At 37.5% G+C, this 234,843-nt stretch overlaps 21 protein-coding genes, 5 long non-coding RNA genes, 1 other non-coding gene and 3 pseudogenes across 83 annotated transcripts; 19 read left to right on the forward strand and 11 right to left on the reverse strand.

The window, feature by feature from the left end:
- The first annotated feature begins 2,881 nt into the window (after positions 1-2,881).
- LOC103428246 (uncharacterized) lies at positions 2,882-15,480 on the forward strand. 30 transcript variants are annotated; one of them, XR_011578377.1, is made up of 13 exons: positions 3,037-3,323; positions 4,504-4,583; positions 4,688-4,765; positions 5,609-5,674; positions 5,955-6,065; positions 6,270-6,396; positions 9,857-9,907; positions 11,154-11,257; positions 11,637-11,717; positions 11,804-11,878; positions 12,782-12,865; positions 14,915-14,950; positions 15,050-15,480. XR_011578377.1 is itself a non-coding variant. In XM_070817614.1 (13 exons), exons 12-13 carry the CDS (start codon positions 13,145-13,147, stop codon positions 14,194-14,196), a joined length of 942 nt encoding a protein of 313 aa, XP_070673715.1. In that variant the 5' UTR covers positions 3,037-3,323; positions 4,504-4,583; positions 4,688-4,765; positions 5,609-5,674; positions 5,955-6,065; positions 6,270-6,396; positions 9,857-9,907; positions 11,154-11,257; positions 11,637-11,717; positions 11,804-11,878; positions 12,782-12,865; positions 13,096-13,144; the 3' UTR covers positions 14,197-14,346. The 30 variants fall into 30 exon arrangements, 20 of the variants coding, with proteins under 20 accessions (XP_070673714.1, XP_070673715.1, XP_070673717.1 ...); XR_011578374.1 differs by lacking the exons at positions 14,915-14,950; positions 15,050-15,480 and adding exons at positions 13,096-13,472; positions 13,583-14,032; XR_011578375.1 differs by lacking the exons at positions 14,915-14,950; positions 15,050-15,480 and adding exons at positions 13,256-13,472; positions 13,583-14,032.
- Positions 15,481-16,018: 538 nt separating this feature from the next.
- Positions 16,019-18,862, forward strand: LOC103405082 (glucose-1-phosphate adenylyltransferase small subunit, chloroplastic-like; annotated as a pseudogene).
- Positions 18,779-21,608, forward strand: LOC139193856 (uncharacterized). 11 transcript variants are annotated; one of them, XM_070817633.1, is made up of 6 exons: positions 18,779-18,933; positions 19,026-19,093; positions 19,339-19,367; positions 19,658-19,851; positions 19,966-20,044; positions 20,349-21,608. In XM_070817633.1, the coding sequence occupies exon 6, from the start codon at positions 20,423-20,425 to the stop codon at positions 21,350-21,352; it is 930 nt and encodes a 309-aa protein (XP_070673734.1). In that variant the 5' UTR covers positions 18,779-18,933; positions 19,026-19,093; positions 19,339-19,367; positions 19,658-19,851; positions 19,966-20,044; positions 20,349-20,422; the 3' UTR covers positions 21,353-21,608. The 11 variants fall into 11 exon arrangements, with proteins under 11 accessions (XP_070673734.1, XP_070673735.1, XP_070673743.1 ...); XM_070817634.1 differs by having other exon boundaries at positions 18,793-18,933; positions 20,359-21,608; XM_070817642.1 differs by having other exon boundaries at positions 18,793-18,933; positions 20,484-21,608.
- Positions 21,609-23,098: 1,490 nt separating this feature from the next.
- LOC139193352 (uncharacterized) lies at positions 23,099-31,814 on the forward strand. Its single transcript, XM_070816346.1, has 3 exons — positions 23,099-23,303; positions 23,389-23,488; positions 31,431-31,814. The coding sequence occupies exons 1-3, from the start codon at positions 23,203-23,205 to the stop codon at positions 31,812-31,814; spliced, it is 585 nt and encodes a 194-aa protein (XP_070672447.1). The 5' UTR covers positions 23,099-23,202.
- A 664-nt stretch (positions 31,815-32,478) lies between these two features.
- Positions 32,479-33,796, reverse strand: LOC139193859 (ankyrin repeat-containing protein NPR4-like). The gene is made up of 2 exons (XM_070817655.1): positions 33,510-33,796; positions 32,479-33,252 (listed from the first exon to the last, which is right to left on the reverse strand). Exons 1-2 carry the CDS (start codon positions 33,765-33,767, stop codon positions 32,644-32,646), a joined length of 867 nt encoding a protein of 288 aa, XP_070673756.1. The 5' UTR covers positions 33,768-33,796; the 3' UTR covers positions 32,479-32,643.
- A 1,867-nt stretch (positions 33,797-35,663) lies between these two features.
- LOC139193865 (uncharacterized) lies at positions 35,664-38,667 on the forward strand. The gene is made up of 5 exons (XR_011578382.1): positions 35,664-35,830; positions 35,924-36,040; positions 36,318-36,359; positions 36,820-36,853; positions 38,403-38,667. It is a non-coding gene; the product is annotated as an uncharacterized lncRNA (long non-coding RNA).
- On the reverse strand, positions 37,847-41,266 carry LOC139193857 (uncharacterized). 3 transcript variants are annotated; one of them, XM_070817646.1, is made up of 5 exons: positions 41,148-41,266; positions 40,508-41,049; positions 38,946-39,419; positions 38,380-38,526; positions 37,847-38,300 (listed from the first exon to the last, which is right to left on the reverse strand). In XM_070817646.1, exons 2-5 carry the CDS (start codon positions 41,040-41,042, stop codon positions 38,080-38,082), a joined length of 1,377 nt encoding a protein of 458 aa, XP_070673747.1. In that variant the 5' UTR covers positions 41,043-41,049; positions 41,148-41,266; the 3' UTR covers positions 37,847-38,079. The 3 variants fall into 3 exon arrangements, with proteins under 3 accessions (XP_070673747.1, XP_070673746.1, XP_070673748.1); XM_070817645.1 differs by lacking the exon at positions 41,148-41,266 and having other exon boundaries at positions 40,508-41,118; XM_070817647.1 differs by lacking the exons at positions 37,847-38,300; positions 38,380-38,526 and having other exon boundaries at positions 38,868-39,419.
- Positions 41,267-45,481: 4,215 nt separating this feature from the next.
- Positions 45,482-46,556, reverse strand: LOC139193353 (uncharacterized). The gene is made up of 2 exons (XM_070816347.1): positions 46,140-46,556; positions 45,482-45,649 (listed from the first exon to the last, which is right to left on the reverse strand). Exons 1-2 carry the CDS (start codon positions 46,554-46,556, stop codon positions 45,482-45,484), a joined length of 585 nt encoding a protein of 194 aa, XP_070672448.1.
- A 2,694-nt stretch (positions 46,557-49,250) lies between these two features.
- Positions 49,251-52,218, forward strand: LOC139193866 (uncharacterized). Its single transcript, XR_011578383.1, has 5 exons — positions 49,251-49,388; positions 49,477-49,585; positions 49,817-49,858; positions 50,630-50,663; positions 52,006-52,218. It is a non-coding gene; the product is annotated as an uncharacterized lncRNA (long non-coding RNA).
- Positions 50,333-50,451, forward strand: LOC139193917 (5S ribosomal RNA). Its single transcript, XR_011578459.1, has one exon. It is a non-coding gene; the product is annotated as a 5S ribosomal RNA (ribosomal RNA).
- Positions 52,219-53,109: 891 nt separating the features above from the next.
- LOC139193610 (uncharacterized) lies at positions 53,110-54,815 on the forward strand. The gene is made up of 2 exons (XM_070816988.1): positions 53,110-53,128; positions 53,694-54,815. Exons 1-2 carry the CDS (start codon positions 53,110-53,112, stop codon positions 54,506-54,508), a joined length of 834 nt encoding a protein of 277 aa, XP_070673089.1. The 3' UTR covers positions 54,509-54,815.
- A 1,561-nt stretch (positions 54,816-56,376) lies between these two features.
- On the forward strand, positions 56,377-58,033 carry LOC139193354 (uncharacterized). Its single transcript, XM_070816348.1, has 5 exons — positions 56,377-56,518; positions 56,604-56,886; positions 57,099-57,127; positions 57,274-57,523; positions 57,763-58,033. The coding sequence occupies exons 1-5, from the start codon at positions 56,418-56,420 to the stop codon at positions 57,889-57,891; spliced, it is 792 nt and encodes a 263-aa protein (XP_070672449.1). The 5' UTR covers positions 56,377-56,417; the 3' UTR covers positions 57,892-58,033.
- Positions 58,034-58,189: 156 nt separating this feature from the next.
- On the reverse strand, positions 58,190-66,856 carry LOC103405087 (uncharacterized). Of its 2 annotated transcripts, XM_029097035.2 has the most exons (8): positions 66,737-66,856; positions 66,313-66,638; positions 64,737-65,216; positions 64,144-64,290; positions 63,961-64,062; positions 59,751-59,831; positions 59,221-59,651; positions 58,190-58,963 (listed from the first exon to the last, which is right to left on the reverse strand). In XM_029097035.2, exons 2-8 carry the CDS (start codon positions 66,629-66,631, stop codon positions 58,355-58,357), a joined length of 2,169 nt encoding a protein of 722 aa, XP_028952868.2. In that variant the 5' UTR covers positions 66,632-66,638; positions 66,737-66,856; the 3' UTR covers positions 58,190-58,354. The 2 variants fall into 2 exon arrangements, with proteins under 2 accessions (XP_028952868.2, XP_070673745.1); XM_070817644.1 differs by lacking the exon at positions 66,737-66,856 and having other exon boundaries at positions 66,313-66,721.
- Positions 61,468-64,896, forward strand: LOC139193864 (uncharacterized). Of its 2 annotated transcripts, XR_011578381.1 has the most exons (6): positions 61,468-61,656; positions 61,750-61,866; positions 62,129-62,170; positions 62,632-62,663; positions 64,167-64,223; positions 64,762-64,896. It is a non-coding gene; the product is annotated as an uncharacterized lncRNA (long non-coding RNA). The 2 variants fall into 2 exon arrangements; XR_011578380.1 differs by lacking the exon at positions 64,762-64,896 and having other exon boundaries at positions 64,167-64,305.
- A 5,122-nt stretch (positions 66,857-71,978) lies between the features above and the next one.
- Positions 71,979-72,917, forward strand: LOC139193862 (uncharacterized). Its single transcript, XM_070817656.1, has 2 exons — positions 71,979-72,350; positions 72,654-72,917. The coding sequence occupies exons 1-2, from the start codon at positions 71,988-71,990 to the stop codon at positions 72,780-72,782; spliced, it is 492 nt and encodes a 163-aa protein (XP_070673757.1). The 5' UTR covers positions 71,979-71,987; the 3' UTR covers positions 72,783-72,917.
- A 606-nt stretch (positions 72,918-73,523) lies between these two features.
- LOC139193867 (uncharacterized) lies at positions 73,524-74,871 on the reverse strand. The gene is made up of 2 exons (XR_011578384.1): positions 74,412-74,871; positions 73,524-73,827 (listed from the first exon to the last, which is right to left on the reverse strand). It is a non-coding gene; the product is annotated as an uncharacterized lncRNA (long non-coding RNA).
- Positions 74,872-83,934: 9,063 nt separating this feature from the next.
- On the reverse strand, positions 83,935-104,240 carry LOC139193858 (uncharacterized). Its single transcript, XM_070817650.1, has 6 exons — positions 104,199-104,240; positions 100,514-100,611; positions 89,341-89,490; positions 89,158-89,259; positions 84,844-84,924; positions 83,935-84,744 (listed from the first exon to the last, which is right to left on the reverse strand). Exons 2-6 carry the CDS (start codon positions 100,602-100,604, stop codon positions 84,077-84,079), a joined length of 1,092 nt encoding a protein of 363 aa, XP_070673751.1. The 5' UTR covers positions 100,605-100,611; positions 104,199-104,240; the 3' UTR covers positions 83,935-84,076.
- On the reverse strand, positions 95,398-97,697 carry LOC139193863 (uncharacterized). The gene is made up of 2 exons (XM_070817657.1): positions 97,345-97,697; positions 95,398-96,506 (listed from the first exon to the last, which is right to left on the reverse strand). The coding sequence occupies exon 2, from the start codon at positions 96,500-96,502 to the stop codon at positions 96,029-96,031; it is 474 nt and encodes a 157-aa protein (XP_070673758.1). The 5' UTR covers positions 96,503-96,506; positions 97,345-97,697; the 3' UTR covers positions 95,398-96,028.
- Positions 104,241-110,419: 6,179 nt separating the features above from the next.
- On the forward strand, positions 110,420-113,270 carry LOC139193860 (glucose-1-phosphate adenylyltransferase small subunit, chloroplastic/amyloplastic-like; annotated as a pseudogene).
- LOC103405081 (uncharacterized) lies at positions 113,268-116,057 on the forward strand. 4 transcript variants are annotated; one of them, XM_070817651.1, is made up of 6 exons: positions 113,268-113,341; positions 113,434-113,501; positions 113,747-113,775; positions 114,069-114,262; positions 114,379-114,457; positions 114,898-116,057. In XM_070817651.1, the coding sequence occupies exons 4-6, from the start codon at positions 114,205-114,207 to the stop codon at positions 115,763-115,765; spliced, it is 1,005 nt and encodes a 334-aa protein (XP_070673752.1). In that variant the 5' UTR covers positions 113,268-113,341; positions 113,434-113,501; positions 113,747-113,775; positions 114,069-114,204; the 3' UTR covers positions 115,766-116,057. The 4 variants fall into 4 exon arrangements, with proteins under 4 accessions (XP_070673752.1, XP_070673754.1, XP_070673753.1 ...); XM_070817653.1 differs by having other exon boundaries at positions 114,409-114,457; XM_070817652.1 differs by having other exon boundaries at positions 114,171-114,262.
- Positions 116,058-118,592: 2,535 nt separating this feature from the next.
- LOC103426009 (uncharacterized) lies at positions 118,593-120,745 on the forward strand. Its single transcript, XM_008364101.4, has 4 exons — positions 118,593-118,816; positions 118,935-119,034; positions 119,738-120,121; positions 120,415-120,745. The coding sequence occupies exons 1-4, from the start codon at positions 118,716-118,718 to the stop codon at positions 120,541-120,543; spliced, it is 714 nt and encodes a 237-aa protein (XP_008362323.3). The 5' UTR covers positions 118,593-118,715; the 3' UTR covers positions 120,544-120,745.
- A 189-nt stretch (positions 120,746-120,934) lies between these two features.
- Positions 120,935-134,246, reverse strand: LOC103426008 (ankyrin repeat-containing protein NPR4-like). Of its 3 annotated transcripts, XM_029097239.2 has the most exons (8): positions 134,079-134,246; positions 131,991-132,073; positions 127,111-127,590; positions 126,557-126,709; positions 126,400-126,480; positions 122,816-122,896; positions 122,282-122,715; positions 120,935-121,730 (listed from the first exon to the last, which is right to left on the reverse strand). In XM_029097239.2, the coding sequence occupies exons 6-8, from the start codon at positions 122,883-122,885 to the stop codon at positions 121,122-121,124; spliced, it is 1,113 nt and encodes a 370-aa protein (XP_028953072.2). In that variant the 5' UTR covers positions 122,886-122,896; positions 126,400-126,480; positions 126,557-126,709; positions 127,111-127,590; positions 131,991-132,073; positions 134,079-134,246; the 3' UTR covers positions 120,935-121,121. The 3 variants fall into 3 exon arrangements, with proteins under 3 accessions (XP_028953072.2, XP_070673750.1, XP_070673749.1); XM_070817649.1 differs by lacking the exons at positions 127,111-127,590; positions 131,991-132,073; positions 134,079-134,246 and having other exon boundaries at positions 120,935-121,543; positions 121,682-121,730; positions 126,400-126,738; XM_070817648.1 differs by lacking the exons at positions 127,111-127,590; positions 131,991-132,073; positions 134,079-134,246 and having other exon boundaries at positions 126,400-126,738.
- LOC103405089 (uncharacterized) lies at positions 124,316-126,050 on the forward strand. The gene is made up of 4 exons (XR_524382.4): positions 124,316-124,670; positions 124,759-124,867; positions 125,002-125,043; positions 125,502-126,050. It is a non-coding gene; the product is annotated as an uncharacterized lncRNA (long non-coding RNA).
- An 8,088-nt stretch (positions 134,247-142,334) lies between the features above and the next one.
- On the forward strand, positions 142,335-145,720 carry LOC103405088 (glucose-1-phosphate adenylyltransferase small subunit, chloroplastic/amyloplastic). Of its 2 annotated transcripts, none has more exons than XR_003770676.2 (9): positions 142,335-142,810; positions 142,929-143,225; positions 143,350-143,619; positions 143,750-143,929; positions 144,196-144,299; positions 144,417-144,528; positions 144,616-144,815; positions 144,999-145,118; positions 145,382-145,720. XR_003770676.2 is itself a non-coding variant. In XM_008344054.4 (9 exons), exons 1-9 carry the CDS (start codon positions 142,559-142,561, stop codon positions 145,496-145,498), a joined length of 1,551 nt encoding a protein of 516 aa, XP_008342276.2. In that variant the 5' UTR covers positions 142,335-142,558; the 3' UTR covers positions 145,499-145,720. The 2 variants fall into 2 exon arrangements, 1 of the variants encoding a protein (XP_008342276.2); XM_008344054.4 differs by having other exon boundaries at positions 144,717-144,815.
- A 21,166-nt stretch (positions 145,721-166,886) lies between these two features.
- On the forward strand, positions 166,887-172,610 carry LOC103405254 (vacuolar cation/proton exchanger 3-like). 8 transcript variants are annotated; one of them, XM_070817576.1, is made up of 13 exons: positions 166,887-167,243; positions 168,733-168,893; positions 168,973-169,236; positions 169,329-169,384; positions 169,642-169,670; positions 170,065-170,156; positions 170,266-170,478; positions 170,633-170,767; positions 170,919-171,035; positions 171,112-171,165; positions 171,326-171,442; positions 171,584-171,680; positions 171,864-172,610. In XM_070817576.1, exons 2-13 carry the CDS (start codon positions 168,798-168,800, stop codon positions 171,890-171,892), a joined length of 1,299 nt encoding a protein of 432 aa, XP_070673677.1. In that variant the 5' UTR covers positions 166,887-167,243; positions 168,733-168,797; the 3' UTR covers positions 171,893-172,610. The 8 variants fall into 8 exon arrangements, with proteins under 8 accessions (XP_070673677.1, XP_070673674.1, XP_070673676.1 ...); XM_070817573.1 differs by having other exon boundaries at positions 166,888-167,243; positions 169,960-170,156; XM_070817575.1 differs by having other exon boundaries at positions 166,889-167,243; positions 169,329-169,396.
- A 14,122-nt stretch (positions 172,611-186,732) lies between these two features.
- Positions 186,733-194,957, forward strand: LOC103405255 (flowering time control protein FPA-like; annotated as a pseudogene).
- A 349-nt stretch (positions 194,958-195,306) lies between these two features.
- LOC103405091 (uncharacterized) lies at positions 195,307-202,490 on the reverse strand. Its single transcript, XM_008344056.4, has 22 exons — positions 202,336-202,490; positions 201,702-202,238; positions 201,288-201,565; positions 201,070-201,156; positions 200,793-200,927; positions 200,587-200,708; positions 200,145-200,309; positions 199,780-199,885; positions 199,390-199,495; positions 199,177-199,287; positions 198,870-199,033; positions 198,618-198,735; positions 198,293-198,517; positions 197,667-197,857; positions 197,385-197,552; positions 197,136-197,241; positions 196,847-196,984; positions 196,475-196,633; positions 196,129-196,338; positions 195,848-196,042; positions 195,692-195,763; positions 195,307-195,604 (listed from the first exon to the last, which is right to left on the reverse strand). Exons 1-22 carry the CDS (start codon positions 202,381-202,383, stop codon positions 195,446-195,448), a joined length of 3,600 nt encoding a protein of 1,199 aa, XP_008342278.3. The 5' UTR covers positions 202,384-202,490; the 3' UTR covers positions 195,307-195,445.
- A 10,843-nt stretch (positions 202,491-213,333) lies between these two features.
- LOC114822429 (protein PHR1-LIKE 3-like) lies at positions 213,334-216,432 on the forward strand. The gene is made up of 5 exons (XM_029096767.2): positions 213,334-213,595; positions 213,689-213,765; positions 214,403-214,419; positions 215,925-215,985; positions 216,079-216,432. The coding sequence occupies exons 1-5, from the start codon at positions 213,334-213,336 to the stop codon at positions 216,430-216,432; spliced, it is 771 nt and encodes a 256-aa protein (XP_028952600.2).
- A 503-nt stretch (positions 216,433-216,935) lies between these two features.
- Positions 216,936-220,039, reverse strand: LOC103405256 (transmembrane 9 superfamily member 12-like). The gene is made up of 2 exons (XM_029097255.2): positions 219,706-220,039; positions 216,936-219,380 (listed from the first exon to the last, which is right to left on the reverse strand). The coding sequence occupies exon 2, from the start codon at positions 219,291-219,293 to the stop codon at positions 217,314-217,316; it is 1,980 nt and encodes a 659-aa protein (XP_028953088.1). The 5' UTR covers positions 219,294-219,380; positions 219,706-220,039; the 3' UTR covers positions 216,936-217,313.
- A 2,524-nt stretch (positions 220,040-222,563) lies between these two features.
- On the reverse strand, positions 222,564-225,163 carry LOC103417207 (transmembrane 9 superfamily member 12-like). Its single transcript, XM_008355398.4, has 2 exons — positions 224,979-225,163; positions 222,564-224,810 (listed from the first exon to the last, which is right to left on the reverse strand). The coding sequence occupies exon 2, from the start codon at positions 224,720-224,722 to the stop codon at positions 222,728-222,730; it is 1,995 nt and encodes a 664-aa protein (XP_008353620.3). The 5' UTR covers positions 224,723-224,810; positions 224,979-225,163; the 3' UTR covers positions 222,564-222,727.
- Positions 225,164-234,843: the final 9,680 nt, after the last annotated feature.

Below are 234,843 nucleotides of genomic sequence, written 5' to 3' on the forward strand. Positions count from 1 at the left end.
TATGCGTTTAGTGTTTTAGCATCTATTCTCATTTTCAAATCTAAAGGGGAGTGACCAAGAGTCAAGTGAATTGAACACGAAATCGAAGTTTGGAGGTACCACATGAGGAATGGCATATTACACAGCTAGTCAAACCATAAGACAATTTTCAGTGGGTTTTGATTTATTTAAAGAAATATATTTAAAGTTGGATCTACACTCAACGTTGTATTGGCTAGAGTATATTTATCAAATGGTCTAATCGGATAAATGGTCCCCGTGGTCATAAGGTATTCGAATGATAGCCCATGTGGTAAAAAAATTCAGATTTAAACCCCTGTGGTCTAAGTCTGTTAGAATTTATGCCATTCTGTTAAATAATGCTGACGTGGCTGCCACACATATGCCACGTGGATGCCAAATGTCTGCCACGTGACAAAATAATAATTTTTAATTTTTTTTTTTAAAAACCTGAATTAAAAAAAAAAAAAAAAAACACACAGAACCTCCCCCCCGCCCTCCGCCCGTCCCCCCCCCCCGCGCCGTTCTTCTCCTTCTTCTTCCCGCCGGTCTCCCCGCGCGACTCCTCCTTCTTCTTCTTCTTCTTCCCGCCGGAGCCCTCTCCCCGCGCCCTCCTCCCTCTCCCTCTTCCTTCTTCTTCTTCTTGCAGATCTGCGTTTTTTTTTTGTAAAAATTCAGGTTTTTTAAAAAAAAATTAAAAATTATTATTTTTGCCACGTGGCAGACATTTAGCAGCCACGTGGCATACATGTGTCAGCCACGTCAGCATTATTTAACAGAAGGGCATAAATCCTAACAGACTTAGACCACAGGGGTTTAAATCCGAATTTTTTTACCACAGGGGCTATCATCTGAATACCTTATGACCACGGGGACCATTTATCCAATTAGGCCTTTATCAAATTGACGGTACGACCAAAATAAAACCCGACTTCCCGCCGGAGCCCTCTCCCCGCGCCCTTCTCCCTCTCCCTCTTCCTTCTTCTTCTTCTTGCAGATCTGCGTTTTTTTTTTTTTGTAAAAATTCAGGTTTTTTTAAAAAAAATTAAAAATTATTATTTTTGCCACGTGGCAGACATTTGGCAGCCACGTGGCATACATGTGTCAGCCACGTCAGTATTATTTAACAGAAGGGCATAAATCCTAACAGACTTAGACCACAGGGGTTTAAATCCGAATTTTTTTACCACAGGGGCTATCATCCGAATACCTTATGATCACGGGGACCATTTATCCAATTAGGCCTTTATCAAATTGACGGTACGACCAAAATAAAACTCGACTCGGCCTGTAGGTTTGGGTTGGCTAGGCCAAAAAATTTCAGCCCAACAACCTTTAATGTAGTGGTTGTCAAATGTTGCTTAATTATGTAGAGAAAGTAATTTGAAGAGTGTGAATATAACATCTTTAAGAAAAAAATATTGTTTCACACGTGTTAGTGTTCGTTATTGAGTGATCGCTCCCTATTTGGCTAGAAGATGCGGTCTCGAGGCTTCCTCTCACCAAGCTAACAAGACGAGATCGACACTTTTCTCAATTACTAATAACGTATTTTCATGCGTATAACTTTATCACATCCCAATGAATTATTGATATGAAATATTTTGCCACGGCAAAGACACCAAATGTAAGTCAATCTAAAAAAATATAGCATATTATATAATTAAAAGTAATCCTATTTAGTTAACATTGATCAAATATTTACACCATATCAAACACGGTATATCTTCAATATCCATCAATGTAAATTAATAGGATTTGGATCCTCTCATGAGCCAATGGAGAGGATCCTTCTGACCAAGCATTGTGGGCCGTTGGATGAAAATTCAACAGATATAAACAGGGGGTCCCTTTAAAGTTATAATAAACAAGGGGTTCCTTTAAAGTTATAATAATTATAGCTGTTAGATGAAAATCTAACGGTCCACAATGCTTGATCAGGAGGATCATTTCCATTGACTCAGGTAAGGATCCAAATCCAAATTAATATACGCTACCAACCAATCACAACTCCTAGCAAATATTGTCAACAGGATAAAGTACATACCAATAATTGCCATCGTCGTTTGTGAGTTTGTCAGGCAAGATTCGAAAGGTTGCTAAGTTCATAATTTAGAGTAAATTATAATAATAATCCATCAACTTTAATTCAATTAGAAAAATGGTCCATCAACTTTAACTCAATTGAAAAAATGGTCTCTTAATTAAAAATTTATTACAATTGGTCCCTCAACTCATCAAAATGTGTAACTATAGTCTATCAACTAAAAATTTATTTCCAATGATCCCTCAACTTTAATCCAACTGGAGAAATGATCCTTCAACTTTAATCCAATTGGAGAAATGATCCATCAACTAAAAATCCATTTCCAATGGTCCCTCAACTTTAATCCAACTGGAGAAATGATCCATCAACTTTAACCCAATTGGAGAAATGATTATTCAATTTTAAGCTAATTGTAGCAACGGTCATTCCAACATAACTCATTTTAACAAAATTCTGACAAAGTTAATAAAAATGACCATAGCTATACATTTTGATAAGTTGAAGGACCAATGGTAATAGATTTTTAGTTGAGGGACCATTGCTCCAATTTAATTAAAGTTGAAGAACCATTACTACAATTTACTTTATAATTTAACATCTCAATTTTATAACCATCTAAGAAAAAAATGGACGGTCGAAAACAAAAGTGGTGACATGTGACACAAAATCTTAGGCCAAAACCCAAATACCACGTGTCACTCTTCCATTGATGCATCCACCGTTACGTGACGTTTAATGACGTCCACTTGTTTAAATACTGGCGATTTCTGCAGATTTTTTGGTGCTCCTTTCCTTCCGTCAAATTATATTATACATATACTAAAACCCAAACTCGGGTGGCACTGTTTTTCACTGTTCGTGAACAGTGTTTGGTCGGAAATGCCCTCGGTTTCTTCTTTGTTCTGCTTACTGTTTCCACTTTCTACAGTGGAAAGTCGGTTGTGCCCTTCTGCGTCTTTCATCGTTTCTTTCTCTGCTTTAACCGCAACGTTTTTACTTTACCTTTTCTCTTCGTTTTTTCATCTCCGTTGCTCTGCAATTTTCTCCTTCATCGCTCCCTCTTTTGCTGCCAAATCTTTTGCTCTTTCTTCGCAAAATAGTCTCAAAAGAGATCCTGACTTTAATTTTATTGGGGATTTGGTTTCCGGTCTTCTCTGGTGTTGGACCCTTTGTTTGATTTTATTGGCTGTTTTGTTTCCGGTCTTCTCCGTTGTCGAACCCTTTGTTGGTCAGCGTTTTGTTCTCATCTTGCCATCGTTGGGATCAAAATTTGAAGGTCAGTTTGTTTTCAACGTTTTATCTTTATTTTTTGATCTCTAGGGTAAGAAATTTAAGCTCTTTGTTTATTTTTTTATTTTTTTTTTACGGATCTGGAGGTTGGGACAAATTTTTTGTCAAATTGAAGGCTGATCATGTGCTACCTCTTCAGATTATTGATAAAGAAATTATATTGAGCTTAGCTATGTTTAAAACAACTATGTGCAATTTTTTATTCTTAGTTTGTGTTTATTTGAAAGGAGCCTTGCCAAATTGGTTTTATCTGTTGTGTTTACGATGGTTCTAATAAATTGGTTTTCCATGTGAGTAATTTTTTGGTCCAGAATTGTATATGTTTGGAAGAAAGTCTGATATAAGTTGAGTTGGTAATGTTTTTTCGCTTTGCTTCTGATTGGTGTGTGTGGTTGCTTCAGATCTTGATCGTTTTTTAAGAACGGAGACTCGATTTGTTCTTATTGGTGTGTGTGGTTACTTCAGATTTTAATCGTTTTTTAAGAAGAGAAACTCAGTGTGCTTTCCACTTATTTTATGGAGTTGTCTTCGTTATTGGTTTGAGTCCGTAATGAGCGAGGAAAAAGCTTTGAAAAGGAAAGTATTCAAAATTAGTTAAGGGTTTTACAAAAATTTAAAAGCTTAAATACTTAAATACAGCTTTCTTTAGATTAGTATGCAGAAATCAAAAGGCTTTGAAAGGCACATTGTTTAAAATCATTTGAAGCTTTTACAAAGGTTTGAGAGCTTCAGTGATTAATTAGTGCTTAGTTATGAATTCAACCATATGTTTAGTTAAATTAAACAATGATGTAATGTTGAATTAAGGTGTGTGATTCAATTACCATTGTGAAGATTAGCACTTTTTATATTGGGGATTAAGAACATTGATGGTGGCAATTTTTCTGAATGGTGAGGTATTTCGTTTGCTTTCGTTGTCAAATAGTGTTCTCACATGGGTGGAGAACAATACATATATTTTATATGGTAGATCAATAACAAACACTCTGTTTGGTTCTAATTTTTGGATAATTTGGTATTATTCCAGAGATAATGCAGACAAGAAACTGTTAACTCTTATTTATTAAATAGATGTATCGAATATGTTTTGCATGGCAAAGATCATATCTGTTTGGTTAATGATACAACTATTCCAGCTTTTCTTAATTGAGTGGAGTGTATTGCAGGTCATTAGGCTCCTTTTGCTTCCAAAGTTTTTGAACCTGACCGAAGTCAGTTTGCTGAATCGCTTTTGCGTGTTAGTGATGTATGATTTTCTTTTTTGCACAATCATGATGAAAAACTGAATTTGACTTATTTGATTTTGGGTTTTTGTTGTTCCTGTTGCTAATTTTGTGTTTTTTTTTCCAGTTTTTTTTGGCAGTGAAATCATCGCTGCCACCTAACAAATCTAGTTGCTGTAATATCAATTGTTATTGTTGGAGGGAGGTAAAGTTACTATCTTGCTTTATAAAGTGTAGGATTTTTTATTTTTTTTTTGTATTTTTTTTTCTTTGTTTCTTTCTTTGGCTTCTCTAAAATTCTGTTGGTATAATAGTTCATTTTTTTTTCTGTGGCTTTGTACAATAGTGTGTCGTGTTGAAACACACTGTTCATTATTGGTTATAGTTATTTGTTCTGTTTTCACACTTTTTTCATACAAAATGTTTAATTGCTGACTCATTCCTCTTTAATGCCATGTTAAATTGTTTTGAAACTAATAACGAGATAAACAAACTCAGACAATATTAAGACTGCTCAGTGTCTGCTGTTCATTGAATAAGTGTTGATAATATTGATCCAGCGTAAATTTTATTCTTACACCAGTCTTAATACTCATTGAGAAAACCGTTTGGTGATAATCTAAGTATTAAACAAGCAGATACAGTTTTGGCATCAATTTCAATTATTGTATTTATTTTCTATTTGGCCAATTCATGATTTCTTTGGTTGATAAAAGGATGAAAGCAAAGAAGATGCACATTTTTATCAGTTGTTATATTAATTTATTATTTTTTTTATTAAATTTGTAATTCCATTGTCCAGAGTGACTTCAAAACAAGGTTTAAATTTTTTAATAACAAACGGAGAAAATAATGTTGACAATTATACTTTGAATATAGTGTTTAAAGATTTCTTACAAATTTATAATTACGTGCTTCGCTTTATGACCTCATAGGTAAAAAAATTTATATTTATTTAAATATAATTGAATAACATGTACAATGCTATTTATCTATAATTTTCTGATTACTGCTAAACATAATCAATGTCTTCTTTTTGTATATGCAGAATGAAAAACAGATTCTTTGCAAGCATCACACAAAGGCCATCATTTATTCTGTATGAAGACCACAGGTTAATTCAGTCTTAATTGATTTTTTATTTATTTAATACAAAACGTATTAAATAATATATCCATTTCTATATTCATTTTGTCACGATGCTGTTCTAGCATCTATTTCTGCTTTTCAAGTTTTCCATTGTGAAATTACAATATTGGTATTTGATTTTCGTATTTGATAAACTGTTCACGTCCCATTGGTTCTGTTATAGAAACTTGCACATTTTCACAGGTTCTGTATAACAAACATATCTATATGTATTTATTTCTTTGATTGAATTGTTTTATTTTCAGATTTGTAGCCAATGATCTTTTACCGATTGTCTAAGAGCTTCCATAGGACTTGCTCTGTGCTATTCCTTTGCGGTAACCTCCATTAGGGATGAAAAAGCTACAAACGACATTGTAAGTCTCAAAAGGTTTAAGAAATTTTAAATCTTTTCATCACATGGTTTTCAAAATTTTCATTATGTTTGAATTTGTATCTGATTTCATATTCTAGCGAGTTCATCGTTGATTTGTCATCTTTGTCATATGAAATGATAGAGAACAGTTTTCTAGATGCAATGTTCATTTATTCTTAATCATAAATTTAATTTAATTTTGTAGGTTCACCTTTTTCCAAAAGAAAATTAATCTGAAAATCCAACTGAGGTGTAAATCCCTGCGTTTACTTAACGTTTATAATTCATCCTTCCCCACCCTGTATCCCAAATTACAATTGAAGACTTCAACGGTATGTACCAACAATTCAAGCTTTATTCCCTTTTTTTACTTAATATTTTAATTTTACATTCAATCTTTACTAACATTTTTTCTCAGGAGAATTGGTTGTTACCAATATACATAATGACTATCTTCTTTTGACTTACTCTAGAATACATGACTAATCCCTTCCCTGATCACTGAGAAGTTTACTTCAATATCTAAAAGTATTAGCCAAGACGTTCCCATTACAAATATACCATGTCCACATGGCTTAATTCAACAAAAAAACATTTGGTAATAGATAAATTGTTAAATATATTTATATATCATTTTTATTGGTTATTGGCTCCATTTAACAATTCCTCTATTTCTAAAATCTTCTTTCATTTAGTTAAAGCATGTGAAACAATTACATCTTTGGTTAGACCATCTTTGTTTATACTTTTAGACATCCATCTTAAACCCCTCAGTGATTAGCACAGTCATTAGCCATGTATTACAACTAAGCCAATAGAAGAAAGTCTTTACCTACAAATTGGTAACAATTGATTCTTCTGAGAAGATGATCGTTTGTCCGAATTATGCAAGTTGAAATAACTTAGCAACTTATACCTCTGTACTATATAGAACAGCGAACTAAACGTATTTGGTCCATTTTTGTATACCGTCTCCTATTTTTACAAAAAAAATTTATACAAAATTGACTGTTAATTAACAATATAATTATTCAATTTGATCACACAATGCTTTTGACACACCCCGTCCCGAAGGAGGGCATGCTGGCCGTCACGTGGGAGTGACGTAACCATTTACACAGTACGGAAGCTTTAAATTTACAACTCCTAAAATGATACACCCGAAGGTGAGTCCTAATTTTGTCCATTCTGTCAGAACACCTTGAATTCCTCGTAGTCACCACACATCAGCAATCTTGAACCTGGAGGGGCGCAAAACCAAATTAAGTGGGTCAGTAAAACAAATCTTTTCCAAATCCAAACATTTCCCAAAACGTTGTAACCCCTCTCCGTAAAACTTGTATACTTTCCCAGAAATGTAAAATATCAATATATATATATATTCTCAAAACTTCAAATCACTATCTCAACATTTTTCATTACAATTATGCCATGCCATGTCTAAATTCAACAGTATAATATGAATGCATCAACATAAATCAGGTGAAAGAAAATAATCAACCGGAGACCCTACAATGGTCCTGTACGGCTGAATGTAGAGCTCAAAATCTCATCTAACCGGAGTCACCAACTGTGACCTGTACGGCCATGCCGAAGTCACCTAGTATGACCTGTACGGCACTACACTGCACATAAGTCGGAATTACCTAATGTAATCTGTACGACTTAATGGTGTAATAATATGCTCTAGTGCTTTTCTCATCAATCATTTGTGCACATAATCTAAGGTCACCTACCAGTCGGAACCCCTGTAATGGTCTGTACGACTGGCATGTCGGAACCACCCCCGGTGATCTGTACGACTAGCATCTACTTGGATCCAAGGTGAGCATACGATGCAGGGTGAATAATATAAGCACTAATACCAAGTTGCAGTTTATGAGCTCAACATATCTCAACATCATCATAACAATAATAATACTCACCTGTGCGTCCACCGCACCATTTCACATATATGCATCATACAACAATTCATAATATTCATGAAATTCTATGCATGGCAACCAACTATATTCCATATCACAATTCAACATACTTTTCATTTAAGTTGATTTCTGGGGAAATCGGGTATATAGGTATATATATAGAAAGCAATGCCCACTCACCTGGAGTTCGTCCAACAACTCCCTAGCACCACACATCAAGGCGTCATGACGATCGCCGCCTAGAACAGTAATCAAATCCAGCCTCAGAATTCATATCGATAGAATATATAACTTATATAAAATACGTCACTACGTAGATCGATCCGGAAGATCTGCCACTCAGATTTTAAATCCATAACTTCCAGAGGTCCACAATATATCTCTAGGACAACATCCTAAAATTTCATCACCATCCAACGGTCGGATCTCCGTCAATTAACAAAACTAAGTGACGATTTACATTCTATTTTATGAACTTACAACTCCAATTCCGGAAGATCCGTAAATCGGATTCCCAATCCGTAAGTTCCTATAATCCTCAAATATTACGTATTACAACGTATCAAAGTTTGGTGACGATCCAACGGTCGGATCGTCAATTCATATTTTCACCTAAATGCAAAAACTATAAAACGTTATTTGAACACCTAACCAACAATCCTTAATAACTTTCTCATACGGTGCTCAATTTGGGTATATGAATATACCACATTGACCTACTCGACGTCACGGACGTCGAAAAATTTTTAAAATAATTTTTTACTGTAGCACGCGCCCCCACGCGCCAAGGAAGGCACGGGTCCACGCGCGCCCACGCGCACCTTCTTCCTCGCGAGTTCGCCGGACTGGTTTTTCTCCGGTGGCCAGATTCTGGGAAATTTTCAAATGCCTCGTTCTCCTTCGTTTCTCACCCATTTTCTTCGTATAATATATCAAAATGAAGCCCCAAACATGTAGAATCACAATAGACTACTTTTAAGCTTCAAAAACAACTAAATCTCACCGGAAAAGTCGAAGCAAAACCGGCCAAACTTGCAGCTCGTGATCCCGACGTCCAATTCCTTCAAACGAAGCACTCCGAGCTTCCTTGGGACCTCACTAAGCTCACTGTGAGCTTGAAATTCCCTGAAACATCAAGATTTACGTGTGCATGAACAGTGCACTTTCACGGGGAGTTTAGAATCTAGGTTTTCCGAAGTAAAACTTACCTGAAATTGGTGTCTACGTGATCGTGGAGGTTCCAGGAGTTCGATGGTGGTCTTAACTCCGTCGTTGGTAGAAGTTTAGGGTGGTTTTGGAGTTTGTCCGTGTGAGTTCGAAGGAGAGAGACAGAGAATGAGAGATTGTGAGGGAGGAGAGAGAGACAGGGTACGGGAAAGAGGGAGAGAATTGAGGGGTGTGGGATCCTACCCAATCCCCAACTACAAATTCTAACATAAAATTTAAGTCTAAGTCTCCACTCTACTTACCAAATTTTAGGAGCTTAGATATAACGAACGTAAAAATTATACCTTAGTCACGTATTGGGGCATTTTTGTAATTTCATGTCCTCGGAATTAAAAATTTCGGGACGGGCTGTGACAGCTTTAGTTCTAGGTTTTTTTTTTTTTCCCAAAGGTGCACCAATATAAGACTTTCGATTAAACACCAACATGATTACGTTTGTGATAAGACTGCAATTATACAATTAGTATTCGCTAAATATTACTTTTGATATATGAGGTTCCTGAAAAAGAGAACGGAAGCATATTGTTAGCTTAGATTTATATTTCTTATTACTTTCATGCAGATTTTGATTCCTGACATTTTCGGTTCTAAAAACAATTTGATGCATAAGAATTTATTCATGCTTACTGTTATTTTACAGCATAACCCGTTATTCTGTAAAGCATCGCCTCCAATCATCATTCATTTGAAGGTACACCATTCTAACACTATCTTTTATTTGCTTTGATAAAATTATTTCTCAGCTGTTTAACTTATAAACAATGACAATATTATTTCTTCCCTTGGTTAAATATTAAATACCTAAACACTTTCCTGCGTGTTAACTGTCAATTTACACACTTAACAACCCTTCACAAGCTCACATTTGAATCAACATTTTTTCACACCGTACAACACAACTTTAACCCTTGAATTACAAATACATTGTTTCTTACAATTGCCCTCTTACTAGAACAAAACTGTACCATTTGTTATTTCTATATGTTTATTCCTTCCTGTAAATACGATGAAGACACATACATGTTTGTAAAACTTTCTGCAAATTTTATGCATTCACTTTTAAAACCCGCGGCAACGCGCGGGCACAATTGCTAGTATATACTAAACGCCTAACATTGTGGTTAATTCCCTTTGTATCCTTTTTACTGTTCATTCACCAGTGTTCTTCCTTTTTTGCCCTTTCTTTGTTTCTGTCATCACTGTTCATTCTACAGTAGAATGGCATTTTCGTCCCTGCAGTGCAACAGGGGTTCTTTTATTACGGTTGTGCCTGAAATTGAAGGAGCGGAAAAACTAGGTTGTTCGGGAGACTTCTGTCTTTTGATTTTGTCACCTGGCGGCTTAGCATAGTGACACGTGTTGATTGGGACGCGTGTCACTTTACCCATCTCCTCTTTCTTTGCTTTTGCTTTTGCTTTGCTTTAGTTTTTTGTCTCCTCTTCCAGACTCCTCCCTTTTCCATCGCGCTCTTCGATCTCTGCTTTGTGTTCTTCGATATTTGCTTCGTGATCTCTTCCATCTCTGCTTTCTCCGTGATTTCGTCTTTTCTGATCGACTTCTATTCGAATTGAAAACCTTCTAGATCTCTCTTCCCTAAATTTCAGCAGCAATTTTGCTCCAAATCTTTCCAATTGAAAAAACCCACATCATCATCATCTATTCCTCATCACCACAGGTACTTTCTACACCTATTATATGTCCAAATCTGTTCAAGTATGTGATTTGATATAATTAGACTTCAGAAAAAACTTGATTTTGTGGGTTAGAAAAAATTTCGCTAATTTTCTGGGTTCATCCTCATCACCATCGACGCGGGCAAAGCTTCCCAATTTGACCTCTTTCCGGATTTTTCTAACCCATCGTTTGGTTTCCGAGAGAAAATAATAATTTAATTAGAAAAACGTTTTTTTTTTGTTTTTTGCTTTGCTTTGATGCAGAGATTAAAGGCACAGAAGGAACCGTGTGCGCCGAAGGGTTCTTCAACATTAAGATTCAGATACCCGAGGTTGGGTCAAGGATTTTGCCTCTGAACTCAATTCAGGTACACATAGTCTTTCTCTACTTTGATTCTCTCATTAGTTCTTCGCTTGGGCACCGACAAAGTGTCAAACATGAAATTATTGAATTAGTTCGCATGTTATTTTCCACTACCTGAGCAACTGACGGAAATCTAGGCCTGCCATATAACTAATTGACTTCAAATCTCATCAAACATCCTCAATTTTTATTTGTTTGTGGTTTATCCACCCCCCTCCATGTATTTTATTGACATTTTTAGTTGATCTGAAAAACATGACAAAAATCTTTACAATTACGATATGTTGTTTAACAAATGCATGTGTGCATTGTGCAATTGTGTGGTGTAGAGCATAAAATTTCATATACTTCTCTAAAAATTGGATTCTTATCGTTTCTCACAGGTGCCACACCCTCATATATCAGTAGCTTGGCCATTACCAAAAAAAAAAAAAAAAAAACTGGCGCTTTTGCTTGCCACTCAGGTTTGTCTCGAAATTAGGTTGTTTTTTGTTCCGATTTTTGTCCTTCAGTCATGTTGTGTTTATCCGTTTTTTAATTGTTGATACAGGGCTTGCAGAAAAATTGTGAAAAACTGCATTAAGGTACTCCCCCAATGAAATCGGCAATCACCTGTTCACCCAAGGTCTCCCCCTATTTCTCTTTCTCCTCACTTTCTCTCTAAAATCTTTATCCTTTTCAAATTTATTTGTCTAATCTTTTTAATTTGAAGTTTTCAGTCTTCTCTATTAATGCCAAATAAAAAAAAAATAGTATTGGACTAAGACATAGTTGTACTAATGGATCTCTAATTCTAATAAATCTTGCATGTTGGCCGAAGTGACAATAGTCAGAGTTCCCCCTCTGTCTGTCTCTCTGAGTTTCTACTGAGACATAGCTGTATTAATGGGTCTCTGATCTTAATAAATTAAGGATTCTCAACCCATATATGATTTTAGTTTTGGGTTTTTCTTTTTTTGATAGCCAAGGTTAATTAATCCTTAATACCTATATTAATAAATTTTGTTATTAATTTGAGCACAAAAGTCCTAAATTATTTTCTAAATATGGGGAGAGATCTTTTTGCATTGTTTTAAAGGAGCATGAAAGTTCACTATTGTAGGCCTAGCCAAAGTTAATTAATCCTTAATACCTATATTAATAAATTTTGTTATTAATTTGAGCACAAAAGTCCTAAATTATTTTCTAAATATAGGGAGAGATCTTTTTGCATTGTTTTAAAGGAGCATGAAAGTTCACTATTGTAGGCCTCATGTTCTGTTAAACCTTTTTTTTCCAGTTAGATCATAAGATATCAATCAAAGATCGATTTGATAAAAGCTAACGTTTAAAATTGTTTCTCTTCGAGTGTTTTCTAAATATGTTGCAATCTATTTATTTACAACTTTACCATAATCTTTTGGTAATTAAATTATAATAATCTGTGAGGACGATCTTATTGATTGGATTGCATGTTTGAGAATTTAGCTCTTTGTTTGCAATTTGAATTGCATGACTTTAAATGTATTCTATTTTCTTCAATTCCCAGCTTTGAATTCAGAAAGCAGTAGCTGCTACAGTTGAAATCCAATTGCATATCTTATTTCTACGCCTTTGTTTCATCTGTGGTTAGGTAAGGCTCAAATCTTTCAAATTTGTCTTTGTTTTGGATTGCATGTCTACATAAGGATTTAACATTTTGTAGTGTAGTTTCAATCATAAAAGATAATCAACTAAGGTTTTCTGAATCATTATTAGGGTTGGTTTTTGCATAATAGTTCGAAATGTAACTTTTATGTGTTTGTTTTGGTTGATTGTAGATTACATATTGTCAAGTATTTAATAATTGACTTCTTTTCCTAGGGTTCTCAGCCCATTATCTGTTGTTTGGAGTTTAAACTTTTTTCAAGCCATGTTAACAAGGTCTAGAAATACCAAACTGAATAGAATGATACGAGAAGGCCATATCGTTGGTTCTTCCAGTGGTATACAAGTTTGTGATAATCCAGGCTTTGAACCTCAGAACAAAAGACGAAAAGAAGACCATATTGTTGGTTCTTCCAGTGGCATACAAGTTTGTGATAAACTAGGCTTTGAATCTGAAAACGAAAGACAAAAAAATGTTGACAATGTGTGTTCAACAAGTACAAACACAGTTCAAACCACTGTCAATGTCGATACATTTGATAATCCGAATCAAATTAGTAAAGGTCAAGCCAATTTTCAGAAAAATAAAAAAGGTAAACTATCTTTTTAACTTACAATTTCTTTGGGTTGGTTATGTATTTATGACTTTGCTTCTAATAGGTTGACTTTTTTTTCCCTTCTTTTTTCACCTTTTTTTCAATAGCAAATGTTCAGAAATATGTGGATTTGGGAGACAAAAAGTATAAGTGCATCTACTGTGGTGCACTTTTTTGGACAAAAGAGTCTTTAAAGCAGAAGTCCAAGAATAATGAGCCCCTTTATTCTCTTTGTTGCCAACAAGGAAAAGTCAAGCTCCCACGTCCAATGCTTACTCCTCACTTTTTAGAAAATTTGCTTGACCCAACGAAAGGCCAAACAAGCTTATTGTTTAGAGAGAACATTAGAGCTTATAATTCAATGTTTGCATTTACTTCAATGGGAGCTAAAGTTGATCACACGGTTAACAATCAGTTAGGCCCGTACATTTTTAAAATTAGTGGTCAAGTGCATCATTTAATGGGCTCTTTGTTACCCCCTGATGGTGAATGCCCAAAGTTTGCTCAACTACATGTGTATGATACTGCTAATGAAATTGGAAATCGTTTCAATGCTATTAATTGTAAGGAAACAAATATGAAGCTTGATGAGAATATTGTCAAGGGTCTGAACAACATGTTCAATGAATCAAATGAATTGGTTCAAGTGTTTCGAACAATTAGAGATAAATTTGAAAACAATTCTCTCCCTTCTTTGAAAATAACTATATTGGGTAGGTAGTTAAATGATGATAAACAATATGGACAACCTACATGTGATGAAATCGCTGGTTTAATAGTGGGTGATATTGGTCAATTTGACTCAAATAGAGATATTGTCATAGAGTTTAAAGATGGTGAACTAAAACGTGTGACAAAATTAAATCCAAAATTTATGTCTTATGGTGAAGATGGATACAGCCCTGATTTGAAATTGAATATTCCCTCAAACAATCGCCCATGTAAAAGAGGCAGAGTAACTATGAGAGCATTTATACCCTATCAAATTCAAGAAAGGGAGTCTCAATTAGATACATTGTTAAAAGGAGGAAGACTTTTTCAACAATTTTTGGTAGATGCTTATGCAACACTTGAAGAGGATCGATTGGATTATATTAGAAAAAACCAAAAAAGCTTACGAAGTGAGGTGTATAAAGGCATTTATGACGCTGTATCAAAAGGTGATCATGATGCTGATAACATAGGCAAGAGAGTAATATTACCTAGCTCATACACAGGAAGCCCAAGATATATGCTTAACAACTATCAAGATGCGATGGCTATTTGTAGACAATTTGGTTATCTTGATTTGTTCATAACCTTCACTTGCAATATCAAATGGCCTGAAATTGTGAGAGAATTTGATATAAAACTTGGATACAAGTCAGAGGATAGACCATATATCATTTCTAGGGTTTTTAAGATGAAATTTGATGATATGATTAGCTACATAAAATCAGGAGAATCAGGAGAACCTTTTGGAGAAGTTGAACCAGGTGAGTTTAAAAATTAATTTTTTTTCTCAGTTTCTTTCATTTTATCTTTACAATGAAACTGACTATGGTTTATATATTTCCTAACTTGATTGCAAACAGATGTTTGTACAATCGAGTTTCAGAAAAGAAGGTTGCCTCACGCTCACATCTTAATTTGGTTAAAGAAGCCTTACAAATGCTACTCTGCTGATGACATAGATTCCATCATTTCAGCTGAAATACCAAATAAAAATTCAGATCCTCTCCTTTATGAAATTGTGAACCAATTCATGATTCATGGTCCTTGCGGACAACTTAATCAAAAGTCTCCATGCATGCGAGAGGGAAAATATTCTAAGTTTTTCCCAAAGCAATACAAAAGTGAAACAATTTTTGAAACAAATACTTTTCCTGTGTATAGGCGTCGTGATGATTCGTCAAAATTTGTGGTTAAAAATGGGATGCAAATAGATAATGGTTTTGTTGTACCTTACAATTCAAATTTATTATTGAGATACAATGCTCATATAAATGTTGAGTTATGTTCTCAATCAATGCTTATAAAATATCTTTTCAAATACATAAACAAAGGTTCAGATCGAGCAAGAATTGTTTTTGAAGAGAATTCAAACAATGAAATACGTGCTTATCTAAATTGTAGATATATATCTCCATACGAAGCTGTTTGGAGATTGTTTGAGTATCCAATTCATGAACAATTTTTGTCATATTTTATCAATGTAAATGACACAATATTTCTTAACGTTTTTTGCATGTAAATAGCCCAAAGTTCCATAACCTTTTGTATGTAAGTACTGCTGTTGATCGAAAATCACAAAAACTACCCAAGTGGAATGTGTTGATCTAATATGCTATGTACATAGATAGCCAAAACTTCTACAATTTTATGTGGAGTATCAATTAAATATAGCAATGAATTGTATTAATCTTTTATGACACAATTTTTTATATCTTTCAAACATAATGCTTTTTACATTTATTAATCCCGTAACAACGTGCGGGCAATAATTTCTAGTAACTACTAATATTAACATGTAAAAAGTCCACAATACCCTTTCCGCCATCCTCTTAGATTTGCCGTTGGTTTGCGTAATTAACACTAAAATGGGAAGGGCAAACACGTCCCGAAATATCATCAAATCTCAGCTGGCGGTCCCAAACACTCCACCGTCTCCCTCTGCAACTCTCTGGAGCTCTCTCTCAAAATTTCGTGTTACATGGCGTCCTCTTCAATGGCAGCGAGCGGAGTGCTCACGTCGCGATCGTCGGTGTTGCCGAACTCGAAGCAGACCCAGAACATCAGCCGCCTCTCCTTCAGCGGCTCTCATCTCTCCGGGACCAAAATCCCTGCCCCGCCCCCAGCACCTGTACGAGGAAATGCCCCACTCACAGAGGCCCGCCGCTGGTTGTCTCTCCGAAAGCTGTTTCCGATTCCAAGAACTCCCAGACGTGTCTTGATCCCGATGCGAGCCGGGTAAGTGATTCATTTCTCTCCCTCTCTATCGCATTTCGTGCTTTTGTTTCTATGCATTCGCATAATGTGTTCTTGTTTAGATTGAAATTTTGGGAATTTTGTTTGTGTTAATGTGTAGAGTGTGTTGGGGATTATCCTGGGTGGGGGAGCTGGGACGAGGCTTTACCCATTGACCAAGAAGCGTGGGAAGCCTGCTGTTCCATTGGGAGCAAACTACAGGCTGATCGATATCCCAGTCAGTAATTGCCTCAACAGAAACGTGTCCAAGATCTATGTGCTGACCCAGTTCAATTCCGCTTCGCACAATCGCCATCTTTCTCGTGCTTATGCCAGTAACATGGGTGGCTACAAAAATGAAGGCTTTGTTGAGGTTCTTGCTGCTCAGCAGAGCCCCGAGAATCCCAATTGGTTTCAGGTGATGAAAAGCTTGTTTCAAATTGTGGGGTTGTGTTGGAAAGCGGGTTTCGATTGGTTTTTGAGTATGGATTTTTGGTTTTCATTGGTTTTTGAGTTGGGATATTTGGTTTTGGTGCTTTACAGGGTACCGCGGATGCCGTGAGACAGTACTTGTGGTTGTTTGAGGAGCACAATGTATTGGAATTTTTAGTTCTTGCTGGGGATCACTTGTATAGGATGGACTATGAGAGGTTTATTCAGGCGCACAGAGAAACTGATGCAGACATCACTGTGGCTGCTCTGCCCATGGATGAGAAGCGCGCTACCGCCTTTGGTTTGATGAAGATTGATGAAGAGGGAAGGATTATTGAGTTTGCTGAGAAACCTAAAGGGGAGCAGCTCAAAGCTATGAAGGTGAACGATCCACTTGCAGATTGTTTTTCATTATTTAGTGCATTACATATTCGTTTCATTGTGAACTTCGATTGCTTGTGGGTTTAGGTGTGTGATTGATTAGTGATGCAAAATGTTGTTGTTTCTGTTTTTGTTATATAGGTTGATACTACTATCCTGGGTCTTGATGATGAGAGAGCAAAAGAGATGCCTTATATTGCCAGCATGGGTATATATGTTGTGAGCAAAAATGTGATGTTAGATCTACTTCGAGACAAGTTTCCTGGTGCAAATGATTTCGGGAGTGAAGTTATTCCAGGCGCAACTTCCATTGGTTTGAGAGTAAGTTTTTATTCATATATTTTATTCTGTAATTTCTATGAAAGATCAATCAAAAGAGGTGGAAAAGATTGGAATAATTGTTGGTATTACATAATTGCAAATATCTTTCATTCGAAACTGAACAAATCTCTTTGTACTGAAAAAGATAGTGTCCTAAATTGATTTTATATGATCTGCTAAATATTTCCCAGTTCCATAGTTTCTGTCCCCGCTACCCTTCATCTGGATATTCATCTCCCAAAATACTAATTATTAATGCCTACAGGTTCAAGCTTATTTGTATGATGGCTACTGGGAAGATATTGGTACCATTGAGGCTTTCAGCTTTCTACAACGCAAACTTGGGGATAACAAAAAAACCAGTTCCAGATTTCAGGTACCTTTTATTCTATAACTTGTTTGTATTCCTGTTTTGTTTGGCCAATTCATATGTTATGCTATCAGTTTGATCTGGATTTAGTATTCCGGCCTAATTTTGAACTTTATACTGTAACTTTTATGATCATTCATCCCCAATTTAGTATTCCTGTTCGTATATTGATGCGTGATATTTTTTTATTCGGGTTGTTAAATTCATGTTATTGACAAAAAAATCATATGGGATTTATTTTGATTCAAGGGATATTTTAATCTAGAGTAAAGAGCGGGGAGGGGTATTCGAAGTTGAGTTTGGGTGCAGAAGGGGAGCACGCTGCACTAACGAACTTGCTTACGCCACTGGATATGGTCTTTATTAAAAACAGGTAGAGAGTATATGCATAGATGTTATGTGTATTATGTGTGTGTATAGGCATAAAATTTTTAGATCTCATGTTGATTTCTATTATACTATGTATGTGTGTTGATTGTGGAGAATGTGATGTAGCAGTGATGCGCATGTTTGGGGATGGAATTCTTGTTGATTTCTTGGCATAGAGTTTTTACTTCCACTTCATGGATTCTGATAACCATTACAACAGCAACAACAACGACAACAATAGCAGGAACAATGATTCAGCCACAATAAAAATAAATTCCCATGCTGAGGTCAGCTTTAAATTCTTTAGCTGTATATAGTATCAAAGGCATTTTCTTTTGGTAGCAGTGATAATCTTTGGTAACAAAGATTTCGACTCCACAGATGGGATCAACACAGCCCAAATCAGTGTTTGAGTTTGAGGATCAGAGCCTAGTTGGGGGCGAGAAGCATTCATTGGACGAGGCTCCCCTCAGGGCTCTATATTCTGGTGGTGCAAATGACTGTTGTCCCCATGTCTTGAAGAATAGTGTTGTCGATAGCATCAGGATTGTAGTTTTCTCTGCCAAAATTAATTTGCTCATTCCTTTTGGCCCTTTAGCAATCGTAGCAATCGTGGTTGATAAATTAACCGGCCATCATGTGAGTTTTCACTATCTTTTTCTGTGTGCGAATCTCTCGGATCATCACACGATTGTATGCCTAGTTTATTTGATTTTTTTAACGCGTTTCAGGGTTAGGTCTTTCTTTTAAGCTTGTTGGGAATCATACATTTGGCGGAGCGATTAGTCTATGCCACAGAGTAAGATTTCTTGCATTCTCTTTGTATTCTTTGTTTACAAAAAGAAATGTTTACAAGTGGAATCCAACAGCCTTGTTTGAACAACCATCCAGTTAACTTGATGTATTAGAAAACAACATTTGTTAGTGTTTTAGCATATTAGGGTTTAATCTGCGTGCACATGAGACGGACATCCATATCAACTTAATTTGCCATCGATATGCATTATTGAGTACCTAATACAAGCTTGGCTTCTTTTGATGCAGGCAGCTGGCTTGCTATACTGGACCAACAGGTAAGCATGTTGTAAATGCAAATATCCATTTTTCTATTTCCATAGTCTTCATAAAGCTTCAAGTTTGTGTCACTGATCAATGCCAGATTCCATAAATCTTCATAAAGCTTGTAAGTTTGGTTTGAGCACTCTAAAATTATCTTCATCCAGCCAGTACTTCACCTGCATCACATGTTTCCTTTCACATTTAACCCTAAATTTTGAAAGCGGTCGCACTAACTTTACAATTAATATTCATTTGTTGATCCAAAAATGTTATCCATAACTCCAATTATGAGTTAATTCTGCAGTTGGAGGTGTTTTGAATGCCACCTTTGGAAACGCAACAGAATTGATAATATCAATTTACGCTCTGAAAAGAGGCATGATTCGTGTTGTTCAACAATCCTTAGGCTCAATCTTATCGAACGTGTTGCTCGTGCTTGGATGCGCATTCTTTGCTGGTGGACTTGTGCATTCACAGAGGGAGCAAGTGTTCAACAAGGTACATTTCATCTGTGAAAAAGAGCGCTTTGTTTATTTGGTTTTATTTTCTGTATTTGATCTTCCTCGTCTCTCTCTTCACCAACCCCTCTCTCTCCTCTCTCTGTCAAACCAGTTTCTCATCAATCTCCATCCATGTCAATAGGCCATATCCAAAGGCACCGAGAATCCCAAAGATCCCAAGAGGTTAAGTTGTAAGCTCCAAATATCCAATCCCTTTTCATTCTCATTAGCATTAGATTTCAAGATCCACAATTGAAAAAAAAAAAAATCAATGTGAAACTTTTTACCTAACCTATTCAATGATTGCTAACCCAACAATTTTACATATTTGTTGGTGTAGCACATGAAAATGGAGGTGGCAAGAAATATTTGATGATTAAATTGCTACCGATCAAACCTTAAACATTACACATCTCTTTCTCATCCTCAATCCGCATGCTTATTCAATCCGCGATATTATTATATTTTTTTCCGATCATCAACTCCTATCGGAAGTATACATCAGTTTTGGTGAACAAATTTCGCGACTCTAGCATTATTGTTTCGAGAAAGCATCTACATTTGCAAAGATGCAGTCTTTGAGTCGATCAATACGAGGTCAATCATTACATGAGCCTCCACCATTTGCAGAGAAGATCACAGAAGACCCTGTGACAACGAAAACCGCACAAAGCACGGTGACTTGCGTCTACCTTGCAAATATTGCGACATGTTGGCGGAAGGTGACGATCATATGGTGTAAGAACCTCATGAACCATTCCCTCAGCATTCGGATTGATAGCTTAGACGGCGGTTTTCATTATACGTGCAAAATCGACCTAAAGCCATGGCATTTTTGGAGCAAAAAAGGGTATAAGTCATTCGAGGTCGAAGGGAATCAAGTGGAGGTTTATTGGGATCTTCGTTCTGCAAAATTTGGCGGCGGCCCAGAACCTTGTTCTGACTTTTATGTTGCTCTTGTTTGCGATCAGGAGATTGTGTTGTTATTGGGAGACATGAAGAAAAAGGCATACAAGAGAACAAAATCCAGACCAGCCCTTGTGGAGGCACTTTTATACTACAAAAAAGAAAACGTGTTTGCCAAGAAAAGTTTTGCCACAAGAGTGAAGTTTGATGAGAATAGAAAAGAGCATGACATTGTCGTGGAGAGCTCAACATCGGGCTCGAAAGACCCCGAAATGTGGATCAGCATAGATGGGATTGTGTTGATTCATGTCAAGAATTTGCAGTGGAAATTCAGAGGGAATCAGACCTTGCAGGTGAACATGCAACCGGTGCAAGTTTTCTGGGACGTGCACGATTGGCTTTTCAGCAGCCCCGGGACTGGGCACGGGCTGTTTATTTTCAAGCCAGGGCCGCCGGAATCAGAGAGCGATCACGACAGAGATGGCAACGGCGGCATAGACAGTGATCATAGCAGTCCTTATTACTCAACTCAGACTAGTAACTCAACATCTTCTGACTTCTGCCTGTTTCTTCATGCATATAAGATTGAGTGAGGGAAACTAGCTTATGGTCGTAGCATTACTTCATATATAAGGGTACTCGAATATTCATTTGATAATTTGTAAATTGAACTTTTTTAATTGTTGGTGTCACCCGTTTCGTGCTGTTATAGGATACTGGGTAGCCTTTGGTAGGGAAGGTATTTGGAGGATGATGAATGGTGGGAGGCATATATAATAATGTAAAATTGTATTCATATTATATATGCAGGAAATTAAGAAATTAAGGTCTAGAAATGCTATTCCATGATCTCCTACTTATTCTTGCAATTTTTCAAGTGGATTGATTATTATATTCTTGCCATTTTTTATTTTCTGTGTGTGGAAAATTGGAGGGGTGTTGGTATAATGTGGATATGGCTAGTGTTTAAGGACCGATATTGCTGTTAATTTTTCATGATAAGAAAGTGAAAAGAAAATGCTTCGAGTCAATATTCAAGTATCAAACGTTACAAAACCGAACTAACATGTTTCATGGTTTAATTGTAGGTCAAACCATAAAAAAAGGGTGGATGAATTGAATCATTTTACACTTGTTTCGATAGACTAATCCAAGGCAAGTCATGTAAAATTATTTTTGATTTTCTTATTCACTGGTGTTAAATTGGTTGAAGTGGAAAAAGTTCAACAAGTTCATTGGTCAAGAGATTCTAGCAAATTAGGGTTACATATATGAAATTTTAGCAAAAAGTTCATCCAATTTTTCATACCACCTGGGATTGAGACTAGCTAAGCTGCTTCCAATTTCAACAAAACCTCATCTTTCTTAACTTTTAAGAGATGTATGTCAAAACATCGGCCATTATATTAAATTTGAATATTTCATAATCTAACTTACTTTCATTTTATCAATAAATAATATGTGACGTTTGCATGTTGCATTGAAAAAGTGTACAATACTTTCACTTTTTGGGAAAAGAAAGCAGAATTTAACTATTCATTGAGATTGTATGAAAAAATAAAAATATGTATGTATGATCGTAAAACGCATATTGAATTGCACTGTACTTTTATATCTCATCACCGCACCATGGCGAAGTACTCTTTTTTGGCTTAGATGGACGGAGGAAGCTAGGTTGGCCGAAATATATTTATCAGTTCAAATGTGATGTGCCATTAATTTTTTAGAATAAGAAAAGATGGAGAAATTTTCTCAAGCCAATATTCAAGTATCAAGCATATATCACACAATGGGCCATTAATTCTACACTTGATTTGTTAGAGAGAATTGGTATGTTCTACTCATTTGCCACCTGAAACAAGATTTGAATCGTACTGTACTTTCTAAAATTGAAAAGTCGTCACTTATCTCTTTAAAAGCTGAATTCTATCTCAATTGGTCTTCTTTTCATATAATCTATCTACAATCTAATTAAGTTGGGTTATGTGACTTTCAAGGATTAAGTGACAAATTTTTAGTTTCGAATGGGAAATGAATAATCCAAGGCAAGTCATAAACCTTACTCTAGAAAAAAAAGAAAAAACAAACGCCATTGATTTAGCCACTTAGTACCACGGTATGGTGGTATTCCTCTTCACTTGGAAGTAAGAGGTCTTAGGTTCAAATCTTGTGGATGGCGAATTCGATACCAAATTAGGCTGCACATTGTGTGACTTAACCCAACTCCCCCTCTATTTAGTGTAAAAATATCGATGTACTAAAAAAAACGGAACAAATGCCATTGATTTTTTTTAGGTAGGATTTTAATTTTATTATTTAAACTCCACCAAAAAATAAAATAGAGAAAAAAGAAAAAAAAATTGAGCGGCACTCGATCTCCTCTATATTGCAAGTGCGCGCACCTCCGGGCATTGGTTAGAAGAAACAGCAGAAAGAAAAGAAAATGAAGGTTGGTTCGAAGGTAGTGTTTCTGCTGAGAGACTCAGAGGGCTTCGGCGAAGCCATCTCAGCTGCTTTCCGCCCAAATCCAAGCAATTCGACTGTGTAAGATATCTTCCTATCAACCCTTTTAAGTTTGAGATCAAGTTCATATTATATCGATTGATTTCGGTGCTCCAATTTGTTGCAGAGAAGAAAGTTTCGAGCTTTCATTGGACCGCTATGGAATCCAAAATTGCAAAGCTTCTAGAATCCTTCGCCACTTCCTCGATCACCAGGGCCTATATGAGGTTCCCCTTCTCTCTCTTCCTCTCTCCCTCATGGTATAGTTTAGGACCCAGAAACGTGTTTGTATTCGTATAGATTCTATGTGGAATTTGGGTGTTGAGAAATGGGTCGTGTATTTTCTAATGGAATGTGCTCTAGTTTTTATGGTGAAAGTGAAATTTGTGACAATTTGGGGTTTAGATTGTGTGTGATTGAAATTGAAAATGATGCTGGTTTTTCAAAACCATGTGGGGTATAAAATCGACTAAGTGTTATGGAATTGTGAGTGATCTGTGAGATCTAAAGGGACTTGATTGCAGGCGTTTTTCGAAGAATGCTTGTAGATTTGGTTTCTATGCCCATAGTGGTAGAAATCCAGAACGAAATCGCGCTAAAGTTAGGGCGTCACCCGTAAGTGGCGCGCTGTGTGGCCCGAGCATAGTGATAAGTGAGTAAGGGTCGTTGTATCTCCATCGGCGCCCGGATGCAGTGTTAAATGAGCAAGGGGGCCATAGAAACTTCTTTTTGAACGACTCCACTCAAAGTTGTTTGGGAGCATATGCTCATATCAACTTTACACAGGACACACAAAAGAAGTACTTTGATCCTATTAAACGGGGAGGGTGAAGAAGCTAGGACAGAAGGGTAGAGTTCAAGAGAGTAGAATGCATTTAGGTACGTGGAATATAGGAACCTTAACGGGAAAATCTATGGAAGTAGTGGAAGTTATGGTGAGGAGAAGGATAAATATTATGTGCCTACAAGAAACTAAGTGGGTTGGTCTTAAGGCAAAGGATCTAGAAAACTCAGGGTTTAAACTTTGGTATTCGGGCACAAATAGAACGAGAAACGGTGTTGGCATCATCGTGGACAAGACCTTGACACAAGATGTTGTAGATGTCAAGAGGGTAGGAGATAGACTCATGGCAATCAAGATTGTAATAGGACAAGAACTCATCAATGTGATTAGTGCGTACGCACCTCAAGTAGGGTTGGATATGAGTTCGAATGAGAAATTTTGGGAAGACCTTGGCGACTTGGTGCAAGGAATTGCTCAAACGGAGAAGTTATTTATAGGAGGAGATATAAATGGACACGTGGGCAAGGAGACAGGCAACTATGGAGGTTTTCATGGTGGCCATGGTTTTGGGGAGAGAAACGAGGATGGGGAAGCAATCTTGGATTTTGCAATGGCATATGATCTCTTCTTAGCCAACACATTCTTTAAGAAGAGAGAAGAACATGTCATCACCTACAAGAGTGGGTCGTCAAAAACACAAATAGATTTTCTTCTAATGAGGAAAGGGGATCGTATAACTTGTAAGGATTGCAAAGTTATACCGGGAGAGAGCTTGGCTAATCAACATCGCTTGTTGGTGATGGATGTACATATCAAAAGAGTGAGAAAAAAAGAACAAGACTTGGAAGTGGCCAAGGACTAGATGGTGAAATCTAAAAGGAGAAAAACAAGCCATTTTCAAAGAGAAAGTAATCACCCAGTGTGGGTGGGATAGAGAGGAGGAAGCTAGCCAAACGTGGGATTCCATAGCTAGTTGTATCCGAAAAGTAGCAAAAGAGGTATTAGGAGAGTCCAAGGGCTTTGCTCCACACAAAAAGGAATCTTGGTGGTGGAATGAGGAGGTAAAAACAAAGGTGAAGGCTAAGAAGGAATGTTGTAAAGCCTTATACAAGGATAGGACCGATGAAAATGGTGAAAGGTATAGAAGAGCGAAGCAAGAGGCGAAGAAAGCTGTGAGAGAAGCTAAGTTAGCAGCTTATGACGATATGTATAAGCGACTGGATACCAAAGAAGGAGAGTTGGATATCTATAAACTAGCTAGAGCAAAGGAAAAAAAGACAAGGGACCTAAACCATGTGAGGTGCATCAAGGATGAGGATGGAAAGGTTCTTGCGACAGAGAACGCGGTCAAAGACAGATGGAGAGGTTATTTTCATAATCTTTTCAATGAAGGACATGAAAGGAGTACTTCTTTAGGGGAGTTGAGTAACTCAGAAGAGTGTAGAAACTACTCCTTTTATCGTCGAATCCAAAAGGAAGAAGTGGTTGTAGCTTTGAAGAAGATGAAGCATAGAAAAGCAGTGGGCCCAGACGATATACCGATCGAAGTGTGGAAAGTCTTGGGAGAGACAGGTATAGCATGGCTCACTGACCTTTTCAATAGGATTTTGAAAATGAAGAAGATGTCAAATGAGTGGCGAAATAGCACTTTGGTGCCTATCTACAAGAATAAGGGCGACGTACAAAATTGCATGAACTATAGGGGTATTAAGCTAATGAGTCATACAATGAAGCTCTGGGAGAGAGTCATTGAGCATAGATTGAGGCAAGAGACACGGGTTTCGGACAACCAATTCGGGCTTATGCCAGGGCGCTCAACCATGGATGCAATCTATCTCTTACGAAGATTGATGGAAAGATATAGAGATGGGAAAAAGGATTTACACATGATCTTTATAGATTTGGAAAAAACGTATGATAGGGTCCCAAGAGACATTCTTTGGAGGATTTTAGAGAAGAAAGGAGTACGAGTAGCATATATCCAAGCTATAAAGGATATGTATGAAGGAGCAAAGACTGTCGTAAGAACTCATGAAGGACAAACCGAAAGCTTCCCCATAACTGTAGGATTACATCAAGGCTCATCCTTAAGTCCTTACCTTTTTGCGTTGGTAATGGATGAGTTAACATGACATATTCAAGATGATATTCCTTGGTGTATGCTTTTCGCAGATGATATAGTGTTGATAGATGAAACTCAGGAATGAGTAAATGCGAAGCTTAACCTTTGGAGAGAAGTGTTGGAATCTAAAGGTCTTCGCCTAAGCCGATCAAAGATAGAATATATGGAGTGCAAGTTCAGTGCAAATGGGGGCCAAAATGAGTTAAGGGTGAGGATCGGAGATCAGGAAATACCGAAGAGCGACTGTTTTCGCTACCTAGAATCTATCTTGCAAAAGAACGGAGAATTAGATGGAGATCTCAACCATAGAATACAAGCTGGATGGATGAAGTGGACGAGTGCATCGGGCGTGTTGTGTGACCGCCGTATGCCACTGAAGCTCAAGGGAAAATTTTATAGGACGACAATAAGGTCGGCGATGCTATATGGCACAGAATGTTGAGCGGTGAAGCATCAACACATACGTAAAATGGGTGTAGCGGAGATGAGGATGCTTCGTTGATTGTGTGGGCACACGAGAAAGGATAAGATTAAGAATGAGGATATCCGAGGTAAAGTAGGAGTAGCCGAAATTGTCGGAAAGCTGAGAGAAAATCGGTTACGGTGGTTTGGACATGTGCAAAGAAGGCCTACTGACGCTCCAGTTAGAATATGCGATTACGGGACAGAGGTTCAGGGCCGAAGGGGTAGAGGAAGACCTAGGAAAACTTTGGAAGAGACTCTAAGAAAAGACTTAGAGTGCTTGGATCTAACGGCGAACATGACACAGGACCGAGCACAATGGCGTTCTAGGATTCATATAGCCGACCCCACTCAGTGACTTGGATTTTTCAAGTCTCCAACCGAGAAGTTTTCCTCACTCGGGAAATTAAGGGAACCCTACCTCAACCTACATGCTTCACTCACAAAGCTTCAACATACAAGCTTCAACAAAAGAAAAATTCAAAGAACTTAGTGCAGAAGGCATTGGTGTATTTAACACAATACGTTGAAATGAAGCAAAGCTTATTTATTGATATCTCCGATAAGTTACAACTATGTACATATACATGAGCCAAAATAAACAAACAAGAGGGAGCCTTCACAAAGGTTGCTTAGGAGAAGTCTCAGCAGTCGGTAGAGCCCCAGAAAGAGAAGGCACCGGAGGGTGATCATTCGGAGCCTTAGTACTGGACAGAACCCTAGAAGGAGGAGGCATCGGAGGTTGATCATTTAGAGCTTCATTACGCGGTACAGCCCCAGAAGATGAAGGCAAATGCCTTTAGAACAAACCCACAAACCTTTGATGATCAAGTAAAATCTGACCATCAGATTCCTGCATCTGGTCAATCTTCCTCTTCATGTTTGTAGCATAGTCATGTGCGAGCCTGTGCAACTGTTTATTCTCATGCTTGAGCCCTCTAATCTCCTGTTTGAGACTCATCACTTCAGCCACCAATGATTCAACTTGACGGGTTCGAGCAAATAGGCGTTGGGCTATATTAGATACAGAACCTGCACTCTGCACACTGAGAGCCAGAGAATCCTTCACAGCCAACTCATCAGACCGTTTGGAAAGTAGTCTGTTATCTTTGGGAGTGACAAGGTTCCTGGCCACCACCGCATGGGTCATATCATTCTTCATCACCGAATCCCCAACGGTAAGATGGCCTATAGGGGATATGAAGGATGGGCGCCATATGTTGTCTTGAGGAGGCATGTCCGCCTCTTCACCAAAGTTCAAGTCAAAACGACGGTCGGAGGGGCCAGACATTTTCCTGAGGTGTTGAAGAAGAGGTCAGACAAATCAAGATTTCAGAAGTGCAAGAAGGGAATTTCTACAGGTGGTAATGCAAGTGTGCTTTGAAACGTAATGCATACCTCTATAATCGAAGAGGCGCCTGCTTTATCAAAAGAGGAGCCTGCTCATAAATCAAAGAATGCACACTTAGCTTTGCAGAAATCACGGGCAATTTATCGATGAGCTAATCTCAGAAATCGAAGCGGCGCTTGCTTTCTCAAAAGTTGGGCCTGCTTAGAAACCATGAGGGCCGATCTCAGAAATCGAAGAGGCACCCACTTTTCAGCCTTGTCAGTACCTGTCACATGCACACTCAGCTTTTCAGAAATTACGGGAAATCTGTCGAAGATTTCTGGTGAAGTAGAGAGCACGTGACACGCAATTTGGACGTTGGTTCAAAAATCGAAGAGGCACCACACGCAACATCAGCTCATGGGTACCACAGATAACTTTGCCAAATATCTCTGACAAAGTCTAGACATGTGAAGCTTGCAGCTCCCACTACATTGCTATGACCAAGAAGGGTAAAAGAATAGCAAAGAAAGAGCAACATAGCCGTTGGTTCAAAAATTGAAGAGGCACCACTTTCCACACGCAACATCAGCCACATGCACAATTAGCTTTGCAGAAATCACGAGCAATTTGTCGAGGAGTTAATCTCAGAATTGCTATGACCAAGAAAGGTAAAAGAATAGCAAAGAAAGAGCAACATGGCCGTTGGTTCAAAAATTGAAGAGGCACCACTTTCCACACGCAACATTAGCCACATGCACACTTAGCTTTGCAGAAATCACGGGCAATTTGTCGAGGAGTTGATCTCAGAAATCGAAGCGGCGCTTGCTTTCTCAAAAGCTAGGCCTGCTTAGAAACCACGATGGCCGATCTCAGAAATCGAAGAGGCACCTACTTTTTCAGCCTTGTCAGTACATGTCATATGCACACTCAGCTTTGCGGAAATTACGGGCAATCTGTTGAAGATTTCTGGTGAAATAGATAGCACGTGACACGCAAGAGCCAGATTTCCTTGGATAAAGCTTGTATGTAATCTTCACACGCAACATCAGCTTTCCAGATACCACATACCACTTTTTCAAAGTGCTCTGACAAAGTTAAAACACGTGAAGCTTGCAGCTCCCACTACATTGCTATGACCTCAAGAACCAGACTCCCAGCAGGATTGTTTTCTCAAAAATCGAAGAGGCACCGTTCTCCGAATCTTTAGAGCCAGATCCCCGACAGGACCACTTTTTCAAAGTACTCTGACAAAGTTAAAACACGTGAAGTTTGCAGCTCCCACTACATGGCTATGACCAAGAAGAGTAAAGGAATAACATTACTACTTGTTGTTAGGGAGACTCCTATATATATCGACCTTCATCCCCAACGGACAGGCAGACCTGCAAAAATGCTCAACCCTTCCTCATATCTGAGAGGGCACTCCCAACGCAGCCTCTCGAAATACTCAGCATTCTTTCCCCCCGATAATACCTCTGCAAACAAGCTACACCAGAGCAAGAATATCTCATATCATCAGGGTTAAAAGCAAGAGTATCCCATATTATGCTTTTTCCCTGGCTTTTCCTTTGGCCTTGTTCTTACCTGCAAGACAAGGAGAAAGAGAGCAATCAGTCAGCACTTGGAATCAAGCTTCCAGTCAGGAACTGACTGCCTGGAACCCTTTACCTGATTACTTACCTGGCATTGCCCTCGAGTACTCATCTTCAACATCTTATGCCTCCAGAGAAGATACCACATCTATCTGAGTAACAGATAGGGCAAGTGAGAAGGATACAAGGAAGCATGTGGAGACAAGCGTAACAGCAAAAGTATCCCATATCATCAGGGTCGAATGTACTCTAAATTTGATGGTCTTGTTTTGACCCTCAAATTCTTCAGTCGGCCTTATACTTTGGAGGAAACCAGAAAACCCTCCAACCCAGTTCAAGAATAAGCCTGTGGAAAGTTACTTCTTCAAAAGCAAAAGTATCTCATATCATCTCTCCTCCTTTTTCTTCTCTTTATCCTTCATGCTGCTTACAAGATAGGGAGCATGAGAACAATTAGCCGGAACTCAAAATCAAACTTCTGATCTGGGACTGATTGCTTGGAGCTCTGATTGCTTACCTTGTCTGCCACCTCTTTCAGCAGATCTCCTAGCTCGGCGACTTGGGGGACTCCTACTACATGGTTTGTATCGCGCTTGATCAAGCCTGAAACTACAAGTAAGCTTCAAGTGAAATTGATACATTACCTTGTGCATCTCCACCGGTTAAAGATACCACCCCTGGATGGAGGAAGAGTACTCCCAGAGAAGATCATTTGTACTAAATCATTCACTTGTTCTCACTAAAGGAGAGCTTGAACCTATGTGTAAACCCATCACAATTAATGAGAACTCCTCTACTCCATGGACGTAGCCAATCTGGGTGAACCACGTACATCTTGTGTTTTGCTTTCCTGTCTCTATCCTTTTACATACTTATCCATACTAATGACCAGAGCAATCTAGCGAAGGTCACAAACTTAAATACTTTCTGTTGTACCAAAGTCCTCACTGATTTTGTGCATCAATAATCCTTAAGTCCTTACCTTTTTGCATTGGTAATGGATGAGTTAACAGGACATATTCAATATGATATTCCTTGGTGTATGCCTTCGCAGACGATATAGTGTTGATAGATGAAACTCAGGAAGGAGTAAATGCAAAGCTTAACCTTTGGAGAGAAGTGTTGGAATCTACAGGTCTTCGCCTAAGCCGATCAAAGACAGAATATATGGAGTACAAGTTTAGTGCAAATGGAGGCCAAAATGAGTTAGGGGTGAGGATCAGAAACAAGGAAATACCAAAGAGCGACCGTTTTCGCTTCCTATGATCTATCTTGCAAAAGAACGGAGAATTAGATAGAGACCCTGTATGGCACAGAATGTTGGGCGGTGAAGGATCAACACGTACACAAAATGGATGTAGCGGAGATGAGGATGCTTTGTTGGATGTGTGGGCACATTACGGTGGTTTGAGCATGTGCAAAGAAGGTCTACTGACGCTTCGGTTCGAAAATGTGACTACGGGACAGAGGTTCAGGGCCGAAGGGGTAGAGGAAGACCTAGGAAAACTTTGGAAGAGACCCTAAGAAAAGACCTAGAGTACTTGAATCTAACGGAGGACATGACACAAAACCGAGCGCAATGGCGTTCTAGGATTCATATTGCCGACCCCACTTAGTGGGAAAAGGCTTTGTTGTTGTTGTTATTCTGTTTTTCATAAAGTTTATCGATCTACCACTGCTCTGAAATGCTTTAGTTGTTAGGATGTGAGCCAACAGCTTTTGATATTGTGTTGAGTTTGTAGGTTTATTACTATTTCCAACAGCTTGAGTTACTAGGACAGAGTGAATAACTATTTTATTTATCTTCTAACATATCTTGAAGATAACAGATTAGGGGAACTTCAAAAAAATTTCTCTTCAATTTTGTATTTTTCAGCTGTCTGTGCTGCTTATGGAATACTCTGAACCGCCAATACTAGCCTGCGCTATTAATGAAGTTCTAGGAGAATTAGCAGGGCGGAATTCATCCTCAGTTCCTACAGTCGTTGCCCCGTTTTTCCTAGAGTCATCCAAGCTAAAGGGGGAAAGTAAATCTGCAACAAAATTTGAATTCAAATATTCACTTTATGGTATAGAGATTGGTTCAGAAACAAGCATAAGCAAGGCTATGGCAACCGAAACCCAGAAGCCACCGCCATCCTTGCAGATTCATCATGAACCTTTGGCTTGCTTTCTTCAGTTGGTCCGTGTTTTGAAGTTGCCAACATATGTTCTTATCGGGCAAAGAGGCCAATGCATTTCTGATAAAGAAGAGTTTTAGGTATACAGTTTTTTTTTTTTAATTACTTTATCTAATGCAACTGTCAACATTCAGTTGGGTTTGGAGACCATGATATGATAGTAATTTTTATTTCTATGATTTGCTTGAGAAATGAATGGGAAAAAAATTAGTGTACGCTCGGTTTCTTTCTCTTTTCTCTTCCTTTTAGTTCTTTATGAATCTGTCTGTTTCCCGAGTGTATGTATATCGTCTAACTCTAGATGGATTCTTTTTCAGATACTTTATGAGATTGGAGAACTTTTAGCAAGCACTTTGAACCTTTCCTTTTCAAGAGACAAGATCACGTGGAATCCAACAAGAAAATCAAAAGACGATCGGGAGCCATGACGTGCATTATATGGTTAAACCTCTACTGTTTGTGACATTAGAGGTTGAGACAAGATCTATCGTTGGGTGCATCAGGTTGAAAAAACTTTCAGTTCATACTGTGATTGATAGATCTATGTTCAACATCATAGTGCTTAAACTTTCATTTATGGATTATATATTAAGGATGATGGGATAATCTGAATGATTAGTTCATGTGTTCATCCTGTTGGGTGCCTTGTGTGGTTCTTATTCGAACCTGTAATGTAGTAACTACAATCAAATCATTCATCATACAATAAAAACGAATCAGGCAATACACTAAAAGAAGACATCATTTAGTAATACAGTTTAGTGGTGTTCCTCTTCATTTGTAAATGAGAGGTTCTACATATACCACCAATTTATTCCTTAATATATAATTCATCGAATCAGTTACACCTCTAATTTTGGAATCTCACATAAACAGATACAATAAGAAATATAAAGTAATGAAAAACCTTTACAACCAACGTTTCACATTCCTATTAAATATTCCTTTTCCGTAAGTAGAAACGATAATTCTAACTAGGAGGGGGAATTGCATCCAAGCAAATAAAGTGACAGGAACACTTGAAAGAAGTATGGTCGGAATCACAATCCAAGAATGTCCACGAACTATAATTAGAAGGGCAGCGGAAAACGCAATCATCATGGTTGCAATAGCCAAAAAGAGAGTGGCAAGACCAATTATCATTTTTGTGGGTAAGGATTTTAGGAAATCATCTTCTGCGAAACGTGACGTGAGAATTCCGAGAAACGTCAATGTTGCAGTCGTGGAAGAAAAGAGTGATATAGCATCTGAAATTATAAATAATATAAACAATTTTTCATGGTTGAATGTGGGAAAACCGGTATCTCCATTTCCTCCAGGAATTGTGATTACTGCGGCAAACATGATGGTGATAATAAGAGCACCTACAACAGTGTAAGAAGTTGCCGTCTCTTTCATCCATTTTTCTCCTTCCTTTAGCAATTCACTGTGATTCTTTGTAAATAGTTCCCTTGGTTTCAAATATTCACTGTTGTTCATATACTCTCGACCCTTAGAAGGTACAATAGTCTCTACTTCCTGCATTGCATTGAACAACTACTGACATAAAAGAGCATAAAATATAATTTTCTATAATCTTTGTTATATTATGGTTAACTGCATTTTACACTCCAAGATCTGAACATGGTATTCAAAATTGGTCACGATGTTTCAATTTGAACATTTACGCATTATAGGCTTTAAGATTATGTTAATTTTACAACTTATTTTAGATTGTGTAAGTATTGTAAGATAGGCAAAGTAATTAAGAACTATGTTGGGTGAGAAAATCTAACCTTGTACCATTGTAGTTCACGCTGCATCTGCAATGCTGCACCTGGAATTTGATTAAGCTGTGCATATGGGGACAACAACCCAGCGATATGCAGCATGTTATTACTATCCCTATCGGCTGAATTTGCGATAAAGTCTTTAGCAGAGATCCCGTATATAAGGTTATAAATCTTTTCTTGACGACATTCGATGGCAACGTAAAATATGCCCCTTGGCCTGTCATCTCCTAACATCAGAAGTTCAGGATTTGCTTTACACATATAAGTAAGAAACTCCACGTTCCCCCTCCTAACAGGACAATCTTCATTTCATATATGCGTTTGATTCCTGAGTTGACATTTAAAACCCAAATGTTTATGACATAAACTGATTTGGATAATTGATTTGAATTCAAATCTACAACAAATGAAATTGTGACTAGCATACCAAGTATCTGAACGATTTTCGAAACAAGCCCTTCCTTTTGTTTTTCTGAATGGGAAACAAGCCGTTCCACTAAACCTCCCACTGCAATGGAAAAAATGTTGGTGAAACTTATGGAGCATGTTGTTAGATGTACGACCGACCTAATGGAACTTGCATAATGGAAAAGGAGATTATATTCACACATTCCAAATTATTTTTTCTACATTCTTTCAATTTTTTAATATTTTTCTATCAGGTGTTAGTGGTGGGTAGAAAATATTAAAAAATTAAAAAAATGTAAAAGGAGTAATTTGAAGTATGTGAATATAATAATGAAATTGTATTAATTAAATATTATAAAACGTGTGACAAAAATGGCTTTATTGTGTTTACACTTTACAGAAGCTAGCAATAACATGTATGTTTCTCATGGTTGATACACACTATTACAAACTTCTCTTCTATCTCCAAACTTCCCTGGGCAATTTTTCAAGAAATGATGAAGCCCAATTTTTTTTTTCACGAACCAGGAGTCTCTACAACTCCAACCTCATGATAAAGTACGAAGTTTTGTGCTCTTTAATTTAGTATATTTAAATAAAAGTTAGTTTTTTTGACCTAGCTTTTTTTTTAATTTTATTTTTTTGAACAAAAAATATTAACTACATTAAGAAAGTAGGGGAGTGCATTAAGCCTCATAATGAGTTAGCAATAATGTGGTTCAAAGTCGCATTTAAGGATAATTAAACTCATACCTATCACTTACAAGTCAAGACAAATACCACTAAACTATAGTATTAAATAGCGACCTAACATTTAGTATATTTAAATAATATGTAATTTTTGTGCCCTAATATTTAGTATTATTTAAATAAAATTACTTTTTGAATTATCTGCACTGTGCACTTTTTACATTTCATATGGCATGTATAAAAATATGGATAAATTGCTGGTTGACTCTCTAGATTATTGTGTCAAATGAAATTGACCCCTGGATTTTTTTTGGTAAATTAACCCCCAAAACTATTTTAAATCAGCCAATTAACCTCTCACCTTTAGATTTGAAAAAATTCATCTACTTTGTTGTTAGATTTGAAGGTAAATTTGTCTTCTTAACAGTTAGATTTTAGGGTAAAAGAGATAAAGGGGATGACAAATAAAAAGACAATTTTACCCTCAAATTTAATGGCAGAGTAGATGATTTTTTTTTAATTTTTAAAATCTAATGGTAAGAGGTTAATTGACGGAAATGAATCATCTCCGGATCCATTCCTCCTAATCCATCAAGTCCGGAGATCCGGACCATTGAAATTTGATCTAACAGCTACAAACAGGTCCACTTTAAAAGTTATAATAATTTTGGCCGTTTGATCAATAACTTTTAAAGTGAGTCCTTGTTTGTAGTCGTTAGATCAAATTTCAATGGTCTGGATCCCCGAACTTAGTGGATTAGAAGGAAGGGATCCGGAGATGATCCCTTTCCTTAATTGACTTATTTAAAATAGCTAGGGGTTAATTTACCATAAAAATAATTCATGGGATCAATTTTAAATGGTATAATAGTTCAGGGGTCAAACGGTAGTTTGCTCATAAAGATATCATGCCTTTTGTGTAAACTACAATTTAAAAAAATATGAAAAATAAAAAAGAAAACTCTAAAAATTTCATTATGCACTTTTCATAAGTGTATTTTTTAGTAATTATAAAAAGTTTTGAATGCCAAATAAGATTTTAGAAATGAATTTTCAATAAAAAAAAAAGGTTATTTATCCTCTCTGTCCTCCCCCCTTCGTCGCTCCTCCCTGCCGTATCCTCGCTCCCTCTTCTCTTTCACGCAACGGAGCTGTCGTCCAGCGGTCACCAACGACCGTCAAATGATATCTCCAGAATCTCTTTCCGTCCTCTTTCCAAACCACAGGTTAGTTTCTACAAATTCGTAGCCGAATTTCCTTAATTTCAGATCTAAGAAACGTAAGGATTTTGATCGGCTTTTGTTTTGTGTGTTTTGCAGGTATGGGAGCGGCATACAGGACAATGAAGACCGGAGTTGGAGTGGCGACGATGCGTGTGATGAGGCCAGAGCTGGTGATGAAGTCGATCGTGCCGGTGGTTGTAGCGCGAGTTTTGGGTATTTCCGCATTTTCAATCTCGATTTTACACTACTTCAATTTGATTTAGGATTTTTTTTTTGTTGTTTTGCTATTTTAATCTGTCATTGGTTGTATAGATTGCAACACATCAATTGGATTGTTGAAGAGTCAAGTTTTCTTGGTGTAATTATTGTTCTAACTAGATGCTAAGAGTGTGAACATTGATTTGATGCTTGTATATATATATATATATACACATACATACATATATATACATATATATATATATATATATATATATATGTTTATATGCAGGTGGAGCGAAGGTGAAAGCTGACGAAGATGTTCCACAGAGAGGTAAGTTCTTTATCTATTTTCAATATATTGTTCTTAATTAGCTCATCGCGTTTTCTTTCGACTTTTTCCTGTAAAAGCTTTATTTTTCAAGTTGTGGGACTCTTAAAAGTTATAGGCAAGAAGGGAATGTGGTCCAACGCCTGCGAGTAATGCATTGAGTTTTCTTGGTAGTAATGCACTTTTTTTTTTTTTTTGGTTTTGTTTTGGCCCTTAACATCACTGGAATATGTGGTAGTTGATATCATATCTCTTCGAAGGGATTTGGCCTTACTTTTGCTGAGGGTGTCGATATCATATCTTTTCAACTGTTTCTTAATTTAAGTTTTTATTTTTTTAATGGGTTAAACAGCTAACGATGAGGATTGAATTTTTAAGTAGACTACTTATTCATAGGAAGCAGGGTCTTAGAGAAAATTGTAGTAAATTCAAATTCATTATTGTTATTTTCCTTTTTTCACAGGTTCCTGAAGCCTATGATCGGCCTCTCTTCTCAGGTATTGATATAACTTCATTTTAATGCAGTATGATTATCTTAGAGATTGTTTTGGCCAGACAATTTCTCTGTGCACACTAATAAACTATATCAATTTCTCTATGCACAAATAAACTTTACTAAGCTTAGAGATTGTTTGGGCTGAACAATTTTTCTTTAATTTATAATGTTGATTTCTTGTTTGAGTTTCACATGTGATTGATCTATCAAGAACAGAAACCGAGGTGCGCCTATTGGTCACGATTTGAAAGTTGTGCATATGGTTCTGTCATCTAGCATGGTTGTCAAAATTAAGGTGCAAATAGGTTGCCTATTTGTGCTTAACTCTTTGAGCGCAAATAGCCATATCGTGCCCTCTCATCAAATGGCACACCCATAGAGGGCATGTATAATAGTTTAGTTGCTGCACTGTTACTATTGATATATGGCACATACATTGGTGCCCTTTGACCTCATAGGGCACAAATAATTTTTTGTGCACAGTGGCCATATTTTTTGTGGTGAAATGAGATATCTATGCGTATTTCAATTGTTTGTGAACTGAGAGCTAGAGGGTCAATAACATAGTGTCACAAGGTTAGGTAATAGTAAGTCTGCACCGTGTAGCATTGGAATACATGACATCATACATGTAAATCCATATTGTGCGATGACTATATGCATGAATAATTATGCATCATGTAGCAATGAAGTGCATGGGATGTTGACTTAGTATATTCGTATTAAGAGATCACTACATATGGGATCATAACCTAGTAAAGTCGCATGTGCGATCAATATTTTCGAAAGATGATTGTGGCGTGGTGAATCCAAATCATGCAATCATCTTCTCCAGTCAGTATGTGCTATAAAGTCCAAAAGGGTAATCATGACATGATAAATTCGCCAGCAGCCCAAGTGCTGCCAGGTCGAGGAAGGAAGAAGTAAGGAATTTTTCATACTTGGGTTTTATTGTGTGAATTCTCTAAGCAAACCCTGAATTTTAGAAGTAAGGAATTTTTGAGAATTCAAGGAATGCTTATCTCCTAAATTATAAATATTCTTGGAGTCCTATTTTAGGTAGGATTAGGCTTTGTCTATTATGGACTACAATCGCCCTCCCGGTTGCCTACTAGAGTTCATGTCTATAAATAGTCAAGTCAAACAGGGAAAACGGTAATTAAGTGGCAAATTTGTCATCTATGTGAGTTGTAATTGAGACCTCGTACGTACGAATAAAGAGAAATATCATATATTCCCTTGGTTAAAGTTAAGCAGGAATTTGAAGTGGATAACCCAAATTAGATCGTACCATTTATACAACATTTTTAGCTTGTTAATGATGGGAGAGGAAGGGGATAACAAACCTGAGCGAAATAAACTCCCTCCGTTATTAGCTTGGGGATTTTCTTCATTTTGAACAGTTACACAGATATGATTGATGCGAGGAGGAGGTTGTATATATAGACCTATCAACACAAGAAAATATGTCATAAAAGTGAAAGCAAATAATTAAGAGAAAGAGAAGGGAGTATGTGGTACACTAACAGTCATAAACCCATTGTTGCCAGAAATTGAGCTCCGCACCGCTCAGGAATGAAGGGTTCGATGCCAAAGCTTCTAAAGGGGTGGCCAATTGGCGGTTCAAAGTAATGGCCAATTTTGGGCAACGTTGAATTAAATCCCATGAGACATCTGTTTATTTTTAATGTTACGAAATTTCCAGAAATAATTAGTTTGCTATAGTAATTTGTAACTATGGGAAAAAAGAGTAAACTGTAGCTAGAATAAGCTATTTATTTTTCAAGTTGTGAATTGATAACCATTTTATTTTCAGTTTTTGTAATCACTTTTTTACTTTGAAAACCAAAAACTTGTTAGATAACTATATTTAGTTTTCAAGTTTCAAAAAAATAAAAATTGAAGGCTACTGTTTTTTTTATAGTTTTTCTAACTTTTAATTTCAGTTTTCATTTTTTTTCATTTTTTCTATTTTTTTTTTTGAAATTTGAAAGTAATTTACCAAACAACTGAAATGATTATCAAACGAATTCTTAATTTTCATTTTTGTAGTCCTCAACAGCATGTTATTACTCATATTTAAAAACTTTTACCAAATTCTTTGGATGCAAAACAATGGGTGATTATTGAAGCGCCATGAGGTCCTTTTTCTGGCATTAAATCTTCAAGTGGAGTGACGGAGTAGAGATATCGAGCCATATGCCATTGACCAAGCAAATAAGCATCCACAATTGGAAGGTGGTTGCAAGCATCGGGAATGCTGAGTAATTTTTTGTTCCTTGTTACCATGCATTGAGCCATTTCGATAATCCCTTTAGTTGCAGCAATAGCAAGAGCTGTGCGACCTACTGATTTTATTTCCAAGTCGGCCTCATCCATCAACGACACCAATTCTTTGACAATATCCACATGCCCAGCTTCAACTGCAATGTGAAGAGCTGTCTTCCCATATAATGGATGTCTTACTCTTACTGCCACTGGATGTTGGATGTAAATGTCCTTTGCAGTTTCCCAGCGACCAGCTTGCACAGCCTCAAAGAAAGGTTTGTACTGACTATATTCATGTCCTGTCAAAATTTATCTTGTTTTGTTATTATTAATTACCCCATACTTGTTTAGTTTTATGCATGAACATTTCTGTAGTTAAAAACTTCAATCATAGAAACGATGGAAGATAATGTTTTGGGTTCCTTGTTATTTAACTTTTTAATCAAGTTATATGAAATTATATGACAACTAGAAAAATTATATGGGATCATTGTGACTAACAATCCAAAGTGTTAGGAAAATAGAGCACTGAAATTTAATCACAAAGAAAACCAAGAAATCATTCATGCCATTAATTAAATACACAATTTAAATATGTTCAAACAAGGATTTTTAGCCAAAATGGGCCTTGAGATTTGCAAACTTTGATCCCTGAGATTTGAAATCAATGGAAGTGAGTCCATGAGATTGTCCATCATCATTTTATCCTTATTTTATGGAGATTTTTTCACGGAATGACCAAACTAATTGTTTGTGGATAAATTTAGGGATCAATTCTATCGATTTCAAATCTCAGGAACCAAAATGAGGAGTTATGCAAATCTCCATGACCATTTTGGCTAAAAAACCTTCAAACAATAAAAAATAATGCTAAATGCACATGAATATGGTTACAAATATATGAAATTTATGGTAAAATTAGACATTATATGTCCTTGAGATGATTTGCATTTTACAACAATGCTCATCATTTTAAATTTTCATATTTTTGAACAAATTTTTATCATTTTCATTGAAAGCAACCGATATCGATACATCCATCGATATTTCTATAAATTTTTATATTGATCTTCCACCGATATCAATATTTTTAAACACTAGATGATACACAAACATGGTCTAAAAATATAGTAGGGTACTGCTAGGGAGACCAAATTTGTACACTAAATGATTTGGATGTTGAAGGTTAGATTATTATTAAGTATTAATTAACGTACTTATTTTCTATTTATGACACATGATTTGGTTTGCAAATTTAATTAAAAAATTAATTTCCCTAACATATATTATAGCATTTTCTAAAGAAAAAAGTATAGACGATTATTTAATTAGATAATGAAATAGGAAATGATTATTATTTTTTGTCTTTTGGCAAGGAGAGACGCACCTTGTGGCCCTGTGCTTGTATTGGGCACTGATGGATGTAATGATGGCTCCGACACACCTTGTGGCCCTGTGCATGTATTGGGCACTGATGGATGTAATGATGGCTCCGACACACCTTGTGGGATGTTTACCCAAACACCTTGTGGCCTTGTGCTTGTATTGGGCACTGATGGATGTAATGATGGCTCCGACACACCTTGTGGCCCTGTGCTTGTATTGGGCACTGATGGATGTAATGATGGCTCCGACACACCTTGTGGGATGTTTACCCAAACACCTTGTGGCCCTGTGCTTGTATTGGGCACTACTGATGGATGTAATGATGGCTCCAACACACCTTGTGGGATGTTTACCCAAACACCTTGTGGCCATGTGCTTGTATTGGTCACTACTGATGGATGTAATGATGGCTCCAACACACCTTGTGGGATGTTTACCCAAACACCTTGTGGCCCTGTGCTTGTATTGGGCACCGATGGATGTAATGATGTCTCCCTAACACGTTGTGGCATGTTCTGCCAAACACCTTGTGCCATGTTCAACCTATGATTCATTGGAGCGTATTAGATCATATATCATACGTATTATCTAAACAGACAAAAAATTAGCAATGAAATTAAAGTAGTCTAATTACTACTTACGAATTGAAAGGAATGGAAGCCAACAAACTGCAGCTAGTTAGTTATTAAACTCTTGTAAGTAAGCAAATAAGCAATGATATGAAATAAAGGCTTGCATTGGCAAACTAATAAGAAGAAAATGGGGGAGAGTGGGAAGGGAAGCTACTTAAAAGTGAAGAGGTGTATGGGCTGCTTTTCCTCGAATATTACGGATCAACAGAACACGCAACCTCTACTTAATATTGGTATCATATTCCTACGTACATGCAAAGTTGGGCAAAGCCTTGTTATTGACTGAAGAGGATTTAATAAGCAAACCCACACAAAGGTCGAAGGAGTAATCAAATGTAACCAATACAAAAGAATAAAAAAAAGGGGGCAATAGCATGCTTTAGAAAGTCAGGAAAGAACGAACAGGGAGGTGATTTGAGCCTAGAGACCTTACGATTATTCCTTTAGTAATTTTGGGGTTACTGGGAATCTATTTGTTTGTTTGTTTAAAAATATTATCTCAGTAACTAGTGATCAAGGAACGCATGGTTATTTATTTTTAGATTTGATATTAAGAATGAAGAATAAATAGATATTCTTTTAATGTTTTAACCTCTACTCTTCGTATCACATTGGGAAGTGACGGATTGAGACTTTAGTATTTTTACTTATGTCATATATTCTTAGTCGAAAGTTGACCCATAGAGTTAATTAGTCCTATTGTTATGTAAAAATGACTTATTTAAACTAAGATTAGTAAAGGAATTAGTACTAAACTTGTCATCTACAAGAGTCAAGTGGAGAAGAATACCACTAAATTATATCTCCAATCTAAGATTTAAAGGTTAAAAATTATGAAGTCATATTTGACTCTAAGTGTGGTGGTGCAAGTTATTTTATAGACAATGCATATGAATCAAATTTGACTTTTAACTTTTTAACTCTTGTAAATTGGAAAGAGTCTAATCAAATTTAGAGACAAAATATAATTTTTGTATCTTATGTGGTCAGGATCTAACATTTAGAGCTATATCAAATGTCAAATATGATTTTGCACTTAAATTAGATATGAATATAACTTTTCCAGTACATTAGAGATATCTTATAGTTTTATTAATATATATTCTCCACACCTGCGATGGCCTTGATTCACATTAGGGAACGGTGAAGCAACCCACCTTTTACGAATGGTGTAAATATGCTAATTGTTCAAGGTTTAATTTACAACTCTGATTTGGGCATTTCGGCCATGATTTGGAGCTTTTCGCTCATACTCCCCCACAACTTTGAATCAATCCTCCAACCTCGCACGCCTATCACTGCATTTCCCTCTAGATTTGGCGGATCTCATCTCAACACTGATTTGCTGCATTACGCGAGCTTCTCTCTGATTGAAGACTATTAGTCATACATTATTAGGTGTCATTTCAACATGTGTTTAATTAGTGAACGAGTGATTAGCTTAAGAGTTAATCTTGTTGTACAAGGGTATTCTTGTACTATTCATTAAGTTGAAAACAAATCAGTTACTAAGAAATACGAGCGATTTATTCTTCTCTAAGTTTTCATTTCTTTCTTCTTCTTTTGTGATTCTTCTTCTTTTCTATTACTGTTATGATGGTATTAACGAGCTAGTCTTGCTTGTGCGTTTGATTCTGAAGATTTTGCAGTTGCACTCCAAGTAAAATGTGAGATAAAAGCTAAGGTCATCTCCAACCGAAGGGTCCAGAGGGCCGAAAATAGCCCGAAAACCGTCTCCAACAGAGGGCTAGGCCAGAGGGCTCTGGAATCTGGGAGGGCCCCACGGAATCGGAAAGGGCTGGACATTTTTTTTAATGTTTTTTTATTTATGTCGGTTATAACCGAAAGCGACAGGATTTCTTACTAGCCGTTGCATTTGATTTTTTTTTATTTTTTTTTACAGTTTTATTATTATTTTTTATTTACAAAATTTTTCATATAACTTCTATTTTTTTCCTATAACTTATATTTTACAAAAGTTGGTTCATATTTTTTTTAAATTCCATTTTTTTCCTATAACTTCTATTTCACAAAATTTGTATTTTTTTCCTATAACTTCTATTTCACAAAATTTGTTTCATATTTTTTTTAAATTCCATTTTTTTCCTATAACTTCTATTTCACAAAATTTAGGTTGTAGTTTTTAAATAATAAATTATGTTTGGCCCTATGGCCATTTGGCCCTCGGTTGGAGACGGTTTTTTGTGATAGGGCTAAAACGAGCCCTCTGGCCCTCGGTTGGAGACGGAGGCAAATATGGCCGTGTACTGTTCATTAAAATATTAATATCTTGGAGAATCTTGGAGGGCCAGAGGGCTAAAACGAGTCCTCTGACCAGCCATCGATTGGAGATGGCCTAATCTTCATCCCTAGAATCATGTTCTTCAAGCTCCCAAACCTACTGTCACACACGTTAATGATAAAAACTTGTTTTTTTTTTTTCATGAATTGAACATGAAATTGAAGTTTGGAGGCACCACATGAGGAATGGCATATTATATAGCTAGTAAACCATAAGACAATTTTCAGTAGGTTTTGATTTATTTAAAGAAATATATTTAAAGTTTGATCTACACCCAGCATTGTATTGGCTAGAACATACTTGTCCAACGGATGGTCCGACCAAAATAAAACCCCGTCCAGCCTGTAGGTTTGGGTTGGCTAGGCTAAAAATTTTCAGTCCAACAACCTTTAATGTGGACATCAAATGTTGCTTAATTATGTGGTGTATGATGCATGGAGCCCTGGTAGTGCAAATCATCCTCACCCTACATTGTTAATGTAAATGCTTTTTTTTTCTTCACATTTCTTGGTTACAAACTTACAGTAATGGGGTCAAGGGCAGAGCTACCTAAGGCCCAGAGGGGGCATCCGCCCCCATTCAGATTTTTGGGCGATTGTCATGACAATTAAAACAATAATTAAATTTTTTATTTTGGTTCCGAATACTCCACGTTAAATCAAACTCAATTGAACTGGGAGTTTCATAAATAAATTGGATTCAACCGATGAAGTATCATAACTTGATATAAAAATTTTACTCTGCAAAGTATTTTATATGAATTTACTTCATCCATTCGTTTGTGGCATTACAATTTAAAATTGAACTTTTTAATTTAGAGATTTTTCATTGTACCTGACCCTCAACAACTTAACACCCATTATTTTACTTGGTTGTTTTAGAACGCCCCCAGTTAAAAACATTTCTAGCTCCGTCCTTGAATGGGGTGGTCGATCGTGGACTCAGATTTCTTGGTTGAGCTACAGTCGGCTGATTTGGCACGGGATATGGTTGACCTGATCTTGTCCTTATTTCTCTATAAGGATATACATTATCTGACTGTTTTCTGCTGAAATTCAGATTAAATAAATAAAATCGTTTACAGAAAATAACAAAACCATGCACAGGGAATGTTGAATAAAATTTTATAATCTATCATATTGTCTTTTGCTGGAGGCTGTTTGGTTTATGTGTTTGGAAGGAGGCAAATCCATTTTTTAATTTTGAACTTCTGAAGTTCCGAGAGCATCTCTAATAGAGTCTTTAAATAGGGACAAACATTGATAAAATGAGTATAAAACAAATATAGACATAAAATGAATCTTCATAGGATGTATTCAATTGAGAATTTGAAATACTTTAATGGATTTATAAAGAGTAATGCTATTCATAACATGTTTTGTACCACATTTTCATACCATCTTATGTGATGTGGACAGCCACATCATTTGAATTAATCAGATTTTTAAATATAGTTCATTATTTAATAACCTAATTGTGAACACAAAAAATTCCTGAAATGAAAGAGACAAGAACAACGTGCACAAACAAATATTTGTATTTGATGATTTTGGGTTACAATCTCTCTCAAATTTGATTCTCTGATTCGATCTCCATAAGGTGTGTATTTGTGGATGTGTGATTGATCCAAGGGCCGTCGAGGCTTGATCTTGGATGAATGTTCTCCGTGGGCTTGATCTTTGAAAGTGGATTTGAGCGGATCTTCGAGGAGCCGTTGGGGCTTGATCTTGAGGATAAGTGTTTCTTCAAGGGTCGTTGAGGCTTGATCTTGAATAATGGTGATGAACGGATCTTCAAGGGCTTTTGGGCTTCATCTTGAAAAACAGTGATGAACAGATCTTCAAGAGCTTTTGGGCTTGATCTTGAAGAACGGTGATGAACGGATCTTCAAGGGCTTTTGGGCTTTGATCTTGAAGAACGGTTGGATGTGTGGATTTGAGCGGATCTTCAAGGAGCCATTGGGGCTTGATCTTGAGGATGAGTGTTTCTTCAAGGGGGGCTTGATCTTGAATAATGGTGATGAACGGATCTTCAAGGGCTTTTAGGCTTGATCTTGAACAACAGTGTAAGAAGTTGCCGTCTCTTTCATCCATTTTTCTCCTTCCTTTAGCAATTCACTGTGATTCTTTGTAAATAGTTCCCTTGGTTTCAATTTTTCATCTATGTTCCTATACTCACGAAACTTAGGAGGTACAATAGTCTCTACTTCCTGCATTGCATTGAACAAGTATTGACATATGAGAGCATAATATATAATTTTCTATAATCTTTATTATATTAGGATTAACTACCTACATTTTACATTCCAAGATTTGTAACTTGTGTTAGGTTGTGTTAATTTAAACATTTGTACTGACATATGAGAGCACCTACAATTGGTCACGAATCACGATGTTCAATTTTAACATTCTACGCATTAAGGCTCTAAGATTTTGTTAATTTTACAACTTGTGTTAGGTTGACACCTGGTAAGTGGATAAAAGGATTTGTAGTTTAGTTAGTTAAGAGTATTTTTCCGAAGTGTCGAGTCCAATTCTTCCCTCCCTCCCCCAGTACCTAATAGTTGATGCTGGATTTGGATGATTATTACAAAAAAGGAAAACAAATTCAGAACCTCCCAAACACTTAATTTGATTCTTTCAGTTTATATGACATATAGGCAAAGTAATCAAGAATTATGTTGAGTGAGAAATCTTAACCTTGTACCATTGTAGTTCACGCTGCATTTGCAATGCTGCCCCTGGAATACGATTAAGTTGTGCTTGTGCAGATGGGGGCAACAACCCAACCATATGTAGCTTGTTATTATATTTTCTATCGGCAAGATTTGTCACCCAGTCTTTCGTAGAGATCCCATATATAAGGTTATAAATCTTTTCTTGACGATATTGGATGACAACGTGAAATATGCCCCTTACCTCGTCATTTGTTGCCCACAAAAGTTCAGGATTTGCTTTACACATATGAGTAACAAATTCCACGTTCCCCCTCCTAACAGCTTGGAAGATTGCTTTACGCACATAGGAAGAACTCTTTTGTTGCATATCCCAATCTTTATTTATCTCTTCGCACATGAGCTTTAAAAATGCAAGGGAGTGGACATGGACAATCTTCATTTCATATGCGTTTGATTCCTGAGATGATATTTAAAACCTAGATGTTTAGGACATAAACTGCTTTGGATAAATGATTTGAATTCAAATCCACAACAAATGAAATTGTTACTAGCATACCAAGTATCTGAATGATTTTCAAAACAAGCCCTTCCTTTTGTTTTTTTGAATAAGAAACGAGCCGTTCCACTAAACCTCCCACTGCAATGGAAAAAATGTTGGTGAAACTTATGGAGCATGTTGTTAGATGTACGACCAACTTAATGGAACTTGCATATGGAAATCCATTGTTTGTTGACCAGGAAGGGTTTCATAACCCTAGAGGTGCCCCTTTGACCAACAATTGACTTTTCAACCAACAAGCCTCAAGCCCTATCCTAGGATATTATTAATGGCTCGTTTCCGTAATCGTAATCAAAATAAAAGAAATCAGATTGAGGAGAAATTGAATTGGTGAGGAGTTGGAATAAGAAAAAGTCATAATCATATTCCTGTTGAGGCTGTTTACTTAAATTGAGTGGAATTAGAATAAAGTTGAAACTTAATTCATATAAGTTATTTACTAATTCACCTCAATCGAAATAGAAATTAATATAATTGCTAAAACGCCCGTTTCCATAATAAATTATTTTATGGTCTAATTTTTTTTCCATTATTTTATATACTAATTAAATTGTTCGTATATAATTAAACTTTAATTAGTTTTATTCATTTTTTCCTATGTATTTCAAATAAATTATTATTGCTCTTTTTTTTATTAGTAAATAAGTTATTTTATAGTCTAATTAATAGAAAACATTAATTAATTTCTTATTAAAAGAAAAAAAATAAAAAACTTGCCAAACTTATCTGTTACCGTAGCAATCTCCCCCTCTCTATTCCACACCGTCACACTCTCTACTCCCCCACAGTAACACTCTATCTCCAATGCATCTCACAGCAACTCCTGATAAAGAACTGAGCCACCACCACACCATAACTCTTTCACTCACTTCCAATGTTCTGATTACAAAATTCTCTAGAGACAAACAGAGAGAGATGGTTGTGAGTGGTTGCAGTGGGCATGAGATGTGGCTCTGGACGGGGGAGGGTGCGGTGGTGAAGAGATGAAAAATTTGCAGAGCTAGGCAATGTCTCTCTGGTGAGATGAAGGGCCATGTTGGAATACTAAAAACCAATTGAGGACACAATTGATAAAATAAGTCCATTCTGATTACCTGCTTCTTTCGGAATTCAAATCCCTCCCTCATATAGGGAGTCCAAATCCTCCAAAAACATGACTGGATTTCATAATTTGGAAGGGAACCACATAAATTTTAATTCCTTCATGTTAGGTAAACAAAGGAGTATTCCGTAATCAGAATTTAATTCCGTATTTTATTTCCTGTTATAGGTATGTAAACATGCTATAAATATGATAGCCGTTAGACCTCACACATTTAAGTTCACATTTCTTGATGGTATACATTGTCTCGGCCACAGGAACCATGAGAAGTGAGACATGTAATAAACTTTGGCTTGATAACTTTTTGACAGAACATGGTTTTTGTGCCTTTACAGAAGCTACCAAACATGGCCCTAGCGTTTAGTATATTTAAATAATATGTAAATTTTGTATAAAAATATGAGGTATTCATCAATTTCCCCCCTGAACTTGTAACTATTGGCCAATTTCCCCCCTCAACTTTAATTTTGGCCAATTTCTCCCCTCAACTCTCATAATTAGTCAATTTCCCCCTTCAACTTTAATTTGGCCAATTTCCCCCCTCAACTCTCATAATTAGTCAATTTGCACCATATTGTTAATTTTTTAATTTGATCATAAGTAAACAAGAGTGTGTAAGAAACTAAATAAGATGTATGTTAATCATTTTCCTATGTCTTTATCCTATTACAAATAGATTAAAATTTAGAATTTCACAATTTATCATAGATAGTATTATTAGTCATAATAAATCAGTATGGAGTAATTTTATTTGATTTTTTACTATACAAAATTGATAACGAAAAGGATTGATGTGTACATTTTTGTATGTGAATACAATTTTCTTTATAAAAGTGAAAGCTAAGTTCAAGTAAATTGTGGAGAATCGAGCTTTAGTGCAAAAATGGTTAGTCAATTCATAATTTTCGACTCCTTATTAAGAATAACACATTTTATTGAAATAGGTTTGATCCATGAGTTTAGGATTATTATTTCTTCTTCTACATGCTTTAAACCTGATTCATAACTTTTTCTTATAATCAACCCATATCACATACTAATTGTATTATGTTTTTGTACATTTTACCCTATATTATGCAGGTGAGTTTATGTTAATTTTAGTACTTTGTTGGAAGTTATTAGAAAGATTGAAAGAAAAAAAAAGAATAGATGGAAAATTAAAAAAAATTAACAGGAGAGTGCAAATTGACTAATTATGAGAGTTGAGGAGGGAAATTGGCTAAATTAAAATTGAGGGGGGAAATTGACTAATTATGAGAGTTGAGGGGGGAAATTGGCCAAAATTAAAGTTGAGGGGGGAAATTGGCCAATGATCACAAGTTCAGGGGGGAATTGATGAATACCTCTAAAAATATCGATGCCTGTTGTGTAAAATAAAATTTTAAAAAAATTATGGAAAAAAGTAATTAATCCTCTCTCTCCTCTCTCCTCTCTCCTCTCTACCCTCTACCCTCTACCCTCTCCCCTCTCCCCCTTGGAGAAATCCCTCCTCCCTCCTGCATCCTCGCTCCCTCTTCTCTTTCACGCAACGGCGCTGTCGTCCACCGGTCACCAATGACCGTCAAATTATACCTCCAGAATCCTCTTCCCACCCTCTTTCCCAACCCCAGGCTAGTTTCTACAAATTCGTAACCGAATTTCCTCAATTTCAGATCTAAGAAACGTAAGGATTTTGATCGGCTTTTGTGTGTTTTGTAGGTATGGGAGAGGCGGGACGGCGAAGAGCGGAGTTGGAGTGGCGTCGATGTGTGTGATGAGGCCGGAGCTGGCAGTGAAGTCGAGCCGGTGGTTATAGCGCGAGTTTTGGGTAGTTTCGCGTTTTCAATCTCGATTTTACACTGCTTCAATTTGATTTAGGATTTGTTGTTGTTGTTGTTGTTTTGCTATTTTAATCTGTCACTGGTTGTATAGATTGCAATACAACATCAATTGGATTGTTGAAGAGTCAAGTTTTCTTGGTGTAATTATTGTTCTAACTAGATGCTAAGAGTGTGAACATTGATTTGATGCTTGTATATATATATATGTTTATATGCAGTTGAAGCGAAGGTGAAAGCTGACAAAGATGTTCCACAGAGACGTAAGTTGTTTATCTATTTTCAATATATTGTTCTTAGCGCATAGCGTTTTCTTTCGAATATGTCCTGTAAAAGCTTCATTTTTCAATTCATAAAAAGTTGTGGGATTCTTAAAAGTTATAGGCAAGAAGGGAATGTGGTAAAGTGAGCTTCATTGCATGAAAAACTGGGGTCCAACGCCTACGAGTATAGCATTGAGTTTTCTTGGTAGTAATGCATTTTTTTTGTTTTTGCCCTTGAACATCACTGGACTATGTGGTAGTTGATATCATATCTCTTCGAAGGGATTTGGCCTTACTTTTGCTATGGGTGTTGATATCATATCTTTTCAACTGTTTCTTAGTTTAAGTTTTTATTTTTTCAATGGGTTAAACTCCGCCTCTGTTAGTTTATCTTACATTGCCAGTCCCAAGCCTGGATAAAGGAGGAGGGGGAGGGCATGACAGCCAGCACTCCTATCTTACGTCGAATCCTTGGGATGTAATCATACCAACTCACATGCACCGGATCCCATCAGAATTTCGAAGTTAAGTGAGTCTGAACGAGAATAGTACTAGGATGGGTGACCTCCTGGGAAGTCATTGTGTTGCATCCCCCCACAGCCGACCCCACCTAGGGGAAAAGGCTTTGTTGTGTTGTTATTTTTTTAATGGGTTAAACAGCTAACGATGAGAATTGAATTTTTAAATAGAGTACTTATTTATAGGAAGCAGGGTCTTAGAGAAAATTGTAGTAAATTCAAATTCATTAATGTTATTTTACTTTTTTCACAGGTTCCTGAAGCTTATGATCGGCCTCTCTTCTCAGGTATTGATATAACTTCATTTTAATGCAGTATGATGCTTTAAGTTTACAGATTGTTTTGGCCAAACAATTTCTCTGTGCACACTAATAAACTATACTAAGCTTAGAGATTGTTTGGGCTGAACAATTTTTCTTTAATTTATAATGTTGATTTCTTGTTTGAGTTTCACATGTGATTGATCTACCAAGACCAGAAACCGAGGTGCACCTATTGGTCACGATTTGAAAGTTGTGTGTATGGTTCTGTCATCTAGGATGGTTGTCAAAATTAAGGCACAAATAGGCTGCCTATTTGTGCTTAACTCTTTGAGCACAAATAGTCATATCGTGCCCTCTCATCAAAGGGCACACTTATAGAGGGTACATATAATAGTTTAGTTGCTGCACTGTTACTATTGATACATAGCACATGTGTTGGTGCCCTTTGACCTCATAGGGCAAAAATAACTTTTTGTGCACAGTCACCATATTTGTTTGGTGAAATGAGATATCTATGCATATTTCAATTGTTTGTGAACTGAGAGCTAGAGGGTTGATAACATAGTGTCACAAGGTTAGGTGATAGTAAGTCTGCACCGGGTAGCATTGGAATACATGACATCACACTTGGTAAATTCATATTGTGCGATGACTATGCATGAATAATTATGTATCATGTAGCAATGAGGTGCATGGGATGTTGACTTGGTATATTCGTATTAAGAGATCACTACATATGGGATCATAACCTGGTAAAGTCGCAGGTGCGATCAATATTTTCGAAAGATGATTGTGGCATGGTGAATCCAAATCATGCAATCATCTTCTCTAGTTAGTAGCCCAAGTATGAATTCTCTAGGCTAATATTGTATTTTATGTTATTCATTTTATGGGTCTATTCTTTAAAAACATGTCAAACGCATTTTATACTCGTTTTTTATTCGTAAAATGAAAAATTATTTTGCAACATTACCAAACATGCACTTATCCTCCCAATAATCTCCATATCCTCCCAATAATCTCCACAAATGAAGAAAACTCTCCTAATAATCTCTCTAAATTTAGCAAGGTAGGGAGGGATTAGTCATAGTAATTAAGTGTTGAACTTGTCATCTATGTGAGCTATAATCAAGACCAGGAATTCAAAGTGGATAACCCAAATTGGATCGTACCATTTATACAACATTTTTAACTTGTTAATGATGGGAGAGGAAGGGGATAACAAACCTGAGCGAATTAAACTCCTTCCGTTATTAGCTTGGGGATTTTCTTCAATTTGAACAGTTACACAGAAATTGAGCTCCGCTCCGCTAACAGTTACACAGAGTTTGTGGTACACTAACAGTCATAAACCCATTGTTGCCAGAAATTGAGCTCCGCTCCGCTTGGGAATGAAGAAGCGTCCCTAGCTAAATATTCTAAAGGGGTCAACTGTAGGCGGTCCCGAGTAACGGCCAATTTTGGGCAACGTTGAATTAAATTCCAAGAGATATCTGTTTATTTTTAACGTTACAAATTTTCCAGAAATAATTAGTTTTGCTATGGTAATTTGTAGCTATGGGAAAAAAAAGTCAAATGTAGCTAGAATAAGCTATTTATTTTTCAAGTTGCAAATTGATAACCATTTCGTTTTCAGTTTTTACAATCATGTTTTTAATTTGAAAACCAAAAACTTGTTTGATAACTACATTTAGTTTTCTAAGTTTCAAAAAAATAAAAATTGAAGGCTACTGTTTTTGTAGTTTTGAAACTTTTAATTTCAGTTTTCATTTTTTTTTTTTGAAAATTGAAAGTAGTTTACCAAACAATTGAAATGATTATCAAATGAATCCTTAATTTTCATTTTTGTAGTCCTCAACAGCATGTTATTACTCATATTTAAAAACTTTTACCAAATTCTTTGGATGTTAAACAATTGGAGATTATTGTAGCGCCATGAGGTCCTTTGGCTGGCATTAAATCTTCAAGTGGAGTGACGGAGTAGAGATATCGAGCCATATGCCATTGACCAAGCAAATAAGCTAACACAATTGGAAGCTCGTTGTTTGAATCGGGAATGCTGAGTAATTTTTGGTTCTTTGTTACCATGCATTGAGCCATTTCGGTAATCCCCTTGATTGCAGCAAGAGCAAGAGCTGTCCGACCATCCTGTGTTGATTTTATTTCCAAGTCGTCCTCTTCCATCAATGACACCAATTCTTTCACAATTTCCACATTCCCAGCTTCAACTGCAATGTGAAGAGCTGTCTTCCCAGAAGATGGATGTCTTACTCTTACTGCCTCCGGATGTTGGATGTAAAAGTCCCTTGCAGTTTCCCCAACGACCAGCTTGGACAGCCTCAAAGAAAGGTTTACACTGACTATATTCAAATCCTGTCAAATTTATCTTGTTTTGTTATTGTTAATTTCCCCATACTTCTTTAGTTTGATGCAAGAACTGTTCTGTAGTTAAACTTCAATCATAGAAACGATGGAAGATAATGTTTTGGGTTCCTTGTTATTTAACTTTTTAATGAAGTTATATGAAATTATAGGGTAAATATCAGTTTACTACCCTTAAGTTTCGTGGTTTTCAACATTTGGTACATCAAGTTTTTTTTCGTCCCAAAGTCATACCTAAAGTGTTAATTTTGGGACAGTCTTAGACATCCGTTGGTTAAACTGTTAAGTATTCCGTTAACTGATGACATGACGCTCACGTGGACAATGACTGGATGCCACGTGTCAATAAAGGTGCCATGTGGATATTAAAAATTAAAAAATTAAAAAATTACAAAAAATAAAGAAAAAACTGTTCTTCTCCTTCGTACATCTTTTTCTTCTCCCTCACTTCTCTAACCCTCCTCTCTCCTCCTCCTCCTCTGTTCTTCTCCAAAATTTCCACCCAAATTTTCAATTCGATCAAAACTCACTCCGATCAAAATCCTCGCCCTTCTCTTCTTCTCGGAATCTCAAATCTCAACCTTCCAAACCCGACCCGGTTCAAATTGCTGCGATGGTTCCACCGGCGGGTCCAAACCCACTGAACCCCCAACTGATTCAGCAGTTCCTGAGATCCGTCCTCTCCCAGCGCGGCCCCTCTGCCCTCCCTTACTTTGAAAACACCAAGTGGCTCATCTGCACCCACCTCGTCTCTCTCACCTCCGCCCACCCTTCCCTTGAACCCAAAACAGCGATGGGTGTGGGGGGGGGGGGCATGGCATTTTTGGAGCAAAAAAGGGTATAAGTCATTCGAGGTCGAAGGGAATCAAGTGGAGGTTTATTGGGATCTTCGTTCTGCAAAATTTGGCGGCGGCCCAGGACCTTGTTCTGACTTTTATGTTGCTCTTGTTTGCGATCAGGAGATTGTGTTGTTATTGGGAGACATGAAGAAAAAGGCATACAAGAGAACAAAATCCAGACCAGCCCTTGTGGAGGCACTTTTATACTACAAAAAAGAAAACGTGTTTGCCAAGAAAAGTTTTGCCACAAGAGTGAAGTTTGATAAGAATAGAAAAGAGCATGACATTGTCGTGGAGAGCTCAACATCGGGCTCGAAAGACCCCGAAATGTGGATCAGCATAGATGGGATTGTGTTGATTCATGTCAAGAATTTGCAGTGGAAATTCAGAGGGAATCAGACCTTGCAGGTGAACATGCAACCGGTGCAAGTTTTCTGGGACGTGCACGATTGGCTTTTCAGCAGCCCCGGGACTGGGCACGGGCTGTTTATTTTCAAGCCAGGGCTGCCGGAATCAGAGAGCGATCACGACAGAGATGGCAACGGCGGCATAGACAGTGATCATAGCAGTCCTTATTATTCAACTCAGACTAGTAACTCAACATCTTCTGACTTCTGCCTGTTTCTTCATGCATATAAGATTGAGTGAGGGAAACTAGCTTATAGAAAAAAGAAAAAAAAAACAGAAAATGGTTGTAAAATTGTAAATTATGGTCGTAGCATTACTTCATATATAAGGGTACTCGAATATTCATTTGATAATTTGTAAATTGAACTTTTTTAATTGTTGGTGTCACCCGTTTCGTGCTGTTGTAGGATACTGGGTAGCCTTTGGTAGGGAAGGTATTTGGAGGATGATGAATGGTGGGAGGCATATATAATAATGTAAAATTGTATTCATATTCTATATGCAGGAAATTAAGAAATTAAGGTCTAGAAATGCTATTCCATGATCACCTACTTATTCTTGCAATTTTTCAAGTGGATTGATTATTATATTCTTGCCATTTTTTATTTTCTGTGTGTGGAAAATTGGAGGGGTGTTGGTATAATGTGGATATGGCTAGTGTTTAAGGACCGATATTGCTGTTAATTTTTCATGATAAGAAAGTGAAAAGAAAATGCTTCGAGTCAATATTCAAGTATCAAACGTTACAACACCGAACTAACATGTTTCATGGTTTAATTGTAGGTCAAATCATAAAAAAGGGGTGGATGAATTGAATCATTTTACACTTGTTTCGATAGATTAATCCAAGGCAAGTCATGTAAAATTATTTTTGATTTTCTTATTCACTGGTGTTAAATTGGTTGAAGTGGAAAAAGTTCAACAAGTTCATTGGTCAAGAGATTCTAGCAAATTAGGGTTACATATATGAAATTTTAGCAAAAAGTTCATCCAATTTTTCATACCACCTGGGATTGAGACTAGCTAAGCCGCTTCCAATTTCAACAAAACCTCATCTTTCTTAACTTTTAAGAGATGTATGTCAAAACATCGGCCATTATATTAAATTTGAATATTTCATAATCTAACTTACTTTCATTTTATCAATAAATAATATGTGACGTTTGCATGTTGCATTGAAAAAGTGTACAATACTTTCACTTTTTGGGAAAAGAATGCATAATTTAACTATTCATTGAGATTGTAAGAAAAAATAAAAATATGTATGTATGATCGTAAAACGCATATTGAATTGCACTATACTTTTATATCTCATCACCGCACCATGGCGAAGTACTCTTTTTTGGCTTAGATGGACGGAGGAAGCTAGGTTGGCCGAAATATATTTATGAGTTCAAACGTGATGTGCCATTAATTTTTTAGAATAAGAAAAGATGGAGAAAATTTCTCAAGCCAATATTCAAGTATCAAGCATATATCACACAGTGGGCCATTAATTCTACACTTGATTTGTTGGAGAGAATTGGTATGTTCTACTCATTTGCCACCTGAAACAAGATTTGAATTGTACTGTACTTTCTAAAATTGAAAAGTCGTCACTTATCTCCTTAAAAGCTGAATTCTATCTCAATTGGTCTTCTTTTCATATACTCTATCTACAATCTAATTAAGTTGGGTTATGTGACTTTCAAGGATTAAGTGACAAATTTTTAGTTTCGAATGGGAAATGAATAATCAAAGGCAAGTCATAAACCTTACTCTAGAAAAAAAGAAAAAACAAACGCCATTGATTTAGCCACTTAGTACCACGGTCTGGTGGTATTCCTCTTCACTTAGAAGTAACTTGGAAGTAAGAGGTCTTATGTTTAAATCTTGTGGATGGCGAATTCAATACCAAATTAGGCTGCCATTGTGTGACTTAACCGAACTTCACCTCCATTTAGTGTAAAAATATCGACGTACTAAAAAAAACAAAACAAATGCCATTGATTTTTTTTTTTAGGTAGGATTTTAATTTTATTATTTAAACTCCACCAAAAAATAAAATAGAGAAAAAAGAAAAAAAAATGAGCGGCACTCGATCTCCTCTATATTGCAAGTGCGCGCACCTCCGGGCATTGGTTAGAAGAAACAGCAGAAAGAAAAGAAAATGAAAGTTGGTTCGAAGGTAGTGTTTCTGCTGAGAGACTCAGAGGGCTTCGGCGAAGCCATCTCAGCTGCTTTCCGCCCAAATCCAAGCAATTCGACTGTGTAAGATATCTTCCTATCAACCCTTTTAAGTTTGAGATCAAGTTCATATTATATCGATTGATTTCGGTGCTCCAATTTGTTGCAGAGAAGAAAGTTTCGAGCTTTCATTGGAGCGCTATGGAATCCAAAATTGCAAAGCTTCTGGAATCCTTCGCCACTTCCTCGATCACCAGGGCCTATATGAGGTTCCCCTTCTCTCTCTTCCTCTCTCCCTCATGGTATTGTTTAGGACCCAGAAACGGGTTTGTATTCGTATAGATTCTATGTGGGATTTGGGTGTTGAGAAATGGGTCGTGTATTTTCTAATGGAATGTGCTCTGGTTTTTATGGTGAAAGTGAAATTTGTGGCAATTTGGGGTTTAGATTGTGTGTGATTGAAATTGAAAATGATGCTGGTTTTTCAAAACCATGTGGGGTATAAAATCGACTCGGTGTTATGGAATTGTGAGTGATCTGTGAGATCTAAAGGGACTTGATTGCAGGCGTTTTTCGAAGAATGCTTGTAGATTTGGTTTCTATGCCCATAGTAGTAGAAACCCATTAAATTACTTTGTAAAAGTTTTGTTCCTTTGTGTTTCAGAACTCATGCTGTGACCATAACACTGGAAGGTTCCACATTATTTTTTTATGCAGTTTTCTGTTTTTCATAAAGTTTATCGATCTACCACTGCTCTGAAATGCTTTAGTTGTTAGGATGTGAGCCAACAGCTTTTGATATTGTGTTGAGTTTGTCGGTTCATTACTATTTCCAACAGCTTGAGTTACCCAGAAGCAAAATTTGAAACAAAATTTGAAACCAAATATTCACTTTATGGTATAAAGATTGGTTCAGAAACAAGCATAAGCAAGGCTATGGCAACCGAAACCCAGAAGCCACCGCCATCCTTGCGGATTCATCATGAACCTTTGGCTTGCTTTCTTCAGTTGGTCCGTGTTTTGAAGTTGCCAACATATGTTCTTATCGGGCAAAGAGGCCAACGCATTTCTGATAAAGAAGAGTTTCAGGTATACAATTTTTTTTTTTTTAAATTACTTTATCTAATGCAACTGTTAACATTCAGTTGGGTTTGGAGGCCATGATATGATAGTAATTTTTATTTCTATGATTTGTTTGAGAAATGAATGGGAAAAAAATTAGTGTACGCTCGGTTTCTTTCTCTTTTCTCTTCCTTTTAGTTCTCTATGAATCTGTCTGTTTCCCGAGTGTATGTATATCGTCTAACTCTAGATGGATTTTTTTTCAGATACTTTATGAGATTGGAGAACTTTTAGCAAGCACTTTGAACCTTTCCTTTTCAAGAGACAAGATCACGTGGAATCCAACAAGAAAATCAAAAGACGATCGGGAGCCATGGCGTGCATTATATGGTTAAACCTCTACTGTCTGTGACATTAGAGGTTGAGACAAGATCTATCGTCGGGTGCATCAGGTTGAAAAAACTTTCAGTTCATACTGTGATTGATAGATCTATGTTCAACATCATAGTGCTTAAACTTTCATTTATGGATTATATATTAAGGATGATGGGATAATCTGAATGATTAGTTCAAGTGTTCATCCTGTTGGGTGCCTTGTGTGGTTCTTATTCGAACCTGTAATGTAGTAACTACAATCAAATCATTCATCATACAATAAAAACGAATCAGGCAATACACTAAAACAAGACATCATTTAGTAATACAGTTTAGTGGTGTTCCTCTTCATTTGTAAATGAGAGGTTCTACATATACCACCAATTTATTCCTTAATATATAATTCATCGAATCAGTTACACCTCTAATTTTGGAATCTCACATCAACAGATACAATAAGAAATATAAAATAATGAAAAACCTTTACAACCAACGTTTCACATTCCTATTAAATATTCCTTTTCCGTAAGTAGAAACGATAATTCTAACTAGGAGGGGGAATTGCATCCAAGCAAATAAAGTGACAGGAACACTTGAAAGAAGGATGGCCGGAATCACAATCCAAGAATGTCTACGAACTATAATTAGAAGGGCAGCGGAAAACGCAATCATCATGGTTGCAATAGCCAAAAAGAGAGCGGCAAGACCAATTATCATTTTTGTGGGTAAGGATTTTAGGAAATCATCTTCTGCGAAACGTGACGTGAGAATTCCGAGAAACGTCAATGTTGCAGTCGTGGAAGAAAAGAGTGATATAGCATCTGAAATTATAAATAGTATAAACAATTTTTCATGGTTGAATGTGGGAAAACCGGTATCTCCATTTCCTCCAGGAATTGTGATTACTGCGGCAAACATAATGGTGATAATAAGAGCACCTACAACAGTGTAAGAAGTTGCCGTCTCTTTCATCCATTTTTCTCCTTCCTTTAGCAATTCACTGTGATTCTTTGTAAATAGTTCCCTTGGTTTCAAAGATTCACCGACGTTCATATACTCTCGACTCCTAGAAGGTACAATAGTCTCTACTTCCTGCATTGCATTGAACAACTACTGACATATGAGAGCATAAAATATAATTTTCTATAATCTTTGTTATATTATGGTTAACTACATTTTACACTCCAAGATCTGAACATGGTATTCAAAATTGGTCACGATGTTTCAATTTGAACATCTACGCATTATAGGCTTTAAGATTGTGTTAATTTTACAACTTATTTAAGATTGTGTAAGTATTGTAAGATAGGCAAAGTAATTAAGAACTATGTTGGGTGAGAAAATCTAACCTTGTACCATTGTAGTTCACGCTGCATCTGCAATGCTGCACCTGGAATTTGATTAAGCTGTGCAGATGGGGACAACAACCCAGCCATATGCAGCATGTTATTATTATACACATCGACAAAATTTGTGATAGTGTCTTTCGTAGATATCCCATATATAAGGTTATAAATCTTTTCTTGACAACATTCGATGGCAATGTGAAATAAGCTCCTTCCCCTGTCATCTCCTATCATCAGAAGTTCAGGATTTGCTTTACACATATGAGTAACAAACTCCACGTTCCCCCTCCTAACAGCTAGGAAGATTGCCGACCTCACAGAGGGATAATTCATTTGTTGCATATCGAAATCTTTATTTATCTCTTCGCAGATGAGCTTTAAAAATGCAAGTGCGTTGACTTGGACAATCTTCATTTCATATATGCGTTTGATTCCTGAGTTGACATTTAAAACCCAAATGTTTATGACATAAACTGATTTGGATAATTGATTTGAATTCAAATCTACAACAAATGAAATTGTGACTAGCATACCAAGTATCTGAACGATTTTCGAAACAAGCCCTTCCTTTTGTTTTTCTGAATGGGAAACAAGCCGTTCCACTAAACCTCCCACTGCAATGGAAAAAATGTTGGTGAAACTTATGGAGCATGTTGTTAGATGTACGACCGACCTAATGGAACTTGCATAATGGAAAAGGAGATTATATTCACACATTCTAAATTATTTTTTCTACATTCTTTCAATTTTTTAATATTTTTCTATCAGGTGTTAGTGGTGTGTATAAAATATTAAAAAAATTAAAAAAATGTAAAAGAAGTAATTTGAAGTATGTGAATATAATAATGAAACTGTATTAATTAAATATTATAAAACGTGTGACAAAAATGGCTTTATTGTGTTTACACTTTACAGAAGCTAGCAATAAAATGTATGTTTCTCATGGTTGATACACACTATTACAAACTTCTCTTCTATCTCCAAACTTCCCTGGGCAATTTTTCAAGAAATGATGAAGCCCAATTTTTTTTTCACGAACCAGGAGTCTCTACAACTCCAACCTCATGATAAAGTACGGAGTTTTGTGCTCTTTAATTTAGTATATTTAAATAAAAGTTAGTTTTTTTGACCTAGCTTTTTTTTTAATTTTATTTTTTGAACAAAAAATATTAACTACACTAAGAAAGTAGGGGAGTGCGTTAAGCCTCATAATGAGTTAGCAATAATGTGGTTCAAAGTCGCATTTAAGGATAATTAAACTCATACCTATCACTTACAAGTCAAGACAAATACCACTAAACTATAGTATTAAATAGCGACCTTACATTTAGTATATTTAAATAATATGTAATTTTTGTGCCCTAATATTTAGTATTATTTAAATAAAATTACTTTTTGAATTATCTGCACTGTGCACTTTTTACATTTCATATGGCATGTATAAAAATATGGATAAATTGCTGTTTGACTCTCTAGATTATTGTGTCAAATGAAATTGACCCATGGATTTTTTTTGGTAAATTAACCCCCAAAACTATTTTAAATCAGCCAATTAACCTCTCACCTTTAGATTCGAAAAAATTCATCTACTTTGTTGTTAGATTTGAAGGTAAATTTGTCTTCTTAATAGTTAGATTTTAGGGTAGAAGAGATAAAGGGGATGACAAATAAAAAGACAATTTTACCCTCAAATTTAATGGCAGAGTAGATGATTTTTTTTTAATTTTTAAAATCTAATGGTAAGAGGTTAATTGACGGAAATGAATCATCTCCGGATCCATTCCTCCTAATCCATCAAGTCCGGAGATCCGGACCATTGAAATTTGATCTAACAGCTACAAACAGGTCCACTTTAAAAGTTATAATAATTTTGGCCGTTGGATCAATAACTTTTAAAGTGGGTCCTTGTTTGTAGTCGTTAGATCAAATTTCAATGGTCTGGATCCCCAGACTTAGTGGATTAGAAGGAAGGGATCCGGAGATGATCCCTTTCCTTAATTGACTTATTTAAAATAGCTAGGGGTTAATTTACCATAAAAATAATTCATGGGATCAATTTTAAATGGTATAATAGTTCAGGGGTCAAACGGTAGTTTGCTCATAAAGATATCATGCCTTTTGTGTAAACTACAATTTAAAAAAATATGAAAAATAAAAAAGAAAACTCTAAAAATTTCATTATGCACTTTTCATAAGTGTATTTTTTAGTAATTATAAAAAGTTTTGAATGCGAAATAAGATTTTAGGAATGGTAATAACAATTTTCAATAAAAAAAAAAGGTTATTTATCCTCTCTGTCCTCCCTCCCCCTTCGTCGCTCCTCCCTGCCGTATCCTCGCTCCCTCTTCTCTTTCACGCAACGGAGCTGTCGTCCAGCGGTCACCAACGACCGTCAAATGATATCTCCAGAACTCTTTCCGTCCTCTTTCCAAACCACAGGTTAGTTTCTACAAATTCGTAGCCGAATTTCCTTAATTTCAGATCTAAGAAACGTAAGGATTTTGATCGGCTTTTGTTTTGTGTGTTTTGCAGGTATGGGAGCGGCATACAGGACGATGAAGACCGGAGTTGGAGTGGCGACGATGGGTGTGATGAGGCCAGAGCTGGTGATGAAGTCGATCGTGCCGGTGGTTGTAGCGCGAGTTTTGGGTATTTCCGCATTTTCAATCTCGATTTTACACTACTTCAATTTGATTTAGGATTTTTTTTTGTTGTTTTGCTATTTTAATCTGTCACTGGTTGTATAGATTGCAACACATCAATTGGATTGTTGAAGAGTCAAGTTTTCTTGGTGTAATTATTGTTCTAACTAGATGCTAAGAGTGTGAACATTGATTTGATGCTTGTATATATATATATATATACATACATACATATATATACATATATATATATATATGTTTATATGCAGGTGGAGCGAAGGTGAAAGCTGACGAAGATGTTCCACAGAGAGGTAAGTTCTTTATCTATTTTCAATATATTGTTCTTAATTAGCTCATCGCGTTTTCTTTCGACTTTGTCCTGTAAAAGCTTTATTTTTCAAGTTGTGGGACTCTTAAAAGTTATAGGCAAGAAGGGAATGTGGTCCAACGCCTGCGAGTAATGCATTGAGTTTTCTTGGTAGTAATGCACTTTTTATTTTTTTTTTGGTTTTGTTTTGGCCCTTAACATCACTGGAATATGTGGTAGTTGATATCATATCTCTTCGAAGGGATTTGGCCTTACTTTTGCTGAGGGTGTCGATATCATATCTTTTCAACTGTTTCTTAATTTAAGTTTTTAGTTTTTTAATGGGTTAAACAGCTAACGATGAGGATTGAATTTTTAAGTAGACTACTTATTCATAGGAAGCAGGGTCTTAGAGAAAATTGTAGTAAATTCAAATTCATTATTGTTATTTTCCTTTTTTCACAGGTTCCTGAAGCTTATGATCGGCCTCTTCTCAGGTATTGATATAACTTCATTTTAATGCAGTATGATGCTTTTAGAGATTGTTTTGGCCAAACAATTTCCCTGTGCACACTAAGCTTAGAGATTGTTTGGGCTGAACAATATTTCTTAATTTTATAATGTTGATTTCTTGTTTGAGTTTCATATGTGATTGATCTATCAAGAACAGAAACCGAGGTGCACCTATCGGTCACGATTTGAAAGTTGTGCATATGGTTCTGTCATCTAGCATGGTTGTCAAAATTAAGGCGCAAATAGGTTGCCTATTTGTGCTTAACTCTTTGAGCGCAAATAGCCATATCGTGCCCTCTGATCAAATGGCACACCCATAGAGGGCACGTATAATAGTTTAGTTGCTGCACTGTTACTATTGATATATGGCACATACATTGGTGCCCTTTGACCTCATAGGGCACAAATAACATTTTGTGCACAGTGGCCATATTTTTTGTGGTGGAATGAGATATCTATGCGTATTTCAATTGTTTGTGAACTGAGAGCTAGAGGGTCAATAACATGGTGTCACAAGGTTAGGTGATAGTAAGTCTGCACCGTGTAGCATTGGAATACATGACATCATACCTGGTAAATCCATATTGTGCGATGACTATATACATGAATAATTATGTATCATGTAGCAATGAAGTGCATGGGATGTTGACTTAGTATATTCGTATTAAGAGATCACTACGTATGGGATCATAACCTAGTAAAGTCGCATGTGCGATCAATATTTTCGAAAGATGATTGTGGCGTGGTGAATCCAAATTATGCAATCATCTTCTCTAGTCAGTAAGTGCTATAAAGTCCAAAAGTGTAATCGTGACATGATAAATTCGCCAGCAGCCCAAGTGCAGCCAGGTCGAGGAAGGAAGAAGAATATGGGAAAATTTTCATACTTGGGTTTTATTGTGTGAATTCTCTATGCAAACCCTGAATTTTAGAAGTAAGGAATTTTTGAGAATTCAACTAATGCTTATCTCCTAAATTATAAATATTCTTGGAGTCCTATTAGGATTAGGCTTTGTCTATTATGGACTACAATCGCCGTCCCGGTTGCCTACTAGGGTTCATGTCTATAAATACTCAAACAGGGAAAATGGTAATTAAGTGGCAAATTTGTCATCTATGTGAGTTATAATTGAGACCTCTTATGTACGAATAAAGAGAAATATCATATATTCCCTTGGTTAAAGTTAAGCAGGAATTTGAAGTGGATAACCCAAATTAGGTCGTACCATTTATACAACATTTTTAGATTGTTAATGATGGGAGAGGAAGGGGATAACAAACCTGAGCGAAATAAACTCCCTCCGTTATTAGCTTGGGGATTTTCTTCATTTTGAACAGTTACACAGATATGATTGATGCGAGGAGGAGGTTGTATATATAGACCTATCAAGACAAGAAAATATGTCATATAAAAGTGAAAGCAAATAATTAAGAGAAAGAGAAGGGAGTATGTGGTACACTAACAGTCATAAACCCATTGTTGCCAGAAATTGAGCTCCGCACCGCTCAGGAATGAAGGGTTCGATGCCAAAGCTTCTAAAGGGGTGAGCAATCGGCGGTTCATAGTAACGGCCAATTTTGGGCAACGCTGAATTAAATCCCATGAGACATCTGTTTATTTTTAATGTTACGAAATTTTCAGAAATAATTAGTTTGCTATAGTAATTTGTAACTATGGGAAAAAAGAGTAAACTGTAGCTAGAATAAGCTATTTATTTTTCAAGTTGTGAATTGATAACCATTTTATTATTTTTTTTTTGAGAAGAATAACCATTTTATTATCAGTTTTTGTAATCACCTTTTTACTTTGAAAACCAAAAACTTGTTTGATAACTATATTTAGTTTTCAAGTTTCAAAAAAAAAAAAATTGAAGGCTACTGTTTTTTTTATAGTTTTTCTAACTTTTAATTTCAGTTTTCATTTTTTTCATTTTTTTTTTTTTTTTGAAATTTGAAAGTAATTTACCAAACAACTGAAATGATTATCAAACGAATTCTTAATTTTCATTTTTGTAGTCCTCAACAGCATGTTATTACTCATATTTAAATTTTTTTACCAAATTCTTTGGCTGAAAAACAAAGGGAGATTATTGAAGCGCCCTGAGGTCCTTTGTCTGGCATTAAATCGTCAAGTGGAGTGACGGAGTAGAGATATCGAGCCATATGCCAATGACCAAGCAAATAAGCTTGCACAATTGGAAGATCGTTGAAAGCATTGGGAATGCTGAGTAATTTTTGGTTCTTTGTTACCATGCATTGAGCCATTTCGATAATCCCTTTATATGCAGCAATATCAAGAGCTGTCCGACCATCCGCTGTTGATTTTATTTCCAAGTCGGCCTCATCCATCAACGACACCAATTCTTTGACAATATCCACACGCCCAGCTTCAACTGCAATGTGAAGAGCTGTCTTCCCATATAATGGATGTCTTACTCTTACTGCCTCCGGATGTTGGATGTAAAAGTCCTTTGCAGCTTCCCAACGACCAGCTTGCACAGCCTCTAAAAAAGGTTTGTACTGACCATATTCCTGTCCTGTCAAAATTTATCTTGATTTGTTATTATTAATTACCCCATACTTGTTTAGTTTTATGCTGAACATTTCTGTAGTTAAAAACTTCAATCATAGAAACAATGGAAGATAATGTTATGGGTTCCTTGTTATTTAACTTTTTAATGAAGTTATATGAAATTATATGACAACTAGAAAAATTATATGGGATCATTGTGATTAACAATCCAAAGTGTTAGGAAAATAGAGCACTGAAATTTAATCACAAAGAAAACCAAGAAATCATTCATGCCATTAATTATATACACAGTTTAAATATGTTCAAACAAGGATTTTTAGCCAAAATGGGCCTTGAGATTTGCAAACTTTGATCTCTGAGATTTGAAATCAATGGAAGTGAGTCCATGAGATTGTCCATCATCATTTTATCCTTATTTTATGGAGATTTTTCACGGAATGACCAAACTAATTGTTTGTGGATAAATTTAGGGATCAATTCTATCGATTTCAAATCTCAGGGACCAAAATGAGGAGTTATGCAAATCTCCATGACCATTTTGGCTAAAAAGCCTTCAAACAATAAAAAATAATGCTAAATGCACATGAATATGGTTACAAATATATGAAATTTATGGTAAAATTAGACATTATATGTCCTTGAGATGATTTGCATTTTACAACAATGCTCATCATTTTAAATTTTCATATTTTTGAACAAATTTTCATCATTTTCATTGAAGGCAACCGATATCGATACATCCATCAATATTTCTATAAATTTTTATATTGATCTTCCACTGATATCAATATTTTTAAACACTAGATGATACACAAACATGGTCTAAAAATATATTAGGATACTGCTAGGGAGACCAAATTTGTACACTAAATGATTTGGATGTTGAAGGTTAGATTATTATTAAGTATTGATTAATGTACTTATTTTCTATTTATGACACATGATTTGGTTTGCAAATTTAATTAAAAAATTAATTTCTCTAACATATCCAATATAGTATTATAGCATTTTCTAAAGAAAAAAGTATAGACGATTATTTAATTAGATAATGAAATAGGAAATGATTATTATTTTTTGTCTTTTGGCAAGGAGAGACGCACCTTGTGGCCCTGTGCTTGTATTGGGCACTGATGGCCCTGTGCTTGTATTGGGCATTGATGGATGTAATGATGGCTCCGACACACCTTGTGGCCCTGTGCTTGTATTGGGCACTGATGGCCCTGTGCTTGTATTAGGCACTGATGGATGTAATGATGGCTCCGACACACCTTGTGGCCCTGTGCTTGTATTGGGCACTACTGATGGATGTAATGATGGCTCCAACACACCTTGTGGCCCTGTGCTTGTATTGGGCACCGATGGATGTAATGATGGCTCCCTAACACGTTGTGGCATGTTCTGCCAAACACCTTGTGCCATGTTCAACCTATGATTCATTGGAGCGTATCAGATCATATATCATACGTATTATCTAAACAGACAAAAAATTAGCAATGAAATTAAAGTAGTCTAATTACTACTTACGAATTGAAAGGAATGGAAGCCAACAAACTGCAGCTAGTTAGTTATTAAACTCTTGTAAGTAAGCAAATAAGCAATGATATGAAATAAAGGCTTGCATTCGCAAACTAATAAGAAGAAAATGGGGGAGGGTGGGAAGGGAAGCTACTTAAAAGTGAAGAGGTGTATGGGCTGCTTTTCCTCGAATATTACGGATCAACAGGACACGCAACCTCTACTTAATATTGGTATCATATTCCTACGTACATGCAAAGTTGGGCAAAGCCTTGTTATTGACTGAAGAGGATTTAATAAGCAAACCCACACAAAGGTCGAAGGAGTAATCAAATGTAACCAATACAAAAGAATAAAAACAAAAGGGGGCAATAGCATGCTTTAGAAAGTCAGGAAAGAACGAACAGGGAGGTGATTTGAGCCTAGAGACCTTACGATTATTCCTTTAGTAATTTTGGGGTTACTGGGAATCTATTTGTTTGTTTGTTTAAAATTTTGGGCTAGCCGTTGCATTTGATTTTTTTTTTTTTTTACAGTTTTATTATTATTTTTTATTTACAAAATTTTTCATAAACTTCTATTTTTTTTTCCTATAACTTATATTTTACAAAATTTGGTTTATATTTTTTTTAAATTCCATTTTTTCCTATAACTTCTATTTCACAAAATTTGTTTCATATTTTTTTTAAATTCCATTTTTTTTCCTATAACTTATATTTCACAAAATTTAAGTTGTAGTTTTTAAATAATAAATTATGTTTTGCCTTATGGCCCTTTGACCCTCGGTTGGAGACGGTTTTTTGTGATAGGGCTAAAACGAGCCCTCTGGCCCTCGATTGGAGATGGAGGCAAATTTCCCTGTACTGTTCATTAAAATATTAATATCTTGGAGAATCTTGGAGGGCCAGAGGGCTAAAACGAGTCATCTGGCCAGCCATCGGTTGGAGATAGCCTAATCTTCATCCCTAGAATCATGTTCTTCAAGCTCCCAAACCTTTTTAGCCCTCTGGCCAGCCATCGGTTGGAGATGGCCTAATCTTCATCCCTAGAATCATGTTCTTCAAGCTCCCAAACCTACTATCACACACGTTAATGATAAAAACTTGTTTTTTTTTTCATGAATTGAACATGAAATTGAAGTTTGGAGGCACCACATGGGGAATGGCATATTATATAGCTAGTAAACCATAAGACAATTTTCAGTAGGTTTTGATTTATTTAAAGAAATATATTTAAAGTTTGATCTACACCCAGCATTGTATTGGCTAGAACATACTTGTCCAACGGATGGTCCGACCAAAATAAAACCCCGTCCAGCCTGTAGGTTTGGGTTGGCTAGGCTAAAAATTTTCAGTCCAACAACCTTTAATGTGGACATCAAATGTTGCTTAATTATGTGGTGTATGATGCATGGAGCCCTGGTAGTGCAAATCATCCTCACCCTACATTGTTAATGTAAATGGTTTTTTTTTCTTCACATTTCTTGGTTACAAACTTACAGTAATGGGGTGGTCGATCGTGGACTCAGATTTCTTGGTTGAGCTACAGTCGGCTGATTTGGCACGGGATATGGTTGACCTGATCTTGTCCTTATTTCTCTATAAGGATATACATTATCTGACTGTTTTCTGCTGAAATTCAGATTAAATAAATAAAATCGTTTACAGAAAATAACAAAACCATGCACAGGGAATGTTGAATAAAATTTTATAATCTATCATATTGTCTTTTGCTGGAGGCTGTTTGGTTTATGTGTTTGGAAGGAGGCAAATCCATTTTTTAATTTTGAACTTCTGAAGTTCCGAGAGCATCTCTAATAGAGTCTTTAAATAGGGACAAGCACTGATAAAATGAGTATAAAACAAATATAGACATAAAATGAATCTTCATAGGATGTATTCAATTGAGAATTTGAAATACTTTAATGGATTTATAAAGAGTAATGCTATTCATACCATGTTTTGTACCACATTTTCATATCATCTTATATGATGTGGACAGCCACATTATTTGAATTAATCAGATTTTTAAATATAGTTCATTATTTAATAACCTAATAATTAAGAAAAACTAGTTAATTAAATTATGATTGTGGTATGAGGAGTCTTTCTTCTTCCTTTCATTGTGTTTTGCAAATTTTTCAAATGATGTGGTTGTCCAGATCAGATGCCATCTAAGGTGATATAGAAATGTGGTATAAAAACATGATATGAATATCATTACTCATTTATAAATCCATGGATTTTTATGAGTTTAATTGATTTGTAGAAATTACATATAAAATTTTGATTAAATTCCCTCAAAATCTCATGGGGAGAGGTGGGATTTGTAGATGCTTAAAATACACTACGAAATCTCTCCAATTCTCTCTAATTCCTCAACTTTTTCAAATTCTTTAAAATCAATTTCTAATTGAATACACCTGGAATGTTATAAATTTCTTTAAAATCCTAATTGAATACATCTGGATTTTTAAGAATTTTAATAAATTATCTTAAAATTCTAATTGAATACACCTTAAATTTCAGAGAATCACTTAAAATTCTGATTGAATACCCATTAAAATCCCTCCAAATTTGAATTGAATACACCCCCTTTAATGGGTCGGAAAATTAATCCCTAAAATACAGGACTCACCAAATACTTGATGTATATAGCCTCATATAAGAACTCAAATGGCAGATGGAAAAGTTGGTAATGCAAGAATATCTACGTTTAGATGCCGGTAAATTGGCTGGGAGGTAAATATATCCATTGCAAACTGCGAAGCAACAACTTGCACTTTGTAAAACAATATTTATATGTTACTGATGTCTTATACGAATTGTGGGTGTCAGAACAATTTGGAATTTAGCCAATGGTAGTATGTCATTTTTCCCTCAACATGTCAATCCCCGGTCACCCTTGAATTTTTTTTTCATTGTGACCGGAACATAAATGGTACATCACATATTTTTATATAAATTGTGAGAAATTTTATTTTTTAGTTATTAATTTTTTAACACACATATTCTACTATTTGTATAATAACAAGTGATGTACCATTCTATATATTGATCACATTGAAAAATTTCTCCACCCTTACCATCTAATAGATCCGCCCCTTTTCCCCCACTCATTGGTTTGGTGATAAAATATTCTCTCCATATTTTTTTCTTTTCCTTTGTTATCCATATGCCAAAATGGATATTTGTAAACAAATAGTAATAAAAAAATTTCTCACTATCAGTACTAGAAACGAAGTAATATATACAAACAAAGTAACATATGAGAATAAGGTGAGGCTAAGGAAGTAAAATACCTAACACTTGGTCTCGATGAGAATTCGGCATGCCAATTGAGGGAGGGGAAGTGAGGGAGGGAAGTGGATCTGATATCCAATTTCTGATCGGAGACCGAGCACATGGTGGGATGGAGATAAAGTATCACAATTGAGGAGGGAGTGAGGGAAATTAAAAGAACGTAAAAGCAAGCAAAAACGCCGAATAAAGGGTATAAAGCATATGATAGTTGAGACTCAGTCCAAAGAAAACTGAAATTAATCTCAAGAAAGAGTGAGATTATCTAAATTTGACCTTTTGGGTGGCGGCAACAGAGATCATGAGACTGATTTGCCCTGGTAATCAATTAATCGAACTACAAAAGATAATGGAAGCACTGTGTGTCTAATGGGAGATTGCATGTGATTTTCTCTTCTTTTTTTTTTGGAAGGAAAGGATAGTGGATTTCATTCATAAAACTGTGAAACGGAGTAACAAGAGGAAATATACAGTAGGGGAAGTATCCGCAACTAGTATATCAGTGATTATGCTAGGCGGAGATCCCATCCATTCATCACATGGTTCCATAGAAAGACCAAGACGAGCTAATAAATGGGCCGCTGAATTGGCTTGACAGCGAACGTGGGTGATGGGAGCTTCAATGACTGCCGGAGCCAGCGATTTGATGTCCTCAATTAACTAGCCAAGATGCGACAAGTTAACCGAGGGATCTCTCAAAGCTTCGACAATCTGAAGCGAATCAGATTCACATAGGATATTAGAAAAACCCCTTTCGAGCGCCCAGATCAAGCCAACTCTAACGGCCATGGCTTCCGATTGAAGGGGTGAGAAGAGGTCAGCGAAACCACCGCACTTAGCAGCCACGAAATAGCCTGATGTATCTTGCACAATCAAGCCATATCCCCCATAACACTTATCCCGAATCCATGAGCCATCAATGTTGAGTTTGAGTTTGATCTGTGCAGCTCGGAACGTATTATCCCTGGGTTCCTGGACGACTAGTCACCTTGTCCCCCATCAGGACGACTCAAACTCAACATTGACGGCTCCTGAATCCAGGAGCCGTCAAAGCCAGGAGTAGGAGGAATCGGCCTTGACCGGGGCTTCCAGAAATGGGACGTTTGGGAAATACTTGGCCTTTAGAATCCTCGAAACCAGAGAGTTGGGGTTGACGAGGATCCTCCATCCTTGTTTGGCCAGAAGGCTGAGATTGAATGCGTAGAGGTTCCGTATTCCTAAGCCGCCGTCAACTTTCGGGGTGCAGAGTTTCGTCCAAGAAAGCCAATGAATTCTTTTCCCCCCTTCAATGTCGTTCCACCAGAATGATGCAATTAATCGATTTAGATCCTCACAATAGTGCTTGGGCAAGATATAGCAATTCATAGTGTATAACGGAATAGCCAACGCAACAGACTTTATGAGAATTTCTTTCCCAGCCGCGCTTAAACACTTCCCTTTTCAGCTTTGGAGGCTTTTCCACAGACGCTCTTTGATGTATGCGAAACGACGGTTTTTGTTTCTTCCCACAAAAGTCGGCATGCCTAGGTATGTGGCGTGGTGGTCGACTCGCTGTACACCTAACAAGGCAGCCAAAGATAATCGTAGGGGCCGTTTGATGTTGCGGCTGAAACAAACCTCACTCTTTTGAAGATTGACTTTCTGGCCTGAAACACATTCGTAGGAAGATAGGATCTCGGTAATCTGGAGACATTCAGTCACATTAGCCCGGCAGAAAAGGAGGCTATCATCTGCAAACAACAGATGGTTCACATTTACCACTGCTCTGACATGCTTTAGTTGTTAGGATGTGAGCCAACAGCTTTGATATTGTATTGAAGTCTGTCGGTTTATTACTATTTCCAACAGCTTGAGTTAAGGGAGAGAAAATTGATTAAGGCGGTGGAAGCGGTGGATCGATTAAGGGATCTTCATAAAAAATTTCTCTTCAATTTTGTATTTTTCAAGTGTCTGTGCTGCTAATGGAATACTATGAACCGCCAATACTAGCCTGCGCTATTAATGAGGTTCTAGAACAATTAGCAGGGCGGAATTCATCCTCAGTTCCCACAGTCGTTGCCTTCCTAGAGTCATCCAAGCTAAAGGGGGAAAGTAAATCTGCAACAAAATTTGAAAGCAAATGTTCACTTTATGGTATAGAGATTGGTTCAGAAACAGCCATAAGCAAGGCTATGGCAACCAAAACCCAGAAGCCACCGCCATCCTTGCAGATTCATCATGAACCTTTGGCTTGCTTTCTTCAGTTGGTCCGTGTTTTGAAGTTGCCAACATATGTTCTTATCGGGCAAAGAGGTCAACGCATTTCTGACAAAGAAGAGTTTCAGGTATACGGTCTTTTTTTATTACTTTATCTAATGCAACAGTCAACATTCAGTTTACCTAGAATTGTTGTGACATATGATGGAATTTAAGTTGGGTTTGGAGGCTGTGATAGGATAGTAATTTGTATTTCTACGATTTGCTTGAGAGATGAATGGGAAAATTAGTGTATGCTCAGTTTCTCCATGTTCCACTGCTGAAAGTAAGTCTTTTAGCCTTGTTTCTTTCTCTTCCTTTTAGTTCTCTATGAATCTGTCTGTTTCCCGAGTGTACGTATATTGTCTAATTCTTGATGGTTTCTTTTTCAGATACTTTATGAGATTGGAGAACTTCTAGCAAGCACTTTGAACCTTTCCTTTTCAAGAGACAAGATCACATGGAATCCAACAAGAAAATCAAAAGACGATCGGGAGCCATGGCGTGCATTATATGGTTAAACCTCTACTGTCTGTGACATTAGAGGTTGAGACAAGATCTATCGTTGGGTGCATCAGGTTGAAAAAACTTTCAGTTCTTACTGTGATTGATAGATCTATGTTCAACATCATAATGCTTGAACTTTCATTTATGGATTATATATTAACGATGATGGGATAATCTGATTGATTAGTTCATGTGCTCATCCTGTTGGGTGCGTTGTATGGTTCTTATTCGAACCTGTAATTTAGTAGCTACAATCAAATCATTCATCATACAACAAAAACGAATCAGTCAAAAAACAAAAACAAGACGTCATTTAGTAATTCGGTGTGGTGGTGTTCCTCACTTGTAAGTAAGAGGTTCCACATATACCACCAATTTATTCCTTAGTATTTAATCCATCGAATCAGTTACACCTCTAATTTTAGGATTTCACATAAACATATACAATAAGAAATATAAAATAATGAAATACCTTTACAACCAACGTTCCACATTCCTATTAAATATTCCTTTTACGTAAGTAGAAACGGTAATTCTAATTAGAAGAGGGAATTGCATCCAAGCAAATAAAGTGACTGGAACACTTGAAAGAAGTATGGTTGGAATCACAATCTAGGAGTGTCCACGAACTATAATTAGAAGGGTTGCAATAGCCAAAAAGAGAGTGGTAAGACCAATTATCATTTTTATGGGTAAGGATTTCAAGAAATCTTCTTCTGCGAAACGGGACCTGAGAATTCCGAGAAACGTCAACATTGCAGTCGTGGAAGAAAAGAGTGATATAGCATCTGAAATTATAAATAACATAAATAATTTTTCATCGATGAATGCAGGAAAGCCGGTATCTCTATTTCCTCCTGGAATTGTGATTACTGCAGCAAACATGATGGTAATAATAAGAGCACCTACAACAGTGTACGAAGTTGCCGTCTCTTTCATCCATTTTTCTCCCTCCTTTAGCAATCCACTGTGATTCTTTGTAAATAGTTCCCTTGGTGTCAAATGTTCATCTATGTTCCTATACTCACGAAACTTAGGAGGTACAATAGTCTCTACTTCCTGCATTGCATTGAACAACAAGTACTGACATATGAGAGCATAATATATAATTTTCTATAATCTTTATTATATTAGGATTAACTACCTACATTTTACATTTCAAGATTTGTAACCTGTGTTAGGATGTGTTAATTTTAACATTTGTACTGACATAAGAGAGCACCTACATTTGGTCACGATGTTCAATTTTAACATTTTACGCATTAAGGCTTTAAGATTGTGTAAATTTTACAATTTGGGTTTGGTTGAACATCTGCTTTCAATAATCCAAAAAGTAAGTAACTAACTCTTTCAAAATGCAGAACCTTTAATGCAAGAAATTTTTTGGGAAAACAAAGAAAGATTGACACATAGTAAGTGGACAAGGAGACTTGTAATTCAGTTGGTTAAGAACATTTTCCCGAAGTGTCAAGTCCAATTAATCCCTCCCTCCCCCAATACCTGATAGTTGATGTTGGATTTGGATGATTATTACAAAAAGGGAAATCAAATTCAGAACTTTCCGAACACTTAATTTGATTCTTTCAGTTTATATGGCATATAGGCAAAGTAATCAAGAATTATGTCGAGTGAGAAATCCTAACCTTGTACCATTGCTGTTTGGATTAAAATCTGAACTTTGGGCTCAAGAAGGGGTTGGCCCAAAGAGAAGCCTAGAAGGAGAGATGGCCAAAGCCCAGCCAAAGCCCAGAAAGTAGGAAGGGCCCTTTCCGACTTAAGGTGCAGCTCATTTAGACCACTTGCTCACCTACTTAGAGGCCAAGTGGTGTAGACCAGCCAACTCATCAGCCCAGAAAGTGCTTTACAGTGGCAGTACAAGTAAATAGTGGATGAGTCACTATCCTTCAAGCTGCATTCGGGCAAGTTTGCTGCTACAGGAGGCCAAGTCGAAGTGTCTATAAAAAAAGAAAGAGAAATTAGAGACAATGATACTCAAACAAACAAATACAAGCACAAACTCTACTCAAACCAGATTTGCCTTCAAACGAAGCTGTAGTCAGCCCAAGCCTTCATCCCTTTCGAGATAAACCCTCACCAAAAAGCCTTTGTAATAGCTCTGCCACCTTGTTAAAAACCTGCTGTAGTATCGATTTCTCTTTGTAAAATCCTCTCCCATGTTCATCTTTCCAGCTCTCAAACCCCTTGAGAAACCACAAAGATAGGAAGTTGCAAGACGAATAGCCTTGCCCAACAAGGTTAAAACCTCCTTTGTTTTTTTCTTTTCATTCATTAATCTAGCAATATGTTGCACACTTCCAGTTATATCCAAGTTATTTCTGATAAGTTGATGATTAAAAAGACTTCTTATCTCTTAAATCCGATTTAAATATGTCTTCATGGTTTAAATCAGATCTAAGTTCTAAGCCCTCGGGCATGTAAGATTGATCAGTTAAAAGTCCTTGGCCTCAGGGCATAAAAAAGAACCTTATGTGGACTTAACCCATCCACGACAGTCTTTTGATAACAAGTAGTCCGAAATTGCTTGGGGCGCAAGTAATCGACTTATTCCTTAGTTTTATTGCTGTTACATTATGACTATCGTAGAAAGTTTGAGTTTAGAATGGATTCTAATGGGAAGCCTCAAGGCCTACACCTAAGGCCCCACAAAGACACCCATTTGGATTCATTCTGCTCATCGGGCTAGAACGTTTGAAGTATAGAATTGATTTTAATGGGAAGCCTCAAGGCCTACATCTAAGGCCCCACAAAGGCACTCATTTGGATTCATCATGTCTTTCAAACTCGATGATCAGAAGTATAACGGACATAACACTTTGCACGACAATGGAACAAACATTATATGTTCGAGTACTGGGTTAGTTATTGACGGGAAGCCTCAAGGCCTACACCTAAGGCCCCACAAAGGCGCCTGTCATAACTAGCACGGCCTCTCGGGCATATATACAACTAAAACTTGACATCCGTTCTACATCTGCCATGCTGAATATGGCAGTGGCACGCATGAGCACTTAAAAGTTAACCTTGATTGTGAGCCTCAAGGCCTACACCTAAGGCCCCACAAAGGAACCTTTCAAAGTTAACTCTGTCCTTCTTTTTCAGCTTAGCCCGACAAGTTTTTCCCGACCAGCTCGACAAGGCTTTGCCCGACAAGCCCGCCAGTGAAGCAGAAGCCCGACAGAACGCATCAACCGGCGCCAACCTCTCGGGGAGCTGTGTGCTCGTAGGCCAGGAAACATCCCTAGCGAAAATTCTCGCCACGAACATAGTTTTGGCACGCCCAGTGAGACCCAACTTGATCAAAGAAATATGTCGAAACCGTCAGAAGATTTGCAAGCTGCCTTGTTGCAAATGATACAGAGATTAGAAAACGCCTCCACAGGTTTTAGAAAGAAAGCAGACTTGACTGTAATATCAACTGTTCCTGTATCTTTACCTCAACTCGGGGAAAAAGATGATAGGGAAGTAAAGAGACTTAAAACCAGCAAGCCAGAGGAAGCAGTGGTGACTAAACTTGATGATGCCTTCTTAGAAGCCCCTGTAAATATGATCAGTATAACATGGGCTGAAAAGGGGAAAGAAAATGTCACAAGAGAAATAGAAAGATTGGCTAACAAATCCCCAAGGGGGTGATCAAATTGCCCGAATATCCAAAAACAGCCATAATCAAAGGAATGGTGCTTTGCAGTAAGTGCCAATGCAAGTGTGAGCTTGAAATTCCCCCAGCAGGAGTCATCATCGATCATGAGTTGATCAGGAGAAAAGAAGAGGAAGAAAGGAGAGAAGCCCGTGAGAGAGCTAGGCGGGCAACAGGAAGAGACACTTCCCGAAGTGTTTTTCAACGATTGGGAGGTGATTCCCAACCCAAAGCTTTATCAGAAGTATTTCGAAACCATGAAGCTTCTGAAGAAGCGGAAGATATGGAGGCCAAAATACGGAGAGGTGTAGATCATCCTCAATATGGCTATATGGGAAGGGAAGACAAGAGGAGTGACAGGATGACAAATCCTGTCCAGAAATATAACCCTGCCCGCCTCGGGAGGAAATGGTACGTGGTTGGAAAGAATGGACAGCCTGTTAAACAAATAGGAGCCTCCATGGTCAGAAAGGTCCAAAGGCAACACAAAGCCTACATGAACTCCTTAGAGACCCCTACGACGTCTGAAGCCTCCAAAAATCAAAAGTTGGAGAAAGCATCATCTAAGGGGAGTAGTCAGTTCCGCTGGAGAAATAAGAAAGAATTGGAAAAGGCTAATAGCAAGACAGAATGCGAGGGAGATCATGTACCACATAGCCTACACACTGGGAAATACAGGATCTTGAGGAGAGCTCAAGAAGACATGATCATGATGCCAACCCCTAGATTGAGGACGGAGCCTATTTGTTTTGGGACCGTTTTACTTGAAGGAAAACCACCTTCTCTGTCAGTGGTAGATCCTTTCGGTGAGGTTCCAAAGCAAACACCATATTCAAGCAGGGATCAACAAGAGGGGGCACCAGAGCCATTACTTCCAGAAGATGTCATGGCCTGGTTAGATGAGTTTATGGACCAGGTAGGGAGCATGAAAGAAGAACTGCCAGAGCCTAGCAATTTCCATATCAACATGACTTATGTATTATCCGCCATGTTTGGTGCCAGACCTAATCAGCCCGCCACTATGGAAGGTGATTATGTGACAACTGAGCCAATGATGGCCCATGTCAATGTTGAGTTGGCTAAAGAAGAAGAGTCGGGTAGAGCTGAATCATCTGAAGCATCCAATAACGGTCCTCTAAGGATCTATACTGATAAGATGGTGTTCAGCCGACCAAACGTTTTACTTGCCAATCATCTTAAGCCCATATATGTTACGGCTCATTTGGAGCGGGTGCCCTTCAAAAGGATTTTAATTGATGGAGGAGCGGTTGTTAATGTATTACCGGCCAAGCAAATGAAGAAAATGGGGAGAGGCACAGAAGATCTTATTCCAATAGACCTCACGGTTTCAAGCTTCTCAGGTGCTATCACCAAGACTCATGGGATATTGCCCTTAGAAGTAGATTTGGGGTCCAAAAAGATCATGCTGGCATTCTTTGTGGTAGATTGTACCTCTACCTACGGGGCATTACTTAGAAGGGACTGGATCCACCAAGGTCTTGCCATACCCTCCACCCTGCATCAACAAGTCGCTGTCTACCATGAAGCAGGAACGGACGGACCAGGCTTTTGGGAGATGATAGAGGCCGAATCACTACCATTTCTTCCCACAGCCAATGTTGCAGAAGCGAGTTTCTACAACCCCAACGTAGGAATTTTGAAATGTTCAGGAGCAGATGAGAACGGCCGCCCTACCAAGGTGACGGCCCAAAAGTTTTTAAAACAAGGAATGCTCCTTACTAGAGAAAAGTGGGATAGACCTTGTATCGTCTCAATGCCCATACACCATCAATGACAGAACAAAAAAGGAAAGATCAGGTAATGGCAGTCAGGTCCCTGATTAAAAGACTGTTGGTGTATGGAAAATGAAGGAAGCAAGAAAGAGAGCTCTTGGAGAAAGAAGAGTAGGAATGGCAGGCAGGAGCTTCGACCAACCAGGATGAAAGCAAGGAGGAATTTGGCAGAGAAGAGTTTGAGAGGGCCATACAAATGGCCGAGTGCATATATGACCTAGATAGGCCAGACGACTTGCCCAAGAGCCCGGAGTTAGTCGAGTTTTTGTGTGCAGAACCCGACAAGCCACCACCAGAAGTTCAGGACCCTTTGGAAGTTATTGATCTAGGGACAGAGCAGGATCCAAGACCAATACAAATCAGTGGCTTACTAGAGATTAACGATCGGGCAAAGATTATCTGTCTTTTGCAAGAATTTAAAGATTGTTTTGCTTGGCATTATATTGAAATGCCAGGTTTAGATTCAACCTTGGTGGAACACATAATGCCCATCAATGAGGGATATAAACCTGTTAAGCAAGCACCACGAAGGATGTCAAAAGAGATAGAAGAGAAAGTCAAAGAAGAAATTGAAAGGCTTGTAAAAGCTGGATTTATTAGGCCAACCAAATATGTGGAGTGGTTAGCTAACATTGTGCCCGTTTTAAAAGCTATAACAAAAGCAGTACGATGTTGTGTTGATTACAGAAATATTAATGGCGCTACACCGAAGGATGAATACCCCATGCCCATGGCCGACCTATCCATAGATGCAGTAGTGAAACACAAAGTCTTATCTTTTATGGATGGGAATGCCGGATATAATCAGATAAAGATGGCCCAGCAAGATATACACAAGACAGCTTTCAGGTGTCCTGGACATATGGGGGCATATGAATACCTGGTCATGCCATTCGGGCTCAAGAATGCTGGTGCGACCTACCAAAGGGCAATGAATGCCATCTTTCATGACTTGATTGGCCAGAACATGGAGGTATACATCGATGACATCGTGGTGAAGTCTAAGACAGAGAAGCAGCATTTGGCGGACCTCAGGCAAGCTTTGACAAAAATGAGGATCCATAAGCTGAAGATGAATCCAAAGAAGTGCGCATTCGGAGTGAGAGCGGGCAACTTCTTGGGATTCTTGGTTCACCAAAGAGGAGTAGAAGTGGATAAAAACAAATCTCGGGCAATAATGGAGTCGCCTTCACCCACCAATAAAGTGCAACTTCAAAGGCTGCTAGGCAAGATTAATTTCTTAAGGAGACTCATCGCCAATTTAGCGGGCAAAATCCAGCCACTAACTCCTCTGCTGAGATTAAAGAATAAAAAGAAGTTCGAATGGGGACCACCACACCAAGGGGCTTTTGACAACATCAAAGCCTATTTGACTTCTCCACCAGTGTTGGTACCACCTCAAAGAGGAAAGCCATTAAAGCTATATATCTCTGCTTCAGAAAAATCAATCGGGAGTTTGCTAGCTCAAAACAATGAAGGCGGGAAAGAGCAAGCAGTTTACTACCTCAGTAGAATTTTGACCGAGGTAGAAACAAGATATTCCCTAGTAGAGAGATTATGCTTAGCTCTGTATTTTACTGCCACTAAGCTGAGGCATTACATGTTACCTTGTCACGTGCACATCATCGCCAAGACATACGTGATAAAATACATGTTATCAAAACCTATGCTGGCATGAAGGATTGGGAAGTGGATTCTAGCATTATCAGAGTTCAGCTTTCAATATGTACCCCAAAGGGTAGTCAAAGGCGCTGACTTCTTAGCAGAGCATGAAGAGTCTCAAGATGAGATAATCAATATCCCGGGAAGCCTGGAAGTCACTAGTGTTTGGATCCCGCCAAACAAAGATATCTCGGGCAAAGAATAGTGGGTCCAACAAGAGATAAGAAGGGTGACTGGCCTATGGATCACTCCGTGGAAGTTGTATTTTGATGGCTCATACACTCAAAGGGCTTCAAGAGCTAGGATTGTAATTATCAACCCTCAATGTGTTTATCATTATTACTCATTTCTTTTAGATTACCAAGGGAATACCAATAATCGGGCAGAATATGAGGCCTTAATAATTTGTTTGGAAATCTTGATGGAGCTGGGGGCAATGGAAGTAGAGGTGTTTAGTGATACAGAACTGGTGATAAACCAGCAAAATGGGGAGTTCAAGTGCAAACATATCATCATGGCAGGGTATTACTTAGCGGCCACGCAATTGCTGAGTTATTGGGATTCTGAGATATCAGTTAATCATATTCACAGGGAATCCAACCTGGCAGCCAATGAAATGGCGCAAGTAGCCTCGGGAGTACCAATCCAAGAGAGAAGCTTTGGGGTCGATGTTAAGATTCAAAGAAGAAACCTTCCTTCTATCTTAGAAAGAGGTTTCAGTCTAGATATAATGGTTCTAGAGACCGAGATAGAAGATTGGAGGTCGCCCATCATACATCATTTAAAAGATCCCTCTTCACCCACAAGCAAGAATGATAGACGGCAAGCAACTAAGTATGTTTTATGGGCAAATGACCTACTAAGGAAGACTCCAGACGGGTTATTATTAAAATGCCTAGGCCAAGAGGAATCTATGAGAGTAATGGCCGAAGTACATGAAGGAGTATATGGGGCTCATCAAGCTGGAACAAAGATGAGGTGGTTGCTTAGAAGGTATGGGTATTTATGGCCCAACATGGAAAAAGATTGCAAGGCCTATGCCCGAGGCTGCGAAGAGTGTCAAAGGCATGGACCCCTCCAACATGTACCTTCAATACCCTTAAACCCAGTAGTTAAGCTTTGGCCCTTCAGAGGATGGGCAATGGACTTCGTCAGGCAAATCTATCCAGCTTCTAGCAAAGGGCATACGTTCATAATTGTGGCAACGGATTACTTCACCAAATGGGTGGAAGCATCGGCAGTAAAATCCATAACCTCGGCTGTGGTCAAGCATTTTATTGAAACCAAGATTCTGCACAGATATGGGGTGCCCGAGACTATAGTCACGGATCAAGGACCATCTTTTATTTCAAAAGAAGTTGAAGAGTTTGCAAGCCAATACAAAATAAAGATGATCAAATCCAGTCCTTACTATCCTCAGTCAAATGGCCAGGCAGAGGCCAGCAACAAAATCTTGGTCAACATTATCAAAAGGATGGTGATAGATAGTCCAGAGAAGTGGCATGAAAAGCTGGGGAATACTTTGTAGGCGTATCGGACTTCTAAGAGAGCTGGAACCGGGGCAACTCCTTACGCTTTGACTTTCGGGTAGGATGCAGTTCTTCCTATGAAGATTAATGTAAGTTCTGTCCGAATTCAAAATCAATTTGGGTTACATAGTGAATAATACATTGAAGCTATGTGTCAAAGGATCGAAGACGTAGACGTGGCCCGAATTGGAATCAAATTCAGGAGGGAAAAAGAGTTGTTGCCCGAGCTTATAACAAGAAAGTGAAGCTGAAGTCTTTTAAAGAAGGGGATTTAGTATGGAAGACAATCTTTCCTCTTGGGGCTCAACTTAGGGGTTTCGGGAAATAGAGCCCGACATGGGAAGGTCCTTTCATGATTAGTCGAGTATTAGACAAATGAGGATACTACTTGGCGGACCTCGAAGGAAATTGGCAGAGGCATCCCATTAATGTTAAATTCATAAAAAAATATTGTCCTACATTATGGGATGTTAGGGACTGTTATATTGAAGAGGATGCAAAATAGAGTAGGCTTCGGGATACTAAAATGCAGTGTTCATCAATCATTCAAGAAGACAGAAAGATACAAAGCTGCTAAAACAATGTTTATTTCATTTCGACAAATTGGTGAAATTTACAACAGATTCAATTCCGATGTTCTACATTCGATTCCTTCTGGGTACGATGATGTCTCAACTGGTTTTCCGATGTCTTCATGGAAGGAACCCGATCAGGTGATCGGGTTGTGCGACCAAGATGAGCCTGGTAGAGGACCCTCAAAATGAGCCCTCACCAGGTGTGATGGTGAAGCTTGACTTACCATAGCAGCAAGCAGGAAGACAAGTCTTCACGACGAAATCACCTGACCAAAGGTGTTGGGGATAGCGGGGTGTCTGACCAAATGTGTTGGAGATGGTAATTATTTGATGAAAACCCTTTTTCTCACGAAAAAGGAGTTTTAGAAAACCCCACGAAGAACTCAAGGACTCCATTTTCTTGGTTTCAGAAGGGAACTTAGAAGGAAGAAACGCCCAAGGAAGGGGAAAGGTGAAGATGATATACTGGTTAAGCATATGGGGCTCTTGACTTAAGTTGTTGGCTCAAAAATAAAGACTCAAGCCAGAATTTATAGAGGCGTCAGGAGGCAGCTTAGAGGTCATGAGAAGAGCAAGAGACACCAAGTTGCGTAAATCTCATCCAGAAGCTGCAAGTTCCAAGAACAAGTGTGCATACACGGAGAACTTTTCAATTAATATTGGCGCCTGAAATTCTAGGCTGAATATCAATTGAAGGGGGCACTGTTTGGATTAAAATCTGAACTTTGGGCTCAAGAAGGGGTTGGCCCAAAGAGAAGCCTAGAAGGAGAGATGGCCAAAGCCCAGCCAAAGCCCAGAAAGCAAGAAGGGCCCTTTTCCGACTCAAGGTGCAGCTCATTTAGACCACTTGCTCACCTACTTAGAGGCCAAGTGGTGTAGACCAGCCAACTCATCAGCCCAGAAAGTGCTTTACAGTGGCAGTACAAGTAAATAGTGGATGAGTCACTACCCTTCAAGCTGCATTCGGGCAAGTTTGCTGCTATAGGAGACCAAGTCGAAGTGTCTATAAAAGAAGAAAAAGAAATCAGAGACAAGGACACTCAAACAAACAAATACAAGCACAAACTCTGCTCAAACCAGATTTGCCTTCAAACGAAGCTGTAGTCAGCCCAAGCCTTCATCCCTTTCGAGATAAACCCTCACCAAAAAGCCTTTGTAATAGCTCTGCCACCTTGTTAAAAACCTGCTGTAGTATTGATTTCTCTTTGTAAACTCCTCTCCTCTGTTCATCTTTCTAGCTCTCAAACCCTTTAAGAAACCACAAAGATAGGAAGTTGCAAGACGAGCAGCCTTGCCCGACAAGGTTAAAACCTTGCCCGACCTCCTTTGTTTTTGTCTTTTCATTCATTAATCTAGCAATATGTTGCACACTTCCAGTTATATCCAAGTTATTTCTGATAAGTTGATGATTAAAAAGACTTCTTAGCTCTTGAATCTGATTTAAATATGTCTTCATGGTTTAAATCAGATCTAAGTTCTAAGCCCTTGGGCATGTAAGATCGATCAGTTAAAAGTCCTTGGCCTCAAGGCATAAAAAAAGAACCTTTGTGGACTTAACCCATCCACGACAGTCTTTTGATAACAAGAAGCCCGAAGTTGCTTGGGGCGCAAGTAATCGACTTATTCCTTAGTTTTATTGCTGTTACATTATGACTATCGTAGAACGTTTGAGCTTAGAATGGATTCTAATGGGAAGCCTCAAGGCCTACACCTAAGGCCCCACAAAGGCACCCATTTGGATTCATTATGCTCCTCGGGCTAGAACGTTTGAAGTATATAATTGATTCTAATGGGAAGCCTCAAGGCCTACATCTAAGGCCCCACAAAGGCACCCATTTGGATTCATCCTGTCTTTCAAACTCGATGATCAGAAGTATAACAGACATAACACTTTGCACGACAATGGAACAAACATTATATGTTCGAGTACTGGGTTAGTTATTGACGGGAAGCCTCAAGGCCTACACCTAAGGCCCCACAAAGGCGCCTGTCATAATTAGCACGGCCTCTCGTGCATATATACAACTAAAACTTGATATCCGTTCTACATCTGCCATGCTGAAGATGGCAGTGGCACGCCTGAGCACTTAAAAGTTAACCTTGATTGTGAGCCTCAAGGCCTACACCTAAGGCCCCACAAAGGCACCTTTCAAAGTTAACTCTGTCCTTCTTTTTCAGCTTAGCCCGACAAGATTTGCCTGACCAGCTCGACAAGGCTTTGCCCAACAAGCCCGCCAGTGAAGCAGAAGCCCGACAGAACGCATCAACCGGCTCCAACCTCTCGGGGAGCTGTGTGCTCGTCGGCCAGGAAACATCCTCAGCGGAAATTCTCGCCACGAACAATTGCAGTTCACGCTGCATTTGCAATGCTGCCCCTGGAATACGATTAAGTTCTGCAGATGGAGACAACAACCCAGCCATATGTAGCATGTTATTAGAACTGCTATCGACAAGATTTGTCATCCAATCCTTCGTAGAGATCCCATAAATAAGGTCATAAATCTTTTCTTGACGACATTCGATGGCAAAGTGAAATATGCCCCTTTTCTTAGGATTTACTGACCTCAGAAGTTCAGGATTTGCTTTACATATATGAGCAATAAACTCCACATTCCCCATCCCAACAGCTTGGAAGATTGCCGGATCCACAGAGGAATCTCTCATTTGTTGCATATCCATGTCTTTTATCTCTTCACACATGAACTTTAAAAATGCAAGTGAGCGGACATGGACGATCTTCATTTCATATATACGTTTGATTCCTAAGTTGACATTTAAAACCCAAATGTTTAGGACATAAACTACTTTGGATAATTGATTTGAATTCAAATCTACAACAAATGAAATTGTTACTAGCATACCAAGTATCTCAACGATTTTCGAAACAAGCCCTTCCTTTTGGTTTTTTGATTGAGAAACATGCCCTTCCATTAAACCTCCCGCTGCGATGGAAAAAATGTTGGTGAAACTTATGGAGCATGTTGTTAGATGTACGACCGACCTAATGGAACTTGCATAATGGAAATCCAATGTTTTTTTTTTTTTTGAACTGGAAATTCTCATTACCAAATTAAAGAAGTTAAAAGTACATAATAAAAGCCTACTGCGAGGCAAACAACATAATAACAAATCGAGTAATGCGAGAGGGGATGAAAGGGAACCAGACGCTGCAAGCAGGTAGACCAAGATGGTTTGGATTAAGGATCCTCGCCGGATGCTCGCTGGATCCTCTTTGTGAAAATCTCGAAGATGCTCAAATCATTTTCGTTCATCGTACATCGTGCAATCAGAAATTATTGCATATACACTAATTATACGATGTACGATAAACGAATGTAATTGGAGGATTTCAAAGATCCTCACAAATAAAATCCGACGAGAATCCTAACTCGGGTTTCATAACCCTAAATGTGTCACTTTGACCAACAGTACTTTTTTGCCAACATGGTTCAAGCCTTGCTCCAAAATATCACTAAATATGACAGTAATTGGACTTCAAATGGCCATCTGGCCTCCGGTTGGTTGCAGGGCATTTAGTTATTTCACATATTTAAGTTTTCATTTCTTGATAGTATGTTGTCTCGGGAAACATGCACATCAATTTGTGTATTTGCAAGAGCTACTCATTTCAATTTAGTTGGTACTTTTGTTATGAATTAATTTTGTATACTAATATTTTATTTCCGCTGCGTACTCAATAAATTATATGTAGTAAACTCAAACTTTTATTCTGAAAGATTTGTTATACAGTGTAATCGTTGTAATTTAATTTTATTTTCCACCATATCTTGGTTGTATAATTTATTTCTATAGTTAAGATATTGCTCACACCCTAGCTCGTGAATAGTCTTTATTTGTGGGTCAGGGAGTGACGATGTGAGTGACTTATAATTAGGTGACATAAATATTTTATTTATTTATTTTTATTTTGAACAAATAATAAGGGAAGTAGGTGGGTTTAGTTTTACAATAAAAAAAATAATGTGTTTCAAACTCGCATTTGATAAAAATCAAACATAAGACCTCTCACTTACAAATGAAGAGGAATACTATTAAACCGTAATACTAAGTGGTGGTGACATAAATATTTAAATATATTATATGATATTGCTGATGGTACTTTTAATCAATCATGATCTATTCATGTGAGATTTATTGTGAATAGTGAAATACATGTCTTTAGAGTGTGTCGTCTTGGTTTTATGAATATTTTGAATCTTTTGTTTTATTTCAAATTTTTACAATTTTTTTGGTGTGCTATTTATATACTTATTTTTACTTCATCCACATTATCTTAATTTGCAGCCGTCAGATCGACTGAATTAAAGAATATCAAATGATAAAAATTAATAAAAGATGTGTGCGAAGTAAAAAGGAGTATGTAGATAATACACATTTTTTTTTTTAAATAGAACCTATTGGGCATGATTTGAAAATTGTGCGCATATAGTTCAGTATGGTATGGTTGTCAAAATTAAGGCACAAATAGGTTGCCTATTTGCATTTAACTCTTTGAGCACAAATAATCATATCATGCCTTCTCATTAAAGGGCACACCCATAAGAGGACACATATAATAGCTTAGTTGTTGCACTGTTATTATTGTTAAATGGCACATATGTTGGTGCTCTTTGACCTCATAAGGCACAAATAACTTTTTGTGTGAGTGATCATATTTTTTTTGTAGTGAAATCGGATATCTATGCATGTTTCAAATGTTTGCGAACTGAGAGTTAGAAGGTCGATAACAATGTCACAAGATTAGATGATAGTAAATCTGCACCATGTAGCATTGAAATACATAACATCTTAACCTAGTAAATCCATATTATGCGATGCTTATGCAAGAATAATTATGTATCATGTAGCAGTGAGTACATAGGATGTTGACTTGGTATATTCGTATTAAGAGATCACTAAGTATGGGATCATAACCTGGTAAAGTTGTACGTGCGATCAATATTTTCGGAAGATGTGAAATGGTGAATCCAAAGCATGCAATCTTCTCTTGTAAATAAGTGCTATAAAGTCAAAATGGGTAATAATGACATGATAAATTCGCCAGCAGCCGAAGTGCTGCCAGGTCGAGGAAGGAAGAAGAATATGGGAAAATTTTCATACTTCGGTTTTATTGTGTGAATTCTCTATGCAAACCCTAAATTTTAAAAGTAAGGAATTTGTGAGAATTCAAGCCATGCTTATCTCCTATACTAAATTCTTGTGGGGAAAGGAAAAATTATTGATTTGAGTTTTAATTGTAAATATTCTTGGAGTCATATTTGAGGTAGGATTAGGATTTGTCTATTATGGGCTCCAACCTCCATCATGGCTGCCTACTAGGGTTCATGTCTATAAATAGTCAAGTCAAACAGGAACAACGATAATCGCCACTTACGTCTTAGAACCCTCTCAAGTTCATAATTTCTTTCAAACTAATTTTTTGACTTAGGCATCAGAGGTCCTTTGGTGTACACATTCCCTCCTTTTTTAGGTGTTTGTCAATTAGATTAATGATTTTTCTTGTTTTGTAGGTGAAATTTCGTCAATTCAACTGTACGAAATTTGAATCCATAGTGGTGGAGATGATGGTAACATGGGTGAGGGTGTGGTTAACAATAATGGTGGTGGCAATGGTGATTATGAGGTAGTTGGATTGATAATGGTGGAGATGATGGAGGTGGTTGTGGTCGTGGTGGCCCAGTGATGGGATGGTGCTGGTGATGATAGGTGTAGGATCTGGTGGCAATGATGCCTGGTAGTGGAAAAATCTCTCCAAATTCCGTAAGATAGTGAGAGATATATTAGTCATAATAATTAGGGTAAATCTCATTTTATTACCTTTAAATTTCGTGGTTTTCAATATTTGGTACATGAAGTTATTTTCACCCTAGAGTTGTGTTAATTTTGGGATAATCTCGTACATCCGTTTGTCTGGCTATTATTAAGTCTTCCGTTAACTGATGATGTGGCACCCATGTGGATAATGACTAAGTACCACATGTCATTAAATAGTTCACGTAAAAATTAAAGATTCAAAAAAATAATTATATAAAGAAAAGTATAAAAATAAAAAATAAAAAAAAACCCAAATCCCCTTTGTCTTCCCCATAATCCCATCCATGCCGACCCTCCCACCCCCCCCCCCCCCCAACACTCTTCGAGTCGACAAGGAGGTGAAAGACAGAGAGAGAGGGGAGGGTTTCGGAATTTCCATTGATGATCGATGTCGAAGATGAAGCACCTACTGCGAAAGCTTCATATTAGCGGCGGACTAAATGAGCATATAGGGTTCTTAATTTTCTCGCATTTAACGACTTAGCGTGTGTGAATTGGAATGAATTAGGTTTTCTGTGAACTTAGGATCTCAATTTCTATGCTTCTATGGTTTGTCATTTTCTTTCGGGATCATTTTCTAGCTAGGGGGAGATGGTACTAGTGAATTGTGGAATGCTTTGTATTGCTTATGGTGACATTTTCGTAACAATTTCATGTTGAATCATTCTGTTAGTTATGTAAGGTGGGTGCTTCTTGGTAGTTTCGTTACCTAATAATGTCGTAAGATTGGTAAATTCGGTACAAGGATTTGGGTTTTCTTCGAGTGAGGGAGAGTGTTGAAAGAGAATGAGATAGTTGGGGAGAGAGAGTGGTGCGAGAGAAAAAGTGTTAGGGGGTGGGAGAAGGAGTTGGTGATGGAGGGTGGGAGGGTGGCACAGGTGGGGATTCTGGGGAAGACAAAGGGGATTTGGGCTTTGTATTTTTAACTTTTATTTAAATAATTATTTTTTTGAATTTTCACGTGGACCCTAAATAAACATGGTGTAAGTCATTGTTCACATGGACGCCACATCATCAGTTAACATGAGACTTAACATCCAGACTAACGGATGTATGAGATTATCCTGAAATTAACACCTTAGGTGACGAAAAAAACTTCATGTACCAAATGTTGAAAACCACAAAACTTGATGGTAGTAAACTGAGATTTACCCTAATGATTAAGTGTCAAACTCGTCATTTATGTGAATTAAAACCGAGACCTCTCAGATACAAATGAAGATAAATATTATGTACTCCTTCGGTAAAGTTAAGCAAGAAGTGGATAACCCAAATTAGATCGTACCATTTATACAAAATTTCTAACTTGTTAATGATCGGAGAGGAAGGGAATAACAAACCTGAGCGAATTAAACTCCTTCTGTTATTAGCTTGGGAATTTTCTTCATTTGGAACAGTTACACAAATATGATTGATGCGAGGAGGAGGTTGTATGTCTATGCCTATCAAGACAAGAAAATATGTCGTATAAAAGTGAAAGCAAATAATTAATAGAAAGAGAAGGAAGAATGTGGTACACTAACTATCATAAATCCATTGTTGCCAGAAATTGAGCTTTGCTCCGCTCGGGAATGAAGAAGCCTGCCCAGCCAAAGCTTCTAAAGGGGTAAACTTTAAGCGGTCCAAAGTAAAGGCCAATTTTGGGCAACGCTGAATTAAATCCCATGAGATATCTGTTTATATTTTAAGTTACAAATTTTTAGAAAAAAATAGTTTGTTGTAGTAATTTGTAGTTATGGGAAAAAAGAGTAAATTGTAGCTAGTGTTTAAAATATTAGTATTGGTCGAAATATCGATAGACAAATTTGTGGAAATATCGATGGATATAACATATATCAAATATCGATATTGATTGCATTCGATGAAAATAATGGAAATTTGCTCAAAAACATGAAAATTTAAAATTATTTTTAGGAAATGTCATATGAAGCCACAACACACGTATAAATCAAGAATAACGATTAGATACTGTGTAAACAATAAGTATGTGATATGTGTGAAGAAAAACTTCCTTATAATGACAAGTAATAAAATAAAGTATTTCACTAGAAAGAATAAATTATACATAACTTAATTGAAATTTTCGTCATGAAATGAGCACGAGTTTTATTGAAGTAAACTAATACCATAAAGAAAGAAGTTTAAAAAAATAAATAATGCATAGGATCATGGGTATTTCCTGCAAACACTGAATATTTCTTGAAAATATCGTGAAAATTAACTGATTTCTAAAAATATCGTGGATATGGGGTGAAGTTTTCCATATCGTTCCCTGAATTTTTGGATATTCTCATGGAAATATCGAGTATATCCAGGATATTTCAAACACTGATGTAGCTAGAATAACCTATTTATTTTTCAAGTTACAAATTGATAACCATTTTATTTTTAGTTTTTGTAATCACGTTTTTTGTCACATCCCGGCTCGGGTTCCACCATATCCCGGCCCCTTCCACCACCGTAACACGATATTGTCTGCTTTGGGCTTACCATTCCCTCACGGTTTTGTTTTTGGGAACTCACAAGCAACTTCCTAGTGGGTCACCCATCCTGGGAGTGCTCTGGCCTCCTTCTCGCTTAACTTCGGAGTTTCTACGAAACCCGCAGCCAGTGAGCTCCCAAAAGGTCTCGTGCTATGTAGGGATGGGAATATACATTTAAGAATCACTCCCTTGGGCGATGTGGGATGTCACATTTTTAATTTGAAAGCTAAAAACTCGTTTGATAACTACTTTTAGTTTTCAAGTTTCAAAAAAAAATAAAAGGTCTAATTGGATTATTAGTTCCTGTGGTAATATGATAGTCGGAAGATAGCCCATGTGGTTAAAAAATTAGGATTTAAGCCTCTATGGTAAAGTCTATTAGGATTTAAGCTCAAAATTGAAAATTCCGTCAACTCTCCATTAATTATTAGTATGTGAGCCACACATATGAGGGTAAAACAAAACTCTCTGTTAATTGTTTGCACGTGAAGCTTACATATGAGGCTAACTTTATCTTTTTAGCCTCACATTGGGCTTCATGTGCTAACAATTAACGTAGAGTAAGTAAAATTTTCAATTTTGGGCCTAAATCTCAATAAACTTCACCATAGGACTTGCATCCTAATTTTTTTACCATATGAGCAATTTTCCAACTACCCTATAACCACGGAAACTGTTAATCCAATTAAGCTATAATAAAAAGTGAAAGCTGTTGTGATCTATTTTATCTGACAGAGGGACTAGGGCCGGCGGCAGAGAGAGAGAGGAGAGAGATGTGTGTTTGTAGAATTGTAGGGGAATGTGTGTGTTGTTATCCCTCCTACATTGTGCCTTTATTTATAGTAGTAAAGGGAGAGAAGATATTCCTTCTCCTCCAAGTAATACAAGTTGTAATAGGAAAGGATAACTAGAATCAAATCTTATCTAGGATTTACACAATCATACTTAAACTAGGAATGTTTACAACACTCCCCCTTGAGTGGGTAAATACTCAAGGTAGATTCAGCATCATGCAGAAGTTGAGGAAGTCGACTCGTCGGCATTGATTCCAAGGAACAACGCTTATTCTCAATAAGGTAAGAACTTGCATAAGTAGTAAGTCTCACTAAAAAACCCTAAGGCTATGGCAAAAACCCAAGTAGGGACAAAATCCATAGTCTAAGGAAAAATGCGTGAGAAATGCAAAGTCAAAAGAAACGTCTACAGGACGTCATCAGGGATATGATCAGCCCAAGGTGGGTGCCTCGTTAAAACCTAGTTAGGTAGCAAAAACCCAGTGGGAAAAATGCTCCTAATCGTAGGGAAAAAGAGTACATTAAGATCAAGCAAGTATCTAGAAGATACTCCCCCTGAGTTTGACATAATTCCACAGAGAAATAGCAAAGTTACAACTCAGAAAGTTTACGCATACCAATTCCATGAACAAGCTTCTGAAACGTCGCCTTCGGTAGTGATTTGGTGAAGAGGTCGGCCAGATTGTCTTGTGATCGGATTTGCGTGACTTCAATCTTCTGATGCTCTTGTTGTTGATGTGTAAAGAAGAACTTCGGCGCAATATGCTTGGTGTTGTCTCCTTTGATGTAACCCTTCTTGAGCTGTTCGATGCAAGCTGCGTTGTCTTCAAAAATCGTCGTCGGGGCATTAACGGCGGGATGAAGATCACAGGAGCTTCGAATATGGCCCACTACTGCTCTCAACCAAAAGCATTCCCGAGTTGCTTCATGTAAGGCGAGAATTTCAGCATGGTTAGACGAAGTGGCAACTAAGGTCTGTTTAGTTGACCTCCAAGATATTGCGGTGCCTCCAACGGTAAAGACATAACCCGTTTGAGAACGCGCCTTGTGCGGATCAGATAAGTATCCAGCGTCGGCATAACCAACAAGGCGAGAATCAACCCGATGAGCATAGGGTGCGGCATCACTCGAGGATTCGTAGGGATAAAATAAGCCCAAATCCGTAGTACCCTTAAGGTAACGGAAGATGTCTTTCACGCCAGTCCAATGTCTGCGTGTTGGTGCATTGCTGTATCTTGCCAAAAGATTAACAGCGAAGGAGATGTCGGGTCTAGTGCATTGAGCTAAGTACAATAAAGCACCTATCGCACTTAGATAAGGAACTTCAGGCTCCAAAATCTCTTCATCATCCTCCTTCGGACGGAAGGGATCTCGCTTTGCATCTAGCGTACGAACGACCATAGGAGTACTCGAAGGCTTCGCTTTATCCTCATTAAAACGGCGCAACACCTTCTGGGTGTAGTTCGATTGATGTACTAGGATTCCATCCGAACAATGCTCTATCTCGAGACCGAGACAGGATCGAGTCTTACCTAGATCTTTCATCTCAAATTCCGACTTCAGGTGCGAAGCAGTTCTCGCGAGCTCTTCAGGAGTTCCGATGAGATTCATGTCATCGACATATACTGCAACAATCGCAAATCCGGAATGTGACTTCTTAATGAACACACAAGGGCATAGTTCGTTATTCACATATCCCTGACTAGTCAAATACTCACTTAAACGGTTATACCACATTCTTCCGAATTGTTTCAAACCGTATAGTGAACGCCTCAGCCGAATTGAGAGCGTGTTCCGGGGTTTGGAAATATTTGAACCAGTCAATGTAAGTCCTTCGGGAACTTTCATATAAATTTCCGTATCAAGATCCCCATATAGATACGCGGTTACTACGTCCATCAGCTGCATATCCAGTTTTTCGGAAACTACCAAACTGATAAGGTATCGAAAAGTAATCACATCCATAATGGGTGAGTAAGTTTCGTCATAGTCAATCTCGGGGCGTTGTGAGAAACCTTGTGCTACAAGACGAGCTTTGTAACGCACAATTTCGTTCTTCTCATTACACTTCCGAACGAAAACCCACTTGTAGCCAACGGGCTTCACATGTGGAGGAGTAGGAACTACAGGTCCAAACACCTTACGTTTCGCAAGTGAATCAAGTTCGACTTGGATTGCTTGTTTCCAGTTTGACCAATCAGCTCTACGTCGACATTCATCAACGGAACGCGGTTCAATGTCATCGCTCAACATGATCTCAGTAGCTACTGCAAATGCTAATGCATCGTCGACAATCATCTCATTTCTACGCCACACATCATCTAAGCTAGCATAATAGATCGAAATCTCACGATTCTCGGGAGGAGGATTCGTCTCTTCAAGGACGCTTCCATAATCTAGAATTTCCTCATGAGTTGGGTAAAATGAGTAAGCAATAGTCGGATTCACGGTAGGCTCTTCAGGACCTTGTGCCGTGGTTTTCCTCTTCCGGGGGTGTGAATCCTTTGAACCAAGGGGTCTACCACGCTTTTGTGTAGGGGCAGATGATTGGCTAGCCGCTAATGTACGTGGATCACCAGAATTGGCGTCCCGGGCTTCCAGGATGGTAGTCCGTCGTACATTTGGTACATCCATCTTTGCAGGCGTATTCGCAGCTGGAATATGTGATCTTGTCACGCGCGCTAGATCGGTGAAAGCATCTGGCATGCTTTGAGCTATGCTCTGGAGATCTAATATGCGCTGCACTTCAGCTTCAGACTGAGCGGTGCGGGGATCTAAATGAGACAAAGTGGGAGTCGTCCACGATAATTCGCGTCGTTCATTAGGAACGTTGACGTTCTTATCTCCCCCTAACGACGGGAAGACTGTCTCATAGAAGTGACAATCCGCGAAACGAGCGGTAAACAGATCGCCTGTCAAAGGTTCTAAGTAACGAATAATCGAAGGAGAATCATATCCGACATAGATTCCCATCCTTCGCTGAGGCCCCATTTTTGTACGTAAGGGCGGCGAGATCGGCACATAGACCGCACAACCAAAAATGCGCAGATGCGATATGTCGGGTTCGCATCCGGTGACCAACTGAAGGGCACTAAATGGTTGTGTCGCAACAGGCCTCAGGCGGACCAACTTTGCTGCGTGCAATATTGCATGGCCCCAAGCAGCGATCGGGAGCTTGGTACGTATGACCAACGATCGAGCAATCATTTGTAAACGCTTAATGAAAGCCTCTGCCAGGCCGTTCTGGGTGTGAACATGGGGTACAGGATGTTCAACTTCAACCCCAACCGACATGCAATAGTCATCAAAAGTTTTAGATGTGAATTCTCCAGCATTATCCAATCGAATAGATTTAATCGGATAATCAGGGTGGTGAGCCCTGAGCTTGATAACCTGAGCCAACAGTTTGGAGAATGCAGCGTTCCTTGTGGACAACAAGCACACGTGTGACCAACGTGTAGAAGCGTCAACCAAAACCATAAAATATCTAAATGGTCCGCAGGGAGGTTGAATCGGTCCACAAATGTCCCCCTGAATCCGTTGTAGAAAAATGGGAGGATTCGAACGAATCTTGTCATAAGAAGGCTTAGTAATAAGCTTTCCCATAGAAAATGTTTGACATGCAATTTCATGGATCGAACCTAAGCTTCGGGTTAGTGGATGCCCGTATGAAGTTTTGAGGATACGGCGCATCGCTATTCGTCCAGGATGTCCCAAACGATCATGCCAAAGTGTAATTTCGTGCGCGGTCCCTGTGGTAGGGCCGGCCACATAGTGGCATTCTATGGGGCGTATAGTCGTAGTATACAGACCACTCGGGTTACGTTCCATCTTCTCTAGAATACGCTTCTGGCCATATTCGTAGGAAGTTACGCACAGAAATTCAACTCCGTTTTCTACGTGGGTTTCAGCGTGGTAATTGTTATCTCTAATGTCCTTGAAACTTAGTAACGTTCTTCCGGAACGTGGAGAATAGAGTGCCTCAGCAATGGTCAAGATTGTACCATTGGACAACATTATACGTGCCTTACCGTATCCTTCGATCAGGTTGGATGGGCCTGAGAGGGTTGTCAGAGGTGCATTCGTAGGTACGAAGTTAGTGAAATAGATGCGTTCACGCAAAACAGTATGCGTGGTTGCACTATCTGCCAGACAACTAACTTTCCCACTAGTCATACCTAGAATGAAAAATTAATTTGAATCGGTCACATGCATAAAAGTTTATAAAAACAAGTATCAATTCAAACTAATTTCATTTTTTCAAGGATTAAAAACTTAATATCCAAAATAAATCGCCAACTAATAATCCAAAACATAAAGGAAAATTGTTCAAAATCAACCAAAAAACAAGGTGGGGTTCGGCCACAAGGTGGAATTCGGCCCCAATTGTCTTATTTTAACTGAAAAATAAGTCTATGTCTAAGATTCTAATCTTCCATAGGAGTGGTATCCTCCTGAAAATCAGAAACCTCCATCTTTGTAGTCTCCGGTTCGTCCACTTGCAGGAAGTTTGATTCAAACTTCGTACGACGAGAATGATATGCATCCACAACCTTCTTGGGAGCACGGCAAATACGGGACCAATGGTCCTTGGAACCACAACGATAGCACATATCGTCATTCATTGTGGCAGGTGCTTTGCCCTTATTCTTGAAGTTCGGGGCCTTGGGAGCGAGGTTTGGGCGTTTCTGGGCTTTGTTTCCTCCCTTGGATGGGCCTTGGCTCTGTTGACCTTGGTGGGATGGCTTCTGGCCGCCCTTACCACGCCTCTTTTGGCGTTTTGGGTGCTGATTAGTGCTATAATGTGCTTCAGGCACAGCAGTAGCCCCAGTAGGTCGAGCTTGATGATTCTTCATCAACAGCTGGTTCTGCTTTTCAGCAAGAAGTAAAACAAAGATCAAATCCGAGAACTTAGTGAACTTATGAGCTCTATATTATTGCTGCAGGACAATATTAGAAGCAGAGAAGGTCGAGTAGGTCTTCTCCAGGAGATCCTCTTCAGTCAAAGTTTCATTGCAAAACTTGAGAAGTGATCGGATTCGACAAACTTCAGAATTATATTCATTCACAGACTTAAAGTCTTGGAAGCGCAAGTGCTGCCAGTCGTGTCTTGCTTCAGGCAAGAATATGTCCTTTTGGTGATCGAAACGATCAGCCAAAGCGACCCATAATGCACGTGGATCCTCCTCAGCAAGGTACTCAGTTTGTAGAGCGTCATGGATATGTCTTCGGATGAAGATCATAGCAGTGGCTTTTTCAGCCTCGCCAACAGGTTTATCTGTTGCTTCTTCAATAGCAGGACGCAAGTTCTTTGCAGTGAGGTGGAGCTTCACATCTTGAACCCACTTGAGGTAGTTCCTTCCAGAAACCTCCAAAGCGGTGAAGTCGAGTTTGTTCAAATTCGACATGTTCCTATCACAAAATAGATGGACAAGATGTGGTTAGTGTAATGGAGAAAAATCAATCCATTCACATAGGAGTAGAACATACAAGTTCTAATAGACATGTATTGGTTTAATTTTGCATGAAAAACTTCGGGTTTTCATGGGTGATATATTTAAGTGAAAACTTCGGGTTTTCAAACAAGGCATGTTTATAAGAAACTTCGGGTTTCAAAGTAATTATGAACTTCAGGTTCATATATTTCTGCAGGCAAACACAAATATATATGCAAACAAATATGCAAAGAATATATGCAGAAATATTGTATAATGATAAGTGAATTAATTTATTTTTGGTCTTCGGGGTCAAGTTAAAGTGTGGGTGAAAATATAAAAACCCATATTATTTAAAAAAAAAATTAAATAATAAAATCTCGGGGCCTAAAAATATAGGCCAAGAACCCTCGGGTGGGATTACAGGCCCACGGGGTGAGAAGAGGGGAATGGGCTGCTGTGTGCAGCCCTAAAATTTTTTTTTTTTTTTTTTTTTCCTCGGGCCGTTCCAGGCGAGCCCAGAAACATTTTTTTTTTTTAATTCAATTATATTATATGCATGTATAATTTTAATGAATCACATATTTACGTTGATGCATATGCAAATAATAGTTTCAATGCATGTACATATGTAGGATTCAATTCATGACAAATATCAAATTCACATAATTGTAGCAATTTTGATTATGAAGCATACACAATTTATGTAGAATCTAAAATACGTTAAACGTAAAGTTGGGTCATGCATCATGGTGAATGTTCATGCTATCAGGGCTTGCAAAATATCGAGTTAAAAGCCGTTGTTTGGAAAGAACCTGATTGCGTGATGATATGGATGAACTGGTTTGATGCAGAAAAAATCTCCAACGTCAGATTCCTAAGCGCAGCGGTAGGAGCGTGCTGATAACGTGTTGTGATCTATTTTATCTGACAGAGGGACTAGGGCCGGCGGCAGAGAGAGAGAGGAGAGAGATGTGTGTTTGTAGAATTGTAGGGGAATGTGTGTGTTGTTATCCCTCCTACATTGTGCCTTTATTTATAGTAGTAAAGGGAGAGAAGATATTCCTTCTCCTCCAAGTAATACAAGTTGTAATAGGAAAGGATAACTAGAATCAAATCTTATCTAGGATTTACACAATCATACTTAAACTAGGAATGTTTACAACAAAAGCTACTTTTTTTAGTTTTAACACTTTGAATTTCAGTTTTTTCTTTTTCTTTTTAATTTGAAAGTAATTTACCAAACAACTAAAATGATTATTAAATGAACTCTTAATTTTTATTTTTGTAGTCCTCAACTACGTGTCATTACTCATATTTAAAACTCTTACCAAATTCTTTGGATGAAAAAGATTCGGTGATTATTGTAGCGCCGTTAGGTCCTTTGTCTGGCATTAAATCTTCAATTGGAGTGACGGAGTAGAGATATCGAGCCATATGCCAACGACAATTTAAATAAGCTTTCACAACTGGGAGCGAGTTGTTTGAATCGGGAATGCTGAGTAATTTTTTGTTCTTTGGTACCATGCATTCAGCCATTTCGGTAATCCCTTTACTTGCAGCAATAGCAAGAGCTGTCCGATCACCTAATGTTTCTTGTAATTCCAAGTCTTCCTCTTCCATCAACGACACCAATTCTTTGACAAGATCCACATGGCCAGCATCAACTGCAATGTGAAGAGCTGTCTTACCAGAATATGGAATTCTTGCTCTTACTGCCTCCGGATGTTGGTTGTGAAAATCCTTTGCTGTTTCCCAATCACCAGCTGCACAGCCTCAAAGAAAGGTTTATACTGACTATATTCGAATCCTGTCAAATTTATCTTGTTTTGTTATTGTTAATTTCCTCGTAGGGTAAATCGCCAAAATGGTCTCTGAGATTTGCATAACTCATCACTTTGACCCCTGAGATTCCAAAACGATAAAAGTGGTCTCTGAGATTTTCCACCATCCATTATTTTGGTCCTTCCGTTAAAAACTCCGTTAAGTGTCATGGATGAAGTTTTGGCAATTTTCAAGGCTTCGTAACTCAATCGTTTCTTAACCAAATTAGACTCATATATAACAAAATGAAGATAGGAAAGTGTAGAATAAGATTATACATATTTCAAAGCTCAATGATTGCCGGAGATAGCCGGAAAATAGCCTCAAAGTTGACTGGTCCGAGTGAAAACTTGAAAACTCGTCGGAAACTGGATAAACTTTAAACGTTCATAACTTCTTCAATACTCAACGAAATCAAGTGATTCAAAAATGAAAATCATACTTCTCAACGAGACGAAGAGAATGATACTTTTTTTTTTTATGGCTAACTCGCCGTGGTTTGGCTGGAAAATGGCTCGAAAGTAGACCAAGACAACTACTTTCGAGCCGTTTTCCGGCCAAACTACAGAGATTTAGCCATAAAAAAGGTTCCATTCTCTTTTTCTCGTCGAGAAGTATGATTTTTGTTTTTAAATCACTTGATTTCGTTGAGTATTGAAGAAGTTATGAACATTTAAAGTTTACCCAGTTTCCGGCGAGTTTTCAAGTTTTCACTCGGACCAGTCAACTTTGAGGCTATTTTCCGGCCATCTCCAGCAATCATTGGGCTTTTAAATATGTATAATCTTATTCTACACTTTCCTCTCTTCATTTTGATATATTATGACTCTAATTTGGTTAAGAAACGATTGAGTTACGAAGCTTTGAAAATTGCCCAAACTTCCTCCAGGACACTTAACGGAGTTTTTAACGGAACCAAAATGATGGATGGTGGAAAATCTCACTTTTATCGTTTTGGAATCTCAGGGACCAAAGTAATGAGTTATGAAAATCTCAGGGACCATTGTGGCGATTTACCGTTTCTCCATACTTCAGTTTTATGCATGAACATTTATGTAGTTAAACTTCAATATTAGAAACGATGGAAGATAATGTTATGGGTTCCTTGTTATTTAACTTTTTAATCAAGTTATATGGAATTATATGATAATTATATATAATTATATGGGATCATTGTAAATTTTTTTTTTTAGAACAAACGATATTATCTTCATTGAAAGGATAGGTAGGCTTAGCCTTACAATAAGCTAGCAATAATGTGATTCAAATTCGTCTTTAGTGATAATCGAATCTAAGACCTCTCACTAGAAATGAAGAGGATCATTGTAATTAACACTCCAAAAGTATTGAAAATAGAGCACTATGTTTGTTTAATCACAAAGAAAACCAAGAAATTGTTCATGCCATTAATTACAGCACTGATATGTAAATGCACATGAATGTGAATATGGTTACAACTATATGAAATTTATGGTAAAATTAGACATTATATGTCCTTGAGATAATTTACATTTTACTACAATGCTCATGGTATGGTATCTCCATGAATATGAATATGGTTACAAATATATGAAATTTGTGGTAAAATTAGACATTATATAGTAATAATGTTATGACCAAACCAATTTTATAAGTATAGGAAGATTATTACTCAATAAAGGTGTATTTAAAAAATAAAAAAAGACTTAGTTATCCTTAATGAAAGGTAATATTTAATATAATTACCTAATTAAATGTGTTGGATTGGATTTTTCTGTTGATGTTGTTCTCGTTTGAATTAAGTTATGTATTATGTGAAGATTATATGAATTGTAGATTACTGGGATAAGATTCAGTAAAAAAAAATTAGTGGGATTATGACTCCTTGAGTCTCTTATCTGTGTAAAAGATGAACATGTTATATAGTATTTAATCATTTAATTTTTATTAATACATGTATTGTGGTTTGATATGACATACCTTAAAGTGTAATTTCAAATTTCCACGTTTTTTTGGCAAATTTTCATCATTTTCGTTGAAGGCAACTGATATTGATATTAATATATCTATTGATATCTCTATATATTTGAGTATCGATATTTCCACCAATATCAATATTTAAACACTGAATGATACACAAATGTAGTATAAAAATATAGTACCGTGGTCTCCGGAACACACCTGTGCTTGTATTGGACACTGATGGATGTAACACGCGTGACATGGCCGCCCAAACACCTTGTGCCATGGTCTCCCAAACACCCTTTGCCATGTTCAACCTGTGATCCCGGTGGAGCATATCATATTCTAAATAAACAAAAAATTAGCAATGGAATTAAAGTAGTCTAATTACTACTTACGGATTGAAATGGATCGAAGCCAACAAACTACAGCTAGCCAGTTATTAAAAACTAGTAAGTATGCAAATAAGCAACGAAATGCTTCGGGACTTTGCTGGGATTCCGAAGCTTCCCGCGGCGCCGGGGGGGGGGGGGGGGGGGGGGGGAGGGGAGGTGTGGTTTGTGGGGTGGGAATTATGGCGGAGGCAGGGGATGGAGTCGATTATTGGGAGTGATGTTATGGGGGTGGGCATTAGATTGGTGGTGGAATCGTATTCGAAGGGATTGATTCAGATGCTTAACAAGGAGGTCACGGCTGATGTGACTTTAGAAATTTATCTCCAAGACATTTGGAGGATGGTGAGCTTATTCCAGTTGGTAAGGTTCTCTTTACCCCTCAACAATGCAATCGTGCAGCCCATTTGGTGGAGATGTACATCGTTAAGCATGGCGGGAGATTTGGTTGGGATAAGTTAGGTCCAGAGTTTCTTTTTAATATTTTAACAAAAGATGCAAATGTACCTGTTCATATTTAATTCAATAAAATTCTCTCTTTCGACAACAAAAAAAAAAAAATTCTTGCATTGGCAAACTAATAAAGATGAACTGGACACGCAAACCTCCACTTAATCTTGGTATCATATTCCTACCTAAAAGGTCGAAGGAGTAATCGAATGTAACCAATACAAAAGAATAAAATAAAAAGGAGCAATATTCAAGCTTAGAATTTAGCAAGTCAGGAAAGAAAGAAAAGGAGGTGACTTGAGTCCGGAGACTTCACGATTATGCATTTAGTTAGACCCAGAAGTTTCTGACACGACACGAAAACAATACAAAAATAACGGGTTTCATGTCAATACGATAACTAATCGGGTCATTATCAGGTGATCAGTTAATAACGGATTTTTAATAGGTATACACATGGGTAACCCATTTCGACCTGTTAAGAAAAAAAATATTTTGATAATTTTAAAGTTTAATTACTAAAAGATTTATTATAAAATACAATAACCATATTAATATACAATATATTCTATATTAAATATATAGTTTTGTATTATTATTCTATATAGTTAAAAAAAATGTTTTAGTCATTATTTATTTTTATTATGAGAGTTCTTTATTATCATTACTAGGATAAATTTTACTTAACATGTTGTTGTCCAAAATTAAAATAAACTAGTATAGTATTTGTATAGGTAAGAACTAAAAAGACATACATACAAGTATGAAAAATGTGAAAGAATATATAAACACTCGTGATTCATGATTACTCCTCCACAAGTAGATAATGATTACACTCACATTATCGTTTAGATTTTTAAAATCCTCCAAACCCTCATGAATAATGTTTTTTATTTGAGGGAAAAATTAATAAAATTAATAATAATTATTGTAGAAGTGTAAAAAATGTAAAAAAAATAAAAAATACAATCACTCATAGTGACAAGCTTTACAACTTTCATGAAGGGGTCAGTTTCGAAATACAACAATATAATTCATAAACTTTAAATTTATATTTAACCGGCAATTGTCATTTACGCTTTATTCTTCTTTCTGAATTTCATTTTTAAAATTTTCTTTTTTTGAAAACATGATCATCTGGCGGATGTAAGAAGATGAAAGGTTCAGATCTTTGATATCACGTTTCGATATTTACGGTTAACTAAAATATGAGTCGATGTCATATAGTTTATAGAAACTTTATAAACATCAAGCAATATTTTCACTAACCGTAAAACTCTGCATATAATATCAACGATCCAAACCGTTCATCTTCCTGCATCCTCTAATAGATCATGTTTTCTAAAAAGAAAATCTGAAAAAGCAAATGTTGATGAGAACAATGAAGCGTAAATGTAAACAACAATCAACGGTTAAATTTTGATCTATGATTTATATGATTATAGTGGTAAATTTCGAAGTTAAGCTCTTCATGAAAGTTGTAAAGCTTGTCATTACGAGCGTTTATATATATTTTTTCTATATTTTTTACACTTCTACATTAATTAAAAAACTATTAAAGATTTTACTTAAATAACAATCATAAGATAAATGAGAGTAAATCTGTACCGTTAGATTCTATTTCACTTATATTATTATAACTTTTTTGGATGAAAAAAATCCCTTCTTTATTCCAATATTTTCCAATTTTACCATTTGATCAATTTAGGTAAGCGAAAATATACTTAAAAGAAAAATACATTTTTATGTTTTGGATGTGATAATATGGTATGTATATACTTATTTAGTATTATGTTTTTCATTTGATTATTTATTAGTTTAAAATATATATATTTTTAATGGGTAACGGATCGGGTCATATTACCCGTTAATATTATCAGGTCGATTTTGGGTCAGGTCATTTTACCCGTTTATTTTAATGGGTGTTACATGATACGACCTGTTAAGATATCGGGTATGACACGAACACATAAAACACAACACGAGCTTCATTTAGTATTCTTGGGGTTATTGGCAATCTGTTTGTTAGTGATCAATGTAATTTTTTTTTTTTAGAACAAACGATATTATCTTCATTAAAGGGATAGGTGGGCTTAGCCTTACAATGAGCTAGCAATAATGTGATTCAAATTCGTCTTTAGTGATAATTGAATCTAAGACCTCTCACTAGAAGTGAAGAGGATCATTGTAATTAACACTCCAAAAGTATTGAAAATAGAGCACTATGTTTGTTTAATCACAAAGAAAACCAAGAAATTGTTCATGCCATTAATTACAGCACTGATATGTAAATGCACATGAATGTGAATATGGTTACAACTATATGAAATTTATGGTAAAATTATACATTATATGTCCTTGAGATAATTTACATTTTACTACAATGCTCATGGTATGGTATCTCCATGAATATGAATATGGTTACAAATATATGAAATTTGTGGTAAAATTAGACATTATATAGTAATAATGTTATGACCAAACCAATTTTATAAGTATAGGAAGATTATTACTCAATAAAGGTGTATTTAAAAAATAAAAAGACTTAGTTATCCTTAATGAAAGGTAATATTTCATATAATTACCTAATTAAATGTGTTGGATTGGATTTTTCTGTTGATGTTGTTCTCGTTTGAATTAAGTTATGTATTATGTGAAGATTATATGAATTGTAGATTACTGGGATAAGATTCAGTAAAAAAAATTAGTGGGATTATGACTCCTTGAGTCTCTTATCTGTGTAAAAGATGAACATGTTATATAGTATTTAATCATTTAATTTTTAGTAATACATGTATTGTGGTTTGATATGACATATCTTAAAGTGTAATTTCAAATTTTCACGTGGTTTGATATGACATATCTTAAAGTGTAATTTCAAATTTTCACGTTTTTTGGCAAATTTTCATCATTTTCGTTGAAGGCAACTGATATTGATATTAATATATCTATTGATATTTTTATAAATTTGAGTATCGATATTTCCACCGATATCAATATTTAAACACTGAATGATACACAAATGTAGTATAAAAATATAGTACCGTGGTTTCGGAACACACCTGTGCTTGTATTGGGCACTGATGGATGTAACACGTGTGACATGGCCGCCCAAACACCTTGTGCCATGGTCTCCCAAACACCCTTTGCCATGTTCAACCTGTGATCCCGGTGGAGCATATCATATATTATATTATCTAAATAAACAAAAAATTAGCAATGGAATTAAAGTAGTCTAATTACTACTTACGGATTGAAATGGATCGAAGCCAACAAACTGCAGCTAGCCAGTTATTAAAAACTAGTAAGTATGCAAATAAGCAACGAAATGCTTCGGGACTTTGCTGGGATTCCGAAGCTTCCCGCGGCGCCGCCGGGGGGGGGGGGTGGTGGTTTGTGGGGTGGGAATTATGGCGGAGGCAGGGGATGGAGTCGATTATTGGGAGTGATGTTATGGAGGTTGGCATTAGATTGGTGGTGGAATCGGATTCGAAGGGATTGATTCAGATGCTTAATAAGGAGGTCACGGCTGATGTGACTTTAGAAATTTATCTCCAAGATATTTGGAGGATGGTGAGCTTATTCCAGTTGGTAAGGTTCTCTTTACCCCTCAGCAATGCAATCGTGCAGCCCATTTGGTGGAGATGTACATCGTTAAGCATGGCGGGAGATTTGGCTGGGATAAGTTAGGTCCAGAGTTTCTTTTTAATATTTTAGCAAAAGATGCAAATGTACCTGTTCATATTTAATTCAATAAAATTCTCTCTTTCGACCAAAAAAAAGAAAAAAAAAAAAAATCCTTGCATTGGCAAACTAATAAAGATGAACTGGACACGCAAACCTCCACTTAATGTTGGTATCATATTCCTACCTAAAAGGTCGAAGGAGTAATCGAATGTAACCAATACAAAAGAATAAAATAAAAAGGAGCAATATTCACGCTTAGAATTTAGAAAGTCAAGAAAGAAAGAAAAGGAGGTGACTTGAGTCCAGAGACCTCACGATTATGCATATAGTTAGACCCAGAAGTTTCTGACACGACACGAAAACGATACAAAAATAACGAGTTTCATGTCAACACGATAACTAATCAGGTCATTATCAGGTGACCAGTTAATAACGGATTTTTAATAGGTACACATGTGGGTAACCCGTTTCGACCCGTTCAGAAAAAAAATATTTTGATAATTTTAAAGTTTAATTACTAAAAGATTTATTATAAAATACAATAGCCATATTAATATACAATATATTCTATATTAAATATATAGTTTTGTATTATTATTCTATATAGTTAAAAAAAATGTTTTAGTCATTATTTATTTTTATTATGAGAGTTCTTTATTATCATTACTAGGATAAATTTTACTTAACATGTTGTTGTCCAAAATTACAATAAACTAGTATAGTATTTGTATAGGTAAGAACTAAGAAGACATACATACAAGTATGAAAAATGTGAAAGAATATTTAAACACTCGTGATTCATGATTATTCCTCCACAAGTAGATAATCATTACACTTACATTATCGTTTAGATTTTTAAAATCCTCCAAACCCTCATGAATAATGTTTTTTATTTGAGGGAAAAATTAATAAAATTAATAATAATTATTGTAGAAGTGTAAAAAATGTAAAAAAAATACAAGCACTCATAGTGACAAGCTTTACAACTTTCATGAAGGGGTCAGCTTCGAAATCCAACAATATAATCCATAAACTTTAAATTTATATTTAACCGTCAATTGTCATTTACGCTTTATTCTTCTTACTGAATTTCATTTTTAAAATTTTCTTTTTTGAAAACATGATCATCTGGCGGATGTAAGAAGATGAAAGATTCAGATCTTTGATATCACGTTTCGATATTTACGGTTAACTAAAATATGAGTCGATGTCATATAGTTTGTAGAAACTTTATAAACATCAAACAATATTTTCACTAACCGTAAAACTCTGAATATAATATCAACGATCCAAACCGTTCATCTTCCTACATCCTCCAATAGATCATGTTTTCTAAAAAGAAAATCTGAAAAAGCAAATGTTGCTGAGAACAATGAAGCGTAAATGTAAACAACAATCAACGGTTAAATTTTGATCTATGATTTATATGATTATAGTGGCAAATTTCGAAGTTAAGCTCTTCATGAAAGTTGTAAAGCTTGTCATTACGAGCGTTTATATATTTTTTCTATATTTTTTACACTTCTACATTAATTAAAAAACTATTAAAGACTTTACTTAAATAACAATCATAAGATAAATGAGAGTAAATCTGTACCGTTAGATTCTATTTCACTTATATTATTAGAACTTTTTTGGATGAAAAAAACCCCTTCTCTATTCCAATATTTTCCAATTTTACCATTTGATCAATTTAGGTAAGCGAAAATATACTTAAAAGAAAAATGCATTTTTATGTTTTGGATGTGATAATATGGTATGTATATACTTATTTAGTATTATGTTTTTCATTTGATTATTTATTGGTTTAAAATATATATTTTTTAATGGGTAACGGATCGGGTCATATTACCCGTTAATATTATCAGCTCGATTTTGGGTCAGGTCATTTTACCCGTTTATTTTAATGGGTGTTACACGATACGACCTGTTAAGATATCGAGTATGACACGAAAACGACACGAACACATAAAACACAACACGAATGCCAGGTCTTCATTTAGTATTCTTGGGGTTATTGGCAATATGTTTGTTAGTGATCAATGTATGGTTATTTTATTTTTAGATTTGATATTAAAAATAGAGAATAAATGGATATGCGTTTAGTGTTTTAGCCTCTATTCTCATTGTCAAATCTAAGGGGAGTGACCAAGAGTCAAGTGAATTGAACACGAAATCGAAGTTTGGAGGTACCACATGAGGAATGGCATATTACACAGCTAGTCAAACCATAAGACAATTTTCAGTGGGTTTTGATTTATTTAAAGAAATATATTTAAAGTTGGATCAACACTCAACGTTGTATTGGCTAGAGTATATTTATCAAATAGACGGTACGACCAAAATAAAACCCGACTCGGCCTGTAGGTTTGGGTTGGCTAGGCTAAAAAATTTCAGCCCAACAACCTTTAATGTAGTGGTCGTCAAATGTTGCTTAATTATGTAGAGAAAGTAATTTGAAAAGTGTGAATATAACATCTTTAAGAAAAAATATTGTTTCACACGTGTTAGTGTTCGTTATTGAGTGATCGCTCCCTATTTGGCTAGAAGATGCGGTCTCGAGGCTTCCTCTCACCAAGCTAACAAGACGAGATCGACACTTTTCTCAATTACTAATAACGTATTTTCATGCGTATAACTTTATCACATCCCAATGAATTATTGATATGAAATATTTGCCACGGCAAAGACACCAAATGTAAGTCAATCTAAAAAAATATAGCATATTATATAATTAAAAGTAATCCTATTTAGTTAACATTGATAAAATATTTACACTATATCAAACACGGTATATCTTCAATATCCATCAATGTAAATTAATAGGATTTGGATCCTCTTATGAGCCAATGGAGAGGATCCTCCTGACCAAGCATTGTGGGCTGTTGGATGAAAATCCAACGGATATAAACAGGGGGTCCCTTTAAAGTTATAATAAACAGGGGGTTCCTTTAAAATTATAATAATTATAGCCGTTGGATGAAAATCTAACAGTCCACAATGCTTGATCAGGAGGATCCTTTCCATTGACTCAAGTAAGGATCCAAATCCAAATTAATATACGCTACCAACCAATCACAACTCCTAGCAAATATTGTCAACAGGATAAAGTAGATACCAATAATTGCCATCGTCGTTTGTGAGTTTGTCAGGCAAGATTCGAAAGGTTGCTAAGTTCATAATTTAGAGTAAATTATAACAATAATCCATCAACTTTAATTCAATTAGAAAAATGGTCCATCAACTTTAACTCAATTGAAAAAATGGTCTCTCAATTAAAAATCTATTACCATTGGTCCCTCAACTCATCAAAATGTGCAACTATAGTCCATCAACTAAAAATTCATTTCCAATGATCCCTCAACTTTAATCCAACTGGAGAAATGATCTCTCAACTTTAATCCAATTGGAGAAATGATCCATCAACTAAAAATCCATTTCCAATGGTCCCTTAACTTTAATCCAACTGGAGAAATGATCCATCAACTTTAACCCAATTGGAGAAATGATTCCTCAATTTTAAGCTAATTGTAGCAACGGTCATTCTAACATAACTCATTTTAACAAAATTCTGACAAAGTTGATAAAAATTACCATAGCTACACGTTTTGATAAGTTGAAGAACCAATGGTAATAGATTTTTAGTTAAGGGACCATTGCTCCAATTTAATTAAAGTTGAGGAACCATTGCTACAATTTACTTTATAATTTAACATCTCAATTTTATAACCATATAAGAAAAAAAAAAGGACGGTCGAAAACAAAAGTAGTGACATGTGACACAAAATCTTAGGCCAAAACCCAAATGCCACGTGTCACTCTTCCATTGATGCATCCACCGTTACCTGACGTTTAATGACGTCCACTTGTTTAAATACTGGCGATTTCTGCAGATTTTTTGGTGCTCCTTTCCTTCCGTCAAATAACTACTAATATTAACATGTTGTAAAAAGTCAACAATACCCTTTCCGCCATCCTCTTAGATTTGTCGTTGGTTTGCGTAATTAACACTAAAATGGGAAGGGCAAACGCATCCCAAAATGTCATCAAATCTCAGCTGGCGGTCCCAAACACTCCACCGTCTCCCTCTGCAACTCTCTGAAGCTCTCTCTCAAAATTTCATGTTACATGGCGTCCTGTTTGGGATAAAACTGAACTTTGGGCCAGGGATGGAGTCGGCCCAACCAAAGGCCCGGACGAAACTTAGGGAGCAGGAAAAGGGCCACTTGCTTACCTACCCAAGGACCAAGTGGTGTAGGCTGATCAGACTGCACAGCCCAATAAAGTACTTTTTGGTGGCATCCGTGTAAAAAAGCTGATGAGTCATCACCTCTAAACCGCATTCGGGCAAGGCTGTTGCTACAGGAACCCGAGCCAAAGTTGTCTATAAAAGGAGGAAGAGAAGGCAGAAGCAAGGACACTTAATCAAACATACAAATGCAAGCCAAAACTCTGCTTAAAGCCAGATTTGCCTTCAAACGAAGTTGTAGTCAGCCCAAGCCTTCATCCTATTCGGGATAAACCTTTATCCCCCGCGGGATAATCTTCTCTTCCAACCTCTGTAATAGCTCTGCTACCTTGTTCAAACTTGTTGTAGTATCGATTCACTGTTGTATCCTCTCCCTCCCTCTCTCCCTCTAAGCTTTCAGACATTTGACAGAGCCACAAAGATAGGAATCTGCAAGAAGATCAACCTTAACTGATAAGGTTTAATCTTGCCCGACCGTCTTTGCTCTGTCTTTGTCTTTTCTTTCTTTAAAAGCCTAGTAATATGTTGTATATTTTCAGTTATATACAAGTTGTTTCTAGCAAAATCATGATGAAAAGGCTTCCTCAGTACTTGAATCCGATTTGAATATATCTTCAGTGTTCAAATCAGATCTAAGTCCTAAGCCTGCGGGCATGTAAATCTGATCAGTTTAAAAGTTCTTGGCCTCAAGGCATAAAAAAGAACTTTATGTGGACTTAACCCATCCACAACAATCCTTGATAAACGAGAAGTCCGAAGTTACTTGGGGCGCAAGTAATCGACCTACCTCCTAATTTTGTTTCTATTATGTCATGATTATCATAGAACGCATAAGTATGGAATGGATTCTGATAGGAAGCCTCAAGGCCTACACCTAAGGCCCCACGAAGGCACCTATTTGGATTTATTCTACTTCGCGGTCTAACCTGTCCGAGCACAGGAACAAACTCTAATGGGAAGCCTCAAGGCCTACACCTAAGGCCCCACAAAGGCATCAATTTGGGTTCGTTCCACTTCTCAGACTCGGGTAATCAGAAATATAATAGTGATAAGATTCTCGCAACCATGAAGACTAAATATGATATGTTCAAGCACTGGTTTAGTTTGACAGGAAGCCTCAAGGCCTACACCTAAGGCCTCACAAAGGCATCTGTTATATCTAACACGGTTTCTCGGGCATATGCATATTCACAACTAAAACTTAATATCCATTCGACATCTGCCATACTGAAGATAGCAGTGGCACGCCTGAGCACCTCAAAGTTAATCTTGATTGTGAGCCCCTACACCTAAGGCCCACAAAGACACCTTTCAAATTAACTCTCCTTCTCTTTCAGCACCCGATGAGTCTTGCCCGATCAAGATTTGCCCGACGAGACTTGCTCGACTAAGCCCGAGAAGAAAGCAGAAGCCCGACAGCAGCCCTCAACCAGCGCCGACCTCTCAGGAGCTGTGTGCTCGTCCGCCAGGAAATCATCCCCCGACGGAAATTCCCGCGACGAACACGTCCTCTTCAATGGCAGCGAGCGGAGTGCTCACGTCGCGATCGTCGGTGTTGCCGAACTCGAAGCAGACCCAGAACATCAGCCGCCTCTCCTTCAGCGGTTCTCATCTCTCCGGGACCAAAATCCCTGCCCCGCCCCCAGCACCTGTACGAGGAAATGCCCCACTCACAGAGGCCCGCCGCTGGTTGTCTCTCCGAAGGCTGTTTCCGATTCCAAGAACTCCCAGACGTGTCTTGATCCCGATGCGAGCCGGGTAAGTGATTCATTTCTCTCCCTCTCTTTCGCATTTCGTGCTTTTGTTTCTATGCAGTCGCATAATGTGTTCTTGTTTGGATTGAAATTTTGGGAATTTTGTTTGTGTTAATGTGTAGAGTGTGTTGGGGATTATCCTGGGTGGGGGAGCTGGGACGAGGCTTTACCCATTGACCAAGAAGCGTGCGAAGCCTGCTGTTCCATTGGGAGCAAACTACAGGCTGATCGATATCCCAGTCAGTAATTGCCTCAACAGCAACGTGTCCAATATCTATGTGCTGACCCAGTTCAATTCCGCTTGGCTCAATCGCCATCTTTCTCGTGCTTATGCCAGTAACATGGGTGGCTACAAAAATGAAGGCTTTGTTGAGGTTCTTGCTGCTCAGCAGAGCCCCGAGAATCCCAATTGGTTTCAGGTGATGAAAAAGCTTGTTTCAAATTGTGGGGTTGTGTTGGAAATCAGGTTTCGATTGGTTTTTGAGTATGGATTTTTGGTTTTCATTGGTTTTTGAGTTGGGATATTTGGTTTTGGTGCTTTACAGGGTACCGCGGATGCCGTGAGACAGCACTTGTGGTTGTTTGAGGAGCACAATGTATTGGAATTTTTAGTTCTTGCTGGGGATCACTTGTATAGGATGGACTATGAGAGGTTTGTTCAGGCGCACAGAGAAACTGATGCAGACATCACTGTGGTTGCTCTGCCCATGGATGAGAAGCGCGCTACCGCCTTTGGTTTGATGAAGATTGATGAAAAGGGAAGGATTATTGAGTTTGCTGAGAAACCTAAAGGGGAGCAGCTCAAAGCTATGAAGGTGAACGATCCACTTGCAGATTGTTTTTCATTATTTAGTGCATTACATATTCGTTTCATTGTGAACTTCGATCGCTTGTGGGTTTAGGTGTGTGATTGATTAGTGATGCAAAATGTTGTTGTTTCTGTTTTTGTTATATAGGTTGATATTACTATCCTGGGTCTTGATGATGAGAGAGCAAAAGAGATGCCTTATATTGCCAGCATGGGTATATATGTTGTGAGCAAAAATGTGATGTTAGATCTACTTCGAGACAAGTTTCTTGGTGCAAATGATTTCGGGAGTGAAGTTATTCCAGGCGCAACTTCCATTGGTTTGAGAGTAAGTTTTCATTCATATATTTTATTCTGTAATTTCTATGAAAGATCAATCAAAAGAGGTGGAAAAGATTGGAATAATTGTTGGTATTACATAATTGCAAATATCTTTCATTCGAAACTGAACAAATCTCTTTGTACTGAAAAAGATAGTGTCCTAAATTGATTTTATATGATCTGCTAAATATTTCCCAGTTCCATAGTTTCTGTCCCCCGCTACCCTTCATCCGAATATTCATCTCCCAAAATACTAATTATTAATGCCTACAGGTTCAAGCTTATTTGTATGATGGCTACTGGGAAGATATTGGTACCATTGAGGCTTTCAGCTTTCTACAACGCAAACTTGGGGATAACAAAAAAACCAGTTCCAGATTTCAGGTACCTTTTATTCTATAACTTGTTTGTATTCCTGTTTTGTTTGGCCAATTCATATGTTATGCTATCAGTTTGATCTGGATTTAGTATTCCGGCCTAATTTTGAACTTTATACTGTAACTTTTATGATCATTCATCCCCAATTTAGTATTCCTGTTCGTATATTGATGCATGATATTTTTTTATTCGGGTTGTTAAATTCATGTTATTGACAAAAAAATCATATGGGATTTATTTTGATTCAAGGGATATTTTAATCTAGAGTAAAGAACGGGGAGGGGTATTCGAAGTCGAGTTTGGGTGCAGAAGGGGAGCACGCTGCACTAACGAACTTGCTTACGCCACTGGATATGGTCTTTATTAAAAACAGGTAGAGAGTATATGCATAGATGTTATGTGTATTATGTGTGTGTATAGGCATAAAATTTTTAGATCTCATGTTGATTTCTATTATACTATGTATGTGTGTTGATTGTGGAGAATGTGATGTAGCAGTGATGCGCATGTTTGGAGATGGAATTCTTGTTGATTTCTTGGCATAGAGTTTTTACTTCCACTTCATGGATTCTGATAACCATTACAACAGCAACAACAACGACAACAATAGCAGGAACAACGATTCAGCCACAATAAAAATAAATTCCCATGCTGAGGTCAGCTTTAAATTCTTTAGCTGTATATAGTATCAAAGGCATTTTCTTTTGGTAGCAGTGATAATCTTTGGTAACAAAGATTTCGACTCCACAGATGGGATCAACACAGCCCAAATCAGTGTTTGAGTTCGAGGATCAGAGCCTAGTTGGGGGCGAGAAACATTCATTGGACGAGGCTCCCCGCATGGCTCTATATTCTGGTGGTGCAAATGACTGTTGTCCCCATGTCATGAAGAATAGTGTTGTCGATAGCATCAGGATTGTAGTTTTCTCTGCCAAAATTAATTTGCTCATTCCTTTTGGCCCTTTAGCAATCGTAGCAATCGTGGTTGATAAATTAACCGGCCATCATGTGAGTTTTCACTATCTTTTTCTGCGTGCGAATCTCTCGGATCATCACACAATTGTATGCCTAGTTTATTTGATTTTTTTAACGCGTTTCAGGGTTAGGTCTTTCTTTTAAGCTTGTTGGGAATCATACATTTGGCGGAGCGATTAGTCTATGCCACAGAGTAAGATTTCTTGCATTCTCTTTGTATTCTTTGTTCACAAAAAGAAATGTTTACAAGTGGAATCCAACAGCCTTGTTTGAACAACCATCCAGTTAACTTGATGTATTAGAAAACAACATTTGTTAGTGTTTTAGCATATTAGGGTTTAATCCGCGTGCACATGAGACGGACATCCATATCAACTTAATTTGCCATCAATATGCATTATTGAGTACCTAATACAAGCTTGGCTTCTTTTGATGCAGGCAGCTGGCTTGCTATACTGGACCAACAGGTAAGCATGTTGTAAATGCAAATATCCATTTTTTCTATTTCCATAGAGTCTTCATAAAGCTTCAAGTTTGAGTCACTGATCAATGCCAGATTCCATAAATCTTCATAAAGCTTGTAAGTTTGGTTTGAGCACTCTAAAATTATCTTCATCCAGCCAGTACTTCACCTGCATCACATGTTTCCTTTCACATTTAACCCTAAATTTTGAAAGCGGTCGCACTAACTTTACAATTAGTATTCATTTGTTGATCCAAAAATGTTATCCATAAGTCCAATTATGAGTTAATTCTGCAGTTGGAGGTGTTCTGAATGCCACCTTTGGAAACGCAACAGAATTGATAATATCAATTTACGCTCTGAAAAGAGGCATGATTCGTGTTGTTCAACAATCCTTAGGCTCAATCCTATCGAACATGTTGCTCGTGCTTGGATGCGCATTCTTTGCTGGTGGACTTGTGCATTCACAGAGGGAGCAAGTGTTCAACAAGGTACATTTCGTCTGTGAAAAAGAGCGCTTTGTTTATTTGGTTTTATTTTCTGTATTTGATCTTCCTCGTCTCTCTCTTCACCAACCCCTCTCTCTCTCTTCTCTCTGTCAAACCAGTTTCTCATCAATCTCCATCCATGTCAATAGGCCATATCCAAGGGCACCAAGAATCCCAAAGATCCCAAGAGGTTAAGTTGTAAGTTCCAAATATCCAATCCCTTTTCATTCTCATTAGCATTAGACTTCAAGATCCACAATTGAAAAAAAAAAAAAATCAATGTGAAACTTTTTACCTAACCTATTCAATGATTGCTAACCCAACAATTTTACATATTTGTTGGTGTAGCACATGAAAATGGAGGTGGCAATAAATATTTGATTATTAAATTGCTACCGATCAAACCTTAAACATTACACATCTCTTTCTCATCCTCAATCCGCATGTTTATTCAATCCGCGATATTATTATAATTTTTCCTGATCATCAACTCCTATCAGAAGTATACATCGGTTTTGGTGAACAAATTTCACGACTCTAGCATTATTGTTTCGAGAAAGCATCTACATTTGCAAAGATGCAGTCTTTGAGTCGATCACTACGAGGTCAATCGTTACATGAGCCTCCACCATTTGCAGAGAAGATCAAGAAGACCCTGTGACAACAAAAACCGCACAAAACACGGTGACTTGCGTCTACCTTGCAAATATTGCGACATGTTGGCGGAAGGTGACGATCATATGGTGTAAGAACCTCATGAACCATTCCCTCAGCATTCGGATTGATAGCTTAGACGGCGGTTTTCATTATACGTGCAAAATCGACCTAAAGCCATGGAATTTTTGGAGCAAAAAAGGGTATAAGTCATTCGAGGTCGAAGGGAATCAAGGGGAGGTTTGTTGGGATCTTCATTCTGCAAAATTTGGCGGCGGCCCAGAACCTTGTTCTAACTTTTATGTTGCTCTTGTTTGCGATGAGGAGATTGTGTTGTTATTGGGAGACATGAAGAAAAAGGCATACAAGAGAACAAAATCCAGACCAGCCCTTGTGGAGGCACTTTTATACCACAAAAAAGAAAACGTGTTTGCCAAGAAAAGTTTTGCCACAAGAGTGAAGTTTGATGAGAATATAAAAGAGCATGACATTGTCGTGGAGAGCTCAACATCGGGCTCCATAGACCCCGAAATGTGGATCAGCATAGATGGGTTTGTGTTGATTCATGTCAAGAATCTGCAGTGGAAATTCAGAGGGAATCAGACCGTAATGGTGAACATGCAACCGGTTCAAGTTTTCTGGGACGTGCACGATTGGCTTTTCAGCAGCCCCGGGACTGGGCACGGGCTGTTTATTTTCAAGCCAGGGCCGCCGGAATCAGAGAGCGATCACGACAGAGATGGCAACGGCGGCATAGACAGTGATCATAGCAGTCCTTATTATTCAACTCAGACTAGTAACTCAACATCTTCTGACTTCTGCCTGTTTCTTCATGCATATAAGATTGAGTGAGGGAAACTAACTCATAGAAAAAGGAAAAAAAAAACAGAAAATGGTTGTAAAATTGTAAATTATGGTCGTAGCATTACTTCATATATAAGGTTACTCTAATATTCATTTGATAATTTGTAAATTGAACTTTTTTAACTGTTGGTGTCACCCGTTTAGTGCTGTTATAGGATAGTGGGTAGCCTTTGGTAGGGAAGGTATTTGGAGGATGATGAATGGTGGGAGGCATATATAATAATGTAAAATTGTATTCGTATTATATATGCAGGAAATTAAGAAAATTAAGGTCTAGAAATGCTATTCCATGATCTACTTATTCTTGCAATTTTTCAAGTGGATTTATTATTAAATTCTTGCCATTTTTATTTTCTGTGTGTGGAAAATTAAAGGGGTGTTGGTGTAATGTGGATATGGCTAGGGTTTAAGGACCGATATTACTGTTAATTTTCAGGATAAGAAAGTGAAAAGAAAATGCTTTGAATTAATATTCAAGTATCAAACGTTACGACACTGAACTATGTTCCAGAGTTTAATTGTAGCCAAAACCATGAAAAATGGGTGGATGAATTGATTCATTTTACACTTGTTTCGATAGATTAATCCAAGGCAAATCATGCAAAATTACTTTTGATTTTCTTATTCACTGGTGTTAAATTGGTTGAAGTGGAAAAAGTTCAAGAAGATCAATGGTCAAGAGATTCTAGCAAATTAGGGTTACATATATGAAATTTTAGCAAAAACTTCATCCAAATTTTGAAACCACCTGGGATTCAGACTAGCTAAGCTGCTTCCAATTTCAACAAAACCTCATCTGTCTTAACTTTTAAGAGATGTATGTCAAAACATCGAGAAAAACTTGTGTAGGGCTTGACTTGCCATTGGATTTTACTAAGTGGCACTACAATCCAATCAAAATTCACCACATGGTAAGTCTAAGTATAATCTTTTATTTTTTATATTTAAAGCTCTTATAATTTTTTTCTTACTAATTAATATACACCACGAGAATAATTTAGTGATTTTTTTTTCCTCTTCTCCTCTCCCTCTTTTTTCTTCCCAAATTTTCTCTACTGTCTTCTTCCCCACTCTTTGTCTTTCCTGTCTTCATATGAATATGGAAAAAAACAATTAAGTCATCTTCTCCCACTATCATGAAATGGAAAAAAATATCCAACACATATTTCATATTTTACAAAAGCTGTATTTTTACAAGAGTTGTTCGTTCATTTAAAATTTAATTATATACTTTTAACAATATTATAAATAATAATGAACATTTTGATATTTTAAACACAAAACTTACTAAAGTGATTAAGATTGCAAATGTTGGAAACCCAGTGACCAAAACCGACTGTTGATGATACAAGGTGAGTTAGAATCACATACCTGAAGAAAACTATATTTTTATATATACATTCAGGTCGGTGAAAAGTAAAAAAGGAAAAATAGATTTTGAAAAATATTACACAACAAAGGAAAAAGGAACAAACTTCCATCTCCATTTTCCTTTTCCCAGCAATTGAAAGGACTTGGGAAGAAAATTTTAATGGCTTAATTTTTTTTTATCATATTCTTATGAAGAAAGGAAAGGAAGACACGAGTGGGAAAAAAAACATTAGATTAATCTCATGGTGTGTATTAATTAATAGAAAAAATAATTATGAGAGCTTTAAATATAAAAAAGTAATAAAAGTTTTATATTGTAGAATTGTCATGCGGTGAGTTTTGATTGGATTGTAGTGTCACTTAGCAAAATCCAGTGACAATATAAGTCTCACACAAGTTTTTCTCCAAAACATCAGCCATTATATTAAATTTGAATATTTCCTAATCTGACTTATTTTCATTTTATCAATAAATAATATGTGAAGTTTGTATGTTGCATTGAAAAAGTGTACAATATATACTTTCACATTTTGGGAAAAAAGGCATAATTTAACTACTCATTGAGATTGTATGAAAAAATAAAAAATATGCATGTATGATCGTAAAACGCGTATTGAACCGCACTATACTTTCATATCTCATCACTGCACCACCGCGAAGTACTCTTTGTTGGCTCTGATGGACAGAGGAAGCTAGGTTGGCCGAAATATATTTATCAGGTCAAACGTGATGTGCCATTAATTTTTTAGAATAAGAAAAGATAGAGAAATTTTCTCAAGCCAATATTCAAGTATCAAGCATATATCATGCGGCGTGCCATTAATTCTAAGGAAAACTAATGAAAAGGGCTTGAAAACTTTGAGTTTTAATGATAAGGACAAAATAAAGGGTAAAGTGAATAGTACCAGGATTGACTTTTTAGTGTAAAAATGTGGTTTTTCGTTAAAGTGAACAGTACCGGGAGCTTTTCGTTAAAGTTCCCTTAATTCTACAGTTGATTTGTTAGAGAAATTGGTCTATTCTACTCATTTGTCACCTAAAACAAGATTCGAATCGTACTGTACTTTCTAAAATTGAAAAGTCGTCACTTAACTCCTTAAAAGTTGAATTCTATCTCAATTGGTCTTCTTTCGTCTACTCTATCTACAATCTAATTAAGTTACTTCTGTGACTTTCAAGGATTAAGTGACAAATTTTTAGTTTTGAATGGGAAATGAATAATCAAAGCAAGCCATAAACCTTACCCCATAAAGAAGAAAAAATAAATGCCATTGATTTAGCTACTTAGTACTACGATCTTATGGTATTCATTTTCACTTGGAAGTGAGAGTTCTTAAGTTTGAATATCATGATGGCGAATTCGATACCAAATTAAGCTGCCCATTGTGTTGCTTAGCCAAACACCTCATCCGCTTATTTAAACTACACAAAAATAATAATAATAATAATAATAAATAATAAAATACAGAAAAAAAAAAAAAAAAAAAAAAAAAGCGGCACTCGATCTCCTAGAAATTGCAAGTGCGCGCACCTCCGGACATTGGTTAGAAGATAGAGCAGAAAGAAAATGAAGGTTGGTTCGAAGGTAGTGTTTCTGCTGAGAGACTCAGAGGGCTTCGGCGAAGCCATCTCAGCTGCTTTCCGCCCAAATCCAAGCAATTCTACTGTGTAAGATCTCTTCCTAATAACCCTTTTAAGGTTCGCCAAAAAAAAAAAAATAACCCTTTTAAGTTTGAGATCAAATTCATATTATATCGATTGATTTCGGTGCGCCAATTTGTTGCAGAGAAGAAAGTTTCGAGCTTTCATTGGAGCGCTATGGAATCCAAAATTGCAAAGCTTCTGGAATCCTTCGCCACTTCCTCGATCCCCAGGGCCAATATGAGGTTCCCCTTCTCTCTCTTCCTCTCTCTCTCTCATGGAATTGTTTAGGACCCAGAAGCGGGATTGTATTCGTATAGATTCTGTCTCGTATAGATTAGATTCTATGTGGGATTTGGGTGTTGAGAAATGGGTCGTGTATTTTGTAATGAAATGTGTACTAGTTTTTATGGTGAAAGTGAAATTTGTGACAATTTGGGGTTTAGATTGTGTGTGATTGAAATTGAAAACGATGCTGGTTTTTCAAAACCATGTGGGGTTTAAAATCGACTCGGTGTTATGGAATTGTGAGTGATCTGTGAGGTCTAAAGGGACCTGGTTGCAGGCGTTTTTCGAAGAATGCTTGTAGATTTGGTTTCTATGCCCATAGTGGTAGAAACCCATTAAATTACTTTGTAAAAGTTTTGTTCCTTTGTGTTTCAGAACTCATGCTGTGACGATAACAGTGGAAGGTTCCACATTATTTTTTTATGCAGTTTTCTGTTTTTCATAAAGTTTATCCATCTACACTGCTCTGAAATGCTTTAGTTGTTAGGATGTGAGCCAACAGCTTTGATTTGTGTTGAGTTTGTCGGTTTATTACTATTTCCAACAGCTTGAGTTACTAGGACAGAGTGAATAACTATTTTATTTATCTTCTAACATATCTTGAAGATAACAGATTAGGGGAACTTTAAAAAAATTTCTCTTCAATTTTGTCTTTTTCAGGTGTCTGTGCTGCTTATGGAATACCATGAACCGCCAATACTAGCCTGCGCTATTAGTGAAGTTCTAGCACAATTAGCAGGGCAGAATTCATCCTCAGTTCCCACAGTCGTTGCCCCGTTTTTCCTAGAGTCATCCAAGCTAAAGGGGGAAAGTAAATCTGCAACAAAATTTGAAAGCAAATGTTCACTTTATGGTATAGAGATTGGTTCAGAAACAGCCATAAGCAAGGCTATGGCAACCAAAACCCAGAAGCCACAGCCATCCTTGCAGATTCATCATGAACCTTTGGCTTGCTTTCTTCAGTTGGTCCGTGTTTTGAAGTTGCCAGTATATGTTCTTATTGGGCAAAGAGGTCAACACGTTTATGATAAAGAAGAGTTTCAGGTATACAGTCTTTTTTATTACTTTATCTAATGCAACTGTCAACATTCAGTTTACCTAGAATTTTTGTGACATATGATTGAATTCGAGTTGGGTTTGGAGGCCATGTGATTTGTATTTCTACGATTTGCTTGAGAGATGAGTGGGAAAAATAGTGTATGCTCAGTTTCTCCATGTTCCACTGCTGAAAATAAGTCGTTTAGCCTTGTTTCTTTCTCTTCCTTATAGTTCTCTATGAATCTGTCTGTTTCCCGAGTGTTCGTATATTGTCTAACTCTAGGTGGATTCTTTTTCAGATACTTTATGAGATTGGAGAACTTTTAGCAAGCACTTTGAACCTTTCCTTTTCAAGAGACAAGATCACATGGAATCCAACAAGAAAATCAAAAGACGATCGGGAGCCATGGCGTGCGTTATATGGTTAAACCTCTACTGTCTGACATTAGAGGTTGGGACAAGATCTATCGTCGGGTGCATCAGGTTGAAAAAAACTTTCAGTTCTTACTGTGATTGATAGATCTATGTTCAACATCATAGTGCTTAGACGTAAAACTACTTAATCTGGATTCTCAGTTTGTGAACTGGCCATGAAGATAATGAAATAGCTTTTGCTACAGTTTAAATTTACTTATGGCTTTTCGTTTCCTTTCTTTATTGGTTTCATTAGTGAACTGGTCTATTGTCTTAAAGATGATGGGATAATCTGAATGATTAGTTCATGTGCGCATCCTGTTGGGTGCCTTGTGTGCTTCTTATTCGAACTTGTAATGTAGTAACTACAATCAAATCATTCATCATACAATAAAAACGAATCAGTCAATACACAAAAACAAGATGTCATTTACTAATACGTCTAGTGGTGTTTCTCTTCATTTGTAAGTGAGAGGTTCCAAATATACCACAAATTTATTCCTTAATATATAATCCATCGAATCAGTTACACCTCTAATTTTAGGATCCCACATAAACAGATACAATAAGAAATATAAAATAATGAAATACCTTACAACCAGCGTTCCACATTCCTATTGAATATTCCTCTTCCGTACGTAGAAGCGGTAATTCTAACTAGAAGGGGGAATTGCATCCAAACAAATAAAGTGACTGGAACACTTGAAAGAAGTATGGTCGGAATCACAATCCAGGAGTGTCCACGAACTATAATTAGAAAGGCAGCGGAAAACGCAATCATCATGGTTGCAATAGCCAAAAAGAGAGTGGCAAGACCAATTATGATTTTTGTTGGTAAGGATTTCAGGAAATCATCTTCTGCAAAACGTGACGTGAGAATTCCGAGAAACGTCAACGTTGCAGTCGTGCAAGAAAATAGTGATATAGCATCTGACATTATAAATAACATAAACAATTTTTCATCGATGAATGCGGGAAAGCCGGTATCTCCATTTCCTCCAGGAATTGTGATTACTGCAGCAAACATGATGGTAAATATAAGAGCACCTACAATAATGTAAGAAGTTGCCGTCTCTTTCATCCATTTTTCTCCCTCCTTTAGCAATCTACTGTGAGTCTTTGTAAATAGTTCCCTTGGTGTCAAATGTTTACCTTTGTTCCTATACTCACGAAAGTTGGGAGGTACAATAGTCTCTACTTCCTGCATTGCATTGAACAACAAGAACTGACATATGAGAGCATAATATATAATTTTCTATAATCTTTATTATATTAGGATTAACCACCTACTTTTTACATTCTAAGATTTGTAACTTGTGTTAGGTTGTGTTACTTTTAACATTTGTACTGACATATGAGAGCACCTACAATTGGTCATGATGTTCAATAGGTTGTGTTAATTTTACAATTTGGGTTAGGTTGAACATCTGCTTTCAATAGATCCAAAAAGTAAATAACTAACTCTTTCAAAATGCAGAATCTTTAATGCAAGAAACTTTTTAGGAAAACAAACTAAGATTGACACCTAGTAAGCAGACAAGGGGACTTATAATTCAGTTAGTTAAGAGCATTTTTCCGAAGTGTCGAGTCCAATTCTTCCCTTCCTCCCCCAGTACCTAATAGTTGATGCTAGATTTGGATGATTATTACAAAAAGGGAAAACAAATCCAGAACCTCCCGAACACTTAATTTGATTCTTTCAGTTTATATAGGCAGAGTAATCAAGAATTATGTCGAGTGAGAAATCCTAACCTTGTACCATTGTAGTTCACGCTGCATTTGCAATGCTGCCCCTGGAATACGATTAAGTTGTGCTTGTGCAGATGGGGACAACAACCCAGCCATGTGTAGCTTGTTATTATTATTCTTGTCACCACCATGTATCACCTCTTTCGAAGAGATCCCATATATAAGGTTATAAATCTTTTCTTGACGACATTGGATCGCAACGTCAAATATGCCTCTTGACTCGTCATCTCTTGACCACAGAAGTACAGGATTTGCTTTACATATATGAGTAATAAACTCCACATTCCCCTTCCTAACAGCCTGGAAGATTGCCGATCTCAAAGTGCCATAACTTACTTGTTTCATATCCAAATCTTTCTTTATCTCTTCGCACATGAACTTTAAAAATTCAAGTGAGTGGACATGGACAAACTTCATTTCATATATGCGGTTGATTCCTGAGTTCAACATTTAAAACCCAAATATTTAGGACTTAAACTGCTTTAGATAATTGATTTGAATTCCAATTTACAACAAATGAAATTGTTACTAGCATACCAGGTATCTCAACGATTTTCGAAACAAGCCTTTCCCTTAGTTTTTCTGAATGAGAAGCAAGCTGTTCCATTAAACCTCCCGCTGCGATGGAAAAAAAGTTGGTCAAACCTATGGAGCATGTTGTTAGATGTACAACCGACCAAATGGAACTTGCATAATGGAAATCCAATGTTTGTAGACCAAGAAGGGTTTCATAACCCTAGAGCTGCCATTTTGACCGACTGTTGACTTTTTAACCAACATGCCTCAAGCTCTATCCTAAGATACCACTAAATTTGACAGTAGTTGGACCTCACACATTTAAGACAATCTCCAAAAGAGATGTCAAATATGCCAAATAAGATTAAAAGATATTCAAGTGTTCTCTAATGGATATGCCATATATGATGTGGTATGTGAGTTATTTGACTTCTTACTTTTTAGCTGCATTTTTTGACACAAACAAAGAAGGAGTCAAATATATTTAATTTAATTTGTTAATGCATGAGTCCCATTAACAACCATATAATAAAATAAATATTTGACACATTTATTGGAAAAGAAAATGATTTAACACTTATATTCAATTTGCCACATCAACCATCCAATAAAATTTTGACATACTATATTTAACATCTATTTTGAAGATACTCTGAGTTCTCATTTCTTGATAGTACATTGTCTCGACCTCGGGAACTATGAGAAGTGCGACGTGTATACATTGGCTTGGTAACTTATTTGACAGAACATAATCACAGAACACTGTTGTCTCTATAAAGAGGATTTGTTGAATATTATAAAATGTGTGAAAAAATGGCTTTTGAGCCTTTACAAAGCAACTAAACATGGCCCTAGTGTTTAGTATATTTAAATAATATGTAAATTTAAAACTATATTAATAAAATTCTTTTTGTCAACTAAAAACGGATAAAAAGACTATATTAATAAAATTCTCTTTGTCAAACTAAAGGCTGGTTTGGTATTGCTGTACTTTGAAAAAAAGCTGTTTCTGCTGTACTGTGTGAATAAGCGGCTGTGAAATAAAACTGTAGAGTGTTTGGTAAACTTTTTTGTAAAAATGCTTTTGAAAAAGAAAAAAAAACAGTATTATAGTGTTTGGTAAACTTTTATGTAAAATAGATGTGAAAAAAATTCTCTTTGTCAACTAAAAGCGGATAAAAAGACTATATTAATAAAATTCCCTTTGTCAAACAAAGGGCTGGTTTGATATTGATGTACTTTGAAAAAAAACTGTTTCTGCTGTGCTGTAAGAATAAGCGACTGTGAAATAAAGCTGTAGAGTGTTTGGTAAACTTTTTTGTAAAAATGCTTTTGAAAAAAAAAAACAGTATTATAGTGTTTGGTAAACTTTTAGGTAAAACAGATGTGAAAAAAAACTGGTTTTTCAAAGCTGGGTTTTGTAGCTTCTTGTTTTTGGCTTTTTTTCACCCAAAACTGTGAAAAAAAACTGAAGCTGAATGTTTACCATACACAAAAAAGCTCCCAACTTTTTTCAGAATCACTTCAGGACCAAACCCGCCTAAAAACCTACCACTCCTCTCACATTCTCTCTCTCCTTGTCTCTTCTTACCATTTTTCTAAAGAAAAAATGTGTTCATACATATAAAATAGGTAGGCAAATGCTACTTTTGTATAAAAATATAGTACCTGTTGTGTAAAATACAATTTTAAAAAAAAATTATGAAAAGAAAGAAGTTATTAATCCTCTCTCTCCTCTCTCCCCCTGGAGAAATCTCTCCTCCCTCCTGCATCCTCGCTTCCTCTTCTCTTTCAACGGCGTTGCGGTCCACCGGTCACCAACGACTGTCAAATTATACCTCCAGAATCCTCTTCCCGTCCTCTTTCCAAACCCCAGGTTAGTTTCTGCAAATTCGTAACCGAATTTCCTCAATTTCAGATCTAAGAAACGTAAGGATTTTGATCGGCTTTTGTGTGTTTTGTAGGCATGGGAGCGGCGGGACGGTGAAGAGCGGGGTTGGAGTGACGTCGATGTGTGTGATGAGGCCGAAGCTGACGGTGAAGTCGAGCCAGTGGTTATAGCGCGAGTTTTGGGTATTTTCGCGTTTTCAATCTCGATTTTACACTGCTTCAATTTGATTTAGGATTTTTGTTCTAACTAGATGCCAAGAGTGTGAACATCGATTTGATGCTTGTATATATATATATATATATATGTGTGTGTGCAGGTGGAGCGAAGTTGAAAGCTGACGAAGATGTTCCACAGAGACGTAAGTTCTTTATCTATTTTCAATATATTGTTCTTAGCTCATCGCGTTTTCTTTAGACTATGTTCTGTAAAAGCTTTATTTTTCAATTCATAAAAAGCTGTGGGACTCTTAAAAGTTATAGGCAAGAAGGGAATGTGGTAAAGTGAGCTTCATTGCATGAAAAACTGGGGTCCAACGCCTGCGAGTAATGCATTGAGTTTTCTTGGTAGTAATGCATTTTTTTTGTTTTTAATGTTTGAAAGTTTTGGTCTTGAACATCACTGGCATATGTGGTAGTTGATATCATATTTTTTCAACTGTTTCTTAATTTAAGTTTTTTTTTTTTTTTAATGGGTTAAACAGCTAACAATGAGAATTGAATTTTTAAGTAGAGTACTTATTTATAGGAAGCAGGGTCTTAGAGAAAATTGTAGTTAATTCAAATTCATTAATGTTATTTTCCTTTTTTTTTTTCACAGGTTCGTGAAGCTTATGATCGTCTCTTCTCAGGTATTGATATAACTTCAGGCATCGGAGGCCCTTTGGTGGATACATTCCCTCATTTTTTGGGTGTTTGTCAATTAGATTTACGATGTTTCTTGATTTGTATGTGGAGTTTCGTCATTTCAACTGTACGAAATTTGCATCCATAGTGGCAATGATGATGGTAACATGAGTGAGGGTGTGGTTAACAATGATGGTGGTGGAAATGGTGGTTATGAGGGAGTAGGATTGATGATGGCGGAGATGGTGGAGGAGGTTGTGACGGTGGCGGCCCGGTGATGGGTTGGTGATGGGATAGGTGTAGGATCTGGTGCCAATGATGCTTGGTAGTGGAGATATGGCGGTATGGATGCTATTTGCGAAGACCATTGTAAGGTGGTAGCGGGGGAGGACAAGATTTTTCTTTCTTAAAATTCTAACCTTGTTTTATACTTAGTTTGTGGTTTTTATTTTGTTATTAAACTTCACAGGAAAAATAACTTTAATGTTTTACATAATTTAGGCTAATATTGTATTTTATGTTATTCGTTTTATGGGTCTATTCTTAAAAATAACATGTCAAACGCATTTTATATTTCTCATTACCAAACCTACACTTATCCTCCCAATAATCTCCACAAATGAAGAAAACTCTCCTAATAATCTCTCCAAATTTAGCAAGGTAGGGAGGGATTGGTCATAGTAATTAAGTGTTGAATGTGTCATCTATGTGAGTTATAATTGAGACCTTCTACGTACAAGTAAGGAGAAATATCATGTACTCCCTTTGTTAAAGTTGAGCGGGAATTCGAAGTGGATAACCCAAATTAGATCGTACCTTTTATGCAACACTTCCTAACTGGTTAATGATGGGAGAGGAAGGGGATAGCAAACCTGAGCAAATTGAACTCCTTCCGTCATCTTGAACAGTTACAGAAATATGATTAATGCAAGGAGGAGGTTTTATGTCTATGCCTATCAAGACAAGAAAATATGTCATAAAAGTGAAGGGCAAATAATTAATAGAAAGAGAAGTATGTTGTACACTAACTGTCATAAATCCATTGTTGCTAGAAATTGAGCTCTACTCTGCGCCGGAATGAAGAAGCCTGCTGCAATGCCAAAATTTCTAAAGGGGTCTTGTCTCCGCTGCCCCGAGTAAAGGCCAATTTTGGGCAATGGTTCATTAAACGCCATGAGATATCTGTTTATTTTAAACGTTTAAGAATTTTTCAGAAATAATTAGTTTGCTATAGTAATTTGTAGCTATGGGTAAAAAGAGTAAACTGTAGCTAGAATAAGCTATTTATTTTTTAAGTCACATGATCATTTCGTTTTCAGTTTTTGTAATCATGATTTTAATTTGAAAACCAAAAACTTGTTTGATAAATACTTTTAACTTTCAGATTTCATAAAAATAAAAATAAAAACTGAAAGCTATTTTTTTAAGTTTTCAAACATTTAATTTCAGTTTTTATTTTTATTTTTTTTTAGAAAATTGAAAGTAGTTTACCAAACAATTGAAATGATTATCAACCGAACCCTTAATTTTCATTTTTGTAGTCCTCAATAGCATGTTATTACTCATATTTAAAAACTTTTTACCAAATTCTTTGGATGCAAAACAATTGCAGATTATTATAGCGCCATGAGGTCCTTTGTCTGGCATTAAATCTTCAAGTGGAGTCTTGGAGTAGAGAAATTGAGCCATATGCCAATGACCATACAAATAAGCTAGCTCAATTGGAAGCATGTCGTGTCCATCGGGAATGCTGAGTAATTCTTTGTTCTTTGGTACCATGCATTCAGCCATTTTGGTAATCCCCTTAATTGCAGCAGTAGCAAGAGCTGTCCGATGATCTGTTGTTGCTTTTATTCCCAAGTCGTCCACTTCCATCAACCTCACCAATTCTTTGACAATATCCACATGCCCAGCCTCAACTGCAATGTGAAGAGCTGTCTTCCCAGACGCTGGATGTGTTACTCTTACTGCCTCCGGATGTTTGATGGGAAAGTCCTTTGTAGTTTCCCAACGACCAGCTTGCACAGCCTCAAAGAAAGGTTTACACTGACTATATCCAAATCCTGTCAAATTAACCTTGTTTTGTTATTGTTAATTTCCCCATAATTCTTTAGTTTGATGCATGAACTATTTTGTACTTTAACTTCAATCATAGAAACGATGGAAGATAATGTTATGGGTTCCTTGTTATTTAACTTTTTAATGAAGTTATATGAAATTATATGACAACTAGAAAAATTATATGGGATCATTGTGATTAACACTCCAAAGTGTTAGGAAAATAGAGCATGAAATTTAATCACAAGGAAAACCAAGAAATCATTCATACCATTAATTAAATACACAGTTTAAATATGTTCAAACAAGGCTTTTTAGCCAAAATGGTCTATGAGATTTGAAATCAATGGAAGCGGATCTCGGAGATTGTCCATCATCAATCATTTTTGTTATTCGGTGAAAAATTATGTTTAATAAGGATCAAAATAACAAAAAAATACCCTCAGTTTAATAAATAATAGGCCAAAATGATTTGACAAAATTTGAGGATATTTTTGTTATTTTATTCTTATTTTATGGAGATTTTTCACGCAATGACCAAAATGATTGTTTGTGGATAAATTCAAGGACTAACTCTATCGATTTCAAATCTTAAAGACCAAAGTGAGGAGTTATGCAAATCTCCAGCATCATTTTGGCTAAAAATCCTTCAATCAATTAAAAAAAAAAATGCTAAATGTGCATGAATATGAATATGAATATGGTTACAAATATATGAAAATTATGGTGAAATTAGACATACAATGCTCATGATTGATTACGTGTGTGATTGTGCTAGGGAAAAGTGATCCCAATATGATTGCAGGAAGGAGAGTCATTTACAGTAAATCTCTATAAAGTAATAATGTTATGACAAAACCAATTTTATAAGTATAGGAAGATTATTCCTTAATAAAGGTGTATTAAAAAAAAGACTTGGATATTCTTAATTAAAGTTATATGGATACAAAAAACGACATTAGTAGTAGAGCATACCAATTTTGAAGATGTGACATTGAAAGAAGAGTAACCTAATCTCTAAAAGCTAGTACATATATGTAACAATAAATTATTGCCTTATTATTTGACCCCGCCCCCCACCACCCCACCCCCCCTGTAACAATAAATTATTGCCTTATTAATTGACCCCACCCCCCGCGAGAAAAACTTGTATGGAGCTTGGCTTGCCACTGGACTTTGCTGAGTGGCACTACAATCCACTTAAAACTCGCCACGTGACAAATCTTAAATATAATCTTTTATCATTATTTTATATTTAAAATTTTTAAAATTATTTTTTTAAATAATTAATATATTATATATATTAATGTTATGTTTCCTTTTTTATTTCTTTCCCCCTATTTTTTTTCTTCCCAAATCCCCCCACACTTGTTGTTTACCTGTAGGTCTTAGGACTCCCTCCCCTTTCTTTCCTTTCCAGTTTCGTTTCTTTCTTTCTTTTAAAAAAAAAAAAGTTATGCAGCCACTCCAATTTTATCATGGAAAGCAATCAATAATCTGTAAGTTTCTTTTCTTTCTTTATACAATAAAACTCTGATAAAAAACATTAGCTGTTAAAAAACTTTTATCATATTATAAATATAAAAAACCAAAAACCCTCACCCGAACCCAAAAACCCCCCAATTAAAAGAAAAAAAAATAACCCTAATACAGCTATATATGTGGGTTATTCATGTCACATGATCAAAGCAACTATTGTATAAAGAAAGAAAAAAACTTACAAATTCTTGGTTGCTTTCCATGATAAAATTGGAGTGGGGTCATAACTTTTTTTTTTTTTTTAAAGAAAGAAAGCCATCAATCTTCATCTACCATTAAGAACTATTCCATCAACCGCCATAGCAAAAAACAACTAAATCGGCAGACCTCAACTGTGCTATGTAAAAATCAAAATGGTATTAGGAGCTTTATTCATCAATTTAGAATTAAACAAACTCATTTAAATGAAATTTTGAATTAGTTTGAACAATTAGGGTGCGTTTGGTACGTGGGATGGGACGGAACAGAGTGGGACGGAACCGTTCCGTCCCACGTTTGGTGCCTTAAAATTGTGTGGAACACGCGTCCCACGGAACGAAAAAGGGTCAGATTTTGGTTCCCCCTCCCCCCTGGAACAGGTTTTTCCATCCCGTGGGACACAATTTTTTTTTTTTTGGACAACAATACCCCTTTTATTTTTCATTAATTACATTGTCTACCTCCCTTCTCTCCCGTAACCTCCCTCTGTTCTACCACAAATCCAGTAACCCAATCCCTTCTTTCCCGTAACCTCCCTCTTCATCCACCACAAACCCAGTAACCCAATCCCAGCAAACCCATCCGACGACGACGACGTCACCACCGTCACCAGCAAACCCCTCTTCTTCTCCGGCGTCGTCACCACCGTCACCAGCAAACCCTCTTCTTCTCCGGCGCCGTCACCATGGAGCCGTCACCAGTAACCCCTCTTCTTCTCCGGCGCCGTCACCATAGCCAGGCCGACGACGACGACGACAATGCACAGAGGATGATGACGACGCTGCAGGGAAGACGATGACGACGCTGCAGGGAAGACGATGACGACGCTGCAGGGAGGACGATGACGAAGCTGCAGAAATTGATTGAAATGAATTTTGGGATTTTTCTGTGTTTGATTTTGGGATTTTTCTGTTTTTTTTCTTCTTGTAATTGTTTGCTGGTGACGAGATCTGAAATTGATTGGAGGGTTTGCTGGTGACGAGATCTGAAACTGGATTGGTTGCCGAGAAAACGAAGGAAAACGAAAACTGGGGTCTGATTGTTTGAGTTCATACTCGCACTCAGCAATTGTACAAACAAGGCTAAGTTAGTCATTTAACACGAAATCCAAACCGTTCCGTCCTACGCGTACCAAACATAACACGAACCTCCGTTTCGTTCCGTCCCGTTCCGTCCCGTCCCGTCCCGTCCCGTCCCGTTCCGTTCCGTCTGCGTACCAAACGCACCCTTAGGTACTGACTGACTAATCCAAGGATAACCACATCTCCTAAGACCTATGGCAAAACAAAGTGTGGGGAGGATTTGGGAAGAAAAAAAATAGGGGGAAAGAAATAAAAAAGGAAACATAACATTAATATATATAATATATTAATTAGTTAAAAAAATAATTATAAAAATTTTAAATATAAAAGAAGGATAAAATATTATATTTAAGATTTGCCATGTGGCGAGTTTTAAGTGGATTGTAGTGCCACCCAGCGAAGTCCAGTGGCAAGCCAAGCCCCATACAAGTTTTTCTCCCCCCCCCCCGCGGGCGGCGCCCGCGAAACTACCATTTAATCTTACTTTAACCCTTGAAACTGATTTTATCTCGATTTGTCTCTGAAACTGTCATTTTTGTCTCATTTAGTCTTAATTCACTCTATTTTCATACATATAAAAAAAGGTGTAGTTGCAGCCGTTGGATTCATTGAGTGGATTGAATTAGTTTTGAAACACAACCCATTATTTGCTTTTGTCAACCGTTGTAGCTATAGCTCCACACCAATCCGTAAGAGAGACAGACAAGGGTTTAAATTAGAGTTATCAAAAAATGGAATTGAGATTGTTTTAGCAGGCAAGTTGGAGGCAAAGAGTTGTGTAAAAAATAAAATGTCCATACTACCCTATAGTTTAACATCTATTTTACGGAATGAACGAAAATAGGAGTGAACTGAGACTAAATGAGACAAAATTAGAACCAAAATCGCCAAATTAATTCATGGAGTTAGATTTGTACATTGTATCAAATTAAGTCAAGGATTTATATTTCTACATGGAATTAAAATCGCGCACATCTGCAGACGAATGTGGAGATGAGTGTGGCCCTTGCACCATGACGTGAGTTCGAACCTAGTCGACTTTATAATCTAACATCTAATTTAACAAATATATCGTTTGACAAAAAAAATTAAATGTGTTGGAATAGATATTTCTGTTGATATTGGTTTTGTTTGAATTAAGTTATATGTATCATGTGAAGATTAATTGAATTGTACATCAGTGGGAAGATTCCGTACAAAAAACAGATTTGTGGGATAAGGACTCCTTGAATCTCTTATCTGCGCAAAAGATGGACATGTTATGTAGTATTTTAATCATTAATTTTTTATTATTAATACATGTATTTTGGTTTGATATGACATTCTTTAAAGTATTATTTTAATTTTTAAGCAAATTTTTAACATTTTTGTTGAAGGCAACCGATATCAATATTTTAATAAATTTTTATACGATATTTCCACTTATATTGATATTTTAAATACTAGATGACACACAAATGTGGCATGAAAACATAGTATCTTAGCATTTTCTTAAGAAAAAAGTATAGACGATTATTTAATTTGATAATGAAATAGGAAAGGACTTTTTTTTTCGCTGTTCTTTTGGCAAGGAGACGCAGACACACCTTGTTCCATTTGTTCCTCGGTCTCCGAAACACCTTGTTCCGTTTGTTCCATGGTCTCCGAAACACCTTGTGCCATATTCGACCTGTGATTCGGTGGAGCATATTATATATAGTATCTAAACAAACAAAAACTTAGCAATGAAATTAATGTAGTCTAATTACTACTTACGGATTGGAAGGAATGGAAGCCAACAAACTGCAGGTAGCTAGTTATTAAAGTCTAGTAAGTATGCAAATAATAAAAAAACAAAGGAAAACTAATGAAAAGGGCTTGAAAACTTTGAGTTTTAATGATAAGGACAAAATAAAGGGTAAAGTGAATAGTACCAGGATTGACTTTTTAGTGTAAAAATGTGGTTTTTCGTTAAAGTGAACAGTACCGGGAGCTTTTCGTTAAAGTTCCCAAACAACAAAGGCTTGCATTGGCAAACTAATAAGAAGAAAATGGGGGAAAGTGGGAAGCTACTTAGAAATGAAGACGTGCATGGGCTGCTTTTCCTAGAATAATATTAGAGCAATTCTGCCCTTAAAAAAATGCGCCAGTACCCAGCCTATTTAATCCACTCAGCGAATAATGATAGATTCCAATGAACAGTAATAGGTCAAATGCACCTCCACCCCTAACAAAAAAAAGCCTACCCCATTTTATTAAAATATGATTAAATAAAATGCATCTCCAATTGGACCTTTAAAATAATGATATTTTTCCTCTCATTTGACCGGTTCTTTCTCTTTTCTTTCTTTCTCTCTCTCTCTCCTCTCTCTCTCTCTATTTCCCTCTCTCTCTATCTATTTTCTCTCTGTCTCTCTGTCTCTCTTTTCCAGCTCACTCCCATGAGCTCTCCTTCTCATTCCTCTTCAAAACCTTCAACAAATCAAACACAAAATATTATTTTTGTAATCCCTGGAGCTCAAGGAACCCAACCATGGCCTTGCATGCGACATAAGTGCATGGTGCAAGGTTCTACCATTGAAGTCGAGAGCTTGAGCTCTCAATCTCTAACCCAGGTGATGTTTCTATCACTATATTGTGTTCTTGAGCTTTAAATCCTGTTATGTTGCAAGTTTTGTGGTTAATTTGAGGGCTTAATTCCCTGCATGTGATTCCGACAAAGGAAAACGGACAAACTCCGACGAGTTCAAGGTCCAATTCTCGGTGAAATCTCTTGCATTTCACCTGGGTAAGTTCTCAATCCTATTCTTATCGTTTCTAACTTATAAATCATGTTGAAACCTTTGCGTTGATGCAAACATGATGGCGGTGCATTTTTTTTCAGATTTTTCGACGAACTCGGGCCATCACTTTCAGGCGATTTGCCTTCTCCCTCCATGGCTCCTTCCCTCCTAATACCCTCTCCTACCTCGACCAGCTCCACTCCTCAGCCTCCACAACAACTCCCTCTCTGGCGCAAAAAAAAGAAAAGAAAAAAAAAGTGACTGACGTTAGCCTGCGTCATGTAGGCCATCCCATGGGTCTGTTAATTCTGGGCCGGTCTCTTGTTTGGCTTAGGCTGGGTGCTAGCCTATCCGCAGGGCTGGACTGCAAAGCCTGGGTGCCGGGCCATTTTTTGGATAGGTGTTAGCCTATCAGTTCCCTGGTGGAACTGCTCTTAAGGATCAGCTGGACACGCAACCTCTGCTGGAATATTGGTATCATATTCCTAACATAAATGCAAAGTTGGGCAAAGCCTTGTTATTAACTGAAGAGGATTTAATAAGCAAACCTACCTAAACGGGTTGGGTCAACGGTCAACGGGTCAAGTCAACCAGGTCTCCGGAAACCCCACCGAAAACTAGGTTTTTTGCTGGAAATTTGGGCAATTTTCAAAGCCTCGTAACTTCTCCGTTTCTTAACCAAATTCAACCTATAATATATCAAAACGAAGTTAGGAAAGTGTAGAACAAGATTATTCCTATTTGGAAGCCCAATGGTTGCCACAAATGGCCGAAAAAATGGTTTGAAAGGTGACTGGTCCACGAGAAAGAATTGGGTAAAATTTAAACGTTTATAACTTATTCAATACTCAACGAAATCCAATGATTCAAAAATAAAAATCATACTTCTCGATGAGACAAAGAGAATGGTACCTTTTGCAACGCCTAACTCACAGTGATTTGCCCAGAAAATGGCCTAGAAGGTCGAGGCTTGACTTGGGTTTCGATCCCGACGACTCGGAAGGAAGTTTGAGGTGAGTTTGGGTGTTCTAGGCTCGTGAGAATGAGGAAGCTCGTGGTGCACTTGGTTTGAGTGGTGGTGGGAGTGTTGTTGTTGTTGTTTATTTATAGAGAAAGAAAGATGAGAGAGGTGAGAGAAATGAGAGAAGGGAGAGTTTGGAGAGAGAGAGAGAAAGAAAGAGAAAGAGAGAGAGAGAGAGTTTACATAAAAAGAAAAGGGGAGAGGGATGTCAAGGTGAAGGAAGAAGAAGCATGGGAATAAGGTGGGTCCTAGTGGTTTACAAAATATGACCACAAAAGACGAATCGTGAAAATATTGAAATATACTTGACGTTACGAAGAGGTCACACTTGGTGCGATGGCAAGTGCCTTCGCCCATGAGCGGTAGGTCTCGGGTTCGAGACTTGGGAGCAGCCTCTCCATAAATGGGGGTAAGGCTAGCCGACATTCACCTCTCCCAGACCCTGCGTAAGCGGGAGCCTTGTGCACTGGGTACGACCTTTATACTTGACGTTATGAAAATTAGGACGAAAGTAACATAATAGTGTTTGGTTGTTGAGTTACAGTCGGTTGATTTGGCATGGGATCTGGTTGACCTGGTCCTGTCCTTATTTCTCTGGTAGGATATAAATATTGAAATACACTTGATGTTACGAAAATTAGGACGAGATATTACACTCTAGTATTTTTACTTATGTCATATATTCTTAGTTGAAAGTTGACCCATAGAGTTAGTCTTTTTTTATGTAACAACTTATTTAACCTAAGATCAGTAAAGGATTTAGTACAAAACTTGTCATCCACAAGAGTCAACTGAAGATGAATACCACTAGATTGTATCTCCCATCTAAAACTTAAAGGTTAAAAGTTATGAAGTCATATTTGACTCTAAATGTGGTGGTGCAAGTTATTTTATATACAATGCATATGAAATCAAATTTGACTTTTAACTTTTTAACTCTAGTAAATTGGAAGGAGCCTAGTCAAAATTAGAGACAAATATAATTTTTGTATCTTATGTGGTGAGGATCCCACATTTAGAGCTATATCAAATGTCAACTATGACTTTGCACTTAATTATATATGAATATAACCTTGCAACTACATCACAATTGCGGTGAAGGGAACAACGAGGATGCCTTTGCTAGCCTGCCAGGTTGCGCTACGAATGAATCCGTTTAGTGCATATCTGAGACGATCTTCTCAGATATCAACGATCCGAATGGGAGATGATGAGCAACATTAGAGTAATCTAGCTAGACATAAAGGCTATGGGTAAGCCTGACCATGATATGAGTAGGTTATTTCTTATCTATTGTGTTTGAACCCAATTGAATGCTGAATCACTTGCAGTGCCTGCCATTGCATTATATTGCAGAACTATTTCTACAAACAAATGCACTTACGACTGCACAATTGCTGAAGAAACTTAAAAGTGCTTCTAGATAGAAGCGTTTTCTAAAAAAGCACGTGCTAAGTGCTTCTCCAAAAAACAATCCCAAGCCTTTTTCCTAGAAACACACTGATTTTAGTAAAAACTTGTGTATTTTTAATAAAAGCACTTGCCAACAAAAGTGCTTACAAAAACAGTTTCATATCCCCGATTTGGCTGGAATATGCTCCATTGCAATTTCCGGACAAGAGAATTTTCTTGTTAAACTCAACAGAAGTCGATCATCATTTCGCGTGAGACCATTTGACGGGTTGTCTGTAGCTTCCTAGTGGTGAGACTTTTCTACCAAGCATTTAACATACAAGTTAATAATACAACCTCTACTTGTTTGGAAGTATACAAGCAAACGGCCCACCAATCATAAAGACTTGTGGCACAGACTTTGACTCTTCAAGTCCACTACCACTACCTACCACTACCCTTTGTGGTATATTAACGGTACTGTTGATGATTGAGAATCTTTAATTTAGACCACACAAGCATTCAAAGTCTTTGATCCGTGAGAGAGAGAGAGAGAGAGAGACTTAAATGAAAACAAATTCAGTGTAATTGTGGCATAATTATGTGGCGTATGATGCTGAAATTCAGATTAAACAAATAAAATTGTTTGTAGAAAATAACAAAGCCATGCATAGGGAATGTTGAATAAAATTTTATAATTTTTATCATATTATCTTTTGCTGGCGGCTGTTTGGTTTATGTGTTTGGAAGGAGGCAAACCATTTTTTTTAAAGGAAAACTAACGAAAAGTTTAAAAAAAATTTAGTTTTAATGAAAAATAACAAATAAAAGTGTAGTGAATAGTACCAGAAAAAGGTAAAAATGTGGTTTTTCATTAAAAGTGAGCAGTACTGGGAGTGTTTCGTTAAAAGTCCTATTTATTTTATTATTATTTTTTATTTTTTAAATTTAGAGCATCTCTCGTGGAGTTCCTAAATAAGGACAACCACCACATTAAATGAGTATAAAACAAATACAATGATAAAATGAATCGGAAAGTGAGTCCCTAAAGTATAGGGACTCACCGGATAATTGGTATATGTACTAACATATAAGGACTGTGTAACATCCCACATCGACCAACTGAGAGGGGGTGATGTGCCTTATATGTACATGCTCCCCTCCCTATAGCACGAGACATTTGGGGAACTCACTGGCTTCGGAGGACTGAAATGATAGACTTGTTTTTGCAATTTGAGTGGAAAAGTTATACAAAAGTCTCCATTTTTCTCTCTCTTAAAGACAATTCAAATTTCTTCTACCACCGACCCTAGCCTTTGACTTGGGTGTCGGAGGCATCCACCCTTCCTTCCTTTCTTCTGTTCATCTATTTTCTCTCTTCTATGTTTCCTCCAGAGTTTTCTTAGGTTTTCTCTCATTTGCTCGCTCCCTATTTTCCTCCCTTCTCATCTCTCCTTCACCCTCTCTGCTTCCCTATCCTCTTCTTTCACCTTTCTTTTTCCAGTTTTCTCCATTCCTTTTTAATTCTCAGTTCTCTCCTGAGTTTAATCTCAGTTTTCCTTGAGTCGAGTCTCAACTATCTTGGGCTTCATGCCCCTTATTTGGCGCTTTTTGCATAGCTTTACTGATTTCTATCTTTTAATTTCCTTTCCCCTCCTCCCTAGCTGTGATATTGCATCCTTATCCCACCATGTGCTCTGATTGGCGGGCATTGTTCAGAAATTAGATATCAGATCCACTTCCCTCCCTCATTTCCCCTCCCCCAATCAGCATGTCGGATTCTCACCGGATAATTGGTATATGTACTAACATATAAGGACTGTGTAACATCCCACATCGACCAACGGAGAGGGGGTGATGTGCCTTATATGTACATGCTCCCCTCCCTATAGCACGAGGCATTTTGGGAACTCACTGGCTTCGGAGGACTGAAATGATAGACTTGTTTTTGCAATTTGAGTGGAAAAGTTATACAAAAATCTCCATTTTTCTCTCTCTTAAAGACAATTCAAATTTCTTCTACCACCGACCCTAGCCTTTGATTTGGGTGTCGGAGGCATCCACCCTTCCTTCATTTCTTCTGTTCATCTCTTTTCTCTCTTCTATGTTTCCTCCAGAGTTTTCTCAGGTTTTCTCTCATTTGCTCGCTCCCTATTTTCCTCCCTTCTCATCTCTCCTTCACCCTCTCTGCTTCCCTCTCCTCTTCTTTCACCTTTCTTTTTCCAGTTTTCTCCATTCCTTTTTAATTCTCAATTCTCTCCTGAGTTTAATCTCAGTTTTCCTTGAGTCGAGTCTCAACTATCTTGGGCTTCATGCCCCTTATTTGGCGCTTTTTGCATAGCTTTACTGATTTCTATCTTTTAATTTCCTTTCCCCTTCTCCTTAGCTGTGATATTGCATCCTTATCCCACCATGTGCTCTGATTGGCGGGCATTGTTCAGAAATTAGATATCAGATCCACTTCCCTCCCTCACTTCCCCTCCCCCAATCAGCATGTCGAATTCTCATCGAGGTTAAGCGTTGGGTATTTTACATACCCCTCAGGCTCACCTTCTTCCCATGTGTTACTTTGTTTGTATATATTTGTAGGAGTTTGTGAATGGGACTTGGATCTAGTGTCTTTCTCGGTTCGGAGTTCAGCTTCCTCCGAGGATATGACGGCGGTGGCGAACCTTCTTCCCATATGTTACTTTGTTTGTATATATTTGCAGGGGTTCGTGAAGGGAACTTGGATCTGGTGTCTTTCTTGGTTCGGAGTTCAGCTTCCTCAGAGGATGTGACAGCGGCTATGATGTGGTGTTTGCTGGTGGAGATTAGGTTTTTGATTCTTTTGTTTTATGTGGCATTCGGGCCTAAGCTTGTGTGGGTTTCCCATTGTATCTTGGGTTGTTGCTCTCATTTTGCTTGTGTAATGACCCGAAATTTCTAATTTGGAAGCTAATTACTAAGATAGGCCCAAAATTATTTTCTTAGCCAAAATTTCACTAAAAGAAAAATCTTTGGTATTTTATTATGGCTGCATTTAACCTCATTGTTAGACTGCCTACGTACCCCACTAGTAATTCACATTTCACTTCTAGATCAACATACTAAAATTTCATTTTGATCTAACGGTCGGATCTCTGCCAATCACAACATCAAGTGGCGGTCGACGTTTTATTTTATTTTACGAACTTACAAATACAATTCGGGAAGATCCATATGTCGGATTCCCAATCTGTAAGTTCCTAAGATCATCAAATATTACGTACTTCAATGTATCAAAGTTTGGTGACGATCCAACGGTTAGATCGTCGTTTCACAATTTGATCAGGAACGATATCGTAGTGAATTTAGGTTCAAACGATCAATCTACGTCATACGAATATCAAAACTAAATTCAGAACATCGAATTAGCCTAAAAATAGCATTGACGGCCCTCTGGCCACACATCGCCACACCTGCCGCTGTGGATGGCGGTCGATCGCCCCGACTCGTCGGAAAATTCCAAATATTTCTAAAAATTCTCAAAATTTGTAGAAATGAAGATCTTGAAGAGTAGAACAAACTTTATACATGCGGTCAAGTCCAATTTGGCTAGGAAAAGCTCCAATTTCACTCAAAACCCGCCGGAACCCTAGAAAATTGAATGGCCTCGATCCTCCACCATCGGTGCTCTGCCCCCCCAACCAAAGCTTGGGAAATATTCCTGGGTTCAAGAGAAGTCAACTCATGGTGGTGGTCCATGTGGTAGCTTCAGAAACGGCGGGAACTGCCGTGGGTGCCCTCAGACTCACCGGAGAGAACGGGGTTTGTTCTTCGTGAAATTGTGACCCACTGTCTTCAATCTTGGGTGGAACTGGAAGCTGGGATGACAATGAGTTGTTTGGGGGTAGTGGCGATGCCCAGTTCGCCAGGAGGACGCCGGAATTGGCATCGGGATTTTGCTATTTGGGTCGGGTCACGCAGGTTGAGGGAGACCCGGTTTCCCCTTCTTTTCTTTTATCCCATGTCTCCTTTCCCTCTTCCTCGTTGGGCCAAAAATCCCCATCCACCACTCTCTTTTCTTCCTTTCTCTTATTTTCTTTTAATCTGAGTTGTCCACGTGTCATCACAGATAATGCTCAAAATCTAGAGCTTCAAGATGAAGCAAAAATTACAAATACAACCCTCGTTTTAAACGTTAATAACTCTTTCGTCATAATTCCGTTTCACGAAGGTTTTTGCCTACGCACTCGTAGGATCGAACTCTATCCAATATGTCAAGAAATATAACAAAATACATGAGGATAAAATACGTCCTCGAAAAATTACGTTTAACCCCCCCATTAGGATATTTCTGTCATTTCCACTTGTCGAAAAAAAAAATTCACCTAGCCACATATTTTAAAATTTTCCAGGGTATTACAGCTTGGGCCTTTATTTTCTCTGTAGTTGTTTATCCTGTTCTTTTTGAGCCTGGTACTAGTTTTTTTATTGTAATGAAAGTTGTCTTCGTGATTAAAAAAAATGGAAAAGTTGGTAATGCAAGGATATCTACGTTTAGATGTGGGTAAAATGGCTGGGAAGTAAATATGTCCACTGCAAACTGCAAAGCAACAGCTTGCACTTTGTAAAACAATATTTATATATTACTCATGACTATACTAATTGTGGGTGTCATAACATTTTTTTTTTTTTGGTAAACGGGTGTCATAACAATTTGGAACTTAGCCAATGGTGGTATATCATTTTTTTCCCCAACTTGTCAATCCCCAGTCACCCTTGCCATCATAGATCCGCCCCTTTCCCCACTCATTGGTTTGGTGATAGAATATTGTCTCCATATTTCCTTTCCTTTGTTATCTGTATGCCAAAATAGATATTTGTGAACATATAGTAATAATAAAATTCTATCACTATAGAGTCAGAATGAAGTCAGAGATTTGTGTGAATGAAGCATCCTCCAACAACAGAACTACACTTAAAAAACTCAAGAACTTATTGAACACTTAAATATTAATCTATACAGTTTTTGATACATTATATTGCAATATCCCTTGACGCGTTTTCATGTTCTGAAAGCGTTTTATGACAACATGATTATCAATACCATCAAATGTCTCTCAATAACAATAATCATGTTATCATTTATCCATTGATCTCTTATTCGATTTCTCATTTAATTCTTCAGAAGTTTCATGGCTGAAAATGCTTTTCAACGGTGGTAGTAACAACTGGAAGAGTTAGTGCTAATGTCACAAGCAAATAAACCAGCTGATATTTTTGCAAGATATCCAATACCTTTTATACCGGAAAACTGAATGCTAAACCACATATCCACAATGTTAAGTCTGAAATTGAATCTTAAGTATCTCCTGCTCATTTATAGAGAAATCCTTAGAATAAAACTGAGCAAGACATAATTAAATTAATTATTAATTTAATTGTCATCCCGTGGGGTTTTGGGGGATGCAAAAAGTAGAATTATCTTAATTGTCTACCTATTTTTTCAAAGGAAAACTAATAAAAAGGGTTTGAAAACTTTGAGTTTTAACAATAAGGACAAAATAAAGGGTAAAGTTAAAAGTACAAGGAATGATTTTTTAGCGTAAAAATGTGATTTTTCGTTAAAATGAACAGTACTGGAAGTTAAAAAAATCTGAGTGGGTGTATCCGACCCTCCTAGGCCCATGATCAGAGCTTCAAAATAGTAATTTTTGTGTTCATATATTTTATGTTTCATATATTTTATGTTTTTTTTTTCTATGTAGAGGGAGTGGAAGATGACTATTTTTGGAAGGGGTGTGATATTCACACTCTTTTTTACTTCTCACATATCCTTCTAAGTTTCGGCCGTTGGATCAGATGAATTCAAGAAAATCAAAAAACATAAATTAACAAGAAATGTGTGAGAAGTAAAAATGAGTGTATGAATAACACACCCCTTTTTGGAATTCCAACAACTCCCACTATAAGAGAATGAGAGATTATATTCACATATCCCCAAATTACTTTCCCCATACCATTTTACTTTTATTCAATATTTTTTGATATTCTACACACCAGTAGCACTTGATAGAAAAAAATTAAAAAATTAAAAGGGTGTGAGGGAAGTAATTTAGAAGATGTGAATATAACGTCTCTAAGAGAAAAAATTGTTTCGCACATGCTAGTGTTCGTTATTGAGTGATAGCTCCCTATTTGGCTAGAAGATGCAATCTCGAGGCTTCCTCTCTCTAAGCTAGCAAGACGAGATCGGTATTTTCCTTAGTTACTAACAACGCATTTTCATATGTATAACTTTGTCACATCACAAGGGATTATTGACACGAAATATTTGCCACAACAAAGACACAAAGTGTAAGTCAATCTCAAAACATATGGCATATTATATAATCAAAAGTAATCCTACTTAGTTAACATCGATCAAATATTTACACCATATCAAACACGGTATATCATCAATCTCCAACACTGTAAATTAATACATGCTACCAACCAATCACAACCCCCAGCTAATACTGTCAACAAAGATCGTCCCTTGTGAGTTTGAAAGGTTGCTAAGTTTATAATTTAACATCTCAATTTTATAACCATATAACGAAAAATAGACGGTGGTAAACAAAAGCGGTGACATGTGACACAAAATCTTAGGCCAAAACCCAAATGCCACGTGTCACTCTTCCAAAACCCAAATGCCACGTGTCAATCTTCCATAGATGCACCCACCGTTACCTGACTTTTAATGATGTCCACTTGTTTAAATACTTGCGATTTCTGCGGAATTTTTGGGACTCCTTTACTTCCGTCAAATAACTACTAATATTAAAATCTTGTAAAAGGTCCATAATACCCTCACTCCAATGCTCTCAGATTTGACGTTGGGTTGCGTAATTAACACTAAGATGGAAAGGGTAAAGGGGTCCCGAAATATCATCAAATCTCAGCTGCCAGTCCCGAACACTCCACTGTCTCCCTCTAAACTCTCTGAAACTCTCTCTGAAAAATTTCTTGTTACATGGCGTCCTCTTCAATGGCAGCGAACGGAGTGCTCACGCCGCGATCGTCGGTGTTGCCGAACTCGAAGCAAACCCAGAACATCAGCCGCCTCTCCTTCAGCGGCTCTCATCTCTCCGGGACCAAAATCCCCGCCCCCAGCACCTGTATGAGGAAATGCCCCACTCACAGAGTCCCGCCGCTGGTTGTCTCTCCGAAGGCTGTTTCCGATTCCAAGAACTCCCAGACGTGTCTTGATCCCGATGCGAGCCGGGTAAGTGATTCATTTCTCTCCCTCTCTATCGCATTTGGTGCTTTTGTTTCTATGCATTCGCATAATGTGTTCTTGTTTGGATTGAAATTTTGGGAATTTTGTTTGTGTTAATGTGTAGAGTGTGTTGGGGATTATCCTGGGTGGGGGAGCTGGGACGAGGCTTTACCCATTAACCAAGAAGCGTGCGAAGCCTGCTGTTCCATTGGGAGCAAACTACAGGCTGATCGATATCCCAGTCAGTAATTGCCTCAACAGCAACGTGTCCAAGATCTATGTGCTGACCCAGTTCAATTCCGCTTCGCTCAATCGCCATCTTTCTCGTGCTTATGCTAGTAACATGGGTGGCTACAAAAATGAAGGCTTTGTTGAGGTTCTTGCTGCCCAGCAGAGCCCTGAGAATCCCAATTGGTTTCAGGTGATTAAAAAGCTTGTTTCAAATTGTGGGGTTGTGTTGGAATCGGGTTTCGATTGGTTTTTGAGTTTGGATTTTTGGTTTTTATTGGTTTTTGAGTTGGGATATTTGGTTTTGGTCTTTACAGGGTACCGCGGATGCCGTGAGACAGTACTTGTGGTTGTTTGAGGAGCACAATGTGTTGGAATTTTTGGTTCTTGCTGGGGATCATTTGTATAGGATGGACTATGAGAAGTTTATTCAGGCGCATAGAGAAACTGATGCAGACATCACTGTGGCTGCTCTGCCCATGGATGAGAAGCGCGCTACCGCCTTTGGTTTGATGAAGATTGATGAAGAGGGAAGGATTATTGAGTTTGCTGAGAAACCAAAAGGGGAGCAACTCAAAGCTATGAAGGTGAACGATCCACTTGCAGATTGTTTTTCATTATTTAGTACGTTACGTATGCGTTTCATTTTGAACTTCAAACGCTTGTGGGTTTAGGTGTGTGATTGATTATTGATGCAAGATGTTGTTTGTTATATAGGTTGATACAACTATCCTGGGTCTTGATGATGAGAGAGCTAAAGAGATGCCTTATATTGCCAGCATGGGTATATATGTTGTGAGCAAAAATATCATGTTAGATCTACTTCGAGACAAGTTTCCTGGTGCAAATGATTTCGGGAGTGAAGTTATTCCAGGCGCAACTTCCATTGGTTTGAGAGTAAGTTTTCATTCATATATTTTGTTCTGTAATTTCTATGAAAGATCAATCAAAAGAGGTGGAAAAGATTGGAATAGTTGTTGGTATTACATAATTGCAAATATCTTTCATTCGAAACTGAACAAATCCCTTTGTACTGAAAAAGATAGTATCCTAAATTGATTTTATATGGTCTGATAAATATTTCCCAGTTCTACACTTTCTGTCCCCTGCTACCCTTCATCCAGATATTCAGCCCCCGGAATACTAATTATTAATGCCTACAGGTTCAAGCTTATTTGTATGATGGCTACTGGGAAGATATTGGTACCATTGAGGCTTTCTACAATGCAAACTTGGGGATAACAAAAAAACCAATTCCAGATTTCAGGTACCTTTTATTCTATAACTTGTTTGTATTCCTGTTTTGTTTGGCCAATTCATATGTTATGCTCTCAGTTTGATCTGGATTTAGTATTCCGGCCTAATTTTGAACTTTATACTGTAGCTTTTATGATCGTTCATCCCCTATCTACACCCAACCTCGGTATTTACCTCCATCGAAAATGCTTGATGCTGATGTCACAGATAGTGTTATTGGCGAGGGATGTGTAATAAAGGTAAGTTCTTTGTAGAAACATTCAGCATTTTGCTAAATTGTTTCGTTATGATGCCACATCATAGTCCCGTGTTCTCTTCAATTTCAGAAAAACTTGCATCTATGTGCTATCGTTGCAAGAAACGGGGATCAGTATAACCTATTTCAGTCCTGCTCTTTAACCCAATCCTATCTTTTACATAAACACAGAACTGTAAAATTCACCATTCAGTCGTTGGACTTCGGTCTTGCATAGCAGAGGGTGCTGTCATTGAAGACACATTACTGATGGGAGCTGACTACTATGAGGTAAAACCTGCTGTAGATTGAGCACTTGCTGCGTTTTATTTTAAGTCAAGACATGACCGTATAAACATTTTTTGTTTGTTTTATAGAGATGAATGGACTTTCCTTAGAAATACTGTCATTGTTCATTTGACCTTTCTATGGGTTGGATAGATTATACTGATGCAACTGTTGTGATTGTCCCAGACTGATGCTGACAGGAGGTTCCTATCTGCGAAGGGCAGCGTGCCAATTGGTATTGGCAAGAATTCCCACATTAGGAGAGCTATAATTGATAAGAATGCGCGAATTGGAGAGAATGTTAAGGTAAGCATAGTATCATCTTAATATGATTTTTTTTCAGTTTTTTATTAATTTTAAGTCTAAATTTTATGGACAGCCAATTTGAAACTTCTTAAATGGATACAGAAAACCGCTTCCTATATGTACTACCTATTTCCCACTTACATTCAATGCAATGTCTGGTTCGACATACATTCAAATTAGAACTTTATTCTTCTTAGCTGATCACTCAAAACATTTTACATTTTATCTTTATGAAACTGACCATCGACGAGTATGAACTGCAGATTATCAATAGCGACAATGTGCAAGAAGCAGCAAGAGAAACAGACGGATATTTCATAAAGAGCGGGATTGTCACAGTGATCAAGGATGCCTTGATTCCTAGTGGAACAGTAATCTAGCCGCCTCCTTATTTTCCACTCGTTTAATGCCAAGAGCGAAGGTTCTTTTGAGTTACTGGGCTGAGATGCAGCTCTAGCAACTTAGCAAGTACTTTGAGCCGTTCTGTCTTCTCTTCATGTAATGTACATTTCACGGTACTACGATGTAGTTAATGAGGAAGAGACGAATTTGCTGTAGATGCTCAACTTCTATCTCAAATAAAGTTTTTTGCCAATTGTTCACTTCACATAGTGTTGATAGATGAAACTCAGGAAGGGGTAAATGCAAAGCTTAACCTTTGGAGAGAAGTGTTGGAATCTAAAGGTCTTCGCCTAAGCCGATCAAAGACAGAATATATGGAGTGCAAGTTCAGTGCAAATGGAGGCCAAAACGAGTTAGGGGTGAGGATCGGAGATCAAGAAATACCAAAGAGCGACCGTTTTCGTTACCTAGGATCTATCTTGCAAAAGAACGGAGAATTAGATGGAGATCTCAACCATAGAATACAAGCTGGATGGATGAAGTGGAAGAGTGCATCCGGCGTGTTGTGTGACCGCCGTATGCCACTGAAGCTCAAGGGAAAATTTTATAGGACGGCAATAAGGCCGGCGATGCTGTATGGCACAGAATGTTGGGCAGTGAAACATCAACACGTACACAAAATGGGTGTAGCGGAGATGAGGATGCTTCGTTGGATGTGTGGGCACACGAGAAAGGATAAGATTAGGAATGAGGATATCCGGGGTAAAGTAGGAGTAGCCGAAATTGAAGGAAAGATGAGAGAAAATCGGTTACGGTGGTTTGGACATGTGCAAAGAAGGCCTACTGACGCTCCGATTAGAAGATGCGACTATGGGACAGAGGTTCAGGGCCGAAGGGGTAGAGGAAGACCTAGGAAAACTTTGGAAGAGACTCTAAGAAAAGACTTAGAGTACTTGGATCTAACGAAGGACATGACACAGGATCGAGCACAATGGCGTTCTAAGATTCATATAGCCGATCCCACTCAGTGACTTGGATTTTCCAAGTCTCCAACCAAGAAGTTTTCCTCACTCGGGAAATTAAGGGAACACTACCCCAACCTACATGCTCCACTCAGAAAGCTTCAACATACAAGCTTCAACAAAAGAAAATTCAAAGAACTTAGCGAAGAAGGCTTTGGTGTATTTAACACAATACGTTGAAATGAAGGAAAGCTTATTTATTGATATCCCCGATAAGCTACAAATATGTACATATACATGAGTCAAAATAAACACACAAGAGGGAGCCTTCACAAAGGTTGCTTAGGAGAAGTCTCAGCAGTCGGTAGAGCCCCAGAAAGAGAAGGCACCGGAGGGGGATCATTTGGAGCCTCAGTACTGGACAAAACCCTAGAAGGAGGAGGCATCAGAGGTTGATCATTTGGAGCTTCATTACGCGGTACAGCCCCAGAAGACGAAGGCAATAAATGCCTTTGGAACAAACCCACAAATCTCTGATGATCAAGTAAAACCTGACCATCAGTTTCCTTCATCTGGTCAAGCTTCCTCTTCATGTTTGTAGCATAGTCATGTGCGAGCCGGTGCAACTGTTTATTCTCATGCTTGAGCCCTCTAATCTCCTGTTTGAGACTCATCACTTCAGCCGCCAATGATTCAACTTGGCGGGTTCGAGCAAATAGGCGTTGGGCCATATTAGACACAGAACCTGCACACTGAACACTGAGAGCCAGCGAATCCTTAACAGCTAACTCATCAGACCGTTTGGAAAGTAGTCTGTTATCTTTGGGAGTGAGAAGGTTCCTGGCCACCACCGCAGCGGTCATATCATTCTTCATCACGGAATCCCCAACGGTAAGAGGACCAGTTGGGGAGACGAAGGATGGGCGCCATATGTTGTCTGGAGAAGGCGGGGCTGCCTCTTCAACAAGGTTCAAGTCAAAACGACGGTCGGAGGGGCCAGACATTTTCAAAGATGTTGAAGAGAGAAGAGGTCGGACAAATCAAGATCTTAGAAGTGCAAGAATGAAGCTTCTACTGGTGGAGATTCAAGTGTGCTTTGGAACTTAATGCCAGCCCCTATAAAAATCTGCACTCGACGGAGCTTCAGAAATCAAAGAGGCGCCTGCTCAGAAATCGAAGAGGCGTTTGCTTTCTCAAAAGTTGGGCTGCTTAGAGATCACGAGGGTTGATCTCAGAAATCGAAGAGCCGTTTGCTTTCTCAAAAGTTGGGCTGCTCAAAGACCACGAAGGCCGATCTCAGAAATCGAAGAGGCGCTCGCTTTCTCAAAAGCTGGGCTCCCTAGAGACCACGAGGGCCGATCTCAGAAATCGAAGAGGCACCTACTTTTCCAGCCTTGTCAGCACCTGTCACACGCACACTCAGCTTTGCGGAAATTATGGGCATTCTGTCAAAGACTTCTGGGGAAGTAGAAAACACATGAATCTTACTGTTCAATCACCCACTTCCCACACGCAACAATAGCTCATGGGTACCACAGATAACTTTGCCAAAGTTCTCTGCCAAAGTTGAGCACGTGAAGCTTGCAGCTCCCACTACATCGCTCTGACCAAGAAGGGTAAAAGAATAGCAAAGAAACAGCACTAACAAAGTTTAGACCCATAAATTTTGAAGGTCTAGCTACCATATTATTACCCACAAGGGTAAAGGAACAGTACCACTGCTGGATAATTGGAAAGTCCATGTATGTCAACCTCTGTGCTTCGTGGCAAGGTAGACTAGCAAACATGCCCAACCTTTACTCACATTCGAGAAAACACTCCCAATAAGATTGCTTGCTCCAAAATCGAAGAGGCACCGTCCTCCGAATCTAAAGAGCCAGACTCCCAACATGACTACTTTCTTAAAAATCGAAGAGAGGGTAAAGGAACAGTACCATTGCTGGATAATTGGAAAGTCCCTGTGTGTCAACCTCTGTGCTTCGTGGCAAGGTAGACTAGCAAACATGCCCAACCTTTACTCACATTCGAGAAAACACTCCCAACAAGATTGCTTGCTCCAAAATCGAAGAGGCACCGCCCTCCGAATCTCGAGAGCCACTCTCCCAACATGATTACTTTCTCAAAAATCGAAGAGACACTGCTCCCCGAATCTCGAGAGCCAGACCCCCAGCATGATTGCTTTCTCAAAAATCGGTGAGGCACCGTTCTCCGAATCAATCGAAGAGGCGCTCGCTTTCTCAAAAGCTGGGCTGCTCAGAGACCACGAGGGCCGATCTCAGAAATCGAAGAGGCACCTACTTTTCTAGCCTTGTCAGCACCTGTCACACGCACACTCAGCTTTGCAGAAATTATGGGCATTCTGTCGAAGACTTCTGGTGAAGTAGAAAACACATGAATCTTACTGTTCAATCACCCACTTCCCACACGCAACAATAACTCATGGGTACCACAGATCACTTTGCCAAAGTTCTCTGCCAAAGTTGAGCACGTGAAGCTTGCAGCTCCCACTACATCGCTCTGACCAAGAAAGGTAAAAGAATAGCAAAGAAACAGCACTAACAAAGTTTAGACACATAAATTTTGAAGGTCTAGCTACCATATTATTACCCACAAGGGTAAAGGAACAGTACCACTGCTGGATAATTGGAAAGTCCCTGTGTGTCAACCTCTGTGCTTCGTGGCAAGGTAGACTAGCAAACATGCCCAACCTTTACTCACATTCGAGAAAACAGTCCCAACAAGATTGCTTGCTCCAAAACCGAAGAGGCACCGTCCTCCGAATCTCGAGAGCCAGACTCCCAACATGACTACTTTCTCAAAATCGAAGTGAGGGTAAAGGAACAGTACCATTGCTGGATAATTGGAAAGTCCCTGTGTGTCAACCTTTGTGCTTCGTGGCAAGGTAGACTAGCAAACATGTCCAACCTTTACTCACATTCGAGACAACACTCCCAACAAGATTGCTTGCTCTAAAATCGAAGAGGCACCGCCCTCCGAATCTCGAGAGCCAGACTCCCAACATGATTACTTCCTAAAAAATCGAAGAGACACTGCTCTCCGAATCTAGAGAGTCAGACCCCCAGCATGATTACTTTCTCAAAAATCGAAGAGGCATCGTTCTCCGAATCTCGAGAGCCAGATACCACAGACCACTTTTTCAAAGTGCTCTGACAGAGTTAAAACATGTGAAACTGGCAGCTCCCACTACCGTGCTATGACCAAGCAGGGTAAAGGAATAGCATTACTACTTGTTGTTAGGGAGACTCCTATATATGTCGACCTTCATCCCCAACGGACAGGCAGACCTGTAAAAATGCTCAACCCTTCATCATATCTGAGAGGGCACTCCCAACAAAGCCTTTCGAAATATTCAGCTTTCTTTCCCCCCGATAATACCTCTGCAAACAAGCTATACTAGAGCAAGAATATCTCATATCATCAGGGTTAAAAGCAAGAGTATCCCATATCATGCTTTTTCCCTGTTTTTTCTTTTGGCCTTGTTTTTACCTGCAAGACAAGGAGAAAGAGAGCAATCAGTCAGCACTTGGAATCAAGCTTCCAGCCAGGAACTGACTGCCTGGAACCCCTTACCTGATTACTTACCTGGCATTGCTCTCGAGTACTCATCTTCAACATCTTATGTTTCCAGGGAAGATTCCGCATCTGCTTGAGGAACAGATAGGGCAAGTGCGAAGGATACAAGGAAGCATGTGGAGACAAGCGTAACAGCACACGTGCCGATACATCCATTACTCTGTCAAAAGCAAAAGTATCCCATATCAGCAGGGTGGAACGTACTCTAGATTTGATGGACTTGTTTTGACCCTCAAATTCTTCAGTCGGCCTTATACTCTGGAGGAAACCAGAAAACCCTCCAGCTCAGTTCAAGAATAAGCCTGTGGAAAGTTACTTCTTCAAAAGCAAAAGTATCTCATATCATCTCTTCTCATTTTTCTTCTCTTTATCCTTCATGCTGCTGCAAGATGGGGAGAAGGTGAACAATCAGTCGGAGCTCTGATTGCTTACCTTGTCTGTCACCTCTTTCAGCAGACCCCCTAGCTCGGCGACTTGGAGGACTCCTACTACATGGTTTGTATCGCGCTTGACCAAGCCTGAAACTACAAGTAAGCTTCAAGTGAAATTGATACATTACCTTGTGCATCTCCACCAGTTAAAGATACCACCCCTGGATGGAGGAAGAGTACTTCCAGAGAAGATGCCACATCTACCTATGAGACAGATAAGGCAAGTCAAGACGACACCACACTCCGATACTTAGAAGTTTCGTGATTACGAGATCATTCTCCCACAATATTTCCTAATGTCATTTGTACTAAATCATTCACTCGTACTCACTAAAGGAGAGCTTGAACCTATGTACTTGTGTAAACCCTTCACAATTAATGAGAACTCTTCTATTCCGTGGACGTAGCCAATCTGGGTGAACCACGTACATCTTGTGTTTGCTTTCCTATCTCTATCCATTTATATACTTATCCACACTAATGACCGGAGCAATCTAGCGAAGATCACAAAAAGCGACCGTTTTCGTTACCTAGGATCTATCTTGCAAGAGAACGGAGAATTAGATGGAGATCTCAACCATAGAATACGAGCTGGATGGAAAGAGTGCATCCGGCGTGTTGTGTGACCGTCGTAGGCCACTGAAGCTCAAGGGAAAATTTTATAGGACGGCAATAAGGCCAGCGATGGTGTATGGCAGAGAATGTTGGGTGGTGAAGCATCAACACGTACACAAAATGGGTGTAGCGGAGATGAGGATGCTTCGTGGGATGTGTGGGCACACGAGAAAGGATAAGATTGAGAATGAGGATATCCGAGGTAAAGTAGGAGTAGCCGAAATTGTAGGAAAGATGAGAGAAAATCGGCTCTGGTGATTTGGACATGTGCAAAGAAGGCCGACTGACGCTCCGGTTCGAAGATGTGACTACGGGACAGAGGTTCAGGGCCGAAGGGGTAGAGGAAGACCTAGGAAAACTTTGGAAGTGACTCTAAGAAAAGACTTAGAGTACTTGGATCTAACGGAGGACATGACACAAAACCGAGCGCAATGGCGTTCTAGGATTCATATAGCCGACCCCACTTAGTGGGAAAAGGCTTTGTTGTTGTTGTTGTTGTTGTTGTTGTTCACTTCACATCTTACCATGTTCACAGAGTTGATATCTGAAACGTTGACATGCTTCAAGATTATGACATTGATACATCCCTTTCACAAAATTACACAAGCAGCCCTGAAAATTTGCGGACCCTAGGCGAGCCTTAGAAGTGGGGCACTAGAGTTCTCTGATCCTCGAGGACATTGATATATATATTTCTACATCAAATATCATTAAAAATTAATATGAAAAAAAATACAAACATTACTTCAATATTACATATCTCGCATTATTAGACGCAAATGTACTAATTAAGTTTATATAATCTAATTTTTCAACCAATTCTTTTTCATTTCCCTATGATTTTATTTTTTGATATTTTTATTGAGTTTCAATTTTAAGAAATTATATATATATATATATATAAATTAAGGGCCCTCCGAAGTGGAGGCCCTAAGCAGGTGCCTACTTTGGCTATCCTCATGGCCTGGGTACACAAGAAGTGAAAAGGTGCTAATGTGATGTACGAAAGGAAATCCTTGATGGCTGAAGCTCCTTGGTTGACAAGAATAAGGGACAGTTTTCTCGAACCTCAATCTTGTAGAATCTACTTCTGTTTAATGGAAGAAATCATTGGTTATGCACTTATCCGTGCCTCTACCATTGTTGTTGAGTTGTACCATTCCCATAGTCCATATGTGGGACTAATTTTACTCCACCTAACACATTTGTTGTGCCACGAACGCTTGGGACATCCAAGTAGAATAGAAGAACATGATGTGGCATGAAGCGGTGACATCCCCTTACCAGTAATAAGGACCTCTTACCTATAAGCGGACCTTGCCAAACATGTTCACCGATGATCTACCTAGTATTTTCCTTTTATATTTCCTCATTCCTAAAATTACCAAGTATTCTCAGCTAGCTGTACATGATTTTCAAAATCACTAGTACTCCTATGACTAAATTACCAAATGTATATTTAAGCGTGGCCACATTGCATAGAGCTTATGTGTTAGATCGTATGCTTTTAAGTTTGAATTCTCTTCATCAAATTTATAAAGGCTTAAAGTAGAATAATATCGCTTATATAAAGAAAATTACTGTAAGAAAAATTTTGTTAGTAGAATTCAGACGTTCAATTACATGACAACTACTAAGCTCGTCAACATTTTAAACTAAATTCATTGTTATGAAAAATTAAATGTCTTTCCACAACTGTAAATTATTCTAACAAAGTTAATTTTATACGTGAATCGATCTATTACCATAATTTTATAAATCAAGAACTAGCTAGCAAATGTACCTGGCCAAAAAATGGCACTAAAGCAAATGTGAGACCTTGTGGATGGTACCACTAGCTAGCAACTATTAAAGCATGGTTCATCCTAGTGTTTTCACACCAAAATAAAATTTGATTTTCTTCAAATTAACAAGCTATATATATGTATAGCATGGGTTGGTTCAACGGAAGTGCAGTACTGCTGCTAGTCACGCTGGTTTTGTTCACAGTTACCATTTGTGATGCAGTCAAGACAAAACATGTTAAGATCACAAACTCTTTGGAGAAAGGCCAGACCCTCAACCTTCACTGCAAATCCGGGGACGATGATCTTGGTCTCCAAACGCTTCCGCCGAACGCCAGCTTTCAATTCCACCTCAAACCTAGCTTCATCACAGTAACAAAATTCTACTGCAGTTTTGAATGGCCAGGTGCATTTCAATGGTTCGATATATATGATAACTTTAGAGATGGTGACTATTGTGGAACATGTAATTGGGCTGTGTTTGAAGGCCATCCATGCCTGTGGAACTGGGACACCAACAATTACGACAGATGCTATAAATGGAATGATTAGTATAGTCCATTAAAGTTTGGCTGTTATTATGTAATGAAAAATGAACTCGGATGAATTTATATTTTAAATAAATAATAAGAGTTCAATTGTTACTGTTTCTTAACAACAATATTTTACTCTTAAGGGCTATGTTTGTTCTAAACTAAAAGATGGGCTAGTCATAATTAACACATTTTTTTTTTGTTGTTTTTGGCAACTTAACACAAATATAAAATCGTCGCCACCAACAATTATAGCTAGCAACTGCTTGTTATGGTTAAAAAACAGGGAAGTACGAATAACTAAATTATTTCAAATAACTACAAAACATTTATAAATATACACTCGTTAGGTCATCAGTGTAAAGTGATAACATCACTACTGTTAAGTGACTGTGTCATCAATGTTAAGTAATGATATGGACAAATGTTGAAGCTAATTTTCATATTTTAGAATTTTAAATCCTCAATTTGAGCCCTTTTAGCCAAATTAAAAGCTAACTTTGTCTAGTTTAAGGGAATCAATTTGAGGAGTTAGAGCTTTATAAATGACGTCAAGGTAAAATCTCGCTCTAATACTTGTCAAGTTCCTCACTTAACGCTTCAATTTTTAAAATGTTAGATAATTATTTGGAAAAATTAACACTGTTTTAAAATTATCCCTAAACTGGGTAATTATATTAACTTCATCCTAAAAAAACGTATTGTTTTTGGAGGCACTGAAAAAAAATGAAACATTGGATTGTTTGAAAGATGTTTAAGTAAAAATTTTGAGTGATGTGATATTTTATTATTTTCTGTTACAATCAAATTAGGGGTGAGTAGAATCGATTGTAAGAACTCGAGTGCATGGTTAAATGTTCTTAAGCACTTGCTTAAGAATTTTGAGACAAATATTTGAGTATGTTTTTGCTCACTTCCTAACACAAGGTAACTATTGACCAATGTTTTAAAAGGCAAAGGCGTAGGCGAGGCGTTTCATGGATAGCCCCGCCTAGGCGAAAGCCTTGAGGTGAAACCTCACGAGACCTAAATCTTTTTAATATATATTAAATATAATTTTATATGAAATGTTATAAACTTCTTGTTTAAGTGTGATTGTGTAAATCCTAGATTAGATTTGATTTTGGTTATTCTTCCCTGTCAGGACGTATTCCTTGGAAGAGAAGGATTTCTTCTCCCTCTTATAGTAATAAATAAAGGCACTGCGTAGGGGGGATGACAACATCTCACAATTAAATCTCCCTCTTCTCTCTCTTGCCGCCGACCTCTCTTCCTTTCTAGTCCTAAATATAGTTCAGTCAAATAGGTCTACAAGTTATTAGCACGCCCCTACTGCTGCGCTTAGGAATATGACGTTTTAGCTTTCTGCATCAAACTAGTTCACTAATATCATCATGCAATCAGTTCTTCCAAAACAACGGTTTTTATCTCGATATTTTGCTGCCCTGATAGCATGAACATTTACCATAATGCATGACTTAACTTTACGTTTTTCGAATTTTAGATTTTACATAAATTGTGTATGCAGTATATCCATAATTGTCGAGTTATGTGAATTGATATTGCCATGAATTGCATCAAATTATATATCCATGCAATAAATTATTTATATGAATATACATTGAATTAATCTAGAATTAAAAAAAAATTATAACAAATTTTTAGGGTTTTGTTGAAAACCCATCCATGGTGATGGGCTTCCTTCCCCGAGCCGAGAACCCAAACATGGAGCCATGGCTCTAGGCCCAAACCCTAAAACCCAACGCCTAGACAGCATCGCCCTTTGAACCGTCATGACACATGGCCTGCAACCATGCCTAGCCACCATGGCTCCCTTCCCGACGACCTGAAGATCGTCCATCGACATCAATTGGCAGAGATTCCTTTAAATCTCATCGGATTTTTAGAAATCCCAATTTTAATTTCTAGGATTTTTTGGTTGAATCGTTAAGATTTCCAAATCTCCATTTGTAACCATGGTCGAAAACACCCAAAAAGGTTACCCTTGAGTCTCCCCGTCCAAGATTTGGCCATCTGCAGTGACGGCGCCGGTCATATTCTCTAGCGAAAACCCTTAGCTCTGCAAGGACTTCTTGGTCCAAGCCCGACCCCAGTTTTTTAGCCTAGCCCAACACGTGACACTAGCCCAAGGACTATTGTGTCCCAGATGCCCACGATGTACCGGATCCTAGCCCCGTGCTAGTGTATCCATGTTCCGCATACACACGATCCCAGCCTGCAGCTAGTGCATTTGTGCACCTACATCGCGCTGCATCTGATCAGTACCCATTTGGGCCATTGTTTTTTGGACCTAGTTTTTGCAGCCCGGTTGTTGCTAATGGGCTTACAACCCAAATTCTGTTTGGGACTTGATCAGCCCATGTCTATCTAAGCCCAATTTTTGGGCCTAGACCACGGTACAAATTTTCTCGGCCCACTCGTGGACTTTGGTCCATGTTTTTGGACCCCGAGTATTAATTGTCTATTATTTTTAGACAATTTAGGTTTTATAATTTTTCACCCATTTTAAATTTGGCCCGAAGTCCAAATAATTAATTCAATTATAATTATAGACCTGAAGTTTTATTTGCATATTTTCTTGTTGCATATTTCTGTATATATATTTGCGTTTGTCTGTAGGAACATATGAACCTGAAGTTCAGAATTATTTCGAAATCTGAAGTTTCTAGAAACATGCCTTGTTTGAAAACCTAAAGTTTTCCTTAAAAACATCACCCATGAAAAACCGAAGTTTTTTCATGCGAATTTAAACCAATAAATATCTATTAGAACCTGAATATTCTACTCATCTGTGAATGGATTGATTTTTCTTTATTACCAAACCACATCTTGTCCATTATTTTGTGATAGGAACATGTCGAATTTGAACAAACTAGACTTTACTGTTTTGGAGGTTTCTGAAAGAAACTACCTCAAGTGGGTCCAAGATGTGAAGTTCTACCTCATTGCAAAGAATTTGCGTCCCGCTATTGAAGATGAGACGGACAACCCAGTTCACGAAGCTAAAAACGTCATTGCCATGATCTTTATTCGAAGACATATTCATGACGCACTACAAACCGAGTACCTTGCTAGGGAATATCCACGAGAACTCTGGGTTGCTTTGGCTGATTGTTTTGATCACCAAAATGACATCTTCTTGCCTGAAACAAGACATAACTAGTAGTATTTGTGCTTCCAAGACTTTAAGTCTGTGAATGAATATAATTCTAAACTTTGTCGAATCCGATCACTTCTTAAATCCTCTAACGAGACCTTGACCGAAGAGGATATTCTGGACGACCTTCTCTGCTACTAATATTGTCACGCAACAACAATATAAGGCTTAGAAGTTCATTAAGTTTTCGAATTTGATCTCTATTTTACTTCTCGCTGAAAAGTAGAATCAGCTGTTGATGAAAAATCATCAAGCTCGACCTACTGGGGCGACTGTCGTGCCTGAAGCACACTATAGCACAAACAAATGCCTAAAACACCAAAATAGGCGTGGTAGAGGCAACCAGAAGCCATCATGTCAAGGTCAGCAGAGCCAAAGCCTATCTAAGGGAGGAAACCCAGCCCAGAAGTGCTCTAACCTCGCTCACTAGGCCCTAAACTTCAAGAATAAATGCAAAGCACCTGAAACCATGGATGCAGACATGTGCTATCGTTATGGTTCAAATGACCATTGGTCTCGTGTTTGCCGTGCTCCCCATAAGGTTGTAAGTGAATATCATTCACGTCGTAAGAAGTTTGAATCAAACTTTGTGCAAGTGGATGAACCAAAGAGTACCAAGATGGAGGTTTCTAACTTTCAAGAGGCTATTACCCTATGGAAGATTAGAATCTTAGACATAAACTATTTTTCTAGTTGAAATTTAGACAATGGGGCAGAATTCCACCTAGTGGCCGAACCTTTCTTGTTTTTTGGTTTAATTTTTGAACAATTTTCTTTTATGTTTGGATTATTTGTTGGTGATTTGTTTTTAGATATTAAGTTTATTAATTACCATCCTTGAATATTTAAATTATTTTGAATAGATATTTGTTTTTAAAACTTTTATGCATGCGACCGATTCAAATTAATTTTTATTCTAGGTATGACTAATGGGAAAGTTAGTTGTCTGGTAGATAGTGCAACCACGCACACTATTTTACATGAACGTATCTAATTCATTAACTTCATACCTAAGAATGCACCTCTGACAACCCTCTCAGGCCCATCCAACCTAATCGAAGGATACGGTAAGGCACATATAATGTTGTCCAATGGTACAATTTTGACCATTGATGAGGCATTTTATTCTCCACGTTTCAGAAGAACGTTGCTGAGTTTCAAGGACATTAGCGATAATAATTACCACACTGAAACCTATGTAGAAAATAGAGTTGAATTTCTGTGCATAATTTCCTACAAATATGGCTAGAAGCATATTCTAAAGAAAATGAAACGTATCCCAAGTGGTCTGTATACTACGACCATACGCCCTATCGAAAGTCACTATGTGGCCAACCCTACCTCTGCGAGTGTGCACAAAATTACACCTTGGCATGATCGTTTGGGACACCTTGGACGAACAGCGATGCGTCGTATCTTCAAATCTTCACATGGGCATCCATTAACCTAAAGTTCTGGTTCGATTCAAAGAATCACTTGTTAAACCTGCTATATGGGAAAGCTTATTATTAAGCCTTCTTATGCCAAGATTCGTTCGAATCCTCATATTTTTCTACAAAGGATTCAGAGGGACATTTGTGGACCAATTCACCCTTCCTGCGGACCATTTAGATATTTTATGGTTTTGGTTGACGCTTTCACATGTTGGTCACACGTGCACTTGTTGTCCACAAGGAATGCTACATTCTCCAAATTGTTGGCTCAAGTTATTAAGCTCACAACTCACCATTCTGATTATCCTATCAAATATATTCGATTGGATAATGCTAAAGAATTCACATCTAAAACTTTTGATGACTATTGCATGTCGGTTAGGGTTGAAGTTGAACATCCAATACCCTATGTTTATACCCAGAACGGCCTGGCAGAGGCATTCATTAAGCGCTTACAAATGATTGCTTGATTGTTGGTCATACATACCAAGCTCCCGATCGCTGCTTGAGGTTATGCAATATTACACGTAGCCATGTTGGTTCGCCTGAGGCCTGTTGTGACCCAACCATATATCGCCAATCAGTTGGTTACCGGATACAAACCCGACATATCGCATCTGCGTGTTTTTTGGTTGTATGGTCTATGTGCTGATTTCATCGCCCTTACGTACAAAAATGGGGCCTCAACGAAGAATGGGAATCTATGTCAAATATCATGTATAGCACATATTAGATCTTCATATCATAACTTAGAGTATGTTAGATGTTTCACCGATCTAGTGCCAGTAACAAGATCACATATTCCAGCTGCGAATGTGCCTGCAAAGATAGATGTACCAAATGTAAGATGGACTTCCCTCTTGGAGGCTCGGGACGCCACTTTGGTCGATCCACGTACATTAACAGCTAGCCAATCCTCTGCCCTTATACAAAAGCATTGCTGACCTCTTGGTTCAAAGGATTCACACTCCCGAAAGAGGAAACTCACAACACAAGCACCTGAAGAGCCTACTGTGAATCCGATGTTTGAAATGTGCCCTAAAACCAATCATATAATGATACTTTACGGACATTTCACATGTTAAACTAATCTAGTTTAATATAAAAGGCAAAGAATATTGTTTCAAGCCGTCTCATATAAATGTTATATGCTTAAACAATAAGTCCAAGGAATATGTAATTGGGAGAATGTGATATAAAGAAGTTAGATTCATGAGACCATTCTCTTTCGTATACATATCCTAAATGTTCCTGATCATAGGATTGCCAATTGGGCATTGACAGTCCGTTAAGATTAGTACGTGCTATGTCTTCTCTCATAGAGAGTGATAGGTCTAGAGTCATTGGTGTGACTGACACCAAGACAAGTACGTAGGTGCTCAATAGAGAATGAGTCCACTGAATGCGATCAACAAGGAGTTCTCATACTCATGTCACATGAGAACTCATGGTTGGGATAATGCAAAGTAGTCCTTTGACCTGAGGCATAATAGTTGTCTTGTGGTTAGGTCCTTGATCTTTAACTATGTCAAAGTCACTCCGTTAGAGGGTGTCCCCAGCATGGTTGGGGTTAAGCCACTTAGCCATAGAGGCAAGTGAATGCGCAACAAGGGATCTCTAACCTTCAAACCGTTTGAGGGAGAATACTCTATGATATGATTAAGAATCTCTGGCCAAAGTATGAATGAGATTTAGGAAGTCGTTCCAAATCACGTTCAAGGTAATCATATAAGTAAGAAAATCACATTGGATAGTAGACATGAATAAACTATCAAACCAAACAATGTGGTCAAGAGTATTGTATTAGAGAAAGACCGTATTGCATTATAATCCTAAACTGAATAGGTTCTCTACCTCTTCTGATTAGCTTGGGTAACCAGGACATACTGCTAGGTGTCACTCATGGTTTGTGGAAGCCCTAAAGGTGTATAATCACTAAAGGGAGAATTGAAAGTATGTTTCAATTCATAATCGATTTGAAGAGTTCTAATCGCCCACTGCCTCGCTAAAAGGAACCTAATGGATCGTACACCGAGTAAGGTAGAGATTGAAGAAACAACGGAGATGAGTAAGGATAATTAAATGGTTTAATTATTTATGATTAGGATTAATTAATATGTTAATTAATCAAACGAATATGTTCGTTATAGACCTCAGGTTAGTTTTGGGCCGCGCCCAATAGGATTTGAATGTCAAGTCCATTAACTCAAGTTGTATGACAACTTGAAAAACACAAAGGGCTTGAAAGCCCAATAAACCCTTAATGCCTGGCCATGATAATAATGGAGTGGGTTTTGGACTTATTACAAGTTTGCCACTCCAACGAAGGTAGGTATAAATGTGACTTTATAGCCTTTTCTTCATTAGGGTTTCGTTTGGAGAAAAGATGAGAACACAATGCTCTCCTTTCTCTCTAAGAGGCCAGCCACCCTAGAGGAACATAGCTAGCAATCTTTCTTCCTCTAGGTCACTCATCTCCTCATCAATGCTCTCCTTGGTGTGGAAAAATTAGAGGTTCTCTATTTTGGGAACTTGGAGAATCCTTTCAACCATCCTCATCCAAGAAATCCATGAAGCTAAGAAGCAAGGAATGAAGGCCCTCTCTTTGGGTGATTAGCCTTTGCTTATGAAAAGAGGAATCAACAAAGGTATAAGATTTCTCAACTCACTTTGTTCTTGAGTTGAGTCTTGGTTCACCCAACTACTAGGCTTTGAATTTCATGGATAAAGTTTTGTTTTTGAGTGCATACAAGCATGTTTCCACCTTTAATTGTTAATTGCGTGTTGTAGATGTTGCTCAAATAAACTTGTTTTCACAAATATTTCCTTCATCCGACTATTGCCTACCCATTCTATCAAACTCATAATGAAATTCTAGATTACGGAAGCGTCCTTGAAAAGACAAATTCACCTCCCGAGAATTGTGAGATTTTGATCCATTATGCTAGCTTGGATGATGTTTGGTGTAGAAATGAGATAATCGTCGACGATGCGTTAGTGCATTAGTATATGCAGTAGCTACTGAGATAATGTTAGGCGATGACATTAAACCTTGTTCCGTTAATGAATGTCGATGTAGAACCAATTGGTTAAACTGGAAACAAGCAATCCAAGTTGAACTTGATTTGCTTGCTAAATGTAAGGTTTTTGGACTTGTAGCTCCTACTCTTCCACATGTGAAGCCCATAAGCCAAGTGGGTTTTCGTTCGGAAGCGTAATGAGAAAAATGAAATTATGCATTACAAAACTCGTCTTGTTACGCAAGGCTTCTCACAATGCCCTGGGATTGACTATGACGAAACTTATTCACCCATTATGGATGTGATTACTTTTCGCTACCTTATCAATTTGGTAGTTTCTGAAAAATTGAGTGTGCAGCTGAAGGACGTAGTAACTGCGTATCTCTATTGATACGGAAATTTGTATGAAATTTCCCGAATTACTTACATTGATTGGATCAAATATTTCCAAACCCCAGAACACGCTCTCAATTTAACTGAGGCGTTCACTCTACGGTTTGAAGCAATTTGGAAGAATGTCGTATAATCATTTGAGTAAGTATTTGACTAGTTAGGGATATGTGAACGACAAACTATGCGCTTGTGTGTTCATTTAGAATCACATTCCGATTTGCGATAGTTGCAGTATATGTCGATGACATGAACCTCATCAAAACTCCTGAAGAGCTTGCGAGAACTGCCGAGCACCTGAAGTCAGAATTTGAGATGAAAGATCTAAGAAAGACTTGATATTGGCTTGGTCTTTAGATAGAGCACCGTTCAGATGTAATCTTAGTACATCAAATAAACTACATTCAAAAGGTGTTGCGCCGCTTTAACGAGGATAAAACGAAGCCTTCGAGTACTCCTATGGTCGCTCGATCGCTAGATGCAAAACGAGATTCTTTCCGTCCGAATAAGGACGATGAAGAGATTTTGGAGCCTGAAGTTCCTTATCTAAGTGTGATAGGCGCTTTATTGTACTTAGCTCAATGCACTACACCCAACATTTTCTTCGCTGTTAATCTTTTAGCATAATACAGTAATGCACCAACACGCATACACTGGACTGATGTTAAAGACATCTTCTGCTGCCTTAAGGGTACTACAGATCTGGGCTTGTTTAATCCCTACAAATCCTCGAGTGATACCGCACCTCCCTTATTGAGTCCATTTTCGCCTTGTTGGTTATGTCGACGTAGGATACTTATCTAATCTGCACAAGGCATGCTTTCAAATGGGTTATGTCTTTACCGTTGGAGGCATTGCAATCTCTTGGAGATTAACTAAACAGACCTTTGTTGCCACTTTGTCTAACCATGATGAAATTCTCCCTTACACGAAGCAACTCGGGAATGATTTTGGTTGAGAGCAGTTGTGGGCCATATTCAAAGCTTATGAGATCTTTACCCCATTGTTGTTGTCTCGACGACGATCTATGAAGACAACGCAACATGCATCGAACAACTCAAGAAGGGTTACATCAAAGGAGACAACACCAGACACATTATGCCGAAGTTCTTCTTCTCACATCAACAAAAAAAGCATCAGAACACTGAAGTCACGCAAATCCGTTCACAAGACAATCTAGCCGACCTTTTCACCAAATCACTACCGAAGATTACGTTTCAGAAGCTTGTTCAAGGAACTAGTATGCGTAAACTTTATGAGTTGTAACATTGCTATTTCTCTTTGGAATTGTGTCAAACTCAAGGGGAGTATCCGTAAGTATACTTGCTTGATCTTAATGAACTTTTTTTCCTACAATTAGGAGCATTTTTCCCACTGGATTTTTGCTACCTAACAAGGTTTTGATGAGGCACCCACCTTGGGTTGATCATATCCTAGATGACGTCCAGTAGACATTTCATTTGACTTTGCATTACTCATGCATTTTTCCTTAGATTATGGGTTTTGTCCTTACTCGGGTTTTTACCATAGCCATATGTTTTTTTGTGAGACTTACTTCCTTATTCAAGTTCCTACCTTATTGAGCATAACATGTTCCCATAATTAGTGCCGATGAGTCGACTTCCTCAACCTCTACATGATGCCGAATCTACTTGAGTATTTACACACTCAAGGGGGAGTGTTATAAACTTCTTGTTTAAGTGTGATTGTGTAAATCCCATATTAGATTTGATTATAGTTATTCTTCCCTATTAGGACTTGTATTCCTTGGAGGAGAATGATTTATTCTCCCTCTTATTACTATAAATAAAGGTATTGCGTAGGGGGATAACAACATCTCACAATTAAATCTCTCTTCTCTCTTTTGCCGCCGGCCTCTCTCCCTCTCTAGTGCTAATTATAATTCAGTCAAATAAGCCTACCACATGAAAAATATAATAATTTGTAAACAAATATCCATTGTCATTCAAAAGTGCACAAGTGATAAACAAATTTAATTCCCATACAAAAAAAAAAAAAATCATTCATTCAAATATGGTCCACATACATTAAAAAAAAAGAAAAAAAAGAAAGTAACAAATAGTCTCTTTCACTTGTTAATATCTACTCATTTTATAACATTAATATGTTGCACATACATCCTCCATCCACTCTCTTTCCCTCGGTACACTTGTCCTCACTCTCACTTTCCCTCATCTCTCTCGTTAATATCCACTCATTTTACGACATTAATATTGTCCACATACATCCTTGCCCACTTTCTTTCCATCGGTACACTCTCCCTCACTCTCACTTTCCCTCTTCTCTCTCCCTTCGTTAATATCCACTCATTTTACATATTAATATAGTCTACATACATCCCCCACCCACTCTTTCCCTCACTCTCACTTTCCCTCTTCTCTCCTTCTTTCATTAATATTCACTCATTTTACATTAATATGGTCCACATACATCCCTTACCCACTCTCTCTCGGTACACTCTCCCTCACTCTCACTTACCCTATTTTCTCTCTCTCTCTCTCTCTCTCTCTCTCTCTCTCTCTCTCTCTCTTTCATTAATATCCACTCATTTTACAACATTTATATGGTCCACTTACATCCCCACCCACTCTTTTTCTCTCAGTATAATCTCCATGACTCTCACTTTCCCTCTTCGCTGGGTGGTGGCGGTGCTGCTCGGTTGGTGGTGTCGTGCGAAGAAGAGAAGGGAGGCCCTAAGGTGCACCTTGATCGCATCTAGGTGAGTTTTTGCCTACGCGCACTGGGCTGAAGTGCTTTCACTTCTGCCCTGCCTCTAAAGCCACCTAGGCGCACCTCGGACGCGTTTTTAAGACATTGTTTCTAACCTTCCCAGAATCATGCCTTGTGTCTATTTTAAGGGTGGGTTCAAAAAATCGAAAACCAAAAACCGAAAAAAACCGAAAACCAAACCGAACCGAGATCGAAAAAAACCCAATTGAAACTGCCAAACCGAACCGAACCGAATCTGGTTGGTTCGGTTTCGGTTTTTGAGGTCCGGAAACCGAACCGGACCGGACCGAACCGAAAAAAAAATCATATATAAATACTAAAAAAACATGTTGGCCGCGTCAAGGTTTGAACCCTTGACCTGCGGGTTGGGGTAAGGTGCTGCTAGCCAACTTAACTGTAGGCTTTGTGTTGTTGTAATTGTACCAGTAATATATTTATAGGTTTCTTATGTTTAATGCTTTATAAAATTTCTTAACTTTACAAACCCTAGCTGTCTCACTCCCATTTCATTTCAGATCTCAAACACTTCTTCCGTCCGCTGCTTCCTCAGTCTCTTTCTCTCCCTCTCTCTCTCTCCCTCTCCCTCTCCTTCCTCTCTTCCTCCAAATCACTTTCTCTCTAGTATTCTCATGTCCTCCTCACGGATTCCTTCTTCCAAATCATGATTTTCGCTCGCCCCTTTCGAGACCCGACAAAAAGAGGAACTGTTAGAGCTTGCGATGATCATGGCGATTTCGCTGCAGCAAAGGTTGTGGGTTTTATTTATTTGTCAGTTCATGGGTTTTTAATTTTATGATCATGGCGATTTTATGGTTACCCATTTGAAATTTATGTAATTTAAGGTGAAAAAGTTTGTATTTTTCTTTGAATATGTTTCGGAATTTTCTAGATCTATTGTGGACTTGACTATGAATTTGAATGTGGGCACTGGGCATGCGATATTGGAGTCCGATTATGACATTTAGACGAACCTATTTGCTTTTTTTTTTTTTTTTTCGATCTGCATCTTAATTTGTTGAATTATTTCATGATTTTTTAAATTTTAAATCCTGGCGATGTACTTGAAGAATATATGTTTCTGTATTTGCTTAAGTTTTGAAAATTTGAACTCGATCTGCTTGATCATAAGTAGTTGAATTACTTGAATATATTCGGGATTTTGAGGTGAGAAAATGTATATGTTTGGTTAGTGAGAAAATGCATGAAGGTGAAAGGTTAGTACCTAAAATTGCTGAGTTCAAGTTTTTCGGTTTGTTGTAAAGTTTTAGCAAAGACCCATTGGGATTTTCATATGGTTCTTCCTCTGTGTAGTCTTAAAAAGGGAATTAAATTCTTTTGCGTCTCTTATTTTGTTTATGATGGAATAGTTGTATGATTTGTACTTTTGGAGAAGAAAAAATTGGGAAGAGGCTAGAAAAGTCTTAACTAAAGGATTAGAGATTTGTGATGTAGAAGAGGTAATGGAAGACGATGCTGGGCGGAGCAGGCTCCATTGATATATGAGAACTGGGAGATTTATTCCTTCCATTTACATCATTAAAAAAAAAAAAAAACCGAAAAAAACCGAAACCGAAAAAAACCGAAACCGAAAAAAACCGAGCCGAAAAAAAATGGACCGAACCGAACCGAAATTTCGGTTCGGTTTCGGTTTTAGCAAAAAACCGAACCGTTTTGAATCGAACCCAGCCCTAGTCTATTTAACTGACCATAGTTTTTTATGCATTTAATTGAATCTCTTATAAAAGACAATTTAAACCTTACAATAAAACTCTATAAGAGCATCTCCAAATGAGATGTCAAATTCAAAACACCAAATTGAAATTTGATGGCTAACCTGGTATTTTAACATATTGTCAATATTTTCCTTCCACACGATATGCCAAAATTTATTGCTTCATTTATGTTTTTTTTTTAAACAAAATAATAAAAGTTTGGGTTGTTGTTGGTTTAAAAATACTAAAATATACTAAAATCATACTTAAATATGCTAACATTTAAGATAAGACATGTTGAATGCCTTTGGAAACCATATTTGAAGGCAGCGTCAATTTTGACATTTCTTTGTCCGTGTCAGTTTAGTTTTCTTTTTCATGTCAGCTTTGACATTTCGGTTGGAGTAAATGGTACACCATTTGTTACTGTATTATGTCGATGTGACATTTTTGACACCTCCTTTGAAAATGGTTTAAGAGTTTTTTTATCGAACTAATATGATTAAGATCTAATAACTAAAATCCCGATGTATCAGTTCAAATCTTCAATTCGAATTTTCAATTTGTAACCTACGTTTTTTGCTCTGGAGTTGGAGCTTGCAGCCATAGTACTAGCTGGTGACAATGGATGGTCAATTAGGAAGTACACAAACTTTTATTGAAACATGAAAAGATAAAATTGTTGTCCATAATATTACATTTTAGTAGTATTTCTCTACATCTGTAAGTTAAATGTATGTGTTTGACTCTTAAGAATAACGAGTTGATAAATACAAAACATTACGGTTTCTTAATTATGTGGCTCTGCCAGAAATTTTTAGCTGTTAATGTAAGATATCGTGTATATTGATAGAAAATATAAAATAAAACTGCTTAATATGGCAATTTGAGAGTGGCGAGATTGTCCGTGTCAACGATGCAATGTTTTTTCTGCTATGAAAACGGAATAAATTAAAGTGATTGACTTGAAAGAAAAAGGAAAGAAAGGAAGAAAGAAACCATTGCATTTGCATATCTGAAAATAGGAAAGGAGAGATACTGATATTTGCTGGGGATAGAAAATGGCGGGTTTCCCTCAGATGGCTGTGGATCACATTTCGCGTATCAATATCTGTCAAAGCTGTTTAATTTCCACTTTTATCAAAACCATCAATTTGCAAATTTGCACTTAATAGCTACCTCCTTTGTTTTTATCTTCTGCCTTCCATTCTTTTTGTTTATTTTGGAAGGAATCCCAGAACTTTTCTAGACAAAAATTACATTTCTGTTACATATGCATGCATTTTCTTTTGGGTCTGATTTTTTAGGGTTCACATTGGAGAATCTATATATAAACACGCATATATATATTATATATATGCAATTCCATTATACCACAAGGTTAGTTTTTACTTTCCATAATTCTGGTTCTTGTTTTGTTTGTTGGGGTTCTTATCCAAAATTTCATTAGGGTTTTGTTAGAAACAGGTAAAGAATACATACATACATATACAAATATATATATATATATATATATATATGTATGTATATTGATGCGTGATATTTTTTTTATTAGGGTTGTTAAGTTCATGTTCTTGACAAAAAAAAAAAAAAAATCTTATGGGATTTATTCTGGGAGAAATTAGGTTCTCATCTTTCCTTTTGCTACTCTATTGATTAAAATCCTATTCATTTTCAATTTTTGATCAAGGTCCTTGGGTATTAATAACATCATTAATTATTTCAATAATAAAATATTTTTTATTTCTAAATATATTCATTTAATGTTTAAAATGTTACAATTAGTATATTTATATTTATGACTAAATTTTTTATCATATATTTTTAGTTTTAGTTTGTACCCATTTTTAATTTGCAACCCTTTTTTATTTATACCAATTTTATTTTTAGTTTTAATTTGTACCCATATATTAATTTCTTTTTGTGCCCATATTTTTTAAAGTTTTATTTGTATTTATACCCATATTTTTTTTAAATTTATTTGTACCCATTTTTTATTTTGCCAAATGTACCCATGCTAATTATATGTACCAATTCATGTAATTTTTTCAAATTTTTAATCTTAAAATGTACTCATTCTTAAATATATCAATTTGTTATATGTAAAATGTACCCTTTTTTTATATATAAAATCTATTCAATTTTTTTCTAATCCATTTTTAAACTTATATGGGTACATTCTTTTTTCTTTGATTTTAACATGTATCCATGTCAAGTTTAATAGAAGAAATTTACTAATGTTATTAAGCCTACTTTTTTTTTTTGTTTTTTTTTTTTGTGATTTTGAAGAATGTACCCATGTTTTGATACAATAATTTTTTGGTTAATTTTGATGAATGTACCCATGTTTATATACACACACACACACACAATAGTATATTTATATTTTAATATTTTTAATCGCACAAATTATGGTTTTTTTTTATTTAAAATCTCATTTATATAAACAACTAAAATTTTTCATTTTTAATTTAAAAAATATAGTAACGTACATAGAAATAAATTATCACATTAATTTCAGGGGCTTCGATAAAAAATTGAAAACCAACAAGGTTTCAATCAAATAATATTCATAGCTAGGTACCGAATCCAAAGTCTCCCCTTATTCTGATTCAAGGGATATTTTAATCTAGAATAAAGAATGGGGAGGGGTATTCGAAGTTGAATTTGGGTGCCGAAGGGGAGCATGCTGCACTAACAAACTTGCTTACGCCCAGGTCTGCAATATGGGCTTTGTCAAAAAACAAGTAGAGTGTATATGCATAGATGTTATGTGTGTATGTATAGGCATAAATTTTTTAGATCTCATGTTAATTGATTTCTATCATTCTATGTATGTGTTTTGATTGTGGAGAATGTGATGAAGCAGTGATGCCCGTGTTCGGAGATGGAATTCTTGTTGATTTCTTGGCATAGAGTTTTTACTTCCACCTCATGGATTCTGATAACCGTTACAACAACAACAACAACGACGACAACAATAGTAGAAACAACGATGCCGCCACAATAAAAATCAATTCCCATGCTGAGGTCGGTTATAAACTCTTTAGTTGTATATGGTATCGAAGGCATTTTCTTTTGCTAGCAGTGATAATTTTCGGTAACAAAGATTTCGGCTCCACAGATGGGATCAACACAGCCCAAATCAGTGTTTGAGTTCGAGGATCAGAGCCTAGTTGGGGGTGAGAAACATTCCTTGGATAAGGCTCCCCTCAGGGATCTTTATTCTGGTGGTGCAAATAACTGTTGTCCCTATGTCATGAAGAATAGTGTGGTCGATAGCATCAGGATTGTAGTTTTCTCTACCAAAATTAATTTGCTCATGCCTTTTGGCCCTTTAGCAATCGTGGTTGATAAATTAACCGGCCATCATGTGAGTTTTCACTATCTTTTTCTGCATGTGAAGGTCTCGGATCATCACACGATTGTATGCCTAGTTTATTTGATTCTTTCAACGCATTTCAGGGTTGGGTCTTTCTTTTAAGCTTGTTGGGAATCATACCTCTGGCTGAGCGATTAGGGTATGCAACGGAGTAAGATTTCTTGCATTCTCTTTGTATACTCTTTGTTTACAAACAGAAATGGTACGAGTGGAATCCAACAGCCATGTCTGAACAGCTATCTAGTTAACTTGATGTATTAGAAAACAACATTTGTTAGTGTTTTAGCATATTAGGGTTTAATCTGCGAGCACATGAGACAGAAGTCCATATCAACTTACCTTGCAATCAATATGCATTATTGAGTTCCTAATACAGCTTGGCTTCTTTTGATGCAGGCAACTGGCTTGCTATACTGGACCAACAGGTACGCATGTTGTTAATGCAAATATCCGTTTTTTCCATTTCATAAGTCTTCATAAAGCTTGAAGTTTGAGTCACTGATCAATGCCAGATTCCATAAGTCTTCATATAGCTTTTAAGTTTGGTTTGAGCACTAAAATTTCCTCATCTAGCCGGTACTTCACCTGCATCACATGTTTCCTTTCACATTTAACCCTAAAATTTGAAAGCGGTTGCACTAACTTTACAATTAGTATCCATTTTGTTGATCCAAAAATGTTATCCATAAATCCAATCATGACTTAATTCTGCAGTTGGAGGTCTTTTAAATGCCACCTTTGGAAACGCAACAGAATTGATAATATCAATTTATGCTCTGAAAAGAGGCATGATTCGTGTTGTTCAACAATCCTTACTAGGCTCAATCCTATCGAACATGTTGCTCGTGCTTGGATGCGCATTCTTTGCTGGTGGACTTGTGCATTCACACAGGGAGCAAGTGTTCAACAAGGTATATTTCGTCTGTGAAAAAGAGCACTTTGTTATTTGGTTTTATTTTTTGTATTCGATCTTCCATATCTTTTTCTCTCAACTAAAGTTCAAAGTTTCTATATTCTCAGGCAACTTCTGGAGTGAACTCTGGATTGCTATTGATGGCAGTCATGGGTCTGCTCTTTCCAGCAGTACTGCACTCTACTCGGACAGAGTTGCACTATGGGAAGTCTGAGTTATCTCTTTCGAGATTCACTAGCTGCATTATGCTCGTCGCCTATGCTTCATATCTGTTTTTTCAATTGAGAAGCCAGCATAATTTATATATTCCAGTTGATCAGGTTGGTACAAGTCTTTGCCAATAAGGACCTCAAACCGTGTTACTAATTCTTATGCTTTCACTGTTCAAGTGTGTGACGAATTTGATTAAGTGGAGTTTGTGCACTTTCTCCTATATGTGATCTAATGGTGTATATGAATTTGGTACAAAACCAGTCAGAGAATCATACTGAAGAAAATTCAGACGATGAAGAGGCTCCTGAGATCTCTAAGTGGGAATCCATAATATGGCTATCAATTCTAACCTTGGTGATTTCAGTCCTCTCGGAATATTTAGTTAATGCTATAGAGGTAATACATCTTGTTAGATCATTGTCTTATCCTACTAGAGTTTTCATCCTATTATTTATACCTCCAATTTTAGATGATTTGAAATTTTTATAGTATTTTTGTGGGGTTTGTTGTGAGGAATGTCTTGTGTTTCTGTATTTTTTTTTTCCAGGGTGCATCTGTTGCAATGAGCATCCCAGTTGCGTTTATTAGTGTTATTTTGCTCCCAATTGTTGGGAACGCAGCAGAGCATGCCGGTGCTGTTATGTTCGCCATGAAAGACAAGCTTGTAAGTGGTTGTCCTATCGGTACAATCACTCATGATTTATCATTCCTTGTTGACTTTGCCTCAATGTTTCGTGCAGGATATAACTTTAGGAGTGGCAATTGGCTCATCAACCCAGATATCTATGTTTGGAGTGAGTACCAAATATCATATGTATTTAGACTGACATTTACTATGATTTGTTTTTTGGGTACATATATGTGATGGCGTGTTGATTCTGTTAATGCTTTCATATAATTTGTCTGTTCTTCTTTCTTGCTCAACAGTTTTCCGTTTTTCCTGGATTTCTGCAGATTCCGTTTTGTGTGGTGGTTGGGTGGTTCATGGGGTGCCCTATGGACTTAGATTTCCAACTGTTTGAGACAGCGACACTTTTCCTAACTGTTCTGGTGGTAGCCTTCATGCTGCAGGTTCGTCATTTGAGCAAACCATAAATCTTTTCGTGGCACAAATGCAATAGAAAGACATGAATTTGTTTCCTTATATCAGCACTGCAGCGACTACTTATCCTATACATAGTGTGTATAAATGGATTGCATTTGAACTTGCAGGAGGGAACATCTAATTACTTCAAAGGACTAATGCTCATTCTTTGCTACATTATCGTCGCTGCGAGCTTCTTTGTACATAGAGATCCTAAAGCGATACGTGAGTCCTCCCCTCAATTTTCTCTCAAGTGACCAGTGGATAATTTATCCGACTTTCCATAGTTTTGAAGGATTGTTTTTTCTGCTTGCATAGTCAATATAATGCATAACAATTGGGCTCCTTTCTTATCAGCAAAAGTCTAGTATTTTCTTACTTGTGACTTCATGCACATTCTCTCTGCAGAGGATAAGCCCCAGAACCCGAAGCAGTAACTGAACCATCGAAGCAAATGATCAAGGACGAATGCTCATAGTTCATGTCATGTACTGAAGAAGCAGAGGTTTTGCCGGCAGGCCTCCCGAAATCATGATGATTAGGAGTAACTTTTTTGGTCATGCCGGATAGTTTTGCATGTCGAAATAGTACACCTGATGCCGGAAAATGTGTTGCCAGTTTCCTCACTTTGCCTAGGCCGCCAGTGGATGTATGTATTTCTGTCCCAATGCAACATTGGAGCAGAGAAGAGAGAACTGGGTATTATAGGATTAAAATTTTAATTTGTTGCTCATTGCTAAAAAAAATAGGAATGGTATGTAAAAGATTCAGCAAATTAACTGTTGAGAATTAAGCTGCATACTAACTCCAACCTGCATATGATAATCCTGTAGCTGGACTTGAAGAGGAAGATGAAATCGAAGAAATGACAAAGAACTTACTATTTGTAGTAGTAGCCGTTAGTCTTTAAATTGTAACAGCTAGTTTACTTTCTGTTTTCAGTAAGTTTCACAGCTAGTATTCCTATCCTTTGGAATCGTACCGTCACTGGATCCATTCCCAAGTGGAAGGATCGTAGCCTCCGATGGCTTGAATGGCTAGAGATGAGTCCCTGTTTCCTAATTTGTAGGATCTGAGTTTTTGACCAAGTTAGGATTTTATAACTGTTTAATAGCTTCTTCGATTTCAATCAAGAAAGATACTTTTTCTCCTCTCTCTTTCTGCATTCAAATTCTCTGCAATATTATCAAATCTGTGTGTTCAAAGTTTCAACCTTTATCTTTGTTATCAACCTAAATCACATGCCTGGCACCATTTCAACATGGTATCAAGGCTCTAAGTCTGATTCCTAAGAAGGGGCGATACTGTAAATTTCTTTCCTGGAAAAACAAATCCTAGAAAGGGTTAAAGGTGGTTCTTTTATCATCATCTCTGTGCTGCGTTACCTGAGAATATGGCTAGATCAAGCTCCTCCGGTGGTGACTTACGAACACCACAGCTTAATGGCTCAAACTATGATTTTTGGGCTGTCAAATTGGAGGCCATTCTCATAACTTACGATTTATGGGATGTGGTTGAAGTTGGCATCCTTGAGCAACAAATTCCTAGAGAAGAAGGCTCTGAGGAACAAGAAGAAAGCGAAACTGAACACGCTCTGGTTGAAGCTCCTGCTGTCTCAAAAAAAGATAAAATAAAAAATGACAAGGCTCTTAGCCTCATCCAAGGAGCAATTTTAGATGAACTTTTCCCGCGTTTCACAGGAGATAAAAAGGTTAGAGCTGTGAAATTACAAGCCAATAAAGCTGATTTTGAATATTTAAGAATGAATGATGTTGAAATTTTGGATGATAATTTAGCTCGGTTCTTTGAAATAGTGAATAACTTGAAATCACTAGGAGAGGATGTGACTGAGAAAAGAATTGTTCAAAAATTGTTAATGAGTTTGAGCAGGAGATATAAGTCCATTGCTTCTATTATAGAAGAAACTAGAGATCTTGACACAATCAAAATAAAAGAAGTGTTAGCCTCAGTTAAGGTCCATGACAAGAGAGAAGATTTGCATGATGAAAGAGACAAGTATGTAGGCATTGAGAGAGCATTTAATAGTCTTAAAGCTGGGGGAAATGGATGCTACATGAAACTTCAAAGGGTCACAAGGCAAGCCAAACCAGAAATGGGGGCAAAACAAAAAGGGGAAAAATTGGTCTCAAGGAAATAACTGGAACAATGGTAGTGGTAACAATTGGAACAACACATTCAATTCTTACAAAAGCAACCTACTGGCAGTCATGGAAATAGGAAACCACTATGCCAAGTATGTGACAAGTATCACTTTGGTGTATGTAGATACAAGGGGAAGCCTAAATATGGTAAGTGCAACCGATTTGATCATTTAACCAAAGATTGTGATAATAGTAAGTAGGTTACAAATTGTGTAAAAGAAGAAGATACCATCACTTGAACAATGTTGTATGTTTGTCATGCAACTTCAATTGCACCAAGCAAATTTGCGTGGTTTGTTGACAGTGCTTGTAGCAATCATATGACTTCTCAAGAAACTCTACTCATCAATCTTGACAAGTCAGTGACCTGTAAAGTGAAAATGGGCACTGGTGATCTTGTTCAAGCCATAGGAAAAGGAACACTTGTTGTTGAAACAAAAAGAGGAAAAGATACATAAATGAAGTGTTGCTGGTTCTAGGTATAGATGAAAATTTGTTAAGTGTAGGTCAAATGATGGAACATGGATACTATGTTTTATCTGGAGGAAATGTTGTTGTGATATGTGATAATAACAGTCTTGACAATGTTGTTGCCAAAGTTATTATGAATGGCAATATGTGTTTTTCTTTGTCATTGGAATCAATAAACTCAATGGCAATAATAGCATTAATAGAAGAAGATTCATGGATTTGGCACAGGAGATTAGGACATTTGAACTTTAAAGGCTTGAGGAAGATTGCAGCAAACCAATATGGTGCTTAGACTACCTGAGTTCTCAGAAAAGAAAGAAGTATGTGAATGATGCATGTATGGTCAAAGTCACAAAGAAGAACAATCCACTTGAGCTCGTGCACACAGATGTGTGTGGTCCAATGCAAAATGAGTCCATAGGTGGAAACAGGTACTTCATCACATTCATTGATGATTATTCAAGAATGTGCTGGGTATATTTTCTTAGAAACAAGTTTGATGTGTTGAATGTTTTCAAAAAGTTCAAAGCATTTGTTGAATTACAAAGTGGATTCAAATTGAAGAAACTAAAGAGTGACAGAGGTGGAGAGTACACATCACATGAATTTCTAAACTATTGTAGTGATATTGGTATGGAGAGGCAATTGACTATTGCCTACTCTCCTCAGCAAAATGGTGTTGCTACGAAGAAGAATAGAACTATTAGAGAAATGGCAAGATCCATGATGGCAGAGAAGAAGATTCCTGTGAGATTTTAGGCTGAAGCAGTTGGCACTATTGTGTACTTGTAGAATAGGTGTTACACTACTAAAGGAAATGACAAAACTCCATTGGGAGCCTTTACAGAGAGAAAACCAGGTATAAAACACCTGAGAGTATTTGGAAGCATTTGCTACAGTCACATTCCCTTAAATATTAGACAAAAACTTGATAAGAAAGCTAGTAAGGGAGTTTTCAAGGGTTATGGCAACTATGAAAAAGGTTACAAGATCTATAATCTTCAATCTAAAAAGATTGTTCTCTCAAGAAGTGTTTTATTTGATGAGAACAAGTCCTGGAACTGGGAAAATAGGTAGGTTTAAACAATCACCTTACCACTCAATTTGGAAATGGTAATTCTGAAGTTAGTGAAGCTGCTGGGTCATCTTTTGAAGCTCAGAGCAATGATTATCTTAGTCTAAATCAATTAAACTCTGATGATGAGCATGTTTCTGTGGGTAACAATGGAAGCTTAAGTTCAGGTTCAACATAAAGCAACACACATGTGAAGCTAAAAAGCTTGGAAGAAATCTATACTAGATGTCACATGTGCATAATTGAACCTAAAACCTATCATGAAGCTGTTGAAGATAAAGCATAGCAGGAAGCAATGAATGCTTAGATGGAAACAATTGAGAAAAATGAAACTTGGGAGCTAGTAGAGAGACTTGCAAACAAACATGTCATTAGAGTCAAATGGGTGTTTAAAACCAAGCTAAACTTGGATGAGACTGTCTAGAAACACAAGGCTAAGCTTGTAGCAAAAGGGTATGCACATAAACCTGATATTGACTACAATGAGACCTTTACCCCAGTGACAAGGTTAGATGCAATTAGAATCCTTATTGCACTTGCAGCACAAAAGGGTTAGAAGTTGTTTCAGTTAGATGTTAAATCAGCTTTCTTGTAGGGGTGGGTTCAAAAAACCGAAAACTGAAAAAAACCGAAAACCAAACCAAACAGAAAAAACCGAACCGAACAAAAAAACCGAATCGAACCGAATTCTTTTGGTTCGGTTCGGTTTTAGTGATCTAGAAACCGAACCAAACCGAACTGAACCGAATTAATTAAATTAAATTATTTATTTAATTATTTGTTTTGGGTATTATTTTCTAAACCCAATTTGTAAGTTAAAATGAGCTAAACCTAATGTGTTGCCAAACTTTAAGCTCAAAATATAAAAACTCTAAACCCTAACCTATTATTTATCCCCCATATAAGGTTCCGGAACCAAACCTCATCCTGAAGTACCTACATCCATCTCCATAGCACTGTCTACTTCTGCCCTAGCTTTCTTTTCCAAATCTACTCTCATATAACATGTAATAGAATCCATAAACATTTATTTTGGGTAGATTACTTGGGTAATTTGTGATGGAAACGAATCCAACACACACTAAATAAATCCACCCACGCATTACTTTTACTAATCAAGTTGTCAACATGCAGTTACAAGCAAACAACCTTGATCTTTGAACAACATCATACAATTTAACTTTTCTAAGTCATTTGTACGATTTTTGTGTTGTGAGGTTGTTAGTTTGGACTTTGGAAGACTTGATTGATGATTTTAGTTCAACTTTAAATGTTTATTTTCATTGTCTTTGATTCTAGTTAGAATGCTTATGTTATGATTGTGTTGGATATGTTAAAATTTAAAATTTCAATGTTTTTCATTTTTTGAAAAAAAAAATAAAACAAAAAACCGAAACCGAACCAAAAAAACCCGAACCGAACCGAAAAAAATCGAAAAAAAAATGAACCGAACCGAACTGAAATTTCGGTTTGGTTTCGGTTTTGGTGAAAAACCGAACTGATTTAAACCGAACCCACCCCTACTTTCTTGTATGGAGTGCTTAAGGAAAAGGTTTACACAGAGCAGCCATAAGGTTTTGAAGTGAAAAATGCAAGTCATAAGGTTTACAAATTGAAGAAGGCTTTATATGCCCTAAAATAAGCTCCTAGAGCCTGGTATAGTGAGATTGATACCTACCTCACTAGCTGCAATTTCAAAAGAAGAACCAGTGAAGCCACTGTGTATACCAGAACTGATTGAGAAGGGAAAATGATCATTGTCTCTATGTTGATGATATTGTTTATACTGATAGCAGTGATATGTTGCTCAGTGATTTCAAAAAAGAAATGATGTTGAGATATCAAATGACAGATTTAGAACTCCATCATTTCTTGGGAATGAGAGTACTACAATCTGATCTTATTCATCAAAGCAAATATGAAAGTCTCTTCTTGTGAAATTTGGACTTGAGGATTGCAAGTCAATTTCAATTCCTCTACCTATTGGTGAGAAATTGAAGAAAGTTAATGGGAGTGAATTGGCTGATGAAGGTTTGTTTAGAAAAATTGTTGGCAGCTTGTTGTACTTGACGGCAACTAGGCCATACATTATGTTTGCAGCCAGTTTATTATCAAGATTCATGCATGGTCCCATAAGGAAACACATGGGAATAGCAAATAGGGTCCTCAGATACATTCAAGGCATTCTCAACTATGGCATTGAATTTGCAAGAGACAAAGATGCAGTTCTAATTGGATTTTGTGATTCAAATTAGGCTGAAAGTGAAGATGACAGTAGAAGCACATATGGATATGCATTTAGTTTAAAGTGGAGTATTCTCATAGGCCTCAGTGAAACAAAACATTGTTGATTTGTCAACTGCAGAAGCTAAGTATATCTCAACAGCAGAAGCAACAGCTCAAGCCATTTGGTTAAAGTTTGTTTTAGATGATTTTGGTGAAATGCAAACTAATCCGACTCCACTATTTTGTGACAACATGTCTGCAATATCCATAGTCAAGAATCATGTCTTTCATCAAAGAACAATGCACATAAATAGGAAGTATCACTTTATAAAGGAAGCATTACAAGAAGGATCAATTGATGTGCATTATTGCAGGAGTGAAGAACAACTTGCAGATATTTTTACAAAAGCTTTGTCCAAAGACAGGTTCAATTGCTTGAGAATGAAACTTGGAATGAAGCCAGTAAGCCGCTTTGGAGGGACTGTTGAGAATTAAGCTACATACTAACTTAAATCTAACCTATAGATGATAATCGTGCAGTTGGAATTGAAGAGGAAGGTGAAATCGAAGAAATAAAGATCTTACTATTTTTAGTAGTAGTCGTTAGTCTTTAAATTGTAACGACTAGTTTACTTTCTGTTTTTAGTAAGTTTCATAGCTAGTATTCCTATCCTTTGGAATCATACTATGTCACTGGATCCATTTCCAAGTGGAAGGATCATAGCCGCCGATGGCCTGAATGGCTGGAGATGAGTCCTTGTTCCCTAATTTGTAGGATATGAGTTTCTGACCAAGTTAGGGTTTTATAATCGTGTAATAGCTTCTTCGATTTCAATCAAGAAAGATACTTTTTCTCCTTTTTCTTTTTGCATTCAAATTCTCTGCAATTTTATCAAATTTGTGTGTTCAAAGTTTCAACCTTTATTTTTGTTATCAACCTAAACCACAGGCCTAGTACCATTTCAACATTAAGGACTATTATTTCCCTGATATGGCTGTTAATCCAAAAAAAAAAAAAATATTAATAATAGAAAAATAAAAACTTGTACGTTTTTGATTTTTTGATTTATTTATTTCAAAATTTTGATTTTTTGTTTCATTTGGATATTCATATCATGTGGATCAGTATAATTGTGAACTCAAGATTTCATGGCAAATTTCTTCCCTCTTGAATGATATTTAGCCTTACTTGACACATCCCGACCCGGAATATCAACTATGACTCCGAATCGAGCCTTGCTGGCCAACACCTGGAAGGTGACGGAGCCATAAAGTGTAATGATGTGGAAAAAGTGAATAAATTTAAACCTAAAAGTGCCTAAATACAAGAGTGCGCTATGAGAAAAAATGAACCCATTTCACACTTGATATCAGAGCATAAGTAAAGTACAGTAGAGTGGATTGAAAATCATACCATCGAAGGTAATCTCCAATACCAAGACTTGCCACGAATCCTCGTCGATACGAAAGCTTTGCTACTAGACCTGGAGGGATAAAAACAAGAGTGAGTGGGCCAAAAAATAAAGCTTTAATAAAGACCTTCTAAACGATATAATCTCTCACCGTAACACCTGTTTAGTTTCCTGAAAATCATACTATGCATAAGTATTAAATTAAAAGTATACTAACAGTAAATCCAGAAATATACCACCACACAACATCTCATTAGCAATATAAATAATCATGTACTTAATAACCCATACTAGCACGCTAGTCGAAGCCACCTATGGTGACCTGTACGACTACAACCATATCTTATCAATCAATGCTAGTACATAAGTCGGAGTCACTTGTAGTGATATGTACGACTCATCCATATCTTATCAATCAATGCTAGCTCATAAGTCGGAATCACCTATAGTGACTTGTACGACTTATCCATATCTCATCAATCAGTGCTAACTCATAAGTCGGAGTCACATGTAATGATTTGTACGACTCATCCATTTCTCATCAATTAATGCTAGCTTATAAGTCGAAGTCACCTATAGTGACCTGTACGACTTATCCATGTCTCATCAATCAATGCTAGCTTATAAGTCGGAGCCACATATGGTGACCTGTACGACTTATCCATATCTCATCAATCAATATCCCAGTAATATGTCAGCCGGATCCACCTCTTGTGGCCTGTACGACTGAACCCATAGCTCATCACATATCCCTGCACACGAGTCGGAACCACCTCTAGTGGTCTGTACGACAGGCTGGGTGTAAATAATTACGCTCAACTGCTACGATCACCTGAAGGCTGTGCGAAGTATCGCAAGTCACCTACGAGTCAGAATCACCTAATGTGGTCTGTACGACAGGCTGGCACCTACCTTGAATCCAAGGTGAGCGTGTGGTGCGGGAGGTGAACGATCACGTGAAGCCTAGGCCCTGTCCTTGGGCGAGAGCACTAACACTGGGGTGCAAGGTTATGAGTTCTAAATGCATCTAATATGGCATGTACAACTTATAGACAACCTGTACGACAATGTCGAAGTTGCCTCTATTGCAACCTGTATGACAATGTCGGAGTTGCTTAAAACATAATATAGTAATGCCATCACTCAATCATTCCAAATAAAATGTAATCATAACCATGCATCCCACATTTCACAACATATACTCACCTGAACTTATCTATGCATCCTACATTCACCTTCGTACTTTAAAGCATTCACAATAATTATGCGCAATAATATACTTATGGACATGCCCTGATGCAAATCCAAAACTTAACCATATCGTAGGGCTTCCATATATATATATATATATATATCAATAATGTGGTGTAAAATGCACAATCTATAACACCCTACTCCTGAACTATTAATTTTCAAAAATAATTATCGGTGACAAGCTCAACTAAACACTAGTTTAACTAACTATCAATACTTACGATTCTTTACTTCAATTACTCGATCCTTCACAAAATGATTTATGACCAACATCCAATCACTAAATCATAAGGTTAAATCTCATATTTTCCACCAATGTCCCTCACATGGCACAATTTCCCAAACAAGGCTATTGTCTCAATTATTTAGTCTCATTTATGGTATGGTTGTATCTAATGTCTCATTAGACTGCCTACGTACCCTAAACAGGGATCATGTCATTCGTAGTTGGCATTAGAACTTCAGAGCATTCACAGTAATTATATGAAATAATCAATTTATAACCGTTTGTGGAATTATCAATCACACACACACACACACACACACACACACACAATAGAAAGGAAAAGACCCACTTACATGAGGTCCGCGCTACGACTCTCTAACACGAATATTGAGACATCACAAACCATCGTCGCCTAGAACAATTATCAAATCACGTCTCAGATTTTTTATTGATAGAACACGTAACTTACATAAAACAAATCCTCAAGGATGTTCTAGAATGATTTGTAACTCATTGACCAAAAGTCAACCGTCGATCAAAGGTTGACGGTAAGGTCCATAACCCTACATAACTCGATCTGGGGGATCCGCACCTTGGATTTCCGATACGTAACTTCCATAGATTCACATTATACTTCTAAAACATTATATTAAAGTTTCACTACAATCCAACTGTTGGATCTCCACTAATTGCCAAAACCAAGTGGAGGTCGACACTTTATTTTATGAACTAACAATTCTAATTCGGGAAGATCCGTACGTTGGATTCTCGATCCATAAGTTCCTATGGTCCACAAATATTACGTACTATAATGTACTAAATTTTGGTGACAATCCAATGGTTGGATCGTCGGTTGGTATAATATTCAAGTGGCGGACCCTAATGGAACTAGGTTCAAATGACATATGGAACCAAGGTATTCAAATTTAGTCTAGGAAGGTTAGGGGACACCTCGGCCGACACGCCGCCATAGGTGGCGGTTGGCCACCCCGCCTCGTCAGAAAATTCAACTATTTCTAAAAATTACCAAATTTTACAGGAATGAAGATCTCAAAGAGAGGAACAACTTTCATACCTGCCACAAAGTCCAAAAGTGGACGGAAGGTGGTCAATTTTCCCCACAAAGTAGGCTGGTGCCTAAAGCTTCCCAACGTCAATTCGTCGTCTACGGTGATCCAACAGGGTCAAGGTTGGGATTTTCTCCTGGGATGACGGGATACAAAGCCCAAGTGGTGGCATCGACCATTGCTTTGCCGATTCGCCGAAAAAGTGAAAATGATGGCCGGAGCATCGTTTTGACGCGTCGGATTTCGAGGCTTCGCGTGCCACATATGGTGGTGATGGCGTCGAAAAACTCCACCGGAGTTGGCCGGAATCGGCCTTGGAAATTGAAAGGTCAAACTGGGTTGTGCGGGTCAACAGGAAGCTGAGCTTCCCTTTTTTCTTTTTTTTTTCTTCCCTCATTTCTGATTGGTTGTTTGGTCCTTAGTTTCCTTTTATTTGATTGGTCCCTTGTACTCTAATCTAATTGGTCCTCATCCCACAAGGTGGGAATTCAAATAATTTATAACTAAACTTTGAATAACCAAAATCAAACGTTCGTAACTGTACCGTTATAATTCGGACTCGCAAACGGCTTTCGCCTATGCGTTCGTACCAACGAGTACTACGAGGATATGCTAAAAGAATAAGGCATATGTTCTTCTAGACGATGGTCAACAGAAGTCAAAATCCTTGTTTCTAGGCATTTTTGTCAATTCCCTTGATTAAAATAAATAAAAACAAAATTTGAGAGATTTTTGTATGATATTGTAATTACACCAAAACTATAGGAAATAAATCGTGGTTAACCCTTTGAAGTTTGCATGTTGGATTTAGGATAATTACACGATTTAGAAAATGAAAATTATATAGGGTTTTGCCTCGAGGGCTTTTATATAAGTCCTTGATGACATCACAATATAGAGAAAAACATTTTAAACTCAGTACTTGTTTTGTAACATCAAAATAATTTCACATTTAAAAATCAATTAGAGCATGACACATTGATAGATGAGGGTTTTTTTTTTTTTTTTTGTCTACAATTGAGCTACTGAAGTGTTTTTTTTAAATTTTTTTTTTGTCTTTTTTTTATTTATTTTTAATATAACATATAGTTATTATAGTGTTTAGTGCAATACAAAGGAAGAAAGAACTGGACTTAAGTACTGCTCGAACCAAATCAAACCAAACCTTCCAAAATTAGTTGGTTTTGATTTCCCTAGTGATATTTGTTTAAATCAAATCGAACCAAAATTATTGCAATCGATTCAGTTGGGATTTTAAAATATGTCCAAGCCAACTCCTACACAAACAGAAAGCACACAAAACATTGAAAAGCCAATGGTTTCGTAACAAGGCTAATTTTCAAACACTATTTTTAGCATCGCATACATTTTCTTTATTTCCAACCATCCGATTAAATAAATCAAAATGAAATTAATAGCCTCGTTTATCAATGGCCCCAGTTGATCCGTTTTTAGTAAAGGACACAACGACGTGCCCAATCATAATCACCCACCTTAGACCATCTCCAATGGTGGCTTATAACCTAAATTTTCCATTTTTTTCACCCCCAAAACCCACTTCAACCCAAAACCTAAAACTTAAAACTTAAAAAGGAAGGCAAATACCAACCACAATTTAACATACAAAATAAAATGGGACCCACGGGTGAGAGTGAAAAGTGGGCTGTGAAGCCCACACCCTAAAAACCTAGACGCTGAATGCGCATCACACGCCCAACAATTTCCAGTCGAGGTCCACCCCATGTGGGTTGTCAGCCTCAGCGTGTCATGTACACTGTAGCCCAACGGCTACTTTTCTTCATCCAATGGCCAGTGTAATTGGACCGTTGGTTAATCCAACGGTTCACGTTCAAATATTTTTTTTTAGTTTCATATTTATATATTTATTGAATTCAACGGTTTAGATTGAATATAATTAAATCTAACGGTAAAAAAAAATCTAACGGTTCAAATTTAAATCTAACGGCTAAAATAATTTATTGTATAAAGTTTATGTGGTTATCATGATTTTCATGTATTTTTCAAAATTTATCGGAATTTAAATACTTTTAGGTTAAAATGTTCATAAAATTAATTTAGGATAGTCTACATAATTTTTTTTAAAAGTTAATTTAAAAAAAAAATAGCCTTAATTCATTCTTTGATAATCTCATGCTAAAATATAGGCAAGAAAAGTTGGAGTAGAAAAGTTGTTTTTAGACTAAAACCTAAATTTTCTGAGCTAAATACTTTTAGGTTTTAGGTCACCATTAGAGATGATCTTACATCATGAATTCTAGCCCATCAAAAAATCCCAATTCCAAAACCTTAATTATGATACTGTAAACTTGGGGAGGCTGAGAAGAAGAGGAGAGTGGCAGTTCACAGTCACTGATATTTTTCACTGCAATCTTTCACTGCTCCAAGTAGAAACGAGAAGGCATTGGATTTGGATCGCTTCACACTTCACACCTCACACGCTCCCTCCAAAAAGCGTTTCTGGAATTATTTTAAATTTCACTAAAAAATTACAATGGTAAGTGTTTCGATCAATTCACCAACACAAACCTTATAAAATTCGATTGCTTTTCAGATGAAATCATGTTATTAGGTCATAGTTCACTGTGATTGGGGTTTGATTTCGAATTCGTTTTTAGTTCGGGTTGTGGATGATTAAGCGGGTCGAGGAGGAGGAAGGGACCGGTTTTGGATGGAGCACCCACTAGAGAGCCGCGGTGGGCTGCGGCGTTTGGACTCCAAAAACGGGAAAGCTCCGCCGTCCCGGAACCTCTGGCTTGGTGACCTTTCACATTGAATCATAGGGGACGGCCTCATTAATCCCTTTCTGCAGTTTGGAGAGCTAGAAAGCGTGGTATTCCATGCCGGTCGAAGTTATGCCTTTATTAATTTCAAGAGGGAAGATTAGGGATGAGCAAATACCCATTAGTTATGAGTAACCCGTCCATTTAAATTAAACGGTTACGGTTATGGGTAACCGTTTAGATAAATAAATGGGTATACCCGTTTATCTGTGAAATTTAAATTGGCGGTTATGGGTATTAACCGCGGTTATAAATGGATAACCGTTTACCCATTTATTTTATATATGTAAAACTAATACAAATCATGTTCTCGATCCAATAATACTTAGCACCCAATAAATTAGCAAGGAATTCATCAGTCATTCTCTCAATAACATTGCTATAGGAATGATGATTCTCATCATCAAGGAATTCGCTAAATTAAGTTAAATTCCTTGCGGGTAACTGTGAAATTGACATAAATTCTTTGACATAAATGTCTTCTAAACAATTTTTGTAACCCAATAATACTTAGCAAATATTATATTTACCTTCATTGGTAACAGTTAAAAGTATCGCCGTAAACTATTATTTCAATTATTGGAATGGTATAAGGACTTAAAACATTAAAATACTTAAATGTATGATGAATGTACCTATAACGGTGTTTAATTGTCAAAAAAAAGAAAATTATGACAATTGTTTTTTAATTTTCAAGTTGTTAAAAAACATGTAGACGGGTGAAAAGGGTATAATGGTAAAAAAAAAAGATAAACGGGTTAAAAAAGGGTAAATGGGTAAACGGGTATTAAACGGTTACGGTTAAATGGATATGCGGTTATGAGTGTGGTTAACCGTTTATTTACGGTTATGGGTATGAGTATAACCGTTTAGGCAATTACCCAACTGATAAATGGTTATGTGGGTATGAACATAAACGATTATGGGTAAATAAATGCGGTTACTCGCCCGCCATAACCATTACCCATCCCTAAGGAAGACGAAGCAATTGTTGCCATGGAGTTCCTCCAGGGTAGACTATTTTGGATCGGGTTTAATTCGACCTGTTAAGTTAACGGATCATCCGAACCCAACTTGTTAAGCTAACGGGTCATCGAACCCAACCCATTAAGTTAACGGGTCATCTGTTAACAATTATTATTATTATTTTTTTGCATAGGGTTTTTTTTATTGGGTAAAAGACTGTTTACTACCCTCATGTTTCGTGGTTTTCAATATTTAGTATATCAAGTTTTTTTCGTCTCAAATTCATACCTAAAGTGTAAATTTTGGGACAATCTCATACATATGTTAGTCAAATTGTTAAGTTTCCCGTTAACTGTGACGTGGCGCAATGACTAGGCGTCACGTGTCATCCACGTTTTTTCTTCTTTTTTTTTTCTTTTCTTCTTCTTTCTTCTTCCTTCTTCTTCTTCCTCCGACTGCAACTTTTTTTTTCTTCCTCCTCCTCCTTCCTTCCTCCTTCCTCTTTCCCTTTCTTCCCCTTCTTCCTTCTTCTTCCTTCTCTTTCTCCTTCTTCATTCTTCCTCCGAATCTGGGGATTTTTTTTTTCTTCTTCTTCCTCCTTCTTCCTTCCTCTTCTTCTTCTTCCTCCGAATCTACCCAGATTTAGTTTTTTTTTTCTTCCTCCTTCTTCTCCTTCTTCCTTCTTCTTCCTCAAAAAAAAAAAAAAACCTTCATCTTCCCCAGATTCGGGGGAAGAAGAAGGAGGAAGAAAAAAAAAGTTGCAGTCGGAGGAAGAAGGAGGAAGAGGAAGAAAGAAGAAGAAGAAGAAAGAAGAAAGAAGAAAAAAAAAATGAATCTGGGCAAATTCGGAGGAAGAAGAAGAGGTAGAAGAGGAAGGAAGAAGGAGGAAGGAGAAGGAAGAAGGAGGAAGAAGAAGAAAGAAGAAAGAAGAAAAAAAAAAGAATCTGGGCAGATTCGGAGGAAGAAGAAGAGGTAGAAGAGGAAGGAAGAAGGAGGAAGGAGAAGGAAGAAGAAAAAAAAATGAATCTAGCCAGATTCGGAGGAAGAAGAAGAAGAAGAAGAAGAGGAAGGAAGAAGGAGGAAGGAGAAGGAAGAAGGAGGAAGAAGAAGAAAAATAAAATAAACTTCCCCAGATTTGGAGGAAGAAGAAGGAGAAGGAGAAGGAAGAAGAAGGAAGAAGGGCAAGAAGGGGAAGGAAGAAGGAGGAAGAAAAAAAAAGTTGCAGTCAGATGAAGAAGAAGAAAGAAGAAGAAAAAAAACATGGATGACACGTGGCGCCTAGTTAGTACGCCATGTCACAGTTAACGGGAGACTTAACAGTTTGACTAACAGATGTATGAGACTGTTCCAAAATTTACACTTTAGGTATGAATCTGAGACGAAAAAAACTTGATGTACTAAATGTTGAAAACCACGAAACATGAGGGTAATAAACAATCTTTTACCCTTTTTTTTTGTTAAGACTTGATTGAAATTACTAAAATATCTTCAACTAACGGGTGCTAACGGATCTAAAGAGTTGACCCAAAGTAACCCGTTATTTAACGGGTTCACCTGTTAACGACCCGACCCGTTAAGTATCCACCCAAATACTAATATTAACGGATCGGGTCCAAAATGCCAGGTCTACTCCAGGGTTTGCCTGTTGCAGGCAACCTGCTGAGGATCGAGTTTACCAAGGCGGTTAGTTACTTTATCTTCGAGATACATCTTTTCTATCTTTGTTGTAAATATATGCAATGTTGTAAGCATGGAAGAAAATGCCGATAATATCGGCGATATATCGCCGATATTATCGGTTTTTCACCGGACTGATATTTTAATAGGTATCCAAAGGATTTTCGTCAAAATATCGTGATATTTCCGAAATTATCACGATATTATATAAAATATCGATAATATCTTAGGAATCGACGGTGAGCGCGCTGCAGCTAACGCCGAAAAGCAGCGAAACGACGACGCTGAGGATGTCCTCGGTGCGATCGCGCAGGCTTCTGAGCGGGGCGGAGTCGACTGATTTCGGTGACGACGGTGACGAAGCCGGAGGGGGGAAGATGAGGAGGGGAGACGGCGGAGGGAAAAGGAGTAGGAGGAAACGAAGAGGGTTTTGCAGGGCCTTGATGCGGTGGCGGAGATGGCGAAGAGGGAGAAGGTGAGGAGAGCGATGAGGTGGTGTCGCCGTTGATGTGGAAGTGAGAGTGTGGGTTGGTTCACGGGGAGAAGGAGAGAGTGCAGAGAGAGAGCACGGGTAGAGATGAGAGAGTGAGGGAAAAGAGAGAACTGAGAGAAAAGAGAGATCGCCTTCGTTGATGTGGTGTGGAAGTAAGGGTGTGGGTTGATTCACGGGGAGAATGAGAGAGTGCAGAGAGTGCAGAGAGAGAGAGCACGGGTAGAGATGAAAGAGTGAGGGAAAAGAGAGAACTGAGAGAAAAGAGAGATCGAGGACACAAAAGCAAGGTGGGCCCCCTGGGCACACCTATTAAGATCCAAAAATAATTTTAAAAGTAAGATAAACTCAAACTTAGTGAAAATACAATTTAAATTGGGGGTGGGTGTAACAATCTACCCCTTTTAAAAGAATTTCGTCTCCGAAATTTAAAATCACTTACTAAACTGAAATACTCTAAAATAGGAAGAAGAATATATGTATAAAGAGAAATCAAGTCCAAATAATTACATCATATTAAAATTTGATTAATTTTTTTTCAGTTACATATATTATATATGATAAATTTCTATTTTAAATCAAGTCCAAATAATTACATCATATTAAAATTTGATTATTTTTTTTTCAGTTACATATATTATATATGATAAATTTCTATTTTAAATCAAGTCCAAATAATTACATCATATTAAAATTTGATTAATTTGGAAGAAGAATATATGTATAAAGAGAAATCAAGTCCAAATAATTACATCATATTAAAATTTGATTAATTTTTTTTCAGTTACATATATTATATATGATAAATTTCTATTTTAAATCAAGTCCAAATAATTACATCATATTAAAATTTGATTAATTTCTTTTCAAGTATCTACTTTTGAACTACTCACCACGTTCACTCTATGTGATACTAAGTCACTCATGTATCTTACCATACAATGTATAAAGTGTAAAATATTGTACTAATTCATTATATATAAATGATTATGGTGTGTTTAAACTTCTTTCATTAATTACTACATATTTTCTACACTCACAATGTTTGTCAGCTCGCTATATAATCAACTTAAATCAGTTAAATCCATCATGCAATGCATTTCCTTCCAATTTTTTGTAATAAACTAATAGATAATTGACTAAATAAACATCCTGCAAAGTTTCATTAAAAAATTCCAAGTTTTTCTTACAATTTCCGTGGTTTCCATGTAATTTTTATCGATATCGATATTATCCCGATATTTCCATCGATATTTCCGTGTTTTCGGACTACTGATATTTCCGATATTACCGATATTTTCTTCCTTGGTTGTAAGTATGCACTGAGTATATGTGTGTATAATATAAGTTGTTATCTGAATTGAAGGCCACTGTAGCTGTCTGGTTCCATTGTCATTGAGTTTGTGCAAGAATGTATTCCACAGTTCACCAAATCATAATATCTAATTAACTAATGAAAAGCATAACTATTATAACAGTGCCACATTCAACAAAATACATTAATCGATAAGATACTCCAAATCCAGCATAATCACTAAACTGGCAAGCAATGTTAATGTCTACAACAATTAACAACAAAAAATTTAAGTCCATTTTTAATGGGGCGCACTTCTAAGGCTAAAGCCATGTTCCTTGCTCTCATTCCGCGGTTTTCATCATGATCATTCCTAGCAATATTACACATTTGATACCTTCAAGATTAATTCTTTGAAGGTGAAACACATGCAAGGGGATGCAACCCAATCGCGCTTTTCTTTCCATGTGTTTAATGACAAACCTTGTGACTAAACATAATAATTATGGGTTGCTTGCCTATCTAAGAAGGTTGAACAGCCACAGGAAATTCTTTTCCCTTGTATCCTTGCATAAGAGTAGCCGGAAACCATGTACAAGTTGGACACATTGAGGTTTAACTGCAAAATATGTAAAATGGCAGGGACATTTATGCCGTGGCCAGCATATCCTAAACCTCCCATAAGTAATTTATTGCTACTTAATAAAGAAGGGCAACGCACACCATTTTTTCCCTTTTTATCAATTCTTGTCTAACTGGAGTCACAATGCACATTTTATCAACAATGCTGGGGTTGATAGTTTTCTCACTGCAAATCATAATTGGGTCGGGTTGAGTGCTCAACTACCAATGTTCAAGGTAGTTGTGATTGTTAGCCCATTTACTCAAGTGAAATTAACAGGTTTCAGGGGTTACTATGTTTGGTAGGAATAGATCCCACACTGGAGAAAAGTTATAGGAATCTATCTGTTTTACTACTCGAGTGTTAGAGCTTTGAGCAAATAGCATTAGACCATGCTGTTAGATCTTTGAGAGAGCAAAGGAACACCTCTTTTTTTTTTTTTTTTTGGTAAAAGGATAGATTCAAAGAACAGAGAGGCACAAGGCCAAACAACCGCAGAGAAACAACCTCCGCAACCCCAGAAGATACAGACACAGATAAATAGGATCAAGAAAGACACCACCTCAATAGGTACCAGCGTCGCCCTATTACCAGTGCAACCCATCCCCAATTACAAAGGAGGACAGGGAAGACCATCTTTGTTCAAAATGCCAACTAGCGAAGATGGAGGTTGAACAACCCAACCAAAGCTGCACATCTTCGGTGAAATATTCCTTGCGACAAAATCCGCCGCCATATTTGTCGATCGTGGAATCCACGACCAGGAGCATGAATGAAAACTCCTCCCAACATCCAAGATACGGCTAAGAATTGGGAGAAGGTCCCAATCACAGCTCAAAGAAGGGGAATTGAGGGACCGAATAACCCCTTGTGCGTCCGACTCAATTACCACCTCCTGCACTACTGGACTTTAAATACGCATGTTTGAATTCATCATTTGTTACTTTCTTTGTTATCTGTTAATTTTCCTCTCTTGTTCATAATTATTTGCAATCTACCTTGCAACCTAGGAAATTTGTAATGACCTTTTCAAAATAGTTGTGACCATAGATATTAGACAATAGTTTTGGCCTATTGAAAAGAGAGGTTGAATATGCCTCCTTGTTAAAAAAGAAAGCATACAAAATTGGAGAGCGGTAAGATATTCATCAAAATCATTTAATTGCCTCATCAATAAGTTTATAAAGGAAAAAAAAATTGATTTGACAGAAATAACAGAATATGGAGGGTAAGGCTAGCCGACATTCACCTCTCCCAGACCCTGCGTAAAGCGGGAGCCTTGTGCACTGGGTACGACCTTTTATGGAGTTGTCACTGGAGAAAAATCAGAAGCCTTTTATTGGATTAAAAGAATTCCTTACTAGGTAAGAATTCAACCTTATCTCCAGATGTTGGAGTATAATAAAAGGAGACCATTTTAGCATAAAGCTTGGTGATGTGAATCATATATCATATATCAACATTTCTATATGCGTTGTATAAGCTCCTTCTGTTCTTACTTTTATGAATCTTTAATCACAGGATAAATCATCAGCACCATCGCGTGAAGAAGGTTACTCCTAACGTTGAGATGAACAGCATTCAGCTCCAAGAGGATCACCTTTCTTGCAAAGGGAGTTTCGAGCACGCCAGAATAGTCCTGAGCAATTTTAGCTCATCAGTACAGCTGGAGAATGTTATCACGTTGCAGGTTGGAACGTCTGAGCACATTATTGAATTCCGCAGATAAAAGCATCTACTGAGAGATGTTTGCCTATCTTTACAATCTTTGCCTTGGGAGGCCAGTGCAGTTTAGAGCAGTTTTGTCTTTCCTCCGATTGTTCACTTGTTTAATCCAGGTCAACAGTGTTATATTCCTGCAGTTGGTTTCACAATCTTGATTCTCACACTCATTGAAAAATCTGTAGCAGTTATTGACAAAGTGTTTGCTTACTCTTGCTAGCATGATTTACAGTGTTTCGAGTCATAAAATGTTATTCACAGTGCCAGGATGTAATTTGTTCTAGTTGATTCTTGTGCTGACATATCTATTCTGATTTGAATAATTAGACACATTTAGCAGTTACCACAGCATGTTTAAATTTTGTAGGATGTGAACCAGCATTGTTTTTAAGTGTTTTCTAATGTTTGAGTGCATCTCGTAGTAAGTCGTCCATCAGCCCTTGGTTAAACTTTTGTGTGTACGTGTCATGTGTGCTTTCTACACGAGACTGTCTGGATAATTTGTACGTATATAGAAGTAAGCCAAATATTTGGAGTACAAATTCAGTAGGGATGTCTAAAATAGTATTAGTTTTATCCAAAAAGAAAAAGGGAAATTGAATAACAGCATTACTAAGGTTGAACATATTTAGTGCACCGTAGATGGGTTATGAAAGAACACTTAATGCATGAGCTGGTCGAAAAGGATGTTCAGCATACATTGGTCGTTGGAGTAATCTTTATAAGATTGAACCCGTTGGTTTCATTTGGCAAGTTGGTAGTAAACTCACATATGAGAAACAGTACGGAATTAATGGTTCAAAGTTAGAATCAACATTTCAATATGCGTTGTATAGGCTTGTTCTGTTCTTACTTTTATGAATCTTTAATCACAGGATAAATCATCAGCACCATCTCGTGAAGAAGGTTACTCCCAACGTCGAGATGAACAACGTTCAGCTCCAAGAGGATCATCTTTCTTGCAAATGGAGTTGCGGGAAAGCCAGGATAGTCGTAAGCAATTTTATCAGGAAAATTCAATATATGAGTGATAAGAATGTAGAGCCTGGTGCGCTGTTTTATGGATAGGTTTTCCTGCTTTATTGAAGGTGGATGAAATGATATCAAGGAAAGCTTTCTCACCATTTGGTGAGATTGAGAAGATCTCTGCATTCCTGGTCGTAGTTATGCTTTTGTGCTATTTAGGAGTGAAATTTCAGCATGCAGAGCAAAAGAAGCTCTTCAGGGAAGATTATTTGGAAATCCCCGGATACATATTTGCTTTGCAAAGAGTGAAACAGGCTCAGCAAACAGTGGAAGGAATTCAATGAATGTCCCTCCATCCCCACATTTTCAGGTGAATGGTCGCTCAGGATCATCTGAGTATTTTTGGGAGGACACGAAATTTGGGAGCTTCACAGGGAATCCCAGCATCAGATCCCCTCAGTATTTCCCAGATTTTGATGCTGGTGATTCCGATCCCTGTGGTTTTAAGAGGAAAGGGAATTTATGGAGAGGTGAAAGCGATACGTTTGAACAGAGGAGATACGGGGAAATGGGGTCTGAACTATGACTATCAGAAGATATGTATGATCATCAGGGTAGTCCTAAAAGAGAGAAATATGCTCATTTACATGATTATTCACAGAGATTTCCTCAGACAACTCAACCTTATGAAGAACCATGGGACTTGCCAAAAGATATTAATTACTTTCATGGGGCCAAGAAAATGAAGACAGAGTCTTTTCTTTCGAACAAAGAGCTTCCAGAGTATGCCCAATCTGACTGCAACCCAGAAAGAGCTTCCAGAGTATTCCCAAGCTTACAGTTCCAATAGAAACTTTGAGGGTGGGCCTTTTGGTTACAACCAGTTACCTTATCGACCAATGAATCTACTTCTAGCTCTAGGAGAAACTCCTGTCAGTCATGCTCGTTGCTTTCCTGTGGGCAAACTCCTTGACATCACTTTGTAAGTAGTAAATCTTTTTTCTGTAACTCAAATTTTCTGCTTACTTTCATGATTAATTGAACAGAATCATTGGCTGGGAGAAAAAAAGAAAAAAAAAGAAAAAGTGGAATGAATAAAATCAAGAATGTGAAAAGGCTATATTTACCTTTTGCCTGTTGTCTTTTATCTTCAACAGTAGCTGATTACTATAACTTCGTGATTGTTGCCTGTCTGTTAGTAACATGCCATTTTTATTAAATGCGCAATATGCATTTTTTATCAACTTTTTTACTCTTATCAAACTACTTAGTTGCAGTGTATTTTGTTTTGTCAGAAATGGAAGAGTTCCAATTTATTTTTCATGCATTTGAGAGTTCACAGGACTCTGGCTGCATGATATTTTGGTTCATGTATCAAATATTCAACCATTAGCTGCAAGGGATTTTGTTTTCCGTTGTTTTTTCCCAGTAAGGAAAGGACTATCCTCAGGTGACCCAATTTTATTGAAATTCAGCAATATTGATTGATTAACAGACTACACAATCAAATTGTTTTTGTAATTTTATTGATTGGTTTTGTCTAATTCCGCTTGTCAATTCAGTTCCTGATTATACTTTATTGTTATTCTAGTGTGTCTAATTCAGAAGTACACGATGTAATCTAGATAGACTAGTTTCCACTGCTCTGAAGGCAAAATACATATTTTCAAACGTTTTGTAACGAATGATAGTTATCGAAGTTTTGGATCTAAACCATTATTATCACCAATGTTCTGCTGCAGGCCTGAATTTTTGGATTGTACTGCAAGGACTGGTCTAGACATGCTTTCGAAGCATTACCATCAAGCAGCAAGTGCTTGGGTTGTGTTCTTTGCCCCTCAAAGTGATGCTGATTTTGGATGCTACAATGAATTTATGCATTACCTTGGGGAAAAGCAGCGAGCAGCCGTTGCGAAGTTAGATGACAAGAATACCTTGTTTCTTGTGCCCCCATCGGACTTCTCAGAGAAAGTGCTGAAGTTACCAGGGAAACTCAGCATCTCCGGTGTTGTTTTGAGGTTAGAGAATCCTAGTTCAAATTTTCGATCCCCTCATCAAGAACCTGAAAGAAAAGATATGAGATTATTGTCATTGCCTTGGGACACATCATATACAAAGCCATCAACACCTTCAGAATCTATTCATTCATATACATCAGCTCCACCGGTGTCATTTTCAGGTTCAGCTTATGGTGTTGGAAATGTATCTGATTCTTACAATGAGAACAGGCATGAGTATCCGCATCATATGGAAAGCCCTGCATCGGGGCCAAACTGGTCTTCACTCCACACAAAACTCAATTACAGATACTAGAAATAGACCAACCCAAATGCCCAATGGTGTCGCTGATTCTAATTTTCAGGAGCATAGGGTCATGCAAAGGGAAGCACAACAGTTGAGCATTTCAGGTGGAATTTCTCGTATTCGAAACCACAATTCGTCGCAGCAGGAAATCCAATCCTCAGGTTCTTTATCTATGCTATCTGCTGCCCCGCAACCAGAGCAACTTGAACAATTGCCATCATCTCTTATTGCGCAGCAGCGGAGGCAGCCTGGGAGAACTCCAAATCCATCTACTGGAGAAGATTTAAGACGGAGAAACACAATGAATGAGTCTGATAACATTCCAAGGACATCCCAGACATTTGGTATGCTGAATAATCAGGTGAAGTTGCAGCTGTCAACGTCTCAGTTTGGTCAAGTTCAACAGTTGCAGCAGCGGCAACAGCATGTATCAACTGTGTCTGCAACGCCTCACACAGTCCAAACAGCACTTCAGGGAAACCAACAGCTACAAAGTACTAGTACAAATAAAGCAATAGAAACAGATCCACAGAAACGCCTGCAAGCAACATTACGGTTGGCTGCAGCTCTTCAACAAAGCCAAGGGAAAGGAAGTTGCCAGTACCTGATTATGATTGTGCTGGTCATCATTTTTTGAGAGTGAGTGACAGATAAAATTCGAAATTCAACACCTGAAACGAAGTGCAGTTGCACGAATTTTGCTTTTCCTACAGTTTGATGTAAATCCTCCTCTTTTTTCATAGTTTTACTGTTGGGGTTCATGCAGTTGGATGTTTATTGGTTTTTGTTGTCCAATGGTCATGCTACTCATCTACATTCTATATTGACTAAATAGAAGAAAGTTACCGGCTAGAATTTGATAGCTACTTTATGCTCCTTTTTCCTTCATATGATAGATTATATATATTCTTCGGCAGGGCTGCCATATAGGGCATCTCTCTCAGTCGCCTATACAGAAGCCCTGCAAACATGACTGAATTGTGCAGGAACACTTGTAAACTTGTTTTAGGTAATAATTTTGTTAATCGTGGGAATTTCCCTTCTTTTTTTTTTTCGATTTACGTAGTGAGAAACTAAAAAGGAATGAAGAACAAGGCAGAATTTGAAGAGAAACTCTGAAAATTATATTGCTTTTATTAATATGAAGAATTTTAATGCAAAGTTATATTACAAAATGAATAAGATTGAATGAATACTATAGGAATTGTGCACTATACATTTTGTGCTACAAATATAGACATTCTGACACTTCCTGCTAAACATAGAAGTAGGTAGAGGCATCTGTAGCATTTTCTGTGTCTCTGCAGAGAATTGATCGGGCTTCGATTACGGAACGAGGGGGCTCAAGATCTTTCTCTTGCAGTGCATTGCCTTGTAAACGCTGCATCTGGGAAGCAAATGTATCGTCCAATATCTGCAGACAAACAAAGTGAGATTAGAAGGTACTGCAGCGTGTTGCCTCTAATTAAGTTAATTATGGTTTCAATCTGAAGCCACTTACCCCGAGAGCATAGTAAGATCCGTTGTACCAAACTCGATTTTCCTTCCTGCCTTCGAGGAACTTCAAAACGATCTAGTACATAATAATCGAAATGTGTTAGCGTTGAGAAGATTTGGAAATTAATTGTTGTGTGAAATACAGGTCTCTCTAATTTACCTGTCCCATTCTATCCCAGAATCCGCGACAAATTGCGATGAATATTTTGCTTGTAAAGACCTCATGCAAGTTGGAGATGGAGTCTACAAGCTGTGAACTCAGTGGATGCATTCTTTCGCGGACCTCAGCCTCTCCATCTTCTTCCTTTGTTTCCTCTAGAATCCTTTTCAGCCTTGTGTTACGGTTAGCTTGCACCTGAAACAATCATATATGAGAAACCGTTGCTAATTTTTACCTGTTGGACTGAAGTTCGAGTATTTGAAGCAGAGGAAAAGACTTACATTGCTGATAAGCTTCCCTACAGTTGCCTGCATGTAATTTTTGTATTTTGTTCTCAAGAGAACTGTGATTCCATTCATCTGCTCCCCAAACAGCGACTTCTTGTTATCACCCATGACAGGCGGAAAAGATGCCCATGACTTTAAGATGTCTTCTAATGTACAATGAAGGACATCAAGAATTCTCTTCACGGTGTTTAAAAAGGTTCCAAGCTGACAAATAAAAGATATATAAACAAATTAACATATGCAATTGCAACATACAAATGTATCTGTGTGCGTGAGGAAGAGAGTTACTACATCTGATTTCATTACATTGTATGGGAAAATTTGCAACGGCAGAACTCACCTGATTAGGAACGGTGTAGATTGTGACTGATTGTCTTCTTGTCAGCTTCTGGACCTGCATATTAAGCCTCTTTTGGATACCATCTTTCAATGGAGTCAAGATATCATTATATTGTTTCTCCAGTGCTTTTATGATTGCTCTTTCAACATTAGCAACAGCCTGCACAGAGCCCACAAAACAGCTTAGATGAATGTTGAAAGCTCGTTTATAAATACTATAGGGATGAGATAAGGGAATGACATTGCTGATAGTTTCCTCTGTGAGGGTGCCCGGGCCGGGGTGGGGGTTGAAGAGAGAGAGAGGGAGAGAGAAAGAGAGACATTGCTGATAGTTCTTTTGTAAAAACAATAGGGATGAGATGAGAGAACTCACCTGTTCCAAAATCAAGGAGTATTGAGGCCATCGGTTGAGTACCACCTCGTATTGGATAAGGTTCTCTCTGATATTTTCGTACATATCCTCAGCAAATGGTGAGGTGGAATTATTTGTTGACACGCCAGACCATGGCACCTGAATCATTATTCAGATCACGTTAGTTATGGGCAATTCCTCAAGTTGAACAAATGCCTTCAGTGGAAGTTTGCGATAATGTGAGCAAGAGCATCAAAGAAGAGACTACACATGGTAAGCTACATAATAAGTTCTTGGAGTGATGTTATACCTTTTCTGCCCTGCAACGTTCAAGTAAGTTAAGTTGCATATCCTGTACCCAGACCATTATGTAATCGTGAAACAGATTCTTCGAGTCAACACCGCCCTGCACTGGACTGAAGCGAAAAAAACATGACATGATAAATTATTTAAAGTACAATCTACAAAACAACAGAAACTTCGTTCTACAAAATCAAACCGCAAAAATTTATTCAATTGTTTGCTATTAAGGATTTTGGTCCAAATCGCTTTCACAGACCTGATAGTCCAAGACTCAAGGTTTCTTTCGAAGTCAGCAACTGCAACTAAAAGCTCATTTACATGTGGCTGTGGACCAGATGGAGGCAAGGCAAGAAGAAACGCTCGAAGCCTGCTGCACAGCTCAGTGCTGTAAATGGCAGCAGCTATATTCGAGAGGTCAATTGAACTGGAAATAAGTAAGATTTCAGTATTTTCACACTCAAAAATTCAAGAATATCAATCCACGTGTAATGTTGAACAATGAATCACAGTATTAGGTTCAAAAGACACAGGCCTGTACCTGGGGAGTACATGCTGGTTGTGGATTTTGATGTCTGCCTGAATTTCCTTTTGTATATTCATACACAAATTCTTCATTTTCAGATATGCTGTCGAGATGGATATGGGGTCCATAAGGAAGCCTTCAGAGTTACTTGACACAAACTCATCAGTGTCTAGAGCATGCTTCCGGTACCTCTTTTTTGCTGCTGTCTGTTAAGAAATACATTTGGTTTTAAATTCTATTTTCCTGAGTAAGTTCCAATGAAAACAAAGTGCAAAACAAACCCAAGAAGTCGTTGATTTAGGTCGTATGTTGAGTTGTTAAAGAGGAAAATTACATCTAGACACTGCCTCTAGAGAAAGAAAGAAAAAAATAGCAGCTAAAATGTTTGCAGGTGTATTCTAGTATGCATAACTGGGCATGTTCCCAGCTGTTTTATAATTGTCATAAGCTCTCTAATTTAGTGACAGTGATGAACCAGCACTTGAAATCTGCATGGTGGAACCGCATACACTCTTGTGTTAGGTCATCAATATTTGAGGATAAGAAAACTAGAGAGTTCCAACTTCATCTGAAACATTCATATATTTCACAAGTCCTTTCATGGAAACATAAGGAGAGAATTATTAACATTTTTCATGTACCTGCAAATAATTGCGCAGCATAGTCTGGGCATCGAGAGTGAGGATATCATGAAGGATCATATAGACTTGTACAGCAGGAGCTAGAGCTGGAGCTGCAGACTCTGGGGTTGGATTAAACGAGGATGTGAACCCTGTGGGCGATCCTTCATCTAATGACTTGTAATTTTCGAAAACATTTGCCAAAAGACTCTCAATTTGGTTTTCACAGTCTAACAGTATACTTTTCTACAAGAAGACAAGGTCAAATCCAATTAAAAACGAAAGGAAGTTAAAATTTCTTTCACAGGGAAATTCAAAAAGAAATAATTCTTGGTATTAAGTCTACCTCCTGCCTTGTCAAACATTTCTGACTCCTGGCCTTTATTATAGGTACTAGTAACTCATTCACAAGCTCTAAGCAACCTATGGTCGGAGTTGCCACATTCATGACATGTGACAGATATCTACAAAGAAACCAAAGGGAAGAAAATATGATGCACAAATAGGAGCATTCTAAGCTTTTTTTCTTTTTTTTTTTACAGCAGAAGCAAAGAATCCCTAATTACTAGATTTGAAAAATTGCACATTTGCGACATACCTGAGCTTTGTGTATGACTGGGAAACTTCATAATAGTCTGCAAACTCGGTCAACAACCACTTCCAAGTTCCATGTAACCATAGGTTCCGGGAATGAAAGTTTTGTGCTCGCATAGCAGCCTCTAGCAACAAATCATATGCTAGAGTCTCTGCAACTGGTCCACTCTATAATATGTGAAAAAGTACAGGTGAGAACTGATGTTTGATACTAAAGAAAAATAGCAATGCCATATTCTCAGACTGAACAGGGAAGAAATGAAATGTGTGACAAGATTTTCTTAGATGAATAGAGATGGAAGAAGTGAAACCTTGATATGATTATCTTCATCACTTGTTATCACACTCCCGATGTTGAGCTGAATCTTCCCAATACATTCTTTATCATCATGGTATAATGGCCACCAACGAAGTTTATCACTCTGCATAATCAAGAAAAATCACATCATATAACATGCGGATGGTAGAAAGATATTGATCTGCCTTAAGAAATCAACATTGGGTGATAGGGTAAGGATTCATACAGTGCTGTCATTCAAGGATGAAATAGGAATTGTAGTTCGACATTGGACTGATTTTTTCATGTCTTGAACTTCTACCAAAAGAGCATCCACTTGACTCTCTGGAAAACTGGAAGTACATAGACATGTAAGATCTTTTCCACATTTAACATCATATGAAACTCTCAAGTCATAACCAGTGTCCCTTGAAAAGGACCAACACTTTGGTATATTAATTAGACTATGCCACAGAACTTCAAGTACCAACACAAGTTACCAACATATCCATTCAAATGAGGGTTAAATTGACACCAGGGTTTAGGGTTCAACTTTTTTCTTTTGATTTCATTAAAGCGGAAAAGCACTAAAGCCTAGAAACATGCTACTTTCCGTTAAAGTAAAACAGAAACTTACAACACATGGTAATCACCACTTCCAGGGTGCAAACAAACTGCGGAACTTGGCTCTACTTCGGTTTCTTCGGTGGCACTACTAAGTTTGAATATGCATGAAAGTGGCTCTGCACACACAAATAAGATAAGTGTCAATCATCCATTAAAACACAAGACTCACATTGCCCATTAATTTCATTATAAAAAACACAAGACATAAGTCACAAAAAATCCACCAGGAGATGCTACACATTGATACATCTCTTATCCTAACGGTAACAATAACTTTCTCGGGTTGTAATATATCAATTAAATGGTGGCTGAATATTAAGTCTTTGGAGAAAATTAAATTTGAGAACAAAAAAGGGTTCTTCATATGGCACAAACCTTCTGGTGTAATCGAGAATGACGATGACTTTAAAGAATTTATGCCAGTTTTTACTAGTGATGAAACATGACGGACGTATTCTGCCCCTGCTTGTATATACATTGCACCTCGCTGTGAATATGTGCTCTTCAGTTTCCTTCTTGGTATTACTCGAAGTTTCCTCACTGCCATCATTCAAAAACTACATCAAGATACAAAAATACACAATGTGGCCTACTTTTATCAGCTTAGTGTCTAAAATAAACCTAAAATCCTTGGATAAAATTATGCTGGCATAGAAACGTTTTATTACTGGTAAGAAATAATTGAGTAAACATTTCATATTTTCGGCCTCCCAAAACAGTTGTAAATAAAGAAACTAAAATAAATTCGGTAAAGGAGTTTTAAAGATCAAGTATTCACTATCTTACTAATAACTTTAATCCATTTATAAGATCATACCTTCAACTCTTATCTTTCCAACCACCTTCTTTGCTTTTGGAGCAAAAGTTTGTTCTGTATTCCGACTAGTCTTTGCTTCTAGTGGCTGCGCTCCTCTGGGTTGCAACAAAAATGTGTTTAGCCTGTATAATCAGTGTAAATCAGTGACCAATCAAAGCCTGAGAACTAGCCATGGAACTTCAAAAGAACTGAATATGGTAGCTAACCCAAAAGCATTCCGAAGAACCAGGCACTCGTCACGTAGAAATTCAGGTGCCTCAGTGCAGCCTTTTGCCCATGCTTGTAGGCATAAGCGTATACATGCCTCATGTGCAACCAAGGTTTGCCACGCATATTGACCACTGCAATGACTCAATTGGATACTCGGACTTTAGAATGACAAAAGTAATATGTTTGCAGAATCTTTGATGCATTTACTTCACTAAATCAAAAGAAACAGTAAACAAGTATCTGCCTTCATATGAAATTCAATTGTGGAAGCACCTGGTATTATAATAAGAATGGTCTAATTGGCTGACTTGCAAAGAAGGGACTTTCGTTTCTGTTTCTCCAGCTACGCTCTTGTTCACTCTACAGAAGACAATGTCAATTTATGTAAGAACTATTTAAAACCCGAAACGAAAAAGTAAAGAACCAAATTAAAGTCACAGTCCACATAAAATACCAAAACAAGAAGAGCAAAACCACTCTTTATTCAATACCTTTCACCAAGTTGAGAAGCTTTGAAAGAACCAGTATCCAAATCTGCTAAACCCTCTACACTCCCATCGAACCCCATTGATCCTCTTGATGGGCAGGTCCAATTTTCAGCTACATTGCTTTCTCTCAGCCCATCAGAAGCTTCCTGCCCTCCTTGAATTTCATCCTCATTACCCGAATCATCTCTCCCAATTTCAAAAATGGGAGGCGCACTCGGAGTTCCCAAGTCTGCAGCTGAATCTCTAAGTACACCACATTCATCACCACTTGGGGCAGTGCCCTGCAACAAAAAAATCCCACAAACACATAGATTAAAAATTTACAAACAAACACTTAACTACTAAACAAAAAACAACTCTAAACCATATTATCATACAATATATTAAAGAGATAAACTTTTTTGCATCAATGCCTACATTGAAATTTCGAAGTTGAGCCCTTTTCAGAAGCTGATTGCCAGCACCCGGTGTCGAAGTTTTCAGAGCACATTTCTTCTTGAAACCCACTTCACCATCCGTAAATCTTCTGCAATTTCCGGGCAATTCAACCCTCAGACCCTCCTTCAACAACCCTCTATTCAACCCGCTGCTTGGCTTATTCCTATAACCAAACATATCCTCTTCTTCTTCCTGATAGTACTGGTCCATTGGCTTCGACTCTTCCTCAAAGTAATTGGCAGACGAACCCGTATCAGAAATCGAAGCCACACTCTCGTTGCCGTCATCGTGGTCGTTATCGGTGTCACTGCTTAGACAGGGAGCCACCAAACTGTGAGGTGCGAGCAGGCCAGTGTGGAACTTCAGCGGAGGTAGAGCGGGACCGCCGCCGCCGCTGTTGGTGCCGAAGCGCAGTGGCGATATTGGGTAAGCGTCGGAAGTGAGTTTCTCGGCAAGAGGCGATCGGACCGCTTGTGGGGATTGTTGCTGTTGTTCTAGCGCTTCAATTTCTGATCCCTGCAAATATTCAATTGAAAAATGAAAACTGGAAATTGAATGCTCAAAGATGTGACATGGGTTTTTGAAAATTTTTGAACTTTGGGGATTTGGGTACCTGTTTGATCCATTTGATCGCATTTTCGTCGAGGCCTTCGGTGAACATTTTTCTGGGTTTCAGAGAGAGAGAGAGAGAGAGAGTTGAGGGGAGCGGAGAGAGATGGAAGAAGAGAAAGAGTAGACAGAGAGAGCGTAGGTCGGTGGGTTTCGGCTGGCAACGGCTAGTTAGACATTTTATAATTTATTTATTTTGCGCATAAAAAGGGACCTTTCTCTTCTTTTTCGAAATTAAAATAAAATAAAAATTGGGCATTTTGCATTTGGCATTTGGCATTCTTCTCCACATCTCCTATTTTCTCATAGTCCTTTGGGTGTCAATCTAACCATTTAGAAATAAAAATTCTTATTAATTTAAACTTATATAAAAAAAATCTAATATATGAAAATGGAAAGATTTAAACACAAGTGAAATATGAGGCACACTGTACCGCCTTGATTAACTGATATAACTCTATCAATTATAAATTTTAGTTCCTGATATTGTTGTCTCCTCTGGGGCCTTTTGGGGCATCTTTTGCATACATAAGAGCAGTTCCACCCCTGCTCTTAGGCTGGCACCCAGGCCAAAAAAAGGACCGACTTTTCCATTTTTTCCTCCACCCTAGCCCTTTAGGCTGGCACCTAGCCCAAACCAAACCACAGGCCGGCCCAGAATCGACAGAGGAAGGGGATGGCTCATCTGACGTCATGTTGACGCTAGCGTGACGTCGTGAGCCTTTTTTAATTTTTTTCTGCAATCTCCACCTGCACCGCTCACTGCAATCTCCACCTCCATCACTCTCTGTCACGCTTTCAACGCCTCCCGATCCCTGGAACCCCATCTGATATACCCGTACGCCTTCTTCATCTCAAATCCCTCCTTCCTCTTCCCGATTTCCACTCCACCAATCCTGGGGCTCCAATTGCTCCGTTCAGAGATAGCTCTCTATAATTCGAGGAACAAGAAGAAAGACCTGTTGGTCTTTCGATCCAAATGAAATCAAGTGCATAATCAACTTCCTCATTTGAAGAATAAAACATGGAGAAAAAGGTGAGAAAAAAAGAGAGGGGAGAGAGACGGTTGGTCGGAGAAGTAAGGGGAGAAAGGACCGAATAGGGAATGGAAGCAGTGGGAAGGAAACAAAAATGTTAGACCTTTCGAGAGAAAGGAAGAAATTTCCTAAAAGAAAAAAAAATTAAATGATAAAAAATTAATTGATATGAATAAAATAATATAATATTAGATGGCCTGGGTGCCAGCGCATTTTTAGGGATGAAGTTGTATTTGGCCAATGACTGCTCATTGTGATCAATCACTATTCATTTGAGTGGATTAAATGAGTTGGTTGCCAACGCATTTTTAGGGGTGGAATTGCTCTAAGCATAACTAAAGTTGCCTATAGTAGCGTACTAACTTTTCTTCACCTAAATTCAAATTCGCCATTTCAGAATTTAAATTACATTAAGTATGACTCGGAAAAAATAACACAAATTATACCCTTTTGTTTAAATTAAATTATTCGTCTGAGATTTGAATTTGAGAAATTAAGAAGGAAATAAAAGAGTGAAATGAAATGCAAATGGAAGGCCTTTTTGCTAAGATCGCCTTTGATCTGAATTACTTGAAGAGTACCAAATCAAACTGTACGGCAATCGCCCTTGATCTGAATTACTTAAATAGTACCAAATCAAACTGTATGGCAATTGGAAGAGCTTTCAACCCTTTTGCAAGTTTCCACAAGAGATCTTCCAACCATATTGCTCACCTTTTGGCTAAGTATTATTCCTTTATTATCTTGTTCTTAATGTACCGCCATGGTTATTTTCTCTCTTACAAAGTGATGTATATTCTTATTCTTTTTTGGGTCAATGTGTGAGAGGGGACTTTGACCTTCGAAGAAGAGGTATTACCAAGGAAGAAAATATCGGTAATATCGGAAATATCGGTAGTCCGAAAACACGGAAATATCGATGGAAATATCGGGATAATATCGATATCGATAAAAATTACATGGAAACCACGGAAATTGTAAGAAAAACTTGGAAATTTTTAATGAAACTTTGTAGGATGTTTATTTAGTCAATTATTTATTAGTTTATCACAAAAAATTGGAAGGAAATGCATTGCATGATGGATTTAACTGATTTAAGTTGATTATATAGCGAGCTGGCAAACATTGTGAGTGTAGAAAATATGTAGTAATTAATGAAAGAAGTTTAAACACACCATAATCATTTATATATAATTAATTAGTACAATATTTGGAGGTTTTATTTAGGATATTAAAAAAAAAAAGGGAAGTGAATAAAATGATGAAGAATAATGTGCCGAATTTGACAATTTAAATTTCTTACACATAAGCATGCGTCTAGGCGTTGAAGTTCCAAATTATAGTATATCAATTAACGATTGAAAATCAATACATTGAATAAGATTAAACTTTAATTTGGATGCCGATTATGTTTTTTCAACTTGATATAAAGTAAAAGTATTGAATTTTGGAAGCTAGGAGTGTGTCAATTGAATTTTGGCTGATGTGCAAGGTATCAATCTCTTCGTCTCTTCGAGGGCTACAACTTTCCTTTTTGTTTCACTCAATTTCGTTGCGTATTGAAAAAGTTATACTCATTTGAATCTTACCCAGTTTCTGGCGACCTCAGTAGATTTCGAGGCAATTTCCGGCCAAACCACAACGAGTCAGACGTCTTGTGAGGTACCATTCTCTTCGTCTCTTCGAGGGCTACAACTTTCCTTTTTGTTTCACTCAATTTCGTTGCGTATTGAAAAAGTTATACTCATTTGAATCTTACCCAGTTTCCGACGACCTCAGCGACCTCAGTGACTTTCGAGGAATTTTCCGGCCAAACCACTACGATTCAGACATCATGTGAGGTACCATTCTCTTCGTCTCTTCGAGGGCTACAACTTTTCTTTTTGTTTCACTCAATTTCGTTGCGTATTGAAAAAGTTATACTCATTTGAATCTTACCCAGTTTCCGACGACCTCAGCGACCTCAGTGACTTTCGAGGCATTTTCCGGCCAAACCACTACGATTCAGACATCGTGTGAGGTGCCATTCTCTTCGTCTCTTCGAGGGCTACAACTTTAGTTTTTGTCTTGCTTGATTTCGTTGAGTTTTGACAAAGTTATGGCCGTTTAAAGTGGGTGTAAAATTTCGGCCGAAATTTTGATTTTTTCCCCCATTGGGCGAGTCCCACATCGCCCATGCAAGGAAGTGAGCAATGAATTTTTCCTATAAAACTCACACTCCCCTGGTGAGATAACCAAAACTTGTTTGGCCTTTGGGCCATGATCAAGTTAACTATGTGTTGAGTTTTCTCAACATATTTAAGTATTTTTTAATAAAATATTGTGATATTGTCGATAATTTTGAAAATATTGTGATATTATCGATAATATTATGATATTTTGACGAAAATAGGTTGTATAGTTAAAAAAATTTCGGAACTTCAAAAAAACGACAATATCGGTGATATTTTGCCGATATTATCGATTTTTTCCTCCTTGCGTATTACTAGACTAATAACCAGATGGTGATGTTAATTTATTTTTTATAGAGAATAAGATTCCTTTCATACAAAAACAAAAGAGGGAGGAATGGGATTTTACTAGGGGTGGTTTGGTATGGGATCCCATACCGAAATCCTTGTCTTGACTCCCAAACCGAAATTTTCGGGAATCCCAATTTCAATCCCGATCCCAAACCAAATTTTCGGAAATCCCAATTTTCAGGAATCCCGAAATAGTTTCGGGATTTCGGGACAAATCGAGAATCCCAAAATAGTTTTGGGCTTTTGGGCTTTTGAACTAAAATTTGATATAGTATGCTTTTGGGCTACTAATCTGTTGAACATATAATTGTACAGACAAAAATCTTTTCTTTGTTTTTGTTTTTTAAGGAGAAATTTTGCTAACTAACTTAAACATGAAATGACATGGAGTTCTCAACGAATAAAACCATAACACAAATCTGTGCAGTGTGCAGTGTACCAATCTGCCCAATCTGTGCACAATGACAATAGCATAAATCTGCCTATTCAATTTCTACTACAAATGCATGCAATAAAAATAAATTAAGTAACAAATCCAAAAGCAAACAAATTAGTTACAAGCCAAGGTTTTAAAATAATTAAAGTAACAAACCCAAAAGAAATACAGGCCAAAGTTTCAATAATTAAGTTACAAACTAAAAGCCAAAAAGCAAAGCTTAAAGTTAATAAAGATTGTTGGCCTCTTCGGCCCCTTCGGCCCCTAGATCTTGTTGATGATTGTGGTTGCTCCCTTCTTGTTAGTACTTGTGCTCTTCCCCTTAATGTTGATGGTTAAGCCCTCCCCCCTACAATGGATGGTCTTGGAGGTAGTGATTGAACTTGAACTTGAGGTGGTCGAGGAGGTGGAGGTGGCATTTCATTTTCTTGTGTTGTATTCTCCTCACCTCCCAAATTAGCCGTGCCTAAAACAATAAACCACAAATAATTTACATTGAATTATAGTCTAATAGATAATAAATACTAAGAAAATAAAAGAGGAAATTAAATTGTTTACTTACTTCTTTGTAAGCATTCAAGCTCTTGGTAGAAATGGAATTTGTCAAGTGTAAGCTCCTTGTAGAAACAAAATTCCTTTCCTCTAAGTCAATCACTAGCACACAATAAAGCCTCAACCGTTTTAGGTGTTAAGGAAGTTCTAAAATGATTAACAACTCTCCCACCAAGACTAAAGGCTCACTAGCAACAGTGCTACTAGGAAGGGCCAATACATCCTTAGCAACTTTACTAAGAGTTGGATATTGAGCACAATTTCCTTTCCACCAATCCAAAAGATTGAAACCCTCATATGTTAGACTTTGATGTGGATCATTGAAGTACATATCCACTTCATTGGCTATCTCATTTTATTGTGCCTCCGCTCTCTTTTGTTGGATCTTATTTGCCATCCTTGAAGCTACATCAATATCTACAATCACACCCCCCACATCATCTAGTACAACACTTGATCTTTGCTCCACATTTGAGGTAGCACTACCACTAGTACTACTAGTACTACTACTACTAAGGATTACTTCCTCTTTATATGCATTATACAACTCGATTACATAGCCTTTAGCCCTTACTTTCTCCTCCCTTATTTTGTCCCATCCATAGATGAGCTCTTCTAGATTTGTCTCCAACATATCAAATTTGTACCTCGGGTCGAGTACTTAGGCTACAAAGAGAATAAGATTCACCTAAAAACATATGAACAGCAAAGATTAAATCCAAAACAATCAACGGTTGAAATAATTCTCTTATAATTAAAAATATATATAATATTTATTTTTGGTTCGGTATAGGAATACTGAAACATTTGAGATGCAAAACCGAATCCCGTACCGAAAATATCGGGATTTTTGGTTTGGGATTTTTTTGGTTTGGGATCGGGATTTTTTCGATTTTGTTTGGGATTTTTGGGATTTTTTCCAGCCCTAGATTTTACTCACATTTGGAATAGTGGGATCTTCTGACATACACTATTAACTTATTGGTCGAGTGTCATGTAATTGCGTCGTTACATGAAAAAAAGAAAAGAAAAAAAAAGAACAATGATGGGTTGCTTCTGCACATTTAGCATATAGCAGGCTCTTCTGACATACTATTATCTTATTGATCAAGTGTCAGATAATTGCGTTGTTACATAAAAAAGGAAAGAGAACAATGAGTTGCTCTCGTGCATGTAGCATAGCAGGCCCCTCCAACAACGACAAACTATTAGCTTATAGGTCAGGTGTAAATATGATATGTGTGTCGTTACGTGAAAAAGAAAGAGAGCAATGAGTTGCTCCAACATTTGGCATAACGAACGCCTCTGACATACTATTAGCTTATTGGTCGAGTGTCCAAACAATTGCATAGTTACGTTAAAAAAGGAAATGTATCAATTGCTACCGCATTTGGCTAGCAAGACCCTCCGACAAACAATTAGTTTATTAGTCAAGCATCTCCTAGATAATTGTGTCATTATGTATAAAGGAAAGAGAACAATGAGTTGCTCCAACATTTGGCATAACGGATGCCTCCGACGTACTATTAGCTTATTGGTTGAGTGCCCATACAATTGCATTGTTACGTTAAAAAGGAAAGGTATCAACGAGTTGCTACCACATCTGGCATAGCGAGACCCTTATTAGCTTATTAGTCAAACATCTCCTAGATAATTGTGTCATTGTGAAATCTCGTTCCTGGATTTCACTATTATAATCTACGTATTTGCATTATTGAGATTTTATATTATTTTTCGATAATTTATTTTAATTTAGATTTTAATTAAACTAGTTACGAAGTTTGAAATTTTGAAATAAATTATTTAAAATTCCTAAACCGTTCGAGGTCACAATTTATATTTTTTAATAGAGCTCGATCTCAGGAACGCGTAAGCGCAGACCATTCTTGAAATGGAGTTATAATGAAAGAGTTATTAATGTTTGAAGTTAGGGACATTTTTGTAAATTGGCCCTCATTTAGAAGGCTCCAAATTTTCTGGAGCAAAGGAAAGGCCAAGTGTGTGGCTGGGATGAAAGGAAAAGAAAAGAAATGGGAGGGATGGACGGCTATGATGGAAAGGAGAGAAGAGAAGGGAGAGAAATGAGGGAAAGGACGAGGGAGGAGGACGAATCAAAAAAGAAAGAAATGAGGGGAAAGGAGAAAAAAGGGGAAGCAGGGGATCCCTCGACTCGGTCATGACCCGAACCGGTCCTCTTCATCCTCTCCAGCCGTTTTTCGTATGTTTTTCCAACGAACCACGTGACCTAACTCCCTGTAAAATGTTCTACGACCTTCCGTCTACTTATTACAACCCAAAATTGTAGTAAATGAGCTTTGAACTCGGAAAAAATCACACCGATGGGTGCGGGTGTTCTTGCCATCGATCCTCTAAATTTTGAAACAATTTCCTTCGATCTCCACCACCATTAGATTCCCATAAACCTCATGAACAAATCTCATGCATTGGTTGGGGCGTCGGAGCTGTTTTGGAGTCAAATCAAAAACACCCAAAATCATGGGTTTCTGGTGGTTCGTGGGCAATTTGAGTTTTTTCCCGGAAAATTTGAACTTGGCCATAGGTATGAAAATTACTCCCCTCACTGAGATATACTTGCCCGTAAAATTTGGTAATTTTTTTAAATAGTTGAGTTTTCCGACAAGTCAGGGCGACTGACCGCCACCCACGCCGGCGCGTGCGACGACACATGGCCAGTGGGCCAATGATGTCTTCCTAAGTTCAAGTAGATTCCCTAATTCCATAATTGATGTCTGTATGATGTAATTTGATTGTTTGAATCTAGTTTCATTACGATACATTACTTGATTAAAATATGAATCAACAATCCAATCGTTGGATCGTCACCAAACTTTAATACGTTATAGAACGTAATATTTGAGGATAGCTAGAACTTATGGATTGGAAATCTGATGTACGAATCTTCCCAAATTATATTTCTAAGTTAGTAAAATTAATTGATAACCGTCACCTAATTCTAGTGATTGGCGGAGATCCGACCGTCGTATCACGATGAAATTTTAGCATGTTGTTCTAGAAGAAGAATGTATATTTTAGAAGGTTATGGATCTGAAATCCGATGTGCGGATCTTCCAGATTGATCAAGAGCTGACTTTTGGTCAACATGTCTCGAATCGTTTATAAAGTTAAAATTAGTATTAATAGAGGCTCAGTGAGGCTTTGCGACTTATCTCGGTGAGTGACTTTGATATATGTGATATGGTGATTACCCGATTCTTTATATTAATATCCTTTGTGGATATGACTTGGTTTTATAAATGTGTTTTCTGTTAAAATGTGACTTAGTTTTATAAATGTGTTTTTTGTTAAAATGTGATCCTTTAATAATTGGCCATCGATCTATTTTTATTAAATGTGATTGATTCATGGATTGGTAATATTTGTGAAAAAGTGATTTGAATTGCATATTGAAATGTTTGTTAAATAGAGGGCTAGTAGGAGACCATGACCCTGCTTGGTTAATCCGCAATAAAGGGTGGTCATGCTTGGTTAATCTGTGATAAGGGACCATGGTCATGCTTGGTTAATCTGCGATAAGGGACCATATTATTTATGAATCATGCTTGGTTAATCCACAATAGGCGATCCTTATGGCCATACATACTTAGGAGTAATCATGCTTGGTTAATCTGTAATAGGTGATCACTGCCTAACAGTGTCGTAGGTGTGACTCTGCTTGGTTAATCTGTGATAGGGGGTCACTACCTACTTAATTATCTTGGTCCTGCTTGGTTAATCCGCGATAGGGGACCATATTTTATATGGATCGTGTTTGGTTAATCTGCGATAAGCGATCCTTATATCTTTGGTATGGCCATACACACACACTTAAGGGTGATCATGCTTGGTTAATCCGCAATAGGTGATCACTGCCTAACAGATGCGTAGAAGTGACTCTGCTTGGTTAATCCAAGATAGGGGCTCACTGCCTACTTGGTTACTACAAGGGTGGTTCTGCTTAGTTAATCCGTGATAAGGGGCCACTTCCTGTTTGGTTACATATGTAGGCTTCGGCCGAACTGCATCCCTCTAGCCCTAGTGTTTAATGCACATGTGAATGATGAATTTTGGGAATCTTGTGGTTTGAATTAGAAAAAGTGTTGGATGTCTGGGTGACTCTTTCAGAGTTTTCAACAACTTGATTATGATTTCATAAAGCATGATTCTATACTTGATGTTTATAGATTGTGATCGATGGTCTGTTTTTATTAAATATCACATACTTGTATTATTGTCACTCACTCGAGCTTCGCAGCTTATCCGAGCATCTGATTTACCCAGTATGCCATCTCCTTGATGTAGGCATGATTGTACATATGACAGGTATGGGTAGATTACGAGAAGTAGCTTGGTATTTTAGTTCCATTAAGTGGTTCTGAACCCAAGATTGTTGGATTCCGTTGAGTGGTCCAGAATCCTTGCTCTTGTTCATTTCCATAAGGTTATCTTAGAATCCTATATTCGAGTGAATGGGAATTACCCACAATAGATCTTGTGAATACAAATTAGAATTACCATGTTATTATTCATTATCCAAGTAGGAAATTATATAAAGTTCCTTGGTTAAATTCGTGAAATGATATGTTATCGCATTGTTTGATTAACGTAATTAAATGCTAAGATTGTGCATCTTTGATTCATGAATTGATTTGACGGGATTGTGGAATGAAGCTGGATATGAGTGTTGTTATTATGATTATTTTAGTTGATCAATGTTTCTAGAGAATAATATTGTGCATTGTTAATTCTTTAATATGTTACATGCTATGAATTGTGATTTTATGTGGGAAACATGATGATTTATGTGATGGATGAAGTGGAAATGTTAATCGTCATGTGGGATTGTTATGTTGGATATCATTTTTATTGTTATGATTAGACTTGTTGATAAATATGGCTAGAGAATATGATTGTGCTTCGTCGTTTGTTCTTTGAAATATTGCGTGATATGCATTGTGGTATATTGTTGGGACATAACAATTTATGTGATGAATATTCGAGTGTAGTGAAATAATGAACTACGAATGGCTTGATCCCTATTTAGGGTACGTAGGCAGTGTAACGAGGATGTTAGATGCAGCCATAAAGTCTACGAAAAATTACTATGCGAATCGATTCTCGAGTTGTGTTTTGCCATATCCCGGAGGCAGGGTATGTTTGAGATAAGAGTATTTGGTGACGTCACGTGTCAATCCTGGATGTATGTCGGGATCAGGGCATGACAGTCGTTATGTAAAAAAGGAAAGAGAGCAATGAGTTGCTCCAACACTTGGCATAACAGACGCCTCTGACATACTATTAGCTTATTGGTCGAGTGTCCAGACAATTGCATCGTTACGTTAGAAAGGAAAGGTATCAATGAGTTGCTACCGCATTTGGCATAGCGAGACCCTCCGACAAACTATTAGCTTATTAGTCAAGCATCTCCTAGATAATTGTGTCGTTATGTAAAAAAGGTAATAGAGTAATGAGTGCTCTTGCATTTGGCATAGCGGATTCCTCTGACAGGCTATTAACTTACAGGTCAAGTAGATAATTTTATGGTTATTCCTGACCTAAAAGGTCTTTCAGCCACATGGATAGCTCAACGTGTCATCAGCGCTCGACCCTGAGATGTGAATCGTCCAAGCCGCATTGTGTCAAAGAAAAACGTTAAGTGAAAACTAAAACAATGTTTGGCTTCTTTTGTTAAGGAGTTATTTTTCTTTACACGCGAATCGCAAATTGAAACATAATGAAGGAGAAGTAATTTTTAAACTCTTTTAGATTAAATAAGATTAAAAGAGAATCAAAAGATAGAAACAAATAATAGTGTGTGGAATGTGATAATAAGTGTGTATAAATCATTTTCCACGCATATCAGATTGCGATTTATTTGTAACGAGAAAAGAAAAGCGTCCTGTTACATGTAAGAGTCAGGTATTTTCTTCTTAAATGACCAAACAAAGCAAGACATGCCTTTCAAACCAAGGACAGATCATATTCATTTAGTACCACTACAAGTGCAGTTTGGCATTAAATCCTTGGGAGTAGTAATGAAAAAGATGGCAAAGACAATTAATTCACATGAAACTAACTGGATTAATGAAGCAACTGGTGGGTAGGATCCTTTTTTCAACTCACTGTGTTCCGAGTTCAAAGTTTTCCCGTTTAGAATGGTAATATCGCTTGCAATAAAAATTTAAAAAAAATTAAAATTAAAAGACTGGAGCAATGGCATAGCTTTCCACGTTTCCCTTCATGCAGTAGAAATTAAAGACAAACCTGCTGGCTTTGGCCTCTTCTGTGCCTTCCTCATGTAACCTCCAATTCTGTGCTAGCAAGCTATACACTACCACAGAAAGAGCTAGCCTTTTTATGCCCCTTGCGTTTATCTAGTTGCGTTTCTGCATTTGCTTGTGCTTTGCTTTCTCTCTTCTGAAAAGAAGAAGGGAAAAATGGTTGGTTTTGGTTGTAGTGGTGGTGATGAACAGGATTTTCAAGGATCTTTTCCGACTCCTATCGTCACTCGTAGCGACGACAGAGTTGTTCTCGAGGGTGGGGAGGCGGCGGTGGTGGAGGAGGTTGATCGTGAAACTCGTGATCTTCAGCTGCCTCAAGACTGTGTTCTTAAAGCAAAGCTCAGACCCCGACTTCAATGGACTCCTGAGCTTCATACCCGCTTTGTTGATGCTGTCAATCAGCTTGGAGGCCCTCACAGTGAGTAACCCTTCTCCTTCTTCCTTGGCCTTGAGATTTTTCGCTTGTTTTCGGATTTCGGTTTCTGATTGTGTCACGTGTTACATTTTGCAGAGTCAACTCCGAAGAAAGTTCAGCAGGCAATGGGTATCCAGGGAATAACTCTTTTCCAAGTGAAGAGCCACCTCCAGGTCTGTCTGATCCATGCATGATTCATTGATGCTTGCGGAAAAATTCTCTGAAAATATGCACAAACAGAACCGGTTATAAACTTTTAATAAAAGTTTGAATTAGACAAACACTTATATAATAATACGTGATGTTCCACTTGTGTTACAACACAAGGAAAATTTTCTCTTTACTGAGGTCTTATTAGTGTCCAAATCCGGCTCTGAGGCAATACGAATAAAACACGTGCATTCGGCCTCACATTAAACCATGCTTCATAAGTTTTCTCATTTATCGCATTGAGAAGGAAAACCCACAAATTTTCCTTATTCTTCTAAATAATCTGATGTGCTTTAAATTCATAGTGTTTAAGGATGGTTGGTAGATTAGATTGGAAAGTTTTCTAATTTCACTATTTTTTTTTAAAAAAAAAAGAAAAGAAAATCATATTAAGGTATAAATTAGGAAGGTATCATTGCATTTTTGTCTTTGACATCAATTTGCTTTGAGACGGTTCTGTTAGTATCCTTCGTATGTAAAAGTTTGTAACCAATTTTGTTTGCGTATAATTACTGGAATTCTAATGTTAAGTGCTAATGTACTAGAGAAGTTTTTAAATTTCACTGTTACAAGTGCTTGATGTGGTAATCATTTTTGCAGAAATACAGACTTGGAAGGTACTCAGGGAAGGAATGGACGGAGGGGACACGAATCTGTATGTTCTTCCTAAAAACTTACTACTACACAATTAAAAATTATCCTTAACTAAACAGTTGATATAGTGAAAACAAGGCCGGCCAGGTCCAGTGCGGGCTGGGTGACCGTTCAGGGCTCAAAAAATTGGGGGCATCAAAATTATTAGGATGGTATATTTATATATGTTTTTGTAATAGTATAAATTTATAAACTTTGGTTAAATGATAAAGAAGTTCAGTTAGAACTAATAGTTTTTGTTGTTTAAAATTAATGAGGAGGTCTTGGGTTCAAAACACTATGTCTCGTTAACCAGAAATGATGGTTTATGTTGTTTAAAATTAACGAGGGTGTCGTGATTCAAACACCTTTCCCATTTGTACGAATTTCTTTTCATAATAAAATTTATAAAATTCGGTTAAATAACCAAGAAGTTTTATCATAAACAATTGTTTTTTTTTTTGTTTAATATTATCGAGAGGTCAAGAGTTTGAAATGCTATATCCATGTTTTTTCTTTCCAATTTTTTTGAATTTTTTTTTAGTTGTTAATTTTTTTTTAATTACTAGCTAATATTTATGTGGGTTGTAGATTTTAAACATTAATTTCAATTCAAGTCCAACCTTCAACAAAGAGTAATGTGTAGACCAAATTTGCAAATCATATAATGTGTTACCAAGGTTTTAATTTAGTGTCAATTCATTGCTTATACATGTCAATTAAAGACTCGAAAATATGATTATTTTTTTAGCCTCATATTGAAAAGTTAGTAAATAAGAAAAAACACCTCACAGCTTTATAAATGTACTTTAAAAGTTTAGATATGAGAGAAACAAACTCAACAGCTATCTACTTGTAAGCTCAGAGTTTTTTTATTCCTTTCTCTGAATACAAAATAAATTAGTTTTTCTATGTTTCTAAATTATTGAGTTTGAAGTGTTTTTCAAATTATACTTTTATCGAAGCCTCACGTGTGAAAACAAATCATTTTTATTATATGAAGTTAAGGCATATTTTTTGATGTGACCTCGGTCCTCAAAAATCTTATGACCGGCCCTAAGTGAAAATAACTTGTGCGTTGTGAAAGATGTTTCATGTTTGAGTTGCTGCATTTAGATTTTCACTGCCACTAAGCGAAAGAGACCTCAGTTTCACAGGACTTGGAAGAAGGTCTAAGCACTAGCCGTACTCCCTTGCAACTCCCGCAAACCGCGAGAATGTATGATTTGCTCTACTCCTCTATCTTCCATACGAATGCACTTGTTAACTTATTCGGAAAGGTAGTTATTTTCGCACTTTTAGTTTCTCATTATGCAACTTTGTCCGTTGATTCTCCCTCGATTTATTAAATCGAATGCTGGAAACGAGAAGACAAGTGCCGAAATAGAAAATGAGAGTGCGGAAAATCATTACCCTAGTTCCATTTTCAAGTGCATTATCTTGTAAATGCTGTGATGTTTTATGTTTTGGGTTGTGGCTCCATGTATAGGCCCTCTGATGAACTGGTAAAGGCAGCTGCCGATGAAGAAAGAATTAGAATGCAAATTGAGGCAAGTTTTCGAGTTACGGAAACTGATTTGGGAACTTAAGGTGATATATGTAAACCTTCTTCTGTATTCATAATGCACACCACAACTTTGCAGGCTGGGAGGCAATTGCAATTGTGGCAGGATGCTGAGCAGAGATACATGAATTTTGCTATGGAGAACGCGCATAAGAAGCTTACTGAGCAATTTTTTGGTGGTGCAATTGCCAAGGGCATGCTAAACGGCGTTTCAGGTTTAGGAACAATGGAACTATACCCGGCATATCAGATGGCTCTGGGAAACAGCATGCAGCCTAGCCTTGAGGGCCACTCGACCTCTCACGGGCATTCGGAGAGTTCATCTGTCGAAAATTTCCAAACTCATACTGAAGATGACGAGAAAACGGAGCAGAGCTTGGACGATGACCCTGCGGAAGCTTACCTGATCGACCCGGATCCAGATATGGAGTGATAGGGCACTCTGGATGAAAGAACAAAATCACCCTTGTGTTGTTTCCTTATGGAGTTTCGTAAGTTAATATTTTACCCTTTGCCTTTTGGTGTAAAACTTTGACAGCGTCCGTTTGCTTATGTCGCAAGTTTCGCTTACCAAACAGTAAAGCAGTAGGCAGTACGAGTAATCAGAGCGTCCGTTTGATAACTTATTCGGTTTTCGAGAAAACTAAACTGAAACATGTTTGGTAATTGTTTTTCGTTTTCAAACCAAAACCAAAACCAAGTTAAATTTTGAAAACTCGCAGAAGTAGCTTTCATTTTATTTTTCAAACAATTGTAGCTTTCATTTTATATTTCAAAAACTTGAAAACGAAATGACATCAATCGCCCCGAAACGGATATCAAATGCCCCTAAGCTTTCAACTTATTAAACAAATTTAACGGTTGAACTGAACTTAACCCGGTAAATCAAATTGAGAAATTAACAGCAAAAAATCAATCTGTTGAGAATTAAAAGAATTATCCAATTTAGCTTTCCATTCCAAATATGAAATAAAAGAGAATACAAGGATTGAAGGTCCCCGAGCTACAACTTTCTAACACAATGTGATTAAACTAAAGTAAAAGCGCAACGCTAGTGAAGCAGTAAAACGAAATGGGATAGACGGGTAAAGGGAGAATCTGCCGCCGGTGATGTCGCAAACGAGGGCAGTACACAGAAAACAAAGGACTTCATGCGCTATCACCAGAGAGCTGCTTCAGATACCGCACCACCGTCAACTTTCAGATGCAACCAAGTGTAAAGGCCAAAATGATATAACCAGAAATACTTCCTTCCGAACATATAGCAGACTCACATTTCCCAACTGTTTGATAACAATGCCAGCCAACACTTTTCTAGTCGATCTTTACGGATGAGAAGAGGTAATGAACAAAGTAGAAAGACATGAGAAAGCCAATGGTGCCAGTTGACAACATGATTGCAGTTGCCATGATCAATGAATAACCGAGGTAAAGGATAGCCGACACAGGCCCACTCAAACTCTGCAGGTCAAATACCAGGTAATTGATGGAGTACAGGAACACGTAAAAGGAAACTGAACCTGAGGCAAAGAAAGCCTTCCACCACCACCTCCAATCCTCCACACAAAGATGCATGTATGTGAGAACTACTGAAACTTCAGCACAAACAATAACCAACAACGTAAGCACTATAAAAAGGAAACCGAAGACATAATAAAACCTTCCAAGCCAGATGCTAGAAAGGATGAAGAAGAGTTCAATGAAAAGGGTTCCAAACGGAAGTGTCCCAGCACCAAGAACAAGAAGCCATGATGGATATTTGCGCGCAGGAATCTCCCTTGGAATCTGGTTGGTTCTTACAGGATATGAAATTGGCTCAGCTCGTGTGCCTAAGAATCCTCCAAGAAGGGTGAGAGGCACGGAAATGCAGAACCAGAGGGAGATCAGTATAAAATACAAAGAAATGGGAAGGGCACCAGTACTCTTGCTGCCCCATAGAATGAAATTCAGTATTGTAAGAATAACAAAGACGATTCCAGGAAAGAAGCACGCCACAAACCAGGAAACCGATCTCCACCCTTCGGAAGTTCCCTTTATGGTTCTCCACATACGGACAGCAACATAACCAGCAATAATCCCAAGGAAAAGATATAGAATAATCATTCCGGTCAGTAGCATTCCTCGTGAAGCTGGTGACATGAAACCAAATGCTGCAAAGATGATTGTGACAACTGCCATCCCTGTAATCTGAACCCCATCTCCAACCATCACGCAAAGAAGCTTGGGAGAATCTGGTTCTCTGAACACATCTCCCACAACAAGCTTCCACCCAGAGAGCTCTTCATTCATTTGAGCTTGAGATTCTTTGTCCAGTTCTTCGTATCTTGTTAAATCCCTCCTCACAGTCCTTAGGAATATGACAAAGACTATACCAGCGAGGAAAAGGATCACCATTAATGAATTCAGGATAGAGAACCAGTGCACACGGGCACCCTCCATCTTCAAATAAGCATCCCACCTTGATGGCCATCTTATATCACTTTTCACAAACTCAACCTCATAAGTAAATGATACTTTCTCTTGCTCCCTTATTATTTGAGACTTTTCAACCTCTGAGGGACAATTTACAGGTTGGATTTTTTCATACATGGCTTTTTTCTTCATGGCCTCTGGGTCATATTTAATGCTGCAAGGGGAAACCTCAAAGCCAACAATCTCAAACCCAGATGCCTTCTTCTTATCAGCTTCTGAAATGACACCCATGCCTTCTTCCCCAGTCCCGATTATTTGAACACCACTCCCTTCATACTCATGAATCAAAACAGTGAACTTGAGGTGATTGATGATGTAATCTTCTTTACCGTTGGGTGGTGTGTACCCAACAGGAAACCCAGTCCACTGAATCTTAACCCCATTTTGATAAGCATACCTCATCGCAGGCAAATTATCAAGGATCATATTGACCTGATACAGATCACGGGTCCTCTGTTTTAGCAGCTTTACGTCGTGCTCAGTCAAGGCGGGTGTGGTACACAGGTAAAGAGTCTCATTCACAGTCATATTGAAGCGGTACGCAGAGGTTTCGATCTCATCTCCCATAAGGAGTTCCCCGAGATTCTCAGCGCTTTTCTTGATACCTTCAGGGGGTTTGCAATAAGGGAGACTGTAGTAGCTGAAGGGCAGCTCAGTCTCTATAGAAGTCAAGGAGTTAACTTTGGTAATGATTTGTTGCCCTTTCGAATATGTATGCATGTAGCTTCCGGGGAGATAAAACCCATTACAGGTGTGCACAAATACAATCAAAACAAGCAGAGCCCATTTGATTGAGGGCATTCCCGGAATCGATGTCGCCATCGGAATCGAAAAGAAAACAACACTCACCACAAGTTGGAGTGAGCAGTGGATCTAAGCTAGCTCTTACAGTTGCATCCACCAATTAATCTACACAAATTTCAAACAGAAAACATACTAATATTAGCCAAAATAACACAAAGACTGAAAATTTAACAAAAAATACAAAATTAGGCATTCGGGTTAACAAATTTGATCAAGAACTTGTTAATTGTTCAATTTCTATACTTCAACCGCATCAGATCCACTAATTAACAGCGCATAAACATTCAAATACTCACTCAATCATCCAATTAGCAAAACGATAACAAAAAAGCATGCCCAGATCCAAAACTTGGAATTACAAAGTAAATTGAAATCATGCGTTTCAAAAATACAACAGATCCATGAAAATTTTGAGAAATTGAGAACGAACCGTGACAGGTCCGGAACCGAAACGGATGCTGAGCGGCTGTGGTGCGCAAGAGAGAAGCAGAATTTCGGCGTCCCCTTTCGCTTAATATTATGCTGCTGCCAATAGACCGAACAGGCTCGGAGGGTTGACGGAACTAACTACTTTGCTTTCTTCGGAATAAACGGTGGGAACGGCGATGAGAATTATATTCTCTACGCGCTAATATGGTGGGCCCCAGCCCACTGCGGAAGCAAAGTTAGATTGGATCTTGGATGGGCGGGTTCATTGTTTTTTCCTTCCTCCAAATTTATTTATTTTATTTTTTTTGAAATATGCACAAATCAATTTTAATCGTTCAGGACTTGTAACTGAGCAGCGTGTTAAGGTGATTAATTGCGGGATAAATGAGATAAGCGGATGAGTGATTTATTATCTTCACATGCTGATTACAAATTAAGTACACTTTATGCTTTCAGGTTAGTAGAACATGTCAAACTCTCAACAGAAGGTAACTGATCTTGTGAAATCATAAATAGATTATAATTAAATTTGGCATATCATGTAAAGTGTAAAACTTCTCAATATTTTTAATTAAAATTAAAGGATTTTGATATCTTCTTTGAAAATGCTCATTACTTGATCGGAAAACTTATAATTAGTTATTAACTTTTTATCAAAATTTTAAGCGTGACCATATAAGTAATGACATTCTATGTTTTCAAAAAAAAAAAAGTAATGACATTCCCTATTCAAGATTAAAACCTTCTTGTGTGCATGTGATAATTATTTTTTGAACAAGCTGCAATTACAACGACGATCCTCTATGTATCTTGCTGGACATGTAGTCGTAATACATGTAATGTGATTTAGCTACTTTCAACTCTTTAGTATCCTGTTAACCATCGTCATAATTGTATTTGCAGCTTCTTTTCTGACTTGAGCAACTTAGCACCTAACCCTCTTTTTTTGCTCAGGAGAGGGGACAATTGAGAACAAAGTGGCGAATGGGTGTGTAATGCGTGAGAATCTGCATATTATGACGTTGTGGCAAGTCAAAATAGTGCGCCAACTCTTTGCATCCAAATTTGAATTCTTATCGCATAAATTAAAATAATTTACAATAAATATCGCCTTGTCAAAAATAAAAATATAAAATGAATGTGATTTACGGCTTTTTTCCGTTCGATCATTCTTATTCTTTATGAAACTGCATTGTTATCATCATTATTATATGCTTGTTATAGTGGTGGTTAGCAATTTTAGAAGTAAAACCCTCATCAAAGTTGTGGTTGTAAAACTTTAATCTTTAAAAATATCGTTTAATCTATACCATTAGGGTGTGATTATGTAGCAATATTGCCAATAACGTTGCAATCACTGTATTTGGTAGGAACGTATAAACATGGATCTGCTTTTTCTACATCTAAAACACCTTTGGAAGTGAAGATTAGAAACTTAAACTTTAAGCCAAGATGCGTTGCATACGACCTTTATGTCATTTCCAATACTATCTTTAGCTAACTCACGATGCCAATTATGTTTTTGTCTTTATCTCGACCGGTTCATGAGAACATGTTCACGTGTTTAGTTCAAGAGAATGACTTACATAGAACGAGTTTATCGTCGCGTGACATTCTTTTTCAATAATACAATGTCATGTGTTAAAAAGTTACACATATAATTTTTTATTGGAACGGAACACGCTACAATAGCGATGGAAGCGTTCCGTTTAAGTTGTTCTCCTAGCTCAATTACGGAGTGCAAGGCTCTTAACCTTGTAGTAGTGGTTTGTGCTAATTAGGTAGGAGTTTTGGTTACTTTATAAATACGAGATTATGTGTTAATAAATTCGAACGTGAATAAGCAACGGAAGTTTGAATAAACGTTTTAAATTAAACAAAGTTCTGAAACTTACAACAAATAGAAATCTACAAATTACATACATCAAAATCTCTTAAATTCCCCATTGAATACACCCCTCTTAAGACCATCTCCAACTCATGAGATAAAGCTTAAAATATAAGCTTTAAACCCCCCCCCAAGCCATCTCCAACTATGGGCTAAAGTAAGCGTTGGGGAGAAAATATATCTCTAGGCTAGATTCCCTCAGGATTTAAGTCTTATTTAAATTATTCTGGATCTACCAAACTATCATATTTCAAACTTTTTTTTTTGTTTTTCACTTATAATTTAACTGCTATGATTAGATGAGATCAAATCTAATGGTAAAAAAAAGATTTGACGGTCCAAAATTAAATCAAACGTCTAAAATAATTTAAGAAATTACTTATCAATACTTATAAATACTTTATAAATACTTATGTATTTGTATGATTTTTAATTACATATTAATTTTTTTTTCATAGAGTTTATTTTTTGTTGTTAAGACTTTATTGAAATTACTAAAACATCATCAACTAACGGGTGCTAACGGATTGACCCAAAATGACCTATTATTTAACGGGTTCACCCGTTAGTGACCCGACCCGTTAAGCATCCATTTAAATACTAATATTAACAGGTCGGGTTAGGTCGGGTTAACGGGTCGGGTCCAAAATGCCAGATCTATTGATAAGGAAGGAGGTTGGTGTTGATGCGGAGGTGGAAAGCATAGCGCATGACATTTGGGCTATTACATGATGTGGGGACTGTTTCATTCGAGTTTGTTCGTCGAGAAGGCAACCAAGCGGTACATTCTGTTGCAGCATTTATTCAGAAAACTAGAGGTTCTTTTGGATGGGATTGTATTGGTCTCGAGTTCCTTTTTAACATCTTGGCTGAAGATGTAAACATTTCAATTGGGATTTAACATAAAATCTATCTTTTATGGAAAAAAAAAAGAAAAAAAAATTCAGTATTTTTCCATTGTAACTTGGAAATGTAAAAACATCCTTGTGTTTTATTTATCCACAATGACACAAAGGAGAGCTGCTTAAGACACCGCAACACCACCAACTTTCAGATGCAACCAAGTGTAAAGACAAAAAAGACAACCTTCCTAACATATAGCAGACTCACATTTCCCAGCTGCTTGATAACAATGTCAGCCAACACTTTTATAGTTGATCCTTACGGATGAGCAGAGGTAACGAACAAAGTAGAAAGACATGAGAAAGCCAATGGTGCCAGTTGACAGCATGATTGCAGTTGCCATGATCAATGAATAACCGAGGTAAAGGATAACCGATGCAAGCCCACCCAAACCCTGCAGGTCAAATACCAGGTAATTGATGGAGTACAGGAACACGTAAAAGGAAGCTGAACCTGAGGCAAAGAAAGCCTTCCACCACCACCTCCAATCCCCCACACAAAGATGCATGTATGTGATAACTACTGAAACTTCAGCACAAACGATAACCAACAACAAAAGCACTATAAAAAGGAAACCGAAGACATAATAAAATCTTCCAAGCCAGATGCTAGAAAGGATGAAGAAGAGTTCAATGAAAAGGGTTCCAAACGGAAGTGTCCCAGCACCAAGAACAAGAAGCCATGATGGATATTTGCGCGCAGGAATCTCCCTTGGAATCTGGTTGGTTCTTACTGGATATGAAATTGGCTCAGCTCGTGTGCCTAAGAATCCCCCGAGAAGGGTGAGAGGCACGGAAATGCAGAACCAGAGGGAGATGAGTATAAAATACAAAGAAATGGGAAGAGCACCAGTACTCTTGCTGCCCCATAGAATGAAATTCAGTATTGTACGAATAACAATGACGATTCCAGGAAAGAAGCACGCCACAGACCAGGAAACCGATTTCCATCCTTCGGAAGTTCCCTTTATGGTTATCCACATACGGACAGCAACATAACCAGCAATAATCCCAAGGAAAAGATATAGAATGATCATTCCTGTCAGTAGCATTCCTCGTGAAGCTGGTGACATGAAACCAAATGCTGCAAAGATGATTGTGACAACTGCCATCCCTGTAATCTGAACCCCATCTCCAACCATCACGCAAAGAAGCTTGGGAGAATCTGGTTCTCTGAACACATCTCCCACAACAAGCTTCCACCCATAGAGCTCTTCATTCATCTGAGCTTGAGGTTCTTCGTCCAGTTGTTCGTATCTTGTTAAATCCCTCCTCGCAGTCCTTAGGAATATGACAAAGACTATACCAGCGAGGAAAAGGATCACCATTAATGAATTCAGGATAGAGAACCAGTGCACACGAGCACCCTCCATCTTCAAATAAGCATCCCACCTTGATGGCCATCTTATATCGCTTTTCACAAACTCAACCTCATAAGTGAATGATACTTTCTCTTGCTCCCTTATTATTTGAGACTTTTCGACCACCGTGGGAAAATTGACAGGTTGGATTTTTTCATACATGGCTTTTTTCTTCATGGCCTCTGGGTCATATTTAATGCTGTAAGGTTTAACCTCAAAGCCAACAATCTCAAACCCAGATGCCTTCTTCTTATCAGCTTCTGAAATGACACCCATGCCTTCTTCCCCAGTCCCGATTATCTGCACACCACTCCCTTCATACTCATGAATCAAAACAGTGAACTTGAGGTGATTGATGATGTAATCTTCTTTACCGTTGGGTTGTGTGTACCCAACAGGAAACCCAGTCCACTGAATCTTAACCCCATTTTGATAAGCATACCTCATCGCAGGCAAATTATCAAGGATCATAATGACCTGATACAGATCACGGGTCCTCTGTTTCAGCAGCTTTACGTCGTGCTTAGTCAAGGGGGGTGTGGTGCACACGTAAAGAGTCTCATTCATATTCATTTTGAAGAGGTACGCAGAGGTTTCGATCTCATCTCCCATAAGGAGTTCCCCGAGATTCTCAGCACTTTTCTTGATACCTCCAGGGGGTTTGCAATAAGGGAGACTGTAGTAGCTGAAGGGCAGCCCAGTGCCTATAGAAGTCAAGGAGTTAACTTTGGTAATGATTTCTTGCCCTGTCGAATATGTATGCATGTAGCTTCCGGGGAGATAAAACCCATTACAGGTGTGCACAAATACAACCAAAACAAGCAGAGCCCATTTGACTGAGGGCACTCCCGGATTCGATATCGCCATCGGAATCGAAAGAAAACACCACACTCACCGCAAGTTGGAGTGAGCAGTGTATCTAAGCTAGCTCTTACAGATGCATTCACCAATTAATCTACACAAATGTCGAACAGAAAACATACCAATATCAGCCAAAAGAACACAAAGACGGAAAATTTAAGCTAATAATACAAAATTAAACATTCGGGTTAACAAATTTGATCAAGAGCTAGCAAAACGATAGTAAAAAAGCCATGAAAATTTTGAAAAATTGAGAACGAACCGTGACAGGTCCGGAACCGAAACGGATGCTGAGCGGCTGTGGTGCGCAAGAGAGAAGCAGAATCTCGCCGTCCCCCTTCGCTTAATATTATGCCGCTGCCATTAGACCGAACAAGCTCAGAGGGTTGACGGAACTAACTATATGCTTTCTTCGGAATAAACGGTGCGAATTATATTCTCTACGCGATAATATAATCAACTTATTTGCTTTCTTCGGAATAAACGATGCGAATGGCGAATTTATATTCGATCTTGGAAGGCCGGTGTTCATCGTTTTTTTCCTTCCCTCCAAAACCTTTTTTCTGGAAATATGAACAAATGGATTGTAACGTTGCCGGCTTTAAGCTGATTGGATAGGCGGTTTTCATTGTTTTTTCGTGTTAAGGTGATTGGTTGCGGGATAAATGAGATAGTGATTTATTATCATTACGGTGAAAGCAAATTAAATACGCTTTAAGCTCTCAGGTTAATAAAGTTACAAGTCTTCAAGTTAGTAGAACATGTCAAACTCCCAAATGATGGTAACTAATCACCTTGTGAAATCATAAATAAATTATGAGCAAATTTGGCATATCATGTAAAGTGTAAAACTTCTCAATATTTTAATTAAAATTAAAGGATTTTGATATCTTCTTTGAAAACGTTCTTTACTTGATCGAAAAACTTAAAACTAGTTATTTGTTGCAGTCTTATTAGATTAGGAATGTGATTGTGTAAATCCTAGTATATCTTGGATTATCTCTTATATTCCTATTAGGAGTTGATTAACTATTAAGAGTTGTAATCCTAAAAGGTAAGGAATTAACTTTCCCTACTACTATAAATAAAGGCACAATGAGGTGGAATAACACACACCCCACAATTACATCTCTTTCTCTCTATCTATGCCTCACCCCTCTCTCTCTCTCTGCCCTCCATAATTGTTCAGTAAATTATGCATACAACACGTTATCAGCACGCTCTTGACGTTGCTCTAAAAAGAGAGTTTATTCTTTAATCACGGGAGTATTACGTTTTAATCATTCTTTTTTGCGATTAATTTATTGTTTTAAATTGATCTACATGCTATTGATTCAATTTAATTTTTCTGTGTTGAACGTGATACAACGTGTTTATACCATATTTAGGGCCTCGTATTTAGACCTCGTATAAATACTCGGAGGACTTAAATGTAATTATGTAATAAAGGAAGGGGCAAATATGTAATTAGGGGAGGAGCCCTTATTCTATAAAAGGGCCTCCTCACCTTCACAAAGGGATGTCTCTTCTCATCCCTCTCAAAGCCTCATCGCATCCCCTAAGCTCTAAGCTTTCTCTGCCTCTTCAACAGAGAAATATAATACAATCAGTGTGGACGTAGCCCAAACCTTGGGGTGAACCACGATAACTCTTGTGTTATTTATATTTTATGCAAATTCACGGTCGGATTTACGTTGTACCAAGACCATCCGGTTTTGTGCATCAACATTTGGCGCCGTCTGTGGGAAACGACACAAAAAGTTATGTCGGTTCTCTTTCATCAAATCTCACCGCCGTGAATCTGCAAAATCATAAAAACCCAGAAACAAAAAAGATCCAAATCTAAAAAAAACACTCTTTACAAGCCCACAGGGAAGATAACGCTGAAGTCACATCCTGCTTCGTTTGATTATCTTCATATGTTATCTTTGTTCCATCTTCCAGCACAGTTGCTTCCTTCCACCGCCAAATCTGACTGAGACCGAGATCGAGATAGAGGCAAGGAGCTGGAACTGAAAGTCATTAAAAAGCGAACTGGGGTCAACAATGGATATCTCCATCGTGAGCTCAGCCACATGCAACAAACAACACACACATATATACATGTGAGACAACGACTCTCTGGACTTGGTTTCTATTAGCAAAGAGGAAGGCTAGGAGGAAAGCGAGGGGCATCAGAACCCTATCGAGCAGAAACAAAAGCATAGAAACGAGAACAAACCCGAGTCATCTCTCTCCTATACCTCTCTCGTCAACCTTCCATGGCGGGTCTCTACTCTTCCTCCAGACCCACCTCGTTTTCCTCCCATTCCTCGTCGTTTGCATCTTCTCCTTTATTCCAGACCTGCTCCTCACCATCCTCACCTAAGACATCGCCGACGAACTCATCCTCGTCGACGCCAACTCCAACAAGCTCCGCGGCGAGATGCTCGACCTCCAGCACGTCGCTGCCTTCCTCTCGCGCACCAAGACCAGGGTCGATGTCGACTACGCCGTCATCGTCGGATCCTAGCGACAACAACAACCATGGCATCTACACCGAAGGCAACAGAGCTGAGAACTCCTTCGGGGGAGGAATGAACAGGGGAAAGAAGGCTGGGATCGCGTCTGGAGTCATCGTCGAAGTCGGTTTGGTAGGGCTCGGAGGATTTGTGTACAAGAAGCGCCAGGATAACATTCGTGGATCGTAGTACGGTGACGCCGCCAGGCTCAAACATCAAGCTGCAATACATCCCAAGTTACGCCAGTTCATCATCAGTATCACACAGTTCCCAAAACTTAGGCGTTCAAGGCTACGGATTTTCATTAACCAAAGGGGCCTGACGACAGTTGTGCATCACTGCTTGATTCCAGCGTCTGGTGTCAGGATTCTTGAGAACCAATGGGCGAAGCAACCTGTTAAATGGGTTTGAGGAGAGAGATGAGACGAATTTCAGAACCTGTGGGCGAAGCAGCCACCATCACTGACCTCTTCCTTCCAGTTCCGTCATCATCATCGTCCAAAGTGGACGAACTTGAGGCGGTCCTACCGAGGACATAACATCATCACTCTTTCTCCACCATCTTAATAACGGACCTCAAGTTTGTCGGTGGTGAGTCGGGACTGCCCAGCCCCCCGTGTCTTCCCCAAAGTAGAAGCAAAAGACAATTCTAAATCACAGGAAAAATCTTCTACGGTCTCTCTATCAGCCTCCCAAGGTCGCCGTAAAAAATGGAGGCCGGAAAGCAAAAAGCTCCGGCACCGCCGAAACGCAGAGAAAATAAACTCAAGGGTTTGGTTCTACTCCCTTCTACTCACACTCCAGTACGGAGCTCAACCCCTCATCTCCAAACGCTTTACCAATAGAGAAGTGATCGTGACGTCATCGGTCCTGACGTGAGAAATAGCCAAGATTATCTGTGCCCTAATTTTCATGGCTAGAGACGGCAGCTCGAAGAAGGTGTACAGATAGTGGACGTTGGTTGGTGCACTAATCGCCTCGGGGCTTCCCGCCGCCATTTACGCATTACAGAATAGTTTGCTGCAGATTTCTTACGAGAACCTTAATTCGCTCACCACCCTCTCTCTCACCACCAGCGTGCTCCGAACGCACCAACTCCAGGAGCACCATGTTTTCCAAGGCAGCAGTTGGCTGCTCCGACGCAGAGATGTCCCACTCCACCTGTCCCAGGCTTTCCACCACATGCCATGTACAAAGTTGAACCTGCAGGCATTGCTGCCCCCACTCCTCCACTGCTTTTGTCGGCAAAAGTAGAAAGGGAAACAGAGAACTTGAGTGTCATCTGCACTCTGCAAAGTAAAAGAAAAAGTGCAGCAAAAAAAAGAGGAAGAAGATAAAGAAAAAGCAGACGGGGTAATGGCATAATTATGGGCATGACCCATTGAACAGATCATGTCCCCCGCAACTGCTAACGGCACATGCTATCCAACCATCTGTCATACCCACCCTTAGTAGCTTTATTTTTGAAATGATGTAATTTATTTTTCTTATCTTTCGGAGACATCTATATAAACCCCATCAGAGAGTAATATGTATAAACCCCATCAGAGGGTAAAAAAAAAAAAGGCAAAGCCCAAAGTAAATGGGCTGGCATGTTGTGGAGGGCAAAGGCCCATAAGCCTAAAATAGCACCAACCAGGTCATCAAAAGTACGCCCAGTACTTCACAATTATTCGGCAACCTGCCGCTACTACCACCAACCAGGTGATCAAAAATACGCCCAGTACTTCCAAAATTATTCGGCAACCCGCCACTACTACCACCAACCAGGTGATCAAAAGTACGCCCAGTACTTTCAAAATTATTCGGCAACCCGCCGCTATTATCACCAACCAGGTGACCAAAAGTACGCCCAATACTTCAAATCATACATGAGCATTAATCATATTTATCATACATAAACATTCATGAGCATTACTCATGTCAACCATAAATAAACATTCATGAGCATCACTCATCCAATCATACATAAACATTCATGAGCATCACTCATGTCAATCAACATAAACATTCATGAGCATCACTCATGTCAATCAGTTTCGAAAGCTTCATTTACAGAACTCTAGCTTCAAAGCTTCACTTGCAAAGCTTCACTTACAAAGCTTCACTTACAAAGCTTCAGTGCAGGGTATACAAATACCACATCCGAACAACCGCCACTTCAGCCCATACATGGATTCAATTTGAAGTCTCCAGCCAACAGACTCTATTGACCGAAGACTTGGGGGACTACATTATGTACCATATATTGGGCCTCAACTGGGCCTCATAAAAAATACTTGGGGGACTTAGCCCATTATTTATGTATTAAGGAGCGAGCCCTTATTCTATAAAAGGGACTCCCTCACTTTCATTAGAGAGCACCCATTATTCATGTACTGAGGAGCAAGCCCTTATTTTATAAAAGGGACTTCCTCACCTTCATTAGAGAGCAACGCCGCCAGCTGAGCAACCGTCTCGCCGCGAGCATCACTCCTAACCCATCACATATGTATTGAGGAGCGAGCCCTTATTCTATAAAAGGGTCTCCCTCACCATCATTAGAAAGCATCAACTCTAGCCCATCATTCATGTATTGAGGAGCGAGCCCTTATTCTATAAAAGGGACTCCCTCACCTTCAACGCCACAAGCCGAGCCAACCAAGGCAACATAAGTCACGAGCCTCGCAGCCTCGCAGCGTGTGCTACTTCTAGTTGAGCGTTATTTCAGAATGAGCACTGCCTCATATCGAGCATCAATTCAAGACAACATCTAGTTACTTCGGCCCACACATGGACTGAATTTCAAGTCTCCAGCCAAAAGACTCTCTTGACTGAAGACTTAGGGGACTACTGTTTATACCATATTTAGGGCCTCGTATTTAGACCTCGTATAAATACTCGGAGGACTTAAATGTAATTATGTAATAAAGGAAGGGGCAAATATGTAATTAGGGGAGGAGCCCTTATTCTATAAAAGGGCATCCTCACCTTCACAAAGGGAGGTCTCTTCTCATCCCTCTCAAAGCCTCATCACATCCCCTAAGCTCTAAGCTTTCTCTCCCTCTTCAACAGAGAAATATAATACAATCAGTGTGGACGTAGCCCAAACCTTGGGGTGAACTACGATAACTCTTGTGTTATTTACATTTTATGCAGATTCACGGTCGGATTTACGTTGTACCAAGACTATCCGGTTTTGTGCATCAACACAACGCATTGGAGATGCAATTCCTGCTTTCCGAGAATGATTTTCTACAAATTCAAAGGCTTTTGTTGTTTTCTACCAATCAGGTATGCTTAAAATAAAGTAAGATATTTGAAATGACCTTGAAGCATGAAAACATTCCCATGATGCATGAATTATATTTTCCTTCCGATATATATATTGTATATGTTTCATATATTTATCAATATATATATATATATATATATATATATATATATATATATATGTTTCATGCATTACGCAATTATAAAATCGCTATGTGAAATTTGTGAGTCAAAGAATCGAAATAAATTAGAAGCAATTTTGTGAATTTTTTTTTCCAAACCCTAACCGAAAAAAAGGGAAACCAAGCATGATTTTCTTGGGTTCTGAAAACTCTAGAAATTGGAAGAAAAAAAAGGGAAGTTGTTGGGTTGCACCTAGCTGGCCCGAAGCCAAGCCAAGCGGCACCTAAACTGATCAACACACCAGACTTCTGCCTTCAGCGCCCACTCGGCCCGCATAAGCAAGTTTTTTTTTTTTTGCATTGCTGGGCTTTTCTCGGCCCGGCTTCCATCAGCCAGTTGCTGACTGGCCCTCCTCATGCAGCTTGCCTATTTGCATGGGCTTCCCCATGTAGCCATGATTCGAGCCCAACCTGTAGCTTTGCTGCATGCTCCTTTTTCTTTGGACAGCATCCAGCAATTTTTTTTTATAATTTTTTTGCTGGGTTGCCATGATCTTCACGGCCCTAATTATTTTTTGGCCTGTTCTGCTTTTAACACACACCCAACTAAGTTGGGTACCTACGGCTAAGCCTCATGTAGGCTATATTTTCTTAATTATTTGGCCTGAAGCCATCTAAAGTGAATATGATCCGAAGTCATTATTTTTTTGCTTGTACAATCGATCCCGTTTGGTCCCGATTTATTGAATTAATTAAAAGTGACCTGCAATCCATTAATCTGATAATGAATCCAAAATTATTGACCTAAAGATCACTTTTGGACATTAACGATTCAATAATTTAATTTTCTTCTTTGAACCGTTGACTTACTTTCGTAGTCTCGAAGCGCTCACACTTGAGTTCCTGAAGTAACTCAAATCCACTACACTTAGTTGTATATTGCATTTTGTGTTCTTGCAGGAACCTTTCTTTTATGAACTAAACGTTCATAAACTAAATTCAACCTGTAGTTTCAAATTTAGTGCCTTTGAAACCTGAAGATTTCACAAAACAATACACGATGAAAACACGACGTTTTTCATTAAAATCATGTCTTAGAACTCAAATGTTCTAACTTTGATGCTTATGGATGATTCATTCCCATAGCACCAATCACAATATTGTTCCCTCCAATTTAGTAGATTGTTGAACCGTCACAAGTTCGATTTTCCTGATTTGGACGTTTCTAATAGAAACCACTTTATGTGGGGTACAAGACGTGAATCTCCAGTTGACTATCAAGAAGTTGAGAAACCATTGAAGCCAACAATGGCGTGGAAGAGCTGAATAAGCCTCCGTCATGATCTTCATTCGAAGACTTATGCTCAAAGCATTACAAATGAAAATACCTCTCGATCGAGGATTCCATGGCTCTTTGGCTCGCTCCTACAGATTGTCTAATCATGAAAGACATTGCCTGAAGCACACCATGATTACGTCCATGAATGAGTACAATTCTGAAGTTTATAAATCCGATCGAATTTTGACTGGAAAATATTTTTCTCGTCATTCCTTGTTTCTAACTCACCCTATAAGCAGTAGTGTATCTAGCGGAAGTTTACCAAATTCTCATATCTGATTATTACCACAAATGTGAAAGAAAGGTATGGACCCAGTTCGGCTGGAGTCTACCGTATAGCTCGACCCAGTTCGGTCAAAGCCTACCGAATGGTGATGCACTGCTTCGTCAGGGATACACCGAATGGCATATTCTCTCACAATCCAATTTCAAGTTTGTTTTTACAACATATGGTATAATCAGGGCCTGCCAAGGTGTGGCATCATGCCCGAAGCATGATCCTTGGTACCTAAGACCTAAAACTTCAAGAATAAAGGAAAATATTCCCAAACCTTAGCCCTGCAAAATCTATTTTCGTCTTAATGGAATAGATCATTGGTTATGCACATGTTCGTGCCCTTATCAATGTTGTTAAGGAGTACCATTCTAGTAGTCAATACGTGAGATTGATTTTGCTCCACCGAACATCGTTGGAAGAGCAGAATTTTGACATGGATGCCTTGATGGCCGAATCCCCTTAGTAAATCATTTACTTTGTGAACATTTTTCCATGTTCTTGGATTCAAGTTTGGTGTATGTTTTACTTATGGATAATCTTATTGATATTGTCCTCGAATATGAGTTAATTGAATCATGTTTCTTAATACATGTGACCAATTCAATTAAACATGTGATTAGGTAGGAATGTGGTAAAGTTAGTTGTCTGGATGAATGCGTAATACGCACACTAACTTTACACCTAAATCACATCTCTAACAACGACTTTGGGTCTATCCAACCTAATTAAGAGCATTGGCACGCTCCTCGTTGTATGAATGGTACTGAATCACCATTTAAGGTACCTTAAATTCTCCCTGACGTTGAGTTTTTAAGGATATTCGAGATGACAATGATCATAAATGAACCACTGAAGAAAATAAAGTGGAATATCTTTGCACCACCTCCTAGGTTGTCTCCCAACTGGGAACACACCACATGTGGCGTCACCCCTCTCTCTCTCTGCCCTCCATAATTGTTCAGTAAATTATGCCCACAACATTATTAACTTTTTATCAAATTTTAAGTGTGACCATATAAGTAATGACATTCTCTATTCAAGATTGAAACCTTCTTGTATGCATGTGATAATTATTTTTTGAACAAGCTGCAATTACAACGACGATCCTCAACGGATCTTAATGGACATGTAGTCATAATACATGTATTTTGTAACAAGTATCAAACTTGTGTATGTGATATATATAAAAGTGATTTAGCTACTTTCAACTCTTTAACATCTTGTTAACCATCGTCGTAATTGTACTTTGCAGACTTACTTCTGTTGTCGCTTAAGCAACTCAACAGATAAGTACCCTCGGGTTCTATATCCAACTAGAGGTAACTTATCTCACTCAAAAGATGGGAACAATTAGAACAAAGTGGTTGACGGGTGCGTAACATATGAGAATCTACATATATATGAGGTAATGGTTGGCCATAACAGTGCGCTAACCCTTGCACCTAAATTCGAATTCCTATCGTGCAACTTAAATTAAAAATTATTATTCAATCCCTAGTTAATGATGTTTATTGACTAAGACTTTATTAGTTTTCAGATTTTGATAAAGTCTCTAGCATTAATGTATTAATAAACTTACATGTTAGTTACATAAATTTTCAAAAAAAAAAAAAAAATTAGTAATCGATTTAGAGTTTTGATACTCACCCCCTTATTAAACTCCTAATTAATTCTCAATTCAAAATATTTCCAAAATAAAAACAAAAAATTAGAATAAGTTTGTACACATTTACTTTTTTTGGGTAAATCTTTGTTTATTACCCTCATGTTTCGTGGTTTTCAACATTTAATACATCAAGTTTTTTTCGTCCCAAAGTGACTCATATCTAAAGTGTAAATTTTGGGACAGTCTCATACATCCGTTAGTCAAATAGTTAAGTCTCTCGTTAACTGTGACGTGGCGCCCACGTGGACAATGATTGGGCGCCATGCGGGTCCACGTGGATTTTTTTATAGAGAACGGGTTCAAAAAAAAAATTCCCGCCCAAATTTTTTTTTTCCCACAACCATGCGCCTTACATTTTTTCCCACCAAATTTTTTTTAAAAATAAATCAAATTAAATAGCAAAAAAAACAATAACTTTCTATTCCAAATCTGCAAATTCAATTCCAAACAAACTTTAAATTCTAAATCTGCAAATTTATCATTTAAACTACCAACAAAGTTCGATTGTCAACAACTTTCAATTCACAACAAATTTCAATATACACCCTCCAATTCACACAAAAGTATCAAAATACCACAACTTTTACAACTAATGCGTCAAGGTGTTCTTCCAAAAACATTAAAGATCTGTCCAAAAAATTGTCCAAAACACTAATAGGTCAACTTTAACAACTAATTGAACTCTATCCAACACACTAAAGATCTATCAGAAAATTGTTTCCAAAAAAACTAAGGGCATATTCAACTATAACAAAATGAATCCTTAAACAACCTAAAGCATTAAAGCAGCATCATGGAACATTCCTCCTCATTTTCTGACCTCTGGCAATAGACTTCGAAGTGGTTTGAGAGGCTTGAGTTGGCTAAGATGAAGGTTGTGGAGCTTCCTGAGTGCATGGTTGTGATGACTGGAAGGGTTGTGATGCCTTAAATGTTGAGGCCTAAGTAATGAACCCATATAGCATTAACA

This window comes from Malus domestica, chromosome 17, assembly GCF_042453785.1.
Source record: "Malus domestica chromosome 17, GDT2T_hap1".
Lineage (NCBI taxonomy): Eukaryota > Viridiplantae > Streptophyta > Magnoliopsida > Rosales > Rosaceae > Malus > Malus domestica.

What these genes read in the sequence shown, in the direction of transcription:
- LOC103428246 (XM_070817613.1), top strand. Translation starts at nt 13,145, where the DNA reads ATGTTAACAAGGTCTAGAAATACCAAACTGAATAGAATGATACGAGAA. An exon ending in TTTTCAGAAAAATAAAAAAG is followed by an intron (nt 13,473 to 13,582) that starts GTAAACTATCTT and finishes TTTTTTCAATAG; the next exon opens with CAAATGTTCAGAAATATGTG.
- LOC139193856 (XM_070817633.1), top strand. Translation starts at nt 20,423, where the DNA reads ATGCAGTCTTTGAGTCGATCAATACGAGGTCAATCATTACATGAGCCT.
- LOC139193352 (XM_070816346.1), top strand. Translation starts at nt 23,203, where the DNA reads ATGAAGGTTGGTTCGAAGGTAGTGTTTCTGCTGAGAGACTCAGAGGGC. An exon ending in AATCCAAGCAATTCGACTGT is followed by an intron (nt 23,304 to 23,388) that starts GTAAGATATCTT and finishes AATTTGTTGCAG; the next exon opens with AGAAGAAAGTTTCGAGCTTT. An exon ending in ATCACCAGGGCCTATATGAG is followed by an intron (nt 23,489 to 31,430) that starts GTTCCCCTTCTC and finishes TGTATTTTTCAG; the next exon opens with CTGTCTGTGCTGCTTATGGA.
- LOC139193859 (XM_070817655.1), bottom strand. Translation starts at nt 33,767, where the DNA reads ATGTGTAAAGCAAATCCTGAACTTCTGATGTTAGGAGATGACAGGCCA. An exon ending in GTGAACTACAATGGTACAAG is followed by an intron (nt 33,253 to 33,509) that starts GTTAGATTTTCT and finishes AATGCAATGCAG; the next exon opens with GAAGTAGAGACTATTGTACC.
- LOC139193857 (XM_070817645.1), bottom strand. Translation starts at nt 41,060, where the DNA reads ATGAATCATAGGTTGAACATGGCACAAGGTGTTTGGCAGAACATGCCA. An exon ending in TACAAGCACAGGGCCACAAG is followed by an intron (nt 39,420 to 40,507) that starts GTGCGTCTCTCC and finishes AAATTTTGACAG; the next exon opens with GACATGAATATAGTCAGTAC. An exon ending in TTTTGCATCCAAAGAATTTG is followed by an intron (nt 38,527 to 38,945) that starts GTAAAAGTTTTT and finishes AAAAATAAACAG; the next exon opens with ATGTCTCATGGGATTTAATT.
- LOC139193353 (XM_070816347.1), bottom strand. Translation starts at nt 46,556, where the DNA reads ATGAAGATTGTCCATGTCCACTCCCTTGCATTTTTAAAGCTCATGTGC. An exon ending in GTGAACTACAATGGTACAAG is followed by an intron (nt 45,650 to 46,139) that starts GTTAAGATTTCT and finishes AATGCAATGCAG; the next exon opens with GAAGTAGAGACTATTGTACC.
- LOC139193354 (XM_070816348.1), top strand. Translation starts at nt 56,418, where the DNA reads ATGAAAGTTGGTTCGAAGGTAGTGTTTCTGCTGAGAGACTCAGAGGGC. An exon ending in TGTGACCATAACACTGGAAG is followed by an intron (nt 57,128 to 57,273) that starts GTTCCACATTAT and finishes TATTTCCAACAG; the next exon opens with CTTGAGTTACCCAGAAGCAA. An exon ending in CTGATAAAGAAGAGTTTCAG is followed by an intron (nt 57,524 to 57,762) that starts GTATACAATTTT and finishes ATTTTTTTTCAG; the next exon opens with ATACTTTATGAGATTGGAGA.
- LOC103405087 (XM_070817644.1), bottom strand. Translation starts at nt 66,649, where the DNA reads ATGAATCATAGGTTGAACATGGCACAAGGTGTTTGGCAGAACATGCCA. An exon ending in GAAAATCGTTCAGATACTTG is followed by an intron (nt 59,652 to 59,750) that starts GTATGCTAGTCA and finishes ATGTCAACTCAG; the next exon opens with GAATCAAACGCATATATGAA. An exon ending in GTGAACTACAATGGTACAAG is followed by an intron (nt 58,964 to 59,220) that starts GTTAGATTTTCT and finishes AATGCAATGCAG; the next exon opens with GAAGTAGAGACTATTGTACC.
- LOC139193862 (XM_070817656.1), top strand. Translation starts at nt 71,988, where the DNA reads ATGGAATACTATGAACCGCCAATACTAGCCTGCGCTATTAATGAGGTT. An exon ending in CTGACAAAGAAGAGTTTCAG is followed by an intron (nt 72,351 to 72,653) that starts GTATACGGTCTT and finishes TTTCTTTTTCAG; the next exon opens with ATACTTTATGAGATTGGAGA.
- LOC139193863 (XM_070817657.1), bottom strand. Translation starts at nt 96,502, where the DNA reads ATGTCGAATTTGAACAAACTCGACTTCACCGCTTTGGAGGTTTCTGGA.
- LOC139193858 (XM_070817650.1), bottom strand. Translation starts at nt 100,604, where the DNA reads ATGGCAAAGGGTGTTTGGGAGACCATGGCACAAGGTGTTTGGGCGGCC. An exon ending in GCAACAATGGATTTATGATA is followed by an intron (nt 89,260 to 89,340) that starts GTTAGTGTACCA and finishes TTGTCTTGATAG; the next exon opens with GCATAGACATACAACCTCCT. An exon ending in GAAAATCGTTGAGATACTTG is followed by an intron (nt 84,745 to 84,843) that starts GTATGCTAGTAA and finishes ATGTCAACTTAG; the next exon opens with GAATCAAACGTATATATGAA.
- LOC103405081 (XM_070817651.1), top strand. Translation starts at nt 114,205, where the DNA reads ATGCGCATTCTTTGCTGGTGGACTTGTGCATTCACAGAGGGAGCAAGT. An exon ending in GGGAGCAAGTGTTCAACAAG is followed by an intron (nt 114,263 to 114,378) that starts GTACATTTCGTC and finishes CTGTCAAACCAG; the next exon opens with TTTCTCATCAATCTCCATCC. An exon ending in AGATCCCAAGAGGTTAAGTT is followed by an intron (nt 114,458 to 114,897) that starts GTAAGTTCCAAA and finishes CACCATTTGCAG; the next exon opens with AGAAGATCAAGAAGACCCTG.
- LOC103426009 (XM_008364101.4), top strand. Translation starts at nt 118,716, where the DNA reads ATGAAGGTTGGTTCGAAGGTAGTGTTTCTGCTGAGAGACTCAGAGGGC. An exon ending in AATCCAAGCAATTCTACTGT is followed by an intron (nt 118,817 to 118,934) that starts GTAAGATCTCTT and finishes AATTTGTTGCAG; the next exon opens with AGAAGAAAGTTTCGAGCTTT. An exon ending in ATCCCCAGGGCCAATATGAG is followed by an intron (nt 119,035 to 119,737) that starts GTTCCCCTTCTC and finishes TGTCTTTTTCAG; the next exon opens with GTGTCTGTGCTGCTTATGGA.
- LOC103426008 (XM_070817648.1), bottom strand. Translation starts at nt 126,562, where the DNA reads ATGACAGTTAGTGTACAACATACTTCTCTTTCTATTAATTATTTGCCC. An exon ending in AAGGAGTTCAATTTGCTCAG is followed by an intron (nt 122,897 to 126,399) that starts GTTTGCTATCCC and finishes TTTCCATCGCAG; the next exon opens with CGGGAGGTTTAATGGAACAG. An exon ending in GTGAACTACAATGGTACAAG is followed by an intron (nt 121,731 to 122,281) that starts GTTAGGATTTCT and finishes AATGCAATGCAG; the next exon opens with GAAGTAGAGACTATTGTACC.
- LOC103405088 (XM_008344054.4), top strand. Translation starts at nt 142,559, where the DNA reads ATGGCGTCCTCTTCAATGGCAGCGAACGGAGTGCTCACGCCGCGATCG. An exon ending in AGAATCCCAATTGGTTTCAG is followed by an intron (nt 143,226 to 143,349) that starts GTGATTAAAAAG and finishes TGGTCTTTACAG; the next exon opens with GGTACCGCGGATGCCGTGAG. An exon ending in GCGAGGGATGTGTAATAAAG is followed by an intron (nt 144,529 to 144,716) that starts GTAAGTTCTTTG and finishes ACATAAACACAG; the next exon opens with AACTGTAAAATTCACCATTC.
- LOC103405254 (XM_070817570.1), top strand. Translation starts at nt 168,798, where the DNA reads ATGGATTCTGATAACCGTTACAACAACAACAACAACGACGACAACAAT. An exon ending in ATAAATTAACCGGCCATCAT is followed by an intron (nt 169,237 to 169,328) that starts GTGAGTTTTCAC and finishes AACGCATTTCAG; the next exon opens with GGTTGGGTCTTTCTTTTAAG. An exon ending in TGGTAGCCTTCATGCTGCAG is followed by an intron (nt 171,443 to 171,583) that starts GTTCGTCATTTG and finishes TTGAACTTGCAG; the next exon opens with GAGGGAACATCTAATTACTT.
- LOC103405091 (XM_008344056.4), bottom strand. Translation starts at nt 202,383, where the DNA reads ATGTTCACCGAAGGCCTCGACGAAAATGCGATCAAATGGATCAAACAG. An exon ending in GCTTCTCAACTTGGTGAAAG is followed by an intron (nt 201,157 to 201,287) that starts GTATTGAATAAA and finishes TGTCTTCTGTAG; the next exon opens with AGTGAACAAGAGCGTAGCTG. An exon ending in CTTGAGTCTTGGACTATCAG is followed by an intron (nt 197,242 to 197,384) that starts GTCTGTGAAAGC and finishes TTTTCGCTTCAG; the next exon opens with TCCAGTGCAGGGCGGTGTTG.
- LOC114822429 (XM_029096767.2), top strand. Translation starts at nt 213,334, where the DNA reads ATGGTTGGTTTTGGTTGTAGTGGTGGTGATGAACAGGATTTTCAAGGA. An exon ending in TCAGCTTGGAGGCCCTCACA is followed by an intron (nt 213,596 to 213,688) that starts GTGAGTAACCCT and finishes TACATTTTGCAG; the next exon opens with AGTCAACTCCGAAGAAAGTT. An exon ending in GAATTAGAATGCAAATTGAG is followed by an intron (nt 215,986 to 216,078) that starts GCAAGTTTTCGA and finishes ACAACTTTGCAG; the next exon opens with GCTGGGAGGCAATTGCAATT.
- LOC103405256 (XM_029097255.2), bottom strand. Translation starts at nt 219,293, where the DNA reads ATGGCGACATCGATTCCGGGAATGCCCTCAATCAAATGGGCTCTGCTT.
- LOC103417207 (XM_008355398.4), bottom strand. Translation starts at nt 224,722, where the DNA reads ATGGCGATATCGAATCCGGGAGTGCCCTCAGTCAAATGGGCTCTGCTT.